Genomic DNA, 276,666 nt, shown 5'->3' with positions numbered 1-276,666 from the left:
AGCTCAAAACTGAGATTACTTTTCATTATTGCAGGCTGGGCCGAACCACTAGTTTAAGGCGCGGGGGTGTCACGCTGCGTTAAAAACGCTCACAGAGACAAATAACTGAGTGTCCGCAGTTAGAATGATCAGATTAATTAAAAAGGCGTTTACACATATGTTCATACGTAATATAAATGAATCCAGGTTAAACGGGTTGATTTGTAGGAAAAGCTTCCAGACCCCCCCCCCCCCGCTAAAGGTGGTAGGTGGTACCGTCCATGGACGTTGTCACAGGCTCCGAGCGTGCGGCGCTGGACGGAGTCGGGCCAGTGTTGTAGTCTGCGGGAGCCGCCTGGAGTCGGACGCCGCGTGGAACCGCTCGCCCCGCATCGTGCCCCGCGCCGTGTTCCGCCTGTTTGCCGCGAGCGACCGCACCATGGTCCGGCGACACTGAGCGGCCGCCCGGCGCCGTGGGACGTCGACGCGACGCTGGTACGGGCCAGTGGGCGATTCACGCACGAAGTTGGGAGGTGAAGTTAGTGCGGGTCGTGATGTGTGATGTGTGATGCTGGCGTGCGTGGAACGCGTGCGACTGGCGTGAACGGCGATGCGCTCGGCTCCGCATTTGAATCCGGGGCGACGCGTTTTAAAAGTTCTCTCCTTTCAGGAAACTGAACGTCGCACCGGTTTGCTAGCTTAGCAACTTTGTCCCGTGTGTATTGGCTTAAATAGCTGGACTCCTCTTTTATCTTGTTTTGATTATGAAGTCAGCTGATCTTTATAGAAACGAGCGTCCAATAGGTTATTTAAAAGTATATATATTCTAATATGTGGAAGAAAAACAAGTGTCAGCGTTTCGATGTGACGCTCATTATTATTATGTGTTTAAATATGCACAGGTGATTTCGTGCGAGTGTCATTGATATTTCGAGGCCGCATCAGCGTGTTAGACTTCTGATAGTAACTTGATCACATTAGCGTTATTACAGTGTAATGACGTCAATCGACAGGCCCGTGTTGTGTGCGGACACTGGGATCTTTATGATGAAAAGCGTGGCGTGAAGTGTTGATCGTGTAATCTGGGCCTTTCTCACACCGTCTGGTCGCCCCTCACACACACACACACACACACACACACACACACACACACACACACACACACACACACACACACACACACACACACACTTAATCCAAGTGCTTAAAGGGATCATAAACACAGGAGTGTATTAAAAGTTGACTTCCATGATTGTAACTGCTGAGCTTCATAAGTGGCTTGAAAGTGACAAGTTTAAAAAAACAGAGTGTCCCTGTTGAAGTTCGGATGCGTCGCTCGTACTTCTCATATTTTATCCTGAGCCGTTCACCGCTCTCTCTCAGGTTCAGAATCCTGTTTGCTCTGTAGCCTGTGTGTAACATTCTGTGGGCTCCCGTCACACCGATTCCTTTGCCAAACTCATTTCCCTTTCATGAGGGATTTTGGAAAAGGGGGTCTGAGGGACTGTTTGTGCCGGTTACTTGGGCGAGCTCGGTTTTCACAGCCTTTTCTTCTGAAACTGAGACGCATCCACCTGGAGGGTTGGCAAGTTCATCTGGGGGAAAAAAAAAGCTAAATGCTTTTAGCTCAAGTACGAAGTCAAGCTGCATATCAGGGGTTTCCTGGTGCATGACACTGAAAATATTGAGACTCCAGCTTTTATGACACTGCTCACCCTTTCCTGCCTTCCTCATACTGGGTGAATATTCCATCCATTTATAAATTTGATTTCAGGTTAATTGGACTCCTGTCACCGATTGTGCTTTATTTGCACACTTTAACATCACCCTGCAGTCAAAGCAAGAGGAGTCTGATGCAAAGAGGACAGCATTTCTCTCCAACTCAGACAAGTCTCAATTGGAGAGCTCAACAAAGCTGTTGTTCTGGACAAATGTATACAGTGCAAGTGATTATGTATGAGATCATTAAACAGCAGGCGCGCTTTAAAACCTAGGCCTCCTTGGCTGCCATGCATAGCCATGCTGAGCCTTTGTGTTTATGGTAAGTGGGCAGCTGCATGCCTGTGAGACCTTGGCTGTACCCCAGGCCCTCGACTGAACCTGATAACTATTGAAGCCCCCCCAGCCATGCTCATTTCTGACTATTCACTCAGGCTTTAAACGTCGAGTGTGCCTCCTGTTTGACATCGCCTCATTTCTGAGAACACGGGGACAGCTGTGGGCTGGTCTGCACCCCACAATGCGGTTCATGCATCTCTTTTCAGCCGTTAAGCCGTGGAAAACTCGGTGGCACCTGCCTTCGGTGCCACCAGCACAAAACCGGCGGCGCTTCTGATATTACATTTTCGTGAAAAGCAGAAACGCTCGTCATCCGGGTGTCCGTTTTTCACCTTCGTTGTGCAGCTGTCCTGTTTTATGACAGGATCTGTCAACGCGGCAACCACCGGGACATGATAAACCGCTCCAGTCCAAATATGGCTGGGTTAAAGCAGCATATTTTCCTGGAGCGATCCGAGGAGCGAAGCTGCAACTTTACCCAGCATTCTTTTCACAAGCGGCACAGACGAAAAGCAGCACAAATCCCTCAGTGGGGTTTCACATCGGCCCGTCTCAGGTGCACAGCACACGAGTCCCACTTTCCTGGAGCTGTTCGAAGGCTGCGAATGCAGGATGTCTTGTCATAGGTTTTGTATCACTTCACACTTTAAAGCGCTATACTGTGTTTTCCACCAGCTGTCTAAGTGCTATACAATGGAATAGCATTAACTCTAATTGTCAGTCAGACACAAAGCTGCCAAATCCTTATGTAACGTTGATCTAACCCCAAGGATTACAGCCTGACTAATGTATGGAGAAGCAGCTCTCAGTGGGAAACCGACATGTCGGGGAGCACTTTAGATGCTTATTGTAAGCTGGGTCTGCAGTCTGGTCGCTTTGGCCTTAAATGAAGAGCGTTAAAGGCGCCGTGTGGCACCGCCGTGTGATCATGCACCGAGTAGGAACTCAACAGCAGGACTCGGCGCTGCGGTTTCCTCTCTCGTCCTATCTAGCTCTCATTTAGGGTGCGCGATAGGCTTCGTGCAGCTTCAGTGATGGTTGAAATGTAACCACAAAGGAAGCGCGGGGACCCATCGGCTTGTCCAAACGCAGCCATGCTGCTGAGGAAGGCTGCTGTCAGTGCAGACTGTGCAGTCACCCGGTCGCCCGCCTGCATGCGAGCGATGGAGCGCGTCCTGCAACGTTATTCCCCTTCTGAGAAATTAGACCTCTCGCGTGTCACGCTGGCTGCTGCTCCAACCCAGATAAAGCGCTATCGAGCTGCAGAAACGCAGAGACTCCCACTGATTCCAGATAATGGCGACATCACGATAGAGGCGATGAGGGGAGTGGAGCCCTCGAGCAGCAGTACGACGTAGGCGCATCGGGTGCAGCCGCGAGGCCGCGGCTTCGTCGGTTTGACCGCAGAAGTAAAAAGTGAGCCGTCACACGTCTGGACGGGCTTCAGAGGCCGCGGGGCAAGGTCACGCTTTTATAATAGTGCATTCGACTTGTGTCGCCGCGCTGAAGAATGTTTATAATTACGTCATAAACCTCGCCCCTCAGATTCGTGGGGATGGAAACGTAATGACGAGCATGAGAAAGACGATGAATGGTCCCAGTTCCCTGCAGCCAAACGCATTGGACGCCGTTTACAGGGTGAAGTCCAACATGGCAGGCTGCAGGCAGAGAAAACCTCCTTTTTGTTTGGCTAAACACTCAGTTAAACACTAAGTTGTCCCAGCTGATGGCCACAAACAGAATAAGCCGCCCTGAGCCAGTGCAGCGCTGATTAGCCTCTTCTGCTAAAGCAAAGCTGCCACTCATCCCGCAGCCACGTTGAGCTCCTCGCTAGAAGCATCTTCGCGTGGAAGTCGTTTTCCCGGCGTGAGCGGCGGCCGTAACAGAGATCACGTGTTGGATGCGGACGCCCCCTGCGGTGTCGGCTCCCTCGGGGTCTCGTGACGCCGTCCTCCCTCCCGACACCCGCCAGCTCTGATGTCGCCGCCTTCGTTTCCCACGCTATCGCATCGCTTTCACAGTGTGCTCTTTTGTTTCACGTCCACCGTTTCTGTCCGTTTCTCTGTTTTTATCACTCTGCCCGCAGTTGTTCTGTCATTCAGAAGGACACTCTGACCTTCGAGGCACCACACAACTATCGCATGACCGCTGCTCCTTGCTTCAGCGCCCTACCTGATGTGGTGTCAAGTGGAACTGATCTGGGCGCACCGGAGTCTCATGCCATGATTACACAGATTTACATCTGTGGCTAATCAGCTGTTCTACTGTAATCATGGTGCAGCACTAATGTGAAAAGAGCTGTTTTGATAACCGCAAGGTCAGCTATTCCCAGACAGCCCCTGAGGATTCAATTACACAACTCTGACTTTGCGCCGCTCCAGTGTGGAGCACTTTGAGAAAGCTTGCTCTGTCCGTCGGCCGATGATCTTTTACGCAGACGAGCAGGAGACAAACTGGGTGTAGGGTTCCACCTTCAGTGACCCGCTGGAGAGACCACGTGGAAGTGAAAACGCATGTGGCGACGCCTCCAGCTCTGATCTTCAGCGACTCAGCTTTACTTTTATGATGATTATGTGAAGGGGAGGATTTGAGTGCCTGCTTTAGGGGGGGTCCAGGTTTGCTCTGCAGTAATGGTGCGTTTCAGGGCCGGCACCCGGGGGACCTGTTCTGCTCAGCGATCGTTCTCTGTTCATACGGTGAATAGAATGTCAGAAATGTACTGAATCCTAATCTTGTGCTCATCCTTGTGTGTCCACTCAGGACTGGGCCGAGGAGCGAAGCATTCCTGGAGGCGCTGACGGCTGCTGTCCTGAGCTTATGAGAGACCGCCCTGTTCGCACCGTGTCCGTCAAAATGGCCTCCGGCTCCCTTCGCCCCCAGTGGAACGCCCCAGGACGAGCATGTGCGCTGCCATGGTGATCATTTACAAGAAAACACTGGAAAAGAAGCGCGCTGATGATGTAACGAGTGCAGTTTTGGACTTGGTGAGAGGTTGTTTCTGCTTATGTAAACGTTTTTCCTCCCGTATGATATGTGTCGTTTTGTGTTTGTGCGCCTCAGCTGTGCCTGTCGGGAGGAGACGACGAGGTGTTGCTCTGAAACAGGACGCGGTTGCTAACTACTCATCACGGTGTTCCAGTTTTCTGGCTCCGAGTCGGAATGTGTTGGAAAATAACATGCTGCCACGTGCGTCGTTACCTAATTGGAGGAAATGAGGCCAAAATAATGTTTTGAACTGGAAACTGGAAATAAGGAATGTTTTTGTTACGATGATTGATAATTGCATCATATTAAGCGCTAACGATCCGCCCCAGGCTGCTCCTCATCATCATCTTCAGTCTAAATGACAAGAGTGTGTGTGTTAGCTGACTCATTTTAGTCCATGCACTAGAAACCTTCACTCTGCCAACTAAGAGTGGGAAAATTCCCCCACTAATGTGGACCTTGTTTGGCCTGTCAGCCACGTGAAATGAAGTCATCACACTCTGGCGCTGACTGTCGATCAGAAGCATTTATAGTGGAGCTCCCTCCGCTAATGGGCTGCGCTTCCAGCAGCTAATCTGATTTACAGCATATGTTTTTGGGACTGACGGCGTCTTTAAACTCACGGTTTCCGCCGATCTGACAATGAATCTGTCTTTCTGCAGTTCCAGGCACAGACCATGAGCCAAGGGACGGCACTTTTCTCCTGTGGACTCATGGGTAAGAGTCGGCCATAACTTTATACACAGCGTGATGTAGAGATAATCCATAAATAGGACAAAACTGTTTGTTATAGAAATAATTACTAGGTATGAGTGTAAATCAAACATGTATCATCATGTTCTGTAACTTCCTATGAATTATTTCTATTGGACCACAGTCTCAAAAGATGAATGAATGTGACCTAATGTACGTGTATCTGTTGAGTCTTAAGTCATCTGCACAGATCAAAACATGACAGCAGTTGGGAGGTTCGTCAGACTGTGACAGAAAGCACCATCACAACAGTCATTATTGAATCTGGTGGTTGGTCACACCTAAATATGTAAAACATGTCTGACAACTGTCACTGTCAAAACGCCTACGAATGACTGTTAGCTGCCCGTATTAGCGCTCATTCGCTACTGCAGTACTTGAGTGTGACAGTGGCCGCAGACGACACCTACGTCACCCGTAGGTGTTGATACGGGCCCTTTGTTTTTCATCCAGACCCTGTGCTGGAGATTTTATCTGTACTGACGAACAGACCTCTCGCATACCAGGAGTGGGCAGTGACCCGGCACTTGGGTGTCTGACTCAGAGCTGACTGTCCAGTCGCGTTGGCCGACCCGTTCAGCAGTCCAGTTTCTGTTGTGGCAGCGACAGGTGCTTTTCCCGGAACGGCAGCGCGTGCGCTGGCACAGAGCGCCTGATGCAGCGCTGCCGTATATCCCAGCGACAAACAAGGCCATAACCTTTAGTCCCGATGTTTATAGGGGGTTATTCACATTTTATCAAGCCTCCCTCCCGCAGGGATGACGGCCGATATGAGGTCAGTTACTCATTGAGCGCCGTTGCCTCTTGGTCGCGAGGCTGACGCGAAAGCAGAGCCTGAAGGACGGGATTTATTTTTAGGGCCAATTACACGAAGCACTGAGTAGTGTCAATACAAAGTGCGCAGGCTGGGAGAAGCATGCTGACCTAAACTGGAGCAGTGCCCTGGATGTCAGCCAGCGCTGAGGCTGCCAAACGTAACTCCTCATAATTAAAGGACCTCCGTTTAGTGATTTAAACCCTCGTATGAATTCGACATTAGGGGGGAAACGAGCCCTCGAGCAGCGGTGACATCACTGCTCATATAAAAAAACAAACTGTAGGGAGGATTCCATAAATGAGTATCAGGTGGTTAATTGGAATGAATGTGGTTCTTTGTTGCAGAGACGAGCCGGTGGTGTGAGGTGGGTCACAGCTGTGCCATTCAGCAGAGGCCAGTCGGGACGAGCCTGGAGAGCCTGTGGGACGTCCTGCCCGACGCGCACGAGAGCTCGTCCCACTGGGACTGGGACGTGGGCTCCACCTCCAGCACCATCACCAGCCTGCTGCAGGACCTCAGCCTGAAGGAGGCCGCGTCCCCTCACCCCGCCGCGCCCCCCAGCAAGCGCCAGTGCCGCTCCCTGTCCTGCTCGGACGAGCTGGGCGGCTGCCGCTCCGCCTGGCGCCCCCAGGGCTCCCGCGTGTGGACGGCGGTGGAGAAGAGGCGGTGCCACAGCGGCGGCAGCGTCCAGCGCGGCGGCGGCGGCGGGAGCGGGCAGCTCGGCTTCCCCGCCATGCAGCGCAGCTCCAGCTTCAGCCTGCCCGCCCCCTCGGACGCCTTGGAGCTGCCCTGCTTCACCAAGTGCCCCCCGTCGGCCTTCACCGGTCGGACGGCCTCCTCCTCCAGCTCGCTGCAGCCCCTCTACCTCTCCCATGAACAGATATCCCTGGCGGAGCCCGGCAGAGCATCCCCGCCCAGCTCGCCCGACTCCACGCCGGAGCTGGAGCGGCGCGGCGGGCAGGGCGGCCTCGCCCGCAGCCGCTCGCAGCCCTGCGTCCTCAACGACAAGAAGATCGGCGTGAAGCGCAGGCGACCGGCCGAGTCGCACAAACCGAGGCCGTCGCTGGATCTGGCGAAGATGACCCAGGTTGGTTCTCAAAAACGTCACTCAAACGCACCACAGGACAGGAGACGCAGCACGGCCATTTTAATGTGCCACTGAGCAGAGATGAGTAATAAAACCCATCTTCAACAATAAAAAAAACAAGCATTTACCGCTTTGCCTGAGAAGTACACACACTTCACCTGCCGATTCATAAGCTCAGAGCTGGACCTCCTGAGGAAGTCACACAGAGTTCAGCACTGTCTCAACAACAACTCTGCTGTGACACGACCACTAACCCTCCAGAGAGATGAGGTGAGGAGAAATGAGAGGTGACAATGTTTTCACAGAAGCGTCACGGCCTAAGAGTGTTAACACTGACTCTGATGTGGTCAACTCTAGGTGAAGAAGCCCTTAATTGCATTAAATCAGCTCACAATTTTTCAATTCTACTGGGATTTCCTGTGAAGATTCAGGATATCCTGTTTACAAAAGGTCATTTACTGTACGATGACGGCGGAGGCTCCCATCAAGGACTTCACCCCCATCAGAAATCACCTGGCCAGAGTGGGCTCTGATCCACACAGTGGCTTAGTTTACACGGGGGGGAACGGCTGCCGCTCTGTGAATGTCAGGAAGTGGAGCAGCTGTGGAAGAGGTTATAGATCGTGGCACAGGGGAGATGCGTGTTGGCTAAAGAGCTATTGATTTCTGTAAATTCAGCTCAGGGGGTGGATCGCTGCCACAGCTAGGCTTCATGAGCTATTGATCAGCCAAGGTCAGAAGGGGAGGCTTTCTGCTCGCACCTCTTTTTTCAGCCTTCCTTATCAATTTGTTGCCCAAGTGCCGATGCAGAAGGCCGTTATGTCACCCTGACCTGATAGTGACAAATGCTCCCACTTGACCAGAGCCAAGAAAAACAGCAGGGTGCCTTTTGATCTAGGCTTCACTTTCTCATGCCACAGACACACACTGGCCACTTTATTACTGTGGGTCCACCTGTCCAATTCAATCCAATCCAAGACTGGTGTACCTAATAAAGTTATTGAGGACAAGTTACTGAATCATAAACTTCTAGATTAATCATTCAATTAGCTGCAGCTGTACTTCGTATTCCTGGCTCCACAACAGTCCCGCACTTGTTGAAGTATTACATGAGCGCAGGCGTCTTTACAGAAGCCCTCTTCTGCCGCGTCCTTCTGGCCTCGCACTGCAGCGCTCAGGCGCGACACAGCTGTCCCGCTTTCTACACATTAACTGTACAGATTGGATAAGCCTCTGTCCTAAAGGTTGCTCCTCCAGTGTCCACAGCTGTCCCGGGACTTGTGGACTTGCCTGAGGACGTCTGTAGGTTTCCCACATGTATGCATTCATTGTGCAGTTGGCAGTGAAAGGCCGACGTGCCTGACGCCGCCTCCTGCGTATCAGGCCATTTGCTGGATTCTGTTGTATCTCGCATTGCACAGCCTCATTCATAGCAGGTCAGGCTAAACTTTTACTCTTCAAATCCAATTAAATTATATTGTCCCAGTGTTCAGCTCAGTGACTCTCTCATATTTTATCAGTACAGTAGAGGGGTTGTTTTCATAACATGGCTGAATGCCTTTAGTGTTTTTATGTCCTAGTTTGGGCATTTTATAGTCTGAGACCAAGTGAAATGTGAGGATTATACCAAATTCATTATGACATGACTTATTTGTTTGTGTGTTTCCTTTTAAACGTACAGTTTTATGATTCTAAAACCTCCCTGTTCTTTCACAGAAACTTCAGAATTTCCACAGCCTTAGCTGTCCTGGAGTCTCAGGCGAAGACAGCTGCGAGTCGGGCCAGGCCCTCCCCACCCTCAGCAGCGACGCTCAAAGCGACGCGGACGACGCGTGTGCAGACGAACTCCGCCCGGAGGACCAACAGCCCGAGACCAAACCGGGCGAGATCGCCAGGAACTTGTCAGCACAACCCACCATCCAGGAGGTGAACTGGACGTCCAACGGCAAAGACGCCGAGCACCTGTGGGCGGAGCTGTGCAGCATGAGGAAGGATGTGTATCAGCTCGGAGGCGAGCTCGACATTGAGCAAATTGAGAGGAACTGAACTGCGCTGCTTTCCTCCCAGGGGATGCTGATCTAGGAGGCTGAAAGCTTATAGCCAGGTGGCGCAGTAAAAGTCTTAAGGACAAAGCAGGTTGGAGGTTAATGCACCAGGTGATGCTTTTCCTCAAGGAGAAGGGTTTTCAGACTAAACACCACTTTTGGGGACATTATAGAGGCTACTCTCTCCCATGTGGTGTCTCACAAGGAAGAACCAAGGACGTATTCAGGCGGAAAGTCGCCTGATAAACATAGAATTTCTATTTTGATGTTGGAGAATGGTGTCTTGAACATTTTTCTGTAACCCCGACTACCTTCATTGTACTGCATATGGAGAGGATTCACAGCAGGTTTGTAAAAATTCTCTGCAGTAGAAAAGGTTCCCCTCGTGTGTAGCAGTAGCATAAGGGTAGATGATGGACAGAAATGAAGACCGCCTTGAGAGTTGACGCTGGTAAAACCTTGTTTCACTTTCAACAAGCACACGCACACACGCACCCCCCGTGACAACAACAAAGAGCGTAACTCTTTACACGCTTCTCTCAGATCTCGGCTCCTGTTTGTGCGACAGAAACTTTGATGCTAATAGCGTTAATCTTTCTTTTTTCTTTTTACAATTTGTAACTACAAAGTTATGTAAGATGCGGAACATATTTCTGTACAAATAAACACAGATTTAAATGTGTAGTTTGCAATAGCATTATTATCTCGCTGAAGAAATGTGCATACTACATCATGCAAGCTAGTTCTGCACAAGGCAAAGATGATGATTACACAACCCCCCCCCCCTTCTGCTGCATCGACGCTCACCCACTTTTTCACCTACAACTCTATTGTGTATAACGTCTCAGCCGGTGCAGCAACAGGGGGCCTGCTCTGCTGTGAATCAGCCCGACTGACGTCTCCCAGTAGTTAACAAGCTTTAAGACTCTGTGAGACCAACAGTACAACTAGACACATGTTAATCTATTGATTGGCAGTTGTGGATCTGGGTCACTGAAGCTACTGACACACCCTCTCTAAATTAGGCTCTGATTAAAAAAAAAAAAAAAGTTTTGTTTTTTTAATTCGGGGACTTCTTCAGGACTACTACTTATATTGGACTATTTTTACACTTCACAGAGTTGCTACTTTGCAAAGAATCCTCCACTGACGTTATTAACAGAGGACGTGCATTAACAGCAGCATCATTGTTGGAGACGCCTTTAATGCAACAATGCAGACGGGCCCAATTAGGTAGCAGGAAAAGACAATCACGACCCTGGTAGTTGTACCACTGATGAGCCTGTGTTTGTGTGCTGAAGCAGGGAGTGAGTAGGGAGGACGCCAGGCAGCAGTGGGAAGTCTGCTGCTTTCTTTTTTTTTTTTGATGGCTGGTAGAGCGATGGAGCGGCGGTTCACCCTGGAGACCTTCCTCCCTCCCCGCGCCGGGAAACAAAAGGGGCTTTTTCTCTGAGGAGCACAGTGACGTGGGAGGCGGCTTTCAATGTGGGCCATGTGTCAGGGTTGCTGCCGCTCTGTTTGTCTGCTTCCCCTCCCCAGCTCTGGTGCCTGCGCAGACCTCCAGCAGTACAGCGTTAACGGTTTGATCTCCCGCTCGGCTACGGCTTCGTGCCACTTCTGCAGGTCTGTTCAGACTTGCTGCGACGCATGACGCTCTACCAAAGCGCAAAGTCATTAAACGCTGGCTTAGTAATTTGAAGATCGCTTGAAATTCTATACTCCAGGCTCAAATACCACACAAGGCATAACTGTGGGATTAAAGAGGGCTTCGAGGCTGATTCATACTCCTCTAATGCATTGAATTATACTGTTACATGGGAACCTACATGGAAGTCATATTTACACTGTCACAGAGTCTCTGTTAACTGGTTTTCTGATTAATGAATCAAGAAGGAAATGAGTAAACAGAGCCCTTGTAAACATGCTGAGCAGCAGACTGGCACACTGAAGGCCTCTGGCCTTTAATCAGTGGAGTGACAGAAGTGAAAGGGGGCTGTGTTCTGGGAGAAGATAGGAGGACAACAGGAGGGGTGCACAGTGCAAATGGTCTGCACTGCACTTGTCCACAACCCCCACCAGCAATGACACAGCAGGGTGGTGGTGTTGAACTGTCACCAGAGGTTAGGCACGCTCTCATCTGCAAACGAGGACTCGTATCGCACCTCGTTTGGACACCAGATGTCTCATGCTAGATGCAGCTGTTTAAGCTTCATAAATAGTAACACATTTGGATGGTGATGTATGACAAGGTTGTTTTAATGATTTTTCTGTTGCTCTAAATGTTGCTCTATCTGCCTGTAGTTGAAGTAACGACAGTGTGCAGCGTTTGACTAAATGAGGTTTGGAGCAAAGCCCCAATTTGCAACTTCAAAGCGGTTGGGTTAGAATGAACTTGCAAAAACTTAGCAGCTGAGCAAGTGATGCACAAACGCTAAATGAAATGCACACTTCTGCACTGTGGCAGCAGAACGTTATTTCAGCAGGTATACGCAGAGCTGAATCTTACCCACACGGCTTGATTCAAGACCAAACCACAAACTGTGTGTGAGGTACGACTTGGTGTTTAATGTCGTCTGAGCTGTAACACGGTGCGCCCACACTGAAGCGACATATGAAGGTCACACAAGGCTTTTTAAGGAAAACAGGTGAAGACCGGGTGAAGACCCGGTCTGAACCCTTGTCGTCAGACACCCGGTCGCTTTGACGGGGCCGTCCCGGACAGAGACAGAGTTTCACACTGAGGTCAGCTGTTGGTCTTCGAACTTTATGCAGATCAAGACAGTTAGTTTACACTGCATGGTGACTGGCGTGCAACCCGCTGCCCCGATTGTATGCATGCACTCACTGGGGTGACGTCACAGGGTCGTGCTTTGTGTCTGAGGAGCCAAGCCGCTGAGGTTTTTAGTGGACAGTAGAGCAGGGGTCGTGTCCCTGGAGGGGCCTGTGACGGCTGTGACCATGTCAGAGGAATACAAAGTGCTCTGTGTATGAACGGAGACGCCTGTAAAGGCTTTGAGGGAGGAATGAGGGTGGGGTTGGGGGGAGCCAGGAAAGGGAGAAAACTCGGGCCTTGGCGCCAAACCCAACGAGCTCTGAGGTTTCAGAGCTGTACCAACGAATGCTGTTGGCACAGCTGCCCACAAGGGAAAAAGAGTGATGAAATGTAGGGAAACCATGTTGGCTTGGCCATTAGACGCAAGAGGCCTCCACATGGACTAATGCCCCACTAACTGAAGGGAGGGGACAAATAGCTCGCTGCTGTCAAAACAATCGTGTGTTTCCATCGGGGGATAGCGGTGGGTCGGGAGCCGCAGGTGCGCGACGGCGTCCGATCAGCTGACCCGCCGTTTCCTGCCGAACAGGAAAGAGACGAGAGTTCAAGGCAACACACACACACACACACACACACACACACACACACACACACACACACACACACACACACACACACACACACACACACACACACACACACACACACACACACACACACACACACACACACACACACACACACACACACACACACACACACACACACACACACACACACACACACACCTGGCAGTGGTTAAGGTGGGTAAATGCAGGTGCATTACAAGAGAGGCAGTGTCAGTGCCATGTAAGCGGAGCCTAACCCAAACACATGACATAAAAACATATATGAATGCTGGCTGTGAGTGCAGAGGTCTGCCCACATATGCAGATGTGGCATAATAAAGCTAGTGCTTCTTACACAATTTTACTGAAGAAGTTCCTTAAGTGGTGAAGTTAGGCTAGACAGGGAAATAAGACGGTAAACAGAGAGTATTAGTGTCAAATGGTGAGGATTAGGCAGGACGCGTTTAACAAAGAGCCACATTCTCCCCAACAGAAACACGAAGCAGCCACCGAGTCCCTGAGGTGTCAATCAAAATGTCATTAAGATGAAAATTAGGCCATCAGCTTAATGACCGGAGCTCGTAGAGGGAGAAATGAAAGCGAACGTGAAGCTGTGTTTACTCCCGCAGACAGTTACAATTGGGCTGGAACTTAACCACAAACAGAAAAGTGTTCTGCAAGTCAGCGTTTGATTGGAAAAGGACAAGAACTCCAGGACTAAAAGTTTTATGAATTAGTTGACTGAAACAGCTGCACACAAAAGAGAGTGTGTGAGCTGTAAACCAGAAGGCCAGAGTATTGAACCCAATAGGCACAAAGAGACAAAGTGATGTACCAATAACTGCCACAACTCCACCAATCAGTCAAGGCTTTACAGTGTATGAAGCCAGTCAATACTGGCCTGTGGCAGTGAGGTCACACGTGTCTTCTGAAATGAGGTCATCTCCATTATTTGAAGATAATCAAGCTTTGCAGTGTGTGGTCTCAGAGCAGGAATCAATCTGTGGCGCACCAGGAAGGACGAATATATCACTAATGTGTTAAAGGTAGGTTGTGCAGACGGGGGGATGACCTTGGGCTGAGGCTGGAGGTGTGGTGAGCAGGCAGCCAGCTCTGGGGCGTGCGTGCATGTTTGCGTTCAATGCCTAGTGGTGACGAAGCTGCCAAGAGGACGTGCTCAAGCTGTGGCCTGCTTCCTTCACGTCCATGAACTGGAAAAAGAACCCAGCTAAAGCCAAGCCAGTTCACTGGAGAGCAGTCAAATACAGGTTTAATAGCGCCGTACAAGGCCAGCAGGCAGTAACATTTCAGACATAATGCTCATATACTGTGGAAGCTGCTAGAAAACCTGGTATCAGCTGCTAGTGCTTTGCTCTGTACATTAATATTTATTACCACACCAGGGTAGAGCTACGCCCAGTCCGGGCTTCGTTTTCTACAACTTCAAAGCATTTCATTACTATTAATTGCCCAATAACATTCAATCTTGTGTCAGCCAATGGTGAAATGAACCAGAAAGGCCTTAATGAACCACTTGGCAGTGGCCTTTTGTTCCTGGTGAAACTATGTGGTACGCTGAAACCTTGGGGGTAGTGATGGAGAGCTGTTTGTTTTACGCCCCACTTCCACAGGGTTCAATGATCAAGCTGCCACAAAAACCCAATGACCACCCCCCCAATCAGTTTATTTAACCTGGGAATTAACAACAACTACGATCCACCTCTACTGGGGACGATCCAGCAGTGCTGGATTACAGTCAAATAAATAAAGATAAGCAGCTGCAGTGGTAATTCCTCATCCTGATGATGGAAGCCTCCTTTTACGTTTGTTTATAGGAGAAACACCTCAAGCACCACCGTCATTCATCATCTCTAGACCAGGTCATGTCACAGTTTCAGTGATTTGTTTTTTGTTAAACAAGAATAGTTTAAAACAGAAGTAGAAAAAATATATAGGCCGAACTAGTAAAAGAAGTTTATTTATAACAACCAGTGCTAGGTTACTGAAGTTGTGCATGATTCAACAAAGCAACCACAACAACACGCTATGTACATCATTGAGTGTTACACGTACACTTCTGTGAATGCTTCACAGTAGACGTTTATTAAAGAGCGCACACAGCTCCCTGAATGTGTAACATTAGCAGCGAGAGTGAACACATTCATCCCCTCTAACAGTCAGTTAGCAGCTGCTTACAGGCACGTTCATGTCATGTTGCGGTATCTTATCTATTCCAATCATGCACTGACGAATGCACAGTGCAGAGTGTGTGTTTGAAGGCCTCTGCAGACCTCGATATAATCGCTGGTTTTACACTACAGCATGTGGATCATCCGGTGGTTGGGTGTGTCCCATATGTCACAGGAGATTGAGCTGCGGCAGTTAGAGGAGCTACAGTATTAATGTTGTTTTAGTGTACCTTCCCTTTAGAGCTATGCGACGCTACCACAGCAAACCCGTGAGACCCCGGGCCAGAGTGTGTGGAGGTCCCAGTGTCCACACCTCTCAGAGCCCCCTCTGACTGAGGAGCATGTCCACAGCCTGGGCCAGGTTGTCCACAGTGCCGTCCGCGCTCACAGTGGGGTGCCTCTCATCGCTGGGCCTGAGGGAGGAGGACACACTTAGGAAAACGCAGCACAGGAAGAGACAAACTGTCGCCGCACAAGGCTCGGCAAACAAGAAGGACTAGTAATACGATGCTATCAGACGCTGCGTGTATTCACTGGAAAAGACCATGACATGACAGTGAGAAAGCAGAACCACAAACTCAGTGCTTATCGTCCGAGGATCAAAAGTAAACGTTGCTCTGTTCCCATCCCACATACAGTACACGTGTGTGTGTGTGTGTGGAACTGTTTGTCAAAAACTCTGCATGGTTTTTGTCTCACATTAATGTTCCAGACTTAAAATACTGAGATCTGCTATTTCCAAAAACAAATCAAAAGATAACAAAGCGATGACGTCACGTTGAGCCTCAGCTCTGCTCTAATTATAACCACACTAAGTTAATGCTGCAATGCCAAGCACAGCTAACAAACAAGACATCATTCTGATCATTCTAGAGATCGGCACTCACATCAGGAACCACTGACCAACGACTCCGGTTACAACCCGTTTTCCTAACGGTGAATAATCTGTAAGAGACACAAAGAAGCTTTGCCTATTTCCCCCTTGCTGCAATGACAGATGCAGCTACGGTTGCCTAATCAGCTGATATGGGAACTGTTATCCAATCAGCATGACACCAGACCCAGGCCGACACAGAGGCCTTTTTGTCCCTATGTCATCAAACGATGGAAATGCCCCCTTCAATTATCTACAGGACTTTATGAGGTGGTGCCTATAGAGCCTCCTTCCCGGGATGCGCGGGCCAGGCTCTGAGTGCTGCCTCTGTTTAACAGTCACGGGGCTGCAGCTCCAGATGGGAGAGCTTTGTGTGGCCCTGCGTGTGCACGGCACATCACCATTAATCCTGCCCGCCGAGATCTTGCGGGGGATCGTGGCAAATATTTGTAAGACACCCGTGCGGCGACAGAAAGAAGAGGCCAGTGGGGCGGCGGTGTGTGAAGAGGGGTGTTGGATGCTGAAGCCACGGCGAATACGGCGAAGCGGTGCCATGTGTTTACGCATGTCTTTCAGCTGCCAGCGACTGGGTTATGTGAGCTGCTCTGCTAATGGTCGGGGTGTTATGTCTCCTGTGCTGGATTTCTTCCACAGCCTCTTCTGCCCCAGGACTGATTGAGTTCACACACACACACACAGCAAACAGAAGCAGGTTACTCACAAGCCTCTTATGTTTCAAACAGTGCCAGGCGAGAGCATCGAACACAGCAGCTCTCTGTCCTCTGACCACGACGTTTTCAGACATGCATGCATGCATGCATGTGTGTGTATTCATTTTGCCGTTTTCCCTCCATTGCCATGAATAATGTAGCAATAACCAGGTCAATGTGACCATGTAAAATTCAACAATGCAGGTAGTGTTACTGATGAGGTCATCTGCGGCTCGTGGCGTGTCCTTCAGGTCAGCGTAATATCAATACGCATGAAGTGAAAGGTTGCGTCCCTGGGCCTGATGGACGCTGCGCAGCATTCATGCAGCGATGAGGTCAGCCATGACGCCAGGGGTGCCAAGCAGCCAAGAATGTAGTTTGACACAGCTGCCACAATGTCGAAAGACATTACAGTAAGTAAGTACATCACAGAAAGTTAGAAAGTGACCACAGGCTTTGGAAAGTCAGATGCTTTTGGACAACAAACCGGTATCGTCACTATTGTTTCACATTTTTCACACTAGATTAACTGAGTAATTGAAAATTATATTACAGATTAACACTTAACCTGTAAAACTTTAAAAGGAAGAGCATGTGATTAAAGTGGTGGAGTGACAGGTGCAGGTTCACACACACTGTGGAAAACTGCTTCTAGCTTGAAGCTCGGCTCCGCTGATTAGAGCGAGAAGCATCACACCACCATAACCAATGCACAGTCTGAATGAGCTCACGTTACCAGTCCAGTAAGAATCAGATCCGAGTCCGACACCCAGACATTAAGTCTCTTCTTTCCATTGTTTCATTGTTGGAGGCTCAGCGCTGTCTTGCTTCACCTTTTGTAGCTCTTGTTTTGAATATGGTTTTGTTTTCCAGTCTAGAATCTCATTTTACTATCAATTAACAAAAATACATCAGTTGACTTTTTCTTTTAAAAACAGAATAATGCAGTTCTGGCATGACAGCAGAGTAAGCATGTACTATAATAACTACTAGGCAATGAGATTACAGCAGCATATGCCTCGTGGAGCACGACAGAATCTATAGAACATGATACTCTATAAAAATGTATCTGTGTTTTAGAAAGACAGCACTGCCTGCATGAAATGAAAGTGGATATGAATGACTCACACTCCTGAGTGCACTTCAGTGTGAAAGGCATCTGTGCGTCACATGAAGTATGATACCGAAAAAAAAAAAAAATAAGTTGATTAAATTTAGAGCAGAGTGCAGCTTCTTTGTTTTTCCTCAGATACGGTCAGTTCACCAAGAAGGTGGCTTGAAGTCAGATTCTATCAAGGGATGCTTAACATACTGGCACAGAATGCAAAACAGTCGCATGCACATCAGTCTTAACCTCTAATGCCTTTGCTTTGACATCTGCCTGACATTGTGCAGATCAAGCAGATATGGCTCACAAAAGGCATGGACGGGGAAGCAGGTAGAGCACCTTCTAGGAAGACTGGTTCCCTACACAAAGCAAACTATTATTATATAGAGAAGAAAGCACTTTGAAAGTCACAGCTGCACACACAAGTAAAAAAACAAGCCTAACAAGTGGAAGGTAACCACCGAAAAGTGATGAATGCAAGTGGGCGTTTTAGTACAATTACAGTTTTTATGATGTAATTTTCACTGTACGTTGAGTCTCGGATGAAATAAAGACTATAACAGCCCACGTACTTTGCAATGTGGTGTAACAGCAGAGCATGACAATTATAAGAACTACGGTACTACAACAGTAAAAGAATGAGTCCGCCAGCGTGAGACGGAAAAACACTAAACCCGTTCATTGTGTAGGAGCGTGTTTTTCATACTAGGCTAGTGGAGGCACCAGCCAAAACACTGCCTTTTCCTCCTTTATGCACATTCAATCCCAACGGGTGACATCAGATCCTAACAAAAGACAAGGAATTTTCCCTGCAGGATGGGAAAGGTGTGTAACTGCATGTGTTTTCGGCTGCTCCGTGACATTGTGGGAGTCTTGGCCTTGAGGCGGACGATGTGATCACTGGCTCTGTTATAAATAAGAAGTCACGGGAGAGATTAATGGCGTATCAGGATCCTCCAAATGTGTGGGAGAGAATGGGGAAGGTGTTCCTGCCCGGCTCCAGCTCTCTCATCCACCTGATATTTACTGAAACCTGGCTGCAGCATGTGAAGGAGTCGACTGCACGAAGTCACAGCGACTATCATGTTCCTAGAAGCACAGGTCGCAGTGAAGGAGTCGCAATATGAGATTTTAGTTGTTAGAAGGTCTCAAAGCTAACCTTGGTGTGAACTGGCACTATATAAATACAACTGAATCCAAGCCACCAATCACACCCTCATAATAATACAGCTGCAGCCTCTTATAAAACTAAAATCTAACTGAACTTGGGAAACCACCGCGTTGCACACGCGCTACAGCAAACAGAAACAACAGATGCTAAACTGCTCGTAGTGCGGAGAAACCGTTATCGCTTCACTGTACAAAGGCTGCAGAACGTTGAGTCACGATCAGCAAACAGCTGCGCTACGGCTTTGACACTACACAGACAACGGTTCTTTCCAATACGGCAGGTCACAAAGGGGGTTCCCTGGTGCACCGTTAAAAGGCTCCTGATGTTTTCCACCATCTCCTGTGAGTTTCCTGTAAGAGGAATGTCATGTTTATGACGGTGGACACAGTTTATATTGTTTAATTATTATCTACCGTTTCCTGTATTGGTCTTCATGAGTTAGTTATGATACCATGAAACTGAAAATGCTGCTTGGTGTTTAACCTTTGTAAAGCTTTGATGCATTAAACTGAGTGTGTACACAGAACTACAGTATAAGTCAACTTTCCTGCAGAGATGGAAACAAGCTCCTGAACTGACAAAACCACCCACTGTTTGTCACAACCACAGACACATCTGAGAGTAATCACACAGAGCATGAACCATAGACCTTTACTTTCAGTCTAATTAATAGAAAAAAAACAACTAACTGACTAACGGTGATGAGCATCTGGGTAATGTAACAGTGTCACATCACATTATCTGTAATGCTCTTCACAAAACACTGGCGTGAGTATATGGCTATCTCACAATATGTCACATTCTAAGCCCCGATTAAACTCCTGTAGGTAAGAACTCTAGGACTTTGCATTGAGATAAAACCTCTGCTTTAATCTTCTTATCAGAGAGCTAAACGGTTTCTTCTGATAGGAGCTCCTACTGTTTATTTGACTAAATACTTAAAAAAGTAAGCTGCCTTTTAAAGGTGGCCCTGTGCTCAATATGCAGAGCCTCATGTGACCCAGATCTAACCACACTCTTGTTATTGGCCATGCGATGCTTCGTCACGGCTTGTCCCTATCCGAGGGTTTATGTTAGCACTAGGGACCGCTGAGTCACCTGCTTCTGACACATAAACGCAAACACTTACACACAAAAACGGCTCATGCAGAAATCGGGCATGGGCTCAAGTCCTTCCAGGCAAACAGCATGCCTGTTGCTAATTGCAAGAAGGATTGGATGCCCACTAAAACAGCGAAAGCCCTGTGTTCATGCATTTAGGAGGCAGTGCTATGTTTCCGCCTGCCATCTGTGAGTTCCAGCTCTCTGATTCTCTCCCTTCCTCTGTCTCATGGGTGGAAAACTACAGTCGAGGGACTGGGTGGCGCAGGCCTGGCCGGCGTCTTTGTCCCACCATGGGAGTCTAGTCTCACTGTGAGAAAAGCTCAGGTTAATTATTAATATCCCATTGACTTATATCGCACGGCAGGCTTTAGAAGAGCCTGCAGGCAGGGGAAGCTGTCACCCCGGGGTGGTGAGGGATGGCAGGCCAGGCTCCAGCACCCAGTGGACTCTCATCAGTTAACCCTTTACAGCCTGTGAAGCATACGGCTAGCAAGCTTATATCCAGAGGAAATGGTTAAAAGACTCCTTGTTAAAAATCTCACTTTATCTTAGCATTGTTGTATTTTAAGTAACATCAGATCACAATGACCTAAAATATTTGAATTTGAAAAGGGCACCATTGCCAGTATAATGAGGACAAAAGACTAGGCAGTGCTGGGTTGCGGACAAAACATTGGCTGGATGAGGAAATCATTCCCAAAATTGATTGTGTTTACATTCCCCACCAAGCGGCCGATTTAAATCCACGGGAAGGGAATGAAAACATAGATTAGATTAAGTTAATTAGCTGTACTGTTTGTGGCTGTGATGTCATTCCTCAGGTAGTTCAGTCTCAGTATTTTGGGGCTTTTAGTTCAGTTGTTTGTTTCTCTCTTCAGTGTCGTCTTTGGCAGGAGAAATGAATGGCTTATCTAACTTAGCCCAATGGTGAATTCCTTTGTTGGGATGGCGGCGTGCTTTACGATTTCCAACGTCTTCCTGCATTTAGAAGTTGACCCCATTAGGTTTGGATGCACCGTGAATTCCTCCTGTTGCTACCAACATGATTTACTGCATCAATAAAGATGCACAATCCTGTTCCAGAAGTAGTCATGCAAGTCCACACAGTTATACTACCTCCACTATGCTTATCAGATGAACTAGTATGACTTGGATCAAATGTACTGTCACTTTGGAAGCTGTCAATCTTGGCCTCAGTCCTTCAGAGTTCGCTCCAGGCGTTTGTGACGATCTGTGTGTACTCTACAGCTGACGAGGGGTTCATGAGGTCTTGGATTGGTGGATTGTGTAACATGCTGTGTAGAAGGTTGTTGCTGATATCACTGACTTTGGGCTCAGCTATTTTTCAGCTTTTGTTTGGCTCCGCTCACGCATTCTATGCACTCAAGGAATTCCACATAACCAATCCTACAAGACACACCTGTGAAACAAAAAGGATGTTCAAGAGATCCATTACATTTGCTAAAATTTCTTAATCAAGGGCCGGTCACAGCAAAAGGTTTACTTTTTTAGTAAAGGAACTGTAAGTATTGTGCCTCTGTTGCTTTAGGCTCAGCAACAAATCAAACTGTGTTCACTCTATCTGGAAAAGAAAAAAACAACATCCCAGGAGGCCGTGATGCAGTTGATCATAACTTGTGTCGTGATCCAGGGGGGACTGGAAACAAAAGACTGTTCCTGGCAGATTTTGCCTCAGGTCAGAGGCTATATTGTGCACACGGTGAAATTAACTGGCTGGGTGTAAAGTGTCCTTGTGTTGGTGCAGAGGCAAACAGACCTCTGTGACACTCTAAGTAATAGTGTTTTTAAGTTTCTAGTCTCAGCCGAGAGATGAGATAACATCCTTCCCACATAGAGCAAACTCGTGCTAACCGTGGGTAAGAGGAGAGAGCGTGGGACTGGTGTAGTAGTCACTGTAAAATAACATCTGTCCTGTTTACAGATTCAAACACTTTGTAAAGGTCATGACAGAAGACCAGAGAAACTGCAACTCATGCACATCAAGCTGTGGCACATCTTGTTTCACATACGCTGTTCTACATATACAGTCTAGGTGATACACGCAAACCAGACTAAAAACGTGTACGTTTGAAAAAATCTCCCCTAGTGTGAAGGGCACAATCCTTAGACTATCTACATTAACATCATCATTTAGAAGAAACAACAGCAATGGAGGACTGAAAAACAAGCTAGCCCGAAATACTGCATGTACGTCAGAGCCATCCCAGGGGCACGGATCACCTATTAGGGGACGTTAAACTGCAACTATAGCCACGCACAGAGGTTCAGTGTCATAGGTCTAAGAAGGACAAAGCTCATTGATGAACCTAACACTGCCGTGACAGACAGATCAGACTGATGTCTGTCTGGTTCACAAACACAGAGATCTGATAGGTTGGTTATCGCAACATGAAAGAGCATCACCTTTCTATAGACACACACACACGCGCGCACACACACGCACAGAGTTTCCATTGAGCCTTCAGTAATTTGACTTGTACAGAATGTTTACTCAGGCTGGAGAGCAGTTCATTCCTTTTTGCATAAGCCCATAAGTACACAGAGCAATAAATTACATGTTGAATGTAGTCTCACTGAAAACAAAATACAGAAAGTTGAATACATACGATGAAGAGCGCCTCATAAAAGTCCAGACAACTGTGAACATTATAAAGGTTGTGCATTGAAAGATTTAGACATATTGTAAATCATACAATGGAATAAAAATCGACAGAGCAAATTGTTTGATATCTTGTACTGTAGAAGACAGTATAAGACATGACAACGAAGGTCAATTATTTAAAAGAAGAACATAAAATATGAAAATATTTTCTTTCTGGACCTGACCTACTAGATCAATGGGGACAATTTTCTATCTTAATAGTGTTTACAACAAAGTCCTGAGCTGGTAAAATCTTTCAACACTCCCAGAAAGCAAATACGCCATCCAAACAGCTGCCAGACGTATTTAATTGCAGTTAAATGTAGCAGGAATTCCATCCTTCTCCATCACACTTTTATTCTAGATCAGTCCTGGACCTGCTGCTTCTGATGCCTCCGATTACAGCAGCAGCAGTTACAGTACAGTGATCTCTTGCTGGATTTGCATACCGGTCATGTGGCGAGAACTCTGTGTTCCATACGGTGCACAATACTGTATGTGTGGACATGGGTGCGATTTTGCATAAGCATAACAGCCTCATTGATAAAGCGTGGATAACCCCCATGGTTTACGGGGAATGTTACACAGAATTGTGTTACGGTGGTGCCACTATGGCAAAGCATCATGCAAATATGAGCTAAAACAATAACAGGCTGAAATGTGGACGCTAACGTGCAACATTAATGTCCTAGAGGTGTTTAGGAATGAGTGGAAGCTCACGGCCATGTTCTCTCACAAACATGGCGATACTACGCTTGTGTTCCTAAATCGAGCATGAGCTGGTACAGCAGTGTAAGTGCCCAGAAAAGATAATGAAGGAAAACAAATCTGCAGCATAATCACATGGCTACTGACCCCTCTGCAAATCTCGCTTCCTGTTACGTCCCTCAGTGACGGCCGCAGACAGAAAGGGCACGAACCAAGGAAACCAGTTCATACTTTGTATCATCAGGGACTCTCAATCCCTCTCTCCAGAGGTCTGATTTGGCTCAGCCTGTTTGGAAAACAGTTTCCCAACACTCACGTAAGCAGCGCAGCGGCAGCTACTGGGGGAGGCTCTCAATGTACTGTAAACCATTTCAAAAATGGCTGCTGCTGTGGAAATGTTGCTGCGCAATCTGTGCCAGAATCCAACGGGAACCAATGCAAAGTTTCCTCCAAGTCACTGACACCTATTAGTAATGGTTTGGTATCTAACACATCACTGCTCAGTTTCCTCCTCAGAATCACTTATTTCTAACTCGCACCTTTCGATATTGGAATCAAAGCCTGAAGCACAATGAATGATTATCACAAAAGCACAGTGATACAGTAATCATCAGCTCCATAATTCACTTTTCCACCAATGATATGTTACGTTGCCAGATTGTTCTTGATTACAGTCAGTTCCTGATTGCACTCCGTTATACTCCCAGTCCAACTTCCAACCATTGTTTGATAGCAGACCCGTCTTTGCAAACCTGTTTCAGATTAAAGAGCAAAGGGCTCTGTGCACTAACCTTTGCTCATGATTTAAGAACATTATTCTAACACAATTAACCCGTACAAGCTAGAGCGATTACTTGTAGGTGCAGTGGGAGTAAAACCCACGATTGTGATCATTTACACAGTAAAATATAATACATCATTGCGATCATTGTACATACTGTATTGACCACACATTATGCACATTATCTGACTAGGTGTATTACGCGTCTTCTTTTTCTAGCTCAAGCCTTCAAAGCATGTGAAAAGACTTGGATTTGAAAGTCAGTCAGTCAGTCAGCAGGAAACCAGATAACAGAAAACACTCCAAATGAGACATTTCTGCACACGACAGATTTGTAAACTGCAAAGTTTGAGTAAGATCAGGACAGAGTTAGTCCTTCCTGAGGAAAAGAATGTCAACTATAAAGAGTGTTAAAATAAGCTGCTATGATTCGATTTGTTTCTTTGCCTTCCTATCTTGTCTTTAGGCTCAAGGTGTCTGAAGCAGTGCTTTCTCCAAGCCTGGTGGGAACCGGAGGCCTGTACAGCATCTGGAAGACTTGGAACCGGCTTTGTTTTCACAGATCTGACTGACGGTTTATAACTGCTCCCAGTGAGCCTGAGTTCACTGGGCCTGTTTGTCTAAACAGTGTTAAATCTCATGTCCGTCCGTCACTCGTGGTCCCACAGAAACACTGTTAATGACACAGTTTCTGTTTTAGTTCAAAGGGAATGTAAAATGTTTAATTGCACCCAAGCAAAGGGTCTGGAATATTATGAGGTGTTCATGTGCAACAGTTAAATGAGAGGTAACTTTAAACCCATAAATTTAAATGTATGCACACACTTTATTTCCTGTTATTGGCTATGATTTATACACAGCTCTCCACGAATAAAAGTCCTCTGTTACAACTCTCATGAGTACAAAGCGTCACTTATTCAGAGCACATAAAACAGCAATGCATTAAAACGATAACAGCCTTTTCAAAAAGCTCTGTGCTTGGTTCACATTTATAATTATGCAGCTGTAACAATTTTGTTTTACAACATGGCGAATGTATGAGAATCCTCAAAATAGCACCTCTGGGATTGATAAACAAGTCTTTAACCCTAACAAAATCCCATGTCCTGAAAACAGCACTTAACCTCTTTTAGTGCATAAATCTGGACCTAAACTAAAACATGCAACACAATAATATGTTTCTTTTCTGTAGACACAGCCCACAACACATGTGCAGTCTGAATTACAGCAATGAGCTGAGTACATGACTGCTGAGCAAACATGCACACTAGAGCAACTCTGCACAGACAGAACACAGGTTTTACACTAAGTGACGGTGCTCTTAGTACTGGATTAAAGTTGACTGATGCTCAAGCAGATTACTCAGCGTTCTCTGGTCACATGACCAAGACCTGCATGCCAGTGCACAGCAGCGAAGCAGGTCATGCACCACGCTGCAGACTAATCTGTGGCTTATAGTCAGTGTCCTCTACAGCAGGGATCAATGGCACCAACATGCATTTATTTAGACCTGTTCTGTTATAAGAAAACATTGAAAATGTACTTTATGCACAAGTAGAAACATCCTTCTTCTAGGTAAGCTGATGCTGCTGTAACTCTACTACCCTTTTTACTATCCCCGGTAAAGTGAGAACTGTGGCCATTACATCTGCTCACAGTCCCCCAACTCTCTCGCTCTCTTAGGACAGGTGAGTATTGAAACCACACAGGAGGATAATTATGAGGTTTGCATCACAAGTTACTTAGACAGGTTTGTGGTTCGTGGCAAAACTGCAGTTTATTGCATATGGCAGCAACAGAACTTTCAAATGTTCTATCTGTTTAAGTGTTTACAATTATTTTATTCTAGGTGCTGAACCAAGTGACTCTTAGTCTTGCTACTTGTATCGATGCCCGACTGCTGCTATAATCATTAGGTGTTTGTTTAAATTAAATGTGAAAAAAGGTTTTGAAAATCCAACACCACAGATTTCAGGCTTTACATCCATAAATATTTCTTAAGCACACACATAAAACCCAGGGCTTAGCTACAGAAGGACACAAGTTACAGTTTGACTTTGAAGATACATTATAATGTAAAGCATATATGCGCTTTAATGTGTAGTTTCTTAAGTGTCTCCTCTTTCCCCCAGTCAGTTTTCTTTTTTCTTCAAGCCATAAGTACCGCATATATCTTCTAAAATAATCAACCATATGTTTCTGTAATTACATCGTAAGACAGGCTCCCCAGTAATCTCCAGATCTGGGACCATAAATCATTCAGGGGCTACAACGTTGTGGGCAACGAGCCTTCAAACATGTGGAGAGAATAAAGCTATTTTTGGTGGATTCTCAATCAAATAAACAAATCTGGAGGACTGAAGAATGAAGTGGTTGGCTCACAGAAAGCCTGCTAGGGAGACTTTTTATTTCCCAATGCTGGTGGAGGGGCGCCATCTTGTGGCCACTTAATTTTCCCAGACTTTAAAGTAGGGTAGGTGCAATAAAACCTCCTTTCTTGTAATTTAAATGACCACTGACCTGTATTTGCCAGTTCTGACTTGCACGCCTTTCATTCCACAGTGTTGGGCACCACCCACATCGTTCACCAAGTCATCCCCAATCATCAGTGCCTGCAAATGAATTCATTCATACAATTTAATTTTTGGAAACTATGCATACACTATATGAAGGCAAAATTTTAAAGATCTAAATTTATCTTTAGGTACTAGGATCAATGTATTGATCATTTCCACTGGTAGCACCTGCAGACCACCTTTATCAGCCTGCACCACCGGTACGTGAAGTTAGTGCTGATATACTATCTGGGTTAACTGCACATACTGTACATGTCTGTGTTTGTCTCATCTTAGTTTCTACCTAAACACAATCAGAAGTTGGCAGATCAATATTAGTGCACCCTGTTTTCTCAGGTTTCTTTTTAAAACTTCTCATCTATGAGCTCCACTGAAGACAGAAAGTGTTCCTTAAAGAATGCAGATTCATTCAGCTCTGTTTGATTTCCAGCAGGTTGTTCCTTAGTAGGGATTAGACTTCTGATCTGAGAACTACTACTTTTCATACTGTTGTGTAGTGTGGAAACCTGTTATACCTTGAAAATTAGGTAAGTAACTAAATAAATGAATTAGGAGTTTCTATTTTTGGGAACTGAAGACATTAAACCACAATCTCTGCATTAAGACCTGGGTGACCTGTAACTTAATCCCGCGACGAGGACAGCAGATGTCCAGTGTCTGCAGATATGGGCATGTGTCAGTGAAAGAAAGAAAATCCAGGAAATGGAGGGAGGCTAAGATTGAGCCGACCGAAGCTATGTCCAAAAATAGATACGCTTAGAGACACTAAGGGGATGGTGCAGATTTCTTAGACTTGGTAGTGCACAGACATGATCAGAATACAGTACCAAAAAAAGAACCTGCACAGACACCTGCTGCAAGAAAAAAACAACAACAACCATGCATGGAGTTGTGTTTTCAGGGAATTTGTATAATGTATTAAATGCTGTGACACATGTGAAATACACACACATGTGGCTTGTATTGGAATAGTTCAAAATTTGGAAGTAAACATTGACAGCAATGAGAAAACTATCTAAGGCAGAAGTTGAGGCATTTACACTCAGATATACTAAACATCTGGATCTGAAAATTCTGCTTACTGAAAATGTGGTGTTACATACCTCATGTGGCTGAAGCCCCATGTCTGTGAGAACACTCTGGAAGAACATTGGGGATGGTTTTCCAATGACTTCAGCCTTTAAATCACAGGCATACTAGAGGAAAGGAAATGCTGATATTAACTAACCAGAAGTATTTTAATTACAGTATTTCCTATTATATATATTCACTCACATTGTGCATCATACCTCCAGTGCCTTCATGTAAACGCCAACATCCAGCTTCAGGCCATCTGTCTCCTTATAGTACCTCCTATGCAAACAGAACATCAAACATTTAGTGAAATTCTTAACCTCTATTTATACATCATGTTGTGATGCAGAATATTTTGCTCAGCATCTGTTTACCCTTGGCCCAGAGAGAAGAGCACTGGGTTTTCTAAGCCAATGAGAACCCTAAAAGCCTCATTGAGGTTCTGGTAGGTAAACTTCTCAGCTGCGTCTCCTATTACCACACAGTTTGGGTTGGTCTTGTCAACGCTGTCAAACTCAGAGAGAAGTCCTGCATGAAAACAAATACACATATTTGAGTTTGATGGATTTTTGCCATACTGTCAACAAACCAACAGGTAACAAGATCACTATTCTATAAACAACTAATATATCCTAATTTCAGCTTTCACATAAAAATATTCTTCTTAAAATACTTTGGTATGTTCATGAACTATGCACATATGCAGTTGACAATCATAACATTTTTCAATGTTTATGAACTGAGTGTGTAACAAGCTAAAACATGAAAACATTACCGTCATACACCAGCAGGTGAGGCCGTAAGCCTCTGTCTTTGAGCACAGTCACGGCTGTAGGAGCGGGAGAGAAAACTTCAGACACAGAGATGTCAAATCCCAGTCTGCCCAGTTTGGCCACAAACGTTTCTCTGCTGGCCTGGGTCTCATTGGTGCAGAACCGCAGCTGCAGGTCAGACGCCTTGAGCCTATAAAAAAGGTCAGGGGGCGAATGTGAGCAGTGGCACAAGGTTTATGTCAAAAGGCTGCAACACACTGATGAACTATGACGTGGCTGCTTCAAACACATACGGACACACACGAAGCGAGTTCACTCGGCTCTACGGACTTTGACAGTTAGCTAAACTCAACATGCAACTAGCTAAATCTCTGCCGGTGCCTCGAGCGACTCGATAATTCTTCACCTACTTCTTCACAGCTTCAACGGAGCCACGTATGGCAACTCCGTCGCCCTCTCCGCTGTCATATAATACGCCACACATGTCCAATATGACGCCTTTCAAACTCTTCGCAGATCCAGGCCAGTCCCTGTCTGCCATGTCAAAAGTGTATTCTCAGAGCCTTTCAGGGCGCGCATGCGCGCCCTGAAAGGCACATGTGGGCACACGCGCACAGCAGCGTCACATATTTACAGGGACAAAATACAAATTGATTACGTATATTACATTTATGTACTTACCATTTACATATCGTGCTTAATGCTGGACCTGCACGTGTAATAAAAAGTGTTTATATAGTGCTTTTACTTTTTTGAGGGGTTAAGATGCACCACAGTCCGCCACAGTTTCTGCATTTCGTGCTAATTTAATCTCTGACAGTTTACGACATACTTGTAATAAGCGCGAAAACAATCCCAGTCAAAAGGGGCGGACCTCACCTGGACAGGTGACCAATTAACCACAGCAACATAAAACCTGACAAACTGGGTAATTAATTTAATTCAGCCCTGCGAGCTCGCCTTTTAGGAAATGAAACGCAATATAATCCTGAGAGTTGATGCGAAACAGTCAAAACATATAACTGGGACTGACACCTGGTGGACATTTCTCTTACTAATTTAAGTGTTTATTTAAATATCTAATAAGGGATTGTGGGGATAGTGTCCGTCGCAACTATTGGAGAAGTTACAGCATGGGGGCGTGGCCTCTGACGTAGCCCGTCACACAATAAAGCTCTTCAGCACACACACACACACACCCTACGGGCACAGAGTCGTGTTCTGCCATTATCCCGGCACGCATCCTACGGAACGGGCATCACTCGAGGTTCTGAACTTGACTTCACTCGGTTCTGGTACAGTTTCATATCGCATCTCTTGTGTTTTTTCATGAATGTCTCATTTTGTGTGGGCTAGAAACCGCAGCGGTAGGGGATGAGCTAGCATGCTGTTAGCAGGTGATACTAGCTTGAGGAAGCGATTAATTCAGTGTGCGGACAGCGTTGCTCTTTAAACAGCTTTACACTCTTTGGCCAAGAAGAGCCACGCTTTCATTTATTTATTTATGTTGCGTGTCCATGTGCCACGAAAAGCAGTCAGCGATCCGGTTACACCTCACGATAGTAAGTCTGAAGCGAGAAAGCGGTTCAGGTTATTTTCCATGATTTATTATGTAACAGACCAAGCTTTAGGTGAGTCGCTTGGTTCGTACTATCATCTGATCGCAACTCCTCATTTTAGTCCATAATTAGCTGGAGGGTGTGCGCCTGAGGCGGATCCCCGGCGACCTATCATCTGTTAGTGGCACTGATCCAGGCCTGTAACCGTTGTGTTGCCAGGTGGTCTCTATTTGCCTTTGGTGTTCAATTCACAGCACAGGGTTATTGATTATCCACAGCCACAGGCGATATCTACATCTACGTGGTGTAGAAACACCATCCTTTTGCACTTAATTTGCAAACTACTAAGTTTAAGTAAAGTAAGTTTTAACTATTGAGTTAATATAAAAGTCTGGCTTAAGCCTGTCTAAGCTGCTGCCATAATATATAAGAATTTTAAAAAACAATGAACAACACAATAACTAAACTAAAACCAGCAAAGTTATATTAACAGTCTACCTCAAGCATGAGCAGATTTAAAAAAAAGCCTGGAAGCTTGTACTGTAGCTGCTGCCATGCTGCAATGGGACAAACTGTTAATCCACACCTGTTAAAAGCCTGATCCTGTTGTGCTGAGTGTGAAAGAGGCACATGGTTCAGTAGCTAACAGGTATGTGCACTGTGGACTCGCACAAAGCACTATAGAAGTGTACTCCTGCTGTTTGTTTAGAGGATTAAACGGTTTATTGAAGAGCTGGTTGTGGATATTATTTGCCATTTAAATGACAAAGTGGTGAGTTAAATCTATTGAACTGTGAAGGCATTCTCCATTACACAGTAGATTTAGTGGACTATAAATTAACTTTTTTTTTAAATAGCTCAGTATTTTAAGTGTATTTATTATTATTTTTTTTTTTAATGTACAGATCTAGCAGCGCAAGAACATGAAGGGAATGCTTCTCCAACTCAGCCGAAGCCTGAGCCGCGCCGGCCCTGTCCTCACCCGTCGTGTCCACTCCAGTACCTGCCGCGCTTCCACCGTCTCCTCCAAAACGAAGGTCGATCGTCCGCTCAACTCCGACGAAATCTATGCTCGTGAGGACAAGTACGGAGCACACAACTACCATCCACTGCCTGTGGCTTTAGAGAGAGGGGAGGGTGAGTTAAGAATATGCTATGCTCTTATCAAAGTTAAAAAATGCATTGAGTTGACTGTACTGGACATTTTTGTCCAAGTTGTGAATCACAAATACTTCCTAACATTTTTTTCTTCTTTGCAGGTATTTATGTGTGGGACGTGGAGGGCAGTCGGTATTATGACTTTCTGAGTGCTTATAGTGCCGTTAACCAGGGACACTGCCACCCAAAGATCATAGCTGCACTGAATGCCCAGGCATCCAAACTCACCCTGACCTCTAGAGCGTTCTACAACAATGTACTGGGTGCTTATGAGGAGTACATCACCAACATGTTTGAATATGACAAAGTTTTACCCATGAATACAGGTAATTACCCGTGCAATCCAGTGATGTAATGTTCAGATTTGAGGTTTTTGACACTTACTTCGTGTAACTAGGTGTTGAAGGTTGTGAAACCGCCTGCAAGCTTGCCCGCAAGTGGGCCTACAGTGTGAAGGGGGTTCCCAGAAACAAGGCCAAAATTATTTTTGCGAGTAAGTCACTAGTCTATTGCATGGCTTTATTTTGTTCTTTGTGTTTCAAGATATCACCAGTTTACAATCTAATTTGCTCCTGATCAGATGGAAACTTCTGGGGCCGCACCATGGCAGCCATCTCCAGCTCCACTGACCCCAGTAGCTACGAAGGTTTCGGTCCCTACATGCCAGGATTTGAGCTCGTCCCTTACAATGACATTCCTTCACTGGAGGTATAGTTTTTAATTGAATCTGCAATACACATAGTATATAAGTACAAGATTTGGAGAAGGGATGCAACATGATTTCATCATAGTTGCATTCTGTGGTAATGTGCTGGTAGGATTTCATGAGTTCAAAGTTCACTGTAATGGTTTGTTGTTGAAAATTGATTTTACTGATGCTCTATATATCTTAGTTGGAAAGATTTCACAATTCTATTCGTATTGTGCAAGTTGGGTCTTCTCATCCTGAGTGTTTGCGTAAACCTACATTAATCTATTGACTGAAGCCCCATGTGTTTGACAGGGTTATCTTTGACCATACTGTAACAGGTCTGACGGTGTGTTTTTCCTGCAGAAAGCCCTTCAAGACCCAAATGTTGCAGCCTTTATGGTGGAGCCCATCCAGGGGGAGGCTGGGGTGGTGGTGCCTGACCAAGGCTACCTCACCAGAGTCAGGGAACTGTGCACCAAATACAATGTAAGCTAAGAAAAATGTGTTTAGTAACTGGGCTTTGTCAACAGTGGGGTTTAATGTCTGTTCAGCAGCTTTAAATAAGTTTCTTAAATATTTGTGCTTTGTCCAGGTGTTGTGGATTGCTGATGAGGTGCAGACAGGCTTGGCCAGAACCGGCAAGATGTTGGCTGTTGACCATGAGGAAGTCCGTCCAGATGTGGTGGTGCTGGGCAAAGCGCTTTCTGGAGGAGTTTACCCTGTAAGGCTCCCAACACCTTATCACTTCATAGATTTGTTCAGCAACAGTCCAAGATTGGGACTTCAGACGTATAGAGTGCTATGGTTTTGTAACTTCTCCTTTTTGTGTCCTCAGGTATCTGCAGTGCTGTGCGATGATGAAATAATGCTGACCATCAAGCCTGGAGAACACGGGTCCACATATGGTGGAAACCCAGTGGCTTGTCAGGTGGCAGTTGCTGCACTGCAGGTTAGAGTTACAATTCACTTGTTTTCACTGACTTTTAGTGCGTATATTCTACCGTCTCAGTTTTAATCTAATGGAATTTATAAAAACTTTTCTGGATTTGCAGGTGATTGAGAAAGAGAAACTGGCAGAGAATGCTGAGAGAATGGGAGAAATTCTGCGGGCCGGGCTGACTAAACTGCCCAAAGACATTGTGACCACAGTCAGAGGAAAAGGCCTACTTAACGCTATTGTCATCCGAGAGACCAAAGGTACCACAATGGCTCTATTTAATTAGCATTATGTGGTAACTTCTCTGGCTTGAATATGTGATTGTGGAGGCAGCATATGAACTCGTCTTTGTTTCCCCAGACTTTGACGCGTGGAAGGTTTGCTTGCGTCTGCGTGACAACGGTCTGCTGGCCAAGCCCACCCACGGCGACATCATCCGTCTAGCCCCTCCTCTCATCATCAAGGAGCATGAGCTGGAGGAATGTGTGGATATCATCCAGAGAACCATTATGTCTTTCTAAACAATAAAAAGTCAACTGCTGCTAATGCTCAGACATTCTTTAAGAATATAAATAGTCACATCTGCATATTTAACTGTTGAAGGAGATTACTGTAGAAATACAGCAGGTACTGTCTGTACAGAGTGGGCTTCTATGAGGATACATTAACACTCGTGCAGGATCCATTAGATCACAATATAGGCCGAAGGAAAGCACTTGGGTTTTATCTATAAATGTTCTTGAATCTAGATGTTGAATAACTTTGAAATGTGTTCCATCTTCAAGGTTTTTAAGGATTTTCAAAAAGGAAACTTGTTAAAAATTAGTTCTAAAAGGAAAAAATTCTCAATTCAGTTGGCTTTCAACTGATTTTAAAAATGCATTTCCTGGAAGCTAATAATTGACTTTAGGAAAACGTTATGTTTAAGGTTTATATATAAAATTTTGTATAGTTCTAAACTGTTCTGTTTACAGAAGGATAATGTTGAGACTTGTGCTGCTAGCTGTTGCTGGTTGGAAGTATTTACAGTATCTGTATGCTGAACTTGTTAAACAATGTAAATGTCTTGAAGGCAATATCACCATCACTGTTGTGTAACCTGTTGGTTCTGAAATAAACTAATGAAGTCTTGCTTTGCTCCTTGTCTGAATGAAACAATGGTAGTGATTCGGTTAACACTGCTTCACAAACCTATATACTATAACAAATGTTTTATTGAATACCTGAAAAATTAAAGCATAAAGAGAATAATTTAATTTTTATAGCAATATTGCTTCAGCTCATTAAATATCCCTAGAGTTAACACCAGATGGTGCTGTGACCTTGCTAAACATCCATCTATTTGCATGGATGCCTGAGAAGCTGAGAACAGACTCACGTTGAGACAGACAACAAACTTATAAACAGGCATTAAAATGAGAAGAAATAAACACTGCTCCACAGACCACATCCACTTTTACTTGATCTACACGGTACAAACAGCAGCTGCATTAGAATTAACCCCATGCTACAGGTCTTGAACATGGTATCAATTCAGGATTAGTCATCGCTGATTTATGGATGTTTATATGGAAAATAAATGGGCACATGGGTGATAAACACCTGCTTTATCTGCCACCTAACGATCAGACTTTAATTTTATAATTTGTAGTGGACGGGTCATTATTTCACATGAAGCAGAGCAAAGAGACGACTGAGACCCAGAGTTTGCTTGTTAAATATGAGAGGAATCTGTATCTGGCAGAAGCAATGGGGCCATCACCAGGTGACACTGAGCAATGTGCTCGTGGTCCGTGTGGGCTTTGATCCTACACTCTGGAGAGACCCGCACCCCCAGCTGTGATAGGGAGGCGCGGCGCTTTCCTCAAATGAGCTCTAGTTTTGGCAGGGTGGTGACAGGCAACAGGCTCTGAGGATGTGGGAACACGAGGCCCCGGCTCCAGCGCGGCTCCGACAGCCTGGGCCAAACCAGAGGACGCTGCTGTAAAGCTGCTTGATTCTGCCAGCAGTCATCCTGATCCGAGAGCGTGTGGCGCGAGGCTGCCTTCAAAGACGGCCGAGTGTTCCACCACAATTCCTCGGGCCAAGCGGGTCAAGAGGGGCTCGTCCAGACCGGATGACTGGCTCTCAGCGTTTTATTCTCCTCCTTTTTTCGCCTCGGTCCCTCTGACTTCCTTTTGATTTGCTCTCTCCCTTTGTCCCCTCTACTTCTGCCCTTTAGTCTCTTCCCCACTCCCTCTCAACCAGCTCATTTGTATTAGTTCCTTTCAAGAGAAATCTGATTGAGCCACTTAGCGAGGGCGTCTCTAACCGGAGCCCTGAAATCTAATTCAGGTAAAGTTGCAGTTAAAAAGATGACAAATTATAAAGCTCTGTATCCATTAAACGTGTGGAACAAGGTGCCGGATTGAGAAACATGAGCGATGCGGCGCTGGAGCAGAATAAGCGGTTTGTTTCTTCCTGTAGCACCACAGATAAATCACAGAGAAAACATTGGCGTTGGCTGCCAGTGGGCAAATTAATGGGCCTTATGCATTAGGTTTATGACATCTGAGTGCACGGATAATATATGTGTGCGTCTTAAAGGGCAACTGACACATAATCCTTAAAGAGTAATGCACGCCGGCCATTTGTCTCCTCCACCACGGGCCTCGTTCCGTTCACGCCACAGTGGACACGCGTATTGATCAAGCGCATCAAGGTCCGCGGAAGGACGCGACTTGCCCTGCAAACGCGGGGACACACTTGGCAAGCACTGCTCCCAGACCAGTCCTTCGCCAGATTTATGCGAAGGTCGTAGGAATATTTGCAGTTTTTATGCTAATGGGTAAAAAATCAATACACGCAGCTTTGGATTTGATGTAATGTGACTCATCCTACGTCCCAGTTGGTCGTGAGATCCCGCTGATGCTGCCACTGTCCAGTACTGCAGGGAAAAGTGGACACGCCACAATAAAAATGCCTGCGAGTATTTAGAGGACAGAAAAGCAGACAACAGCAGTCACAGTGGCTTCGCCCTCATGTCAGTATGCAAACTGATGCTTCATAGGGGCTTGGCTTTACACTGCCGACCCACCACAGCGGCTGCAGGCAAACCTCAGTGTTTACCGACTCCATTGCTGTGGCTGGAGGCGAGGAGGCGGCGGCAGGAAGGCGGAGGAGCAAGGAGACGTTTGACCGGTGGAAGAAAGCAAATGACCAGGGGAAACGGGACCACGATGGCGCCCACAGGAATTCAGGTCTCAGGCCTGAAGGCGCGGCGCGGTCACTCCGGGGGAGGAGTCAGACACACCGGGGGGGTGAAGGATGGACCGGTGCCGGCTCTTCCAACAATGGGATGCGATTTACTGGGACGAGTCCGAGCGGAATCAAAGCAAAACTGAGCTCGTGCGTCGGGCGGCAGAGGCAGGAGGACTCCTCCCGGGACGAGCGGCCGCCTAAAATATCACACAGGGACTTGAAGTGACAGGCTCAGGGTGGGCGCGCTGCCACAGAAGCTCTCAGTGTCGTGACGGATAAATCAGAGCGCTGACGTGATGCCGCCGCTCCGTGGACCGCGGAGCCGAGCAAACACGGGATGTCACTTTTTAACTTCTGCAACAGCGACAGGCTGTTGCAGAAACCGGGCGCGTCGGGGTTCGAACGCTGGGCTCCTGAGCTGCACAGGCGCGACCACACGCTCGCTCACGCTTTAATTAAACGCTTTATGGCGCGCTCTCAAAGCGAGCGCTCCTGACACATGGTACGTGGGAAGGAACACCCATGCACCCAGAAATCCTGCTCACGTTGTCAGCGCTTAACCCAGTGTGTGACACTGCTCATGCAAATCACTGTGTGTGTGGGTCTACTTAAGACCCGCTGGGGAAGTTCACACGCTCATTCACGTATTTCTACTGTCAGTTCCTTTCCTTTCTCGTCCGCTCCCTTGTTGTGTAAAATCGAATCTCTCACAGGGACACGGACACAGTCGTCACTCTACAGCTCCCTCTGACTTTTTAATTTAAAATATTTTTGGCTAACACACCTCCGGGATTCAAAGAGCTTTGATCCTTGAGTGTCCTCCCAGCTCCGCTGAGGCTGCACATTCTCGGCTCGTGGAACTGTGTTAGCAGCAAACCAGCTTTCAACTGGGAAGATTTAAAGGAGCCCCTTTGCCTCGTACAGCAGGTCCCTGTGCTACAGCTCAGCATCAGACCCAGTGGTGCCAGAGAACAGCGCACCCCCTGTGTTTCACAATCCAGTTCTTTATAAAATCATCTGTATTGGAAATGATCCACTGATTTGGGAACTGCAGGGTTCCACTAGCCATCGATGTGTCCAGGAGTCATTGAAGGATGTAATGAAAGGGTGAATGATGATCAGAAACTTTTAAATGACTTTCAAATGAAGTTGGTGCTAAAACCAACTGGTGAATGGTTACACGCCATCATTAAAGCACATGACGCTGAACCAACACAAGGCCCCAACGCTGTCCCTCCCTCTGTGTCCGTTAACACTTAGTCCACTGGACCTGATTAAAGCGCATCTAGCTCCAAGTCACTGACCTTTCTCTTATTATCCATCTTCCTGAAGGTGCTGACGCTGCAGAGCGCTGCCTTTCAGCCGGCGTCTCACCAGCAACAACACTAGCAAGCGGACACTTGACATTTTCATGCACCGGTTATAAAATCCATAAGTTCTGTATTTATGATTGAGTTACACTGAGAGTGGTGAAAGGCGCTGCCAGCTGGCGGAACCGGGGGCTGGCATCATATTCTGTTCTTCCTTGTTATTGTTTGCTCTCATGGCAGATGACCGTCCACCTCTTACAATACATCCTGGAGCCTTCCTCCTTCCTCCAAGTGAACTGAATTGAATACCTGAAGCCCAAGGCGTCCTCAGTCAGGCCACTGGCTGCGTATGCTGTAGGTCCGGAGTGACATTTCATCTGAAAGCTGGTTAGAGGTCTGAGATCCAGGCAATCAGACACCAAGGAGACACAATCCTACACTAATATATTAGTGCAGGATATACAGTATATATTGGTCACCTCCCTGCACTGTGGCCGCTTGCCTTGGTCTGACACTCAGTCAGGTGGTCGACGGAGTGGGCGGCTCTGTAATCAGGCTCATCCAGCCGAGCGCAGAGAGCAGCTGGACTGAGCTGATATTAGTATGCCCCCGGTGCGGCCCGGTGACAGAGGCTAGAGCGCCCTCCCTCCTTTTGTCATTACATTGTGTCAGGCGCAGGATTTTATTTGACAGAGGGTGGAATGAAATGTGCCGGCGCTGTCCGGCGAACGCAGAGAGGCTCTGTAGCGTTTACTGTTTACTGACGCACGCGGGGGAAACTGGCCCCGGCGGCTCGTTTGCAGATGCAGATGTGATGGGATTTGAGGGAAGCCCCACACATTGGGATCACAGGTTAACCACAGCATAGGCAGAGGGTTCATGTGAAATGTGAACAGTGTGGGTTTGGATTCCGGGCCCTGACGGTGAGTTTGGGGAATCGGGTGCTTGTGTGGAGCCGTGCTGCAGAATCAGGCCCGGTATTTGGACTGTACCGGGAGCAGCTTTCTCTCCTGTCATCCTCCATCATGACAGATGCTGCAATTAGTGCTAGTGACGACTGCCATCTGCGGACGCGCTTTTACATCGCCCACCGATCTCTTGTCTGCTTTTACCTGGAATCATTATCCTGACTTGATATCCTGGTCCCGGCAGAGCCACAGCCAATCACAGAGGAAACATGGGCTCAGACAGCACGCTTTATCCAAAACCAGCGCTCTGAGTCTCACAGCCTTGGAAAATACTTTGAAGGCAGCTGTGGAGGAGATGTGCTCCGTCCACTAATGACAGGGTTGGGAGTTCAATCATTTGCTCCGTCTGTGACTTATTTAAAGTTTCCTTGGTCAAGACACTGAAGACCGTGTTGGTCGTGGTGGGTCAGGCCAGTGCTTAGCATGGCAGCTTCACGTGTTCATGCTGTGTGTGCCATCCATTTTCATCATGCATATTTATAATAAGCGTTCTTGCACTTCTTGCAATTTATTAAACATCCCGATTTAATCCACAACAAGGTTTAGTCCAGTAACTAATTACTGACGTCCTGATGTTTACAGCCAACAGATCTCTTCGTAATTGTCATTTTAATCTCTCTAATGCATTGTGAGGAGAATTCATTTTTAAAAATGAGGAAGGACAGGAACGTGCTTGTGTTCCACACGCCTCCTCTGAGCTGACGGCAGTAATTTATGGAAAAAGCGAGCGTGAGACTGGAAAGAAACGAACCCCCAAAAAAGAGAAACCAGAGGCCGTGACACAGTCCACAAAAATCTTGGTTTTAGTCCAAATGGATTGTGGCTGAATTTGCATATAAAGCTGCTGTCAGAAACCCTCGGACCAAACACATCACACGGACTTGGCCTCTGGAAAAGGTTGGTGAAAAGTTCTGTGAGGGACATTCTGTCAGATTTGGAGGTGAGGTTTTAATGGTTGAGCCTGAACGTACAGTACAGGTGAGTGAGAACAAACCCGCTGTTGTCTCGCTTCTAAGCTGGGATGCAGAAAGTGAACACCACACACGAGAGAGGAAAAAAAAACGCACAAAACAGGCCTTTTCCCACTTGGCAAGAAGGCGATGAAGGTAATCTTAGCCACCTTGACATTTTCCCAGTAGAATGTGGTGTTTAAGATAAGTTACTTCAGCCGGATTCGCCACTAAACTTTGCGTCCTCTTTGTACTAATTTATTACAGACACTAGAATAAAGCCATATATCAGGAGATGGATTTAAAGTCGTGCTGTTGCTGCATTAGAGCGAGGGAGGCTGAGTGATGAGGGACAGGGTCAGCAGCTGAGAGAACATCACTTGTCTGCTACGATAAGCCGTGAAAACAGATGGACCGGGGTTCTTCTCACTCACTGCAGCCTCGCACAGAAGCACGGAAGCGGCGTCTCTTACACCTGCCTTTGTAAATATCAGTCAGGGTTAACGTGGTCACCGCTGGACCGATCCTTATTCTGTTCAATTCAAAGCCAGATGAACACAGAAATAGAAGAAATACAGTTGGTAGGAGGACAAAGAATTGGTCAAACGCCTCTGAGGAGGAGAGAAAAGAAAGCTGCTGAGCCTGTGTGGGAAGCATTAGTGCGACATCCATCAGTGGGGAGGATGGTGGACCGTGGAGGACCCCGGCTCTTTGTTAGCATTGAAAGATGGACAATGCAGCTACTGTGTGCTAAAAGCAGGAGCCGAGCCACTGCTGGCTCCCTCAGACTGTCAAAGCTTGTCACTATTATGCCTTTCCTTTTGTTACAGTCGTTCGTTTTTTTGTAATCGTCTCCCGCTCCTTCTCCATTAAGCTCTTTAACCTTTTGCATCAGTAATGCTTTCTTTCAGCACCTCGACTGGCCACAACCTGACTTCCTAAAGGGACAATAGCAGAAATACTAATATAACAACTAATAATCAAAAAACCTCATCAATTCGTTTCTCTGATAACACCTTCTACTTGATTCTCTGAGCAAAGAAGTGAATGAGCGGATGCTATAAAGGAAGGAGTGAGGAGTAAAACAAAGCAGTTGTGCTTTGAGTTGCACTTGATGTGCTGATGGAAAGAGGACGCATAAAATGCTTCACATAAATGTAAAAGCAGCCGACTGTGGAATATGGCGGCCATTAAAGTGGAGGGGGTATTTATTTAGAGAAAAGCGCCGGTGCCTTTGTTGCACTTCAACAAACTCTCAGGGACGATTCAACTTCAGGACGCGATAAAACAGCAGTGGCAAACGCGTGCGTGTCCTATTAACCTGTACGTCCTCTCCCGCAATCTGCAAATGAGGGTGCGTTTAATTGAGTGGGTGAAATGAAATGACATGGCGTTAGGGAGCGTATTGATTTTATGCCTCTGTACTGTCTGATAGGCAGCTTGTTTTCACTGAAGCCACGCTGGGAAAACGGGGACAAACCTGCCAAATCCTGCAAAGACAGGACCAATTTGAAGCAAAGGACTCCTGTGAATCTGCTGCAGACTATTTATACAGAGCTGCAGGACAACACATCATTTGTGTTTTTTGAAACAAGGGGAAAAAAGCCAAATCTACTGTGTCAGCGGCAGCAAAGTTCCTCTACTCCTGAGCCGTTTAATAGCGTAAGACAATTTAGGCACCTTGTTTTCCTTCTCGCTGGCCCCGCTAAAACAATGTGTGTTGCCTTTTAGATGCCGCCAGACATGAATATTGCATCGAGTTCGACGGCAAACACTGACATTATTTATGAAGGCAATTATCATCAGCAGTGAACTGAACCCGGTCTGGCCGCACCAAACAGCTGACCTCCAACGCTCTGTGTTTAAGACTGTGCGACAAGGATCCAATCAGCATATTAGTCGCAGTTTTACATTTGTTAAAAGCGTACACCTGGCGATATGAATAAATAAAGCGTGACACACTCATCTTCCCCTGCTGTGTTATTATGTCCCAGGCAGCGCTCTCCCTCACCTCCCCGTTCACCCACACGCTCGGTGTCTTCATTGTGCGGCTGATGAGGCTGTTGAAGAGACGCAGTCTGGACCCATGATGGGATGAGACAAGGACAATGATGTGTCGCAGTCAGACTCACCTGCAGCATCTGAAGACGGAGAGGAAGGGATGAGTTTAGCCTCCGGGAAAGACATGTAGGAACAATTAGTACTGCATTATAGTCAGCATCATCAGCCGGAACATTAAAACCGCCTAGTGATACATCTAATATGCTGGAAAACAACTACAGTACAGCCTGCACTGATGGGTTTAGTACTGTAGGTCGGTCCAAATGAAACAAACTGAGATGGTCGGTGTGAAATAGAGTTCAGCTCGCTGTGCGTCACGTTAGGTGGCGAGTTGTTGGGCACAACTTCCCCGTGTCAATAAGGAAGGAGGGGCTGCGTGAGGAGAGAAGGAGGAAAATCCCAATGATCGACTACAGCAGCTTACGATCACGAGTCAAACGGACAATCTGACGACGGCCGATTGACGGGCGAAGAGAAGGTCCGGCTCACGAAGGCAACAGGCGCAGAAGCACCGGCATCAAACCCGTACCTCAGCACACGTTGGGTGGGAAACACTGGAATGCCTTTTTTTCTCCAAGCGAGAAACAACAAACACTTTGGAGAAAGAAAAAAAAAACAATAAAAACAACAACAACAACAGTCCAAACCCGCAATCAGGCTGTGCAAATCCAGAGCATGAATAAAACATCAGCAGAGGAACCGGGAGGTTTCACGTGGAGACGACTCACTGTGGCAGGCACACACAGCAGGAGACTTTGGGAACGCTCTGTATTCACAGCACACGCAGACTCACGGCTATAGTTTTACACTCTGGAGTTCGGAGAATGGACATTAAATATGGAATATTGGGAGAGTTCGGCCTCCTATGGATGAAAGATTTGTTAGGTCCTAAAAAGTAATTTTCCCAGTGAACTTTTAGCTGTAAGAGACACAAAACCATTATGTTCAACCACAGAATGTACTGTATTTGCCCATTTTACATCCAAATTTTCAATACTCCTGTATTTGCCTGTGTACTTCTTCTGTGTACGTGTTTAGACAGGGCTCAATTTTAATTTTAAGCTCCTTATAAAAATGGCCTGAGGATATTTTTTCCTGTAACTTTATTCTATTGTTGTCATGAATATTTAATACAAAGGAGAGGTACAGTGTAGGAATGTGTTTTCTGAGGCCTTAAAGTGGGTTTAACTGGCCCGGTCTCTGGAGAGCTGGGCTGTTGGCGAGAAACAAGAAGGAAACGAAGCGCGAAGACAAAGTAAGGAACAATTACTGCATAAAGGAGCATTAAAACACATTTCAACAAAAGATGTAGATATAGAACAAGCGCATTATTAGGTTTTGCCATTAAAGACCACTTTAGTACAGAACAAGCGAAGTCACGTTGCAGTGGGAAACCCCACGTGTGATTGGACGTCCTGCAGCTGGAACATCTGTAGATGGTGGCACTCAGACTGACGCGGCCAGTGTCTGTCTCTGTGATGAGCCAAGCCTCCACTGCTGTAAAGTCTGTGAGGAGTTGGCTTTTCCGCCGGGTTGCACCTCGGTGACAGGCTCAGGCAGCGTTTGTATCCACGGAGACCCCCCACACCCCCCCTCTGCGAGCGCGTCGCAGTACGTCATCGCACGTACACAGTGCTCCGAGTGTTCGGGAGCTACGGCGAAGTGCGAAGCAACAGGCAAGCCTATATTTAGACGCGTTCATGGGCTGTGGGAAAGCACTGAAAATAGCGTGGAGGGAGACCCGTCTCTCACGCGGAGCCAGAGGAGTCCGCTGGGTTCAGGAGCATTAAGCAGGACCTGTCGACCGGCCTCCCAGCAGTGGCTTCACAGAGCCACAGGGCAGTTTGTCAAGGAGCTGCAGCCGAGGCGGGTCCGCCGGACGTCTCCTGCTGGTGCCGGAGCGGCGGCAGATTGTGGCAGCTCACCTTCATGTCTGCGTGACGATATGTCACGGGCTGTTGGGTGCAGGTAGCACCAGATGGGACGATGGACGAGCTCCATCTCACTCATTTAGTGATGAGTGAGAGGCCACATGATGTAATGATGGCAGGTAGAGCTATGGCCACGCCCGGTGACTGGACCCCCCCCCAGGCGCATGGACCCCCATCAGAGGTGCAAGCAGACTGTCACATCCTTGTGTGGAGCCTGTGCCGTCGGCAAAGTTGTGTTTCAACAGCTCCATTTTAAAGGTGAAAACTGTTAATGCCTAAAAGGTTGTCAGACTGGATTTTGCTGATTTGCTGGCGGTTACATTAGCTTATTTTTTTTTCGCCTGCGGCTATGGACTCAACTCAAGCCAAGTCACCACCACTGAGGGCGCTGTTACTCTTATCTGACAGGTTCAGCTCCCCGGCCTCATGCAGAGGGAGGCCTGCAGCGCTCTAAATGTGGGTCAGTCGCTACCGATGGGAAACAATGACTGACAAGTCCTCAACATCAAAGGTGTAGCCCCTAGAATAAGTCACAACCAGAGGAGCGTCTAAGCTCCTTCATGTGCAGATAGGGTCACATAGATGTCAATCACGTCCGTATTCTGTGACAGCCGGTTTAATCAAAGGCTCAATCCGTCTGACGTTGCTGCACAAACACGATAAAAGTGCGGAACGTGACAGGAGGACCCCGATCAGAACACAAAGTCGATTGCTGTTTAAGAGCAGAAGCGTGCGAAGGACGCTGGGAGCTGCGATAATGATGTGGGATCAGCGGGTACAGCGAACTGAGCCATGAGCCAATAACAGAAAACCCCTCTTTTGTAAACACAGCCGCAGCACTACACTATATTTAGTCTGGATTCCATAGAGCTTGTTTGGATTATACCACTTCTTTGTTGAATCTACGCATCCACATTACTAACAATTATTCACTAGTGAGAGAAATGTAATCAACACACTCCAGTTGACTGATCCGCGCCTAAATATGAAGCCTTTGCGAGTGCACGCATACATTCCAGAACCGCAGTGAAGCTCCACGGCTGCGGGACACCTGCTCCGAACCCGTCACCGGCTCCAAGAATCCACACGCAGGCGACACTGGGATTCCAGCAGCGAGAGCAAGGAGGTGGAAGCGTTTTAGAGGGCGCGGTGGGTCCAGGGGGCGCGAGGGTCCGTGACCCCCGCGTGAGACGGCGTGAGCGGACCTTCCAGCCGGCCAGAACGGGTCCCCAGAGCACCCTGGGTTCTGACAGCCGAGCCGGTGCCCTGATCGCCCTCCCCTCCCTCCCCTCCCTCCCCGCGCCACTTCGGAGCTCGACTGGCTGCTCCAGTAAAGCGCCGAGACACTGATTACGCTGAGCAATGCGCGCTGGGAGAGCACCAATTATTCTGATGTGCCTTTTCATGTTTGCACACCGCGAGCGGCGCATCAGCTGGAGTCCCAGGTGCACACAGCAGCGCGGGGCTGCGAAGGCAGCGTCTGTGACGGCAGAGGTGACTTTCTGCGAGGGAACAGTCAGGGCTGTCACAGCCAACGATATGAATGTGAGTATATGTAAACCACAACCCAGTGGAGGTGCTTTTGGCCAACCTCACCCTTCACTTGCCTCTTCGTCGCGTCTGGGGATAATAAGTCAAAAAGCTGCGATGCCTTTTCAGCTAGAACTATTTTTATTGCAGGCCACAGATTCATCTTGTGGGTGTTTAGTGTGTTAAACAGGCTCCTACACCTACAGCATCACCAACATGTCAGCAAACAGCCAACACCGGCATAATCACACAGCCGGTGCTGGAAAAATAAATGTTTACTTTTTCCAAAACCATGAAACAATAAAGACAACTCATTAATTGATTTCCAGCAGCCTAGTTTCTACTGTTTGTCTATTGCAGGGTAACCATGCAGCCTATTTACATCTCCCACCACTGGGTCCTGGAGGAAATCATCATGCATCAAACCCACTTAACATATTCTTACTCAGCATTCTCTGCGCTGGTGGTTTGTCATGAATGGTTTCAATAAGTGACCTGATGTCAACTCTGCCTTGACCTCTTCAGCGCTGCTAATAGCCTCGCTGGGACTGAGCTGATGCAGCTTTACATACTCCTCATAAAGTAACAGCAGAGGGAAAAAGATGATGAAATGTGCAAAACGTGGTAAAACGTTGTGGTTTGCAGCTGCATGCTCAACAAAATGATAACAAAATTCAATATTTTGCAATAAATTAGGACTCAAACAACCTGTAAGTAGCGTGTGTGTTTGTGTGAATAACCATGGATGAAAAATCTGCCATTACTTCAAGACCACATGCTCTGACTCATGCAGTAGGATGCCCTGGTTTAATCCCATTTGGTTGAATCAACACAAAGCTCAAACATATTGTGTTACTGATCTGAAGGGATGCTTTTTATAAAAAGGTCCTGGCCACTAATGCCATTCTGCTCACGTCAGGTAGTTCAGCAAAGCCAGCCCCCAAAGTGCTTTGTTATTGTCTCCACAGGTCCAACTTTCAATCATAGTATTTAGATATGCAGCAGGCAAAGCGGGTCCACGGTGCCGGTTGTACTTTGGCTTATAAAGCCACTGATATGCTTCTAGGCTTATTTGAAAAAATATCAATTTAATTTTTGAGGTTATAGGAGAAGGGAGCAGGCACAAAGCTCTGCTTCCCACAGGGATCAGGCCCATCTAACCTCCTGGGCTGAAAAACAATCATTTTGTGAGTTTGTGAGCCTGCAATAATAACCCCGGCCTCGGCCTCGTACAGTGGAAGCGTGGGAGCTGCAGTCATGTTGGAGGGTTTCACCGGAACACACAGTGTCATCACCAGTCATGTCCCAGAAAATCCTAAGGGCTGTTTTGTTGTGAATAACAAAAAAATTAAACATATACAGAAGAATAAAGCAGTGTATTGTTTAACAATCCAGATGCTTTCCTCAGAAGGTGGTGGAGACCAAAACTAAGCTAAAAGAGGAGTAAGTATTAATTCACAAGGTTTCTTTCACTTCAAATTCCTGTAAATAAATAAAGCTTTAACCCTTTTTATTGCCCAAGTGACCAATAATACCAGAACCACCCCATCCCATTATTTTCTGTGTATGGTGTGATGGAAATGTAAACCCTCCATGTCTTTGATCTCTGTATTCCTCCCTCTTTGAACCTTTATATTGCGAGAGAAGCTGGTGAGTGACAGTGTGAAATAAATGCTTTCTCTTCGGCAGAGGCAGTAGAATCAGGCCCCGCAGTGTCAAGGCTTATTAGAAAGTACGTCCAAAAGCCGTTATTGCTTTTCTTATTTTTAGATATCACCGTTTTTCTACCTCAACAAACCCTTAAAACAGTGTCTCGAATTCCCACCAAGTGTTTTTTTTACACAGTTTGAAAAATGTATATTAAAAACAGGTGAATGGAAATGTATCTTGAGGCTTCTGCACCAGTGCTTTAAAAAGAAAAAAAAGTGAGCTGTTTACCCACTGAATACAAATGAAAGCTTTTTAACTAGATTCAGGCATGGATGCATTAGAAATGCGGTGTTTTTCCCAAGGTATCATTTTGACATAGTGCTGAAACCACTCAAATGCAAAGCTTGGGACTCTTTCTGGCACGGAGGAGCAGCTTCCAGTAATTACTGAAGCATGTGCAATAGGACACTGACCTCTCGACTGGACCTCAGTGCTGCTGAAAACAAAGGTGCGACTTCATTACGGCTGCAGCATTAATCAAAGGTCTGATTAAAGCCTTCAGGTTTGGAGCGTGACACTGATAGATTCTCACATATTAGGATCGTGGGACGCACACGTCTGACAGGAAGCGCACGATATCTGACGCCATCAGATCTCCCTCTAACATCCTGTGTTTGCATGTAACACCTTTCCCTGAGCGCGCGTCCTCCCCACACTCTGACCCGGAACCCGCTGCCAAACCGTCTCAGTCTGCAGATGTTTTTCACCCACGGGCTGAGCAGAAAGAGACAAACACACCAACCCGATTCACAAACACGCCAGGCTGCCAAACCTCCACATTCTCTCTCCCCAAACGTCCCTTTTGTCACATTCACCAGCTCGGTTGCTGGTGCTGCAGCTGCAGAACGCGGCCGTGACCTTTTCTGGGGTGACTGAGCAGGAAACTGTGTAGACGTTCAGACACACTTTGTTCCCGGTGTGCAAAAACTTGGCATTGTAGGAGGGCATCAGGGAGTCCAGGAAGACGTTCCCAGCGAAATCTGGCCTCACTCTCTATATTAAAAGGGACACACAGGCAAGAGAGCTGTCCTCACAGGCTGTGCTCTGTCTGAGCCACGCACTTAGGACTATATTTTGATTTCCACACTAGACTGTAGCTGATCGATGACTGATGTTCAGGAGAAAGGAGTACAGTGATGCAGTTATCGTGGTTCCTGTGTATTTAGAAACAAGATTCAACTTTTCTTCTCATTTCGCATTCTGTTTCAAGCTTCACATCTTGAAAAGAATAAAAGTGCTGTGTTTGTGTTTGGGCTTTTCAGCGTTTTTCCTATGAAACGGGTATATTGTGGTGTAGAACCACCCCAGAACCCTGCAAAGTGTGACTGTCTGGGCCTTTTTGCTTATCTCCTGGAACCGAGCTCTTGTTGCAGGTTAATTTACCGCGTCTTCGCGTAAACAAAAATAAATTATTTCCCAGTAGTGGCCTGCACACGTCGCGATAAGAATCTCAGACAGATCAACTTAGCATGAAGCGGAAATGAAATACAAACCAATACTTGGCGATAAGCAGCGGAAAACAAGGAGGGCAACGGAGCGGATGCGAGGTTTCAGCTCACGCAACGGTTTTTATTAGAGTGATGGCAGAAGTGAAGCCACCGCATGTGCATCTTTAGGTTAAGTGAGTGTGTTGCTGCGTCGGGGGACTTGGCGCCGAGCCCTCTTTGGACTTTATGCCCTGTTTCTCACACTCGGACACAGCAATTATCATCCCCACCGCTCCCCCATGAACGCGGCTCGCTCCGACCATTATCCTGCGATAAAGTGCGGCTCCGCCGCGCGGTGGCCAGAGCTCCGTGCGGATGAGATAAGACACGAGGGTGGATTTGGTCCTCAAAGCTGTAAATCTTTTTTACATGCCTGCCCTCCTCCCGGCTCATGTTGGGCGACTGCGGCCGTCGGAGGTAATCGGTTGAAAGCTCTCTCCGAGCTCAGAGCGACGACGGGGGGGAAGAGGGATGAAAGCTGGAGATGACAAACAGGTCAAACAATGAATCAACAGTGAACTGGTATCAAAGCGTGCGTGCAAATTCTGAAGGAGGACTTTAAACATCACGATAGCATCAAATTAAGAGCTGCTGTGATGAAATCCAAAAATTAAGACACCAACAACACAAAGTAATGGATTCGGTGCAGGGAGCGGGGACGATCCTGAACGTTTTACAAACCACAGCTTGGAGGGGAATAATGACCTTGGACCGGTGCCTGTGTCTGTTTCAGCTGCCAGACGAACACCTGAATCCGTGTGGAACCACGACGCTCAGGAGGGATGAGGCGTTATGTAAAGACTGCATTTATTGCATTAAGGAAACCAACACCCCAGAATAAGACCATCACAGGCGTTGGTGATGACGAGGCCTCAGTTACCCCCCAGAGGCTGCTTCTAATTGGAGCTGTTTTTAATTATCCTCCCCGGGGGCAGCAGCGTCTGTGTGAAGAGTCGTTTTCTGAGACGGAACGTCTGCCGTGATTTCACATTTCGACCCAAACGACTGTGAACACACTGAGATGACTGTGCAGCGTGAGTGGCGTCGTTGGGCCGTCTTAGTCGCGTATTTAGTGCAGAAACGAAAAGCAAACCTGTTAACTCTAACTCATATAGAAACGTCAGCAAATGAAGAACAGCCTCAGTTTGATCAGGATTTTCCATTTTAGAACCACAATATGTGTTTTTGCCAGGTTTCTGGTGATGACTAGTCTGTGTCCACTTTCCATTTTCTCGCCTGATCCTCCCATCTATCCTGCTCGATATATTTTTCCAGCTACGAATGAATGGGACCCAGTGTTAACGAAGGACGTGAAGTCATCCCCTCGACTTACAAAACACAGGTTGGCACCTGGACGCAGCAGCTGCGCCGCTGCCGGTGACTGACAGCCTGCAGCTCGGGATCTGGATGGAGGCCACTCCATTAATCTCCACCAACCGTCGGCCTGTCGAGCCTCGGCCGCTGCCCTGGCACGCGTTTACACGCCAGGGAAAGGACCTATTTACTCGACAAAATATCATCCTTTCCATTTCGACAACCAAGTTGAAACGACGAAATGGCGCCAGAATTCAGCTTCGGCACAAGTTTATACATAGCGATGCAGGTCGCTGTCATTTCAAAGATTGTTCCGACAGGCCACATAGCTGAAGTCCAGCAGGACGCAGCTTTGCTGTCATTTGATCGACTAATCCGTTGCACAGAGGTTGATCTTGGCTCTTTTGTGAATTTTGCAATTTTCTAGACCTCTTTCAAACCAATCATAATCTAAAGTTAGACCTTACAGATGGATTGCTGTACCTGCATTAAAACCCTGCTGACTTGGGCATAGTCTCTGGAAACGTTAGCCTTTGGCTACTTTATCTATGTGTGCTTCAATTAATGTTTGTCCATGGGCAAAGTCTCTGTTAATCCAATTGTCTATGTTTGATCTGTGACTGGAGTAACAAAGTGGTCTTGTGCCTGTGAAATCTGCTTTAATCACACATATTTGCATGGGAATGGATATCGATTAGCAGAAACAGCCGCACGGCTACTGTACATCTGGTAACAGGCCTCATTTAGCTCTTGACATCTTACCATCCCAGCATGCAAGCACAGCCGGGTGACGGTACGCAGGTGAGGATATCGAAAGCGGATGCCGTTTCATAGAGAGCAAAGGGGGATGCGCTCCCCCCGCGGTGCAGACGCCCAAACACTGAGCTCAGGATCCGGAGTGAGCTGAATGAAAAATAACATGTGCACCCACGGTGGGGCTCGCGGAGGCGTGGAGCAGAATCCACAAGCGGCTATCGCCTCACAAGCATCTACGTGGCTTCAAACCCAAAGATCACGCAAATACGCTCCTACAGCTGCAGCTGTCGCCACAGAACCAGCGACACGCAGTCTCCGTTTGTGCCAGTGGTTGACGATAATAAAACTCTGACTGACAGGTTGTTATTACGCCGTAATCATTTCATCATAACTCTCTTTAAGTCAGTAGAGTATTTACATGAGCAAGAGATTTGAAATGTCTTATTAAACTCCCACAAGGAGAAAATGCGAGTAATGATATACATTCAGCTGTCGTTCACTAGTGCTTGTTTACTATTATGTGCAAGTGCATTTACATATTTCTAGGGTAAACATATACAGCAGACGTGTAACAAACCCTGACAACAACATTAGCATCCTATTAGCGCTGGGAGTTGCTAAGTTATGAGGTTTGGTGAACACTATCTCGCCGATCAAACTCAAATGTGACAATTTCCTCTAAAGCAAAAACACACTAACGAAACGCTAACTTTTTCTCTCAAATGCATCAAGATGTTTGGATGAATCAAATTTTCCACAAAGCCTTTTCATCCCTTCGCTGCTTATGGTTTTGCAGAAGCTGGTCACGTGTGGACTCTGAATAAAGGCTCCGAAGCCGTAGGGCTGAGACTTTATATGATTACTTTCATTTGCAATTATAGATTTGTTTTGATTTATAAAATGTGACACTGTGCATACAGTACATTGCACATTCTTACAGCCCAAGGTGAAGTCTTTATAGTTCTAATTTCATCAGATCAAAATGTGAAAACGACTATTAAAACCACTTCACCTTGAACAAAACTATCTAATCTAATAATAAGACCATTATATTAATCATACCTGGGCTTTTTACTTATATGCCACAGTTTGTGACGTTACAACGTCATATATTATGTATAACCTTCAGCAGTGTGTATACTGTACACACAGTGGAAAACAAGTGTTGACTCCTCCTTGTAAACTGATCTATGACATCCGGTCCAGCAGGACTCGGCTCTGCTCCCTCCAGAGACAAGACCTCTTCAAGCCAGCAGAAATAATAAATTCACAAGAAGCAACTACAAACACAGACTCTCATAAATCAAATGTGTTCACGGAGAAAAAGAAGAATGCCTGGTTCCCCTCGTGCTGTACGGCTCTTTGAGCTCGGCTTAGACACACAACGCACAACATGGTTTATTGATTTCATCGGGCATCGCGACAGAAATATTCCATTTCTGCCGCTGTGAAAAGCGCAGCCTCCGAAGCACAGAGAGCTATGATGAAGACGATGGAGGGTGGCGGCTGCGATCGAAAGTCCCCGTTTGTGAAAGTGCTGAGGCGGCGATGTTCTCTGTGGCATCAGGTACTTGTGTCTGTCCGATTGTTGAGTCAAACATCTTGAGAGATTTCAACGAGTGAACAGAGGTAATAATGGTTTCCCCCTATGGATACACATGGGCCTGATTCAAATAAAATGTTAACTGAAAGAAATGAATTCAGCCTCCTCTGTTTGAAGCCTTAGGGAACTTTGCATCACTTATTTCACTGACTTTACTGTGGTTTTAGGGATTTTGTGTTAGCCCCAACCCTCAATTCCACACCTTTGTTGCACTCATATGACAGCATCCTTCCTTGTCCGAACCCAACGACTATACATTTCCCACAATGCACCCTTCCTGGTGATTTGAATGCACTGCGCCCGGAGCGGCTAAGCCTCACACCTCAATCAGAAGTCAGGAAGCTGCACAGCCTGGTGATCCCGCTTCATTCCAGCTCCACTCGCACCGTTTTCACTTTCAAATTCATATTCTTCAACAAGCCCCCAGGAACCGACGGCCGCGCACGCTCTCGACCGGCTGGGTTTGTAAAAGGTGCCCCGGCTCTAAAGTGACAAAAACTCAGTGGCAAACGTCTTTTCAGCATTGTCGGAGCTGCGTGGCAGACTCCAACACGGCACTAGCTTGAATACACATTGCTCGACTCATGAATGAGCCTGGCGCCATTTGTGGAATGAGAATTTAGAGAATTCAAACGGTTTCACATTCACAACCCGCTTCTGGTAAATCATTGCTCACTGGCACCGTGCAACTCCATGATCTGTAAACATACAGTAGTTTCATGAGTCAAATTTGATGTTTTTTTCAGTTTCGTCCAAGGATACGCATAAAACTGTGATCAAAACATATTTAGAAATTGATATTTAGGAAGAAACAACTCAACAGACAGTGTAATTTAAATTCAAATAATATATACGTCTTCATTTAAAACTAATAAGAGCCTTAAACAGTACATTGATCGTATTGGGCCTTCAGTAGCAGACAAATCTTGTTACTATTGATTTTTAGGCAAAGTTTCAGGCTGTTTTCATCTCCATGATCTCCAAAAGGCATTTCATGATCTTTCTCTGTTTATACAATGGCGCTGAATAACGTGTACAAACATCGCAGCAAGGCTGTAGTCTGTGCACAACCTTGACACACACACACAACATGCAGCGAAGGAGATGAGTAATGCTCGTGGCTGCAAAGAGCGGCGGACGGCACCGGAGCGGCTGCTGAGCTCCTGGGACTCGAAACCAGCCACAAACACAGACCCACACAAGACATTTCATCCACTTTTCATCATGAAGATTATTGGAAACATCCCGGTTTCAATGGAAACGGTGAATCATCTGGGTCAGTGTTAAAGATTTCCACACGAGGCGTGTGTGAAAGGCATTATTTTCCCCAGTCTTGCCCTGCTGGGTTCTGTGGAACTATTTAAACTCATCCTATTATTTATGCTGTTAAAGGAAGAACTGGAAGGTATGAACTGGAACAACTACACTCACTACCTGTCCCAGTACACAGAAGCACAACATGGCCCAGCCAGAGGATTTGAGGATCGTGTAGGTCCCAAACAATTAGCTATTTCTCCACAGCTGACTTGGATTTGAGGAGCGGATGCTACCGCGAACTCGTCTGCCTGCGAACATGCGGCACCGTGCCGGCAGCATGACTCATGAGCCGTGGATGACTTTCTGAAGAGACAACTGCTGATTACGCAATCACTTCATCACCATCATCGGCGTTGTTGCCATGAGAAGGCCCTCCCACCACCGTACACGCAGCACAGACGCAAACACTCACTGTGAGAAGAGAGAATTCATGAGAATCTATAATATCCCTTGGGCTAGTTGTTTATTGCAATAGATAAGTGACTCTACTGGCAATAATAGAAGTTGGAGACTTTTGAAACTAGCATGTGGAAAACACAAAGCATAGACTTAATGGTAGCATTTACAATACATCATGATGATGATGATCGTCACGGCGACGGCAGTAACAGCTGACTCGTCCAATCGTGGACGGACGATGAGTCACAGCCCACAACCTCACGATGCAGGAGTCAGAGAAAAACAGACCATCACCAGCAACTTTTGCTTCACCCTGGAACCATTAGCATCTGTGCAAAGTCATTTAAACCATCCCACAATAAACTGATTATTTTAAGTGGAGCAAAAGCACAAGCACATTCCGTGATGTTTGTGCCATTTATAGACAGGACCACAAAAGCTGTTTTATAAACCGAAAACGCCGCATGTGCAGATGACTTTCAGTGCCAGGAAGCTGTGCGGAAGAGGAATTTCCCCCGGTTACAACCATCCTAAACGCCGTGCTAAAATCACACACTTGTAGGCGCGTGCCCACGATGGAGTGTTTGAGGTGAACGCAAGGCAACAAAATCCTCCCGGCAGAAAGCAGCTGAAAATAGTCACGGCAGACGAACGGAGCCAAATTTATGCAACACCTCCGTGAAAAAGAACGTGATTTACGTGATTAATGAAGGACTTTTAAAATGGAAGAGTGAAGCCGCCCAGCTGTGCCAGTGCCTGTAACAACTGTGTCATCTTCAGCCCCTTTAAGCCTCCTCTGTAAAACATCATAGCATCATAAATACGTTGCAGATGATCAATATTAAATCTACAAACTACAGTAAACCAGCTTTTATAGTTCAGTGCAGGAGCTGCAGATGGAAGCAGCATGTTTGAATGAGAAAGGTTTAAATTTTCCATAACAAGTCTTATCTGAGCATGAGACGACTCTATTTTACATCCCCGTGTTTCTGTCACTGATACGTCAACCTTCACCAAGGTCCAATTTATTTATGCGAAATGTTTGCATTCCTAATTCATTCTACTGATAAGGCAGCAACACATCTCTCTCATGGGATGGACGACCGCTGGTTCTTTTCAATCTTCCACTGATCTCTGCTGTAAGGAGGGGTTTATGAATGTATATGAAAAGAAACTATAGAATATACTCTATTATTATGAACTGATCCTTTAAACATATAATAATATGAAATTCCTGTTTGCATGGATGTAATAGAATTATTGATCCTCTCTAAGCTTTTTTGCTGCCCTTCACCCCTCACCCTTCTCACTCAGAGAGAGAGAGAGGGGGAGAGAGAGAGAGGCTGACTCCCACTGCTCATATCGTTTCTCTTTCAGCCTCAGAAAGAAGCAGCAGAGAAGTGACGCTGTCACAGCGCTGTCTCCAACTTGTTCACGTGGACCCGCAAGCGGAGCGCAAATATTGACTATTGCGCGGACTTACAAGCGCCATTAAACGCGTGACCGGCGATCGAAATGGAAATCTACGAGCCGGAGAAGAGAAGTTGTGTGATCCGCGTGCTCGTGTGAGCGCCACCGGCTCCGAGGCTCCGAAACCTCATGGTAGGATTCACACATCCTCCGCGTTGTTCGTCGCTGTGCGCCGTCGATTGGTGCCGATTTTCAATTTCAGTCGCAAACTGCCGGCGTCGTCCGCGAGCGTCGCCGAAGTTGGCGCGCGTGCGCTTCGCAGGCTGCATGACTGTGTCTCACTGTCTGCGGTGCGAGTCTGTGCAGAGATGGAAAAGTTTTTTGGGTGATTTGGCGGTGGGCGCGTGCGTGCGTGCGTGTAAAACCGGAGACATCGCCAATATAACGGGCTCCTTTGAGCGCAGGGGCGCCCGCTGACCGTACAGAATGAATGGCTCACTATGTATTCTAATCCCAACTCAACAGCTGACTCAGTTTCCCTCTGTTTAAAGTGGGAGAAGGAGCCGCTGTCTGCGCGGGCACCAGCAAACAGCTGCACTTGCTCGTCGTGCAGGAACACCGGGGCCGATTGTGATTAGTCAGTATCGGCGAAATCGAAGCATTCGCTCGTCAGATGGCGAAGACGCGCCGTCGCTCACAACGACGCGAAGCCGCGTAATTTGGCGCAATCTCGCTGTGAATGTGCAAAAAAAAAAAAAAAATAAATGTTTGGCGTCTATTGGCGAGACGCGCCGAGGCTCTTCAAGCGTGAGACCAAAACAAAAGGATTTCCTGCTGACCAATGGGAGCAGGGGACGCCTGCGGAGGACGGATGGAGCTCCTCTCTTTGTCCAACCGCTGACGGGCCGTTCTATTCCATGGAAAATCCTGGCTGCGCGCACACCGTCGCTGCTCTTCACGCCATTGGCGCTCGTGAAGCCGGTGTTGGGGGAGTCATCAAAGGGCCTGCTAATTAAATTCCCCACAGTTCACACTGCAGCGTCCTTAAGTGACTCCTGGGCTCATAACGGCCTGCGCATCGGAGCTTTTCTCGAGGCTGAGCTGCATTTAAATGCATCTCAAGACGCCTTCGCGGCTCGGATTCATGGGAGGGCCGCTAAGTTTTGGTTAATGGTTGAGACATGCCCTCGGGGTGCATCACATCACGTTAACCCCCCCCCCCTCTCTCTTTACTTTCAAGCTGAATAAGTTAATGTGCAGAGCAACATAAGGGGGTTTAATTAGTGTGCTTCAGATTTCAATTAAACACATGGTAGCTGTTTGCCAGCACATTAAAACAGGGGGTTTTAACAGAAAGTGAGAGATGGTAGGTTTTCTCTTTTATGACATCTCATAAATTAAAATAATCAATCAAAAAGAAGTGACAATGAAAATAATAATTAGAGCTCTTAATGCACTGACACACAGCGTGCAGCTCCCTGTTTGCGAGTTGACACGGAGTCTGTGTGGGACGCGGAGACGGGGGCGTCGCGAATGTGCCGGGGATTCTCTGTTCGAAGGAACAGAAGGAGGAAGACCAGCAGGGAAGCAATTTCCCTGGGATTAAGCCAAGAGAAGATGGTCCACAAGTTGTCCTTCAGCAGCTGCAGCTTTCAGCTGAAGCTTTAGCTCTGTCGTTCCTATCCAGTTTAATGGGCTCTGGGAATTCGTTGTAAAGCTCCACCTCTGTTTCCTGTTTGAGGGCGTTTCGTGCAATTGTCTGGAATGCCTGCTCTACATTAATGGCTTCTTTTGCACTGTCTTATTATGCCGCGAGTGGGACGGATGATTAGAGTGATTTAAGCGGCGTGACTGGGCGTAGCGCGCGTGGCCCGGCGCGGCCGCTCCGCTGTGTTTGGGCTCGTTTCATCTCCGCCGCCGCAGATTTGCAGCGCAGCGCTTTGATGAATGGCTCCGTCCGAGATAAGTTGGCCTGTAATATTTCTGGCTGCTCGTTCTTGATTTAGATGCTTCTGTAACTCAGGTCTTTGTGTTGGGCTGATGTGTGCATTTAAAGGTACATAAACACAACTCATTGCAAGGCATCAAAAAACCACGTGCAGCAGGTTTTTGTGCAACAATAAAAGGGAAACAAAGAGACACAAATATGAATAAAGCCTATTTTTAACACACCTTTCAGAGACTTTGATTACATGTACGTGTGATCACAGCAGGTGGTGCAGCCTGTACTATACGTTCTACATCTCGGGTTTCATTAGAGACTCAGCTGCTCTGAATCAATGCACTGCAGACAAAGAGGAGATGTCTTTGTTATTGAAATCTTTGATTGGTTCCCAGAAGAACGGGAGTCAAGAGAGTCTTGGAGAATCGAATTTAAAATGATCCTTTTTGGAACGGCTTCATTGTGAACGTTGGGGAACTGGTGAACTTACAGATTCAGTGATAAAACATAAGCTCAGACATGAACATTTAAACAGGATCCATGTTTGGAACCTAAAACAGGCCCTTTGTTTCATGTCTCGGAGGTTTCTTCTTACTTTTACAGCGTTTATTCTCTGACTTTCATGTGGCGTGAATGTTTATTTTATTTTCCAAAGAGACAATGCTGCTTTATTGCCTCCCCTAAATCCTAGGGAACGTGCTGACTGGAGCTAGAGTCATATTCTTTCAACTTCCTGCCTGTGGTACAATTTATCACAATTAACTAGAAAACAAAGCAATGGTAAATGCTTCACTGCATGACCTGGTTTGCTGCTAGCTTCCTTGCGGCCAACATTTCCTTAATTCGTCCTTTGTGACAACACGCTTTTGTCTGGGACACTGTGAACAGAACACAGCACTGCTTCAAGTTCTGAAGAACCCACAAACTGTTGTCCGATCCCGTCCCTTGGCCTGCATTCCTTCATTTTCCCAGCGACTCACATTTTCTGGCCTTGCTCTGATAATTCTGACAACTTTTTTTTCCTTCCCCTCTCCCTTCGCTGGGACGCGGCTCCTTTTTCAGCCTGGGAGCCTAAAGCAGCAGTGTTTCTCAAATGAACCATTTGACCTCTCTTTCAGGGGTCTTTTATTTCAGTCACTGCTGCGGGAAACCTAGCGTCAAGTGTGTGTATTAGGGGCCGCTGTGTGCAGCTCCACAGATCCCCTGTAGGGTACAGGGCACACAGGCTGTCCATACGGACCCTTGACCTCACAGGCAACAGTAATACATCACAGCATGAAGAGTTATCCTTTTTATGGCTACAACATCAAACAGGAGGTTGCATCGTCTCCTAAAATACCTATCTTAGCACTACAGCGATACTGTAGCTAAAATTTCCTGCAGGTGTAAATGCGAATGGTTGGTGAATGGTACAGATTCTCGACAGACTCTCAAAGAGTTGGACTTGGAGAATAATGGCCCGTGTAGAGGCCAGTGATGGATTGATGATGCCGTGTCTCACCAGGCAGGAAGTGTGTGGCTGCGGAGGAGCAACCACCGTAGACAATGATGTTTCTGTGAAGCAGCGCTCTTAGGGCTATTTGTCAATGTGACTGATGAGCTCCCAGAGATTAAGCAAACATGCAGATAGACATTAATCTGCTTTATCTGCTGAGTGCCTGTCATTCTTCAATGTTATTAGCTCTAATAAACAAGCTGAAGCAGAGGAGGATCCTGCACGCTTTGTTGCCTTATCAGTTTGTAAAACCTCTACTCTTAAAAAGAATTAATAAGAAAATAAGAAAATGTATTCAATCCTACACAGATGTGTTTGTAAAAGCACGTGAAGCTGTGAGATTATTAATTCATTTGAAGTGGGGGTTGGAGTCAGGTACTTCAGACAGTGGGATGACAATCAGGTGCGAGTCTGGCCGGCCCTGCTTCAATTAGAGGGGAGATCTTGACGGCTAAGGTTTGCCGAAGTGTGTCATGGCTCATGTGTGTTCATCTGTGAAGAAGAGCTGGTGATGCTCGGCAGGCATGAAGCGCTTAGAAAAGAACTTCAAGAGAGAGGACGGGAAACCTCCTCTTGACCAAGATCACCTCGAGCACACGGCACAGGGGAGGCCTCTCGTGCCTTTTCACACACATGTGTAATTTATGTATCTGTAGGACGCTGTGCAAAGAGACTTCATGTAATCTGGCCATCGCGCTGGGACTCTGGACGCCGAGTGCGGCGGTAAATCTGGTGTCCCAGTGTTGCTGCGTGCCGCTGCCAAGCTTGGGGGTCATTGCTTATATTAATGAGGCATGGGAAAATAAAATGGCGTTTATTCCCCTCACCATCTGTAGCCAGTTGTGCCACACTGAAGGAGAGCAGCCCTCTTCTCTGCCCTACAGCTTGACTGATGGAGCTGTGCGGTGCGACGACAATATTACTCATGCGGAGAAAATTATGTTTACAATTATGTAAATACGCCTGTTTACTAAATGCATCACTGTTCTCATTGCTTTACTTAGTGCTTAAAGCTTCAAAGGGAGCAGCGAGAGCGATGTGATGTCAGGAGATGCGCGAGGTGAAACACAATTGATATGCATACAGTAATTCCTGATTAATAGTACTGAGTCTTTCCAGGGATTTCCATTATATCTGAGGTCCATTGCCAATTAGCATCCATAAATCCGCTTAGAGATACAATGAATGTACTGGTAATAGCTAATTCTGCATGCTTTAATGCTGCCTATATGCCAGACGCTTTCTCTGATTGATGGCCCACGGGGTCAGACGTTGACAGTTCCTAGTTTAAAGTGAATTTCATCTGAACTGGATTTCTTTGAACTTCCCAGGCATGTTTCCTGCTGCGTAAAAACCCACACTCAGGGACGCCAGTCAGGAGAATAGACGGTTGAGCATACGGCCCCATCGACTACCAACAGGCTGTCAGTTTCTTTTAGCCATGACCGTGTTCCTCCCAGGAGGCAATTTGTTTGTTAGTAGGTCATAGGAATCAGGCAACATGCTGGGATGAAAATAGTAAATAAGTAATTGGTCTAAGGGGATCCTGAGTCTAGATTTTATTTTTAATTTTTGTAAACATTTAGTTTGATGCAATGCAACCATGGAAGCTAATGAGTATTTGGTCATTGTGTGTTTTTGGAATATATTGCAGATTCTGTTTTTACACATAAACATGAATCTTAAAATCTATATTTACCCTACCACCAAGTCATGGTTGCTGTCATGTGTTGCCATGGAATCTGTAGGCTAGCAGAAAGACCCATTATTAGTGGTTGTGTATTTGTGTGTGTGTGGGAGCGGGTTCTGTCTTCCAGATGTCACTCTAATGGGCCTCTGCACGGACCTTTGGGGACCGAGCAATGTGTTCATTTTCCAATCACCTCTGGCTACTCCTTTTAAATGAGCAACCCGAGAAACCTTTCAATATCTCTTCAGTCCACGGTGTTTGTGCGACCGGGATTGTCGAGATTGTTTTTGGTCATTTCACAAGGCTGACCGCTTTCCTGTATCATCACCGAACCACCGACAGGTTCAGTTTCTGTTTACTACATCTTCCGAGGAATGCAACGGAATGTGCAGTTAAGCCTGTGATTATAAGTCCCAGGCTTCATTTAAACCTGGCCGGCGCTCGGATGGGTGGACAAAAACAACAAAAAACCCTGCTCATGCCTGGCATGTCCAGCAGATGCACCTGTAGGGCTGCCTGCTTTTTTTTCCAGACAGTGGGACTTCGGGTCACGGGTCAGGAATTTGTACGACTGTCGTTGTGAGATTAATCTCAGGTTCATTTGGACTTTTGTCTTTACGGCTGTGCAGGCATGCGCTGCCGGCACCAACCTTAGCTGAACCACAGGAACTTTTACACTTGGCAAGATGGATGTGTTGTTGTAGTAAGTGCGCCTCCACCCTTCCCCACATTCATCACAACGAGGCCAAACAGGTAGAGCTGTGATTAAACATTTTTACTTTTAATCTGCTTCCGAACGGAGGCTGAACAGGAAGCACATTGTAAATAATGCTAAACTCCACACTCCAATTAAAATGCGAGTGATCCCTTTGTAAGAGAGGTGGAGCACACAGACAACCTTAAAAACTAAGATACTATGCAATTAATCCTGCATATTAACAGGAGACCCTCTCGCGCTCACCCTTTATTTGAACAATTAACCTGCCTGTCCTGAGCCCGGAGAATTCATGCTGGGCTTCATTATTGTGAATCACATGTATAATGTAGCAGGGAGGCGATAAAGTGCAGCATCTTATAAGTTGAAAATTCACAGACCAAGTTAATATTATGGATCCGCTGGGATGCCCCCGAGTAGCTTCCCTAAAACTGTTTGCATGGGGCCCTCTCCCAGCGGGGGAGCAGCGAGTCAACTGGCTCCGTAATAGCCTGCGTTTTGTTAATTCACACATTCTTTTTCTTTTTTTTTCTTTTTTTGGCAGTCATAGGCTAACACTGGATCCGTGCACATATCCTTATCTGGCAGGAGGCTTAGCAAAGTTCGAAACGAGGCTGACTGTTAACTAGGTGTGAAACGGGACTGCACGAGGATTAGCATAGGCCTCTATGAGAAGCCACGAAAGGCAGCTCTGAAGCAGCACAGCCTGCAGTGCGGCTCCGCGGCCGGCACAGGTGAGGATGTATAGGCTTTAATGACTTGGCTGGCTTTTACACTGTAGTTAGCGTTTAGGCAGATGAATGTGTGACTCATCATACGACAACAGGGAACCATTATCATCCTTATCTGTCTGCTGAGAACAACAAATTACTGTACAGTACAAGCACGATTTTACTTTTACTCCCAAAACTGCAGCCTCTGAGAACCTTCAGCGCTCTCTGGCCAAAATCTTGGCATAAAATAAACACAAGATTATTAACATGGCTGTTGTTAACCGAATCACAAATTATGGATGATACAAGTCTGTGCTCATGTTTACATCTAAAAAGAAACTCACGTGAGGAGTCAAGAGCATTTAACTGTAAAATCTCAGTTATTCCAGTCCATTACCATTATCCATTACTTTTGGATAAAGAAATGCTTTTACAACATAGTAATAATATAATAGAAATATTAAGTCTGCAATTAGTAATTTGCAGATTTAGTTTTGTCAGGTTCAACAATTCATGTTTACAGATGTCCTCAAAAAGTCAAAGAGCAACAACGTGAATGAAAAATGTCCCAGACGTCATTGTCTAAATGTAAATATGTATTTAAGGTCCAAAGTGTTCCAGCTCTCGTCTACATTTTAAGCAACCTAATTTGGATCTGAGCCGTTCGTGCAGCTCTGGGGGTTCGGATGCATTCCACTGGAAACCCTAAACATTCCCATTGGATTAATTACCAAGTGCTTCTGCCCCAGGTCTCTGTGCATCTTGTCAAAAACTAAGATTAACAGTGGATTGAACTTTGGTCTACATGCGGAGAGGCTGCCTGTCAGGTCTCATAAGGAGCAGGAAGAGGAGCGGGAGCAGATGTTGTTGGAGTGTGGAACAAACGAAACGTCTGTCTTATTCTTAACGTATTACAAGATGACGCGAGGCTGTTACTTTGCATTTCAAGCTGTGGTGTTTGTAGGAGGCCTGGTTTTTATCTACCTTCTAGAGGCTCTGTGTTTGTGCTCGATATGAAAGTAACAGGCTGCAGTTGCCACCCACATTACTGGCAATTTAAAGCGAGCGAGATGGACCTCAAGGGGACGGGAAACCAATTGGCACATCTTTTTAAAAAAAAAAAAAAAAAATCACAAAAACATCCACCTACTCGGCACCGAGCATCCACGCGTCTAAGTGATATTTCACGACTTCTCGGTCACTATGCCCCCCCCCCACGACTTTCTTACAATAACTTCCCCTGTCAGTCAGCGCGCTGAAACTCGTTCTTTGCCTCGTCTTTTATTTCAACCTACATCCCGACATCTGTCAGCAGGACGCATAAATATTTTAAAAGAATGTGAATCAACATGAAACGACAACATTGTGCGACAGTGACACAAAATGCCAGACAAAAAGATAAAATGGAGAAACTGAAAGACAACTGCTCGCTGCGCCGCAACAGGAGAAGGAAGCAAAGGAAAATCTCCAGCAGCAGTGGGAGAGATATGGAAATGCACACAAGGACGTCTCCAGAATTATTTGAGTTCATTGGGGTATAGTTATTCTAAAGTTAGATAATAAGTTACAGATGCATCACATCCAAGTTCAGCCTGATAAATTATTCATTGGAAGCTCCTGTGCGAATAGTGCTGTTTTGCATACACCCCTCAAATTTGAGGCTTCGTTTTAATTCACACAAGGATTCCTTGATCGTTTATTGTGTTGCAGATGCAGCTCTTCAGATAAAATTACCCCTGTTTATTCATAATGCCTGGCAAAGTCTGCCGCCATCCAACGAATTACACCGGAACTTTCACCTTTTGTCTCATCTGCTAAATGATCATTGTCAGCACCGCTTACAGCTTCATTGTACCACAATGCTTTTTTTTTTTTCGGGGAAATTATTCTTCTTGTGCACTTTTTAATGACACCATCATAAGCACTCATCTACCTAAGGAAGAGCCCTCTCTGTGTGCGAGGCTGCCACTAAAATTAAAGCAATGAATAAAAGGTAAGGTGGAAGAAAGTGCTGAGCTCACGTGCATAAGCTCCCGGCTGAGCAGCGGTCATGAAGCCGGGGCAGAGGCCACGGGCCTCACCAGCGCCCTGGTTGATAATCTAACCCGGTGGCTCCCCGGTCGGGTCACGGCCGGGTCACCGGCTCTCCTGCGGCGCCCGCCGCCCCACTTCCTGGAGATTAGATGCCCCTCCTGGTCGGCAGCGTGTGATCCGGGGGCACGTGATGGATGCTTTGTCCCAGGGGTGATGTGACCAATGAATCCACTCTGAGGCGCGTGAGCGCTGATCCTCTCCGTCTTGCTTGTGTTGCACGGTCGTGATTTACATGATTGGACGCTGCTTCGGTCCCTGGGGGCATAAGAAGAGAACGTGACACATTTGATAGGTCATAGGGCTCCTGCTTGGTCTATTATCCTAGAGCTTGTAGACATGTAGACCGGTGCAATCCAATTTCCAGATGTTGCCTTTGTACCATGAGGCTAAGGATTAATTTCACGCTTCAGTTCCTTGCTTTGCTTCTCACTTCATTTCCTCCCACCAATAATTCTTTTTCCAATTGATTTCATGTTTTCAATGCATCCTCTACAGTTCAGATTCTTAAATTGTCATTATTTTAAGCATTGACTTTGACGGTTAAATAAGTTAAATTGTTTTAGTAAATTGATATTATTTAGTTAGATTGTCCACATTGATGGGGGGGGGGGTCAGCGGTGCCTACACGTAACTGGTTGAGATGTAGTCAGAGTCACAGACACAAAACACTTACAGGCTATGATGAATAATCTTCATACAGTACCAGCATCACTCTATTCTCCTCACTCTATATTAAGTTACTTCTAATGGAATCTACACATTTGCTTTGGCTGCTGCCGCGCATTAAAAGCATTCAAATGGTGAAACGTGGTGAGCTGCCAGAAATAATGCAGTAAAGGGCAAAGTGGGTGACTGATACAGACAATGAGCTCTCAATTACCAGGTTTTTCTCAAAGAGAAGTCACACACTGCTTGTACAGTAACCTGGTAACATGATCACATACAGTACTGTACAATAGAGCTAAATGCGACACTGACATCTAACAGTGTGATATGAATTAAGCTTCATTAAGTTTGAGGTTAACTCAACGAACTCATACACAGTTTCTAAACAGGGCTCCAGCTTCTTTAAATTAAACAGCCTTGATACTGGAGGAGGCAGCATCGGTGTCAACGGCTGCTATTTTTCACCGAACCTCAACCAATCAAGCCGCTGCTTGGATGTCATGTCAATGTCAGGGTGAGCCTCATGATTGTCCCACTCCGCTGCGGCCTCACGCTGAACTTTAATTACCGCGAGTGGCCTGGTGGAAAAGCATTTTTCTCCAGCTGACACAGTGATGACACCGCCCTTTGTTCTTCCTCCCGACTGGCTCCGTCACGCTCTTGACCTCCAGCGGCGCTTCCTGTGTTTTTAGTGGACTTTAACCAAAACCCACTTCCCAAATCTTGGCAATATTGGAGGGGTCATTGTAGTGAGGAAGCAGATGGATTCTCAGAAACGAAGCTACAGCAAGCGTGCTGTTTACAGCCCTTCAGCTACTCTTTGCTTTCAGACTCTGCTTATCAGTCATTTGTGTGGAGAAAGAGGCTGCAGCGGTTCTGACAGTCTGCCTTTCTGAACACAGACCTCAACGGTTCACCCGATTCCTCATTTCTCAGCTTATTAGCGTTGGAGAATCTATACATTTTCTTAGGGGGGAAGCGGCTGGAGCGCTTTGAGGATGGGCTTATACTTGTATGATAAACGCTTCAGTGTGACAGCGGATGGCTGAAATCAGTCTGAGAGTAGGTGGAGTGTTCTCTTGGGCAGCTGCATACAAGGACTCTAAGGACAAAATGTGCTTTTCTATTCTCAAGGCCTCCAAAGTCTCTTTATCGCAGGGTTTTCAGTCCACTCTTTCACTTTGTCCCCATGTTTTATATTCCTTCATACCTCGACTCAAACCAGAGCGCTATCCTCTGGTTCTGTGGTTGTGAAGGCCGACAATCTGACAATTTTGCCTTTATCAAGTCACTTCTGTGGAAACCCTCAGACACCGTTGCACTGCCTCCAGAGCTCCAACATAAACTTCCTCCTAATCTCCTGCAGATAACCTTAAGCTGCCATGCAATGTAAACAGCCTGAATAATAAAGGATGTTCTGACATTTACAAAGATGTCATGTCTTGTTCTCCGGCAGATTCCTGCAAAGAGCTTCAGATTTCTGTAAACGGGTTAAAAGTAGAAAAAAGAAAACCCTCCAGAAGCTGAAGATGAAGACATTAACACATAGAGGTCTTTGACGATAACAAAGATATTGTACAATTTCCGTGATGTGGTGCAATGAGTTCTGTGTAGCGAGAGAGAGAGAGAGAGAGAGAGAGAGAGAGAGAGAGAGAGAGAGAGAGAGAGAGAGAGGGAGCGAGAGAGAGAGCTTTGCTTTGAATCAAAACAAAAGGGCCATTTTTTTCGGAGGCCCATCAGCGGGCTGCGCAATTAATTTCCTCTATTTAAAATACCAGAGAGATGAGGAAGTAGGACATTGTGTTCTCCGCTGCACAGACTGCTTCTGCAGCCAGGTACAATGACCATCCACTGAAGGAATGATGAGTGATTTAAGGGCTGTGAAGCAGTTTTGTCATTTCTGTTGTTCGGGAACATATATTATAAAAAAAAAGGTGACCACAGATCATGGACAATATTGGAATATTCTGTTGGAATAATAATGTATAAATGAAATTAAACAAATCAAACATGTCTATGTCATCTAGTATTTTCATGGCACCACTTGGCTATTTGTATTGCACAATTACAGCAACACAATGGTTTCTGTAATAACGCAAGTTTGAAATTTGATTTAATACAGTAAAAGGCTTCATCGATTTCAGCCGTTGCTTTCACGAAGTACACAAATGACAGCTTATCCATCCATACGCTGGCTTTTCACACAAGTAATCGTCCTACACCGACAGCGATAAACAGACAAAAACGATTTCTCAGGCACAGGAGAACGCGTACACAAGAGTACAGCAATTACCTGCTGGAGTGAGCGAGCGGTGGGTTTTACAGAGGCGAGATGGACGGGAGCAGAGGAAGGGCCTTAAACAAATGTGTCTGATCGCCTGTTTCGCTGAACTGTCGGTGGATGACAGGGAGGCAGCGCGGGGAGGTCTCACTCTGATAACTTATTAAGGCAGTGGCAATTCCATTTGCAGCACACGGGGAGGGAGCCATCAGCACAGCATGCGGGCCATTACCACTGATGCCAGTGTCTTTGAAGTTAATTACAATCATTATGAGTCTGAGTTATCGGTGTGGTTGATGTGTCTGAGCTCTTCCAGTGAAACGAATCAGTTTTGTCTCACAGAATGCTTAAGTGAGGGATTATTGCCTTTAGTATAAGCAATTATTACTATACAATGAAAGTTTGCAAACTAGAATCTAGTGGATGATGCGATCTGGTGTTCACAGTTGTGTTCAAGTTATTATTTCATTACGTTTGATGGACATGAGCAATGCACTCGCTTTCTGAATGCAGCAGATCTGTCATTCTGCCGGCCGCCCACTGCTGCAGTTCGCCGATTGATCTGGATGCGAGGGTGACATCCTCCCCGGAGACGATGACGATGACAGTCCTTCCACCCCTTTCATTTCACACTCCTCATCTTTAACCTTCATACCCTACTCATCCCCAAGTCTATCTTAAATGGCCTTGAGCACAAGCACCCAGTTGACTTCAGACTTGATGAAGGACGCAGACAGTCAATAAGCGCTAATGGCGACTACAGATGAGCTTTAAGTCATCAATAGCAAACAGCGAGTTTCCTTTGCTGGAAATGTCATTCTTCTAGCACTTTGATTACGCAGTCAACCATTTATCCCTGAGATGAAACCTAACATTTGAACTGCAGTAATTGCATTTCTGGTAAAAGCATTTTTCTCTTGGCCTTTAAACATTTTGGAAAGTTTGTAATTGTTAAAAAAAAAAATCATTGCAGACTGTTCTCACTTTGTGCAGGAGAAGCACCGACTCACCATCTGCAACGTGTGGGCACCTTAATTGAAGCAGCCATCATAATTTTTAAATAGTTTTTGGCAAGTGTTAAAATAATCCTTCTTCAAAAGGCAGGTTGGTTTTTGGCTAACAGTGACAATTAATAACATCTAAATGTGGTTCCGCTTCTTGGAATGAATCCAGCCATCATCTTTAAGGCTCACTGAAGACTTCTTGAGGGCTGGAAATCAGTTTTCCCACAGACGAGCTTGTTATTTCACCACCTGTCTCCTGGAGAGGCTGCTGCTGGGGGGTGAGGGGAGGGCCCAGCTGGGGGTAAATGACATTGCTTGAGCATTGGAGGTACGAGCTCGCCGGTCGTCCTCATATCAGCTGTGCCACGAACGATGATGCAGCCGTGAGGCGGAGCGATGGCGCCTTTGCATTATGTTTCCTGGGCCGCACGTGCAATACATCAACATGGTGGTTTATGCAGTTTAAAGTGTGAGAACATGCGAACGTCCTCGACCTTTTGCTCTGTGAATTTTTGTCATGCCGCTCTATTCATCATGTTCACTCAGCTCCAAGCCCCAGGGATAAAACAACGTTGCCGCTACAGGAGCGCTATCGCCCAAGATCTCGTTCACCCCTCACATGTTCTTATCTGAGGGTAACTGTCATGTGACTTCACAGTTAGAAATGCTATTTTCTGATAACATAATCCGTTCTCTGGTCCAAAATGCATATCTCGTATATTTATGTCTCTCCTAGGAGAGTCTGACATGCAGCATTCTAGTTTCCAGGCTGAGTGCATCTACCGACCTTATCGCTCACTCCATATTGTGGTCACTTTGATGCACAGGGAGGATCTTGGGGGGGTGAGGACGGGAGGGGAGTGTTTGAAGTTGGGTGATGCTGGGCTGTCTGACTAAAGGAGTAAGTAAAAAGAAGAAGTCGGTAAAATGTGTTTAACACCACAACATGAGTAAGTCTGTGTTTTAGAGTTTCAGAACATGTTGCAGGAGCATGTGGTAGAGGATTACATTAAATCCAGCTGATGCTTTCATGATGGAGGTGGAGGACACGTCTAATTCTGCCTCTGTTTGTGTAATGGAGCCTAAGGGACGAAGGGGTGTGATGACATACTGAAACATAAATAGAAAACCAGAACGTGGCCTTGGGGGATGCCGTGTCAGAATAGGATGTGATCATCTGTCTATTCTTTGTCACAGAATTGCAATACAATGGTGAAATCTGGAAAATATGACATCACTTCTGATTAGTTGTAATGCGGAGACACGAAAAGGCATTTCTTGAAACTAGGGGAATTGCTGCATTAGCCCAGACTGTGAGTCAGTATCAGCTGAGCTCATGTTGCATTGCATTTCCCTTTTCCAGGAAGCTGTCAGTGGATGAAGTGGGCTGTTCTCAACAACCCATCATGGAAACCAACTGCCGGCCCGATCCCCACACTTCCTGTGCGGAGGCTCCCTGCTTCGCAACATCTCCGTGCGTCTGAGCTGGGACCATGACACAGATGGACTACAAATACAGCCTGCTGGGCACGGCCATGGACGACTACCGCAAACGGCCGCTGCTCCTCCAGGTGGACAACGCACCCGTCAACCTGTTCGCGGTGCTCGAGGTCAAGCGGGAGGCGCCCAAGCGCCGGAGCGCGCTGGGCTGCTTCCGCAGACTCCGTCTCTACAGCTTCCTCTTCGGCCTGGCCGTCACGTTTCTCATCATGGCGTCATACATTCTGACAGGAGACAAGAAAGGCCTGCTCCTCACCCCGTCTCCCTACCACTTCAGCAGCCTGGTAAGCCCGGGGCCTTTTGCCTTCAACCTGTCCTCTGTCAAGGATTACACACACATCAAGCTGGTGGTGAAGTCAATCACATCCAGGGTGGAGTTTGGCAGCAGCCGGCAGCTTCCAGAGCTCAAGGCGCTGGTTAACAGTGAACCGCATGTGAGTAGCATCAGTCTTTTATTCTCATTTAGGAGATCTTAAGGATGCAAATTTTATTAAATTGGATTTATAATCAGATCATTTGCCATAATGAATACCTGTACGTGTAAATATTATCTCTATAATTTAATCATAAATCAAACATGGGCCAAAATGATATTGATCTTAATTTTAATTGACAATTTCAGCTGTGTCTTGAAGGGTAATTAAATGCTAAGTGAAAAGGTTATTTAAATCAGTATTCAGACCCGCATGCTGTCTCCGCCGGATCAGTACATCTATGCTTCCTAATTTCATTCAGAAAAGATAAAACTCCTCTGTGAAACCTTCTTTAATTCTCTCTGTCGCACCAGGTAATTGCACGTGTCTCTACCTAATTTTGTCAACAGGGATTTAAAGCTCAAAGTCACCCCGTCCTCAAAAATACGGCCCGTGGCTGCCTCTCGATGTCCGTCTCACCTCGGAGCACGGTTCAATTAATTGTTAATCCTAACGATAACGGCTCGCACCAGGGTTATTTGCAACATAACTCATTTCCTATTGAACAAGTTAATGAATAGGAGAGTACGGCCGCGGGACAATCAATATCCCTGTGGATGGATTTGCCATTAATTGTCCCTAAAGTAGCTTTTTCTCACATTCACTGAGTGAAGTTTATCTAAATCTGTGAAAAAAGGTGGGCTGTAAAATAATACACGTTGTATTGATCTTCCATCATGCAGCTGTAGTAATAATGACAAACTGGGGAGGGAGTTTTTACACATCTGGGAACAATGGTGATGGTCTTGTTTTTTTGCTCTTACAGATGTTTTCTGTTATCCCTCACACATTTCTGCCTGGCATGAGGAACCCCTGCTGGTATGAGGAATACACTGGGAATACAACCTCAGACCCGTACAGGACAAACTTGTATGCACGCTACTCCAGGCGCTTCCGGGTTGTGTTCCAACACTTGAGGAACACTTTTCAGGGACACTTGTTTCACCGTGACGGGAAACTCTACCGCATGCGGTGCCTTCCTTACTTCTACATCATCGGCCAGCCGAAGTGCGGCACCACGGACCTGTATGACAGACTGAGGCTGCACCCGGACGTCAGGTTCACCACTTTCAAGGAGCCACACTGGTGGACCCGCAAGCGGTTCGGTGAGTACAGAAAGCCTCGGTGTCGTCTGCAGCGGTCTGAGCCTGTGGCTTGAGACACAATAATGAGCACCCAAGAGCATCGCAAAGCAAGTGTGAAATGGGACTCTACAGTATATCATTTTGGCAGAGCCGTCCTCCAGGGAGTTTGAGAAAAGCACTTAGTGGCAAGTAATTGAAGGCGTCTCGTCCTTAAAGGCAGGTTCCTCTGTTACATAAGGACATATTTAACTCACGCATCCTCGCTGCTGTCACACGGTTAGAATGTGTAAATGACTATATTACTTGATTTCTGATTTTTACTTGAACGTCAGCTGTCTGACACCTTCACGCTTTGTCAATGTGAGATACGTCCGTGCCAACACAACTAAAAGAGACGTAAATAAGTCCCATGGAGTGACGTGCGTGGTGATGAATGCAGGCTGTACCTTCGCTACCTGAGAGCTGCTGGCGCCTAATGTTCAGCTGTAACAGCCTGTTTACAACAATCTTTCTCTTTCCTCCTCCTGTGTGTTGACGCCATTATCAGCCTCTTGCCAGTGCAACTTTCCGCTGCCGGTACAGCATTGGTTGAGCTCATTCAGCGGCGGCGCTACAGCATACAGTATGTGCAGGATAAAGCAGATCGAGGCTAAACGGCACTTCACTGGTCTGTCTCTACGGTGGAAACCACCTGAGAAACTCAGCATCCCCGTGCGCCGTTTCCTGTTTCCTGTCCCTTTAGCTAATGTTGCAACGTATTTCGCTTCATGCAGCTTCTAGGTCTTGCTTGATTTCACAGGTTCTAATACACTATCTGTCGTTGAACAAATGGCTTTAATTTTAATTATTAATTTCGCCTCAATTCTTTTGACTCCTTAAACACACAACCTTGCTGCCATAACTCTGGCTCCCACTCTTTTAGTTAGTTTTCATTTTTGATATAAACAAAGAGATGAGGCATCTGTCTGTAGATGAGATTCTACAGCAGCGGTCATCTTCACGTGCAGGCGCCATCGCATGCACGTGTTGTTACAGTAATGAATGCATATGTGCCTTTGTGCAGACAAATAAATACAGTAAATGAACTGCGGGCCACAGATTTGCCAAATTCAAAGTCAACTCTGATTGTGTAACAGGAGGCAAATTAGACAATGACTTTATGCCGAGTTAAAAGACAGATTATCTCATAATTCAGTGAAACAGCAGCCGCACCATCATCAGCGCATGAGGATGCAGTTTTCATGGTGATTTCTCAGCATGGGAGTCATTCTTATGCAGAATGCAGAAATGACTGATACATACAATACAGTTTTGCCCGGGGACCCAGACTGAAATCCCTTAATGATTTTAATAATTTCACCAGGGCTTTTGGCTCAATGCTTCCTGAGGATGCTACCGACGGCGTTGGCTACAGTATTTGATAAAAATCCATCCAAATTCACACTGCAAATATCAAAGGAGGCTTAGCTATCTCGCCAAAGTGATCCTTTTGAAGTTTATCCAGTTGTTGACTCTGCCCATAATCCCTCTGAGACGCACAAAACCTAATTGGTGAATTGATCAGTCTGCATGCAATACTTCGAGTCATGTTTGAAGCTCAAAAAGCTGATGGAAGTGGAGGAGTTGTTTGCCTTAATTTGGCTTGGTCATGCTTGTGTTCTCTGCAGCCTTGTGATGTTTCTCTCGCAGCAGATACAGCTGTATCCCAAGGACATAGGTTTTTGTCCCGACCCCCATTTTCTTCTTTATCTTCGCCGCCACTTGCTTTCATTTTCTCCATCCCCTCGAACGCCTGGTGCTACAGCGCGCGCTGCTAATCAACGCTTTTCTCTTATAACTTCCCTTTGAGAACACCCCGATTCAAACAACCCTGTTTCGTATTTATTTATCTGATTCCCCTGGAGACGCCGCTCAGGCGGCGCACGGAGAAAGTGATTGGATGCGATCCACGCCAGACAAGTTTGTTAGGGGAGTCGCTGAATTCTAAGCAGATGTGTCCCCCGTCTACAGTACAATCAAGAAACGCAGGCTATTTGAAAGTTTGGTGATGCCTCATTTAAACCACAAAGTAACGGAAACAAGCAGCGCCATCACACCTCCGTATAAATAACGATGCAGGCTGCATGCTTGGGAGCGTTTACTAGGGTTTTCTAATCATGTTTCCCTGCTAACTAGAGAAGGGTGTGTTACCCTGACACCACCAAAGCATCGCTGTGGGTAACAGATGCCTGAGTCGCCTCATTATCCCCATACTGCACAGATACTTTTAAGTCTTACAGTGAATCTCCACAATTGCCTAGTAAATTGTAATTATACTGCACACCACAGCAGCTCAGATGGAAAACACATTTGCTAGTCGTGCATTTAAAGCATTAAACTGCCATTGGTCCTTAAGTGAAAACACTACGAAGAGTATTCTCTGCTGAATTTAGGCCTGACTTTGAACTTTATTCGGACAATCTACAGTCAGGACAACAAAGAAATCCTAATGATTTGGTACGGAATGGTATACAAACACATCTGGAGGAGATGAGTCCAGCTAATTCTACCACTCCTGTCTCCTTCCTCTAACAGGTATCATTCGCCTCAGCGAGGGCTTCCATGACCGATATCCAGTCGAAGACTACCTGGACTTATTTGATCAAGCTGCTTACCAAATCCAGGGAAACCTCACAGCAAACGCAAGCGGAAGCCCCATCCACCCCAACGTCATCATAGGTAAAATGGAGCCACAGTAACTGTGCTATGGTTACAACTTATTGTAAGGACTCTGTGTCACCCAGTCACACTGGTGACTCATGATGACTTCAGGCAAATTTCAGCAGTCACATTTTTCATGAATTTAATTATGCCATCAATAATTTAATTTAATTAACTTACACCAGGACATTTATTATTTGCACATATGTTATGAAAAATATGGGTCTTAATATTTAGATGTAAAATTAACGTGAGGATGCGGAACAATGCCCACAATATTTCTTATATATCACGAGACCTGACGTAATAAATATATGGTGTAACTATTAATGTTTAGCTCTAACTCAGAATTCTCAGTATTACATACAGTAGCCGATCAGGTGGAGGCAGACAACCCTCCTGCAGAGCTTAATATACTGTAAATCCATGATTCAAAATAAACAAGCTAAAAGTGCATCTCTGTTGCACAAGCGAGCACTGGCCTTCATCTCTCCAACAATCTAACACAAACATCTTTTAAATATTATTTCACATATTAACTCTTCCCCTAAGCAAGAAATCATAACCTAATTAATGTCAACTCTTGGACACGAAGCTGCAGTTTTTTTTCATTTCAGATTGAAGATCTATGAATCACACACACTAATGGGAACCAGAGAGAATATCGCAGAGGTGCTGACAGACACTTACTTCCAGCCTACAATCAGATCATTGAGACATTTCCGGTTCGCTCTTCAGCCTTCCTGTTTTCACACAGCGTCCCATCGTCAGCAAACACCACCCCCCGCTTGGATCAGATTAGTCACTCAGCGCCGTGACCTGCACTGTATGTGGACCGTGGACATGTGTCCTCATCAGGCTGCAGCCAGCGGCGTTTGGCCGGGGGTGACGTGAAACTTCACCGTCAATCCTGCCTCCAATATAACAGCAGCAGCAGGTCGGGAGGCTGCGGCGCAGGTCTGCGCTGCAGCCGCCACTCCTGCTCTGGAGAATGAGGGTGATTTTTAAGCGAGCCGGCGAATAAGCCCCTAAGAGACGCCGTAACGGCTTAATAATACTGGGCTTCCTTCTGCTTCATTTAGCCACTTCACTGACGGGCGGTAGAAAGGAGGCATTGTTTTATGTGTCAGGGCAGCAATAATATCCACAGCGGGGTGGAGAAGTCTTAGAAAGCCCCTTCCTCTATCTGCATATCCTGCTTCCAGCCCCTCTGCTCCTGTCTCTGCCTCTTCCCGTCACCCAAACACCATCTGAAAGGACTGCTCCGCTGCAAAGAATAACTATTTTGAGTTTTTTACAATAGCCTTTTCACTGTGTGACTGAGTCGGCGCATTGAGAGCAGCTTAGCATGCCGGCCTGTTTTGTTTTCCTCTTTAAGTAAATAATCCTGGTAAAGGAGGGGGGGGGGGGGGGGGGGGGGTGCCAGAGCCCCTCTCAGTATTCACACCATGCCCTGGGAGAGCCCAGCGAGGGCCAGGCCTGTGGCCAGGAGTTTGGGCTTGTGTCTCTCCTCAGCTGGCCACTGTGAAACGCAGCCTCTCCTCCTGGAACGGGATCCGGGCTCCTAATGGACATGGATCACGGTATCGCTTCAGGGATAACGGCGCTGGGAACCGACCTGTTCCGCTCTCACTGTTGTCATCACACGTAATAGCTATCATTCATTTCTCAGAGGACGGGAGGCAGATAAGCCCCATGTTGTGTTCCCCCCACACACATCACACCTTCACTTCACAGATAAGAGGATAATGAAGGCGCAGACAGCGTAATGGATCCTGGATATCATGTCTCTCGAACGGTTTTAGAAACACCGGCCGCGGACTCGTTATGAGCGCCACAACTGTCACTGGATTGAAGTAACTCCACAATTTTGCTCACAGCTGGAGATGTAATTACTCTTGCTTCTAGCTTAGAGCCTATGTTTATTGACTTGTTGCATGTGTGCCGCGAACACGCTGTGCCACTTAGTTCCAGATTTGATTCACAGGCAATTATGTGAAGAAGCCCAAACAAACTTTTAGATTATCTAAAGTGACGATTTTTTTGTTTTTCAATTTCACGGTTTTATCTGGTTGCGTTCGCTTATGAGTGAGAAATCAGATAAAACAATCACCACAAATACAAAACGAAAAGTACATTTCAACTAATTCCTGGAACACTCACCACATTTTAAAGTTCAGATGATTTCTCCTCACTTCACTTCGCAAGCCTCCATCTAAAGAAACAAACATCATCATTCAACATCATCAAGAGTAAAAAAACTGATTCATCATGAAAATCTGCTGATCTTTTTTTTTTTTTTAAATCGTGAAAACAAACACTGCAAAACCAGTAAGAGGCTGGAACCTATCAACAGGGTGAAGCATATGGTGTTCCTGCTTGAAAATTGACGCCTGTATGGGTTTTTAATTGAGCTGCTGTCTGTGGGCGTTGTGCAGGAGAAGCCAGCGCGTCCACCATGTGGGACAACAACGCCTGGGTGTATTTCTATGACAACAACACCGAAGGGGAGCCTCCGTTCCTTATCCAGGACTTCATCCACGCCCTGCAGCCTGATGCCCTGTTCATCGTCATGCTCAGGGATCCAGTGGAGAGGTGGGATGACTCACATATACATATGTAGTACTGACACGTGTGCATTTGGTTCAGGTCTATTAAAGTCTATTTCTTGTGCATCTCCTTTGTCTTGCAGACTCTATTCTGACTACCTTTACTTTGGCATTGCCAATAAATCTGCGGAGGACTTCCATGAGAAAGTGTCGGAGTCGCTGCAGCTATTCGAGGGTTGCCTTACAGAGTACACAATGCGCTCCTGTGTGTACAACACTACTGTCAACAATGCCATGCCCGTGAGTGAACCCTCCCTCTCGCTTTTGTCTCACGGCCCCGCAGCACCCGGCCATTTAGGAAGCGGGGTTTAGCTGGTGGGAGGAAGGGGATAGAAAAGGGGTGCATGGGTGTGATGGAGTGAAAGCCACACTTCATTAGCAAAAAGCTAAAGCTTAGAGCGGCTGCTTTAAGCAAGGGCCTGGAAACACCGTTGAATGAGGAAGCGGTGCAGCATTTAGAGCCTTTCTTCATGGCAAATGTGTTTACTAGTGGACTGAACCTCATTCTTTCTCTCAAACCAAGCCAGTGTTAGCCAGTGCAGGGCCCCGAGCCAGCGTTCTTCACTGTGGGGAGAGGCAGACAGTAGATCATCCTCTTTTGGCTCCCGCTCCAGGCTCCAAGCTTAGCGGCTCCTCTGAGAGCGCGCTCACTCTGTGCCACTGGCCGCCGTGTCCAGCCACTCGTATCTCCTCAGGATTATTAGACCATGTTAAAGGCATTACAGCTGTCCTTACATTGCTCTTCCCTTTATGCGTCTCCACGATAAAAGTTTTACCGCTCGGAGTGGGAACCGGACAAAAGCCACTGATGAACAACAGCGTGGGAACACGTGTGACCTTCACTGTTCTATCAAATTGATTTGACAAAAGGGAGAGTCAGTGGCTTGGCTGGAACAGTGTGGAAGTTAGCTCTAAATGGGCTTTTAGGAACATGTAGTAATTCATTGCTCTGGAACAAGGCGCTTGTTTGCACCAATATGCACATTTGACAACATGCTAAATTTATTTCAGCAACAGTTCGACTACCTGCAGAGAATCTGATGAAACCTCACAGCACAAACAACACATCTCCACACGTGGGAACCAAGTAGATAATGATATTAATGGGAAACAACAATGGGTTGAACCAAACCACTTATTAAAGACGTAACCGTACATAAAGCTTAATTATCTGTTTTTTATGTCCTCAGGTCAGATTACAAGTTGGCCTGTACATCGTATACCTAATAGACTGGCTGACCATCTACAGCAGAAAACAGATTCTGGTCCTGAGGTTGGAAGACCACGCATCTAACAGGAAATATACAATGCACAAAGTCTTTGACTTCCTTAACCTGGGTGCGTACAGTAAGCCGCTCAAACCGACCCTAACCCAAGACAATACAAATAAAGCATTAGTTTGTGTTTCTGTTTGCAACTGCAGCAACTGTAAAAAAAGAAAGAAGGGAAAAGCATAATGTATTGCTTTGGTCCTGTGGCACAGACTGATCGGGTCCACAGAGCAGAGATTTGAAAGAAGTGTTTGTGTGTGTTTCACAGGGCCGCTGTCAAAAGAAATAGAATCTGAGATCACAAGAAGCCCAGCGTCAAACACCAGGAGACCAGCTGACAAAAACTTGGGACCCATGCTGCCCATCACTAAAGAGATCCTGCGGGATTTCTACATGCCGTTTAATGAGAAACTGGCCAAAGTGCTGCGGAACGACTCCTTTCTCTGGGAGAACAACCCCAGAACCTGAACAGCTCATTTGCCCCTGTCCAAAAAAGTGCCCATGAAGATCAATACTTTTTTATTTAAATTATTTTTTAAGTTATAAAAGCAGATATGAATCAAAAGTAGAAAACAGCACAAGTGTGTGTGTGTGTGTGTGTGTGTGTGTGTGTGTGTGTGTGTGTGCGCTGGTGAGTGTGTTTCTGTGTGTGTGAGAGAATGAAAGAAGGAAATGTTGACAGGTCATGACTGTTGTTTTTGTCACCAGTTGTACAAATTAAATAGTGAGCTATTAAAACACAATAACACAAGTCACGTGTTTGGTTTGATCATCCATTAAACGAAATATGAAAAACCTCTAACGCCTTTTCCAATTCAGATTAGGTGATCAGTGAAACAGCATTGCCATCTAGTGGCAAGTGCGTGTAGTTGCAATTTATAAGTTACTGTAACAAAATACATTTGGAATCAATCTAGTCTGCTTATATAAATATGCTCCAGGAATGTAGGTTATCAAGATAGTAACTGACTTTAAAGTAGGACAATGAAGTATTTATGTTTGAAGTTGATCCAATCAGTTACTTTCAATAAAGTCATCATAAGGGTTTTCTCTCTGCTAAAAGTCTGACAGAAACACCAAATTATTACCAATTACAATCTAAACTGAACTGTTTGTGTGTTTGTGAGTGCATTGAAGTTATTACATCTGGCAACATGTTTAACAAAAACAAAGCTGATAAAAGGTTGATTTTATAACATCAGCAGGAGCATCTTGGAAGGTACCGCTTCTCTACACAAGAGGGCAGACAAAACTAACATATTTGTAATGTTTATAATGCTATAAAAAGGATTTGAAGAAGTAAGACCCAAAGTGTCACTTCTGGAGTTTCTGCAACATCCAAATGGTTTTGTTTTGTTTTCGGACACATTATGGACACACCACATTGTGTACACGGCAGAGAAAAACATTCATTTAGAAAGAAAGAGAATTATCAATCACACTGAATAATCCTCTTCTTAAAAAGGAAGTGAGCTCTTTCTCAAAACGTCACATCATCCTTATTGAAATGAATGCAACCTGAATGAGAGGGGCAGTGACTGCGGGGCATTTGCATATTTAGCTTGGAGTCAAGTCCATCTGGCTGACTGATGGGGCTCCGCTCTAATATCATCCCCCAACCCATTTTAATTTCCTTGGAATTTAAAAATATTATCACATTACTGCCTTTTGCCCCAGTCTGTGCTGTATCAGGGTACAGTGACTGACTCCGCTGCTTTGGCTTTATTGTGCCAGAAACACAGGGTGTTGTCATGGGAAATGACAGACTGGCAGCGTCTCTGATGCGTTGGACACGAGAAGGCATCAGTCAAGTAGTTCATGTGGAACAGATTTATAATGGTAGTAGAGAGCTGATTTCTGGCATCTGGGCTCTGGCCTCATCACTTCCCACAAGGACACACATAATTCAGAGCAACGTGGTCCTGGGAGTTCTCACTGTTACTTTCCCCAGTAAAACATCTCCAGTTGTTGTAGGCAGCATTTAATACTGTGATGTGCATAAACTTAACAGCCAGCAACCCGCGTCCCCCACAGCTACAGTACGTGGAACGAGGAACATGTGGCATCTGCAGCAAAATAACTTAGAAAAAAAAAACAATAACCTGAAACATAAAAACATGTAACGCTACAACAATTTGATAACAATTACAGATAAAGAAAAACACTAATTACTTCAAAATTAAAAACCTTCCAAATGCCAGACAGAAATACAGCGTTAGCCGTTTAGCTCAGTCAATAAATAGCTAAAGCGGACGAATAAACTTACCCAACTGAAGCGAAGCCGTACAGCGGTTTCTGCTCGGATAACACATCCCGTAGGAGTAGCTCATTTAGCTAACAGCTAGCGGCGTACAGCAGTTTGACTAGCTAACTACTGTACAGCAAGCAACAACACAATTATACCAACCTCAGGCACATTTTAAAGTGGCTCATAATACATAAATATATGTGGACTAGTACTAATACAATCTTCTGTGAAGACATGAGCAGAACTAGGCCTTTAACATAGCGTTAGCATTACCTTTAGCGCACCTTGAGTCACGTGACTCCGGTTGTTCTTCTGAACTTGATGCTTGGGGTCAAAAGAAGACGTTTTCTGATTTAAAACACTCACGCTATTGTTGCTTTTCATACTTCAGCCCTTTTTTTAAAAAAACAAATTGTTTTGCAAAATGTATTAAATTAAACACTAAAGTGAAATTGTATTAACTTTAGTTTGAATGTTTTGTTATTAATTGGTATTAAAACCACTTTTTAATTCCAGGTAAAACTCCACGTACTTGTGGCTTCGCGTTCCCATTATAATTAACCCACTGACAAAATTGTTAGCACCCTTTGACTTATTGCTATTTAAAAGACAAGTCTGCCGTGTGACATTTAAACAACATGTCTGTAATGAACTTTGGGAACACCTGTTACCTTTAAAAGTCCAGTTTTTTATTATATTATTTTTAGTTGCTGCCAACATATACACACATCTGCATATAAAAGGTGTCACAAACAAAGCTTTCTCTTCAGTTCAACATCTCTTGTGGCAGTTTGGATACACTTAATAATCAGCATAAAAGTCTTTTCAAAGTCTTTCTTCTTTCATTTCTTGGAATGTTCTTGGAACTCTCAAAACACATCTTTGCATCTTCTTGTTAACAAATAATGAGGGTGTTTTAAGATAGCAAAAGAGAAACATCTGCAGAAACAGGTTTATACACCAAACATTTGTGATCCATTGTGCTGCGGGCTGGTTATATTTGAAGAAGCTGATTGGGGCCCAGCGTTGCCCACTGATGAGGGAGAAAAACCAGCAACGCAAGAAACAAATACATATTTTTTTGAAAAAAAAAAACTGCAGTCTTGATTGTATTAGACTGAAAAGATTAATAATGCTGTGACAAAAACTTAGTAGTTTAAAATTAGGACCAGCCCTGTAAATCCTGTTCAGCTCTCGCCTCAAATTTGCAGCACATTGTGGGCTGAGTCTAAAACATCTGTTTGTGATATGCAGTGCTATGCAGCTTTATCTCTTTTGGACACATCTTGTGGAGATAGAAACGGTCCCTGGCAAAGTTAGTCATTATTATTGCTCACACAGACCTAGTTAATCTAATACACCATTGTGATGGAATTGTCGGACAGCTTGCAGGTATTTTTATTTATTTGGGCAGTGGATGTTTTCCATCCTCTTGTAAAGACGCCTGCCCGGGTTGAAACTATGCCTCTATTCCTCCAAAGTTAAAGGAAGCCAAATTCAGAATAAATTTCCTTATTCTCAAAAAGTGTTCTGTTTAGCATTAGGCTAAATCCTGAACATGAAGGATGTGCTAACCAGATGTTCCCTTTTTTCGACATGTACTCTTGCAAGTGTGTCATTGTTCAACAAGGTTCTTGGGATTGCATTGCATTAGCATCATCTCAAACCAGCAACACAGAGCGTTTCACAGCAAGGACAGTGCAGAATTGTAATGTGGTTACATCTGTGCCGAGGCGTCCGTTCCCTCGAAGCAGCAAAAACTGCCAGATGTCCATCAAGGCTGCCCATATATGGTCCTGCTTCCTGCTTGGAGTGTAGTCCTGTCATCAAACATTTCATAATCATTTGATTTGGTTATCAAGGTTTGCACAGAACAAATATATTTGTTTTTGCTGTATATCCAATGAGCCCACATGTACAGCCATGCATCCATCGACATTCACATGCATTTCAAATTAAAAGTCCCATAACAAAATGAATGTGGACAAAGAATTAGAAACACAGGTGTTGAGGAAAGGGGCATTTTCAGGAAGGACTCAGACGTCCTGAAATGCACCTGGAGCCGGGCACCACCACGCAGTGAAACTGTCACCGTTACAAAGCAGGCTCTAAGTGTGTGGTAAACAGATAAAGAGCCTTCGCATCAAAGGTTTCCAATGGGGAGACATTCTCAGCAACCTCTCGAAACCGCAAACAATAATACATTTCTAAAGCTTACAGGGCCGTGACGAATGGATTCTGCAGGGATCCAAGACTAAACAGAACACAAACAGAAAAACCACAAAAGTAGGTTACGGCCGGCGTGAAATACAGATGTCTGACACTTGACGTGAATGTAGAGATCAGTGTGCACTCACTGAAGAGCTGCCTTCAGGCATCATCATGCTGTGCTAGGGCCTTGGAAGCTAAAAGGGTAAACTTGCTAGCAACCATGTTGGAACTTCCGATGGTCACACAAGCGGACACAAACTTCAGAGCATCCTCTGCATGTGTGCCGATAGAGCTCACTGACCAGCAGCAGTTTCCATGGATACGGAAGAATAGCCCTGCAGTAGATCACCAGCCTTTTACCTCTCTCTTTGATCCCACTGTTATCAGAAAGGTCCACGGGCACCTGATCCACCTGATCCACCGGAGCCACGTTCCCTGTGCTGCACCACCTTGATATTCCAACGCGACAACCCCAATGCCGTCCTTGTGTGTCAGCACATTTGCCTTTCAGAGTGAGGTGAGCAGACTTACTTCCCCCTGCCTGTCTGAACATTAATGCCACGAGCCCAGATTCGCCCATAATGAAATGCACATGCTTTAAAGTAGCTCCCAGGGCTGTAATATGTTAAGTTTTGCATCCATAGACGTGTCATGTTACTTTTTGCGAGCCGTACCCTTTAAACGAGGAGGAGAACGAAGGACAACGAAAGAGGAAACGCTCACTTGGCATCGGCCGACGTTACAGCAAGTGACCAGGAGCTCATTAATCCATCCAGCACTGATCCTGGGTCGTTGCAAAGGTTTCTGTGAATATACTCCTGTCTTTATGTGCAGACGGCGTGAAATTACACAGATTCTGTTTTAATGTAAATAAAATTGCATTTGTTTCAGTATTTTTCACCTTAGGTCCCAATTATCACAGACAATGCACTGTTGTCAGGGAAAATATACGAAAACTAACATATAGTACTTTCTTCTTTACACCCTCAGACGCTCTCTCTCTCTCTCTCTCTCTCTCTCTCTCTCTCTCTCTCTCTCTCTCTCTCTCTCTCTCTCTCTCTTTCTCTCTCAAGCCAGTCCTGTTTTTCATCAATTACAAGGTGCCAGGCAGCCACCGCGAGGTATTTGTACTGAGTTTCGAACCTGTCACTCTGGGAGCCGACGTCCAATTAATGAGAATTCAACCGCAGGTTTTCTCCCCATACGAGATTATGGCGAGAGGCAGGAGCCATCACTCTTGTACCTTGGGTGTTCTTCCCTGAGAAAGACAGCCATTGTCACAACATGCCTGCCTTAAGCTGCTCTGCTCCACGGCGCGATAAGCAGCTGTTTGATCTGCTGCTTCAGTCCATAGCCAGTATGTTAATGCCGGCATTAAGGCTGATTTAGACAGGAAGCATTTTCATGCAATAATGAATATGGAGCGTATAAGACACTATACTACATGCACTGGCATCGACCAGTAAAAGCTTTTGCTTTATAAATGTTCTGATAGAAGCAAAGTACAAGCGCTTGCAGACCGAGTAATGAGATGTGTTTCTGATCCAAGGGACCTTCAGCTCTTCTGGAAATTTGGCTCGACTCTAAATGCAATTATTATCCAAGACCTGCTGTGCCATAAAGTATATTTCTAAATCTTGAAATCCATCGTAAAATCCAGCAGCACTTGTCTGAAAAGCAAGTAAGTAACGCTTGAATGGCTTTTTAAAATAGGGTCATGGATCCATATTGTCCACATAAATGTAAAAATGCTTCAATCATTCTCAGTCCAATAATATTGTACAGTCTGAGTGCAGTAAAGTGGAGTCTCCGCCTTCCTCTCATCACTCCCTCGGTTCAGGGTGTAGTCCAGATAGGCGGTGGGTGAGCTGTGAATGGAGGCCCGGTCCGTCCGCCCCCTCCGGGTCCGGGTCCAGGTCCAGCTCCGGCTCCGGCTCCGGCTCCGGCTCCGGCTCCGGCTCCGGCTCCGGCTCCGGCTCCGGCTCCGGCCCCGCTGCCATCCGCCTGCAGCTCGGCCCGTCTCAGGTGCGAGGCCTTCGGAGTCATTCCTGCACGCAGGCGTCCGTCTACATCATTTACAGTATGTGTAATGGAGCAGCACATTTAAATTGGACGGCGTTCAGGCGTCGGGCTTGTTTGGGAATTACCATCTTTGCCTCAGGTTGATGAAATGTCAAAAGCTGTACTTATTAATTTTGCATGTGCTCCGTGGAACCTCCACTGCTTAAATCTTTTAAGCTCAATAACAAACATTTCTTTGTTGGAGTCTTTGTCTCTAGTTCAACTCCGGGCTTCGGGCTGTGTTATTGTCCTCCTGTGTGCGCTTCACGTGGAGCCGACAGTGCAGATGTGATGAGCTGTGACACACGTGGGCAGCCCTGTCTCCCTGTGTCGGGACATGTCTGAACGCTCCACCGGGACCTTGTTTGGGTCCGTTTCAGTGAGCCTGTCAATGTGTAGAAACAGGTTTGGGCCGAAACCTGAGAAAGCAGCAGCCGGAGGAGGAGCGTGGACTTCATTATCTTCACCATTATCTTATTTGCTTCTCACCCTGTGCGATCTGAAGCTCAAGCTAAAATGCCTGTGACCCCCTACGTGGATCAGGAAGCTCGCCTCCTGAACGGTAAACGGGTAAAGCCGTGTTAAAGCCCCAGACGGAGTGGGAGGAGATGAAAGCAGATCCCGAATGTGTCAGCGCGTGCTCCCCGGAACGCGATCCCTCATCTTGTTTCGCTTCCACCCACCCCTATAAAGAGCACACGAGGGCTGATTCAAATCAGAACGCCCGTCACCTGCCAGCATCTCAAAGCCAGAGCCTCTTCCCCCGGCTCTGCCTCGTCCCCTGCTCCGCGTGCTGCTCCCTCCCTCGCTGCATTTTTCCCATGCTGAGGCGCCCGTGGACCCTCTGGCTCCGCTGCCTGCGCCACTGACTCGCAGCACTTGGTCAACTCTCCGTGGTGGAGTGGGACGGAGGCAGAAGGAGCAGGGGGAGCGGTTGATGGGACGCGGTCTGAAAGCAGCCGGCTCCTCAGCGTCGGGTCCCTCAGCTGGAGAAGATCCCGCAGGCCATGGCGAGGCGGCACCTCTGCCTGGCGGCGCCCCTGGCGCTGCTGGGGCTCCTGGCGGCGCTGGCAGACCTCGGCGGCGGCTCGGCGGGCGAGGACGACGACCACTTGGTGCAGGATCTGCAGAGGAGGGGGCGCTACAGCCTGGTGCAGACGCTGGAGGAGCGCGTGGCCTCGACGCCTGACGGAGGCGCTCAGCGCGGCAGGAAGGCGCCCAGGGGGAAAGCGGAGAGCAGCCGACAGATGGGGAAAACAACAGCTGACGCAAAATCAGGTAAACGCACAGTCACGGCAGCACATCTTGAGCAGATTCATATCTTATTTTTGACCTCGAAGCTTCACTAACACCAGAAATGAGATCAGAACCAGGCGTTCTGCACAGCGGCATGATGAAGAACCTCACACGCGGCAGAGGTCACAGCTGCAGGACCCACAACACGTGTTCGACCCTCGTTTCCCGGCGCTGCGCGCGATCGGGTCCGGCCTCTGTGTGGGATTGGATCCGTGGGCATGTTTAAAGCGCTGCCAGGCGATTGGAGGACAGTGGCGGACGTTAGCACGTACGCTAACGCGGAGCAGCTGCGTCCGCGGTGACTTCACGTTTCAGGCATCCGGCCCCACGTGTCTTAGCAGGACGGCTGTACCTGCTGCAGGTGGAGCTGGCTGCCGCTATCACTTATCATACAGTATGCATCCATAATTTACAATGCATGAGCGAAGCTTCAGTCACTAAAAGGAACCTAAGAGTTAAAGATTTTCATGGTCTGCGTCCTGGGACCGTCTTAAATCCCTCCATATGTGTAGGACAGAGTCCAGCTGAAGCTGAGTGAACGTTGCTGTTCCTCTCTGTGCGCCGGCAGCTAGAAATCAGCTTTGGTTATTGTTTTTGATATTTAATAAAAAATAATATCTCCATCCCTTCCGTCCTCAGTGAAAACACCCGTCAAAAAGGCAGAGAAGAACAAGAAGACCCCGAACAGCGTCTCAGAAGGAGACGGCCCCTACAAGTCAGCACACGAGGGTGAGCCGAACACAGACTCTCATTTATGGGAGCTGAGAGACAAACTTTCTGTGAGATGTCAAATATTCTGAGGAGGGGGACGCATTCAGGGAGCACATGCTCTCAGAGGTGCACTGGGCTTCCGTGGATCGCAGTGTGTTTGTTAAACTGGAGGCAGGACGCCCCAGTAGCCGTCCCGTCATGTCGGGTGACAGATTCAATTTGCTTGACTGAAAACGCACATCGGGGCAAAACACGTGCTTTGACCTCAGTCGCTCCACAGCTCCGAACATGCTGATGAACACAGACAGCATCAGACGCACTGGGACGCTTTGTTAATTATACTGGGAGGTTGAATGTAGTCAAGGTGGCCAGGATGGGGGGGGTTCTGTCTATGTTGATGCTGCTGTGAGGAGCCCAATGAGACTGACAGATAGGCTGTCATTCTTAATTTGCCGCGAGGAAGCGGAGCAGAAAGTTGGAAAGACGCGCACGTAGGAAAATGGGAGTCGTGTCTGGCACAGAGCAGCCCACGCAGCTGAGATCTGGGCGAATCCATGCTCTCACGGTCCAGACGGACTCAACACCAGTGTGTTTCAGCGTCTCCTGGAAGCAGCTCGTTTGTTGAGAGTCACGCTTTCTGTACAGTTAGCGAAACTATGGAGAATTCATTAGGTCGGGATCTGGATTGCGCAACATTATTCTCATCAGACTGTTAAAACAAGATGTTTCCACACAGACATCACTGTGTGACACGTGGACAAAACGATAAAATAGCGCAAAGTCTGTGAAGGGGCTGTTGCTGTGCAGCTGTGGGATGATGATGATAATGATGAGGATGATGGACGATTGTGCTGTGACGTAGTGACTATGCAGCCACAATAAGAAGCGCAGTGTTCCTCAGGCAGCTGTGACCTGGACCCAACAAAAAGCGCTGCCGCTCATCTGCACACCCAGATCATTTGCACGTTCCGTACGTTGCTGTTGCTAATTTAAATCTCTATGTGACGCTAAACGGCTTCACTTCGTTAGCGACACCTGTGCGGTCTAATCCAACACAGCAGCTCAGCCACCGACTGTCCATCACAGTCCAGTTCCAATGGAAGGTGATGAGGTCATATCTTCACTGCTGGTTCTGACTCGATCCCATTCCACTTTTTCTCAGACTTTAATTAATATCTAATTAAAATGAGTGACTTCAAAGAGTCTTGGGAAACGCAGGTCTTTTTAGTGCCACAGGGGGCGCTGTTGTGCAGACATTACTCAGCCTTGCTTTGATTAAACACCACAGTATATAAATCATGTCTAGATCGTTGCTTTTCTTGTCTTGCATCGAATTAACATCCAAAACCCCAACGCTCTTTTTTATTTCTGGAGTCAGTTTAAAGATTTGCTGTAGAAAAACACGTTAAAAGGAACACAAGGCTCCCTTCAACACTGTGAAACCAGAACGTATGACACACACAGCGTGACAGGGTTTTGATCCCTGTGCAGCAACACGGCAACCGTCGTCGATAGCAACGGACGTACTCCACTCTGACTGTGGTTCTGCTGCACATTAGAGCCACATGCTGGATTCCCTTCAATGCAGATGGTGGTAATGATCCAGTGCCGTGTTTTGTCCGTCCTCCTGACCTTGACCCTTTGAGTTGCTCTGAGGCCCACGTTGCCCCTAATATGCTATGATTCAAAGAGCCTGTGGGCTTACAGTATATATGCGTCTGATTATTTGGTTTGAGACACATTCTTTAATATCATAAGAATATTTATCATCCTCCAGAACTTAAAATATTGACATCACCCTGATTTAAAAAATGTGTTAATAGATGATATTGGTGTTTTGACTATGCTGTATGTCCCAAGTTGAAGAGCATTGTTACGTTTCTGCATGACTTATCATGGAGCTGTAGATGAGCCTGCAGCTGAGCGTCAAGGTCGCATGCTGCCGCCTGCGCCGCGGCTCCCAGGCATCGCACACGGCGCCGGGCTTCACAGCTGTGACAGTGGGCTCGCCGGCCGGCCGGCGGAGGGACGATTCCACCCATTTAACCGCCCCAGCGTCAATTTACAAGAGAGGGAGAGTGGAAACAAGTCCGAGGCTCATGTGTGAAAATATAACCCAAATAGTGCGGCGGCGGCGTCAGAGGGATGTCTTCTGGGTAATTTCAAACTGGGCCTCAAAACACAGAAGTCCCACTTATAGCTTCAGACGTGGAAGTGGGGAGACAGGAGGAGTCAGGGTGTTTTAAACAAAGGCATTGTGGAGATGAAATATGGGCGAGTGTGTTCAGAGCTTGACCCTCACTGGGGATTATTCCTGCTTGTTTTACAGTCCTCGTCCCAGTTCTTTTTATTGATACACTGCAATAAATGCTGCAGAATCAAACCAGACTTCTGGACCAGAGCTGAGCATATGTAGGATACGCTGAAGAAATAAAGGCTCCGGCCACTGGATTTATAAATCAAAGTGTTTCAAAGGTTGCTGTGCTGCCAAATAAACTGTGAACTGTGCAAATTAATCATGCATTAAGTGTGAAATGAATGCATTATAAAGTTAAATTAACTTTACTGTATAGATTAGACATCAAAGACTCACATGTTTTTGTTGATTGTACAAGTTGTGGGAACGTGTGATATCAAACACCTCCACTTGAACTGGACTTTATTTGTTCATTCTCTAACTGTTTGCAGATCGGTACGTGTTATTTCCATTCGCCTTTCAGTTTGGAGCAGCTGCAGTTTGATCCCGATGCAGTAACAAACTCGCTGCCTGGTTTGCTTCGTCCTCCTCAGCCAACAGTACCAGAGTCCACAGTTATTAACAAATGCGCGCCTTCGTGGCTGACGCTCGCGGAGCGACGCAACGCGCGCCGCATTACGCTGCCGTCACAGCCTAATTTGTCGTTCTCCTCACCCAGACTGCCCTCCCATGGGACTGGAGACGCTGAAGATCGATGACTTCCAGCTCCACGCCTCCACCACCAAGCGCTACGGCCTCGGCGCGCACAGAGGTCGCCTCAACATCCAGGTGCGACCAGAACGCGACGCGGCGGCGGGAGGGAGGCGTTGAGGCTCGCATTGTTCCCTGGGCAAATCCCACCGCTCCCCGGGACGCTCTCAAAAGCAGCAACACAAGGGCCGAGATAGAGATCTTTTAATTTGGGGATCAGTTTAGGCGCTCGTTAAGGCCGCGTGGAAGTAACTGGCTTTTCCCTGCGCTCACGGAGGCTGACATTCGCATTGTGTTCCAGCTCGCAGGATATTTTAATGCTCCAAAGCTCACAGAGAAAGTAATAGCGCTGTCACCAACCCAGGGGCACCTCCCCAAGCCTAATAAAAGGATTGACGTCTGGGAGAAGAACTATTTCCTGTTAGTGCAAGACGCCGTTTGAGGGCATCAGCCTGCACACAGGCTGCAACCAGGCTCCTCCACTGCAGGCTGCGCCGTTAATTACACATGCATGCGTGTGCACGTACTGAGGCTGTGTTCATGTAGGGGACCGTTATTGGGGGAAACGCGGGAAGCAGATGAAGCGTGACAACACGCATCAAGTGAGGTGAAAATTACAGGTCGCAGGGTCTGCGTTTGTGGACTTCCTCCAGAAACTAATCGCTTGCTCCGAGGCCAAATCGCTCTCCACCTTTCGCCTCTTTTGAGAGGTTCTACAGCAGCTGAGAGACGAGCAGGACACAAAACAGACCCCACTTGGATGCCGTGTGTGTAAAATGTACTATTCATTTGGAAATTTACTCCACAAAACCTCCTTCTGCTTCATGGACGTGTCAGATTCTTGGACTGGGAGCAGTTCAATGCACCGTACGTATGTGGGAACCACTGGATGAGGAAGACGGACGACGCAGAGCTCAGCTTTGTGCACCGAGGAGCATTTTAATGCGTCGTTAATTCTTTAACATTTTCAGCTGTCGAACCGAGCGAGCGCTGAGAAAAACCTGTTCTCGTGTTACTCGAGTGGAACTGGTGCAGGATATTTAGGAATGCTGGAATCCGGAGAGGGGCTCCCATCTCTGTCTCACAGATGTGTCCTCCAGTCACTCCTGTATCACCACCAGCTCCGCTTTGCCCTTATTCCATTCCTTTATCTTGGAGTAATTTACTACTGGTGACAGAGGAGCTGTTAAAGCACAGACGACGGTGTGATGGCGGGTGTTTGTGTTCCGCAGGCCGGCCTTTATGAGGACGACCTCTACGACGGGGCCTGGTGCGCCGGCAGGGACGACCCGCTGCAGTGGTTCGAGGTGGACGCCAGGAGGCTGACGAAGTTCACGGGGGTCATCACACAAGGCAGGAGCTCCCTCTGGTCGTGAGTAGGACCCACGTGCACGTTAACTTGAATGGACAGGACCTGGCAACCCGGCCGTGCCCCATCTGTCACCTGATTTCAGCTGGGATTCGGTCCCGGGACGGAAAATAGATTAGTTTCCAGCAGTAAAAATTGTAAACTCTCCAAAGAATTGTGGGAGAGTGATTGGCTCCACGTTGATCCACCTGATGAACCAGCTGATGGAGATGTTATTATCATCGCCGCCCAAACAACCTCCGCTTGCCGTAAATCTAGATTCACGTGGCGCGAGTTTGAAAATGGCTCAGGAAATGAAAACTGGGAGCGCGTTGGCAGCGGCGCGTACAAATGTTCCATGGAGCTGAACGACTCGCGGAGTCTGGAAAGTTCGTCTTTGCAAATATAAACAAAGCAAGTCTTTCAATCTGGCCCACGTGGAGGCGAGCCGTCGCTGGTGTTTACCCTTTCCACAGGTCCTGATCCCTTCACTGAGGGATTAAGGATTTATGAGTTTGATTGATTGTGGCGCGGTCTGATTCTTTCATCTCCCCAAAAAGGTCACTACATTATAAAAATAACACTAGTGGAAAGACTTTAAGCTTCATCAGACTGAGTTGAAGGGCAAAGAAGAGGGAATGTATTTCAAACAGTGGGTTTTAAGCCTAATTAAAATGTTGAATGAGTCACCGAGCTTCATAACAACTAGGTAGAATGTGAATCGCTGCACTGTTAGCTTTCGTAGCGTCGCCGCCCACTGCCTGAACGCAGACGTGGTCCCAAACAGCACCACGTGACACGTTTGACTCCACGAGCCGCTCAGAACTTCACTGAGCTCATGCAGGATTCATGCGCGTGCGTTGCCGAGACTGGCGGCTGTTGTTGTGAAAGGAAGTTTACCTTGAATTATTCAGCTCGCACAATTTCACTAAAGACTGGACGCGACGCGACGCGGCTTCAGCGGAAGCTCGGCCGAATTTTAATGACCTCAGAGAAAGTGAAGGCATCGCGATGAGTTTGCTCATAAGATGAAGAATTTATTTTTAATCACATTCAGACTAACAAAGCAATAAACAGAGATTAGCTGCGGTGTTTGTGTCATAGTCTCTTCTCCACCAACAATATTTGACACCTTCGTAGCCTTGGTCCCTAATTACAAAAGGGTGGCACAGGCTTTGGGAAACGCAGCATCGTTATAAAGAGCACGGGGAGATGTTTGAGGCCGGCGCCGAGCTCTGACGCCTGCGACAGGATCTCTCCACAATTAGCGCGGCAGCTCCTTAGCTTCGTAGCGGCCTGTGGTTCCAGCTCAGGCACTTTAATTAGCAGATCTGGGAATTCTGGACCAGCTCCGCGCTGATGGCTCCGTCCAGGAGCATGGGAGACCCTGCAAACCTACATACTGTACCATGTCCTGGAGGAGTCCTGTCCCACATAATGGGCTATTAGGTCATCAGGGACCTGCTGTATCACACAGAAATAAGAAAGTCATGTCATTTAGATGGTGATCGCTTCCCGTTTATCTCCATTCATCGTGAGCATCTTTCGGCGGAGCCTTTGACTTTGTCATTACGTAACGTTACAAACATTTGCATTTGCGGTTACGGCCTTTACGCGCATCTGAGCTAAGAGCTGAACTGGCTCCCACACAGACACCAGCGCTGGCACCACCGCTTCAATCTGAGAGTGAAACTGCAGGTCCAGAGGTTTGAAACATCTGGACCAGACTCAGACTCTGAGACGAATGAAGTCACCTCCAACCAGACGTGGGTCTGATTAGATGGAAGGTTCCTGGAATTCAGCACCAAACTCACATCAGTTGTGTATTGAGATCATCCTCTCAGCGCCGTCTCCTCCCGCTCCCGCAGGAGCGACTGGGTGACCTCGTACAGGGTGATGGTGAGCAACGACAGCCACACCTGGGTGACGCTGAAGAACGGCTCAGAAGACCTGGTGAGATAATCACAAGTCACGCCTTTTAAGCTCAAGTATTGCTATCACTGTTATTTATGCGAACGCCCGTTTTATGTGTCTCGCTTTTAAAATGATGAATTCCCGCTATCACAGCGCAGGACGACTCCCATCTCTGCCCATTTCCAAAGTTAATGAGCTGAAGGGGAAGCGCCAACAGCGACGGCGCTCCAGCAGATGGGAAACTCAATCCCAACGCCTGGCTCGTCGTCAGAGCCGCTCTTGTTTTCCACCTCGTGCCGTGATGAGGTGGAAAGAAGGCAACGCGAGGCACCTGACTGATCCCTGATGCGTTTGCTGAAACAATATGAAACGGGACCGTCGGATTAAAAAGATGATGCGGATCTAATTAGCGTCCGTTGATATTTTGGAGGGAATTCATTTCCGCGCGGCCCCTGCTGTGGTTTATGCGGCGGCTAATGAAATCTCGGCACCCCCCCGAGACGACCCCCCTGCGTCCCACTCAGCCAGCCTCCGTGTCGAATGCCAAACTGCACTGTTTGCCTTCGAAAATGCCAAAAGGTGCAGCAGGACTCTGTTCGTGGGTGTTAAACTTTACAGGCAACTCCCAGCGGCGTCCGCGTTAATCACATTCTGCAGGTGTTTGCAGGTTCGTCTGGACCGAGCCGCGGAAAGAGCCTTGACTGATGCTGTTGCTGGTCTGAAAGGCTTTTTCTAATTACCTCACTCATTTAAAGCTGTTGCTCAAAGAGCTTTACACCAAAAGACATCAAATTGCTGAAAAACAGCCCAGGCTGCCTTTAAGGCATCACTCATCCCCAAACTCAATGTGTTGCTTCCGTTAGGTCTTCAGCGCCAACCGAGAGAAGGAGATCCCGGTCCGGAACCTCTTCCCCGCTCCGGTGGTTGCCAGATACATTCGGGTGAACCCTCGCTCCTGGTTCAGCGGCGGCAGCGTGTGCATGAGGGTGGAGATCCTTGGCTGTCCAATGCCAGGTGACGGGTTTGTATGGGTTCAGAGGTGGGAGCACAAACACCGGGCCGAGCTCATCACGGCTCCAGTTAGGTTCCATCAGGGAACAAGAGCTGTGACCTCATGGTTCCTACAAATCCACCTGTGGTGACAGTGTAGTGTGTGTTCTAATGCTTTGAGGCCCGTTTGGACGTTTTGGGCTGCAGTGAATCCTCAGATGAGCCACAGCGGCCGGGTGCTTGTTCTGGGAGGACAGGTACAGTAGCTAGTGAGTTATTAATAGGTACCGGTTCAGTGCCCGGAGCACAGCGAGCCGGAATGAATTCACTTCCTTTGTGTTGGGAGCGGCGGCAGGAGCCTCACAGGAGGGAACAATAGAGAGTAGAAATGGGTTTCTATCAGGTGACATACAGTAAGTGGAGATAAAAGCGCAGGTGCTCAGCGTTTAAAGTCTCAACAAACGAATCAAACTAGTCATTTCTTCCCGTTGCTATGCTTTTAAATACAACACGCTCTCATCTCATTTGAAGCCTAAATGGCAGTAATGTGTGTTTTCTGTTTCTGCTTAGATCCAAATAACTACTATCACAGACGCAATGAAGTCATCACGACGGACGACCTGGACTTCCGGCACCACAGCTATAAGGAGATGAGACAGGTGAGCGGCCCGACCCGCGTCCCCCCTGCTGTGAAGCACCTCCTGCTGCCGAATGAAGCCAGTCGCCGCAGCCGCATGAAAATTCACCCGCGCCATTACTTATTCATGCAGTTGTCAGCGGCGGCAGCCGTGTGCGGAGACGGGGGACGGCCGTGTTCGTCACCGCGCCGCTTATCTGCCACCAATGGGACTCTTTTTCCCCGAACGCTCGACTGCAGGCGTGGAACTTTTTCCCAATCGATGCCTGGTTGTAGTTAGTTGCAGAGCGGCAGCCTGTTCTTCTCTGGATCACAAAAGCAAAGGAAGCTTCTCAGAGTTGATGGGTCTTTGTGCCTGAGGCCTGGTCTCATCACCTGCAGCGGCCTCAACTCACACCTGAGTTTAAAGGTGAAATAAACCCACCTCACGTTTTTACCGAACCTTTAATTCCTCCCCTCGTGAGCGGCCGCCGACGCGCTGCGTCGTCCCCGATTAGAAAAGCCGACATTCAACCCAGACTTAATTAAGACTCCTTCACTCCTGGCTGGTTAATGACTCTTGCAGCAGCTGGAGGAGCGGGTAAACATTGATTTCCGACATCAGTGCAGTTGCTTCGCTCAACAGCTTGTTAGTCTCCTTCCTGCTGCTTTTGTGTCTCCACTCGCGTGCGGTAAACGATATCTGCAGCTATTTTAGTCGCCTCCGCGCGCCTGTCTTCATAATTACCTCAACTTCCAGCTTCGCTAATTCGCCAATATCGCCCCGTGTTGAAGTGGAGCTGAAGTGGGACTCACTCATTTGCCGTCCACAGCTGATGAAGGTGGTGAATGAAATGTGCCCCAACGTCACCCGCATCTATAACATAGGGAAGAGCCACGGCGGCCTCAAGCTTTACGCCATCGAGATCTCCGACAACCCGGGGGAGCACGAGCTCGGTGAGTTGACGTGGCGCGCCGCTTCCCTGTGCGACGGCTCGCGTTCACTGATGCAGCTCTCCCTGTGCCCCGCGTGGAGCAGGAGAGCCTGAGTTCCGCTACACGGCCGGCTCCCACGGCAACGAGGTGCTGGGACGGGAGCTGCTCCTGCTGCTCATGCAGTTCCTGTGCTTGGAGTATTTGTCCGGCAACCAGCGCGTTCGTCACCTGGTGGAGGAGACCAGGATCCACCTCCTGCCGTCCGTCAACCCCGACGGCTACGAGAAGGCCTTCGAAGCGGTGGGTGCCGCGAGGGAGGTCACGCTGTGAAGGCCAGCGTGATGCTCTCTCTCTCTCTCTCTCTCTCTCTCTCTCTCTCCCCCCAGGGCTCAGAGCTCAGCGTCTGGTCGCTCGGCCGCTGGAACAACGCCGGGATAGACATCCACCACAACTTCCCCGACCTCGACTCCATCCTGTGGGAGGCCGAGGGCAGGAGGTGGGGCCCTCGCAGGACGCTCAACCACCACGTGCCCATTCCGGACTGGTACCAGTTCAAGAACGCTTCGGTGAGCCTCCGTCAGCCTCCGTCAGCCTCCATCAGCTTCCTTTGTTTACCCGTGATAGTTTACAGTATGGACAGTCAGTGGAAAGTGACCCAATAATAGGCTGAGTCCCCGGGGGGTCCGACTAATCCCTCGTGAAGCATCTGCCTCTTGAAAAGGGTACAGCAGACGCGTGGGCGTAGCAGCGTGGCCTATTTTGGGAGGAGCGGATACGTTTGGTATTTGTGACAAAGAGGCTGCGAGCTGAAATGCACCCGGGCCGGCGAGCTATTAAAAGCTGTTTGTGACATCACTGAGAGAGAGTGAGTCACACGGCGCCCCCAGAATAGCTGCTGCCGCCGCGGGTGCCCGTCGTCACGGCTGCCTTTCATTACAACTCCGCCGCAGGTTGCCGTGGAGACGCGGGCTCTCATCGCGTGGATGGAGAAGGTCCCCTTCGTGCTGGGGGGGAACCTCCAGGGCGGCGAGCTGGTGGTGACCTTCCCGTACGACAAGACGCGCTCGGCGGGCGTGAGCCGCCAGCAGAGCCCCACCCCCGACGACCACGTCTTCCGCTGGCTGGCCTTCGCCTACGCCTCCACCCACCGGCTGATGACGGACGCCGGCCGGCGCGCCTGCCACACGGACGACTTCGCCAAGGAGGACGGCACGGTCAACGGCGCGTGGTGGCACACGGCGGCAGGCAGTTAGTGTTCGCTCGCCGATGCTGGCGCTGCTTTGAGCCTTTGAGCGGCAGCTTTGTTTGCACATTCAGCACTGAACCTCTGTGTGGTTTTGTCTGGAGGCGTCGTGTAAGATTTCGACAGAATGCTCCGTCCGCTCGTAGTTGCCGGCTCAGATTGTGTCCAATAAGCGGAGACTTGCGTTGACGCCGGCCCACAGATATGTGTCTCTTTGCTGGCAGGCATGAATGATTTCAGCTATTTGCACACCAACGGCTTTGAACTGTCCATGTATGTGGGCTGTGACAAATTCCCTCATGAGAGCGAGCTGCCGGAGGAGTGGGAGAACAATCGCGAGTCCCTGCTCGTCTTCATGGAGCAGGTACGAAACACACGCTTTGTATTATTTTTATTGGCACCATGTTTGCTCCGGCTGAAGCAAAACCTAAAGGATGCTTGAAAAGCCGTGGCCCACGAAGGTCAGGCTCTCAGACCTGGTTCATTTAACAGAGACAAAAGCTTTTCCATGTGTTGTTGGTCTGTGATGCAGAGAGGATCGGCCTCACGCTGGTCCGCGGCTATTATTAAATATTGATGCGGGAAGACAGGAAACATTACAGCATGTTAAACTATGGAGCATCAATTATACACGGCATACTGGACCACTCACATCCTGCTGTGTGTGCGGTGCAGGTGCATCGTGGGATCAAAGGCGTGGTCAGAGACCTCCAGGGCCGTGGCATCGCCAACGCCATCGTCTCCGTGGAGGGAATCGCTCACGACGTCCGCACGGGTAACACACGATCGCACGTTCTCCGTGCGTGAAGGCGCGAACTGCTTCAGAGCTGCAGCTTGGACTCAGTGCCTGACTTTGACTATTGTTGTGCGTCCTGGAGCCAAAATAGCTTCTTAGGTGAAATTGGACGTGCAAAGCTGCAGCCACTGCTTCTCTTAGAAACCCTGCTATTGTCATGAGAGGCTTCAGGCCAAACATTTTGATCACTTCAGCTGCTTTGAATTTGCTTTGGAAACATACAAACCCTCACAAACAGGAACCAGGTTGTGCTTTCATCGCAGACAGATACTGGAAACACGCTCGGCCAAACGGAGGATTCATTAGCTCATTAGCATTTTACATTGAGGCACTTAAGGAAGTAACTCGATTACCTCCTGCCACTGGAATGTGAGTAATGTGCGGCAGGTTGGAGGGAGACGGTCCAGTTTCCAGGTCGCACGAGGCCAGCGTTGGAAGAGAAAGTCTAAGAGATGTGGATTCATCCGACCCGTTCCAATTAGTCTTCTGCGACGCCTTCGCTCTGAGCTCGGCTTTCTGGGGCCAGATTTGCATTTTGCCTGTTGTCCTTCAACTCACATGCAGTGTTTATGCAGATTAAACATATTTAACATCTTAACAGATGACAAATGTGTTGTTTTTGTGCTTCCAGCTGCGGACGGCGACTACTGGCGCCTGCTGAACCCAGGCGAGTACAGGGTGACGGCGCGGGCCGACGGCTACGGCCTCGGCAGCAGGAAGTGCGAGGTGGGCTACGAGATGGGCGCCTCCCGCTGCGACTTCACCATCGGCCGCACCAACCTGTCGCGCATCAGGGAGATCATGGAGAAGTTCAACAAGCAGCCCATCAAGGTGCCCGTCCGGCAGCTGCAGGCCCGGCGCTCCACAGCCCGACGCCCAGCGGCATAATGGGAGTGTGTGAGAGCCAGAGGAGGGACTGGGAGAGGGACTGGGAGAGCGACTGGGAGAGGGACTGGGAGAGGGACTGGGACAGCGACTGGGAGAGGGACTGGGAGAAAGACTGGGAGAGGGACTGGGAGAAAGACTGGGAGAGCAACTAGGAGAAAGACTGGGAGAGGGACTGGGACAGCGACTGGGAAAGGGACTGGGACAGTGACTGGGAGAGGGACTGGGAGAGGGACTGGGACAGCGACTGGGAGAGGGACTGGGAGAAAGACTGGGAGAGCAACTAGGAGAAAGACTGGGAGAGCAACTAGGAGAAAGACTGGGAGAGGGACTGGGACAGCGACTAGGAGAGGGACTGGGACAGCGACTGGGAGAGGGACTGGGTCAGCGACTGGGAGAGGGACTGGGAGAGGGACTGGGACAGCGACTGGGAGAGGGACTGGGAGAGGGACTGGGAGAGGGACTGGGACAGCGACTGGGAGAGGGACTGGGAGAAAGACTGGGAGAGCAACTAGGAGAAAGACTGGAGAGCAACTAGGAGAAAGACTGGGAGAGGCACTGGGAGAGCGACTGGGCGAAAGACTGGGAGAGGGACTGGGAACGTCCAGCGAGTTCGGGCCACGGCTGGAGTCCTCCAAAGTACTGGCAGCGGGAATAATGTGTGACAATGTGGATCAATTTGTGTGTTTTTATTCGGTCCCCAGACATAAGATGATGTTTATGACCCCTCTTCTTCAAAAGCAGAATCAAATCACTCCAGAGCCACGTTTTGCTCTTTGATCTGAGAGAAAACTGATGAAAACAGATTGAGACGATGAATCTGTGCCTCCTGTCAGACACTCGCTCATGACTGTCATGTATATACTCATTAACTTATGTAACACACTTATGTAAACCACTACAACAGCTTGTACCATGTCAGTACTAAAAGGACCCAGTAACGTGTCACTGACTAGTTCCTTATTAACTTTAGTGAGTCATTAACTAAAGGAACTGAACTTTCTGCTCAGCGTTGGTTCTTTGAGCCAAACTCTGAACATTCATGTATGACGTTTGTCAATGAGAGTGAGATGCACATCATGTACAGCTTCTTGTCTTGCTTTGCAGCCATAAAGGGACTTTTGTGCTAATTACTGAGCAGCTGTTTCCTGTTTTGCAGTTTACTTGCGTGCATCTGTTTTTTTTTTAATCAAGAGTCGATCTGAATAGATTCACGTTCCTTGTTTATCTGTTTTTTCCTCATCGTCACGTAGATTTTGACTTTCCCGGGTAAAGGTCGGCTCCCGGTCTCCGTTTTGTCCCATGTGATGAACCGTCCCTCGGGTCACTGACCGCAGCGTGTTCCCCGCAGCGTCGCCATAGTCGCCGTGGTTCCATTCGAAGCATCCCCTCCGTTCGCTCCTGCAGGAGGATCGCGCCGTGCGAGTGCTGCTTTGGAAAGGCTCTAATTATCAGAGCTGTGCTGGGGCTTTTACAGATCACTGGCTTCATCTGACAACACAACCGGCTTCCTACTCTCTGGCCAACATGCAATTAGAGGAAGACCTCAACCTCTTATCTCCTCCTCCTAGAGTTATTGAACGGAGGCTCACACACCTGTCATCTCAGGGCACTGGGGAGTAGAAGACGTGTCAGAGCGTGTTAATAATTTATGCTTTAATATGCTTTCTGCTGTGGTATACCATATTCAGTGGCTTGAATAAAGCAAATAGCATGGGCTGTAATAAAGGGGCCACCCTGGTTTAAGTCCATGAAATAAACATGGCAGATCCAAAGATCAGAATATTTGCTGATGCTCATGGTCACTGGGAGTCCAGTCCTGTCTTCCTCCTCTGTGTGGATCTGGGTTGACTGGGATGAGGATGTGTGTGGCCCCCTGCTGTGATGCTGTCCAGACGCGTGGGCCGACACAAGCTGCTCCAGCCTTTGATGTGCCCCGGCCTGGATGTCACAGGGGCGAGTGGGCGAAGGGAAACCACCTAACCTGTGTCCTCCACCGCTGAGGCGCTGGTTCGGGTCTGATGGGCGTCAAAGACACGGACTACAACATTACAGGCTATAAAATACACATAATGCTGTCTGTGTGTGGCAACAGTGGAGATTTAGGAGTTTTGTCCCAAATAAAAAGGCAGCGAGGAGAAAAGCAACTTTCTTCTTTTTGCACTTGAGGAGTCCAATTATCACCTTGAGTTTGGGTCTGTTCCCGCCTGGAGCGGGTCAATGGAGGTCGGCCGCGATTAAGCCGCGTTACAGCCAGTGCCACCCACCTAAAGGTAATCAATGGCTCCTGCAGGGAGAATCAGTGCACAGACTCTCGGCCATTTACGGCTGATGCCGCTTGGCTCGGCGCTGATGTTGATTCATTACCGTGGGCACTGTGGTGTGAACTTAAGGATCGGCTCCCTCCGGCTCGGCCTGATTGCAGGTGGGAGCCGATACAAAAGCTGAAAGCCCTTCCTCTCTCTCCTGAAGTTTCGTCTTCCTGCTCCTCTTTTCCAAAGATCACACGGGGTTATTATGGGAAGCTAACGAGACAGCACGCACTGTACAGCACTGACTAAACCAGTGCACATCTGCAACGCTAAAACAGAGGAAATCCACAACTCACAATCATCCTATTGTTTAATCAACACAATTATACAATCGACTAAATCAGAAGGAACAATGGATGGCAACATCTCTGCTGTGGGGTCTGACTCCACTTCATTACCACACAACCTTGAGCCTCCCTGAACAGCCTCGCTGTAAGTCATCGCTTTGAAAAGGCTCAGCTTTTCCCATCTGCCGAAACACTGAGGCAGCATTTTGACATTTATTTGCTCGAGAGGCTGTTTTGGGCAGAGAACAAGCTGTTTACGTAAGATGGAAAGGAAGAGACGCTCGTGGACGTTGAACTGGATTAGAGTGGACATAGTTTTAGTCCGAGAGTAGGGAAACGTCAGAACAGCACAACATCATGTAGGTAAAGTCTACAGTTTAATCAGAATAATCAAAACCTGGAACAGTCGTCGGGATGTTTTTCCGAACCAAGTGTTCTCACAAACAGGAGCAACAGTCGTCATCAGCATCATCATCAGCATCATCATCAACATCATCATCATCAGGTCATCGCCATCGTTAGCAGCAGCAGCATCGAGCGCAGGTTTACACAACAACTCACTTCAGGCAGTCAAGTCAACAAAATGAGGTATATTACACTCAAGTCACTGTCAACCATCAACAACAGTTACTTCATTTGCATTTGAAGCAGCACATTTTGTAACACTCAAAATATTACTGTGTACGAATATCAAAAAGACACAAAAATACTTTTCACATGGTCATTTATCTAAATTCAAAGTCAACATATATATAATTTAATGATTGTTGTTTTTTTAATATATATTTAACAATAATAATCATCATCTATGAGAAAAATAACTACTCTACATCAGTGCAAAACATCACCAAGACTCAGCCATGGGAAGCGGAACACGGACTCTAAGCTGCTGTCAGTGAATGCGGAGCAGTGAGGCGGCGGCCAGGAGGTCGACGGACGGCGTCCTCGTCCCCAACGCGAGGATACGGCTTCGCGCGTGCGTCTGCTGCACTGTGTGTGGGACGGTGTGTCCAAACCAACATTCAGCTCAACGTCGGGGCTTTTCAGGAAGCACGAGTGATTGCAAATCACTTTTATCCGCTTTGTGCGAAAACGGGCGCGATGGAGCAAAAGGACTCCCTTGCTCAAGGGCTCGAACCTTAGAAATGAATGGATTCATTTAAATGACACTGAGTCACTGCATGGACCATTTTCATCGCATTGTGGCCGCTAACGCTGCAAATGACTGCTGTCATTTGCATCCAACAAAGGACCCACATGAAAATACAACGTCAAAAACTAATTAGACTCAAAACTACAATAGATACTACTCTATGTTTACTGTGGTCTGAACTAAGGCACAAACACTAAATGCACTATTATCGTTCCTCTTCCTATGTGATGCTATAACAGCTGCCTGTCTGCTACAGGGAAGGTAAAAAGGCATAAAAGGCTTTAGGTCTTGTGGCTGAAACTACAAGAAGCTACAAAATCTGTATCTTTGTCAGCAAAAGACATTGTGTTGTCTATTGGTTTCCAAGTGTCTTCAGTGCTGTTGCACTGGACTAACGTGTCCTAAATGCGAAGCTGCTCTGGGATCAGACCAACCCGTCTGCTGGGCGCTTTACTTGTCCCAAAGGTTTGAACACGATTTAAGCATTTAGCGTTTCGCCTTTCGGTCTTTTAAAGGCTGCGGGTTAGAGATCCGGGAATAAAGGTCACGCTTCAGAAGCGCTGCCGCGGCTTCGCTCGTCTAGTAATTACCTGTAAATGCGGGTTTACCCAGGTTTGCAGAGTCAACACAGCCTGTTGCTTTTCTGCTGTTTGAAAACCGTCATGAAACTCACACACATGATTTTGCTGATGCATCATTACATCAAGCCTCAGTAGCAGCTAAAGAAAATCTACCCTAGTTTCCTATTTTAACTAAACGTTTACATTCATAGTGTTACTATAAAACCTAATTTAGACATGAGACAGTTTGTTCCTGCAGGTTCACCACTGACTCTCTGTGAGAGGACAAACCTTTATAAAGATTCGTACACATTTAAGCAATGTATAAAAACATGAAGTGTAACACTTTGTTTGTCTTTGAGTGAATTGTATCAAACCTGAAGTAACCTGAGCCGGACTTTGCTGCTGCACTGTGTGTTTCTACCTGCTGTGTCTCCTTCCAGGTCTTTGCTACATACAGTACAACGTGAACATATCAGCTCAAACACATGTGCAGCCACTCCGTGGTCCTGCAGGAAGGGAACATGAGTGCGTACAAACTGGAGTGAACTCCCCCGGACATGAGGCTACCCCACCGGACGCGAGGCTACTCCACTAGATGTGAGGCTACCCCACCGAACATGAGGCTAGTCCACTAGATGTGAGGCTACCCCACCGAACATGAGGCTACTCCACTAGATGTGAGGCTACCCCACCGGACGCGAGGCTACCCCACCGGCTGTGAGGCTACCCCACCGGACGCGAGGCTACCCCACCGGCTGTGAGGCTACCCCACCGGACGCGAGGCTACCCCACTAGATGTGAGGCTACCCCACCGGCTGTGAGGCTACTCCACTAGATGTGAGGCTACCCCACCGGCTGTGAGGCTACTCCACTAGATGTGAGGCTACCCCATCGGCTGTGAGGCTACTCCACTAGATGTGAGGCTACCCCACCGAACATGAGGCTACTCCACTAGATGTGAGGCTACGCCACCGAACATGAGGCTACCCACTGAACGCGAGGCTACCTCACCGAACATGAGGCTACCCACTGAACGTGAGGCTACTCCACCGGATGCGAGGCTACCCCACTGAACGTGAGGCTACCCCACCGGCTGTGAGGCTACCCCACCGGACGCGAGGCTACCCCACCGGATGCGAGGCTACCCCACCGGACGCGAGGCTACTCCACCGGATGCGAGGCTACCCCACTGAACGTGAGGCTACCCCACCGGACGCGAGGCTACCCCACCGGACGCGAGGCTACCCCATTGAAGCGCTACCCAAATGGAGGTGAGGCTTCCCCACCCAAATGTGAAGCTACCCCAGCTGAGGGACGAGGCTATGTTTTGGTTACTGTTCTTGGCTGAGCTCGTCTGTTTCTCCAGGTGGATGTGAAATCTGCCTTCATTGTCCTCAATGCGAGTTCACGGCACTGGTGTCGCCCTCTGTTTTGTTGTTGTTGTTGTGTTTTGGCTTGTCATACTAAATTCGAGCAGACGTGGGCACAGTCTTTATCAGCGGTGATACTGCCTCGGGCTTCTCTGGTGCCGGGCCTACCTTCAGCCCGCCGCCCGTCACTCCACCGTCTGGATGCTGTTGCCCTGGACGTCGTGGCGGCGGCCGGACGCGTTCAAGGAGCGACGCTTCAGCAGCCGGTTGATGATGTCGGCGCACGTCTTCTTGTACTGGTGTCGGAGGAGGGAGTACACGAAGGGGTCGCAGGCCGCCTTGCTGTAGGCTAAGCACTTGGAGGCGACTCCCCAGTGACGGTTGATGGGCACCGCTGGAAATAACTCCACAATCCTGCGGGCGAGCACAAAGAGGGGGCAGTGAGAGAGAGAGTGGTGGAAACGCAGGGAAAAGACATCATCCCCCGAGCTTATTGGGCACAAACAGAAACACATCTGCAAGAAACTGCTCCCATAATATATATAGTTTTAGTCTGCAGCAGAGTGTGTCTCTACTGATGTGAAATCATGTAAAGGACCAGTCACCGTAGCTTTAATCCTGTCTTAAATCATTTGCAGTCACCGGCCGGATAAAATGTGTAGCTCCGTCAAGCGAAACTGCACAAGGAGTTCCCCCGTCTTCCTCCCTGGAGTGGATTTACAGTGCGAGGCTGCTTTTCATCTCGTTTGTCATTTGCAGCCTGCGGCGTTTCATGTCCGAGGAGGCGAGAGCAGAGGAGCGAAGCGAGCTGGTTCACGGTGACTGATGCGTCGCACTGAAGACGCAGGTCGTTAATTTAATTATGTAAATATAGAAAATATGATGTTCATTACAGATTAACTCACACTTGCTAATGAGCTCCTCAGTCGTGCTGGTCGACTGTCATATCAAAGATGCTCGTCTCAGTCGTGGAGCAAAAAAAATCAGTGCTTTCACACTAATTTTTGTGAAAACGCTCAGCAGCGTTGATCCTCCACACTTGCACTCTGCATGATTACGCCGGCGACGGCGGCGCCCTGTCAGCATATTAACGGAGCCGCGGCCGCCGGAGCGAGCGGGAGGTGAAGCGGGGGGGCTTTTACTGTGAGCACGACGGTCCTGACAGCGAGCGAGCAGCAGCGGCAGAGCTTTTAGTGTGATGTTCACGCTGTAATTAGTAGGCTGCCATTTGCAGAGCGAGAGCCTGCGGCCGTTTATTAGCAACAGTTTACGGATAAAATCACAAACCGTCAGAGCAAATAGATGAAAAACACAATGTTGAAGCTACGGGATCTTAATGCTGTATGTGAGATGCTGTTTCATTTCATGAAGTCCATGCTCTCCGAGTGAGAGTTTCCTCTCCCTTACACTCAATACTAGCAGTGCTCGGTTGAATTTTCTGCTTCTCAAGGAGTCAACACACTAATGTCACAAAGGGTTCCGCCTCTTTTGACACTGATTAAAGCAGGAGGATGCGGAAGCAGGAGTGCACCCAGCGAACCTGAGGAGAAAACTGCACAGGCAGCAGCAACAGCAGACGAGAGGGGGATATTACTTATCACAAGGTCAGCCAATCTCATCTTCCAACTCCAGCATGAGGAGAGAAACAGAGGCAATGGGGGGTGGGGGGGTGGGGGGGTCCACCAGCCTCCTCCTCCCTGTCGCCAACACTCACCGCGTGATGACATAAGGGGCGAAGCAGAGCATGAAGGTGCCGATGAAGGTGCTGATCTTCCTCGTGGCCCTCTGTCGCCGCCTCCTCTGCTCCTCCAGGCAACGCTCGCGAACACTGAGTGGAAAACACCGCAAATGTATTTGTAGCAACGTCACAAAACACGGCAAGGGATGGAATTAGAAGAACCTGCAGAAGCTGAGCGGAGGTGTGGGAGTAGTGTTGTGTGTGAACTTGAATGCACCATGAATGTGTTGTCATGATGACATAGTCTTAAGTAGTATTTTTACACACACACACACACACACACACACACACACACACACACACACACACACACACACACACACACACACACACTGCTTAACTATAGCAGGAGTGCAGAGCAATCACTCAGGGCGACATTTAAATAGAATCCGGGTTTTGCATCCGCTCGTATTGATGCCTATTCAAATGTCACTACCAGGAATCATTGATGAACAGTTGTGTCCTGACCATCAATAGCAAGCACCTTTATGAATCAATAGAAAAAGGGAAGATGGCAGCAATTATTCTAAAAGCTCCAGTGACGGGAGTACAATGAACTCTATCTTTCTGCTTAAATCTCAACAATCTCAATATTTGCGTATTATAGGTTTATTTATTTGGATCAGTCATTTTAAGGGCGCTCACCTGGGGTGTATGTCCACCAGCAGAACCAGAGTTTGCATTGTTATCACGTCGATCCTTTTGCAGTGAAACCTCGCCACTTTGAGCACTTTGAGGTACGTGACACATAAGACTATGAACGACAGCAGGAACGTGAAGGAGTGGAAGAAGACGGTGAACACCACAAACTGGGTCCGACCGCTCGCCCTGGACTGGTTGGACAGGGTGCAGGACGCGTAGAGCCGGTGGTATCCCACCCACGAGAGGCACGCGGCCACCGTGGAGAAGGACACGGAGTGCGCCCACGTGTAGCCGAGCACGAGCGCCGCGTCCTTGTGGCGCATTTTGGAGTGGTACCTCAGCGGGAACACCACCGCGATCCACCTGTCGATGCTCAGCGCGGCCATGCTCAGCATGGAGTTGGTGGACAGGAAGGTCTCCAGGAAGCCCAGGATCTGGCACAAGCCGTCCCCGCCCGGCGGCGCCGCGCCGACGAGTCCCACCAGCGTCAGCGGCATGTTGGACACAGTCAGCAACAGGTTGCAGAAGGTGAGGTTGAGGTTGAACAGGCCCGGCACCTGCCTGCGGATCTCCGGGTTGTACAGGAAGCAGATCAGCACCAGGACGTTGGACAGCAGCGACACTGTGATGATCACGACCACCAACACGGAGAGGATCACCTCCACAGAGTCCATCCTGGGCGCCCCGAAACTCACTTATTCCCACTTTTTGCGCGCATATCCAGTCGTGCTCTGCGCCTTTTCTCGCGAAATATCACGCATCACCCGCAACCGCGTCCACGCATCCTCGATAGTCCACCGGTGGAGACCCCCGCGTCCACGGGACCCAGAAAGGACGAGCAGGAGGACTCCAGCATGATGAGAAGTGCCGTTGAGAACGCGAAGGAGCCGATCTCTCCGCTGTAGGAGCCGCAGGACTCAAGCCCACGAGCGTCTCGGTCCCGCGACGCGCTCTCGAGGCATCACCCTCCGCGCGCGCAGCGGCGTGTGGGCAACTTGATCTCTCTCCCCCGTCTCCTCTCAGAAGCAGAGCGAGAGAGAGAGAGCGAGAGAGCGAGAGAGGGGGGAGAGAGAGCACTGATAATAAAGTGAGGATCCTCACTAGAAAATTAATTATCGTACGCTTTGACATGATCGGAACTTATTTGCCGGAAAAAATAAACAGATTAAGAGTAAATGACCCATTTGTTCATTTTTCCAGGAACATGCAGCCTAATGTGAGGACGTTCATTATTATAATCATTATTGTTATTATTATGATTACATTTTTATGTAGATAGGAATACGCTAATCGTTATTTTGGATGATATAAAACCATCGTTTTGAAACGGGCTGTGGTTACATTTGATCCATCCCTCCATTCCAGCTGCGTGTCTTCCTCCTTTCGCTTCGCTCACATATCTTTGCTAATTAACTGCTTCATCGGACTGATAAGCAGCGGCAGCAGCAGCATCCTTCTCTCCCTGCAGCCGGATGACGCCCCCGCACCCCGCTGCCCCGCCGGACGCGCTCGCGGAGACTTCTCCGTGCGAGGCGCGCGCCGTGGCGCGTGAGCTCGCGGAAGGGGCTGAGGTGGTGGTTGTGGCTGCGGCGAAGAGAGGAGAGGAGGGGGGTCGGAGTGAAGCGTGTGGGTGGACGGAGTTATTGTTGCTGCAACATCCACGCGCTATTGAGCTGTGGAGACAGAGAGGGTTCTCTCCATTCTCTCCAGGGAAACAAAAGGTGAGAAGGAACGGGTTTGTGCCTCCAAAAGTGAGGCTCATTAAGGCACCGTCCTGATAGTGGAGCTGTATGTGGGTTAATGCATGGGGGGGGGGGCATCCTGCAGCTTCTCCTGCCACTTATCAGCAATGAGCCACCGGTTGATCTCAGCTTTTTTGGGGGCCGTGCATTCATTTTTTTTTTCATAATTAAACGCCAGCTCCACAGATAATAAAGAGTGAAATACAGGCATGAGCGAATGAAGGAACTGTAAGAGCCCAGCGTGGATTCTTCCTACACCTCCAGGCTGCCGGTAACATCAGCTTGAAGAGCGGGGGACGAGGGACGTTCCCCACGTTCCCCACGTTCCCCACGTTCCCCGCGTTCCCTGCGTTCGCGCCCACCGTGCAGGTCGACGCTTCGAGGACAACGCCTCCTGTCAGAGGACCTGACGAGTGCTGGACGTGACTGTGGGAGGCGGCGGGACTTCCCTCAGACTGGCTGCCGTTCAGTCTGCAGCTTCAGCCTCGCCTGCTCAGTAGATACTGGACACTTACTGTACGTCTTGGACCTGACACGCGGTATTGAGCGAGAAACAAGCTACCGCAGGCCTAAAGCGCCCTGAGTACAGCAGCTGGAAAGCTGGATGTTTCTGTGAAGTTAGCTTTGTATTTTTATGTCCCTGTAAAGTTGCTGAGTGGAGTTTGTGTTAAAGGAAAGCGCCACCTTTTTGGGAAATGCCCCTATTTGCATTGGGGCTGAGGCCGAGATGAAAAGGCGCGTGCCCTTCCTGTGTCTGTTTGCTAAATATAAGGCGGCGGCTAACTGGGTTTAGCGCAAACACTGGCAGCAGGAAAAGCAGCAGCCCCTCAAACACTGATGGCGGCACTGCGCGGCGCCAGAGCATCGCCAAAATGAGCGCAAGCAAAATGTGGCGGCAATGAAGCCGCTCAGGAAATCAAATGCCACCGTCAAATGTCACAGGATGATGTAGGAGGAAAACGCAGGCGATCGGCAGCGTCTGCAGGGTTTAATGGGCGCTAATGCTTCCGCTCACGTCCCGCTTCATGTGAGGAGCCCCTCCGTGAACCTGAACACACCACACCAGTCCACAACTAGGAGAGGGTCCAGTCGCCACTGGCTTCATCAGTCACAAAGCGAGAGCGACAGGCTAAAAATAACAGGCCCGTCCTAACGTGATTACATGGTGTAATCCGCCTCGTCTGCTTGTTTGAACGGACGTGCGTTTGACCGCGTGCAGGTACAGGCTGCTACTTTGAACATCAGGCCCATTAACGTTGACATAAAACGGCCTCCTTTGACTCACGGAGGTTTAAACCCGCCATCGCTCCCCGTAGGTCCACGCTGAGGACTCGGTGGTGCTCAGCTCCACCGCAAAATAACCTATTAGCATTAAAATGAGCTTAACTTAACGGCAATAACAAAGCAGTGCTGGCGCCTTAATGAATCAGGCTAATGCACAGCAGCAGCTATGTGAGACTGGGACTGGACACATCAAAGCACAGATCTAATGTAGGTGAAAATGGGATCAGCAAAGAGCACGATGCAAATTGTGATTCATCCAACAGCTGTAAATATTTCATTCTAAACCCTTTGCGTCAGATGTCAAGTTAAAAGGTTCAGCCTCTGGGAACCATGAATGTAGAAACAAGTACAGTGCATGCTGTAAAAGCTGTGAGACTGAAAGTGCAGCAGAGTTTGGTACGACTGTGATTTTTACCACATTTCAAAATAAAATAAATAAAAAAAAGGCTTTATTTTTGCAGTCAAGTGTTGATGGAGGTCCCGCGGCGACTGAGATGTGAGGTAATCTGCCTCCAATCTCCTTATTTCACAGATGAGCTGGCGTTGTCATTATCAGCTGCCATGGAAGCTTGTATCAACGCAAGAAAGCAAACACACTTTGCGAAGTATTGATCTTCTTATTAGAGATTCTCCAGCAAAGCACTAAAAGTCAATACTCGCTGTCAAGCTGCAGCGTTAGCACCGGCGTTTAGGCAAACATGCAGCCGAGGATTATATTTTATCTGGTGTTTCGTGGTCAGAGGTTTTAATTGCTTTGTAACGCTCGTGTTGTGTTGTTTCTAATCCACTTGACTCAAACCTGATTAGGTTTCTCCTTCACACTGGAGTGAGAAATAAAACCTCCATCCTGACGCCAGCTTTTCAGATACCACTGTATCTGAGACAGTGTGATCCCTGCACTGCAGAAGCGGAGGAAACATTCAGGCAGCCGCTAATAGTTCTACTAAAGTCATCCTGGACGCCTCAAATGCCTTTTTTGTGTCCTGTTTGACTAATTAAACACAATGAAGTCACATTATGCTGTGTAATTTTGGACCTGGACGGGTCACCAGTCCATCACTGGTGGTGGGTTCAAACCCAGGCCCTTCGTTAGCGTTATGCTAAGATAAACGCATTTTCAGAACTAGTGTTGCTAAGGAGTTACTAAGGAGTCAAGGGCACTGAAAAGCCTGCATGTGAATGTGGACGTCTCCGATTCAAACAACTCAAAGCTGTTGCTACTGATTTTTGATCGTCAACGCTGAACAACCTGCAGAGTGTAAGTGTTGCATGCGGCATAATCCTCTGCTTTGTGTTAAAAAGCCAATTTTAGTTCACTGTAAGGATTAATTTGCGCCAGTAATTTAATTTCACAGTAATTTAATAAATCCCTCTAAAATTCCATCAGTGTTCTATTCACCTTTGAGAGAAATCTTAATTAGAAAATGCTCGTGCCTAATTATTCTTTTATTAACGTGGCCTGCATGAATAGACAGCAACAAGGGGATGACAGCGTGATTACATGGATGTGGAAGTGTAATCTTTTTTTTCCTCTTCGTGTCTGCATCAAGTTGACCGATCCAGGTTGCGGGAGACAGCAATTAACCTCCGGCGTCCCCTCTGCAGCGCGTGGCTCCTCCGCGGTGACGCAACCGTCGCTGTTTCCTTAAGATAATTGTTTTCAGTGATGCAGACGCTCACAATTAAGCCTCTCGTTGGGAAAACGCACCGTTTACAAGCAAACAATCTGACTCACAGCCACGTTGCTCCTGAATATGAGGACTGCAGCTTGGAGCTCGCTGTTGGTCGGAGAAAAAGAGCGAGTCACCTGTTTGTTCAGGTGGTTTATAAGAGATTATCCCGGGAGCTCCTCTCGTGCTCAGGCTCTAAACGCCATCCTGCCATCTAGTGGACACGTGCAGTATTACAAGCAGACGCCACAGTGCAGCAAAACGTATTCACTGGTTCCTCCTTGTGGTAATTCAAGGTCAGTGCTGGTTGTACAGTATCTAGGTTGTCATTAATCATTCCTGTCATTTCTGGGCTATTTCTAGCTCCTCTTATTGCAATCAAATCCGCAAATTGCTTGTCCTGTTTCTAATTGTGAGGAGAAGTTTGACATCTACAAAGCAAGTAAAAGGTGACTGATGCAATGTTTGTTTAAGCTGAGAAACTGAGAACAATATTCCTGACAAAGCACTGACGAGTAAGCATGAGCACATAGTTAGAGCCAATTTAAATGTCAGGGGTCGAAGCAAGAGGCCAAAGGCAGAGCTCTACTTAATCTGTGCTGTGTTTTGGGCTCCTTTGTCCTGCTGCTGCAGCTGGGATGAGGCTACTTCACTCCTTGTTGAGATTAATAGCCGGCGTGCACGGGGGCCATTAGTGTTGAAAAGCCACTGCCCCACCTCTTCCCCGGCGCTACCCTGGGAGCCACAGCATCTATAATGGCTCCACTCTGTGAATTAATGGCGCTCGCCATCCGAGGGGGGGAAAAAGTGATTTTAATTACAGGCCGTGGTGATACCGCGGAGCGCAGCAGGGAAACAGTTGAGCCGGCTCCGATTTCTCTCCAGGGACAAACGCTCTGGCTGCAAAAGGCTACACGACGCATTCTTGTACCGTTTGCATCGCCCAGCATCTTTTTCTGTGCGTTCTCACGTGTCCACGGCCTCGCGGGCCATTCGTCAGGCTGTCGCTGACAGACAACCGCAGCTGGAGGCCGGATTCAGGAAGTGCGTCTGCCAGCTTAGCAACAGTATCCAAGCAGGGATGCACAGGCAGAGTCTGCAGCCAAGGTAAATAACTGTAGTGAGAGCAGCAGCCAAATGAGCCAGACGGAAACAGAGTTCTGTGCTCTTGAATCACCTTAGGTGTAAGAAGGCACTGATTATATTTAATGCGCCTGCATCCAGATGTGGACATTTGTTTTAAAGCAGCTCTGTGACGCTGCCTGCAGAGGCCTGCAGAGGGCAGGGACCGCAGCCGGGTCCTATTTAACATCCCTTTCACCTGAAACCCAAGAAGCACGACTTTGAAGGGAGTCGCTTGCAATCAGAAAGCCTCCATTTAATTGCGACACACAGGAAATTACCGAGTGAATGGGTCAGGCGCTGATAAGCGGCCGAGCCCCAGGGATGACAGCTCCTGAAACCCGAGGAGCCCGAGCCTGAAAGCTGACTTATCACAAAGGCCACGTCTGGAAGGCCGACAATCTGATCGCACCGTCATTCAGATTCATAATTAATATATTTATCAAATTAATCGGTGAAAAGAGCCCCGGCCCCTTGAACAGTAGGCAGATTCATTTGCCTCTGGTTCGGCTTACAGCTAATAACAGTGTTGTCAGTGAAATGGGCCCAGAGTGGGCCGATGCCCCGGACCTCATGACAGACAAATTGCTCATCTGTGTAGAGATGATATGGGGAATTTACAGAGTGAAAGAGAGAAAAATGCCATTGTTTGGTGACAACCACAATTGTGCCCTTGTTTCGGAGCGTGAGTGCCAAGCTGGAGGAACATGAAAGACGGGGGAGAGCTGAAAATACCTGTTGTTACAGCGCTGGTTTTCACAGATCACTCATCAAAGGCTCTGTCTCTGTCACTGCCACATGTTGGAGCGAAGAAGGCGCCGGCGGCGACATCAAAATCTGGTTAAGTAGAAGCAGAAGTAGGTTTCACCAACACTTTAGACGCTGATCAAAAATATTCACAATCCACTTTCCTCCATAAAAATGATGATGGAGCACCCCAAAAAGACTGAGGCTCTAATGGAGACGCCTGTTCCTGTAGAAGCTAATTAAAAATCATGCACATACGTCTTAATGGGGCATTTAAGGGCAATATTGATGGTCCTAAATAATAGAATGAGGCCCCTGTCGTCTCATCAGCTCCCATCTGGGTCCCTAAACGGCATGAAGTGAAGCCTGGCCACTGGTTTTCATCCCAGGGCATTAGTAGCTGCTTTTGTAGCAGGAATTACAGAATAAATGTCAGCACCCAAACTCCCGGGAGCTGCGGTATTTATGGTTTTCCTGTCTGGAACGGAGCCACTCTTCTTTCCAGCGGGGCCGGTCTGCCTCAATCAACTCAGGTAGAGGGCTCTCTCCGTAACTGCCAACTATTACACGATGAAATGGCACCGGGGCCTCCTCTCACATCCAGGCCTAATTGAACCGCAGCGCACGGGCGACCTCTTCGCGTGGCGTTGCTAATTATGGAGGCAAGCCGGACACAGAGAAGGCTGCGGCTCCGGGGTCAATACCGAAACTGTTCACATTTAAACATTTAATTGGGCTTATTATATGAGTGGTGTTATTATTTATCATTTTACACTGAGCCATTTGCCCAAATCCTCTCCCAGCAGCGTTGCTTTAGCCAATCCCACAGATGTCCCACATCTGGATAAGACTGGCTTTAAATCACCCCATTTGATTGGGGCAGGTAAGCGCTTTAGACTTTTTACTGTAAATATGCAAATTGTCTTTGAAGCGAATCCTCAGGAGGCATATGGAGAATCTCTCTTATTAATAATTCAATGGGCATCAGCAGAAATTAGTGAGCGATCTCATGTAGCCATTATCTCTGCCAGTGGAACATTTGATTTAATGGTAATATAAAATATCTGTTTTACAGCAAAGTGAATATTATCTGCTCATAGACAACAATGAAAATGACAAACGTGAAATCTGCCCCACGATGACTGGCTGCCTGTTCCTTTCCACTGAGCTGAGGCTAATTACACTTAAGAGAGGACCTGAAGCCGCGAGCAGCTCCTCGCGGACAGTGATGCTCTTCAAGTGCATTAGCTGAAAATGACATTAACGCTGACGATGGAAGATGCAAGGCTTCAGGAACCACTTGAAGGCTGCAGAGAGGACCTGCGGGTTCAGGGCCGAATAAAAGCGGCTTTCTGTTCGCAGCATTTGTTCTGTGTCCAGGGGTTTGGTCTTGGTGCAGGGCCAACGCGACCAGGTTTGACACGGCGCAGGCAGAGATGAACCGGAATACGAATGCGATATTAGCACCAGCCCAAAAGGCCAAACTAGGAGCACGGAGCAGATTTAATATACAGTATCAACACGGCGACTCACAAACACGAGTCATTTGCGAGTTCCAATACAAAATGATTATAGGTGTTGATACGTCAAGGCAAGAGATGGAGGAGATTTGAAATGTATCATGAGCTGGTGATTGTGGACAATATTAAACTGCACAAAGGAGCTTTTGTTCTTGAATTCCTGCAGCAGTTCAGCCAGTATTGCCTCTGCTTTAATTTAATATCTGTTTATTTTACGCCATTGTGTGGGTTTTATTGAGGTTGCGCCTGCTTTATCGGCCCCATCTCAACCAGAAGTGAAGGTCAGGAGAGGCAGAGTGCCTTTGTTTATTGGCTTCCATTGAGCCCATATGAGCTGATTTGGCTATCTGCTCTTGATATTAAACTCTTTCATAGTATTTTCTGCTGTCCGGATATTGTTTATCATCACATTGAGATACGCGGTGTGTATTTCCTACTGAATTAAATATTCTTCATCACTTTTGTAATATCCTCTAGGCCCATGGAGGGTGTGAGAATCCCACTGCATGAGTAAGCCTGTGAATTGTATGTATATATATATATATATATATATATATATATATATATATATATATATATATATATATATATATATATATATATATATATATATATATATATAGTCTTCTTTTATGTATATAATAGTCTTTAGCCAGGTGTAAACGTCCTGATGCTTTTGCATCCCCACCTGCCCATTTGAGCCACCAGCTGCCAGTCCTAAGTCTTAATTGCTTAATTGATGATCATCAGCTGGACAGGTGGTGTTGGTGTGGAGCATGTGGAGTTCAGGGCTCCACAGTGACAAAGGTTATTCATAGTCAAGCCCAACGTCTGACCCTCAGCGTCAAGGCTGGAGTGACTGTGCTTTATTCAGCGTGGGAGTCCGAGCCAAGCGGAGCATCAGCTGATCGTCACATGAACATAGCAGGCATCGTTGCCCGAGCCAGGCCTCGCAGGGGCGAGTGACGTGCGGTGACGTCACGGCCCCGTGCGGGAAATCTGACGCTGCAGGTGGCGCACGTGGTCTGCTGTTTACTTCTTTCAGGAACACCAGGAACACTGGGAGCAGCTGGCGCGGAGGAGGGGCGCGCGCGGATTGTGGGTAGAGTTTCATTGCTCAGCATTTGGACGAGGACAGAAAACAGCGCCGGCTAAAATGTCGCAGTGATCCCGTCGCAGTTGCGACCTCAGAGATTCTCCAGACGACGCCGACCTCGGCAGCAGGTATTGTTGTGTTTGATGTCAGCGCACGAGGGCGTTGAGCACGCGCTCCGGGCCCAACTCTTTGTCCTGAACGAGTTCAGGTTCGCGTGTCGTCAACAAGGCAGCTTCAGCTGATGCCTTCAGGGGTCGTCGATAATTAATGGGATGTGTACGGTTCTATTAGTTTGGATTAAAATATGAACTCACCTTGTTTATTAACGTCAGACTGCATGGTTTAAACCATCTCCTTGTTTTCACAGAAGGCTAAAATGCTCGGGAGCCTGTTTACCCAGTTACAAGTGACCTCCAGAGGTTCAGAGAGAGAGCGAGGCCAGAGCCAGCAGCAGACGCCCGCCCTGGCGGACTTCATACGTCACATCAGGTGAGCGTGAAAGTTTTACACACACGATTTAGAACTCAAATGAGCATTTTAGCGCCAGCTCGTTGTTTTTATGTCCTCGTTCCTGCACTGTAGGAATCTGACAGGCCTCAAAAACAGCGACATCTACTCCAACCTGCGCGTCCCGGACCAGTTTGAGAACAGCGACGACGACATCAACGTCGTCATCCTCACTGGTCGGTAGCTGGGACGTCGAGGTGGAAGACGTCCATTCGTTCCTGATGAGTAACGCTTGTGACCTGTTTCCTGTGCGAAGGCCAGGGGATCTTCTGCGTGGACGTGAAAGCCTGGAGCGGCACGGTGTCCGCTCACAACCGGAAGTGGCACGTCCAGGTGAGAGAAGAGGCCCGAAACGTCACCAATACCTGCATCGAACAGGTCGAAGATCCCCTCAAAGCAATAACGGTACAAAAAGACACACGCACACACACAGAAATGTTTAAATACCATGAGCGCCTGAATGTCAAACTCTGCTGCGCTTCATTCAAGGTCCAATCGATTGTCCACCACATTGTTTGCCTCCAAACCTCCGCTAGGTTAAGAGATTCTGAGTCACCGTAACAATTTATATGGAAATTTCTAACACTACAGCGGCGCTTCCTAAACTTCCCAAGTGGATGCTCTTCACTTGAAAGGCCATAATTGTGGTTCTGGGGGGGTGAAAGCAGGCAGGTGCCTAAACACAGCTGTCACCAGGTCTGCGTTCATTTCCATCTGTATAGACGCTCACCGGGGCCCATGGCGTTGTTCAAACAGCGCCGCTCGATCGGATCTATTAACTTCATTAACCCACACAAAGCACACGCCGCTCAGCCGTCGTTTCTCAAATCGGGCGCTGTTGGGGATTAAAAAGTGCATCCGTGTTATTATACAACACGGCTGGTGGTGAACGTGTTGAAAATCCTGGTCTCGCCCCCCCGGTTGCTGCCTCCAGACCAAGGCGGCCGACCTGTGCGGCCATTTGAGGAGGAGCGGCGTGTCGGTGCGCCGGAGCCTCTTCTTCCCCAGGGTCGTGTTCCTCTCCCCAGACTGCGAGCTGGACGAGGACCTGAGGAGATCCAGGGAGCTGGTCTCCCACAGCCAGACCGACGACTTCCTCAGATCTCTGCGGGAGGGCTACGTGGCCTGGATATCGGATGCCCTGACGCCGTCCTGGCTCTCGGGTGAGCGGTGCTTTGAAATATTAAGAGTAAATACGCTTTTATTTGCTTCCAGCCGTTTATAGATTCCAGCAAACAGCCCCTTTCCCTGTGCGCGTTGCCCGCAGGTCATCTGTCGTACAGGCAGATGGACTCGGCGCGGGAGGTCCTGGGCCGGGTGGGAACCTGGGATCTGCTGCGGCTGCACTGCGGCGGGCTGCTCAAGGGCGACTTCCAGGGCTGCCAGTACATCGCGCTGGACCGGGCCGAGACGGACACGCTGGAGTTCTCCAGGGTCAAGGTCCTGTCTCCGGACCTGCTGCTGACGCTGCTGGGACACACTCCTCAGGTCAGTCGGCCGCTCCAGGACCAGAGGCGAAGGCTGGGAACGCTGGGAACGCTGGGAATGCCCTGGGAGGCGAAAGGCACCAGCAGGGGGCAGTGTGACTTTACAACCGTTACACTAAGTCTGGCACCTCACTGCAGAACAACCTTTTACACTTTTTTGGAAGGAACACCACAGGCATAATTAGTCAGATCATCATAACGAGTTACATTGTATTTCTCTGAAAACAAATCAATTAGAGATTTACAGGCCCTTTTTCCTAAAATTTGCGTCTAGTTAGAAAAGGCTAAACTAGGCTTTATTTTAAAAAATCTCATTCAATAATGTAATTTCCAATAGCACCAGTGTTAGTAACCACTTTGATGAGTGGCTGAAAAAATCTTATACACTTTTCCCTAATATCCTGTGTCACAGTTGGAGCTTATTCACATGGTCGCGTTGGTTGTTTTATTGCTTTTGTTTGGCTGTGAATGTGATCAAATGGTTCCATTGGTAGCATTTAAAATCAATCCATAAAAAGCAACGAGGCTTCAAGCAGGCAGCACCAATAAGGTCCGGAACGAGGTTCTAGTGTCGCCGTCCGACAGCGGAACACATGCGGGCTTTCCTCACAGACTCCACTCACCCCCACCCCTCCACCCCCCAAATCCCAGACTGCATGTACTCGTCCCCTCTTGCCTCCAGCTGCTGTGTATTTGATACATCACCCAACAATCATTAGACGGTCTCCAGTGGGTCGTAGCCCAGAGGGACACACGCTGACAATGACTCATATGCTCAAAGAAGTGTTTCTAAATGGATCCATGAGGTTTATGCTTCTCCTAATATTCTGAATATATCTACAAAATATGTATGTTGACTATCAAGGTGCACTGTTTACTATGTTTAAACAATGTAAAGACATGTGCACTCATGTCATTGATCTGCAGTAACCTCCCAGGAAAACTCTCAAACATTCAGACTTTCTGCTTCTTTGCTCCACGTGATTGTCTTTAACTAGATCCTGCTCGTGCGCAGCAGCTGCCGGAGGAAGCGCGGCCGAAGGGTGAGGGGGCGCAGCAACCCGATCGCTCCCCCAGGCGTAGAAATAATGCATGCGTCCGATTTGTTAGGTGTAAACACGCGGGGTGGAAGATGTGCGATGTGACCCAGAGTTTGACTCAGGCATGTGTTCGGCTGCGAGAAGTGGCACCGGGCGCGTCCGCAGAGCCACCACGGAGGCGCTAGACGTGTTCTCCTGTGGGCCCGGCCGGTTCCTGTGCCGAGAGTGGGATGTCTACGAGTCCCCAAAGTGGAGAATGATTGAGTGGAGTGGCTGTAATTTATTAATTATGGGCTATATTCTTAGAACACGGTTCTGGCTTCATTCAATTTGTATGGATTGAGGGGTAATTAGTGTGTGTGTGTGTGTGTGTGTGTGTGTGTGTGTGTGTGTGTGTGTGTGTGTGTGTGTGTGTGTGTGTGTGTGTGTGTGTGTGTGTGTGTGTGTGTGTGTGTGTGTGTGTGTGTGTGTGTGTGTGTGTGTGTGTGTGTGTGTGTGTGTGTGTGTGTGTGTTCTATTTATATTTTAATTTAAAGCACAGGTTGCTCATGTTGTTCATCGTGTCACCTGTTGTGATATTTAACAGTTTCTGCCAGTTCTTAGAATCTTCCGTAGAGGCTGAAATGGAGCCGTTGTCTCACACTGAGCCTATAGTGTCTCTACAAATTGCCTAGCTAAGAAACAACAATGTAGTTCCTCCGATCGTAACCAGACTACACCCCAGCGTCAGCTGATTAACAACAGACGCCACCGGGCCGAAAAGACGCAAACGCTCCGGCGACACCTCCACCAGCAAATATCCGCCCTCCGTTTCCCCAGAAACGCCGCGTGTCTCCGAGCGGCCTCGGATCCCAGACGGACCGGGCTCGTTAACGCGGGTGCACGCTGACATTCCTCGCCCCTGGGCCGTCTTCCAGGCTGCACGTGTCGCAGGCTGTAATGGGCAGACTGGTGCACCGCGCTCAGAGAGAAAAGGCCGAGAGGGGAGACATCAAGCGCTTTGTGGCGGTAATGAATAGAGGCGCACAAAAGGCCAGGAGCTGGCCATTTACTGAGCCTAAATAGATAACACAGCAGCCGCTGTGAATAGAAATGCAGCAGCGGTGTACTTTTAAATGTTTTATGACCACAGATACAAAAAGGTGCAGGTTTTACTTAGCAGACGTCAACTAAGAGAAGTTGAGTTTCCTGATTCTTAACAGATTGGCAGACCTGGAGGCCTCTGTTTTCATTTGTCAAGCACTCGTCTAAACTTCGTTGAAGGACGATTTCTGTGCGAAAAAGTTCCCGGGAGAAGTTTCCGAAGACTTTCCCAGAAAGGCCGATCGGCGAGTCGCCCAGTATTTTCCAACAAAGGCGAAAATTGCGGGGAAATTACCAGTATGTTCAGATTTCTGTAATTGCACCGTCGCTCTCAAAAGGAAACTGGAATTGGAAATAATTTGCGGCAGAGTGTGTGTAGGAAGCTACAGAGGAAAGCTAACCATGCAATTACACATGAGAGGAGTGCTGCAGAACCACAAGTGTCCGTAACGAACTAGCGAAGACACCAGCACTTATTCGGGGGAAGGCAATGATAAAAGCTGCCTTGTAATAGCATGTGATTAAACTTGGTAAAGTCCATTTTTTTTTACTGGGCACTAAGCTGCGGTGAAGAGTCCTGCAGCGTCCGTTTGAAGATGACTCAACGCGTCTCCTCTAAATACACCCCCCAGCTCCCAGCAGCCGTCATTTCCAAGGGCTCGTCAAGGGCTCTTTTGTTAATTTAGTTAAACATCAACCAGTGCAGTTCATGTTTTACACATTTCTACTTAACGCTGCTGGAGATTGACTTTCAGTACATTTGAATACATGTTTAAAACAAAGCTCAGAGCCATTAATATTCTTTACAAAATAATATTTTACAAGTTAAAATAAATACATATAAAGTGTCTTTATGAGTAAAACACTGTTCACACAAAATAATCTAGTTGACGTTTGGCATTAAATACGTCTGTAAATATGTTTTTTGAAATAAGCTGAAAAAATATTTCAAGCAAATCAATTCTTCATTTTTCAGTTGCAGCTCATCGTACATGGAGATTAGATACCTGTTGTGTGTGTTATCTTTGAGTTTCAGATTGCTCATTATATAAAATGTGACATCATCAGCTGTGAAACATATTTCTTGTTTGTTCTTGGTAAAAAAATGTGCTGATCAGTCATGGATTGCAGCTCTAATGATGTCATACATCGTGACAATAGCCCAATATTGAGCTGATGATTCTCTGGCAGCAGATGCTTTTGTATGATTTCGTATTTAGCAGAAACTTTCCTCTGGTCACGGGCCAAGACTTTAATTTTATCCCGGAAAGCTCGGCTATTTGTTTTGGGCCTTCAGGATATTACAGCGATCCGCGCAGCCAGATATGATCAATAGGGCTTCATGAATAATGAAGAGGCTGAGTGGAGCTGAGACACTTAATTACAGTTTCAAAAGCCATTCCTGTTAATTGAGGAGAATAAAGGTGGTGAAGTGGACCGAGCGGCAACATTAACATTTTTATCTTGCTGTTTTTATACAGCGAGGCTAAAAAAATCACCGGTTAATAACGGTTGATTCTGGGAGCTCAGTGTCTTCAGACCACCTGTGAGCAGACTATCGTTCTTTTAATGTGAAGGGCTAATACGCCGCATATCCAGACAGCGTGTGCAGCAGATACAGTATTTAATTGACAGCCCTGCCATCTGTTACAGTTATGTGAAATTATGGATAAACTAGTTAACAGACACTTTGGCCCATTGTCTGTTGTTTTGATAATCACCCTTAATAACGGACGGCATCAATATGGTCTTTAAACCTGATTTGGGAGGTAATGGAGTCAGATGGGCCGGTCAGTGTATGCTCTGGGGGTAATGCTGTTAGAGATGTTCGTAAAGAGCAAATTAAATCAGTCATAGATTGCGGCCTCTCAAGTCAGCCAGACAACCAGACCCATTGAGGAGAAAAGGGAGGAGATTCATATTTTAACCTCGCGCAGAAAATGCACTTATGCGGATGGAAATAAAGTCAGAGCTGGGTGAATGGATGTAAATGGTTATTGCCAAGAGTCTAATGGCTTCCTGTTAGCTGAGGCAGGTCGAGGCTGGAAGAAGAGACGCAGCGATTCAGAACTTAACTCGTCATTTTTTTTCTTTTAATTTCAGACAAATTCAGTTATTGATGTAGGAAGTTATGGGACTAAACTAAAGTTTAGGCATCTTGATGAAGGAGCTACAAAAAGAGCGGGCGTCAATTATGATGTTTGATTATTCAGTGCAGGACAAATCTCTGTGACTCTTCAGCTGCTGCTGTACGAGATTACGTAATTTACTCTTCCTTTATTAGAAAGCTCTGTCAACACAACCTCCTACAACAGCTGTGATTAAGGATTATTTCAGGTTTGCCAGCTTTTATTTTGGAAAAATGCTAAATGCTTGCACCACCTAGGCTTAAAACTAAAGAACAAACAAATTAGGAATGACAGTAATCCACGTTAATGTATTTCAGGAAACCTCTCAGCAGGGTGTTAACATCCATCCCATTCGACCTAATCGCCTCGTTAGCGGAGCACATCTGGGCCGACTCCATCGCGTTCGGCTCGTGGACAGAGGTGCTGCCGCGGAACAAAGAGCCCGCCGTCTGAGGGCGGTGTGTTGTTACGCGCACCCAGAGTTCACCTGAAACACTGCACCTGTGGCTCCGGGTAGCGGCCCGCGCCGACTGATCCCCAAAGCAGACGCTTTGACTTTATCAGGGGGAGAATCTCAGGCACACGCAGGCGGCGACACGTCCCTAACCGAGGTTGTATCGTCTGTACTGAGACAGAATGAAGGTCTACAGTGTAAAAAAGAGTTTGTGTATTTGTTTTCTAATTGGAAGCAATTAAATATCAGTGATGGAGGGAACTCTGTGATGGATGGTATCCGTTATTAAAGAGGGCAAAAGGTGAACAGGCAGGATTTATGACTATTAGCAGACGGTAAACAAGAAGTTTGTCTGTTGAAACCTGAGGAGTGATGTCATTCACGCGACCCCCGACCCCCCCCCCCCGCGCCACTGAAAGTGAGAGGCGGATCGGGGGCAGACACGGATAAGTGAGCTCTCAGCCCTTTGTGTGACACCCAGCCTTCGCCCGAGGGTCCTGTCCTCGCCGCGGAGCCGTGTAGGCGCACACTCAGGCCTGTCCACGCCCGAAATAGCAATGCCTCCCGTTCACCTGCGGGAGCATCTGCAGCCAGACGTTATTAATGGCACCTACTGATCTGTTGAACGCCGTGTGGCTGTGATGTAGAGCAGCAGCTAACCTGTTCCAAGTACGCGCGGCATCGTCTCAACACCCAGACGCTCGCCTCAAGTGGCTGAGGCGCGTCCAGGAACAGGCAGCGACAGCTCCTGTAGCGGCAGACGGGTCGTCAGGACCACACACAAGTCCCCAGTCTGAGGTTGGAGTGAACCCAGCTGAATCGACTGCCGTCCATTCCAAATAATCCGGCTACTTTTAAAGAATAAAACGAGTATTTAACGGCTGTGAAAGTGAGGTTTTTGCACCAAGTTATAGATATTGGGTGTTTTCCAAAGAACCATTAGGACGTAAGCCTGCAGCTGTGCTCATAGATACAGATGTGGACGTGTTGAGCAGCCTTATTTACAGCTGTGTGCATTCCCACATGCTCTCACCATACGACTAGTTCTCGGCTAAAATAACCGACCGGCCTTGCGTTTGCGTCCGTGCTCACGTTTGCCTCCATTAAATTAGATGAATGCTGATTATTACATGCTGCGATTTGTTAGAATAATTCCTCTCTGGTGTCTTTTGTGCTGGTTTATGTGCTTTTCTGCCACCAGCTGTCACAAAGCTATTTTGTCATGCATCCCAAATTAATAGACACTCAGTCGGGCTGAAGTGTCTGATGCTATTGTAATAGAAGCCATGTGGCATTCGGCCAAGGCTTCAATACAAGACACAATTGTTTAGCTTTTTTCTCTCTTTCTCCCTGTTTTAATGCACATTTATAAGTAAGTTAATGCTGGAAAGACGTGCGCCTGAAATAGCCGCGTCCTTTGTTGCGGATAATTAGGTTAGCAGCGAGAGTGTGCAGGTGTTGAGGGTGTGCTGTGCGCTTGTGTTGTGTTATCGACTTGCTCATATTCGGAGGCTGTCAGGGGTGTCGCACTTCCCATCAGCCCCAAAGCTCACCAACCTCTTCACTATTAAAATGATCACTTTCAATAGCAGACAAAGGAAAGAGGGAACATATCTAGTGCAGGGTATTTTCCCCACCTCTAATGCTTATCTGCCTTTTGATGTCGGTGTAATAAAAGGCCTATTGGGCTTCCACAATGACCCACAAAATGGACAAGGGCCGATATACTGGGTTCTGACTGTCGCTACCATTAACTAAAAGGCCCAGACATTATGGAGAGCCGGGGATGAAAGAACATGGAAAAAAAATAATAATTGAAAAATTGCCTAATGCTAAAGTGAAAGAAAATGGAACTGTGAAAAGGCACTGTAATATTCTGTTATCCCCTGTAAATGCAGCCAAACAAGAGATGCGGCGAGGCATTCTTTTTGAAATGGATGTGGTTCAATTACCTGCATGTCTAAATCTAGTTAAGGCCGTCATTGTCAGGCTCAAACATAACAGAGTTTTGATGTCGTGTTAAAGTGTATTATGCCCTACAACCTACATAAAATCAAGAGTCTGACTCCATTCAAGATGTGGAGGGGAATTAAAAACCCGCCGCCGTCAGGACGCGGTTAATTTAATGTTTGTTTACTTGGGCGCCGCTGTTTGGATCTTTCCTTGAATCGTGTCGAGCTGCACAAACAGGGTTAAGGGAAAATTTAATGGGGATTTAAATCCATTTGCATCCGAGTCGTGACCACACGCAAGGCAACAGCTTGTCTGTGCAGAGGTCAAAGGTGAAAGTCATGAATGTCTGCTCGGGGTGCAGCCAGGAGTCAGGAGGTCTCAGTCAGGGTCACGACCCCCAGACCGCAGCCTCGAACAACCAGGAACCACGTTCAACACTGATCCCGTGTCCGTCCCTTCCTACGTTTCAGGTCACCGTTAAGATGTACAAGCGTGGCTCTCAAGGCTGGCTGGGAAAAACCCTGAGCGCCACCACCACCATCCCCTCCAACACCTGCGTGATCTTCAGGATCGCCGGGGACGAAGCCGACGCTAGGATCCCGGCCAAAACCATCCACAGCATCACGCTCAGCATATGACGAAGCTGCTGACGAAGAAGAGGAGGGGAAAATGAGAACTAACTCTGAATCCTGTTTTTACTAAGTGCCTTTAACCGGCTTCGTTTGGATCGGATGCTGTGAATTTTATGCAAAAAGTAGGAAAAACCAAACACTTTACCCCTCAACAGCAACACTTTGTTTTAGAATAATTAGCCTGATTAACTTTCTCCTCCTCCACGTTTAGAGCTGGCCTCGCTTTACACCAGCCATCAGTTGATCATTACGTTGGCTGATTGTGTCACGTCGGTTCAGGGCTGAAGTGTTTAATGTGTTAATTGTCGTGGTTGAAGCCAGGAGGCGGCCTCCGCTGTGGGGTTGAGAGGCTGTGATGCGCCTTTAAATGCTGCAGCCGTAAGGCGTTTTATTAGCAGCCGCGTGCGTCCGAGTCGCTCTCCACCGGGTGCCGGGCTGCGCTAACGGCTAGCGCTTGTAGCGGGCCTGGTTGTGTGGGAAACGAAGCTGCTTTCATCAGCTAATGCAATAGACGGAGCTGTGTGACGGTGCTATCGCTTTGCATGGAACGCTCCCCTGGAAAAGTCAAACGTTCGAGTATTACACTGCATTAGGTCCTTTTCCAAAGCACTTAGTCTATAATGTCGGATTATCTGGGATGAAAAGCAGGCTGTTTTATGGAAATCTGTTAACTTCAAGGTGCATGTAGGTTTTATTGTTTGGGTGTGGATAAATGTGTTTTTTTTTTTTTTTTAATCAAACCTGAAGCACTGAAGCGTGGCTGTTTTGTGTTTGTGTGCGTCTGTGTGGGTTTTTAGACATTGTGTCATGAAGTGCTCCTATGTTCACCTGTGTTTTAATAAAAAGGTGTAACGATGCGACGCGTCCCGTGATTATTTATCTGTACCGCGTCCCTCGTCACCTCTGGATCATGAGCTTTGGCGCTTCAGGAGGGGCTGGTGCCGCGCTTGGACATGCGGCGCGTCTCCAGCGCTGCAGAGATTAGGGACGGACGACCGGGCGCGAGGACAAAGCCGCCTCTGTCACGCAGCCTGGTGGCGACTGGGAGGAGGCGCTGGGCGGAAATGGACATGGAGATCAGGCCAGAACACAGTGCGACAAGGTAAGCTGATCCAGGCTGCGGTGCCTCTGGAAACGGAATCAATGAAGGTTCTGTTGAGGAGGAAATCCTGGTTGGTAGCAGAACAAACTTCTCTGCCTGCGGCCTCTCTGGAGGTTACATAATATTGTGCCGAGGAAGGTTTGTGACCTGCTGCGGCCAAGTGGCCCCGAGAAGAACCAAAAGTCCTGACCCGACAATGCGGCCAGGTGTCCAACTCTGACCTTTAGCCGGCCGGCGCCGTTCCCAGGGTTGTCGGGTCACGTGACTGGTTTGACCTTTCCTTTGTAAATGACATGCAATTGTAGAAAGGCTCCGACATGAAGCGCAGGTCGTTATCGAATGACACGCGTGAAGAAGTGAGCCGCCGTTTCCGTCATTCTGTGGGATTCATCCCTGCAGCGCTCGCGGACTCGGGCTCTTTGCTGTGAACGCTTCCCTTCACCTACTTGAACGCAGACGCTATTTGACAGTCGATTTGCAAACTAAACAAACAGTCCGACCCCATCGTGTGAACCGCCCTGAGTCTTTCTGAGCGATTCTGCTGCTTCAGTTTGCGCACGGGTTCTGATCGGAGCTGAGGTCAACATCCTCTAATATCTTCTGAGATACAAAACTGTTTCATCTCTAAAGGACCCTAGAGACGAGGGTTGTGTACTGAGAGTCTAACCCCACGGGAGAAGCGCTGTTTACTCTAAGTGGGGAATGATTAGGGATAACTCCTGGCTCTGATTGTGGCCCAACATAAACACAGCATGAATACTAACATGCACCGAAAATCTCCCACTCTGTGCAATTGCGGCATCACTTGACGTATTTTATCGGCATTTTGAATTATGGAAACTGAATAATCATCAATAATCAAAGCATTTGGTTTGATAGACTCATTAGTGGTTTGAGGATTTGCATACGACACTGATCTAATTGACTCTGATGATGCGAAGGCAGGCGCTAAACCCTCACAGTGTAAAACATGCAGCTCACAAATACAGGCAGTGTCTGATTCACACGTAAAAGCGTGAGATCGTTCTTTGCAGCGGCGCTTATGTAAAACTGCCGTACCAGAGGGTTAAGAGTGCTCATCATTAAAAAACGCACAAATGTCATGTTGTGAAAAATCTTTTAATGCATTTTACAACAAGTGCAACTGTGGAGGGGGAAACTACTACATTTTGCAGGCTTTTGATGAAAGCCCACCACCCTCTATTCTCTGAGCGCTACTTTGCTGAGCGGCAACAAAGCTTCCTGCCTGAAAGCAGCAGAACCCGTACCCGATTAAATGTTTCCCACCCCCTGCAGATGTTCAAATTAATAAAGCCACTCAGACGAGTCATAAAGACACTGTTGAATGTTTATTCACGCACTTCAGTGTCCGATAAAATGAAAGCAGAATCTTTCAATTTTGTGTTCGCAGGAAATAAATAAATGGACACGCGGGCACCCACGGGCAGGGGGCTCCAGGAATTAGCCCGTTTTTAAACAACTCTCAAAAGCAGCACACTTGTAAAAACCTACAGGACAACAAAAGACATGCTGCAGTGAATGAAATGAAGCTTCCTCGCCAATTACTGCTGCGAACATGGCGGCGCTGGGGCTTTTTGTGCCTTTCTCCCCTTGTCCCCAGCTATTGAGAGGGATACATTAGCCAGGCGGGACGGACGGACGGACGGACGGATGGAGTGGAGAGGAGCAGAGCGCAGCTCACTTCATACCTGGTGTTGCAGACCTTTCGCACACGATCCCACTTTTTACGAAATACCTGCTCATTTGCTTTCGAGACAAATGTTTTTTTGGCTAAAATCTAGGATGAAACTCGTGTGTGGTTGAATTTTCCATGGAACTGCTGGGTATTTGTTGACGCCTGTATGTTTGTAGTCAGAGGGATGCTGAGTCGCGCCTTAAAGCAGTCCCGCTGCTCTTTTCATCCCCCAAACAATCGGTTTTCCTTCTTCTTCAAGCCCATTTTCCAGTAGCACCCAAAGCATGATTGAAGTAAACGTGGATTTGGTCAACAGACCTCTGAATTAAACTTGTTTCTATTTGAAATATGAATATTGTATACACAAAGAATATTTACAACCTAGACAACAGAAAACCCCTCTCCATAAATGCTTTAGTTTAATTTTGACCTCTGCTTCTTTTAACCTGATGCTCGCTGCAGTGTTATGTGCTTATTACTTTTTATGCACTTGCCTTTGGACGAACTCATTGAATGCTCTTTATTTTTATGGCATTGCCGTCAGGCTCTGTAGGGCTGCAGCTATGTGTGACTATTAGCAAGGTTAATGCTGCGGATAACCACATCCATCATTCAGTTTCATTACCGCTGTCCTTTGACCTGTTCCACATAATGTTGTCAAATGTGTCAGGCAGCAGATTATTGGGAGGTGTGATGATCAATAGATGCATAGGGGAGCGCTGCGTGCAGTGCTGCTGGCATGGCTGCAGAATAAACCTCATCCAGCATTCTGCCTCCTGTCACAAATGTGAAAAACAAATGGACTGGCCTGAGGCACGAGCCATCAATAATAATATAATGTGCGGACGGTGATGAATGAGAGGCAGGCCTCTCAGTGCACGGTCGCTCTGTGTGCGGAAACTACCAGGATCCCTGGGCTCTCGCCCTCATTTACTGGCCACGCCCCTTATCTGACCACGCCCATTGCCTGAAATCACTGTTTGATTGAACTCACCTGTCCTCCTCCTCAGTTCCTCAAGTTAACCATGCCATGTGTTTGTGCAAAAGCTTCCACAGATTGTGCGTTGGTTTTTTTTATTTGAAGGAGTGCTTTCAGGTTTCATCTAGTTCTGATCCCTGCATTCACTTTAGTTTGTGGCATTTGAGTCGTTGGGAAAACACATTGTTTCACTTCACTGAATCCCCAAAAAGTTAATAATCCAATAATCAGGAAGCTGTTTATAAAAGTACAGCCCTTTTCTGTGGCATTGATTTGGCTCCATAATGTGCGACAGTCGCTGATCAGCCAGAAAAAAATGCACTTAGATGACAAATGCATTTTACATCAAAGTAACATTTCCCCCACTTAGCCCCAGGTTAGACTTAAAACACATGGAAAAACCTTTTTCAGGATCCATAACACAGATAACTGTAACGGCGTCACTAAACATACAGTTTTCTCACTTAGATCTAATTATAACGACTGCTCCAAAAAAAGATCATGTAAGCGTCAGTGAGGAGGATAGAAGAAGATAGCCTTGATCAGGGTGGGGAGGCGTCTGCCTCAACCACGGGTTTATTCATACAGTAAGTAATGTAATATTACACAACATATAGAATAAAGCTTAGAGCAGAGATATCACTTAAGACCCACAAGCTCACAACTGCTCCCACAACACCTTTGGTGTAAATGTTCCTGTGTCACAGATCAGCAAAAGATCAGCAAAGAAAATTATTGACCAAACACACACTGTACTGTAGAAAAAAGAAAAATGTCAAACCAGTTGGACGGATAATGCAACGGCATCTTCTGTAGAAGGTTTAGTCAATAGCGTCCAATAAAGCAGCTGAAACTGATACAAGTCAGTTGAATCTTGCCCACAGCCTCTTACAGACACTCAGGGAACTTGAGCTTCGAAGATGTGGTGCATTAGTTCTGCTAAGCTAACCGTGAATGCTAATTACAGGAAGGACAAACTGTGACCCCGTCCTGTGGCCATGAAGCTTTTAAGCAGCACGGTGGGACTCGCAGACAGGGAACTCGCACAACGAGGCCGGACCGAAGAGACCTGCAGTCTCATTCCGTTTGGATGGGAATAACCCTCCGCTGCTCCCCTGGGGACACAAATCACTGGAATAGAGCAACAGGTTCTGCATTTCGAGCCCAAACCGTTGTCATGTGCAGGTCTGCCCTCGGCTCATACATCCCGACAGGACCTGGATCATTGACGAGCCTCCAGTACAGTTTCGAGGGCTTGTTTTCTCACTGTACCTCGCAGAATTAATGCATTTATAGCTGAGCTGTGTCCACCTGTCATTCAAATCCAGCAGTTTTTCTCAATTTGCTGTCTAATGATTAATCTGCTGCAAAGTCGGGGTTCCAAGTGAGCGCCGCTGTCCCTGAAGAGCCCACCGCCGCGCGCCCGTAAAGAGATTAATGGCTGCAAGTGTAAAACTAAGCAGTGGGTTACATGGCCTTGAGCTTCGCTGTCTCATTAGGCTCTAATGTAACTACACTGATCTGGGGGAGATGTTGTCTTGGCCATGAGAGCTCCTTAAAAGCCTCCCCGGGGCAGGAGGTGTAGTGACAGGCCGCAACTGCCTCCAAGTGGGAGGCTCAGGTTTCATCCCAGGCTGGGACGGAGCAGCCGAGGGAGGCCAGGCCAGCGGCACAGGAGAGCGAGGACTGTGTCCACTTTGAACGACCCGGGATTTCTTAATGAATGCAGCAGACTGTTTAAATCCTCATCAAGAAGCGCTTCAATGGACCGTTTGAACACTCCAGCCATAGACAAACCTCTGGAAACTGTTCAGCAGGGGTTTGTGTAGCTGTTTTTTACATTATAATTTACTGATTGTTTCCTATTAATCACTTTTATAAAATGTCGATGTACAGTAGAGTATGTTATTTACTTCTTAACCAATTCTTTTGCGAGGGCGTCTTCAAACAGCAGTATGTACTGTAGCAATGAAACGGAAGACGAACCAGAATGCGTCGATATTTTCCCGAAGCATCATGTGATTTCTCCATTTCTCCACAGCTCACGACGGACAGAATCATCAGCTCGATATAATATTCGAAAGCCGTCTCGAGATAAGGTGTCTGGCTGAAGGTCATTCGTGCCCTCCTGGGTGAACATAAGAGGCCTTTGTGGTTGGGTTAAATGCATCTGACAGGCTGTTGCAGCACAATCACCCATTTTAATTGTCATGTAATGGTTTCATATAGAGCCAAACTGTCTGCAACACTTCAGCGGTGGGAAACCAGAGCCTTGCCACGCAACCACTGATGTGGTTAACTGGTCCTTTGCTGAAGCAACAGAAAAAAACTGGAGAGCTCTAATAATTAAACAGATGTGTCAGCTATAATTAGTTAATAATAACATGGGTTGCATTTAATCTATACCTTTGCTCAAATTGTAACTGTTTAAATGTTTGAGTAACCAGCTGTTAAACGTCTTTCTCCATGAAATCACTGTCCAACAACAAAACCTCAAGAGTTGTGATGCACATTGAAAGAACTCAATTTTCCAATTTAGCGGAAGCCAAAGATGACAGGAAGCAAGGTAATTCACTGTAACCCCGAGGACGATCCTCAGGCCGGCCTCCGTCTGCTCCGAGAGCAGTAATTACGTCCAAAATGAGTGCCATTTCATATTAAGCTGCGCTCAGAGCCCAACCTCAAAGACAGACTCATTATCGACAATCATGGGGAATTAGTTACATCATTTAACCAAACCGAACTAATCATTTCCAGGATACTGCAGAAGCAGATAGAGCCATTAGAACAAAAATTGGAGCTCTTAAACAGAATAATTGACATCTATATCTTCCCTGCTGCTTTGGCTGAAGGGCTTCAGAAACTGCATTAGTTGCTATTGGAAATCTAAGCTGAAGGGAAAAATGCTCCACGTTCTGCAGAACACTGATGTGTTCAGCGGTACTGCAGCTACAGCTCTGCCTTACGTCCGACTCTCACCAGACTAACAACTTAAACAGTCGTAGATCAACTCAGCAAAAGCGATGAGCGCTGAAGCAGCTCTGCTAGGCTGCTTATCTGTAATGTTTATAGGTTCTACTTTTTTATTTTTTACTCATTTATTCTCAACTTAAAAATGTTGTATATGTACTGTGACATTCTGTTTTAACCCCCTTCCTCTTCCAAAAGCAGCCAGTCCATCCACTTTAGTGGTTTTCTGTCATTTTCCTCAGTAATAAAACAGGATCTGGTTTAGGCTGCAGACCTCTGATGTCTATCAGCACAGGTCACTGTCTGGGGGCAAGTGGAGCCCATGGCAAATACGAGTGGATCATCGCTTTCATTCAACACATCATCAAGAAAACAACCTCTTCTGCCCCGACACATTCCTGGCATTTCTCAAGTTCCCTTTCACAGGTGATACATGTACAAACTGACTTTATTGGCAGGTGAAAATGTTTTATTACAAGTATGAAACTCAAAACAAATTTAGTTCTGAGAGAAAATACATAACGATAAAATATTTACCAAGAAATGCAGAAAAGAAGGTTGGAAAAAAATACTACTTACAGGAAAAATTTTAATTTTTAGCAGATAACCCAAATGTTATAAAGGCATTTGAATGACAGAGGAATGATTGAGGTGAAGTTAGGTCGACCTGTAAACACAACAGACGAAAACTAATTCAGTCACTTCAGGAGCTGCTGATGAACATCAAAATGCATATGTTCAAACATATTTGACATCATGAATTCTCAAAATGTTATATATGTGCAGCAACTTTGCACTGATATTAAATGTGTTTATTACAAGTACAGCCGGTTTGATGACAAGAGAAGTGTCAGCATGGGCACGTAGGATTCGCAAGTTCTCATTGTCTACCCTTCAACTGTCGGATATTGAAAAGCGAACAGAGTGAGATACAGATCAGCATATGCTGCGGCTGACTGCGCTGCTCTTCGTAAATACAGCTGCTCACTGAGTCAGTGAGGAGCAAAGTAACATACAGGAGGAAGGAACGACTCACTTTGGCTTGGTCTCGGCGTCTGTGACTTGACGGATAAAGATGGCGTCTTCTGGATGGCTGACGTCTCCCTTCTCGTGCATATAGGAGGAAGCAATGGCAAGCATGGTGCCATCAATATTGAATGCAAGGGAGGCAATGCTAGTCGGGTATCTGTGGAACTGACACAGGCGCTTCTTGTTGAATGGGTCCCAGATGTTCACAAACCCGTCTGAACCACCTGGAAGTAGGAGAGGCTCAAGGTCAAACTCAAGATTAGAACCTTAAGTCAGAGACTTTCCAATATCTCATAACTGACGTAAACTTGACAGCTCATGTCAAGAGCATATTACTACTGTGAAAACTAAAGACCACAGGAAAGAAACAAACCAGGCAGCTGTCGCAGTTATCGTGTACTATCTAGTCAGTATTACCTGTGGCAAAAGTGTTATGAACACTATGAAATGAGATGGCGTTGACCGGGTAAACATGCTCAATTCCATCCTCCTTCAGCCTGTGGCACTTGAAGGCATACTTCTTCTTCTGAACTTCCTGGCTTGGGTCCAGGTACTCCACAGCTACACGTCCCTCAATTGAACTTAAGACGTAGCCCTGAAGCCAGAGACAGAAGAGTTACTACCGAACATCTTCGTGTACACAGTGCTTTTCATCGATTAACGAAGCCATAATGTAAGTAAATAGGCTCCAATGTTTTAACCACTGTGTGTTTCAGTTATGAAAATCATACAAGGTTCACCTGTTTGTTGGGAAAGGCTCTAATGCAGCGTGTCTGATACTTCAGACTGGACTCTCGTCTTTGCTGTACATAGCCCATGTTTCTCAAGTCCCACACCAGGACTCGTCTGCCAGCAGTGCCAACAATCAGCCTATCTCCAGCCACAGAGAGGGTATAGACCTGTCAAGACAAGAGGGTGAGAACAACACACAGCTGTAAAAGACAAAAGTACTTGTTGTAACCTTTCTTCTAAGAAACATGCCCCAATTGCTATACCTTTTCAGGTTGGGAGAAAGTGCCAGCGTTGCAGGGTGTCCTTGGGTCCCATAGTCGAACTGATCTGTCCCAGCTACCGGTGACCATAACATTCACCTCTGGACAGTACTCCACGCAGCGAATGGGGGCATCATGGGTGCCAACTATTGTATCTATTAAGGTAAACCATTAAACATCATTAGCATGACCATTATTATTATGTATTAAAATAAAACATTTGTAAGGCTGACACATTATAAAACACTGTTTACAAGTTCTGATTAATATTTACCTTGATCTGTATTCAAATCATGCATTTTTAGTTGTTCATCTAAACCTCCACTCCAACAATGAGTCGGGTCCTGCACGCAAAAGAAAACATGAACTGTAAGTATCAGACTTGGCTTTGACAGTTAAATGATCACAAACAGAACCAAGCGACCCACGTAAAAGGCACAATCAAGAACTGGAGCTGAGTGCTGGTACTTCATGCGCATGGTGTTGCCTCCAACATCAAAAAGGCGGACAGTGCAGTCCCAGGATGAAACCAGCAGAAACTGGGCTGTGCTGGGGCTGAACTTGACTGCAGAAATGCCATCCTCTGGTCCCTGGTTCAGTTTGTACTCATTAGAGCTCGACATCTGCAGGAGAAATTAATAATGAACCAAGATGCAGGTATAGTTCATGCTCAAAATCAATACGATTTTAAATCAGACATGGTGGGTTTCATTCTGGTACTTTAAATCTTCATACAGGCTTTAATGCAATGTTTTGAACTCAGCCACACTAAAGGCATTTTTGTTTTGTATACACATTGTACACAATATTACATTTAGATCCTATTCGACTGCTTTACAGACATGTATCAGTATTTAAGGCAGCTAACGTTAGCATTGTATTGAATCAACGGCTTCTCTCTTGTTATTAGCTTAGCTTCTTTCGAGACAACGACTCTTCCCTTACTAAATACTTTCTGTGCTTTATGCTAAATATGTGGGTCTTCATTTATGAGTCGTAGTGAAACAATACGTCTGTTAGTCGCATTTGCTCACGTTTAACAATGGTATTTTCGACCACGTTTCGCAAGATCCAGCAATTACACCAAGCCCACTCTTACCACTGCAGCTAGCCTGCAACGGTAAAGCCTCGGTTTTAGCGACTGATCAAACTTCACTTACCGTTTCAGCTGAGCGTCTTTAGTACGTAACAGTAATTTTTGATTAGACGCGCTCAATAATTAGTTTTCTTATTGAATTAGGGTTACAAACAGCTAAAGATTCGCGACCACGGGCGGCTTTCTGGAGCGTTTACCGTTTCCAAACGATCCTGTGACGCTGATTGGTGGAAACAAACAGTGAAGTTCCCGCCTGCGATCTGAGTCGTTGCTTGGATGTTGACGTTCACTTCCGTTGTCTTGCCGCAAATCACGTGACACAGGACTCTTTTGCTCCCTCTCTTTCTGTCTCGCTCGCTCTTTCTCTCGTACTATGAATGACTGAACATCTTTCATTAACGGCCGTATAAATATTGTATTACTATATATTATATTATAATAAAATCTGTAATGTACCATAGATAAACCCAAACACACTGTATTCACTTGCCGTGAATCCTACTTGCATGTACTTTGAAGTATTCAGTTTCACAATTAAGATTTATTCAGCTATTGCATCAAATTATGTATTTGTAATTAGAATACTTCATATTTGTGGTTTAAACACTTTTATTCATAAATAATTCTTTAGGTAAAGCCATCCAGGACCATTAACGGTCTTTCTCGTTGCTCTTCTATGACGAGAAAAAAAATACTATAACCTATGTTAAATGTACTATTAAATCGTATAGTCTACACACAAAATATGTAGAGACATAACACAAATACTAATTCATGACGTTTTCTCAAACAATTTTGAAATCCTTTAAAATAAAGAGGCACAACTAGAATTTAAAGGCATGGCTGTCATTAAATTAAAATGATTAAAAAAGAATTTTGGTTTTAAGCACAAACACTTAGTTTTAAATAATATCTATAACGCCATCCATTCCATACTCACCACATTGAAGTCTATTAAGGATACATTCAATACTTCGAACAAATTCTTTACACGGGCCGTGACCATATAATATACAAGACTTTAATAACAATATCAGAGTAAATCATACTGTACACAGAACAGAGGGCGTTTTGGGCTTTTTCATGGCTTTAAAATTCACCTGTATCACCGTCAATTATCTGCAGACTTTTGAACATTTTTTAAAGGATCACATGATTGTCCTCACTATTACAAAGAGCAAAGGATGGTTATTATTCTGTAAAAGTGTACTATAATTGACATAGGCTAAAAACCGAACATGAAGCCAACAGTATTGCACATATTGAAAAATATCAAAATATTAAATTCCACATTTTTTGCTACAAACACTGACACAAAACTCTGTAAAATACATACAACCCTGTGCTTTGAACAAAATACATTAAAATATCTCCACCCATTTTTAGTATGTAACAATTTTACTCATAATAATAACAGTGACCACCAATAATAATAATAATAATAATAATAATAATAATAATAATAATAATAATAATAATAATAATAATAATAATAATAATAATAATAATATTGAAACGTTGTGTCAGTTCAATCTACAAAATATATAAAAGTGTAACTTTCTTTTTCAATGAAGATCACTCTCATTTAAAAACATATATACAGAGCATGATGGCAGTCAGCGTTAAACAGGTCTCAGCAGTGGGACTGGGTGAGAATAGTACATGTGGTGGGGGAACGCCAGGAGCGACTGGCTGCCGGATGAGTTAGATGCGCTGCTCCCGGTCGTTTCTGGGGCTCCGTTCTCGTGGTAAAGTATGGGCACGCGCACAATCCTCTGGGCCGCCGCGTGGCTCAGGTTGGCCGCCTCCAGTTCCGCGGCCAGCTGCCGTTTCCACTTATTCCTGCGGTTCTGGAACCAGATCTTGACCTGCGTCTCCGTCAGGTGCAGGGACGCGGCCAGGCCCGCCCTCTCGGAGCTGCTCAGGTAGCGCTTGATGTCGAAGGTGGACTCCAGCTGGAACACCTGGCTCCTGGAAAAAACCGTGCGCGTCTTCTTCTTTCGACACGGCTTCTTCTCGGAGTCCACCTCGTCCGCTTTCCTTCCCCACTCGTCCTCCTGCTCCGTCTCTTTCTTTGGCTCCTCCGCGTCACTGTCGTCCAGCGTGATATCGTCGTCGACGCTCTCCTCCTTCGCATCCTGGTCACTTTTGTGCACGTCCGGCGAGCGCCCGTCCGGCGTCGGCGACAGTTCTCTCAAAGTGGCCTTTTCAGATCCTGCAGAATAAATATTTGATTGAACTTGAACTAGGTCTTTTAGCAATTAAACCTGCGTTGGGCATTGGCACCTTTAATCTGTGGAAACGTTTTGAACACAAGTCCAACTTCCCCTTTGTTAAAATTCAAATTTAATAGAGTAATTTATAGGGACACTGATCAATAGCTCTAATACAGTGCGTAATATAAGCCTTCATAATATCTTATTGAATATTAGCCTGCTTTCAGTTAAAATGAATTTCTTCATCTGCATTAATCAAATTATTTGTCTTAATTTACCTCCAGTCCTCAGGTGGGTTCCTAGTGTGTACGGGTACCACCAGGTAGACGCTCTCTCCAAATATTGCGCTGATAGTCCTAGTCTCTGGGTCGGCAGCTCAAATCGAGGAAAAGATAAATCACCGAGCCGAGAGAAGAAGCTGCCGTCAAACACTCCTTTGGACGGACCGACGAAGCTCCTGGGCTTCGCAGGTTTGTCTTCGATGTTCAGCAGGTTCTTGATGGAGAACGGCGAGTCCTTTGCAGTTTGGCGAGTCTCTTGCGCCCCCGAGTCTGCCATCACCGTTTACAGTCCGATGTGGATCACCATCAAAAATGCATTAAGGTGATGCGGATACGCATAAAAGATGTGTCGCTCTTTCCTTTCGGGCGAGAATATTCAGCGAAGACGGGAGAAAACTTAAAAAGCCGCTTCTGGCGGACGATCGGAGCGCGAGCGCAGAGATCGCTGCGTCAAACTTGCGTCGGATTGTTGTGATGAAACAAAAAAATGCCGGCCGAGTTAAAACGCGCCCTGCCCCTGCTATTGGGCAGGTACAATAGCAAATGGGATTTGAGATGAAACCGCGAGGGTCCGTGGCGAGAACCGTCTCCAGAGGACAGGGCCGCGCGCGCGTTTTGGCTGCGGGCTGGTGCGGTAGGCGCCCACTTATCATCCAATGAGCGCAAAGAGGAAACGTCTCAGGGTTTTAGGGGCGTGCACGAGGCGCAATCACCTGTCAGTATATTGAATAAATGGCCTTGAGATGATCACGCGTGGAACTAGACAGCTTGGCCGTGGCACAAATACCCATATTACTCACCGTTTTTACGCATTAATCAACAAACGAATGGAAAAAAAGAGACTTAAACTCAACAAATTCTATGATTGCATCTGGAAATTTGATTAGTATAGAACGTGACATGGTTCGTACAAACTCTGACTTAGTCTGTAACTGAACACAGTGACCCGCTGAGGAACAACCTGCGATTCGCCTGTTTTATGTCAAATATAATGCGCCTTCCACCTGTGTGCAACAGGGGAGCGATGTGCGCGGCGCATTTCACGTGAACCAGAGCTGATTGAGTTCAGTGTAATTTTATTAGCCAGGAAGCGCTACAGGCAGGCATCAAATTGAATGCTCGCCATTGTGATAAAGGCTTTTCAAATCAGCTTTGTACAAAAGCCTGCAGACCCACAGGGGTGGCAGGTGATCTAATGCGTGACAGGAGAAGTCTTGTGTCTGTCACATATTACAATAATACCAACGCTTGCAAGACAGATTATATAGTGTAATAATCGCGCCTGGTTTGATGAGAGGAACATAGAGGCCTTTGTATTTGTGGAGAAATTGATGTAATTCAATTTTAAAAATTAGAGAACATCTGCAACGTAACAAAAAGTTCATTGACGAAACCCCAGGAGGCCCCATTTGAATATGTGTCAGGTCAACGATGAGAGAGAGCGCAGTGCTTTTTCCATAAATCATAACCTAAGATGAACATTAGGTTAGTCTGTGGACAAATAGGAGAAACAGACAGAAATGCAAACATACAAGAAAACAGAAGGTGGGATGCGCGAAGATTTATTATTCAAACCAAACTTAAAGCAGATGCAGTGAACTAATCAAACAAATTGAATTTGCTCAACCTACAAACATGCAGCCCGTCCTTTTAGCTCATGAAGCGCTCTTCATCTCTAAAGGACAACACTGTGTTTTGTGAACAGCTACTTGAATCCCTGCATAATTAGAGGTCTCATAGCTGTGTTAAAGATGGGGGCGGAGAAAGAGGCCGGTCGAGCTGCTTGTCAATGCAAAGTGAAAAGCGGATAGCCGTGTTTTCATCAGATTATGCTCATTAAACAGGGGGCTTGTTCGAGTCAGAGGGGAAAACAGAGTGCACTCAATCAGCGATGCAAACGCAGACCCGTGTTCCCAATTTTTAGTTTTATCATCCAAGTGAGTCTGAAAATGTCTGGGCAAACAGGAAGCTGATTATATAAATAATGATTTGTTGAGTTCCTAAGGTTCATTTTCATTTTGGCATTTTAATTTTAAATAGTAGTGTGACTTTTAATGACTTCATCCACATCCACCACTTTATGGCACATACAAAACAAACTGATTTATATTTATTTTATTAAAAAATATATTCTAAATCATAATCTTCCATTGTTTAATATAAATTACAGATATACATGCTGTATAAAGTAAATTGAACAACAAGATAGATATTTGAGCTATTGCTTTATGCTTCTAAGAATGTAATAAAAAATCATAAATACAATTTAAAGACCTACACTATATTCTACCACTGCCTGTTAATATTCATTCCCATCTGCGATTGCCTATGTTAAACACTCACTAACTTGTCTTTGCCGTCATTTTCCACAGCACATGTAAGGCCATGGAAATGTAATCAATCTCACCTGAAAAATGATCAGTGAGTCAATTATGCAAGGCGGGCTCTTCACATCTGAAGCACCCGCTTAATTAAACTGATATAAAATGTCGTTAGAGGTGACAGGCTGTTAAAAGACAAGCTAATTGTCTGCTCTTTGAGGGAGACGTCATCAGCGTGCTCAGCTCTGAGTGCTGCTGTCGCTCAGGAGAAGGCTGCCATCTACTGATACGACTGTGTAATAATCTCAGGGCCCTCAGTCACTAAAGCAACACGACAGATTGCTCTTCAGTAAACTTTATTTATAGATTTCATCACTCATTGACACATCAAGATAATGTATTGCACTGATGTGAAAGAATTTTCCCCACAAGTGAATGACCTGTTTTAACGTATCCTAACGTGATTAATTATGTTTGTTATGTTATGGACATTATATGACACCTTCTGAGGCACTTCATTCAAAGAAAATATCTTTAAAAAAGTCATTATTATTGAAACGTACAGACATTCTTCTGAGATGGTTCATAACTGCATTCCAATAAGCCGGAGAAAATAACTATTGGTCTGGGGGCTGTAAAAGCCCGCTGCACATATGACAAATGCTCAAAATCAGATGAGGAAAATAATCATGACACTAGGACAATGTTAACCCTAAAGCCAGGAAATACAACCGTTCTAGAAACATCAGTGGAGGCACCTACTACAAGGTGGTGATATAATAACAGCAGGTCTATCGCAGAACAATATTGCTGCACTAATGCATCCAAAATACATGAGAAACAAAGGGAACTATAGCAACCAATCAGGCTTCAGGTCAGATCTTCTCACTGGTCATACTCCTTATCAATAAACTTGGCTATTGTGCTGAGCTGGATATTTGTTGTGCCCTCATAAATGGTACCTGCAGGTGAAAGCAAAAACACAGTAAGACGGTGAATTCCTGCTGTGCAGAACATTGTTAGTTTGGTCAACATTCCTCTGTGTCCTCATGAGGACGGAGACAAGGGGTTTATTATGCAGCTCAGTCTGCAGGTGATGCAGCTGAAGAGTTGGGGAGCTAAAATGGAGGTGGAAAAAGGAAACGTGATATGTTCCTTGGCTGTGAGTTGGTATAATGACACTCTGAGGGATCAGAAAGGGGGAATTCCAGCAGAGTCATATTACAGCCACCGCTATCAGCCTTTCTCCACGCTCCACTCTGGTCTGAACATGCCACAGCTACACCTGACTCCCTCCAGCACACATAAAACACATCCCACCTGACACTGAAGCTTTAATCAGAATGTTAAATACAATACGAGTCAATATTTGAAAGTCATGCTCACCAACTTTACAGTCTCTGTAGTACTTCTCAATGGGATAGTCTTTGGTGAAACCAACACCTCCCATCCATTCAATGCATTTAGATGTGGTTAGAGTTGCAACCTGGAAGAACATAATAGGAATCAAGCATAATGTAAAGTAAATAGTAGAGGAACTGGCAGAAATGATCAAAATGCGTAGTTGTAACTCACCTCTGAAGCAAAGTATTTCGCCATGCAGGCTTCCTTAATGAAAGGTCTCCCAGCCTCCTTCAGACGCGTTGCGTTGTACGTCAGCAGCCTGGCAGCCTCAATCTGTGTGCCCACGTGAGCGATCTGATGCTGCATGCCCTGCAAACACACAGAGAATTCAACATCAGCCGCTGGAATAATATAAATTGTCCGTGAAAAGAACTCCACCCAGGAGCCGAACCTGGAAGTCGAAGATGCGTTTTCCAAACTGCACCCTCTGTCTCGCGTAAGGAATTGTGTTGTCATAGCAACCCTGTGCCAAGCCAAGCATCTGAAAACACCAGAGTATTGAATTTAAATTTGATACGTTATAATTCAGAAAGGTTGAATGAAACGAAATGACTCTTACCTGAGCACCGATTCCAATCCTGCCCTCGTTCAACATTCCGATGGCATACTTGTACCCGTGACCTAACTGTCCCAAAATGTTCTTCTCTGGTACCTGCAGTGCAGAAACTCAGCATGTAATTGTTTGCCCTTGTGCCTGTACGGTATAGTGCGTTTATTAGTACTGTACCTTGACATTGTCAAAGTTGAGCGGGCAAGTGGAGGATGCGCGCAGGCCGAGCTTGTTCTCCTTCTTGCAGATCTCGAGCCCTTCAGTGTCCCGGTCCACAATGAAGCAAGTGATGCCTCTGTAGCCCTGACAACCAGAGGAAACCCTGTCGTTAGATGGATCACTACAGAAGCTCACATATTTGTTCTGGTCAGCAACTGGTGAGATGAATGAAAAGATGAGCAGCGACTCACAGCATTGGGGTCTGCATTGGCCATAACCAGAAATACACCTGCATTCTCTGCATTACTGATCCACATCTTGGATCCATTGATGACATAATAGTCCTTTTGTTTTTCAGCACGTGTCTTCAGAGAGAAGGCATCACTCCCTGAGCCCGCTTCAGAGAGGCAGAAGCTTCCGATCTGCAGAATGTGAGCGAGGCGCGAAAAAATTTAAAAAATTGACTTACTACTCAACGATGTACGATGTACTCCATACCCTGAGAGCTCACCATATCAGTTGACAGTCGGTTGAGGTACTTTTCCTTCTGTTCAGGGGTACCTAGTTTAGCGAACAGCGTGTTGATCAGCGTGTTCTGAATGTCACAGAGCACAGCCACAGAGGGATCCACCTTCGCCAGCTCCTCGATGACCAGAATGGAGGTGAAGAATGAGGAGCCAGTGCCTCCGTACTGTGGGTCAATCTCTATGCCCATGAGCTGTGAAATAAACAACATCCAGAGTGAATGGACCAGAAAACACTAAAAACACCATATTTGCACTGTTAATTCACGCCTAAATTACTTACACCCTGCTCAAACAGAGACTTGATCATGTCTTCATCCATGGTGGAACTTTCATCCATCTTTGGCACCAATGGAGCAATGCGCTCTTGTGCATATTTCTTCACTGTAAACACCACAACAAATCTTTAGAGCCTCGGGAGTCCGTGTCTCTGGCTGAAGCAGCACACTCTCAGCTTACCTGCTTCCCGCATAATACTCTCCTCCTCTGAATATGTCTGGAGGGGAGGAAAGGGGACCCCCCCAGCCTGGTCTGAAGTCACGTCTGGGGCCGACCTGGTGGACATGCTCCTCCATCCAGCCTGACATGCTCCCCATGACCGAGAGATCTGTCTGCAAGGCTGAAAGCAGGGTAGAGGACAGTGGAAACAGCCGTCTGCGTCTTTAATAAGTAGGTCTGGAGCACGAGTGGGTATTATAATAAGCTAATACCTTAACCTTATAGAGAGAGAGAGCTGAAAATGAGCAGCTACTGGTTTAGTACAATGCTATAGCTATCGTTAGCTATAAGCTAATAACATAATATTAACATGACCAGTCAGATTAATAACCGTATGCAGGGTAAATACGTTGCAAGGACGTAAACTTGAGCAGAAACACGTTGAAGTAATCAATCGTGATTTTAATAATTAGAGTCACCTTAGAGAAAATCCTGGCCAAGGGGAGAGCCATGTCTGCTCGCACGATGTTTACAAAAAGGGGGCTGCTGCCTTCAAGTGACTCATGTACAAACCACCATCGTATGCGTATCTACGTCTTGCTTATAATTTACGGCTAAGTAGCACAAAATGTAAAAAAATATATATATAAATTAATTACTCTTGTGGCTATTTACATATGACATACAACGATGGACTATTGTGTAAAGGAAAAATCGGCTTACCACTTTTTTAAATAAACGAAACATATGTGGTATTTTCCTATTGTACGGGAAGCTAGCAGGTGCGTTTGGGTGACCAGGGAACACAGGCGACAAGAAAAAAGGAAAAGGTTAGTAGCTTCCACTTGGTAACGACAGTAGCTAACAATTTATGGCCGCGGTTTTATTAAGATAGGTCTTCGGCGTAGCAGTTATGTTATTCAGAACCTGAAAGGTAACCGTGATGAATGTAACGTAATATTAATCGCTGTTAATAATAAAGGAAATACTGTATGAGGCGAGTTAGCTGGGTGACGTTAGCATTGTTGACAGCCGCTACTGTATAGTGAACGGTTTGAGCATTGTTCGCATTTGTTCATTTGTGTAATTGTCCGTTAAATATAAACTAGAAGCGGATAAATGCCACATCTGCCTGTTGAATGAAGTGCATCCGGATGCTTTTAGGTCCCAGCGAAAGGATGGAAGAGATGAAAACTGAGCCTGTGGATTTTGTGAAGGAATTTCAAGAATACCTGACACAGCAAACCCAGCACGTCAACATGATCTCCGGCTCTGTTTGCGGAGAGAAACACTCAGCGGAGCCCTATGAGGCCGGTAGGAAGGACGTACTGTGAGATGTATGAAACAGCACAGCCGATTTAGCAGGTGTGATGTGCTGGAGTCACGTTTTGTGCTGATGTGCGTCTCAGTTGCCCCCCGGGGCGAGCAGAATGGTCTGGACCCTCCCAACGGTGAGGCGAGCCTGTCGATGGAGGAGGTCTCAGACGTGCAGATGGACGGCCTGGAGAGGACCTGCGATGGGAAGTACAAGTGCAGCTACTGCAGCTACGCCAACAAGGGCATGGCCCGCTTAATAGAGCACATCCGAATCCACACAGGTCAGTGGTCCTGGTGTTGGTTCAACCAGCTGGGTGTGATGATGGAAAGCTTCTCTTGTTGAATATTAAGCTTAATACCTACCAGTTGTAGACTTCTGGCCAAATGAAATCAGTTATTAACTTAATATTCCTGCAGTTGTTTGTCAATGTCACCTCCTCTTTCAGGTGAAAAGCCGCATCGCTGCCAACTGTGCCCGTTTGCGTCTGCGTACGAGCGTCACCTGGAAGCCCACATGCGCTCGCACACGGGCGAGAAGCCGTACAAGTGTGACCTGTGCGCCTTCCGCTGCAGCGACCGCAGCAACCTGTCGCATCACCGCCGCCGCCGCCACAAGCTCCTTCCCACGCGCGTCGTCCGCTCTCCGTTCTCCAACAAGAGAATGTTGAGCACGCTGCAGAAGAGGACGGGCTCGCTGGGCTTCAGCAGGCGGCTGCTCTTCAACTTCAGCCCTCCCTCCATGGTGATGCCAAAGGCGGATTATCTGGGTGACTTCACCCACAGAATACATCACCATTTGAACGGCAATGACTACAAGAACCCTCCCAAGCTCGACGACGGTGACAGCCGCAACAGCGGCGCTAATGGTGTCGCTTTTAATAACCCACTGGACCAGCTGTCCACACTTGCTGGCCAGTTGGCCAACCTCCACCCTGTATCCCAGACTCCTGCTTCCCCAGACAGAGAGTCCTTAAAGGATGTGAAGCCTGTGCTCATACACCAGGTCTCTGGTGAGCAGGTTACAGTGTGTTCAAATGGAGTCCAGACATCCCCACCTAATAAAGCTTCTCCCAGTTCAGACCATGGAGACTGCAGTCCTGTTCCCAGCATTAACATTGAGAACAACATTACCACTTTTACTGCTACTGTAAGCGACAGCCAGCCGAACACCCCCGCCCCCGCTCGGACCGCATCGGACCAGCAGCCGCTGCATAAATGCCAACATTGTGATGTTCATTTCTCCGACAACATCCTCTATACCATCCACATGGGCTGCCATGGCTACGAAAATCCGTTTCAGTGCAACATCTGTGGACACGTGTGTGGAGACAAATATGACTTTGCGTGTCATTTTGCCCGTGGCCAGCATAAAAAGTGATGCCTGTGGAGTCGTAAAATGTTTTTTTCAACGTATAATTGTATAGCATTTTAACATGATGACACAGATTCACATTGTCAGCGTTTTTACAGTTTACCTCTGTTAACACTTACAGGTACGCTGCACTCCAGCAGTATTTCTGCCTTACAACATGGCATCGTAACATTTGGAGCATATTATGGTGAATAATCTTCTGACCAGCTGTTTGTTTGAAATCATCAGTTTGTAATGAGTTAGCAGAAATGATCTTGTAATTTACTGCAACTTATCCACCTAAAGCCTTCCTCTCAGTTAAATTTGCTGGACCTTCACATATTGGTTCATTTTCTGCACAAACGTAAGCCACTGACACTTGATGTTGCCACTTTATATTGTTAAATATAACCCTTAAAACCTTTTTCTGACTATTTATGAATGGTAATGGTAATCTTGCTAAAGTAGATACTGTTTTTTGGTACAAAATCTAATTGCGCTGTAAACACTAGTGCAGAGGAGGCCAACCCTGGTCCTCAAGAGCCACAGTCCTGCTGGTTTTCCAACTTTCCCTGCCCCAGTTAATACTGATTACCTTGACCAGGTGTGTTCAGTCAATCAGCAGCTGACTGACACCCGATCAAGGTAATCAGCAGGGAGAGGACCAGGGTTGGCCACCCCTGCACTACTGCCAATGGATAATGTGATGTACTGGTATTTTATTTTTTATTTGTCTAAAATATTGGGTTATTTAATTTCTAGTAGAAGTTTTTAATTTTGTGTAAATCTGGGTATAAATTAACAATGTATTTAATGTGTGAAATAAGATATTTTGCCTTTTCAATTCAGATGTTATCTGATCAACTTTTCATACAATATTGTCAAAAGCAATGTAACTAACCACAACTCAGTGACTCGTTGAGTTTAGTTTTTAAACTGCTTTTATTTCACAATAAAATACTAAAGAGACAGCAAAGTACCTCTGAAGATACATTCTATTTATAATCATTTAAATACATGACTTCTGGAGCAATTTAATCTTGCTTTACGAAAAATTCCTTCATACATTCATTTATGGTCATTTGTGATGCACAACAAAATTTCCTCCTTCTCCCTTTCAAAGCTGTCCACTGCTCTTTTCACCACGCATTCCACATCGATGTCTTCATCATCAGGAAAAGAAGCTTCACGCAGGAACTGTTTCCGAAGATTGTGAAGAAACATTGCTTTCGATTCATTCAGCTGAGCAGCCAAAGAGCGCATGTGATCCGGGGGCACTTGTTTTTCTGGGGGTTAGAATTATAAAATGATTGCTGTGCAGTGGTGCAAATAAGTTGGTGACACAGCATTGCAAATAAACAGTATGTTAACTTGCCTTTTGCTCTCTTCATGGCTTCAGAGATAAGGCGTCGACAGGCCTGGTCAGCCTGGTGACCCACACTAATGGCACATTTCAAGCGGTCAGCCTCCTACATGGAATGAGGAAGCAGTTTAGCTACATGAACTACTTGAAAATTTGATATTGGTAGTTTTAAGGGGAGGTATTTTAACGGACCTTTTGTTCGGTGTTGTCTTCAGCTGGGCTCAGTGGGTTGCTCAGTGCAAAAAAGATCAAATCTATCACCTTCTGACTGAGGATATCACAGGTGAAGAAAACCATGGATTAAGACCTGACACATGGCACATTAGCTCCAGTAAAGTCTGAACTCTTCTGACTCTTACATGTCACATTTTGACAAAATGTCTGTTGTATTCAGTAAAATGCTGTTGGACTCCCAAGAGTTCTTCTGTGGGTTTGGACACTCCAGACGCTTCACCATGTCCATGATGACCTCCGTCGGAATGGGCCGAGTCCTGCTCTGGTTTCTGCTGATGCAGGTTTCCAAATCACACTGTACATTAACCTGGCAGAACCCCAGCGAATCTACAGGGAGAATTAACAACTAAGTAATAAGGTCCAAACACGACCAACACACGGGTGTACATAAAAAAACTGCTTACACTTTCTGGCAAGTTGGTACACTTCATATCGCATGCTTGGATAGTAGAAGTTGTCATCCAGCAAAAACAGAAGAGCGCCCGAAGCTTCAGGCTGCAGCAGAGCTCCAATGCATTTTCTCCATGTGGCTGTGTTGATCTTGCAGCTGCTTGGTTGCACTGCCGACACGTGAGGCTCCTTCAGGAACTGCTCGATGGACTGCAGCACTGCCTGTCTGTGGAATTTCCACTCAGTGTGCTGAAAAATAGTCACTAAACATTTAATACGTGCTAAAGAATGTACAATGAAACGTTCACAATTAGATTACCGGTAATCATTGTGAAGGGTGCTACTAGCTACCATTCCTTCCAGGCTGCCACCGTCCAGCACCATTCGACTCTGGAAGGCATTCTCTGGGATCAAGTCATCGTACGGCACCACAGCAGCTCTCCATCCCTGTTGTGCAGCGGCGCGGAGAATCGTGCGGCCCACAGTGGACTTGCCAGCAGCAGGTAACCCGCACAGGACGCACAGACAGGCCGGAGCCCGACCGACACACGCATCCGCCATTAAAAGGTCTTAACAACTATCTACGTTGTGTTTTCCTTCTGGGTTTGAAGAAGCACTCTGTGTTGGTAGTCATGATCTGTGCCTAAAAAACGGTTGTTGACATAAATGCAGGTCGTTTACACCTCACTTCCGCATCACGTTGCGTCCAACCCGGAAAACAAGGCGTGACTTCCGGTAACTTCAAAATAAAAGTCCACAAAGTGAGGATGTGGGAAAAGAACAGCAAGAGGGAGTAATACACACACACACACACACACACACACACACACACACACACACACACACACACACACACACACACACTATACTTTTCCTCTACCATGTCCTCTCAGTATAATCTATTAAAAAACAGGCTTTACATTTATATCTTTATATTGATCATTTTATTATGAAAGTGAACATTCTCTAAATTCAGATTGACATAATTGTTAAAATTATTTCATTTTTTTGTTGTAATTTATGTACATGTGATAAAACAGGTCTCAATAGTTATTCACATATATATTAGCATCATTCACCTGCATGCAAGTTATATTCCAAAGCTCCAATGTGAGTATCTTCTTAGTAGTTACAGTATATTAAAGTGTTGAGCTGCTTGTAAACACCACATATTCACAGTACCACGATGAGTAGCAGTAAACCTTGGAGACTCAGAACCATTAAGTCCTTGGTTGCCTGGGTGGGATCGGTTTGGGCACCCCGGGTCCCTGGATGTGAGCTGGAGGCTGTGCAGGGGGCGAAGTGGCTTCAGCATTCCAGTAATCCAGTTCTCCATATCTGAAACTGGCAAGTCATGGGAAAATTCTGTTTAACCTGTTTTACACGTCTGCTTTATAAAAATTCTTCATATACGTGTGACGTTATGAGGGTTACTTGAAATTTATGTTAAAAAATACATACCCAGGAAGTGAGGTTGGAATATCTGGTGGGTTTACAGGCTAAAATGCAAGAAAGGAACATAGAGTCAGATGGTCCAGAACATCTATTTTTAACAGTTTCATTGTTTTTCTTTTGTCTGGTTGCATATTCATCTCATGAGAACCTGATAAAAAACCTGTCTTGCTGGTGCAAAATAAGCACTGTTTTGCATTCCCTGCAATGACAATGGAGAAACAGGAGCAAAACTATTTACCCTTGCAGGTGGAGCTGATCTGGGAGGTGGGACTGCTGCCCCCGACGGAACATTTACATTTGACTGTTTGGCTGTATTTCCATTCTGAGCAACACGTGGCCTTAGAAAACAAATGTAACAAAAATAATTATCTAAATCAAATGAAAATGTAAAGCACTGTCAATGTACTGCACTGTATGTCATATATACTAGTTTACTTTTGTCTTCTTTTCAAACACGAGTCCAGGGATTCTCTCCTGAAAAAGTAGAGTAGGACCAGAATGAGGAGAACCAGAAGAGGAAGCACCAGTAGGAAGAAGATCAACAGGCCATTCCTGAGGGAGTAGTCTAAAACAGAAAAGGTCAGATGACATGTTACAGTACATGTAATTCATCTGTGTTTACAGAACAAATTTTTTAAATTGAATTCAACCCACCTATCTCAGCAGGGCCGCTGTCAATACTGCCACCTCGCCCTGTCCTGTCACAGTAGGGTGGGGCCCACCCGTTTTGACAGTGGCAGTGCCCTTTGTCATTACAAATCTGAAAAACAACATATTAGGAAATAAGACGTGTGATTTGGGCGGGACCTAGAAAAAAACCCAAGAATGTGCCATCTCACCCCTCTGCCAGAGCAGGTGGCCTGAGCGTCGCAGGTCAGGTTGGGCAACAGAGCAGAGGCATTCACACACTGAAAGTTCAGACAGGTCTGAAAGAGGAACATTAACCTGAGAAAAGTCGACACAATGGTAGCATTGTCCTGTATCAAAGTAAATCAAAAACTTCCTGGTTGAGTCACTCTTTACTTTTCCAGTAGCGCAAGGGCTGCCAGGTTTGACGTAGCCAGGATCCAACATGTCGGTGCCAAGATGGAAGTCTAAATTAGCACAGGATTCCCCGGCAACGATCTGGATGCTGGCCTGAGCGCCACTGGGGGGTTTGTTGACGTCTACATTAGTGCACTGCACCTTTCCACACATGACGTTTCTATGGCGCAGGACCAAAGAAAAGGGGGTTCAGCTGTTAGTACTGAGATGATGAAATGTTTATCTGTCCCTACTTTTGTTCTCACCCTGTTCTATTACACATTAACAACCAGAGTACTCACGCCTTAGTGCAAGGGATGAACTGTCCTGAGCTGGTGACACCACAATTTCCAAATAAGTTTCCTTGTGTATTTGCATTCTGAAAACAAACATCTGCTCCCTTCTTTGCAGAAGCTGCCAAAGGTAGAAATAATATCACAAGTGATATAATACAGACGAAAGACATGATTTAATAATTTCCCGTGCATCCTGTATAAGTGCACGGACCTTGTACAAAGAGCTGCTGGCACTGGTAATCGTACGTCTGGCATCGGCCCTCAAAGCAGTACGCAGCATTGTTCAAACACGGCAGGCCGTCCATCACATAGAAGTCATTGGGACAGGTCGCGTTGCCGTCACAGTATTCTGGAAGGTCACAGACGTTCACAGCGTCTCTGCACGGCGTCCCAGAAACCTTGATCTGAAACAAACACAACACTATTCCCACAAAATGCCAAACAGCCGCTTAGGATGGAATCTTAAGAACGTGCTGACCTGACAGTTGGCGTCACAGCAGGCTCCCTGAGCGCAGGCCGACCCGGGCTTTAAGGTGCAGGTGGCAGCATCGCAGCATTTATTCTTGCAATCCTGAACCAGCAACACAAATATGCTTTACACCACCATGGAAAATACTGTTCTATTGCGAGAAATGTCATAAACGCTGAACAACTAGTAGAGTCTAAGGGTTTGTGTGGGATGTGCGACACTGTACCTGTGGTTTACCACAGTCACACTGTTCTCCTTGCTCCACCAGGGCATTGCCACATACAGGAATACTAATTACACTAGATGCGGGTGGTTGGTTCTTCAGGCAAACGCCTCCTCCACGAGATACCAAAGACTCAAAGTCATCTGAACTGCAGGTGCTGAAAATAGTGGAGCCACTGCAGGACAGAAAGTAAACATGTCAGTAATGTAGTGTCAATCATTTTAAAACACGCATCAGAAATATAGGATGGAGTTTGCTTTACGCGGCAGTGCTGTGCATGATGCACGGTCCTCCATTATTACAGGAGCAGCGCGTGTCGTCATGACTCATGCCCATGTTATGGCCCATCTCATGGGCCACCACGGTGGAGTAATACGGCAGGGAGTTGTCACTGAACTGTTAAAACAAAAGCAGTCCACTCAGTCCGAACATTCTCCACAGATTATGTTCAAATATACCAGCCTGAACTGAAAAGTGAAATTATGTGGTATGAAACTGAGTGTAAAAATACAGTAGTAGTAGTACAAGTACTACTTTAAATCGTTCTGAAGCCTTAGGACATCACAAGGGAAAAGAATCTACGGAATTAAACACCACAAAGAGCCGACCAACCCAGCCTGTTTGACTCCTGTGATATAATAGTCTGTGAAAAAGCGCCGCACCCAAAGCGCTCCTCATGAATATTGCAGCACCCGACTGTATCAGTTTCCATAAATGAGCTTGTGCTACCAAAGCACCATTGGTGTCAGCTGATGAAGTTGCACTAACCACGCTGATGCCTGCGGAGGCGGACTGGGAGCAGACAGTGCCCACGAAGGCCACGCCTAATATGCCACCGCTGTATGACGTCTTCTGGCCCCTAAGAAACACGTGGCGCAAACAAAGGAGTCACAAATTCCACTGTCTCATCAAAAAGCTGAGGACAGGTCCTAAAGGTAAATACACATTTGCTTACACGATGAGATGGCCGATGTCATTTCTGACTTTTGGCACCAGAAAATTTTTTCTCCAAGTAGCGAAGCTGCTCAGCACGTCTCCTGCAGCGCCGCTCACACTGAAGGGATTAGCGTCTGTAAAAATCACCAAGTCCACTAGGATGGCACGAACATTCAGCAGGTTGAAATACTGCAAAGGAAAAGGAGGAACAAGAAGAGCTGAAGTGAAACCAGCGAAACAAATTCAGCACAAGGAAGCAAGTTTTAGCTCACCCCATCCACCAGATTAGCAATTTCCACCGCCTCCACACGCACAGCTGTGGTGTTTTTATTCTTGAAATTATACTGTTAATAAAAAAACGACAAGAAAAAATAACCTTGTTATGTCTGAACAGGTAGGAACAAAAACCTGTTTTCAGGAGTATCGTTTTGCCTACAGCATTTACATAACTTACCCTGAGGTTGTCCACAACCAGTGCCAACTCAATGTAACTGGTTAGCGGCAGGTTGCGCTTCCTCTGTTGAAATAAAAACGGAAAGTGAGCAAAATAATGCAAATTTTAGTCACTGACAATTTAAAAATCTATTCCCACTGAGCATCCTAACCCGCAGCAGTGATGTCAGGGACTCGCCGGGTTCAAAGGATTCGTCGGTTTGGGTCGACGTAGCCTCGCTGACAACCCCGCAGCTCACGGGTCCGGTCTGAACGTCTCTCAGTCGGTAGAGAATGTGATCGTTGGCGGGAGACTGTGGCACAGGCTCTACACCATAGGTCTCATTTCCAAGGAAGATCAAACCCCTAAAATAACGTGTTGGATAATCCCACACCATTAGCTGATGTAATATTAATATTTTCTGTTTAATGAAGGTTCATTGTAGAAGTATTATTCCACTGAGAGTGCAAAAACGTTAATAATGCATCAGAGCTCTAGCTATGTGCAGTATGTCAGTCAAAGTAGTCTTTGGAATCAGGAAGAGTAATATAAATACCTTAGGCCGGAACAAGTGCTGACTGCCACCACTGAATTCTCGTACCCCTCAACTTCTCCATGATAATAACAATCAAACTGAGAAAAGAAATCATTTAAATAGAACTCAGGATTCAAGGACCGATGTGACCACAATGAAAAAGTGTTGACTTACGTTAAAAGGATATGCTGAATCCTTAGGGATTGAGTCAGAAAACTTCTTAACAAGATTTGGGTGTAGAAAGTCCCTGTCAAAATATATATATAAATACTTCACATTGTTATAAGACATATATATTATCATTATTATGACCTCCGTGCATACCTGTTCTTTTTTAGATGAATGATGTGCTTTCGGTTTTCTATGCTAAGTGTATATGATAACGTGTCCTCTTTATAGTCCTGAAATTGAGAAGTACCATAAAATTAATTCCCATAATAAAAAAGTCAGTTTAAAGGTAAATGAACGAGGGCTGCATCTACCTCTCTTGACTGTGGTCTGACGTCTCTTGTCAATCTGTGGATCACTTGAGGATTAACAACCGAGTACGCCGAAAGTTTTGAGGTAAACTCATTGTAGATGTCTGGAAGTTCACAAAGAAAAGCGTAAACAACGAGAATTACTTCATGTGAAATAGCGAGAAACAGTTGAACTATCGCTAGGTATCGGCTCCGAATAGGTTTTTCCTCACCTTCGCTATCGATCCCAGACACGCAGCAAAGCACGAAAACGGCGCATATAAAGCACTTTCCCATCATCTTTCCTGTGACATTATCTAGACCATGTCTAGACATAGTACATTGAGCCGATGTGTAGTATTAATGAATACAGGTACGGTGTCTTCGTTGTGCTGGAATGGAACGTCATGCTGATGGGTGGAGCTTCCTACAGGTGATCTATCCAGGCAACAAACAACACGGGGAGGTGGAGATTATTTCCTGTACGATGCTGAAGTTAGTCTCATACGAACAATTTCAACCGTGTTTTTTGTAAGATGCCATTGTCTTCGTTTAATGGCATTTCAATATGAAGGCATACTGTAGGTTAATAATAAGGATTCATTTGAGTTTTGTTTTCAAATTAATGTTTGAATCGTTTTTGTTTGCAATTAATCAACAATACATATAACAAATATTTTTATTTTATTGAAGAAGGGATATATATACAGTATTTGTTGAACACATTAAAAGTAAAATCTATCATTAACGCTGGTAAAGATGTGGAGATATCGCGATAACTCACGAGATGCAACGTCAGTCTCACCCGGAAGTGTCTTAGCGTTGTTGTGTGTAGAGTGGTTTTACCCATATCCAAACCTCAACAAATTTTCGTATGTATTACCTTTAAAACAATTGCAATTTGTTCATTTAAAAAATATATTTTTGCAAAATTGGCGGCCTGCTTTTGGTTGTTTTAGTCACCGCATGTAAGTTAATAAGCTACTGTCGTTTCTATATAGTCTTATTAATCAGCAGCTGCCAAACTCATTTTGGATAATGATGACATGCAAATAAATGTAAATTAGTTTAGCTTAGCTATAAGGCCTCACGTGTATGCACCGGCTGTGTGCTTTGTGCGATCACAACACAGTGTGTGATGTATGGCTGCGCATCATATGCGAAGATTTGCTCAGGTATTGAAAAAAGCACTGCCCAAGACACAAGCCTGGAGGAAGCCAACGAGCACTTTATTAGTGCTACCAGCTCAGGTTGTGTTGTGAGTATAGACTAAACTTTTAAATCCCCAAGATATGTCTCTGTTCTAAAATTATCTGGTTATGATACCTTGCTTTGTGTTTTTGTAGGATGAGTGAACTGACAAATTTGGAACCTTTAGCAAAGAGACTGAGGGTTGACACAAATGCTCCAGTGTCCCATTCATCATCAATTAAAGGTAATTTTCCAGATTGTTGTCAAGGGCATATATCTAGAAAGGCTTTGTTTGAGTTGCTCTTGTTTTCTTAAAGATACAGCAAATCAAGAAAAAGGACTAACTACCGCTGAAACAAGGATGGAGACACAGCCAAACTCTGGAGATGGTGGTTTACGAGGTGTAAAGACAAAATCTTCCCACCAACGATTTGGCACCAGACAGCTGCACAAGTTAAGAAGTACTCTTGACCAGTGGTTGATTAAACCCAGAAAGAACCAGAAAACAGTGTGCCAAACCCAAGATAAAGTAGAAGTGACAGAAAATGATGGCTCTCAAAACTCTGACTGTGACATGAATGAAGAATCCCAACCTCTGACACCACAAAACCTGGAGGAAGACAGTGCTATGTTACACGCTTCCAAGGATTCTCCTTATAGTGACACAGAGACAGCATCTCACAAGGACGATGGACTGGAACTCCAAGAAATGGAAACAATTTCAGCAAGCTCAGAGAACTCTGACAAACACACTAAGAAAATAACAGATTTCTTTCAAGGGGCCTCGTCATCATCATCAGGGTTAACTGTGAAAAGGGCCAGCCTTCCCAAGTCTTCAAAGAAACAGGATGCAGACAAGGAAACGTCATCTGCCGATGACAAGCCTGAGGTCAAATGGCTGGGGACACCAATCAGTGAGCTAAAGAGAATGCCTGCATGTGGTGGTATGCTTCCTCCTTTGAGACATGTTCCTGGCCAGCACACTGTGATGATAAGGGTTTGTATTTCACGTGATTACATCATGAAACACTGCAGTAATTATTTTTCAGCAACACACTTTTTGTTTGTGCACCTTTGTGGCATCTTCACAATATCATTTGTTTTCATCCACTGACATTTGCAGACAGACCTTCTCCAGAGTGGTGAACTTCCTGTTCCACATCCAGTGAGGTTTCAGGATACCTGGGATGATGTCTATGTCAAAATGCCCTGTTCTACTAGTAATCTTTTTCCTGTAGAAGACAAGGTAATGGTTGAAGTGAATTTATAGTTTTTATATTTTTATTTTTATATAAAGGGTGTATTCAAAGTTATGAAATCATTTTATGTAATACTGACATAGGTTTGTACAAATGCTTATTCATACCGACAGCGAATCAAGTTTGTCTACGCAGATATTGTACAAATAATTGTAAAATTGTAAAGTTGTGCTTCTACAGGAAACTCAAGAAAGGCAGAACAAGAGTCGGTGGGAACTGATCAAGGAAAAGTTAAACAGGAAATTTACAACTTCAGTTGAGCTGAAGGCAAGTATTACAGCTATGCAATTTTCCTGAAGAGACCTAATGCTGTTCACTTTGGCTGCTGTTACCATTGGTGGCCACATGAGGGCATCATAAGCTTAGAAATCGAGATCGACCCTCAGAATGATATTTTGACATTTTGCTGCTTTAATACACATACATCCTGATGCAAGAGTAGATTTGAATTTTACTTTATTATGTTATTTAAATTTGTCTGTTTCAGGATGCAATTTTGAAATACAGTGCCTCACAAGCCAAGAAGTGGGACTTCACAGCACTACACTTGTACTGCACTGAGGTAAATATGATGATGAAAAGATTTGTGCTATTTTTTTGGATTTAATTTCGCTGGGAAACAATTTAATTTAACTTGTTTTTTCAAAGACCCTTATGTGAATAAACTATTAAATTAATACTGACATCCAGACATGTAAAAATGAGCACGCATGTTGACGATGTAAAAGGATTAGCTGGAGACTAATGATCCATCAGCTGTCCAATCATGACACTTAATTGCCCAGCAGAAGGCATCATAAACAAGTGTTGGTGTTTGTCACAGATCCGAGGTCAAAGAAAGTACAGATGGCTCATTAGTTTGTAGCTTTCGTTTTGAAAAATGCATTAATACCCATTTCGCTTTTGACACATGATTAGATTTAGCTCGGTATAAACTGTTTAAGTGTCTGCGTTTTTTTTATAGCTCCATAAGCAAAAATTAGTCACAACAACGATGGTGTATTTTTTTATTGTTTGTGTCTCCGCTTGTCTGTTACTTTAAAACCCAATCAAGACCCTATACAGTACTTTCTTAATAATGAGCCGGCAATATTCAGTGAGTAAAAAGCTACTTAATTGTGGAGTAAATAACTTTTTTTGTTGTGTACCAAGAAATTATCTGAAGTAAATCAAACATTCAGGATCCATTGTGTGTGTTTTTTAAAAGGCAAAGTTTTACCTTTTAATGTCTGAAATGAAGTAAAAGGAAAAAAAGCCAGAGCCTCGCTAGTTCACCGCTCGTTACTCAGAGTTGCCAGTGGCCTCTACAGCCTCGTTTGGAGGCCATCCATCATCTGTTGTCTTGATGCGCTGTGCGTCATCCGGTGTAGAGTCAGGGCGGGCTGTACTATTGTCTGGCACATCAAAGGGTTGGGAATATTCCATCTGGAGAGATCCAGACATGAGGGATCAGCAGTGATGTGACATGAGTGGCTGATATAGGAAATCCTGTACCTGAGACACTAGATGAAGAATAGGCCTGTTTCCTGTGGTAAAAGACTACTCATCTACTCTCTGCTGCATGAAAGCTACATGTTTTTATGATGGGGCACATTTCAGATTTAAAGTGTGTGACACAAGTTTGTCATATGGGTTTGTCATTTCACACAGTAATGGTAATGCACTTCACAGTCTGCAGAGGCAAAGTGGGACTTTATGGAAATAATTTAATCTTTTGCCAAAAGGTCGCGATTAGCAAGTTGTCAGAAATGAAAACGGCTGACATTATCCCCACACAACGCTTTATTTGAGTCGTATTCTGCTGAATGAATTGTGTTTTTCATATATGTCATGAATCATATTAGAATGGATTATTAGATAAAATCGGAACATGTTGAGAGCCCTTAGCCACGGGCCAAGCTGTGTTTGTTTTTGCTGGGGTTGCATTACGTCCACCGGATAAGGAAAATTAGATTTTGTCAGACTGCAAAATGTTATGTTCCATCAAACATTCTATTATAGAGATTGATTTAACATTTAACATTGGCCATTTGGTCATGCACTGTGTTGTGATTAAAATAAATGTGGATGGCTTCAGTGACTGTAGTATGGTGAAAAAAAGTATAAATGGTGGTTCCTATGAAGAAGAAGAAAAAGGGTAATAATTATAATAATAAAATAATAATAATAATAATAAAAGGAAATAATTTAATAATTTCAGTTACCTTTTATAAATATGCTTTATTTAGTTTCAGGGCTACACGTGGGTAAAATGTAAATAGTATGATGTAATCCATCCCGTTTTCACTTTATTACCTCTGAGTGTGCCAGATGGGAGACAGTGTAGCAGGCGGGTTTTGATTGTCAGAGAAAAGTGGACGTGAATGGCACAGAGTGACAGGCCAGGCCCCTTTATTGAATATTTATTTCTACGCACACGTCTTATGAATAACTGAGAAGCTGTTGACGGACAGAGCCACTTCCCCTCGTTTCTATCTCAGTCTGGCTGGCCAGTGCTGTATTTAGGCTTATGAACATGCAAGTGTGTTCCTGTTTGGACCTGTGGGCGTGTTAAATGTGTAAAAGAGCTCTGGTTTCTCACCAGCCACACCCCTGCATCCTGCTTGATTGCTTTGTCAGTTCGATGTGATGTACAGGCCTATATCAAGTCAAAGAGGGAGTTAGTTCAGTAGATTTGATGCACTGCCCTGTGCTGATTTAAAGAGCCGGACTTATACTACCTCAGCTATATCCGGCGACTCGCCCTGTCAGCTGCTTTCATTTATTACACCCATTGGAGCAGTTTATGATGTCAACCAAGTCATTACTTATGACAGTGTTTAGTCAGGCTTCCTTTGCCATAATATAAATGTCCTGAGCTAAATCACTAGTCAAGGCTCCTTGTCCAGGGAACACACTGTCCCTTCTACTTGGAGCGCTCGGGCATTTGCATCTCTTCCAGGAATACGGTTTAATCAGCTGGCTTGGTCATACAACCTTAATGAAATTGCCTGGTGATTGATGTTTTTGACGTTTTCATTTTTCACTTGATCTATACACAGTATTGTAGGTCAGGATGTGTAATTTGATGAAATATTAACAGTGCCTAGTTTTATTTGGAGCATTAATTTACTTTTTTCTTTGTAAAATTGTATATGTATATTTGTTTGTTTGCCCTAAATGAATTAGTTGGAGTGCTTCATATTGTCACAACTAAGTTTTGTAAGCATCTCTTTCTCTCTCCAAGGTCCTGAAGCCTGATGCTGCTCAACATCTGTTTGACTCCCTGCTGCCAGACATGGTGCAATTAGCGCTGAGAGCATCTGAGCTGTGTACCAAGGTAACACCCATCACCAAGTATTGGTCCCCGACTCACTGGTCTGTAACGTAGAAAAATCACTGCAGTGGGTTGATCCCAAAGGTCACGACAGGACAAACACGCTTATGAAATAGTGGTGAAAGCGTTGAGGTCAAGGTGTGGAGCTGTTGATGCTCATTTGTTACGTGTTTTATAGTCTTATTGGTCTTCTGTTTATTGGAGTGAGAATGATTAATAGCAGTGTATTGCAAAAGAGTCACATTAAAAGATTTTTGCGAGAGCAACCTTTTAAAACTAAAATAAATTAACAGAATTCATCATTTGAGGATCTTTTCTTTCTCTTCATGCAATATTGTTACATAGATCCTGTAATTATGATGGCTGATTGACTTGTATTCATTAGCATATTATTTTGACCTTCTTCAGTTGTACCTCTCTCCCTCCTTTAGCCGATACCCCTCCTCAAGAGAGGCGTGAACCACTCCATCACCATGTCCCAGGAGCAGGTGGCGTGTCTGCTCGCCAACGCCTTCTTCTGCACGTTCCCCCGACGGAACTCCAGGAAGACTGAGTACTGTAACTACCCAGACATCAACTTCGTCAGGTAATTTAGGGATTTTGTACCTGGAATCATTTGTTGAGTTACATGATCTGGGTTTAAATGATCTGCTGTGACAACCGGCGTCTTTTCCATCAGGGGGCACTACTGGATATGTTTCTGCACTGATCATTTTATCTTCTGCACTGGTGTAGTTTTAATTACAGATCAGAGAGTCGTCTGAGACACCATATCGTTTATCTACAAGAGCCATCAGTCCAGCAAAGAGCTTTCTGTGCATAAGAGCCAGACCTTCTGCTTCATTCTTATTTATCTCTGCAAACCTTCACTGTGGACAGTTGCTCTGTGGTCTGATGCAAAAGCAGTCTGCAGATCGCTGCTCAATCCCGTCCTCTCTGCTGGCATCACAGTGTAATTACCTAAATGGAGAGGGGAATTAGATTAACAATGACTTAGATGGCTGCTTTTGACAGTGGAGAGGGCTATTGGCTGTTTTGCAGACGGCTGTAACAGAGTTCAGTCACATTGCTATTTCATTCACGTAAAGGTTTTGTCGGAAAGCCAGCGTGATCTTTTTTTGGCCAGCCACTCAGTCGTGTCTTGAATGCACAAGTGTGAATCACATATTAGTCGTAGATTGAATTATTAGTGAATATTTTGTGATCTTTTGGAAAATATGTGCAGTTCAACCCTTTTTGTTATCATTCCTATATAAGCAGAAAAACTTCATCACAGAGTGATGAATTGAGTTTTATTTACTTTCTATTTCTTTCCAGCTGTGACACAAATCTACTCTGTTTCCTCTATTACATCATGGCTTTCTACACATCTGGGGGTGGTGTATTGATGTTATATAATTCTCTATTAATTTCCTATTCCCCAAAGACCACCGTGGGATTTGCTGCTAAAAGCCTGCTCTCACTGGTGCTTGGACATGTCAAAAGCAGTTTGCCCGAAGGACTACACAGTGCACAGTTGTTTCAAGGGGCCATGCTGCCAAAAAAAAAGAACGTATTGTTGAGGTTGTCTTCGATGAATGAGGGTTTTTTTAGGCCCTGAAGGGCCCTCGGTGCATAAGGCTGCTGTCGTTACTTCATTTCCCTTACATGAAATTTCTTTGGTGTAATGGAAGCAGGCTGTGGGGGCTCTTTTATAGGGTTTGTTTGAGAGGCAGATGGAAGGCTTAATGGTGGAATGCATTTAAATCCCCCCACTGCACCTCACTACTAGCTACTATGTTGCGTTGCTCTTGTTACTCAGGCCAATGACCTTTTCCCTCCCGCAGACTCTGTTGCTTCAAGGGATACAATGCTTTTTAATGTATCCCCAAACAGGAAGAACTGGTTTCCTCTCTGTTCCCTTTTTCATTTTGTGCAAGTGCTACAAAGTGGCACATGAGTGTGACTCTGCAAAGGGAAAGCCTGGGGCAGCTCCATTGTCGTTACAGCGAAGGAGCGCCTACATAATCGGCTAGTGAGTGAAAGGGGGGCTGAGTGAGAGATGAACTAATTCATATCAAAAGTTAAAGCATGACTGAACTCACATGGCCAAAGTAAGTCTCTGTGGTATAAGAAGAGTCATTATTCTGGGTCTTTGCTGTAGTGTACTGTAAAAGAGTTGGTGTTTTGTCTATTCCTAATCAGATTTATTTTGCTCTTAGGCTGTTTGAGGGCTCCTCTTCAAAGAAGACTGAGAAGCTGAAGACCCTCATGTGCTATTTTGAACACGTCACTTCTGAGAGTAGGTGTTCAGATTTCACTGTAATGAGTAAATTCAGTAATGCACCGATAATAATATGACAGATGTTTTGTTTTTTTTAGAGCCCACTGGACTTGTAACTTTCACTCGAAAAAGCTTGGACAAACCAGTTCCTTGGAAAAGGTGCAGTATATAATCAAAATACAAAATGCTATTTATAGTAGGTGAAATGGTAGTTATGTGCTATTTCTCTTTTCAATTTTTAGCTCACAGACTGAGCTAACAAAGCTTCACATCACTTGTGAAGGTACCATTGAGGATGACGGTTATGGGATGCTTCAGGTGAGATGCACATGAGCAAAAAGTCCAAAATGAATTGGAGGGACTTTGAATTTGCAGAATTATGGGCGAAAGAAGCAGCTCCTCTGTCTGGTCTTTTCACACTGCTGTACTCTGAGCCACGTCACTCTGGAGTCTCTTACCCAGATTGCTTACGGCTGCTGAAAAGGCCTTCGAGGGTTCCCATGACACGTCGTAGAGAGTGTGCGCCGGGACCGGGGTCGAGGCCTCTGAGCCTCATCTGCTCTCTGCGTCGGCCATGCCTCCTCTACACTGTCAGGATGGCTCGCTCTGCCTTTCACCTTTTGTTTGCCTCCGGATGCCACAAGCTGACAATTGATGTGTACACATGACCAGCTCCAGGGGGGAGGCTTGGCCCAGATTGATGGATGCTACGTTGGGGTGGGGTTAGGGGGGGGTCTGACAGCCTGTCAAAGCAGACTTTGGAGGCTGGCTCGCTGTCCCAGAGTTGAGTGACCAGTATGGGGAGATGTTTTCTAAGACTGCTGCTTAGCCCTTTGCAACCTCTCACTTGGGTTATAACAGGGGCGGTCTGTGCCGTCTGCAGGCCAATGAGCAACAGCTGGCAGTTCTGAAATTGCATTATAAGTTACACATGGCTGCTTTCTGACTAACACAATGCATTGGTGCCACACCTCTGTCTGAGCTGTAACAATGAATCTTTTGATTTAGAAGCAGACCAAAATAAGCCCGTACATTGCTGCCAACCATAAATCTGCACAAACCTGAGAGAACACAAGGAGCAAAGGATATCGCAGGCATCTGTCAGCAGTCAGTTTAGCAGCATGTTGTGACTGCAGGGAGACATTTACTTTGCACTTTAAGACCGCTCTCTTGTTTTGATGGCAGCAGCACAGTTGAGTGCTGCTCCTGGGGAGAGCTCATTTTGGCAAGGGGGACAAGTGTCGGAGAAATGCGAGCACCTCCGGCCGCCTTCCCAATCACCTAGTCTGGTATGGGCTCACCGATGAAGGAAAGTGCCTGAGAGCTTTTCATGAGCTGTTCTTCAGCTCCTGTCCAAAGTTAAATTCAGAGTAAAAGAAAATACCGTCACTGCTGCTTTTGTGCTACAGTCAAGTTTTCAGCCATCTATTCTGATTCGCAGGTGGATTTTGCCAATCAGTTTGTGGGAGGAGGAGTCACCAGCGCTGGACTAGTCCAAGAGGAAATCCGCTTTCTGATCAACCCCGAGCTTATTATTTCTCGCCTCTTCACCGAAGCCCTGGGTCATAATGAGTGCCTGATCATTACAGGTCAGTAATAAGTAAATAAATCATGCTGTTTTGTAGTGATGTCTGCTGAAGAAACTCTGCCGGCAAATTTGAATTATATTCAAGTATTTATTCATCTTTTACTTCATTGATCGAAACCCCAACAATCTAATAACGCCTCACCTATGATTTGACAGAAGAAACAGTGTTCTTGTTGCCCATTGTCTGGTGTAGTTAGAGGCTGAAGAGTATTTGTTGTGGGTGCCCAGTTTTCTATATATTGTCTTGTCACATGTTTCATTTTGATTGACTGCAAAGAGGAGAGTCACCTTAGAAAATCAGTCAAGACTTGGGGATGGGGCAACCCTGATTGCCCCGCTGGGTCCTTGAGTAATTTCTACAAGCTGTGCGTCGGTTTTCAATGGTTGCAACAACAAGACGGAGACGACGCCGTGGCAGCCACAGTGGAGTTCAGCGTGAGGGGTCCCTGCAGGAGGCTGATGGCCCCCGTCTGCCTGCCTGCTCCACAGTGTTGTAGCTGCTTGGTTTTCACTGAAGACGTGGACAACTTGAGTTGTCTATTATACTGTACAAACAGATGCGGAAGGAATTTAAAAGACCTTCAAATCAGCAGTGCATCTGTTTTTACAACTTTATGGCACATTTCCACTGTTTTAATATAAGAATAATCTGTCTTTTATAAATAAATGAACTTTTACTGTGGATTAGGACGTGAAATGACGCGACAGAGCCTCCGCCCTGCAGATCTGCAGTCACTCCACGGCCTTCTACTGCAGGTCTTCACTGGCAGAGTCACCTTCAGACGTCTGACCGACCATTTCTCCCTCTCTCCCACTTATGCCACTTAACTTTATTACTGTGGCCAAGAATTAATTATAGCTGGAGGACCTGCCCAGGACCTGCTCTGCTAATGGACTCTTCCATTCCATCATCTTTATTAAACCCTGCCCGTATCTCTTGTCCCCCCTGTTGTAATAGTCTTGGGTGCATCGTGACCGTGTGGTAAATCATATTCCCCTGTGACGTACAGTAGACAAGCTAATGGATCTCTGTACAGAAATGTACAAAAGTACCTTTGCCTAATTCAATTACCCCTGATTGCTGGTTCTCTGGCTGCTACTATGGCGGTCGACTGTATAAACAGCATCAGGGAGGAGCTGTACGGATGCGTCACAGAACCCAGAGCAAGCCTAACGTGGGCGTGTTACTACAGGGACATCCTTAACCAGGTGACGGTTACTGCGTTTTACATGTGAACTATCCAGATATTAAAGAATTAAAACGTAATCACTCTAACAAGTCAATGAGATGCGCTTCCAACCTTTTACAGTGAACACTGCAAATGTGAGACACACCGTCCTCGTGTATTTACACATGAATGGAACAACCTTCATGAGCATTGTGAAATATACCTGGTGTTTGTTATGGACTCAGATCTGTGAGATCTGCTGACTTTAGAAAATAAATGATAAACGTAATATTGTTTTTGAAGGTTGTTCCTTTCAAATGCAAATCTGGTCGATCTTTGAGCTTGATATTTTTGGAGTCCTCGTAAAGGTCAGATATATTCATAATTGGCACAACAGTGTCTCATCTGGAGAGGACTGTTATCTTAATGGCTATAATGTAACTCATTGGTATCAGCTGTCATTTATCCAACAAGGAAGTGAGTTGTAGAGTTCTGTCTTCTTTCAATACTTGTTAACTGGATTAGCTACTTCAGGGTCTAATCCAGTCGAGATGGAAGCCGATTAATTATGAAACGCCTCTTAGTGGAGCCAATGCCCTCAAAAGCCACGTACTGTATAAACGAGCTGTAATTAGCAGGCAGCTGAAAAGGGGTCGTTTGTTTGACTCTGCCTCCCTCTTTAAGGGGAGTTAAGTGATCTCACGTGGGCTGGTGGTCAGGTTCTGCTACTCATGTTGTTGCAGGGGATAATAACTTGACCTTGTTGACTGCTCCTTTATTATATGACGGACTAGGTTTTAATATTGGGGCATTTTCACATGATTTGAGCAGATGAGGCATTGGATTAATTATCCTTGTATCCATTGTAAGGTACGCAGCAGTACAGTAAGTACACCGGCTACTCCCAGACCTACAAGTGGGCAGGCAGCCACCAGGACACAACGCCAAGGTATTTATGACTGATTGTTACAAGCACCGCTTCAAAGCCCGGATGCCTCACGGTCTCATTTTGTACAGATATTAATAATATCCCTTTAATGTGATTCAGAGATGACTGGCAAAGAAGATGCACCGAGATTGTGGCCATTGATGCGCTGCAGTTTAAGAACCACCTGGAGCAGTTTCGTCCAGACAAAATCAACCGAGAGCTTAACAAGGTCTTATTATTTGTTGTGGGTGTTCATGTTTTTGTGTCTTTTGTTCTGGCTGTCCCCGTTCTCTGTTGAGTGTGCGTCGTCTTCGCTCTGCATGGGTTGTGCTTGGCGTTGTTTTCGTCGGGACTTTACATCACGCTCCGATGAAAACACCTGAGAGCGAAAACAAAACATAAGCTCTAGAGCATTAGCTCATTGAAGAGTGGGCTTCAGTTGATTTACTGTAAGGATATTTCTCTAGCCTTAATAAGTTATTTAAACACCACTGCTCTCTGTTACTGTACCCTCAGATCCTCTTTATAATGTGTGTAGCAGCAGTAATGTGACATATTTTTTAATAGGTTGTTTAACTTCATATTTGGTTTACACAGGTTTAATGGTTTCATTGTTAGTTTGCTTAATAATTTGCAAACACTCTCATCAAACAGACTTAACACAAATGTCAGCAGAAGCATGTTGGTTGCTTCTTGGGTAAATATTTGAATAATGGTAATTGTCCGATGTACAATGCAGAGTGATGGAACGTCAAATACATGTAGAGAATAAGCTTAGTCTTATTTATTATACCGTTCGTTAGGCTGAGAATGAATTTTAATTAACTTAATTGAGTTCAAAGTCATCAATCACAATGAATCCATATGCACCATATCTGCTTTTTATTATTGCCAGCCGTTTATATGTGCAGTCCTGCCAGTCAAGGATATCCATTTGTAATAGAAAATCAAGATGTAGATTTTGTCAAGCGTGCCATCAGGAAGCGTGGAGGAGTCTGACAGCGCTGACGGGTGTGAGGAATGCGCCGACGTCAAGATCAATCCTGTTTGAATATTGTTTAGCTGCAGTACCTGTCACATCTGCCCTTTCTAAAGAAGAATTTATGACCGGTCAAGGGGGAGGATGGGCTCCTGCAATTCATTTTCACTGTGCACTTCATTTCCATTGTGAAAATGAATATCCAAAACCCCGTTCAGACAGTTTATTTAATACGCCCCACGCTTATGAAGTGTTTCATATGGTTTCATGAGGAAGAATTCTCCTGCTGTAAGACCCGAGGCTGCACAGCCTTGTTTGGCTGATGTGATCCATTATCATCCAAAGAAAACTGGTTTCATTCTAACTGCTGCATGGGACTGTTTATGTTTCCTTCCTAATATCCTTCCTTCAATCCCCCCTTTACATTCAGGCATACTGTGGCTTCGCACGGCCCGAGGAGCGAAGCCAGAACCTCGCGGCGGTGGCCACGGGGAACTGGGGCTGTGGGGTTTTTGGAGGTGATGCACGCCTAAAAGGTGAGTATTGACGTAATGCTGACATCAGTAGGTCTCCTGGAAAAATGAGCTGGAATCATCTTTGTACTGAGCTAAGTGGAGCCTCTTCCTGGGTAGAATGGAAAACATTTGAGATTGAAAGGCTCGGGCAGACCAGCGGTGGGCATTCATTTGTCTTCCGGGAATGCGCTCTTTTACTTAAGGCCTATTTGTCGTCTTCCTTTTTATTGATCAAATGACAAAGTTAATATGTTTCATTAATAGTGAAATTGATCGCCCGCTTTAGTCCATCAGTCTGTTCCAGCACTTTGTCAGAGCCTCGGATCGTCGTCTCTGAGCAGGGAGCCTGCAGTGGAGAGTTGTGCAGTAGTAGCTCTGCTTCACTTTGAGTCTGCTGTGGAGCCCGTGTGCTCGCTGCACCGTACGTACAGACACGTACTGTATATTTCTTAATTAGACGTAGCAGGTTACCGTCGTCTACTGTCTGCCTAATGAAACGCCTCCCATCTCGGATGCTGATCTCCTCCTGGGTTTACCTCGCGTGGCCTCACATGGACATGTTCTTTTTTTTTTTTTTTTATAATTGTCAGATAATTATTGCAGGAAGCTGTTTAAACAGCAGTGGAGGGAAACTGCTGAAGTGCAGACGTTTTCTTTAGATCTGTTCTGAAAATGCTGATTCAGTCGCTCGTTACCTTATCCAAACCTTCATTAATCAGCAAATATGTTTCCAGGCTTATGAACTATTCACAGCTCTCCTGGACTGTACCTGTATCTAATCCACCGCTCGGTGGGGGTGAGACCTGTTTCCCCCGATTATTTACCTTTTGGCTGTTTGTGTCTCACTTTCAACGGTAACATCTGCTACTAAATGACTCCTCAGACCTCCGTCTATTATATTCTGCCATTTTCCACCAAGGACAAATATTGAATCACACATGAATACATAAGGAAAATGTACAGCTTCTACAGTGCATCTTTTTTGCATAGCTCTCACTTACGTGGCCATTTCCTCCTGCAGCCCTGCTCCAGATGCTGGCAGCTGCTGAGGCGGGACGAGATATGGCCTATTTCACCTTTGGTGACAGCAAGCTCATGACAGATGTCCACAACATGCATGCCTTCCTCACTCAGAGGAAAATCAGTGTCGGTAAGACAAACAACAACAGCTCTGCCGTCTCCTTGTTTAAACGCAGCTGTGTTACTAGCGTCCTTTTCCACTGTACAATATTAAAACAATCTCTCTATTTGCCTGTTTGAATAGATTTCTTATATAAATTGTCTGCATTATCTTTGCTGTGCTCATTTGGTCTAATGCGCAGATGAGACAAACCTCCTCTGTCTCCGTTGTAGGCGAGGTGTACGATCTCCTGGGGCAGTACTACAGCTCAGTGTGCAGGAGCTGCCTCAGCCGGCGCCCTGACGTCAGCCTCTATTCCTTCATCCACCAACAGGTCAGCTCCTCCCTGGCGCCCAATGACGCTGACGGGGGCTCGGACAGATAACGTCATCCCAAAGACCGCCCGTAAGGTCAGGTGGCTGATGAGTAACTGCCCTGCGTTCAGAAAGCCAAACCCTTCTCGCTCTGTCCTTTTTAGAGTTTTAAGGAAAAGTCACTTATGAAGAATTAACAGCGGCAGGTTTTCCAAATTAGGTCTCCACCATTGGCTGCTGGAAAATATAAATTCGGAGCTCTTTCAGAAATGAGCCGAACTGTGAAATGTTGTGACTGTCGGGTGTTTCCGGTGCCACCTGTGTTCATGCTGCTGTGGGTGAAATGCCAATGGATCGAGCTTCGATACGTCACAATTGTAAATTTGTTTTGTAACGGTAAAGCAAAGGTTGCCATCCATCTTCTGAATTGGTCGTGTTGCCTACTTTTACACCCACACGTATCCAGTTTAATTGAATTGGCTGTCAGAAATCAAGTTAAAGGAAACGAATAACAAGCAGAGGGTTTGGAAAGCTTGAAGTGGTCTCGGAAAAGCAATTTCATTTAAAGAGCAACTTGGTTTTAGGAAACATACGAAAATTATGGGTGTTGAGTAAATGTTTTGAATTCGCTGTATGAATTGCCTTTCAGAGGAAAACCCGCACTTAAAATATGTATTTGAATCATTTCTATGTTTTACATCAAAGGTGACTGTACAATTTGCAGACTTTCTTAATAAATTGTGTTTAGCTACATTGAAACAAAGGTTTTGATATTTTGCATTTCCATCCACTTTAAAAACAGATTTTATTTAGTTATTTTGACTAATAATAACAATAATAATAATAATAATATTTCCATTTGTTATAGTTTACATTCATTCATTTAGATTTTTGATTGAATGGAGCCACAAGTCGATGCTACAGACAGAATGAGTCTCTACAGCCGTGCCATTTATTCTTCTCCAGCTTTTGCTTCACCCTTTCACTCACAGTTTAATAAGGTCATATCTTTTCTATAAACGCTACAAGACACCTCATTAAGTAAAAAGTAGATGACAGAAAATCCAGTCAGAGGTGAGAGTCGAGAACTGGAGCTCCTGTGAAATTCCTCCTGTCTTTTGGATGAAAAAGATTTTTTTTTTAATTTAATCAAGAAAAAGCTCGAAGTGTTGGAGGTTTGACCTTTAACTCAAAATATTTTTGGCGCAGTTAGACATCTGACACTTCCCAATATTAAAGTTGATGTATGTACTGATGAAACATAAAACATGTTTAATATGCATATTAGACAGTTAACTGTTGACGATCATTTCTGGCATCATTTCTTGACTGAACGCATTGGGTTTAATGATAAATTAGTTTTGTCCCCAGAGTGTGCGGTCCTGAATGGAGTCCTGCGAGCTTGTGAGTGAGTCAATGAGGTGAAGGCGTCAGCTCGGAGCCGTCTGCCTTCATGGAAACAGGGTAGAAGTAGGGGGTCTCTCTTTGTAGCCTGCCGACTTCAAAAACAACCTTTGGTGGCGCCCCTCCCAAAGGGACCGCCACAGACGCATGAGGGCATCCTACTGAACTGATCCCTCTGATATGAACCCCATTTGTGTCTTTGACCTTTTGACTAGTCATAAAGTCATAAACATGATGATTAACTATGTTGAAGTGGAGGATTTGAATCGCGAGAAATCGGTCACTGCTGTAATATTTCATCCACTTTTTCTTTGTTTTCATCCAAGAAGGTCGTCTCAGATAATGTAGGCTGCTGTATTATGAATGGCGATGCCATTTAAATAAATTATCATTTATATCATTTTTGATCATTGGTGGAAAGTCCCTCTTGTTTTTGGATGACTTATGCAGGTTTCACTTGGCCACAGATGAAAGGCATTATCATCTGCATATTGGGATGTTTGATTAAACCCTGGGAGCTGCGTCTTACATTTCAGTTGGACCGAAAGCCTAAGACGGAAATAGAATGTCTTGTCATGAGTTGTCTTGCTGAATATTCACATTTTGTCTATTCCAACGATAAAATCGTCTGTCATGTGTAAAAGAAAGACTCCAAATCAACACCAGAGGCGTCCGTGTACTTGTGGGATGGAGCTAATTTGCAAATGATTGTATATTTGGAACATTAGTCGTGATTCATTGGCATTTTACTCGGTGATTAGCATAAATGGTTGTGGAAATACTTGAGCGGAGTATTGCTAACATCTAAACAGACAGATTACATTCCCCAATTCAACATCATCATAAAGATTAGAGCGTCGTCTATCTGTCCCCCAACGGCGAAGTCTTTGCAGCATGACAGCTCGTTGCAGAAGTCACCTGTTCCGATAGAAGAGCCACATTTTGGATATCAAAGAACTCCCTCCACGGCTAATTAAAACGTGCACTCGCGGTTTTCAAAGGGATTTATTAAGAAATGTTTATTGGCAGAGGTGCACGTTGTTCCTGTACCTGTCTTACTGGAGCGAGACCTAGTCAATCAGGCACTGCAGCGATTCTGTTTTTTGCTAGAGGCTGCTGCTGCTAAGAACCTGGGAGAAGATGCGAACTCCAAGCAGGAAGCGTGGACCATGTGCATCCATTAGGAGGTCGAGTAGGAGTCATATTCCTCAGCAGGCAGGATGTTTGGGCTCATATTGTGAAAACTCCAAGCAGCGCTCTCTCTGTTTAATCAAATTTGTAATCGTGATGCAGGAGCTTCTATCATCTGCTCTCCTCTCCTCCCGCCGGCGTATCTGTGTGCGTTTGAACTCGACTTGACCTAAATGTTCCACCACTTCCTCCGTGTCCCGCGTGGCGCCTCGGCGGCGGCGGCGCCGCTGCTCTCGTTTGATGGTGATCGCGTCTCTCCCGCGGCTCCGCACGCGCCGGAACGCTTCCCCGTCCGCAGGCAGTTCCTCCGCCGCTCCCGCAAACCTGCTTGCATTGTCCTTTATTTGCTGTAAACAGCCCGCAGCCGCAAACACCCCTGAATCAGGCTCCTGCAGAGGAGGCGGAGGTGCTGTGTAAATCCATGACGACGGCGATTATTTACTGGTGACAGCTTTCTGTGGCCATTTTAGTTAAAATGTTCCCAGCGCAATTGATCTAAAAATCCATTTTCATGTGATGGCTGCAGCTTTAAGCAAACTGACTGCTTGCTCCATAAGGTCAAGGATTGAGTGAGTGAAGTTATTTTTTGCTTCTACTGTTATTAGATTGCCTATCTGTCTCTGAAGTGTCGCGTGATTGATACTGAATTGGGTTGAATGAAAGATGGAGCGGTCGTACATTATCCTGCTTTAGAGCTGTAAATCTTCTTTTCAGAGCATTTATACTCGTTTGCATGTTTAGGGACAGTTAATTTGACCTTTTACTTGTATTGTGGTCCCATTTCAGACTAATAATCAGGTCGTGTGTGGCTGAAATGGTTAATTTTCCACACCGGCTGTGAACCGGTGTCTCCCGTCAGACCTTTAATTGCACACTTGTTGCTCCTTCCACCAGTGATTTTGATAGCGCCATCTGTTCCACGTCCACACAAGACCAATCATGATTTCAGAAAGAGAAATATACATTCTGTTCCCTGGCAAGGATTTCAAAGTAAAAGCAGAAGCTTATTAGGGGAGTTGAAACGCAGCGTTTACTTTAAGTTCTAACTTTATTTGCACAGGGACGTGTGTTGGAACGGGACGAGGAGCACATACATGTTGATCTTAGGGCACAGTGGGCTTGTTACCACATCAGACAGATGTGTCTCTGTGGGTTTCTGAGGTGCCAGAGACAGATGCTTTCCACACATTTCAAAGGAGATGTTCCACCGGCGTTTGGCCTTGATCATTCTCAGCATATGATTAGATTTCGACGCACGGCAACAGCTGGAAAAATGAAAAAAAAAACAAAACAAAAAAAAACAGTCAGTCAGAGTTTGAGAGTGTGTTTAACTTGACGCTGTACTTTAACTTTGGTGTTCTCACCTGCAATTGATTCCAATGCTGGACATTTGTTATGATTTTTATGAAAAAGACACTTGATGCTTCTGTTTGTGCCTCTTTTATATAAATATGGTCCGATTTGCTACAATCAAGCTGTTTTGGCAGCGAGGCAGGGGGTTGAGGATTTCCTGGGTGGAATGCGGATCCCTGCTGGCCCTTTTTACTGAATATTAATTGCACTTCGCCTGTGGAAGCCCCCGGCCCTTCGAGAGACATCCTTTTTAATCAAAACATAAACGAGAGGCTCCTAAGCGACTGCGAGGATCGTAACTCTCGGGGGTTTTTCATCACGGCTAATTGAAATGAGCCGTCCAAACATAGACGCTTTTATCTTTGTCGTGATGAAGTACTTAATTTGGAATTACAATAATATATTAAAGTATTAGCAATGCACGTGACGCTACTTTGCATTCTCAGTAAAGGTTCATTTTTATGAATCTAGAAAAACATTTACAGTGATTATTACAGTTGTGTTGCTTTTTGATTGTGGAAATGTGTGTTTTCTTGGGCCGAGTGAAACGGTGACAAAGTCACCATTGAGTCAGTGTCTGCTGTGTCGCGGTGTAGTCGGGTAATTGTAAGCTACGGGGACAAAGCCCATTCGTTTTGCCCGTCTGAGCCGTCTTAATGGCTCCGTTTCCTTGACAAGTTTGGTTTGAGGGGCCATAAAGCGGCGCCGCCTCCATCCCTCAGCGCCGTCCTCCGTTACATATGAACTAGTGTCTAAGCTGACAGGCTTATTTACACCAGGACGCATGAGGCCCGGATGACGCCATCGCTCCAGTGCCGAACACAGCTGGTCCGCGAGCATATCTCACCGGCAGAACGCTGGGAGTGAAAGGTAACAGATTCAATACCAATATCAATTTACCACTCATTTAAAGGGGAGTCACTTGTTTTACTGGGAAGGAGATTAGACCGTTTTACCTCCTGCTGTTCAATTACCCAAGCACCCATAAAAGCCCGGGCTTCTGTCTCCGCGCTGAGATATCGCCGTGCCCCCCGTCGCAATAAGAGCAAGATTTAGGACGAGCCGCTCCCGCGCGACAGCGGCTGCGGAGGGATCCTCTCCGTCACCACACGCTGCCGTCCCCCGTCGCTCATTAAAAGCGGAGCCGCCGCGCCGCGGTTCCGGCCGACTTCCCTCCGCTTCCCCTTCATCTGCCTTCACGGCTCCCCAGAAGTGAATAAACACAAATGAGGCCGGGAACGTGGAGAGAGGCGCAGACGCCGGACCTGTGGAAGGAGGCCACGCAGCATTACTCCGCAGCCGCGCGGCCCATCGACTTCCTAATGCCTCTTAGCTTAATTCTCACAACATCTCCTAGTGGTCGGATGAAGTTTATTCCACGGTCCCCGGTGACCAATACAGCTTAATGTGTTCATTGATCACAGTGTGTGTTCCCTGTGGTGGCTATATTTAAACCAGGGAGCTTTATATGAATATTCATGTTATAGGTTCTGAAGCATATTGACTGACGCTCAACTTCTAATGGAACAATGTTAAAATGGGCCTCATGTCTTTCCTTCGGCAGGAACTGCTCCATCCTCCATCTGTTCGGCCCGCGCTCCCTGCTCTCAACGGGTCGCTGTGATCGTCGGCGTCAGGAAGCCGGATCTGCCTCCTCGGGTCCAGACAGCTGTGGACTGGAGGATGCTGCCTCTGTTCGTCTCCCCTCCACCGCGGGGACCGTGCCTCGGGGACTCGCGGCCACCTGGGAATGAGCTGAGCACCCAGTGAAGCACACCTTTTCTAGCGTCTCTTCTCCTCCACCGGCCTCTTTTCTAACACCGACAGCCGTTTCTCGCCGTATTTTGGGTCTCACGTGACCAAACCGCATGCAGAGTCACGCCTTTTAATGTGCCCTCATGACCGTGCAGCTATATGCGGCCTGGTGCCGGTCCTCACCCTCCAAGCGTTGGGAGCTCCCCTTCAAAAGCCCATGTATCCGCTGCAGCTAATGAGCCGCCTCCACCCAACTCCTCTCCCTCCTGTCGTTTTGGATCCGTTCATATCTGGCGCTTGTGCAACCGGCTCTGAGCCGCTCGCGCTGCAGTGGGACGAGCGGTTGTTACTCCGATGTGAGGGGAGCGTTTCAGCCGTTGTCTCTTCGCTGTGCTCGTGTGGATGATGGACTCGGGCACAACCGCTCACCTCCCAGTCTTTAACGCGCTGCTTTTCTGTTGTGGTCTCTGTTTATCTTTCCAAATGAGCAGGGACTGATTGAGATCAGTGTTCTTAAGGCGATCACGCTAATGGCCGACTGCTGAGCTTTTCTCCTCTGACTTCCGACACCCTGACTTTTTTTTTTTTTGCTCACCTCCCCATTCAACCACCAGCTTCACCGAGGCCTAAATTAGCCCCGGCCGCTCGATGAGAGTCCAACCGCTACAGGACACGTTGCAGAGCCGGGGCATAAATCATTTCCCAGCAGCAGGAGCCGTGGCAGCACTAGATGCACATCCACCACCCGAGATTTACGCCGCACAATCCGGATCCCCTGCACCAGGTCATCTTCAAATTGGTTATTGATCTTCAAATCACAAAATGAATCATACGTTGCCAGCGGCGTTCGGGCCCTGCGTTCGCGCTAGCGTCGCTCGTGTTACTGCTGACATGCAGCCCGGGGATGGATTACTGTTTAGAGACCATGAGAAAACAAGTAACGGCACCAACCGGGGAGTAAATAGGAAATGAAAATGGAAGCGCTGTGCCTGGAGATGAATAGGTGTCACGTTGTCATCCAGCGCAGCCTCATTATAACATATCAAAACAGCTGAAGGAACCGTTGACAGTCGCTAAAGTGAAGAGCTTGAAGTTAGTTACTGTAGTTTGTGATTACAACAGCAGCCTGGGATAATTGCTTTGCATCTGGTTGCAGTGTATTTCAGAAAATATGAAGGGTTTATTGCTGTTTAGTTAAATCATTTGCTCTATAATAGACATTCTCTTAATTCTTTAATTAAAGGGTCCAAATTTTAAGCACTTATTTATTATTAAGCCGATCTTTTACCAGAATTCGTGCTTTTGTTCGAGTTCAACAGAGCTGGGTCCATTGAAGTAGCTCATTTCAGCTCTTGGCATATGCTATATATATTATGCTGTATTATTTAATGGGGCTTCACTTCTTGCCCAATTAGGCTCCAAGATGGTGTGTAAACGTAGCTCCTGCCCCGGGAGCAGTCGTCTCATAAATGCCAGAACGGCCATTATTCCAATCGCTCCTTGAGAGAAAGCACAAAGCCGTGATACAGACTCGGCGCTAATTGAAAGGTTTTATGATGACAGCGGCACTAAATTTGAAAATTCCTGCTGAAATGTCAATACCTCAAACGCAGGATGACGGGACATTTTCGTCCGGCCCGGTTTGGAGACGGCTGCGTCCCGGCTCGCGGCCTCTGACCCGGCGAACGCCCGGCAGCGAGGCGAGCGTGTTGGATGGAGGCTCAGCTGAACTAATTGGATCTTGTAGCCGGTGTTTCTGATTCATGACAACATGGTTGATTAGTGATTACAGCGGCAGGATTGTGGGATCCAACGTGTAATAACTGGTGACCAGTGCAGTTCTCTACTCCCATCTATCACAAAGGACACAGTCTACTTTTGACAGGACCTGTAATTATTTATTTTTTAGTGATCTTCGGCTTCTTGTGGAAATGGCGGAGGAAATCTGCATGTGGAGCTCACCTCCCTCCCAGTCGATACCTGCCAGCAGACGAAGCTCTGGCCTCATCTGTGGCGTGGCAGACGCTTATTAGTGGTAATGTCCCCCCATCATCCATCTCCAGGTGGGCTTCCGCCATTGATCTCGGCACCAAGAGTTGTCGCGAGCTGCTCCTTAATGCGCCGCTCGCCGCCAGCATTGCTTAATGTTCTGTCAATAGTCTTGTATGTGGACGGCCGACATTGGGCCTTGGAGATGTTTTTCTTCGAGTAGCTAAATTCACCCTCAATGGGGGCAGAGAATATTGTGTATTCGCAACCATGTGTTGCGTAAAGGGCCTTAAAGTTGTCCCTCTGTTTCCACTAAGACACTAAACTGTGAATCTGCATGATTTCATTACAGTCCATTTTCTAATCGCGCTTTAATTGGACCCGTTCATGGAAGCTTCACTAAATGTTTAATGTTTTTGGGGCACTTGGTCGACCTGGTTCAGTGGTTTAACCAATGAAGAATTAAATTTGGGTCTCTCCCCAAAGACCTTATCAGATGCTGATGAAATGAGGCCAGCTGCTGGGAGGGTGTTAGTGAAGTGGTCATGCAGCAAACAGGAAGCGCTATATGGAAATGAATCCAGTTGTTCCTTCATTTACGCCTCGACTTCACTCCCATCGTCACGTCTAAAGGTGAAATGTGCAGCTTTGTGAGCTCAGTGTTGCTGTTTGTGAATTAGAGAACTGGCAAATTTAAAGTGAATTGTGGTAAATATTTTTATTTGAGTAGAACATCTGAATTTTGCATTTGAGCTGTTTCCAGTTTTAGAACAATTCAGCCACATTCTTTTTTATTCACAACATAAACATCAGTGTGTTGTTGTCGTTCTTCTTTTACAGATAAACAGGACACTAGTGAACGTTTATTGGCGTAGCTGCTTAAAGGAACATTTATTTCTGAAACACTTATTGTTAGTTACAGCAGTTTTATTACAGCTTAAATACTCTATGTCATCTGTCGGCTAAAGATCATTGCAGCCTCAAAACTACGGACAACTTTTCACCCCACATTCATTGAATACAACATACTGGATACTGGTCACTGAACTGGTCACAGGTTAGTTGTGATTCACACAAATCATGGGTCGCACACAGATACTCAGACACACTGTGGTAAAAAAATAAATACCTAACCCAGTTTACCTATTGGGAATATTTGTTAAGTTCTTTTATAAATGATTCAAAGTTTAAAATAAAAATCTACTGAATAACACATGACAAATACAACATGTATCATTCAGATTAAACATTTATATCACATCTACTGTAACGGTTTGCATTATAATTTAAGGCATTTTTACATTTATTGTCATATAATCTTCTCTATGTGGCCATAAAAAAATACAGCTAGTAGCTAAGAATCAACATGCATCTGTTTCTTTCTGCCGGACGTGGGTCACACAGATACACAACACAGAACAAACGCACAGCTCCTCATCTCTACAGCCACCGACACGTTCATACAGATGTAAAAAGCAACATGCGTCATGGCGCTTCATTCTACTGTTACTCCACATATGAAAAACAGCTCAGTGCATCTAATCAACTCATTGCACACGTGCCCTCACTGCAGCTGCTCTTGTGTTATTGCACAAAGTGGCTCTATGAGTGTAACCGTCACTCACGTACGTAGGAACACTGAGTTCAGCCTCTAAAGCACGTCTACATCATAACAGTAACTAATACAGCACTAGACTAAGGAACATTCACACAGAACTACTTCAACTGTGTCACTGAAACCAGCTACACGTCCTCTGGTTACAGCTATTATTTATATATTTCTATAAATCATAAAGTGCCTCTACAGATTCTTTTGCAACATTTTGGCTGTGATAAACATCAACATCATGGTCACATCACAGGACGAGGTGATTATTGGACGTCATTGAGATATAGAGGAGATGTTTTGACATTATAGCGTCTCGTCTACTGTATTAAAGTACTAGTCCGCGTGTGGGAGCTCAGGTCATTGATTCTCACATCAGTGCTACACAGCGGTCATGGCTTCTGTTTCCTAAAGGCAGCGGACGCTTCGCTCCGTCTGCTGAGTCAAGCAGGGTTTTAAGACGTCTACACAGACAGTGAAATGATTATTATGAGTATTATTATAAATATGTCTATGCTGTACATTACTATTACAGGTTGACTTTAAGGCTTGTGCTAAGATCACTATTGCACAGACAACACAATGGCGTGAAGGCGTCGCAGCTCCGCGTCTAAAGCTCCAGCTCCTACTTCCCTGCTTTGCGCGGCTGCACGGGCGCCTCGGGAGCCGCGGCACCGGCTCGGTTGCACAGGTCCCTGATTTCCAGCAGGCCCTCGTTCAGGGCTCTGACGAAAACGGTGGAGCTCGTGTGCGTGTTCTCCCAGAAACTGGAGACGCAGAAGACGATGTGGTCCGACTGCGGGTTGTAGCAGGCGCCGTAGCCGTTGGGGACCACCGGGCCGTAGCAGCAGAACATTTCCAGGGAGGTGGGAACCTGGAGATGGGATGTCACAAGTGTTTACGAGCCTGGATTAGAAGTTAGTGTGGGTTTCTGGCCACGTTTGTCAGAGCTGCCGATAGATGGACTACGTGGACTTCATTTGCCTACTACATCACCTGTCACAGTCCAGTCAGCCTCAAATTCTGTCAGTATTTGAAGGTGCGCTCCAAATACTGTCCCTCTGCTCATATGAGCAGGAAGCAGCATATTTTCTGCAACACTTCATTTGCCTGATGAGGATGAGAACTACATCAGGTCTGACTGAGGGTGCTTTCCAAACACTACCTCTACTTATAAGAGCAGAAAGTGAGGGTGGATTATGTAAAGCAGCAACAAACTGTTCACAGCAGCTTAAGCAGCATCGGAAATCGTCAAATTGTCTCTTTGTCCTCGTGGAAAGGTGAGTGTGACTTCTGGGATTTGAAGCATCTCGCTGGTTCAGTGTGGAGCAGAACTGGGTTTTCTCACCTGACTGGTGGACAGGATGAAGTGGTTACTGGTCCGATACGTCTCATCACTGAAGATCTCGGGTGTCTCCATGTGAAGCTCCTTCGCAGTCCTGAGAAGCCCGAGGAGATGATTGTCTATCGCCATTCCTGTGATCGCCTAACAACACATTTGTGCTACGTCATGGTCCGTTTGCACAGATAAAGCACGGTTAAGACACTAAAGCTGTCACATCATCCCAAGTAAAACTCGAAAAGTCTAAAATAAATCTAGTTTTATGTACTTACTGCAATGGTGTAGTTCGTTTGGGCATTGATAGCGTCCCTCAGTCGTTGAATTTTCTCTGAATCCTGTTCGAGAGGTCAAATGTATATTATTTAAGTTAATAATATTTTTCACAGTGTGTCAAATGAGAGCCATAGAGCAAAGGTCATTCATCATGCGTCCAGATCGGCTGTTTGGATGCGGCGCCGGCTTCGCACCTGCTTCGCGTAAGTAGCTGTGATTAGCAGTGATGTGGGACTTGCTCAGTAATTGGGGTCGAAGTGAGAAAAATGACTCACGGTGGAGGCGGCCGTCTCGTCTGTCATGGACGTGACGAAGGCCAGCGCCTCCGGCGTCGCAGAGCGGATGTTGTCGACACGGCCCTCCTGGAAGCGGCGAATGGAAGCGCTCTCGTAGGTGGACACCAGCCTCCCGTTGCACCTGTGGGAAAGAAGTCGTGACAGATGAGGCCTCAATAAGATGTGAGACGCCTTCACTTGACTATTTAATGTGCTTTACTTGTAAAACGCCAGCTGTAGAGCGACTTGAACAAACGCGTCCGGGCTCATCTTCAGCTTCTTGATGAACTCCTTCCCGTAGGCTCTGAACGTGAACACGTCCATGTCCAGGTCGTTCACCAGTCTGTCGGCGAAACGCACAGTGAGACCTGACGCCTGCGCAGGCGGCTGCGGCCCCGTCTCGCGCTACTTCGACTGCCTTGCCTCTGGAGTCGGCCTCCGGCCGCCGTCAGGAGCCCGTGGACGTGTGAGCTGCACCTCCAGCGCAGCCTCCTGGGAGCGGGGAGCGCTCGGACCCCCGGGGCGGCTCCGATCCGGGAGGGACTCCCTGTTCTGTTGAGTAAAACACACGTCTCCCATGCTGTGGGCTCCAATCACTGATGCTGAGCGTGTACAGTACTCACATGTACTTCATCAGGTACTCGGAGCACTGCACCAGGACGATTCCCTCGAACGGTGAGTGCTCACACACCACCCCGCAAACCCCGTCCATTCCTACCACAAACTGAGAGAGGGCGGTGAGCGGAGGAACCGGACCGGACCGGGCCGGGCCGGGCCGGGCCGAGGCCTCGCGTCTGTCATGTGACGTACCTGCATGGACTTGTCGTACCAGCGGTTCGCCCCGTTCTTGTCAGGGCCACCTCCGTGCAGCATCATCAGGGCCCTGTTGGTGTCGCTGGGCTCCGGGCCGCCGGGCTCGTCCAGACACAGCACGCACGCACAGGTCTCCATCAGCGCCAGAGAGTCTCTGTTCATCTGCTCTGGAGGGGAAACGAAGCCGGAGGCGGTGATTCCAGGGCGCCCATGTGAAACAGTGCTGTGAAACTTCTGAGAGAGAGCAAATACTATGCGGAGACCTTTTGTTAACGCGTCCCTGGCTTGTGCCCACTCCGTTCTCCCATCAGATGTCAGGATGCCAACGGGAGGAGATCTCTCTGCAGCGTTTTCTGCCATTTTCTGAATTTTCTCCAGTTGGGAGAAGATTTCAGTCTCATTAAGCTGCTTGTTGTTTGCGACTACATCCAGTACGAAGAACTAGTGAGACAAACAGATTAGAAATCATGGCGTTTAGTCTTGTGCCATAGAGTGGACCAGACACAGACTTGATCATTACTGGGACCTCTGTTATTTGTTTGACAGAATTTTCTGTGCACTCATTCACACCGTGACGCACTTTTGTCTGACTGCTCCGCATTTTCTCAAATGTCTGCACAAGATAATGCGGAAATCATCGCATTCCGGCTGGTTTAAATATTCAAATGCACAACTTTCCTAGATAACAAGCGAAAAATGGAAATTATAGATGAAATCAGCCAAATGATGCCAACCAGCCAGTCTGTGCTCTGTAAACAGTGTATGGAAGCCGGTTATCTTATTTCTGCTGGGCCGCATATTCAAAACAGGCAACATTATACGCGTTAGTAATATCTTTGTAAAAGTACAACTAAAATGTAATTAGGAACCAATAAAGTGGGAGTGGAATATTTTGACTTTTTAAGTTGGATGTAAATGTTCATATTGCTGCGATGTCTAATATACTACAGTAAGTTCCAGGTTGGCACGTGTGAAAGGACAGATTGTGTTTTTAGAGCTAATTAAATGAGTAGTGTTTTAAAAGTTTCTGCTCCTCAACTATAGCAGAAAGACGCAGGCATTCAAAGCCACACAAAGGACTCAACCAGCCGTGACTCAGGTCCCAGCAGGCGCCAGCGTCCTGACCTGGTTCTTACACGCCACGATGATGTGCCCGGGCTCCGTGTTGATGTGGAGCTGCAGGACGTCTGTCCTCGGCCCCGGGTGGCGGTAGGAGCTGAAGAGGCGGTAGTACTGCTCCATGCACAGAGGAGTCCCCGCTAACTGGCCCCGGGCGAAGTCCACCGGCAGCGTTCGCCTGGGAGACATCATCCCACATGTCAGACTACTTCATCATCATCATCATCATCATCACACTAACTGATGAGCAGTGGGATAAAGTAGCTGTAATCTGTAATCTGTTCCAGGTTCTACTTACGCATCGATGAGCACCTTATAATCCAACACTCCTCTGATGAGTCGGGCGGCAAATCTTTAAAAGAATGAAAAGACTGAAATTAAAAGAAGAGGCTGAAGCGCTGAACGTGCACAGAGGACTGGCCAGAGATTATAATTAGATATGCTCTCATCTTTCCCAGGACCAACTAATCACATTATGGTGAATTACTAGGATGCAGTGGGCGAGCTGCGCGTGTTTATCTGAGTTTGTGAGAGAGAGAGAGAGAGAGAAAGAGGCTCGTCTGTGTGAGTGGGCGTCGTGGGCAAATAGAGGAGACGCAGCGCTGTCGGCTCGTGTGTTTGGTGTCGTTCGTCTTGCTGTTATTACGCTCGCGCCGGATCGATGCGAAGGAGGCGGCCGCCGGGCACCGCACCCCCGAACGGGGCCTGACCAGCGGTCTCCGTGGAGAGCTTGGCCCTGTCACTCCCGATCTAATAAGGGCCCGTGTCAGTAGATTACCAGCTGCTTGGGGAGCTCTGGAGATATTCAGTTAGCGCAGCGCGAGCTGACAGGAGCTAATGCTGAGTTACAGAGCTGGGAGGACTGGTGTAATGTCTGCTGGACCACGGCCCGTTTAATAATTGGCCGAGATGACGCTGCTGATTGTTTCCATGTCTGTAACACAGATCTTTGTGTGTGGCGAGGAGCAAAAGCACTGTCAGCAGCTACAGGCCTGTGTGATACGCATGTGTTGGGTGATGATAAGCAGTGGAGGCTGCATATCGTACCTCAGAGCGTCCGTGTGATCTCTGAACGTCTGCTTGGGAAACACCATGGCAGGACTGGAGTTGACTGGCAGAGCCAGCCTGTTGTTCAAGTACATGTCCTCCAGCCAGTAGTCGTAGACCTGAATGAGACACGCTTTGTTACTGTGGACACCTGTGGGCAGTGATGGAAAGGGGAGTAGGAGAGGGCGAGCGAGTGGGAGCATGGTGGAGTTCAGTGAGCTGGACCAGCTGTGGACCGTCAGAGCTGAGGCTGCGACAAGTCTTTATCCTCAGGTCTGTTTCACTTTGCTCCTTCTGTGTATTATGTAGGAAATGCATTTATTCCAAATAGCAAAATGTAAAAGTTAGATCAAATGGACCCTGATGATAACTGACACGTGTGGCGTGTTTACCCAGTTGGTCGTCTTGTCCCTCCTCTCTAACAGCTTCTTCTGGAGAACCTCTCCAACTCCTCCCGGGGCTCCAAACTTCTCCACGATGACCTTGGTTTTCCTAAACTGCTCCTGTGTCACCAGGTGCTGGACACATTTCAAGTAGGTGTCCAGGGTTTGTTTCAGCGGAGGCACAGGGACCTTCGGCAGCGCCTGCTGCGGCTAAAAACAAGCATCCATAACGAGGCTTGAAGGACAGCAGCAGTTTGTCATGTTAGCTGTCGTCTCATTTGTTAAAAGATAATTCTGACACAACTTTTATTTAATTCTACGGAATTGTGTGTGTGTGTGTGTGTGTGTGTGTGTGTGTGTGTGTGTGTGTGTGTGTGTGGTTTTAATTCCCTTTGATGCAGGACAGGGCCTGAGATCCAATTGTCTCCCCAAGCGGTGAGTAAGTGGAACTGTCTCTGTCCGTGGTGCTGACAGCACAGACTTCAGCGCATTCAGCACCACGGACAGCGACAGGGCTTCGTAATAAAATGTAAAGTAACATCCAAATACATCTTAATTTGTAGAGACAATCACGTTTCCCTACTTGGCCGTCTCGGTCACTGCTCGTCTTTTTCTGCAGGATTGGCATCGTTGCGGTCCGGTGCAGCGCAGAGGAGGGAAAGACCCCCAGAGGTTCTCTGCACGGAGCGTGTTTAGAGAGGAAACAGGACGGTAAATAAAATTAGGCCCACTGAGAAATGGTGCTTTCTGAGAGCGAGTCAGCTGCCGCCCATTCCTCATCATCTCGGCAGCTTCATGCAATCTGCGACTTGTCCTTGAGTTCCAGCTGCGCCCCGTCGCAAGAGGAATGTATCTTAAAACTCATTTAATCTTTGTTACAGTGCAAAAAGCGTGACCGAATAGAAATAAAAACATACAACAGGAAGTGTTGAACAGCTCCGCGATTAAAAAACGAACAATTTAAATAATAAAAAAAATATTGGAACAAACTAATCTATTTATATATATATATACGTAAAGATTTGACTGAAATCAAGTAAGATGGCAACAATCGGGAGGACTTTACAAACTTTTTTAGGTTAAAATCCATTTTTTTACTAACTTTAAATTGGTTTTATGATGGAAGAAGTGCGAAGGCGGCTCACGCGATTATCGGGTTTTAATAAAATCTCCTCCAGAGACAGACGGTGAGTCTCCCTACCTGCTTGCTTGGGAACAGGAGGTCAGGGACTGGTGGAAAAGTTCACTTGGCCTCGCAGGTCCATGCTGTGAAATCCCATGTCAGAGAAGCGCTCCGCTCCCGCGTCCCCGCGCCTCCCCGCAACGCTGCGACTCCACATTAAAGCGCGCCGCGGAAAAGATGCTGAAGGTGTTTTCGTCCACCTACCCCCTCGAGGCGATAAACCCCTCCCATCGAAATCTATTCGCGGAACATATTATCTGACAGCTTACTTCCCCTCCTGCACGCGTGGAATAATACATTTAATGTATAAGAAGTGAGTGTGCGTGGGTCCTGTGTTCGTCCTGATGGTCGACGCACCGTTTCTGCAGTTTGTCTCCCTGTTTTAGATTATGCGGGTTGACGTGCGGGAAATAAATAAGTTTTGCACCTGAAGCCTAATTTATTTAACTATTGCGCATTTGGATATTTTTAGTTTTTACTCTATTCCATCTTTTAGTTTTTTTCCCCCATCTGACTGAACCTGTGGAAATCAACTGTCTAATATAAACTTTGGAGAGATTCAGTTGTTCTTTTTTTTAGGTTACGGTTCGTGTTTTTTCCTTTTTAAACCGTTCAACAAAACAAAACCAAGACTCATATTCCCCAGACTGTTTATATTCGTGTGTCTTAAGGAGCAAAATATCAAAAATAAGTACTAAAAAATGCGATTATGTGAAATAAAAAAAAGAATGAAATCACTGTCACGCGGATCCAAACATAGATTTATTAAAACAACAATTGATCAATTAATACATATTTGTGCATCTTTAGGAGACCGACTTCATTAGTTGCGTCTTGACAAAAATCTTCACACATACACGCGCCCGCACACAAACACGCACGCACACACACGTATCCAGGTCCACGTATTTCTCAACAATTTACATTGTGCATGTATCCACATATGTACAAAATCCATTTAATATGATCAATTTTATTTCAGACAAACGAATCGGACATAAAATAAAAATACAGACAGGTCCACGTGTTACAAAATTAAACTCACATTTTTAACAAATCAAAAGAAAGAAACAAGAAAATGAGGCCTTTGATGTGCAAGTAATAAAGTTTATTAGACTAAAAAATATATAGTCTACTTTGTCATAAGGGGGAAATGTGCTGTTATAGTTGGTCCCATATAATCTTGTACGCACATTTATCTGTTTATATCTTTTTACAATACAGCGATAGACACAAATTCAACAGTAGCCGATAAATCTCTCACAAAACTCCAGTTATACGTCCATGACAAACGCTACATACATTTGTTCGACACAATGATTTCACAGTCAAAAAGAAAAACGGGTCAGGCAGTCGTGATTCGCTGACTGGGTGTTTATATTGCACATCGGTACTTACATGGAGTTTTTAACACTAGAACTCAACGTGGCTGCCGCGTCTCCACGTCTCCAGGGGAATGTGCCGGGGGGGGGGGGGGGGGGGGGGGCTAAGTGTACTCCGGTCCAGACGACTCCTCCGACAGCGACCGCTGCGCTCTGAACGGGTCGAACCCGTTCTCGTCCACGGACAGGCAGTTCCCGGCCGAGCTGTAGCCCTTCTTGCGCGCGCGCCTCTCCTCCATCCTGATGGTGTCGTACAGGCCCTGCGGAGCCTCCTCCAGCAGGTTGTCCCGCTCCGAGTAGGACGGCTTCATTTGGCACACGTTGCGCAGCAGCAGCAGCGCTGGCGCGTAAAGCACGTTGACCAGGCCCATGCCCAGGTTCAGCTGGACGAACCCCAGGTTGTGCACTATCTGGCCGGCGACTATAGGACCCATGGCGTACGCGACAGAGTAGGAGATGTCCGCTATGGCGTAGACGCTGCCGTACACCGAGACGTGACGCACGTCCACCAGGAACGCCAGCGTCGGCAGCAGGGCGGTGTCCACGAGCGCGATGCCGAAACAGATGCCGCACAGCGGGGCGATGAGCTGGCCGAAGGTTTTGCACGCGGGCACGGTGCAGGAGCTCGCGCCTATGATGACCATGCCCAGGGCGCCGTAGAACCACTGCAGGTTGGGGTTCTTGGCCGCCAGCTTCACTGTAATGTACACGCCGAGCACGTGCGGGAAGAAGGCGGGCAGCCAGGTGAGTCCCATCTCCCACTGGGAGGAGTGCATGGTGGTCTCCATCCAGTTGGCTATGGTGGGCTCCAGGAAGGCCAGCGGGATGTTGCACACCGTCAGCGCCCCGGCGACCACGGCGATGTACGGGTCGACCATGAGCCTGTAAATGGGGGTGCCCACCGGCATGTTCTCCCGAGTCCTGTTGGAGAACGGCTTGATGACGGTGAGCAGCAGGAAGCCGTCCGCCAGGCAAATGCAGGCGAGCACGATGAAGGGCACGCGCTTGCCCGCGAACTCGTACAGCACGCCGCCGAAGGGCGGCGCCACGAGGCTGCCGAAGGAGATGAAGGCCAGGGCGATGCCCAGCGCCCTGCTGCGCTCGGCCTCCTCCGTGTACTTGTCGGCGATCATCGCGATGCCGGACGTGTCCGCGAAAGCGGAGCCCAGACCCTGCAGGCTGCGGGCCGCGAACAGGGTCGCGTAGTTCTCCGCGAACGCGAAGATGCACGTGGACACGAACATGACCGTGAGTCCAATTAAAAGTGGGATGTCGTATCCGACCCGGTCTATGAAGGTTCCGGACAGCGGGTTGACCAGGAGCTGCAGGATGGCTTTGGACGCGAAGAGAACCCCGATCTGCATGTCTAAGTTGTCCTTGGTGCTTTTGTCCAGGCTCGTGCCGTTGGATGAAACGTTGGGGTGCATCACGACGTGGACGTGCTCTGACTGCTCACTCTCCAGATCGGCGAGGTAGTCCGGAATAATCGGCACGATCACCATGTAGAGCATGTTGTCCAGCAGCAGAGCCACGCACACGATCACCAGTATGATCCGCCTCTGCCGGTGCGGGTCCCTCATCGCGGTTCCCAGCTGCTTGGTCCTCTCGCCCATCTCGGACAGTTTGACGGCGGCGGACTTGGCGAGCCCGCAGGACCCCCCTTCTCCGTCCATGGCGCGCGCGTGTCGTGGGTTTTCGGCTCGCGAGTGTTGCTGTGCTTATCCGGTCCCGTGTCTCAGCACCTCGGATGAGTCATGGGTGTTTTCTCTACATGGATGTGATGCCGCCCGTCCTCACCTTGGCTGTGCGTAAAGGCAGAGGCGCAGAGGGACTTGGCTGCTTCATCGGGGAACGCGGCTCTCCTCAGCGTTCCTCAACTCGTCCGCGCTCCAGCCACCTCTGATGTCGTTTCATGATCTCCCGAGAAGTGACGTGTCGAAATCGTAGGGTTTTCTGCCCCGCGCAGAGGTTTCCGCCGCTAATCTCACATGGCAAAGTTAGTTTGGAGCGATTTTTGTCACCCATTCGCGACACCTCGGACGCTACAAGCCTCTCGTCTCTGTGCTCGTGCCACCCATCACCTGTGGCACTTTTGCGCGCAGCTCTGAGTTCGCGAGGGACGTCGTGGCCATTGGTGCACATTAACCCGCAGGTTTGGCGCTATTTTAGGCTTTTAATTGTCTCCCCCTTTTCACCAGGAGCTGTGACGCATCGCCAGCTTGCCCCCAAGTGGATCCCTTCGCCACTTGCCTCCTTTATGGTAATTTCCACCCCTGCCAGCAATCACTTCAGCCAATAGGAGGAAGAACGCGCCACATCACTACCCCTTCACAACAGCGAGCACGAAAACCGGCCTATTCGTTACGTTGTGCTTTACTTTAGCGGCAAGAAAACGCGCAAACGAGCACGCTCCATCTATGAGAATAAATATTTGTTTGTAAGATAACGGCGCAGAGCGCGCACAGGTGAACACACGCAGCCGAAAAATCTAAAAAGACCATGAACAGTTCAACCATAACTATGAACTAAAGGGTAAAACATATAAATAATTGGATTTAAGCAGGAAAGTGTTTGTTTTACGGCTTTAATGTTTTATTACAAACAATGAAACTGTTCCGGGGAGAGTTCTATTACAAGAATCATAAAACGAAGAATTATAAAACGACGCCTTTCAGCCGGTGGATTCAGCACCACGAGACCGTGGACAGCTCCCTTTACAACAAGCAAACACCAAACACACCTGAGCAGAAATGATGAAACCGTATCAACGTAGAGCAGTCGAATGCGGCTCCTACGTGAAGCCCTGAAAGGCACAAACGTCCTACATTGAAATCCTTTCCCCATCAACAAGACACTGGCGCCATCGTGTGGTAAAGGTCCACAAGTACATGTTTGAAAACTGTTTTACCTGCGTTATTAGATCTAAAATAACTATATTTTTTTAACAAAATCAAAATTATAAACGCGCTTTAGATAATTTCCTAATATTTTTTTAAAATTTCCTTTGTCTCACAGAGCGATAGCTCAACCCGTGTACACATATAAATGGAGGCTGCTGTCTGGACAAATAATATGAAATACAGCTGTAAAATAAAATTTAATTCCTAATAAGCCCTAAAAATGAATTATTGCAAGGTGCTTGTAAATAAACAAGAATGATTTACTATTTTATTCCTAAACATAAGAATTTTTCCAGTAGAGGGCAGTAAAGATTAACAAACAATAAGCTGTAGTGATGTGTATGGCACCAAATATAGTCGATAAACCATAGTTTTTGCAAAAATAAATAAATAGTGAAATTCAGTTTTGCATGCGGGGACGGTGCAGGTTTAGATATTTTTTACAATTATCTTTACAATTATCTTAAAGTTTATTATTAACAATGCAACACTGACAAAATAAAGAACCTTTAGCATATGTGCTTTATGTATGTTTTTGTATTTTGTTTTTTTTTATTATTATTGATTTTTATATGTTCAAAAAAGCTTGTCAGACAAGCCCCTCAACATTATTGTGTGTTGTCTGCAGTTGTATGTGCGTTTTCCAGCCATGTCAGCGTGGAGCTTTTTAGGACAGACCACGAGAAAAAAACAAATATCATGTGATCAAAACAATTCTTCCCCAGAAAAATCCACAGGATCAGTCAATGTTGGAGAATCGGCAACACATACTGTTATGCAACCAGTCACCGGCAGCAGGTCAGTCATTGTCATGTGACAAAGATCATGGAATAATCTAATCTGAGCATCAGAATATGTAATGTTCAGTGTTGTTTTTCATTTCTGACCAGCAGCTCTCACCTTTAACCTGGCGTGAAACCTGCTCATCAGTATTTTTACCATCAACTTTTTTAAAGGTTGATCATTAATATTTGACTTTATGACCTTTAAGCTTTACTTTTTACTCAGTCAAGCTGCCGTTCCAGCGTTTTCCTCTTTTCCCCCCAAACTGTAACTCAGCACCTCATCTTGTGCACTTAAGCAGATCATCAGTTCGTGTAAAATAAAGTGCTCTTCAACTGTAATCCATGTTTTAAGTCCCTTTTGCCTTTTGAGTTTTAGAGAACTCTGATCCTGATGCCCAAACCAGCATTTGCACCGCAAATGTATGACAAAATCTGCATTTTTCTAAGATGAAAGTTTTTTTTTTAAATATTACAATCCATGTGATGGAATAAAACTACACAACATCTGTCAAACTTACATAATAAGTAATAATAATAAGTGTAATAAATCTTACACTTTAAATTGAAGGTATAGTATACAATGAAATGCTATGTGGTGACTGCTCCATCTATACAGAACCTATATTACTGTTTGTATATCAGCATTTCCACATTTCTGGTGTCCTCGTGTTTTTAAGGTCAAAATCTGAATCTGATTAACAAAATCTCTCTGCCCATGTCGCATGCGTGAAGCCGTGTGTGCTGGCGGCTGCTGTTTGTGCTGCACAAGGGCAGATGTTTCTTTTTTAATGCCATCTGTCCATAACTAGACAACACATCATATAATGACTCTTCATTCTCATCCAGGGGCACCTTCACCTCTGCTGCATGAGGGTTTAGTCAGATTTAGTTATTTGGTCAATGTGTTGGAAACCACTGAGTGAGGCTCTACCTGCCTGAAACAAGTAGTTCTCCTTGTTGCTACTGCTGCTGCCTCTATTTACAGCTCTGACTGAATTAGATCACTAGTCCACGATGAGGCTCGTTTCTAAGAAACTGATGCTAATCTGTGGCACTCCTACATCTCCACTATAGGGACTCTCTGAACCTGAACCTTGTTACCTCTTAGGACCTGCTCCGTTAAGACAAGCAGGTGACTTATGTCAGTGTGGCACTGTGGCTTCTTATGTGTGCAGCAGCTCAGAGATCGGAGGCGCTGTGGCCTCATCTGCATCTGATCCCAGGACCTGGACCTTTAAAGTGTGTTAAAACTGTTGCAGTGTGCAGATTGACAGATTCCACATCTCATTACACACGTGTTATTACAGTTATAATGGTGTTATTACAGGTGTAATGAGATTCAAATCTGTTTTGTTGCATGTGTAAAGAGATGCAAAAAACATTTTGAGCTTCCTGAATATTATTATTATTACACATTGTATTACAGTTATAAATGTGCTATTATTGTACTTGTGCAACACATGTAGAAAATATGATCAGTGAGATATTTTTGCATATTCTCACAAAAAAATAAGAAAATTGAACAAACTTGTCAATTTATTGAAACACTGAGATAATTGATCATCAACAGTCTTCTTTGCACTGTGGAATGGAACATCTCATACAGCTCATTTAAAAAACATAAGGCACTGAGCAGCAATTGTGTTTTATTGGACAGAGGAGCAGAGTAGAGTAAATGAAAGTAAAGGTTGGGAATGCGTGAAGTACCTGCAGCACCTTCTGCAGCTTAACACAGATCCACCACAAGGCTGCGCTGCCACAAACGCAGAGGTCCCAGAGCCCTGTGGCATCTACTGTCCACACGTGGAAATATTAAACTGCACAGAGAACTAAAAGTAACAGAGGTGCCGAAGTATCACCGGCAGTAAATAATGTCTAATAAGAGAAAAATGATGCTGAAACCGAGTTCGCTTCATTTTGACTTCTTGATAACTGGCTCCACAATCTTTTGGCCAGTGAGGAAATGCCAAAGGCCACTTCTGTAGAACTCGTTTCCAAAAGAGTAGAGGAGGGCGTTGAAGATCGGATTCGTCTTTGCAACAACTGGAAGCAACTGTGGGAATGAACGGAAGTATTATCATCATTACTGGTTCGCACACTGTTTCAACCAGTAATAGATGAGAAATGACCCACCATCCTCAGCTTTGGAGACACAGCCTTTGCGTTTTCAAAGCAGGCGTAGATGCACATGAGAACATAGGGACCCCAGCACATCAGCAGGACCCTCAAAGGCACATTAGTGTTGAACTGGAAAACAAAGAAAACACATTACTCTAAATGATCCACATCATGGTTTAGCAGCAAAGAGCTGTTCAGCTCATGCTTTGTTCTTCCTCGTCCAGATTTGCGTAACCATGTTTATCGGGTGGTTTTCCCACAACCCCCCTGACCACTGTTTACGCCTCCTGCACATTGTTGGCGCTCGCTTACCCTGTAGTGATGGATCTTCTTGAAGTGTTTGTAGATGGCGTCATAGCACGACATCATGGTGAAAGCTGGGAATAAGAGGTAGAACACCACCAGCATCAGCATGTAGGTCACGTAATCCCTGCGAAGAGAAACATGGAAAGGTTTTACAATGGGAAGTGTTTGTGCAGGTTCCACGTAGCCATTTTCCAATATTCCAGTTTTAGTTTCAGTCCTGTGGTTTAATGCGTTACCTGTCCCCTCTGGTGTAGTCCAGCGTGCAGCACGTCCCCGTGGGCTCAAAGTCATAGACGCCCCAGCCCAGGAGAGGAAACACAGCCCAGAGGATGGACAGGATCCAGATGATGCTGGTGATGGTGAGAGCTGTGCTCCAGAAAAGCTTCTGTCCTGTGGAATAAAGAAGATTAAGTTGTGTCAAATATATTTATTTAAAGATATTTCAACTTTATTAATCATAAATTTCTACTCACTGAGATGTACTGCTTTTTATTTGAAATTAAAGCAAGTGTGCCTTGCTTTTATCTATATGAATTGATCTTTATAATTCAGAATAGTGTTACATCTTCATAAAGACACTGAGTGTGTGAACCCAACGTGCAGTGTCTGTGCTACTCACTGGTGCAGTACTGGTGGTATCTGTCCCAACCGACAGCAGCCAAGAAGCTGATGGAGGCCAGGACTGAAATCATGCCCTGGAAAGCATGAATGGAGCATCCCTCTTGACCGAAGGGCCAATATCTACACAGGACACGGGAGTCATGCAGCCATTAACATCTTACTGATTCATATTTATCCTTTGGGCAGGATGTGATCCTGCAAGAAACGACGGCTCTGTTATAAAACCTCCAGGCTGAACGAACCGTACCTTAGATAAGTCGCATAAGCAGCCGTGAGTCCGTTGATATTCAAGCTGAGGTCGGCCACAGCCAGGTTGAACACGAAGAAGTTACTGGGCGTGCGCATCTCCTTCACGCGCAGGTACGACAGGATGCTGATGCCATTGAGGAAGAACCCGAGAACCCCTGGGAATAAAACGGGCAAACGGAGATTTCCACTAAGCTTCTAGTAATATGTCGCCGACACCCACTAAGCCCGGATTCATGTAAACATGCGCAATTTCCGCAAAGTGGTAAAGCTGCAACTTTTGAGCGCACTGTCCCTTTAATCTCGCATGAACACGTCTTCCTGCGCGCGACTCACTTACCAGCGACCAACAGCGCCGTGCCGAACGTGAACATATCAAAGTCCGAGAATCCTTCGGGCAGCGTGTAGGTCGACATGTTGAAGCGCCGCGATCAAACTCGGCACGCGGGCGAAACGCGAACACGAGCGCCGCTCCGGTCGCGCAGCGTCGTCTGCGGCCAAACGGGCCTTTTAAAGGCTGTTCCACGTGAAAACGCACAAAGGGCCACGGCTTAGCCCGTAAACCGCGCGCAATCCCCCGAGGAATGCGCTAACGAGGGGAGCCGTCGGAGCTCGCGAGCGCGACACGGTTTGCGTGCGTTTGCGCGCAGCTGTGCGCAGTTCGCGGACTGAGCCGCTGCTTTTGGTCCGTTTGAAAGTTCGACCCAGAGCCCACCCTCCGTGCAGCGACGAACCTTGGAGCCACTGATAAAAAAAAAAAAAAAAAACAGAGAAGACGGTGGGACCATGGGAAATGTTGTCTTTCACTAGAGTGGAGAAGAGGCCTTGCGCCAAAACACGGGCACCATCGACAGCACAGGAAAGAGTCAAGACTTTGTGCAAAGTATCAAAATAGTCACATAGAGTCATGTAGGAACCTTAAACCTATGGCAACACTTCTGTAGGTGACAGGAAGAAACCTCCAGCAGAAGGAGGTTCATGGTGGGCGTCCATCTGCCTCGACTGGACGGGGTGAGAGGACAGAGGAGAGAGAGACAGGAGAGAATATGGATACAGAATATAGTGAAACGCTTGATTCAGTATAACACAGCAACAAACCAGTTCTAAATCTAAATAAATAGTGTTTATAATTAGAATAATATATATTACTTATTATACAGTGTAGCGGAGTGTTTGTGTTTGCTTGTCTTCAATTACAGTTGAGAGAATTATGATTTGAATAGAGTAAACAATGAGAGTTTTCATCTTAGGCTCAGTCTGTGTGCAAAAACTCAAAACAAACGCAGGCTTTAAAGACCACGTCCCGATTCTCTTATGTCACGAAGCAAAGGTTACACTGGAAGCTACAAAACCTCTCCTTCCAACACACAAGTCATGAACGTTGCTCCTTCCCCAAAACGAGGGCAACAGAAAAGTGGCCATTTCAGAATGCGACACTTGGGCAGAGTCTGATTGCGCCACTAATCTCCACAGATTACCAGCGACTCATTAACTATGAAGTAACGCTGTCCCAATGGGCTAATAAAACCCTTTACTCAAACTGCCCTGACTCCCAGAACCCGACCCGCAGCGGCGCCCTGACACACGGACGTCACAGGGACGGAAGAACAACCTCCAGGAGCATGCTGGGAAAAGAGAGGCCGAGTCTGAGGCCGCGAAGCAACCGATTTCACAAAAGATCCAACGGAGCAATCTGCTAATCTACGGCGGGTGACTGTGACGAAACAGCAGCCGCTGTGAAACCTGTTCCCCGTTCCCACATTGTCTGGATGCAGAGTAAAGGCCATAAACGCGCAAACGTTTGGTGGATCCAGTGATTAAGTCAGTGGCGGTTTCAGGACGGTCATCTGGTTTAGCCACAGTGTAAATATGGAAATAAACCCTATGGCTGCTCTGAGAGTGGCTGCACCCTTGTAGTGGTTGTTGCACCGCTCGGCGTCATAATCTCCCGGTTTTGCAATGAAACAAAGGTGGCACTGTTGAAAGTGCATTCGTGTTGCAGCTGAAGATTTGGGCCCCGACCCACGTTTGTGTTCACTCAGGCAAGGCAACAGGCAACGGCCCAGCAGCGACACAGGCGGGTTCAAAGGTCGGCTGCGGTCCACTCTGGAGACGTTCCGTTCTTCAGGCGCCGGATTGGAGGGTTTCAAGCCGCCTGAAAGAAGTAGAACAAAGATGTATTATTAAGAGACAGAGACGCGGCTGGATTAAAGGATTTGAACTCTCACCAGACAGATACGAAGCTGTGCACCTGTGAAAAAGCCCCCGAGTCCGTCGGGCGCCACGTGCGTCACGCTCTGACTGGCGCTTCGACTGCGATGAACATCAAAACCCCCACAGTTGGAGAAAACAAGGAGTGAGTTGTTCTCAACGGAGTTGAAAGAGAGGTAAATGTGTGCAGCGGCCGTCGATGGGGAGCTATAAATAGGAAGCAGCCCAGAGCGGTGTGAGCTCTCACTTATCTGATTTTAACTTTGGCTTCAACAGCGAGACGAGAGTGGGAACAAATAGGAGAAGTGGCTCTTCACTGACACCTAGTGGCCGTTTATCACTGAGGCGTAGCTACCAACAAAATAAAGGCCGTCACAGTGTAACTCACTCATAGATCACACTAAAAATACTAAGGTGATAACAATAGCAGCACTTAAACAGAAGAGACTAAAATTATCAAATTAATTTTTAATTATTTAATTTGCGTATAATCAAGATTTGGGTGTCCATCCTTTTCTGTTTACTTCCATTCGAATTCTGTGGAGTCGAGTTCATTTTGCCCCATAACAAACCGCACACCTGCAAAAAAAGCCCTTCCTCATAGATGAAAGTAAAAACTGTGCAGCCTATCAGCTTCCAGGAAGCCAGCGTCTAATCGTGTGAATGAAAATAACCCAAGTCCCCCCCTAATCCCTGCCTATCCTTTTTATCTGCGGGCTCGGAGCAGCGGCAGCAGTGCGGTGCAGTGGAGCCTGCGACGCACCGCGATGCGCCCCGCGTGCCGTTGAGCAGAGCGCCGCTCGCGAGGTCCCTCCTCGTAGTTTAGTCCCTTAGAGTTTAGCCGTTGGCGGCAGCAACGAGCAGAATGAGCGGACGCCTGGGAGCCGCCCTTTGCTTGGCTGTGGCTCTGCTGCCTGTGCTGGGGACTTCGTGTCCCGTGCAGTGCAGCTGCTTCTTCCACAAATTAAGCGACGGATCCAAAGCAAGGTAAAGGTGACTTTGAATGAATGCTGCTTTAATTCTCTACACTCACTTTTACCCTTTCTTGCGTGCGAAGTTGCTGTTCGATGCAGCATTATAGCACTGACCGACTCTGTTTAGTAGAGGATTAACTTGAAGTTGCTCTTTAATCTCCTTTGCTTGTTACTGAACAAAAGGATCCTATGTTTTTCCTTTTTCACATAAAGCTTAAATGATATATTTGAATGTTGTATCTTGTGCTTGATGTTGGGACCACGCATGGGTTCGTTTTCTTCCAGGAGTGTGCTTTGCAACGACCCGGGAATCTCTGTGGTTCCTCCAAATTTCCCCGCCGACACGGCGAAGCTGCGCATCGAGAAGACGTCCATCACACGGATTTCCAGCGACGCCTTCCACTATCTCAACGGCCTGGAGTTCCTCTGGATGTCCTTCAACTCGCTGAACTCGCTGGGCGCCGACGGCTTCCGGGGCCTCTACAACCTGGACGAGCTCCGGCTGGACGGGAACGCCATCGCCTCCTTCCCCTGGGAGAGTCTGAGCGACATGCCCAACCTGAGGCTCCTGGACCTGCACAACAACAAGATCTCCGCCATCCCTGCGGAGGCCACCGTTTACATCAGGAACATCACCTATCTGGACCTGTCCAGCAACAGCCTGACCACCATCCCCGCCGAGGCTCTCACCATGTGGCTGAGTGTGAAGCCACTCCCAGACAGCGACTCCTCCAAACTGATTCTGGGTGAGGCTACTGGAAAGTTGTCCAGCAAGAACGAGTTCAATTGTGTCCGTTTTTGCCTTTTTGCTGACAGCGATGTGTGTTTCCTCTGCAGGTCTCCATGACAACCCGTGGCTTTGTGACTGCCGGCTCTACGACCTGGTCCAGTTCCAGAAGTCCCCGTCGTCGTCCGTGGCCCTGGTCGACACCATGCTGAAGTGCGCCGATCCGGAGAGCCTGTCCGGGGTTCTGTTCGCCGAAGCGGACCTGCAGCGGTGCCAGGGCCCGCGGGTGCACACGGCCGTGGCCCGGGTCCGCAGCTCCCTGGGCAACAACGTGCTGCTGCGCTGCGGCACCGTGGGGGTCCCCATCCCCGAGCTGTCCTGGAGCCGCGCCGATGGCAAGAAGATGAACGGCACAGGTGAGACCTCAAACGTGCTCGGACGCGAGCGGCATCTAATTCAGTTACTGTCAACGGGATTAGAGCCTCTTTGGTGCCAATCTGCTTAAGGCCTCGCACCTCTGCTTTTTTACTCCTCAGTCCAGGAAGAGATTTCAAAAGAAGGCATCATATGGTCCATCCTCAGCGTGCCTGCGGTCTCCTACCGAGATTCTGGGAAGTACGTGTGCAAAGCAGCTAACTTCGTGGGCACCGCGGACGCCATCATCTCTCTGGTGATCACGGACTCCTTCCGGTCCGAGGAAGCTGCCGGTGGCGCCTCCAGGAGGCCGCGGGGGAAAAAGCCCAACGGGGTGGGGAGGGCCGCGTACCAGGAGAAACTCATCGCCAGATACGTTCCGCCGCTCAGCACCGCGGCCGCGCAGCCCGTCGTCGAGCCGCTCAGCGGCAAAGGCGTGACCGGCAAGTACGAGGTCGAGAGCTACAGCGTCTCTGGCGGCGCCTCCCAGGTCCGAAGCAGAGCAGCAGACGCCAAGAGGCCGGCGGAGGTGGAGCGGGACGCTCTGAGCAACTTGGCGGCCAACGCCTCTTCCCTGCAGCAGGCGCCGGAGAAACGGATCGTGCGCTCGGTGAAGGTGATCGGCGACACCGACAACACGGTCTCTCTGAACTGGAGAGCCCCCACGGCCAGCAACGCCACCGAGTTCAGCGTCCTCTACGCCGTGTTTGGCGAGAGGGACATGCGCCGCATCAACGTAGGCGCCGGGAAGAACAGAGTTACGATCGACGGCCTGGTGCCAAAGACGAAGTACATTGCTTGTGTTTGCGTCAAAGGCCTGATCCCGAAAAAGGAGCAGTGCGTAATCTTCTCAACAGATGAAGCCGCCAGCGCCAGCGGCACCCAGAAGCTCATTAACGTGGTGGTGATAACGGTGGCGTGCGTGATCGCGGTCCCCCTGACGCTGATCGTGTGCTGTGGGGCGCTGAAGAAGCGCTGCCAAAAGCTGCTGGGGCGCCAGTCCAAGGAAATGCAGGACTCCTACGTCACGTTCGAGACCCTCGGACCCGGGGCCAAGACTAAAGGGATGGAGGGCGAGTATCTGACCAGGCTGAACCCCGACGAATCCAACAGGCTGCTCTCGGCGAGGTCCAGCGTGGATTCAGAGGCCACGGTCCGGACTGAGGGTCCTCCCAATGAGTACTTCTGCTGAAAACACACGTGTGCCTCCAAGTCCAGAGGACGCACAGATGAGCCGCTCAGATGAACCCGTTTTGGGCTCGGTCCGCATTAGATGTATGATACGACGGCCTTGGGGACAGTGAAAAAAGGGAAAATACAGACGCAGTTTGAAAATCTACACATGGTGTAAATGTGTACAATGATTTTTTTAAATATCTTTTTTTTTTGAAAAGCATTTTTTTTTAATTAAGCTTTTTTGGGGAGGGGGGGAGGGTGTTGTCCTAAAACCTAAAATCCCTTTCTTGTCTCCCAAGAAGCATCCTCTGCATTTATTAATCAAAGTATTTAGATGTTCATTAGCGCCATTAAAATAAGAATAAGAGATTAACTTTCAGTTATTTGTCTATTTTGAATGTCAGGATGATGTTACTGTGCCAGGTTTACTGTCGGAGCAAAACCTAAAATGAAATGTACTGTACATTTTATAATGTGTATATACAAATACATGTGATTTCAAATGTGAATGTATGAATGTACTCTATTAAATCTTTTTTATATTGATACATGCTCACTGTTTTTTTTTGACATTTCAAAATAAGAACTTCCATATGTTGCTGTCGGAGTCTGACCTTGTCACTTAAGGACATACAGTCAAGACTATGACATGACAGTGAATGCTGTGTTACACCCAGACTCACACTTGACCAACCTGAGAGACCAGCAGCGTTCAGATTATTGAGGTCAGATTACAGTCCTCTCCAGACATCTGTCTCCCTGCAGCCCTCCCTCCTCGGTGCGGCTAAACCCGACGGGCCGCGGCCCACTTAATACCGATGAGCCTCCTGTCATGTGTCGACGCCTGTGATAGTGAGGGACAAATAAATTAAATTAGACTGGTGCAAAGTGATTTGGGAGACGCACACAACACAATAAAACGCAGCTCAATGAAACGGGGTCGGACGTTTGTTTTAAGTTTGAGTAGATCTAAAAAGTTTGATTATACACAAAGTAGAATGTTGCTATAAATATCTTATTTACTGTGTGTCGCATGTCACTTAACGTAAGTGTTACGTGAGGCAGATTAAGGTAAGAGGCTTGTTCCCATGCTGCCCGTGGCCACGTCCTGCCCTCAGAGACCTACTTCATACCGTTCCCAGCAATATGGACGCCCGTCGTGTTGCACTACGATTCATTCTGGCATTTCACCTCATCGCCTCTGCATCATCAACGTGTGTGATTGGCTGCTCCTGCACAGATGATAACTTGGGAAGGTAAGAATTCATTGAAAGTGAACGGACTTGTTCACTTTCATGACCTGTTGAGTGAAATCTTGTCCTGCTGTTCCAGATCTTTACTATGCACAGAGGCGAGCATGGAACATATCCCAGAGGACATGCCACATGACTTTAGTAAAGTCCGGATTGAGAAATGCCACCTGACTGAGTTACCACCAGGGTCCTTATCCAGACTCGGTGCCTTAGAGTTTCTCTGGTTGAACTTCAATGAGATCAGAGTGATGAACATGGAAAGTCTGAAGGGCTTGGCCAACCTGACAGAGCTACGACTGCAGGGGAACAGGCTCACTTCAGTACCATGGACAGCGTTTCAGGACACACCGAGACTTAAGATTCTGGACCTGAAGCACAACAGCCTGGATGCTCTACCTGAAGACGCTCTGAGTTACTTACCTGCCCTGACCTACCTAGATTTATCCTTCAATCGGCTAAGTGTCATATCTAGAGACGTCTTCATTCATTGGCCTCTGTACCAAGCAGCTGAGAAAGCGTGGGGGAAAGAAGGGCTGGTCTCCAACGTGGTTTTAGCACTGCATGACAACCCCTGGTTGTGCGACTGTCACCTCAAAGGCTTTGTTGACTTCGTGAGGACAGTCAGCCCACCCATCATTCTCATGAGCTCCTATTTAATGTGCTCAGGGCCTGTCTCTAAAGCTGGAAAGTTCTTCCACGACACCCAGTTAAAAACCTGCATGAAGCCACAGACTTCAGCCCCCGAGACCAACGTCACTTTACCACTAGGAGCAAAGGCAACACTCGCATGCTCGATAAAGGCCAGACCAAGAGCAACGATTCAGTGGATCCACAATCAACAAATCATGGGAGCATTTGCGGGTAAGTGTTTTTACTGTATTAGCATTTCTTCACCAGAAGCAAACAAGCCTCTACTTTGCTGTGTTCTACTCTTGCAGCAATAGAGACGCACATAGATGACGACAGTAGCTCCTCCCAGCTCGTGATCCCGTCTCTTCAGCCGCCACACCAAGGCCTCTACACCTGCATTGCCAGCAACTTCATGGGAAACTCATCTGTCAACATTACAGTCAACATTCCCTCATCCAGTTACTCCGCCCCCCCACCTCCACCGGTCCCCATGCGGTCTGACAATGCTGCCCACATCGACGTTCGCATTGCAAAGCAAACAGCTCATGGCATCACCCTGGAGTGGACCCTGACGACAGACAACCCAGCAGCAACCTGGCTCACGCTGCACTTTGGCAAATACGATTCACCCAGGAAGGAGACCATCTACGTGGGCCCGGGCATCAGCAGCCACTCCTTCGCCGACCTGCTCCCCGTCACCAAATACGAGGCGTGCGTGACCCTGCGGGGCCGCCCGCCAAGGGGCGGCCGCTGCGTCGTCTTCGTGACGGGAAGCAACGCCGGGGAGCTGGAGCAGCGCGCGAGGCTCCTCCACGTCATAGTCCTCGTGTCCGCCGTGCTGGTGGCCGTACCGGCGGGCGTGTACGCCTGCACCACGGGGGCCAGGATCAGCTGCGTGGAGCAGTGCGCGGGTCTGTGGAAGGAGCGCCGGCGTCGCAGAGAAGGCGGCGACAGCTTTGACGGCGTCCAAGCAGCCAGCGACGAAGGCCTGTGCAGACACTCCAAGGAGAAAAGGAGGGGGAAGTCTGAGGAAAGGTGCAAAGGAAGCAGCGCAGCTTATCTGTACTAGAATGAACACAGCAGAGATATGGAAATATACCCTGATCTCAGCCTACTGGCTCAAAATGAGAATGCCTTCATTTGTATGTGGTTTCATTTGTTTTGTTGCATGTTTGATGATGGATGGCGCATTAAAGGCAAGATAAATGCTGAGACATACTCTGAATTTTTTCAGCACAATCACAGAGGATTTGTTACATAATCAGTGCTTTGCATTTATACATACACCCGTAAGCAGATTAGTGATTTTCTATGTGAATCCTAGTCAGCAGAACATGATATTTCTGTCTAATGAGCTCACTCTAAGTCCATCTCATATTTTTAATTAGTGGTTTCAGACTAATTAATGTTTTTCTATGAGCTTTAACAACCATGCACGTGTTTTGATAAATGGCCAACATACCGTAATCTATTATTATTAGTATTGCATTTCATTGCATAACACAGAGCAGAGAGCAAAACATTTTCAAATATTTATTCAAAAGACGGTACAAAGACAGTACAAATGTTACTTCCAAAGACCAGGCAAGTGTAATTTATAGTATATGTATTATGTGTTAAGTTATAGTATATAGAGATATGTAAGATATGTAGTTTATCTCACTTTGTTTGTGCTAGTTATAAGGTAAGAAACACTCGTTACATCATTTGTTACACCAACTAACTGCCTAATTTGATTTGCCTACACGTGAAGGCATTGGAGTGTAACACGTGTGCGGATCCTACATATCTGACACTGACTCTACATTTAAATATCTATAGCTTTAAAGGAAATGTCCAAGCAGGTTATGTACAATCTGAGCTCAAAATGTCAATCAAATAGCAACTTTTACCAACACTATGCCACTAGTGCAGTTAGACTTTCTTTTGATATTCACTGCTGCAAGATGTACAGAAAATGATTCAGCGCTGTACATTTAAAATGGACACGTTTATGTACAAAAGCATTTTTCTAAAATGACACATTCAAGTAAATAAAAGCAACTGAGCTTGTGTTACTGTGAAAACCTACAGTGGCACGTTGTAAACATACAAAAGAGCAACTTCTCAGCTTGCACGCGGCTGATGCAACAAAATAAAAATACCAACACACAGGTCCTTCAACACTTTATGTGTTCGATGACGACTGCATTCAGTGTGTGTGTGTTTTAGGATTTGCTGGATGAAACCCCAAGTTCTCCAAAAGGAACAGGATCTTTAACAATCCACTTTTCGGGAACTTATGCAACTTATATTTACACAGCGGCTCTCAGTAATCCTCTTCTGGGCGTTTGATAGTGGTGCTTTCTTCTGTAAGATGATGTAATCCTCCTGAAGATGGCAGTGTGAAGCCGCCAACAGCGCGAGCGTTCTCCTCTCCTCAGTGGTGACCACTGCACCCAACTGTTCTGTATCTCACCTTAAGACATAAATATTTGGAAAACCTCCTGCTTTAATCTTGACTAATTTACAGGTAGGCTCAACCTACGGGCTCATCACACGCTCCAGGTGAGGACTCTAGGAGCAAAGCGTTGTCGAAGACTGGACTGATGTTAATAATAACCTTGGTTGCTCTCGATGATTTTCTGCTCCAGCTTCATTTTGAGTTCGGACACTAACGCCGAGCTGATGTTCCCCTCCTTGCGGCGGCCGAATTTGCCTTTCTTTGAGCCCTTGGAGGCCAGTGCGCCGGATATGGTTGGGACGGCCCGGGGCCTCTCGCAGGGCCGCGCGCTAGAAGGCGGCGGCGGCGGCAGACAGGGGGCGCAGGGCGGGGCCAGTCGGGGCCGGGGGCCGCCGGGGCCCTGCGGGGAGCTGCCCTCTGGATCCTCTATGAGGAACTTGTCCGCAGGGTTGGTGAACTTGATAAAGGGCATCTTGAAGCTCCAGGGCTGCTGGTCCCTCGCTCGCCTCCTAATGATGCGACGCGCGGGCACGATCCTGTTGGACTTTGAGTTGCGCATGTACATAGCCGTAGAGATCAAGACAGTCAGCCCTACCAGCATGCTAATGATAACCGTCATCAAACCTATAGCTTTTACTGGATTGTCCCTACTTTTCATTAAAAAGACAGCCATAGGCCCCTTGAGAGGAGTCTGTAAAAGAGCACAAATAACATGTTTTAAATCACGTCCAAGGGACTGAATCCAGGCGTTAGCATAGCATGCAAGCATGAGCGATGGATGAGCGAAGCACTGACAGAGGAGGTCCAAACAGCTGTACTGTCACACCTCCGCACACAGTGGGCTGAGGCGAAGCTAGGCAGGCACAGCGCTAGCTGTTGGTAGCGTCTGGCAGTGCGGTGCGTTATGACTGACAATGAAGGACAATGAAAGAGTGACCCAGGTGAAAAAATGTCTTTACATTTAAAAGATCCAATCAAAAGTAAAAATACAGACAAATATAAAAACGTATCACATTCATATATTATTATAATAAGTGTGCTCCAGTACTCTTTTACAGACATTAGCCAAAACCATAAAAAATGTAACATGGTGTCATGTGTCTCATCTGATTCTGCGAATGACTTTGATGTAATTGCTTTCAGGGTTGATTCTGGACTTTTTCACTGCGTTGCAGTACAGGATGGTGGATATGCATATCGTTAGCAGAATGAGAGACGTGACAGCGCTGAAACAAATCCCAAACACAGTCAGCGGACGTCTGCTGAGGCCCATGAAGTACGAAATAACTCGACCTTTGATCTGAAAAGCACGATGCACGACACAGAAACAACACCAAGATGGCCGAGTCAGCGCCATGCGGAGTGAACACATGACAACATGGTGACAACACAGAGCGTGATGAAGACATGGCGTCAACATTCAAAGGAACAATGGTGTTGGTTGATATTGATTCATTATCTGAAGAATCCGAAATCAACCACAAATGTATTCTATTGTGGCATCGCTGTATCTACAATGTGGACGTCACAGCACCCATTTTATGGGACTTGTTGACTGATTAATGAAAGCAAATACATATATAAGTAGCATAGCATTGCAGCAATGTCTATTGTTACTGCCTTCATCTACAGCTAAGGCGATTAGAGCGTTGAGAGCGGGCTGTGGTAGAAACAGTCTTACCGCCTCGGTGATGTCGATGTTGACCACAGCCGATGTGCTGAAGGACGGAGACCCCCTGTCCCTGGCCTGGACCACCAGAGACCACTTGCAGTCTTTCTGCTTGGTGATGTTCTGCACGATCTCCATGGACTTGATGTACGGCTTCAGCTTGATCTCCCCGGTGTCGGAGTCGATGTCGAACGCGTTGTCAGGATCGGCTGTCATGATGGAGTATTCGATGACGTTGTTTGGAGACTCTGCGTCTTCATCCACTGCCTGTGGGAGAAAAATACAAATATCAGTAACTTTCTTTATCCGATGACTAAAGACAGGGGAGCTTGACTTAATATACCTCCACTCTGACAGGTGTACCGATGATCATGGTCTTCTCCAGGAGTTCGTCATCGAATTCAGGGGAGTGGTCGTTCATGTCCAGGACGGTGACGAAGACTTCGGCCAAGCTGTACTTCCCCTCCGAATCTTCCGCCTTGATGTAGAAGTTGTATTTGGACCTGACTTCTGCGTCCAAACTGGTCCACGGCTGCGTGAAGATGAGCCCTGACGATGGGTGGATGGCAAACCTGCAACAGTTCAGACAGTGAAAGAGTCAGAGCCTCAGTTGCCCATTTGGTGTCAAACCGACCAGATGTTTCTAATACAGGCACTGTTAATCACAGTCACATCACACCCTGTGAACCTCCATATGACTCATTAACTGAGCTCTATATTTACTTAATGAGATGCAGTTGGTATCAGCACCTTTTTCCTGGTTCAGGTTTATTTTCAATATTTATACTCTGCATCGGCATTTTAGTTTAGTAACAAAGCATAAAATTGATCAAGGAACGAAGGCAGAGTTTTTGCCTGGATCTGAATGAGACAGCAGCATATGATCACTAGCGAATGCCTTCATTTGCTCATAATGATTCCTCAAATCTTTGACATCTGTCAGTGCAAACTGTGGCTGTTTATCCCACACTCCCACTGTCAGAACGAATCATGCTGTTCTTCAAACTTCTTTCACTGCGTTCATTTTCAAAGCAAACCCAGATCCAGTGTAACATGTCAGATACGATCACATCGTGTTCAATCCACAGCCTTTGGTTTAGCTCTGTGTATTCTGGGAGCTCTGCAGCTCCGCCGTCTCCTTTTCCACTGTGAAAATTCACAAGTTGCCTGAAACTGATAACTTTCGCACAATTAACTCGGGTCGTTGCCTGCAGACAAGCATAAATTCTCACTTTTCCTTCGCTGCATGCTGCCTTGCTCCTCAAAGCTGCCGTTTCTGTGGCTCCAGCTGTCACATTGCATGTTAATTGGCTCTCCCTATGTGAGACGGGCCAGGCGGTCTATTTTTAACCCTCCAATCCAATTAGGAGATTAGCCAGCATCTTGCAGCCATTTTAAAGCGAGCTGTTTGTGCAGCAGAGGGGCCAATCAAACTGGGTTCCTGCTTACCTCTTCCATCAAAGACACAAAGATGAATCATAACGTATGTCCTGTTGGCTTCGTTTATACCCCCATCCTCTCGTCAACATTGAGGCATATTCACACAATAACGCGTTACTCTGTGGAATGCACTTTTGGGTGTATAAAAGTATACGATCCGATCGAACCTAAACTGGCATGAGTGGGAGGTTTTTACTCACAAATCGGATCCTGATCCATAAATCGTGTATTTGACTTCACCCCAAGGCCCTGAATCTGGATCATTCGCCTGGAGGAAGATCACAGGAAGGGGATTAGAAGCCTAATACATACAGCAAATGCACTAATAATGTACATGTATCATTTAATACAGTTATTGGGGAGCAAAATCTCAAACAACGTAATCAGTTTATATGTAATTTACTGGAGTGAGTTCAGGATAAGCGACTAGTCGGGGTCTTAAGCTCATGTACAAAGGCCAGGGAGGGGCTGCAAGCCTCTTCCTGTGTTTAGTGGAAATGGAGGCGTGGATGATTAACCTTGGGGCAAAATTAAGCTTTTTATTCCACACTGTGAGTTTGAGGCATATTGCCTGGCTGCATGCATACAGTGCAGTGTAAGAGGAAGGATTATATGTTATATTTTATATTTTGAGATATGACAAAAAGCATAGAACCCAGCAGTAACCATCTGCTTTCATACATCGACTCATACTTTGGCCACGTTAGAGAACAGTTTAGTCTCCCGTCGACTCACCGTTATGGACACAACGCTGGCGCCTCCAGGAGAGTTCTCTGGGACCCTGGCAATGTAGTACTCAGACGTGAACTTGGGCGCGTTGTCGTTGGTGTCCAGCAGGTTGATCACTATGTCAGCCGTCGCACTGAAGCGCTCAGGCGTGTCAATCTCCACTGCCAGCAACTACAAACACACACACACAGGCCAAGTGTGCGTAAATAAGCACTGGAGCAAAGTAGTAGAATAATTCATTGACAGAGTGTCTACAGTAACAACCCTAAAAAACTAAAGTCATAAGCAACTAGATTACAGACATTTGTGAATGTTAAACATGATCAGAAGAAGAGTTATTGTTAAACATAGACTTTTAAGTGCATAGACTTTGTATGACAACTAAACACTACCCTTCAAGATCATTATTAGCTGTAGTTGTGGATTTATATATTACTGCAATTTTGAAGTCTGACCTTGAAGGAAAGAGTTGGTCCCTTTTCATAATCGATGCCAGATGCATCCTCCACGATGACGGTCACCTGCGCTTCGTTGAGGACAGTCTGTGGAACAACTCGCAGCACTCGGCTGGGTCCCACCAGTCTCAGTTTGAATTTAGCATTTGCTCCCTGCGCAGAAAAATAAGCGGCGGCACGAACATGTGAAATAAACTACACTAGATGCTAAAGACAACAGTCTGAATATTGCCAACAAACCTACCTGGTCAGAGTCATTGACCGTGATCTTGAAGCCTCGAAGGATCTCGCCTGCTGGCGGGTGCTCGTACATCGTGACCTCAAACTTGCTCTGTGGCCCGTTTTCTCCGTAGAATGTTGGGGGGTGGTTGTTGAGGTCCACCACCCGCACTGTCACCGTGGTAACGTCGTAGTCCATGAGCCGTTCGTTCGGTCCCACCTCAGCTGCCTGAGTTCAGAAATCACACCGATCAACAAGCTCAGCAGTGGAAACAAATAGGCAATGTGATAGACACTCAACTGACCTTGACTTTAATTTCATACAACTCGTTTTTCAGGAGTGACGGGTACGTCGTCAGGGTGATGCATCCACTGGAGCTATTTATGTCAAAAACCCCGTCACTACCTGAAAGGTAACAACATGGATGTGTGATGTCACTGAAGGCTGTTCAAAACAAGCAGGGAAAGATCTCAAAGTGTTTCATTACCTTCTAAGATGGAATAATGTATGGGGTTGGGATTGCCTTGATCGCCATCTTTAGCATACACCGTGAATATTTCAGAACCCTGAAAGTCAGATGATTTATACGTATATGTTCATATTAATGCATCCAAATAAGGTCCCTGTAGCTGGATGGTAGGAGGAGATGAGAAGAACTCACAGGAACTGAGACCTCGTAGATGTAGCCAAAGTACGGTGTTCCTACAAAAGATGGAGGCATGTCCTGGGCGTCAAGCACATTCACTGTTACAGTGGCTGTGGAGGTCAACACCTGGTGCTTCCCCTTGTATCTCCCGCCTCCATCCTGTGATAATGGGAGGCAGAAGGCAGAGCCTTGATGATGCTAACTGGGACTGGACGCTAAACCCCAAGGCTAGCGGCGGCCTCTCACCTTGGCAACCACTGTCACGAAGTGAGTGGGCGTGGTCTCATAGTCGAGCGTCTCACCAGGCTTGACTCTTAGGATCCCGCTGTGGCCGTCGATGGTGAATTTGGCCAACGGGGAGTTCTGGTAAAGTCAAGAGCCGCACAGTCAGCAGCGATTAGGATGCTTCATCTCCAGCCCTGTCATTTTTCCAGGATAAGTTCAACTCACATTTGACACATGAACAGAAAGTGTGACTACTGTGCTGTCAGCTGTTGGCCCAAACCAAACCCTGAGCCCGTATTAAGCCTCCAATGCCTTGCTCAAATGTAATTGAAATTTAATCCACTAAAGTAACACTGTTTCCAGACTGCTCTCTGGTATGAGATTAATCTTTCCCCTCCACACACTGTCCTTTTTGTCCCGGCACATGGCAGCACAGCTCTCGTGATGTCAGCTCAACCTCTGGTACAGTATTTGGGGCCGAGCAAAGTTAACAGTATCCAGGATTAAAACAACAAATATGGGGATAATAGTGAAATGTAAAAGAAATTCAAAGAATGTTTAGGAGCCGAGGCGATAAGGAAGCTGGCAGACCTAATCCAGGGTGTAAGTGTGGTCTCAGTCATAATCAGACCTAATTTAAGGAAGCCTATAATGAACTATTTTATCACAGCTCGCTTTTTCTGCAGCATCACATCTGCATAACAATTAAGCTGTAAAGTTACTTGTAGATAATATGAGACGCTGCCTCCTGAGCCCATGTCCTTGTCCACTGCTTGGACTCTGTAGATGCTGCTTCCTGGAGCTGTGTCCTGGTGGAGAGATGACAGATGTATAACTATGAACACAGTTAAACTAAATTGTTGATATCTGTTTGAATGAGTCCAATTTGGAGGATTGAGGCCAAAGAACGGATGTTACATGACAGTAGGTGAGTGTTTGCTTGATAAACTGCACCTCAGGGATATCGATGATGAAGGGCAGGTTTTGAAATTCAGGTGATTCATCATTGGTGTCGGTGACGAACACCCTCACTGTCTCCACAACCTGGAAACAAACACACCCCAACCTCAAGCAGACACAACAACTACTGTGTAAACCAAAGCGAATGACTGATGGTTAAGTAGCAGGTTAGAGTGAGATTAATGCAGCGAATCCATGACAATTACTCACCTTATTGCGACCGTCTGTTATGCTCACAAGCACCGAGATTTCACCCTGTTTCTGCAAACGAAATAGAAATGACACTTGTGGTTACAGACTTCCAGCAGCTTTCTCCAACAAGGGAGTCGCGCTAACGAGCTCACCTCCCTGTCGAGCTCCTGAATCAGGGTCACGTTTCCGCTTTTGGGGTCCACCCTGAAATACTCCTTGGAGCCCTTTTCGAACGTCAGACCGTAACGCACTGGGTCCCCCTCCGGATCTGTGCCATTCAGGATGTAGATCTGTGTTCCTATGTGTAAACAAATCGTATGAAGAAACTATAGCAGCGACAGCAGCAGGTTGAATGAAGTGATGTTTGTCACAGCAGCGCGAGGAGCCACCACCCATATTGTTTTCTTACCGTAAGTCGTGATGTACGTCACAATCCAAAAGGTATTACAGTGATTAGGTGGAGCCTCACACCAGCGATGGTTCCATTGTTACATGCTTGAACTAAGTCATCGACGGACTTACCAACTAATGTGTCCTCAGAGACGCTGATCAAGGCCATGTTTCCATTTGTACTGCTGGGTCCATTATCATAAAAATATGGAGCATAGTCAGTTTGTCCTTCATGGAAAACAAAGAAACATCTAAGTTATCGGAGCAAAGGAGAGAAGCTCAATTAATGAAAGAACTCATCCCAAGCTACTTTCTACTGAATACGACAGACTCTACAGGTTTATCTACAACAGATGTTCTGTTTCTAGAGTGAACGCGTATGTGAATAAGTCACACTCACTTGCTACAAAGGGCAGGGATCAAAAGCAGCACAGACGAAGAGGATGGAAGAGATAGATAAACACATTTGGATTTAAGTTTCTACCAAAAACCGCACGTTTAAACATGACACAAGCAGCATGAACAGTCTACACTAAGATGGACATCCCCTCTGTGTTAGAGGATTACCCAGATAAGACTTAACCACACACCGAGGGGAGAAAACTACAGGTCCTACCCGAGGTGAAGTGAAGCAGAAGCAGACATAGCAGAGCATGGCTTTTCTTCTCTTTCTTCATCCTGGTGCGGAGGGAAGGCTCGGCTGGCTCATGTGGAAGGCTTGGGCGGAGGGGACGCGAGCGGCGAGTTTCGTGCCCTTCTGGAGGCGTCTCAGCAGCTCAGGGGGAAGAGGCTGGGACGGATTCTCAGGCACTAATCCAGTGACGCATCCCTTCCCTCCTCGCAGCCTGCTCACACTTCCATCTCTCATGGACTGAACTCCGAGGGAAAAGTGCCCAGGTTTCACACGCTGTGGTGTCATCGTCACACCTCTGCGCACGTGACATCGTATCTGTCAATGCAGCTACGATTACTGGAAAATCTTGCTGATATGATGCACTGATTGAAAATTACAGGTTTTCTCTGGGTTATATTAAATTTCCTCAGTTCTTAAGGTGGATCACCAAACTCATTAGCTGCTTGTAGTGGCCTAATGTGCCCTGAGGCTACTCCTCTTGGCAGCTCGCTGCACTAATTACCAGCAGGCTTCCTCTAGGCTTCGTAGCCACTCACCCCAGAAAACCCAGTGACTTGTCAAGTTTCTATCACTTAATTAAAATGTTGAAGAAAAACATTTAGTGTTTTTAGTTACGTCAATGAATCATGTGAAAAATATTTCTCACAATAATAAATTATGCAAAATTAAATTAATAATTCAGTGTGTAGTATTACTGTATTATTATCATCACGCAGATTTATAATCAATTACTTAGTAACGTGTCAAAGAGGTGTAGTCCAAAAATAAACAGATGAACAGATGGAAAATATGTGATATTCTCAAGGGCCAAAGTGGCAAACGGAGTATCACGTTTCACACCCTTCTCCACGTCTGATGACGGCCTGATGCGCTGTACTTCTTAATTTTGGATGTAATTTTCACTTGGCCCATTAGAAAGTTTTGCACCTTTTCTTTCATGTTATTAAGCCAGACCCTCGTTTAAGGTGGTGTCAGCGCACGAACTGCTGCTGGTGAACTAACTCAATTAGAGGTGCAGACCTCCTGTTTTCACATGTACAGAAATAACGTCTGACGTTCGGTGACACGTTTGTGCATCCTGCTGCACGGCAGCCAATGATCATGCTGCTGTGTTCACTAAAATAAACACACAACCCATGATCTGCTCAGTGGTTATACTGGTGTTTAACTACGTAGGCACAATTCAATCAACAAACTGTTTTAGTCAAGGATAATTCACTAGACACTGATTAATTAAGTAATTAATTAATAAAATGAAGAGAGGTTCTCCTTTTCTTCTAGAAATCATGTATTTCTGCATAGTGCATAAACAATATTAGTCCAAAAGTTGTACGGACATATAGTCTGGACTAACCTGCATTAAGCATTAAAAACCTCGGAGCCAAACCAAATATTGGTCATCAATCTGAAAATGACAGAGGGCAACTTTTATCCCCAGTAATGGCAGATCTCTGGATGCTGGAGCTTTCCCCAATCTCATCCATTATTGCCTCTTTATCCCTCCCATCTGCAGCCTTTTTCCGACACACAGCGTATATGAATCATACACTCCTGAAACGTGAACATGATCCGCAAGACCGAAACACTGTTTGGCAGCTGTGTGCTCCACGTGAATGTGTTTTAATGAAGCACCTGCATATTTACAGATGTTAGCATCTGTTGGAAGTGCCCTGGTTTGGAGGTTTAATTTTAGAGGAGCAGCCAGATGGTGGACAAGAGGATTACTACGCTAAGCCTTTGTCATCTGCTGCTACATACTGGCTGTTTATAGGCAATACAAGGTGGGCCCCCGCTGGTCCCTCATGGTCTGCTCAGAAATGATGACAGTGTGGGTGACAAATGGTAAATAATGCAAGTTGGATTATTTAACAGAGGCAGCAACAGGGGGGGTTGAAAATATTATACCAGAAACTAGAGAGATGGCAGTAATTAAAATAAGAAAAGAAATAAGCAAGAAATAAATAATTTATAAACTAGTAAACTTTTAAATGTTGGCTTTCTCAACATGTTTTGATTTGTCATAACATTCAACAGTTATTCAGAAACTCATGACAGTGTGAAAGCAAGTCAGCAGGACACAGGATGCCGAGACATTTTAGTGATTTCACACCAGAGGCTTTACAACAATGGTATTTCAAGCTGTTTTATGGGTAACAGGATTGTGTCATTTCACCCTTTGCTGTGTTAATAACCCAAAACAGGCAAAAACGTTTCACAAACGAATTCACAGCTAATCAGATTTTGGTTTTCATCTGTTTATTGAGTAGTTCTGGTTTTAAAATTGCTTCACATTTTCACAAGAATACACGCGGCTGATGTGAACCATCATAGAAACGCAGCATCAATGAATGTACATACAGAGTAGTTATTGTTCTGTGGCACAGAGAACCTCTATTCATTGAACTAGTTATTCCTGAACTTTCGCTCTCATTCGAAAAGCAACAGGAAATAAATAGAAACAAAATAATCATCTAAATAACATCTGAGTCAGGCAAAATGAAGCCGACAAACAGATTTTGTCGATCTGTAACCCTCAAAACCATACGTATACTTCCACAATCAACTTAAAACATCTGTGGGACCAACATACAAAAGTTTGTCTTCTTTAATTTTCCAGCCAACTTGTCCTTAATGTTTAAAGTGTGTTGATTTACTAGATACATTTGCCACTAAAACACCTGGCATTGGCTCTTAGTAATAAGACATGAACTTGTGGAAAGTAATCTGAAGATGAAGTCGGTGCTGCTGTTTACTTCCTTCTGCTGCCGCCTCCATTAGCCAGAATCATAACAAGCCTCATGAAGATGTTCAGTGTGTCCATGTAAATCCCCATACATCTGTAAAATTGAAAAGAAAAATTAGATCCGGTCTCTGGTGCTGGTACTGAACTAACAAGAAAAAGTACTCAACTTACGCATTGATGGGGTCATATTTCTGTACACCATAGAGTGGGTGTGTCTCTGCCCTTTTGATGACCTTCTGTGTATCATAGAGGAGGAACATACTGAACAGGACCAGGCCTCCATAGATGGCCACTGAGTACAGACCTGCTCCAAACGCTGACGTCGGTGGCAAGAACATTGATCCTGAAGGAGAAGAAGAGTGAGAAAGAGATTCTATACACAGGGCTCAAATTGAGAGCATACAGGCCAACATCAATCATTAGCCGATAATTTGCTTAGAATATAATAAATATACATTACTACATAATGTATTTATTCCTCCCTTCAGTATCCCCTATTGAAGTTACATGTATTTTAAGAATAAACAGTAGGAAGCATCAACACACACAGCTTCACGTACCCTTACTATGAAGAAAAATATTTTCATATTGTTTGGCATCTATTAAATAAATTTGCATACATTACCTGAATCTGATGTGTGAAAACTAACACTTTAAATGATGTCTACTGATTAAATCTGTACTTTACAGGAACGTAAGAGACATAATCTAAATATAAATACCTAATACCTGAAGCGAGTGATGTGCATTCACAAAATAATATAATTTATGTTTATAACATGGCTAATGTTCATGAGGGTGCTGCATTGACATGGCGTTTGTAAAATATAAAAATAAACAGACAGGAGTCAGCGGAGACCCAAGTGCTGGATGGGTGCAGCCAATACTGAATTAAATCCCAGTCTTGAGCTAACGCATGCGCTACTGTTAGTTAAACATGTTGTCTAGTCACTAAAATTAGAACTCAGTCAGGTTGTAGGCTGTAATAACCAGAATAAGCTGTCTGAGGATGACTGTATCTATGTATAAAGTAGGAACATTAGATGGCGTTTAATTAAACTGTTGACTGCATTAACACTGAAGGTGCTGACACCAACACCCCTTCACATTCTCTGTTTGCAAGACTTTCAGTTTTGCAACTTTATTATTTCAGCATGTATTACTTGTAGTGCAACTGAGGGACTGTTTTTAAGTGAAGCGGCTTCATACTAACCAAGAGAGGAAGCAAAGACCACTCCAAAGCCGACAGCCAGGGGCCCACCCATATTGAGGAACTTCTCACTTGGGGCACACATGGCCACAGTAGACAGACCTCCCACGATGCCTGCTGTGTACCACGCAGCTCTTATCATCAGAGGACCTCCCAGCAGAGTCAGCGGGGCAATGACAGCACCCATCACACCTTGAAGTGAAGTAAAACAAAACATTAGCCAAATACTGCATTAAAAACAAACAATGTTTGTGCCACATGTCTTGGTGTAGTGCAGAGTCATAGTGACTATTATGAGACTTACATGGCTGCCCTCTAGTGTTCGGCTAAAGAAACTACACAACACAGGTCTATGAAGGAGAACATAATCTTTTTTTAAATTGTCTTACAAACCTGCATGAAGCATCCAAGCCAAATGTTTGGGCACTGGGCTGTGCTCATATGAAATAGACCTGACCAGCATGCCAGCACCAATCATGGCTGCAAATGTTGCTCCAATGGCCTGGTTAAAACAAGGACCAAGCGTTCATGTTAACAATCCATGATTTCTTATTTAAAACAACGTACTTTACAGTTACACCCATTATAGTTGCTGCAGTAGCTTTCTGAGTTTATCAGACAGCTGCCTACTTGCAAAGACCTGCCAGCTCAAAAAACACAGAAAGCCTGGAACACATTCATAGACTTGTGTGAAAAAGGCTCACCAGCCATGATCCTCTCATCATCATGCCCAAAAGTGCTGGGGTTCTGCTCACTGCTACAGCTGACAATGCTGTTAGTCCAACGCTGCCAGCAAAGTACATATAGGTGGAATGAATCCTATCCTTCACGTACTGAGGCCAGATCCTGCACAGGATGGTGAAGCTTGGTTAGATTGTAAACACATTGTACTGACCTGTGCTGCCAAATAAACAGCAATAGGCAGAAAAGGTCTTTACTTACACTGCTTTCTCAATTGCACCCATCTCATTAGACATGCCAAGTCCATAATAACACAGAGCTCCGAGGCCAACTGCTGCGCCTCCAGCCAGAATTATTCTTCCCATGCTATCAACTAGAAATGGAAAAGTGATATTTTAAAAACAGTGGAAATGTAAATTGAATTTACTTTGCCATCTTATGAGGGTTTCTTTGTCGAAACATGGAGGGACTGAAGCTGTTCAATTATGTAAAAGATCAAATGTAGTTCATGGCATTTACTTCGAATTGCAGTATCTGTGGCTGGCTCAAAAGCTGCATCTTTCATCTGGTCTCTGGTTGTCCTTGAACGGCGGAACCCAAATCTGGCTTTAGAAGAATAACCCTGGTGAGAGGAGACAAGACACAAGGCTGCAAGTTAATGGGTTCAAACTGGAGGTGTCCAGTTTGAACTCATTAACACTTTGCTTAATGAGGAATGTCAGCGTGGGGGGCTGACAGTAGAGCACCTGCTGGGGCCTGACCAGGGGTGGACAGGCTTTGAGGGTGGGTGCTCTCAGGGCCGGAGAGCCGTGTGTCAGCACGGGGCGCATCCCCGCGAGGGGGAGACTCCTCAGGCACGTTAGCCTCGCCACCAACATGGTCACAATGTTTATCCCGAGTCAGTCTGCAAGATAAACACAGCGTCGGGTACAAACAGTGGCTCCACATTATCGTTGACATAACATTTGACCTCTTTAGTGACTAGACAAGTCACAAACAATTTAGGGAAAAGTAATTCAGCCACGACCGGAGTTAGAGAAAATAAACGTTGATATAATCACGTTTACGTTAGAGTCCTTCAACTAAGCTAGCGACCGCTAGCCAACATGCTATAACTGCGTAGACTCACGCCACGTCAAGGTTATACAACGAGGACGGTTAATAAAACATTGTCTGCACGAATAATACGTTTTAAGTCACACAACAGAAAATTAACGTCACATACCGTCGGAGCAACGTTCGTCGTTCACCTTTTCTGACAGAAGTGCGCAAGTTTCTGACGCAACTGTTCTGCAACTTTCCGGAAATTTCTCGAATGGCGTCATCAACAAGCGACGGGATTGATGGGAATTGTAGTTATATATTAGTCCGTGTTCATAATCCCGTAATAGGCTCGTTGAAATCCGTGCTTGAATATATTTAAACAGTTTTACTTAAGAGTAAAAGTTTCCGTAATGAAGAACGAAACTTTATCGTACAAAAACGTGGTATTATTGATTTTAACTAGTTATGCAACACTATTATACAAGGTTAAACTATGCATGTATAGTTTTCTAATTTCTAATTATTGTTTTTGTTTATCCAAATAATATTCATATACCCTAAATTGATGGCGCTGAACTGTTAGTCTTTATGTAGATCTACTGTTTTATGTGTGTTTCTATTTAATACGTTGTGGTATTTATGATAGACAAGGATATTAATAAATTGTGACAACGTCTTATGTTTGTCTCCATCGCATGGCTAATATGATGTTTTATAGTGTTGTTTATTTTTTTGCTGTTTAATTTTAAGCAGATGGCAATTAATTAGTAGTAAAATGTTTTCAAAGAAAACATTTCGGCCAAAAATATACGGGTTTAATCGTATGGTTTATTGTTCTTTATTAGATTGTTCTAACATGTTTTAATTTTCTGTCCTAGTTTTTATTTTCAGACCGTGGGCCAGTCCAGACACCAGCGTGTCCAGACACCAGCGTGGGACCCACAGTGCGCCCTTCTCCACTGGGTGGCGCACTTGCTTTTTAAACTGCAGCAAATCTAAAACCCTAAAAGTGCCCTAATGCAGTGGCAGATTAACATCCGATTACGTACCTTGACACCGACAGTCATGTCGTTGACGTGTGTGAACGTTGTCATTTATTACTGAGTCTTACAGGGGTCTGTGCGCCTCCAGTCCGAAGCTCCGCTCCTTGGACCGAAGTTCCCACGTGATTCACAGAGGCGCAACTTCTTTGGGAAGACTTGCCATTCGCTTCACCGCGCACCGTGATTTACAGTCTACGTAAACATGACCCAGTCTGAGCTACAGGTTTCAGTTACTGAAAGTTTCCCAGCTGCGTCTTTTGGAAATGTTTCTGCCGCACAAGGCGAAACTTTGGGAAGTAGCTGATGGAATCCAGCTCCGTCCGGAGTCGCTGTTGGAGGAGAAGCTGATCAACTTCACGGATCAACCGATGCGAGACGAACTCAGACGCCGCATTTAATCACGATGGTGGGTATTAAGAAAAAAGCTTACATGTTTGTTAATCTCATTTATTGACGCTTATAAACAGATTAAAAACAACATCCTGTCGCACGGTTGGGAAAAGTTAATACAACTCAAAACTACCACAGAGGAGAAAAGCTCATCCAGTTATTGTGGCACAGACAATGGAGAGTCGCTTCTTGTGCAAGGTCTTGTTTTTAGAGAAGAATTTCATTAGATTTTTATTTCCGACACTCTTATCAGGATCGGAGCAATTAATATTTTCAAAATCACCTCACCGTCCGTCGAACACCACGTTTTCCACAGGCTTGAATGTCGCCCACGCTGAGATCTTACAGTAAGTGAAACCTGTTGCCCACAGGCCAAACTCTCCCTTCCCTTCACTGCGGACTCCCCTCTGCCCCTACAAATAAAGACCTGACCAGACTGTCCTCTAATAGTCACTTCTGGATGAGCTAATATTCTACCCAAGCTTAGATTTATTCTGATAATAACTACTGCCTTTCATTATAGTGTATTTTATGGGAACGATTCACAAACAATCCACAGATAAATTTCCAATGTCTGGGTTTAGTTAATGAAATAAGTAGAATAGATAGATATAGTACAGTAAAATACCAGTTAATTTATATGTTAATTAAGATTAATTACAGTAATTTAAAAAATGTGTAACTAAATTTTAGTTTTCTGTTTTTTCTAGTCCAAATTACTTCAAGGATAATATTTCTAATGTGGAAATCAGCAATAAACGAACACGGAAAATTCCATGTTGTATATGGTCACCGTAGAAACACCCATCTCAAGCTCAGCCATTCCATTCAAACATTTCATATTTTATATCCTGTTGACTTCTACATTTTTGTGTAATCGCCACTTGGCTGATTTTTAGATAATATGTCAAAAAGATTAAAGCGCAGCGTTTTTTCGAACTGCATCTCAAGCAAGACGTGTCTGCCTGACTACTATTTAATTTGTCGTCACATAAGATTTACATTAAATAAGGGGTGGCTATTAAAAGCATTTGTAACAAGATGATAAATGGCGCAGTGGCGGTTTTGTTATGAGCAGATGATCAAACGTGTCATATGCCTCACTGGTTTGTGAATATTCACGAATGTCAGCCTGCATGTGTATTTTTTTTTAAACTTCACACAGCAGATGCAATAAGCTGAGATAATTGGTGTACATCTAATTTACCAGATAAATGACAAAACTCACTCCACTTGTTTTCTTGACAAATTGTTGATGTAGCTTTTTTTGATTTTTAAAGCAGCAAGATAACTAAAACTGCCTAAATATATAAGTTAATCCAAATTCTGTCAAAAACGTCTTAATTGTTAGATCCAATATGCTTCTTTGTCTATCAGGACGCAGGCATCCCCCTTTTTGCCTCTGGCCAGTGACTCACAACATTAAGGGCCTTAGTCATTGACCCTGTGATGTGTGCATGACCTGGGAGCTTGTGTTTTGCAGCCTCAGTTCAAACAGGTCTTTGAGCCACCGTTGCGGTCACAGCAAGACAGAGTGGATTTTTCCTCACGGTGAAATTGTCTCAGTGCACAGGCATTTTACCTTTTTATTACGTGCCATGCTATGAGTCACTAGAGCTCCGGTGGAGCTGTAAACTCCTTGTTCCCTCTCAGAGAATTTCACAGGTAGTGTCCAACTGTTCCCCGTGTTCGGGCTCTAGTCGTTTGGACGAGCTTCTGTCCCCAGAAAGAGCTCTCAGGAGGATGTGAGAGAAATTAGAAATGCTTGTCGTGGTTCAGCCGCTGTGTGTTCAGGAGAACAGTGAGTGAAGTCCGGCTCTGTGGCCTCTGAGTAATAGCAGACGCTTCACCATTGAGTTGCCCTGAAGCTACACCTGCATCGTTTAACAGTGATCCAGAGGAATCGTCAGCATGCAGGACAAAATAAATAGTAATATATTAATTGTATTATTTTTGGGCATCAAAACAACACTGCCAGTTTTTTGCAGGTGGAGACGATGTCATTTGCTCCTAACCGTGCTGTGGGAGGAAGGGAGGATTATGCTAAGATCAGAAGATTAGTGAGGGATCTGACTCAAGCTGCTATTATTTTAAAAGTGAACTCACATTAATCTCTCAGCAATGTGAGATAATCCCAGAACGGCATCATTAAAATCACCCTGATCTCCATTTGACGAGCTACCGTCTCCTCTCGATCGTCTCCAGACTCATTCTCCATTTTTACCAGCGGTTTTAACCATTAGCATGTGCCCCCTCTCAGTCCAAGTCAGTCTTTTATAGGCACAAAGGCATATTATGGGGACGCAGCAAGTCATTAGCCCATTACGAGATGGCCTACTGTACAAGAGCCCTGTGTCAGAGAAAGTATCTGTGCATGGTGTTGACACACAGGAGGAGCTGGCAGGCCTGCAGGCTGCTCTTCTACCTACAGTATGAGTGGGAGCTAGGAAAGTCTGCTAACCAGACGTTTCTGCGCTGCACTTGTAGAATTACACTTTAATGTTTTAGTCCTGCATAAACAGTCCTGTGTGGTTGGTGGACCCGCTCACCAAAAGCACTGGTGCATTTAAGATGACAAGAACTTCCTCATAGGAAGGTCTCTCTCAGCTGTTTTCTATTCTTACCTTCTTGGCCCGTTTCTTTCCGTCTAAGTTATTCCTCCGTCTTTGCTTTTTATAGAATGTTCCACGTCAGAGCCATGGGAGGGTTAAGGGACACCCTGTGACCACTGCTCTGATTCAGTGCCGCGGTGCAGTTTCACATACACAACAATAAACTGCACGTCCCCAAATTCTCCACGTAGTTCCAACATTCCAAGAGCAAGACTTGAGAGCATGTGGTGACCCAGAGATCACTCAGATGTGCAAAATGTGTAACTGACGGGTTGATGTTCATTTCGTTTACAGGACGAAACATCGCCTACAACTGTGAATACAAATAAGTGGAAGGCTTTTTAAGGAGGCAACCGGAGACTTGTGAGATTGGCAGAATCTATTAAGAAGGAGTTGTGTAAAAGCATATCCAGGCACAGCTACGTCCAAGAATGAGGATCAAATACACAATATGTGTTGTCTTTGTTGTGGCGCTTGTTATTATTGAGAAGGAAAACAACATTATCTCAAGGTGAGTTCGTCTCAGCCTGTTTGGGTAGTTTTATTTTGAAAAGCTTGAAGCATATATAAAGAAAAACAAGATAACTTACAGGAAGTGTGTGTTTTGCAGGGTGTCTGATAAGCTTGCTATAAAGCAAGCACCCCAGACGGCTCTACGGCCTAGTGGCTTGCCCCACGTACTGTGGAACCACAATGGCTCCTTTACCCTGATGAATCGGCGCCTGGAAAACTACAGTGAGCACCAAGATGGAATGACAAGGAGCAGGAAGCACATTCTCCTGTTAACCACCACCAGGACGGGCTCCTCATTCGTAGGCGAGTTTTTCAACCAGCAGGGCGACAACATGTTTTATCTGTTTGAGCCGCTGTGGCATGTGGAGAGGATGCTGGCGCTGGAGACCAGAGGGACCAACGCCACAGCGGCCGCCAGGGCGTACCGCGACGTGCTCCAGCAACTCTTCCTGTGCGACTTCTCCCTGCTGGAGAGCTTCATCAGCCCCCTCCCTGTGGACCACATCACGGCTGCCCTCTTCCGCAGGGAGTCCAGCAGCTCCCTGTGTGATGAATCCGTCTGCAGCCCCTTCGTCAAAGGGGTTTTTGAGCGCTACCACTGCAAGGCCAGGCGCTGTGGACCCCTGAACCTGACCGTGGCGTCTGAGTCCTGCCTTCAGAAGGAGCACAGGGCCATCAAGTCAGTGCGGGTGCGCCAGCTGGAGACCCTTCGTCCTTTGGCTGAGGATCCACGCCTTGACATGAAGTTCATTCAACTGGTGCGAGACCCTCGAGCTGTGCTTGCCTCACGCATGGTGGCCTTCGCAGCCAATTACAAGAACTGGAAGCAATGGGCCATGGGTGGGGACGTGCCTGCGGATGATGATGAGGTGAGGAAGCTGAAAGGGAACTGTGACAACATCAGGATGTCTGCAGCGGTCGGCCTGAGGCAGCCATCGTGGCTGCGCAGACGTTACATGCTGGTGCGGTACGAGGACGTGGCACGGTTCCCCGTGAAGAAAGCAAGGGAGATGTACAAGTTCATCGGAATCCCCCTGACCCAACGAGTGAAGTCCTGGATCCTGAGAAACACCCAGGCCTCCAAAGAGGCCGGCGGCGTTTACTCCACACAGAAAAACTCCTCAGAACAAGTGGAGAAATGGAGGGACAGCCTGCCTTTCAACATAGTCCAGGTGGTTCAGAGGGTTTGTGGGCCGACACTGAAGCTTTTTGGTTATAAATTTGTAACCAGTGAAAAAATGTTAACAGACAAGTCTGTCAGCTTGATTGAAGATAAAGTGTTTAACTTTTAATAGGACCTATTAAAAGAAACACAAAAGCCTGATGCAGGAAAAGACAATCATTTGTAAACTCTGGAAAGACTCATATTTAACAGCCTATTTGGCTTTAAATGCTTGTCCAGGGGGGGACGCTGCCTCTCACCCAATGACAGCGGGCGCCATCATCCTGTGAGCCGTAACAGAAAAAGTTGTTGCTACAATGTCACACATTTTTGAACAGAAACACACGTGAGGACTGAGGTTGTACAAATAGCGTAGCATGGTGACAACAGGAAGCTGCAGCACCTTTTTTTGCACTGTCTGACTTTAAAACCAATTGTATAGGAAAGTCCCAAGGGAGAGCTGTGGGTGTGTGAGCAATAATGCACTGCTTCAAACACTTCCAGGAACCTATTAGTCTTTTATCCAGCACCTCCCAAGATAGCAATAGCAATATAAGCTGCTTTTACACCAAAGAAACTTGAACTGACGTGTGATGCATAGTCAGAATTATGTTTTGTTTATTACCAAGGGAAGTAGAGCATGATCCTTAAAGTAATGTTCGATGCTAATTTATTTATTTCGTAGCCTTGCTTTAGGTTTGTTATAACTCCAGGCCTGAATGTGCTCCACAGGTGTTTCTTTGCACAGGCTATAGTGTTTTTGCATGTTTGTACAGTAGCTGGCCAAACGTGATTTTTGCCCTCATCAGGTCTGTTCAGACACTTTCTGTAGAAACAGATGTTTACACTGCTACCGTGTGCACTCACCCTGCAGCTGGTTTGCAGGATAGTGCAAAGTTTGTCTGCAGATGTTTGTATTGACACAAGTGCCTTGGCTGGTGAGAAAGAGGCCCTGAGACTCTGACACATCCGAATAATAATCCATTCTGTTATGATATTCTCTAAATACACTTTTAGCAAGTAGAATGTTTTAAATTGGTGACAGGATAAGAATCAAATGCTAAAATAGTCAATAAATGCAATAAATGATGTCAACAACCCATTTGAATTACTTTTGAAGGGTGTGAGGACAAAAGCCTCAACTACTGTAAACGTGGGCCCTTTCCTCAGTGTTTGAGTGTGTGTTTGAGCAAATATTTAAAAACAGTCATTGTTCATTATATTTCAGGTTTCACAGCTTCAGTTCTGAAACTTGAATCCCAAGCCTCAATTCATTCTATCTGAGTGGTTGGTCACCTCCCTCTTGTCTAAACCAAAGTTTACTCCTTCTCCACACAGACTGGTTTGCCTCTGACAAGAAAGAAAAAAATGATACTGTGGAGGCAGCTGCCTTGACTTCCAGTGTGTTTACCACTGTGGGGACGGCTATTTAAGGCTCCAAACCTAGTAATTACCCCAACTTTACATATAATGTGGTCCAAGGCATTTTGGTCCACCTGACCCCACCCTCTCACAGACGAGTAGGGAGGCTCTAGTTCATACAGCGCCTCCTTCCCCCGCTTGTCCTTTGATTCCATATTATACATGCCTCATTCAAGATCTCACTTCAAATTTGAAACAACTCGGTGCACTTGAAGTACATTCACTTAGCATGTCAGTTCTGGATTCATGAATTACATCTGAGCAGCTTTTTGTGCGACGTGTGGAGGGCGGAGTCATCGTACGATTGGGGCAAATTTAGAATAACCACTTTCCACTGAAGTAAACCTTCTCACCCCAGCCCCTCCACAGTAAAATTAGAGTATTTAGGTAACTCCACCCTCCTGCTCTGTAATACAGTGCTCTGCCAAAGTAACCATGAGGGGCTCGCAATGCTAAACAGGATGAACACTGTCTGAAAGAGACTGTGTTGTAAAGTCAGGGCACCAAAGAAAAAAACGGAGGCGGCTCAGATTCCCATAAAACCTGAGCTGCTGTGGGTGATAATGATGGCTGAAGAAGAGACATCTAAACACACAGTCAATTATCTCACACCTACAATTCTTGAAGCAGTTTTCATTCATCATTTCAGCGGGTGCCTCAAGCGCATGAGATATTGTTGCACTTGTTTTAAAAAATGTTTAAATTTATTTGTGACATACCACCATTTTTTTTGATGACCATTGTGGTTGGCCACACTGTAAAAGGGAAATGGACGCTCGTTTTCTCTGCATTTAGAAAAAACGGGAAAAGTGTCTCCAAGTTGTGGGCAGAGAGGCTCAAACAGTCTGACCATCACAGCCACCAAAATGTACGAAAACAAAATAAAAGCTGTGAAGACTGAGGTTGCTTAAAAAAAGTACCATTTTTGCATGAAAGTCTAGATGCTCCATACGAGGCGTTCAGAGAAAGTGGGAATAATCAGAACCTGTAAGTTCATGTTTGTGGTTAACAGCCATGTGTTTAGGTTCTGATGCTTTCGCTTTACAGTATGACCCTAAAAGGCTCTATAGAGAGGCATGCAAGCCGACGGCCCCCTTGATCAGCACGAGTTTGCACTGGAACGCGTTATCATTCTGATTGTGACCTCAGCGTTTAGCCACGCTCTACCCATCCCACAAGCTAACATAAAGCATGACTTCTGCTCCAAATTTAGACATTCGTTCTCGTCTGACATAACCTCAATGGCTCATTGTTTTTACTAACTAGCACTGCAGTTTCAGGCAGCGCCTAACTACACAAATAGTGGCTCAGAGGGCAGGGGGAGAGTTTAAGTAAATACTTGTGGTTAGGTCGGCAGGTGGTGCAAAAAAGGATAACAAAGGGTGGTTCTGATTCTAATATATAGGTGTTAACAACATATTTACTTATTGTTTCCCTGTGGGAAAGTAGTGCAGACGGATCCTGCATATCAGTCCTATAAGTCATACAAATACTGTATGCCATGCAATAAAATACACTTAATACACTGTTTGTTAAGTTTCTGTGTTGCTCAAGTATAATGTAACATAGCGAACCTCATAGAAGGCAGACCTACTGTAGGATCCTCAAGTACAAGATGAGCCACCATTTGCATTTTGAATTCAGGTTTGTGAAAGAACAGTCTCCTAAGCCAGATCTGGTTAGAACACTAACAAAAAGCTTCAGTCTTTCCTTACATCAATGCCTTCTTTTGTATTGGCACCAAGCTAGAGCGAAGAGCTCTTTTAAGAAAAAAAAAATGTAGAGCTACTGAATGGGTCGCTCCATTTGTCCCAGTCTGTTGGCTCCGCTCCAAATACACAGTAAGTAAGTGCCTTTCTACTGCCTCTACAAGTCACAATGTAACAGGCATTACAGGAGCAGAGGCATGAGACGGCTCATTAGAAACATTAACAATCACACTGAAATCTCCTCATTTCCCTTAAGATGTGCTGCTGATGCATTTAGCAGTTATGGATTAGTTTCCAGGCTCAAGAATGTAATGACAGGCATTTTGCTTTTTGATGTTTCAGACATTGTGTGAGCACCAACCATGTGATGTTGCATTGTCTAAAGAGTACTACTACTGATGAAGAACAGACGACAGTAGCACAAAGCATCAAAACTGTGGGTTTCCTTCCACCTTTTCACTTATGTCGACACTGACCACAGACTAAATAACTTTGCTCAGTTAAAATAACAACACAGCTCTGTCCTGGGTGCCACACCACAGCTGGCCAGCCTGTAGCTCATAAAAGCACCAAATGAGGATCATATGGTCATTTGTTAGGTTTAATGTTACTAACGTTTATTTCAATGCTTTTTAGCCGGTTGTAAGTGATGATTAAAATAAATCAAGCAGTCCTCAGTGTGGTTTGAAGCTGGGTGGGTACAATCCAAGCTATCCATTAAAGTAAATACATGAATGCATACAGACGGTCAAACTCTTGATTTCTTCTCCTTCCTTTGTTCAGTTTTATTTCTGCCTTCTCTAAATATGACACTGTGAAAAGGAGTCAGCACTGCAGGGAGCCAGCAGCCTTTCCGCACTTTCTTTTCAGACTGGGTCAGCAGGAAGGGAACATTTTCATACCTTTGCTTTGGCCATTTCGTGTAAACAACCTGCTCTTTTTCCAGTGTACAAGGATGTGGTTTTGCACAGTCTGGCTGCAGGGCAGATGAAGGCACAGGTAAAATTCCCCTTCATAAAAATATCTAAGGAGCTAAAATTAAGCTTCTATTAATGGAAGATCCTTATCGGGCCTGTAAATAGTCAAAGGCCGTAGGTAACATTAATACCAAACTTAAAAACAGAGCTTTTGTATATACTGAAATTTCATTTTGAATGATGATGATGATGCATAGGCAGAGCACATGACAAACAACATGGCAGGTTTCCTATTAACTATGCAGGTTCAACATCACTGCTTCAGTGATTGCTGCTCTCTGTGTTTACGGTGGGGGTTACTAGAAAGCAGAGCTTTGTTAGCGTGCACCTGCATGGGCAGCGTCAGGTGTGCATAGTTTGAAACAAAGAACAGGGGAGGTGTACATTATACACACTCACTGGCCTCACAGCTGGGATGGTTCTGGTGTTTTTGGTAACAATCTCCTAATATAGTACCACCATAAAAGACCTATACCCAACATGAGCTCAATAATAAAAATAGAACTTTTAGAACTTAAAAACAGAGAAATTATGACCTGGTAGAATTGCTGACAGTCTGATTGAATTGAACTGCACACGTACCTAATAAAAAGGTCAGTAGGTGTATTTCACCAAAGGCAAGGCAAACTGAACAAGTCTACACATACAATGTCCCTTGCACTTACACAAACTGCTTAGCAGCAGAATGTATAGAACAGGTGGTAAAGTCCATTATTAACATCTGACTACAAGTGAATAGACATGAAAGGTCTCTTCTCGTTGGACAATGGAAGGACAATTTGACAAGGTCCATGTGCGAGGTAAACGTAAATCATTTAAAAACTAACTGTAGCTGGATAAAAAATGTCATTCAGAAACACATTTAAATTAGTTTTGTTTCACCTCCATACAGTACAGTAAGACCTAATCCTAACAAGGCGCTGCTCAGGACCAAGCGTTGCCCAGGCCTTGCATAGCTTTTAAATGACCAGTTGCTGCTGGCAGATAAGTTGGCTCCCATGCTCACCCTTGAATTTTCTCTCCCACAGATGCTGCTAATCAAGCCTCCAGCAGGCTGATGTGTAGCCTGGCGGCCCGTAATCTGATGGCGGCAGCTTGAAGCAGAGGTCTTCGCTGTGGCTTCAGAGCACTTCAGTATGATGTGCCACAAAGCTTTAACTAGTGTTTGGACAGAAGTGAGATAAAATGAAACATGAATGTGATACTGAACTCATAAGGAACAGAAAACAAATGCTAAGGCCAGATGTTATAGACCGTTTAAATCCCATATTTTAGAAGCCAGCAAGAAATATGACACTGATTTCTTTTACAGGTGCAGACTCATATACTGTACAGTGATTGAATGCGATCTTCAAATTTTTAGATATTAAATTTGGAAAATTTAGGCCAAGCTACAATTCTCACAGACATCTTACAGAGAAACCACAGAAAACTCTCTAAAGGCTGAACTGCACCTCGTAAAGGAGATAATTCCTATGTTTGTTTGACTCGCACGTCAAACTGGAGGGAGTAAACACCCACCGTGAGCCTCACGGCACAACTGCAGCCCTTAAACCTGCCTCAAAACTCTCGGTTTATGTGCAAACTTTAAATACTAGTGCCGTCTGCAGCCTTCAATTTAGCTTTGTGAGGAAAACTGAATGTGTCTCGGTTTTACATAGTCAGTGATTTAAAAACAAAAATACAGAAAGAGCCCCAAAAAGGTTAAATCAACCCTCAGATCCAGATAGAAGACTGGGTGACGTTTCCAGACCCACCACAAACAGGAAACCAAATACAGCAGCAGTGCATGTTTCCTGTGTACTACAGAGCAGCACACAGGAAACAAGGTATTAAAGCCTTGACTTTGTAATCACCGTGAAAGGGTTTTTAAATCCTACACATACTAAACACATCATTTTCGTCTCGTTTCAGCATCAGGAGAAGCCCCGGCTCTGTCTAGATCCCCTGTAGAGGTCAGTGTGCTCCAACGTACAGTACGGCACTGGTGGTGGAAACCTGTATTCCAGCAACAACACAGTGAATCATGGACAGTCATGATTCTCACTAACATAGATCCTTAACTTCTCAGAGCGCCTCTGTGTGACCTCCAACACGTTTTATGGTCTAATTTACAGCCTTGCACATGCTCAGATATACAGTGTTGACAGATATATGGGAAACCATGAAGTGACTGTTGAGTTATAGTGATGCCACAAGCTTATAAACAAAGAAAAAAACTAACACTCGATCCCAATGTTGCTCTTTTCCCCCATAAATTCTGAGCATAATTGTGTGACAGGGTGGGTGCACTTGCTGCTAATTCTGATCTTCTCCATTGTGTCAGCCCCAATCTTTCCTGTCTGGGCCATCTGCATGGTTTCTTCAATGATTGTTTCCTGATTTTCTATAGCGAGGAAGTGTGAGGAATTACCTCTTCAAAGGGATGTGTGCCCCACCAGCACTAATCCCCAGTTAATGGCCAGTAGGAGCAATAGACCCCAACAACCTCACATCCTGCACAGGATCCATGTACATAATTCCTTCGCCAGGTTCGAAAACAGTAAGTGCCAATTTGCGAAAATACAAAACCAGCGGTGTTTGCAGAAAGGGAATCTGCATCCTTGAGGTGACATTCCATAAAGGTCTGGGTTAAGTGCAATGGCCTAACGACGTTAGGTGGAAGAACGAAAGCTGCAATCATGATCATTATAAACCACCACCTTTACTGTCAACAAAGCAATTTAAAAAAGGCTCAAGTAGTAATTAGTGATAACGTTCCTTATGGCAGGGTTAAGGCTGCTGAAAAACAGACACAGCTCTCCCTGGTGGCCTCGGGCTGAACCAACAGACCGTAATTGGACTCTCAACCCTCCAATTTACAGAATTAGGGAAAGAAATCAGTCTGTCTTATTCTGGTGATTTGTGCTTTGGACAAACACATTTGACAAGTAAAGCTTAAAGACTGGCAAAAGCCGAGATTCTGTAAAGTAGATCATGTTCAAAAGCACCGCAGTAAAAACCCACTTCCTATTAAACCCAAGTATCAGTACACTTCAGTACTTCATATTTAAATAGTTACTCCTACACAAGCTCAAGTAATTGGGATTAATTTAATGAAACATGGATGTTGGTGCTGCACACATGTAGCGCAGATGCCACTGAGCCTTGGGGAAGTGCAAATACGCCACGTTACTGTCACTGATCTCTCTGGCTGCTTTGCAATGATTTAGCATTTGCTCAAATTATTCAGACATCACAGTTTCCGCCATGTGACCTGTCAGTGCTCATTACAGCCCGGGTGAGTCTGAAGATGTCTGACACAGCGAGGCCAACGGCGGCAGTCGGACGGGTGGAAAACATCAGCATGTTTCATTCAAATTTAAGGTAACGAATTACAAAAATGCTCGTCAAAGTTCATAATTGTTTGAAATTATTCATCAAAATCAGTCTAAAGGAACATGATTAAATGACAGCTGCTGAAATATTTCCAATATTCAGGACAAATAATTTAACATTCCCATCATTCAATACTTTCCATGTGTTATTTATTTATTAATGCATACAGATGAAGATTGGTCTGTTGATTTCATTTATACTGCACATAGTAATTTCTATCTGAGGTTGCAAACACTTTGATTGGTCATTTCTGGATTATTTGTTCCCCTCTTTTATTATTTATGCAGTCAGTGATGGATACAAGACAGTTTTCAGCTAATGGTGGAAGATCTCCCGGCCAAGCTTAGCGAGGAGCCCGTTTATTGGTTGAGACACAAAACGCTGCATCTTTAATCGCCTCACCTTTAGGCTAATTCATAATTTAGAACGTAGAGTTAAGTGTTTAGCTCTTCCTGGTTATGGCCCGCTAAGTGAAATGGTGTGGAAAGTGTGAGGTCATTAACCTGTTACAGGTATGTTCTCTCCTAATATTGGAGATAATACATCCCACCCATTTGTGACAGAAAAGAGGAAGATCTAGTTCACAACAAATCCAATTATTATTTAAAAAAAATTTTTTTTTTAGAATTCTTCATTTTTGAAACGTTTAAAAAGTTAATATAGCTTTTAATATGGAAAGATATCCCTTCTTATCAGGGTGGGATTTCCACACCGCTGCTTGCGGACGAGTAGGAAAAGAGTGCAAGATAATTTTGCATCACTTCAGTGCATATCACAGATTTCTTCAACCTAACCATTCTATTTCTTTGCTATTGTCACTCATATATTTCGCTACAGATAAGACTGCTTTAATTTACCTTTGTCAAACAAATGAAAACTTGTCGCTACATTTTGTTTCACTTGTTATTTCCTTATTAGCAACAACTGCCCTCAATATTAATTTGTACACGTTCCTTTGGCTGGTTGATAATTGTATACAGACGTTAAAACGCGCAAAGATAATAAATTTAGTCTAATTGAACAAAAACTGTAATTAAAGTTTTATTCTAAATATTTAAAACACGCATCACTGATTATTCATTAAATAAAGCATGTATAAATCAATGTGTTCATCTAAAAAATTTAAATATAAACGTGTTTCTGTCTCAGCTCAAGGAGGATGAAAAGTTAAAAACTCAAATAAAACAACTGAAACTCTGTAATTTTAAAAAGATAAATGTATTTAACTTTATGAATTCAGTTATTCTGCTATTTCAATTATTGCAGATTATCTGGCTCCTTGTATTTTCTGTCTTCCCTACCTCATTTGTTTCTGTAATATATGTGACTGCATTCATGACACTCTGTTTGACTCGGCACAGACGAGGCCATAACTCCTGATGTTTATCGATCCTTCAGCCTCTGTTGAATTTATTTCTACAAGTCTATACAAATCTGTTTCTGTGCAGCCTATTGTACCAGAGGGGTTAATGTATTATACAAAGTGTTCAGATCAGGGATTAGATTTTCCCCCAATTCCATCAGTCAATTCTCTGTGCTCTCCAGGGCATTCATCATTTTGACAGTTGCAGATAAGGCAATTATTTTCCTCGAGCAACTACAAAATGTAGACAAGTGCTTCTGTGACAGTGTGTCTGTTTGAGGGGGGAACACAAATATTATTCCACCAGTCACTGATGGCACATATTGCTTGCTGCAAAGTGATATCCTCTGTAACACAAAAGAAACAGATGTTGTGAGCATTTGTGTGTCCAAGTGCACTTCAGCGTTTCGTCTTTTTACAGCAAATTGAAGCTCCACGCTGCAGTTCAACAAGACGTTTGTTGTACAGGCCTTGTTTTCTGCTGCCGCAGTAAATATTCACTCTGTAATGTAGACCATGATTGTTTTGACGATATTACTCGGATGTTGAAATTGTCATTAAATACACTGACAGTTAATTTATTTTCCAAATTAGCTTCGAAGCAGCTGCAAAAACACAACCAGTGTTGTAGTATTATACTATGGATTATTTCCAGGTAACAAAACATTAATTTATACATATCAATGTAAAATGCATAATATAAATCCTGCATATTATAGGTACAGTTCTACTAGCTGTAGCTGTAATCTCATAAAAGTTTTTCCCTTTACTCAGAGTGAAGCCAAAGCACCCAGTGTCCGCCCTGCTGTCCCGAGCATTTGTTCCTTCAGCGGGACTGCACACGTACGTAAAAGCAGCATCACTGCAAACGAGTGCTGTATGAGGCTGAGTGGTGTCTGTGATCTCCTCTCTAAACCCTGGGGGGCAGCAGAAGACCTTCATTTCTAAACGAGCGGAGCTGCTTAGGGCTGACTTAACACCGCTGTCAACTACCGCTGCGGCTCATGGCAGGACACGAGTCAGGTTGCTAATAAAACCTTGCAAAATAAATAAACATTTGGTCTGAAGAACAAACGAAAGGAATGTGTTTTGAGATCTGACAGTTGTTTTTACAAATGCACACAATCTACTGTAACTAAAGAAATGTGAATTCATATTTATATATTTAATAAATACAGACAGTTTTTACTCGACTGTAAGATTATTGTGTGATTGTCAACAATATGGATTTTTCTGTCATTGCATAAAACCATAAGAGCCAAACAATTATAAGAGATATGTGTAATGTTAATCTGTGTGTGTTAACCAAAACAAAGACATACCATCCTTAAGTGCAGCCTTGGTGGATTATGCTCTTTAGATGCCGTGATACCGTTCATATTGGTATTACAAGTGTGCACACTGTTTGCCAATTTTCAAATAGTGGGTGTCGCTGTCTGAAGCTGGGAGTTAATAAAGTTGAGAGAGCAGCGGGAGGATGACGTTAGACTGAGCTCAGGTCTGTCATCGGATCAAAGTGGGAACTTGTTCTCCCATCGCTGTCAGCACGTTTTAATGATTGTTGAGCCGGGCCAAACTGTTCCTCCCTAAAACTTTCCCAGACCAAGTTCCTGACAGATTCATAGCTTAATAATTAACTTACACTTTATTTTTCTGAATCAAGGTTAAACACAGTCGACATTTCTCTTTACCCAAATTAAACAAAAACACTTTAACCTAAAATCCTCTAACAAATGTTAATAAATTTTGACTGGACGAGGAAACATTTTTACTGTAATAACATTGCAAAATGCAAGAATAGAAGACATTAAAGCTAAATGTGACAATGAGCTCTTTACAATATTGGAATATTTGTTAAAACACGACTGTCCACCCCTGCTTGTGATGCATCATGTTATTAATCTTGTGAGCTGAGATTAAACCACTAATTAACTAACACAAATTATGTAAGAGGAAAAGTACCTCTGACTAAGGTTCACTTGGTACAAAAACAATAATCCACTCTTTCCTAAATTATAACTTTCAACAGCAGAATTACTAATAATTATTTACAGTTACTCTCTGTCGGTTAAGAGCATGCAGTGCAGGAAAAATTAGTCAAACAGTTAAAGGCCAGTACATGAGACTAAAATTATAATTCAAATGACAAAAACTGTGCCGTTAGTGGAGTGACAAAGGTTTCATGAGGCCATCTGAGCTGAGCTGCTGTGACAATAATTCAAACACAGAAAGAAGGCCAAGGCCTTTATGGGGAGTGCCACCCATATATTGACTGCTCATCATAACAGCCCTCATGCTGTAGGCTGGATTATAAATCCCATTTCTAAAAGATATATTATCCCCTGTGTCACTCTTTCACCTAAACTCGTTTGATTTGGTTGTAGTTAAAAATCCACATAGGCCCCAAACTTAAATTAGCTTACCCCTCTTTGTGTGAACGTGTCCTACGAGCCTGCAAGTCTGACAGGATGCAAGGCGCATGTAAAGGATGAAGTGGCTGGTGGAGGCTGGTATAGGGCTGAATAGCAGTTTCAGGGGGAGAAGAGAGAGAGAGTGAAAAAGATCAGTCAACAGATGAGAACAGAATCCAAGCAGAACCGGGGATCAGCCCCTGCGACTGTCCCAAACAGACTTCTGCCCTGATAGAAACTCACCAGTGAAGTAAACGGATCACGATAAGTCATTCATAGGCTTCCCAAGTTTAATAGATGATTGACATGGAGATCTAAAAATAAAAGATCACCTTGCTGTTTACAATCTCAATATTTAAAAAAAAGCCTCAGACACGCTGTTCCTTCAGACACAAACACTTTGTTCTACCTAATGTTTCTACACTGTCTTTGCATCAAGAATATATTTACATTTGTCCTGCATGGATTGTGCTGAAACTATTACTGTGTCTGCAGTGACTTATGGTAAGTTTACAGTTCGTGCTGCAGAGCACAAACAGATAGAGCGTACACACTTACCTGCGGAACGAGCTAAACACAATCGCACCACTGCATATGCACAACACACATCGCCCTTCAGAGCCATTGATTCTGTTTTGAATAGTGTATTTTCTCCTCAGTCTAGATAGTCTTGCTACTGCCCATGCTGTTAGTGCGCCAGGCGTTTTCAAACTCTTTACATCCATTACATTCCACTAGGTAAATACCTAATGCTGGAAACATTTGTCAATGTATGCGCCTGGCTGAACAGAATAGATTATTGGAGGCTGAGTAAAATACACTGCATTTCCAAACAGCACTATGCCTGTGACATATTAAAAACTTCACACCAGGCTCTGTGCATTTTCACCCTGAACTGAGGATGCACTGTAAGTATTTCAACGCTTGCTAAAATAATAAGCAAACATTCTTACTAAGGTAAATGGGTTTCAAATAATACAAATGAGTAAGCTTTTTTGCCCTTTATCAACTAGCGCCATTATCAGAATATCTTGGAGGAAAGGGAAAGGGACAGACAGCAAGATCCCATTTATTCTAAGTTTAAGCATGTTCAACCACCAACAATCCCAAAAAAGAGTTAACAATCAAGATTGTTATATTTGTGTTACATTTACAATCAAATTAAGACTAATGCCTTATAATGTATGAACACTCATTGTTAAAAGGCAAGATGAAAATATCTATATCTATTATAAATCTTAGTTGATACAACCTGTTGCAGAAAAAGTTCTGAAGTTATTAAAACATCCAAAATGGGTTTAACCAGCTCATCTTGGAGCCTATCAAATAATAATGTGAAAAGGACCAACATCAGTCCTATGAAATGGATTAGCTGGTCTCTAAATTATCTTGTGTGCATGAGTCCACAAAACGTTAGTTATGCAAAACAATGTTTTTTTGTTTTTTTTTACTGAAGTAGCTTTTACCAGTAATAATATCCACAGAAACACGTTAAGTGTTGTGCTTTTGTGATCTTTGGTAACTGATAGAGAATGGGACTCCTGTGGCAGAGCCTCTTCAACAGGCACAATAAAAAGCAGGCGCTCCGAGTGGACAGGGCTGATGTTGTCTCTCTTATTTGGGTGCATTTCTTTTCACTCCTTCAATATTCCATTCCTGGTTCTGCTCCGAAGGTTTGTCTATTGTGGAGCGCTGAATGGGAGCGCGCAGAAGCGTCTCTGCTTCCGTTAATTAGGGCTTTTTGCCGCTTCCGCTCCTTGAGGAGTCAAAGTTTAAGCAGTGAGGGTATAAAAAAAGCTCATTCCCTCCATTGTGGCTTCAAAGACACGAAACGGTATAGTTTACCACTGCTTGGAGTTCAGGTTGTCACAGTGCAGGAGAGGCTGGCTTAGGAAAGTGAGACTTTGTTATGGAAACCTGTAGGACTGTGTTTACTGTAGATTGAAACTTATATTATCACTTAACTAACGAAGGCGTGAATGGTTAGCGTTTATTCCACTGCATCTGATCTTGAAGTTCACGTAGAGGTAAAAGCAAGGGGACATTCCAAGGACTATTATATGCATACTGACAGGAGCCCCCACTTGTCTTTACACATGAAATGACCAATTGTTCGTAAAGCCTTAAGTGACGCTGAAGGAAAAGGCAAAAAAAAAAGGTCCCGGGGTCTGTTATGACATGTGGCTACGGGTGTCCCTTTATACCTTGAGATTCCCTTTGCCTCATTAGTTAACACACTTTCTTAGTTTTGAACAATACCTTAGCTTGAGTTCTCCCAGCAGAAATCCCCCCGCTCAGTCGATATGTCCAGGGCCTGCAGCGGAGTTTTAGAGAGAAGGCCCTTTCCCCCCTGTCCTAACAGCTTTAATACTTGTAATTATCTCTTGCTGGGGGAGGCTGGAAATTGGATTAGGGTGGTGAGTCTCAGCTGAATGAATTACCTCCATCTCCCCACTTGGTGGGCCACACACTGATAAAGTGCGGAAAAACGGATTTGGATTCAGCCTTACCATTCATGGCTTCCTTGTGGAAAAATGAAATTTTCCAACAGAAGGGGCCAGTGTGCCAGCAGTATCGGTCCACAGCATGTTTCATCTGCTCCTGCTCTTCTGGAAATGCAATTACCTGCGTTATCGAGGCCTAAATGGTGACAGTTTGGCAGGGGAGCAGTTACACCTGCCAAATGCATCTTTCGACAGTATTTTTGTTGCATTCAGAATTCTTTCACTTTGAAATTATTTCCCATTATTCACCTGTCAGACGTAAAACAATCTGCCGGTTTGTTTGCAGGTAGAATGACAGAAAGAAGCAGGAAAATGAGATATACAACAGTAACTATCCTTATATGATTAAATTTGTCATGCGGTGGCATTTTACTTGTGTTACGTGTTATTTATCCTGCATTATTCTGTCAACGATAAATAAAGTAAAAAAATTTGGGTAAGCCCAAATATAGTGACTGCATGTCACATTTTCTAAAAAGCTGAGAAGCATAAATATAAAGTAAACAACAGATCATACAGCAATAGCTTACAGTATGTCTGTCCTAACTGGAATATAGGTTTATACTAAAATATTTAACATCCACTCCACTAATGCCCTACTGTCTCTCTCGGAAGAGTAAAGCTCTATGAAATCAATATCTAAGGTTTGCCACTGTAGACAAAAAAATAAATGTAAATAAACTGCTGGATTTTATAATCCAGACCTTCAAAAGTCTGTCAATTTCATGTTCTGTGCACATCAATTTACAAGTTAAATGGTTTGAAATTAGGCTGTTATTACAAATCATCAAACATTCTCCTAAATGTTGTGTTGAAATGAGGAAAATTACCTCTGACTAAGCCGAACTGAGGACATAACGCTGTGAAGGGAAGTTAAAGACGTTCGCTTAATTTGGAACGGTGCCAACTTGGTTTCCCCGTTGTTCATTAAACAGTGGTTTAAATTTGGTTTCATATCTAATTTCCCGCTGTGTCATTGTAAGGAATCAGATCAAACAGAGGACAAACTAGCCCTATATACCCAGCGCTGACTATCAGACACCCCCCTCGTCCTTTCCACTTCCCATTCTTTTAACCCCCCACTGAGCACAATCCTTGAAGGTAGATAAAAAGAACAACAAAAGATAATTAAATCTAAAAAAGGAGGGAAAAATCTCCGCTTTCTCACTCAAACAGTTGGGGATAGATTTCAGCACAGTGAGGGTTTGGCTAATTTATACAAAAACCTGATGGGAGTCCTTCAACATTTACACTCCGCCTGGGATGTGGATGGGTGAGGACGATATTCAGCTTTCTTTAATTGTTGTTATATGTGCCTATTTTTACTGCCTTACCTTATGGCACGTCCTGGCACAAAAGAAAAATGTATTTTCATTTGTACGAGTGCCAGATAACCTAAAGTAAAATTCACAGTAATTTATGGTGAGATTATCAATTTACAGCTCTGTCATTATCAGAGGGGCAAAGACTGCTTTGACGTGCCTTGTTGTTCCAACTCAAACCTGCATCCCATCGGTGACAAATCTGAAATTATAATACAGTAATGCTTCACATAGACCCAGCTATTTAGGTGTAAATTTAATATTCATTGCTTTTGCAGCTTGGTTGGTTTTAAGGTGCTATCACCCTTATCCACCCCCCTCCCAAGCCCACCCATTCCCCAACATCGCAGCCATCTACACTCCTATATCCACCAAACAGGGGCGAACGGTAGTCACTGGGACAGACGTGCACGCTCACACATCCAGTCGTCTCTTTGTCCCTCCCTCCTTCACTCATTTCCCTCCATTCTCTTTCTCTGGCTGCGTCTCCGTCCCCCATCAGTCTCCCTGTCCTTGTTTTTGATCTTCAAATGCTGGTAGGGATAATGACTACAAATCAGGGATGAAGGTGAGTGATCACAATGTGGCCCACCCATCCCAGCTGGCCTTTTTACTCCCCTCATATGATGCATCTTCCTGACTCTTTCTGAGAACCCACTGAACTGCGCTGTGAGGGTTTCATATGAAGTCCACGGTGTGATGAAAACCCACCGGCCCAGTGTTTAAGGCTCAAACTGCCTTGATTCTAAATTAGCAGCACAGAAACAATTAACTTGTGTTATAACTGCACAGTAAACACATTTCAGGTATAGTCACTGGCACGTACACGTCAAATTAAAAACACAACTTCAAGAGCACAACTTCTTTTTTCTGTTTAGATGTCAGATTAAAAAGTGTCCCCGCACCAGGAGTCCTATCCTTTCACTTCATAAGTTTCTAATGGGCAGTTTGGATGATTCATGCCAATCAAACATCTGTTCTGTAGTCTCCTTGTCAAGAGGAGCACCTGTTGACCTCTACCTGACCTCTGGTGATAAGCAATGCGGTGGGAGAGAGGGAACGAGGTTTCTTGTTTCAAGCAGGAGGACAGAGAAAACCTGAAAGAGGCAGTTTTATGACCACTGTTTACCTTGGTGGAGTCCTGCCTCTTTTCCTCTTTTTTTTTTTCTTAATGTGCCCGGCAAAAAAATGTTTCACTAGGGAGCAGGAGGTGAAATTTTTCTCATCCAAATGGATGGCAATTTCCCACCATTTAGCACCTGAAGGTAATTAGCTTGAAGAGATTGCGGAGTGAGAAACACGTTCATGGAACATTAACTCTCGTACATTCTCCAGTTGCAGGGAATTAATAGGAAAGATTAAAGTTTAAAGAGAGCAAATGCCATTACCATACAAGCCACCTCTCTGTGGCACCATCTTGGGCTAACTTTTCTCCCTTTTATAATAAGTCTGCATTTCAGGATGGCATCAGGGTCCAGATTAAAATAGCAGGTAATAAGTGGTGGAAATTAGACCATTTTTTTCCTATAGAGTTGTATATAAGACAACGTGAAGTCTTTTTTTCTCTGTAACAGCATCCTGCCTACTTTCTAAACCATCTCATGTACAGTAATAATGAACTTTGCAAGCTTTCCCTCTGCTGAAATGCAAACCCCAATTGGATAAAGCCGCTCATAGTAAGTTATCTCTATCTCCCGTTCTAGCTACTGTACTGTATGGTCTGTAATCTATATTCAGGTATCTACAGTTAAATATTACTTTTGTGATCATGAATGTAAAGTATATCATGTCAGTGCACAACTCTGCCTGCTTAGTCTTGGGGTTACAAAGTTAACTATGGTAGGGAACAGTGTTGTGAAGATTATCAAAACCACAAGACAAATTGTACCTTCATATTTAAAAGCTGAAAGAAATTAAATTGAGACATGGTGGAATTCATTGCCCAGAAAATCCAATTCTACTATCTGATTTGAAAAGTCCAGTCCTCCAAGCTCTCGAAAATCTATTTTCCACATTTTAATACCCTGCATAACAGTCCTCATAATTCATTCGAGTGTGTTAAGCACAGTTTTATTAGATCTGAAACAAATTTTGGTGGGGGATCCTATAGGCCATTAACCATGGAGTAATTTTATCCTTGTTTCCTTAATGATGCCATAATGGCAAGTGAATTTCTTAACTAAAGACCAAAGAACATTTTGAAGGTCAGCTTCATCTGCAGACTCCTTCATGCGCTTCTCTGAAAGATTGGAAAAGTCGGAGATTTTTGAAGAGTCATTAATAACGCTAAAGCTGAAGGCCTATTTGCATTCTCGCTTTCTACCTCTTAATGTTACAGTCTCTTCCTGCTCTTTCTCTCCTTTTCCCTGCTTCCTTCTGTTTTGCAGCGTCTCTCATGCAGAAAGAATGGACTGCTGAACGAGAGGGTAAAAATGGCAACGCAGTGACATACAGATCCCAGATGTGGTGCCTCAATAATTTAAATTTTATGCCTTTGTTATCACTTTAATCATTTTCTTTATTCGTTTTGTCTCAGCGATCAGAGAAACAGTTGATAGACCTAAATGCCATGGGAACAATTTTTATTTGGTGTACGGTACAAAGTCTAATTAGAATTAGAATTTTGCTGAGCCTTGAAATGGTTGGTACTTTATCCTGATCGCCTTAGATATTGTTCGAAGTCAGTCATTTGTCATAGCAGGGCATGCTGGGAAGGCTGCTGCTAATCAAGGCTCCATCTTCTCCACTCTTTTTCTGCTGCCATTGCACCTCTGTCCAAATAAATGCTGTTGGGTTAAGGATGAATGCCGTCTTGGCTCTGACACTGAATCTTAAGGGAGCACGGGGATGCAGCTCTCATGCCATGTTAAACCAAACAACTTTTAGAAGAATTAAAACAATACAAACTTTAAGGTTGTAGTTCTTTAGCAGTATAGATTATATTTTTTATCATTATTATTTAAACTTTTCTGGGACAAGGACTGTCCCTTAGCAATACTTGTTTATGTGATTAAGCTAAGACAGATGTGTGCTAATTGAAATGAATGCTGTGTTTGTGGCAATGTCTCTGCAAGGTTACTGATCCTTCCAGTGGGTACCCCCCTGTAAAATGACACACCTCTGAGCACGGCCGCTCCACCCCCTGAAGATTACCCACATAAATAAATTAGACCCAGGGACAAAAGAGCACACACTCCCATGTGAAACCTCACTGCTAGTGATGGAGGCCACGGGCAGTGGCGTTTTTGTCATTGTCTATCAGGGACAGAGGCGCCCCAGAACTGCACAGACATTTTATCCCCCAGGTGAGCTGAGGGTCTTTAAAAAACGAGCATTGACATTTAGAAATGTACCGATGAATGGCTTTCACGCGGCCATATCCCAATGCCTTGGTGGCACTGTCCACACTGACACCAGAGCTGATGTTTAGGAGTGCCAGATTGAGTGAATCTGCCAGAGCGAGAAACCTCTCTCAAGACCTTAAGCATTTATTTGCCCTTAGGTAAAGACCCCTGGCTGCTTCACAGTGTGGGACAAAAAACTGGTACTGCATGAAATGCCTTTACAGTATTTAAACACTAACAGAGACTGAAGCAGGTTTCTTTTGGTATCTGCTTCTGCAAGATGACTATGCAAACTAAGGTAGAATAATTAAAGAAATGATGCACGTTGCTTTCATCATCTAAAATAGAGTCATTTTTAAACTAATTATCTGACACTATGTAGTGTACATACACAGACACACATCTAATGCAAACCTCAAAAGGTTTACCCGGTTCAGATCAGCTCACACGAAGAATTGCCTGGAAGCCACAACCTCCCTTGGGCACCTCTCTTCCAAATGTTCAGAAATTACCTTCAGTGGAAAAAGACCTAACATGGCAAAATGTGCCTTTAATAGCCAAAGACATTTTCTTTTTCAGCAACAAGTTTAATTGGACAGAAGTAGAATTCACTTTGAACGGGCAGAAAAAAAATAAATCGCTGTGACAAGATGATCGATTACCTGTAACTCTACCTGACACAGAAATTAGGGTTTTTTAATGATGGGCTGCCTCTTCTTGGACATGAAATTCAAATGCTCTCCCAAAGTCTACCTTCAGCCATCACTTGTCTCTCGCGCTTGTACGCTCCAAACGCAGGCACTTTGTCTTTGTCACCGGAGAAAGGACATTGTTATTACCGACATGCCTTTGTATTAACCAATTTCATTCCTCTACAAGTAACATCTCATTGCTTTCACTGATGCTGCTTGCTCACATTTATTCCCAGCACAAGAAAATCCTTTTAGAAATTTTGTGAAAACAAAAAATCCTATGTACATTTATGTACTGTTGGCTGTTCAGTATTGTAAAGAAGAAAGTCACCTGATAGGATTTTTTTTTAAGTAAATTATCCTTTAAAAAAACAGACGCCTATCTACAGTATAGTGCGGTGCTGACTGTATAGAATCAGTGATCAGGTACAGACTTTCCTTCCTATGTATTTAATATATTTTGACACTAAAATAACCATCCATGAAGGGGCACTCATTTACACTTCATAAAATCCACATATTTCTCATTTATGACCGTAAGATCTGCTTAATGTGACACTTTTCCTGATCAAATTATAAGATGAAGTGTGTCAGAGGAGTTGTGAGGCTTACAGTCTGGGCGATAAGGAGTGGGTGGTGGTGGTGGTGGTGGGGGGGGGGGGGGGGGGGGGGGGGGGGGGGGGGGGGCTGTGTTGTTTGCACCTCGGTCGCCTGTGAGAGTAGTGATGCAGCTCCCAGCCAGCTGTCCACATGGCTGGATGTATTGATCCAGGTATCATTGCTAGATCATCACTATATAGACTCAGCAGCACAGAGAGCCGAGACGCTGACTGACTGAGCTGACGGGAGCTCACTGACTGAATTACTGCCTAGACGAAAAAGCCCAGATCCTGCACCCTGGATAAACGACAGCAGTCTCCAGACCAGGGCCAGTCTCAGCGGATCCAGGGGTCTTTATCACAAATACAATTCTTCACCTCATAGAAACGTAAAGGATTAGCTTAAACATGATTTTTAAATGGCAAAAAACTATTCTTTGGTTGCACAACACTTGAAATAGGTAGATATTTTATGCTAGGAGCTTGAAAACCTTATCTATTTTTTATTTCTACTGGCTTTGCGTAATCATTCCCATCCACATTAGCAAGCTCTCCAACACGCAGTGCTGACAGTGCTAAAAGAGTAAAGACAGGACATGCAATAAGAGAAGCAAATTACCCAGGACACGCGAGGTACGGTTCTCCAAGAGCAGGGACTATAAAGCTCACCTCACCTTACTGAGTTATACGCTAAAGCCCAGACATTTCATTTGCTTGATCACTTTGCCTCATCATAATCACTTTCACCGAGATTTATTGCAACGTGGGTCACAGTGCAGTGGAGGTGCAGCATTCTCCAGCTGTTTATGCCTCCTAAGAGCTTTCTGCTCACCCGCTCACATGGTCTTTGTCTTATTTAGAACGAAGAAAATGTGAAATATGACAGGCGATAGTGCCCTCATTTGTTCTGCAGATTGCCTCACACACACCTCCCCACATGTCGGTGCCAGTCTCGGTCTACCGGCAACCCCTATTTCTCCCCCCACCCATAAGACCCCCCCCCCAACAACCCGCCACCCCCACGCATCACTACCCCCACTGCTTGCTGACTCTCCCAAGTGTTGTGTATTGTCCCTGGCCTCCACAGCAAGGAGGAGGTGGGCACAGGGCCGTGGAGCACAGCCGCCACCACCAGCATCGCCTCTGAAGGATAATGCTGTTTATTGCATTTGTCAGGCGAGAGCTGCAATACTTTGTAAGTCTATTGCCCACTTACTGCCATGTACTTTAAGCCGGTACTGATGTGCCTCTTTTATGTGGTTCTGCTTGTGTTATTTGGGAAATTGACTCATGGCTGAAGGTTGGAGACAGACCTCAAAGAATGGTGCTTTACACTCCTGGTCTTTGTTCTGTTTTACCCTGCTTCATTTCTACATCCCAACCAATATTTTCACTCTCTCCATTTATCCACCACTTTTTCCCTTTTTCATTGAGCAGCTAAAGAGCAGACTAGGACTGATGATTCAAAATAAGTAATTCCATTAATTTTTTTAAGCCACAAGAGTCCCAGTATATGAGCCCCAGTGTACCATTATTGATGATATCATTATTATGTATAGGATCCCTTAGTGAATAATAACCTATTATCTTTCATTTTTCCTGTTTTTGTCACTAGATGTTGGAAAGGTTAGGCAATTTATTTTAATGTTAAAACTGTCAGGCACTTACACAGCCATGTCTTGGTTCCCAATACATTCTGCACGAGGGACCATGATTGGTTTTAAACTAGGCTACATCTTTGAACAAGCTATTCCCACAAATCTCGGTGTAATGCTTTGTGCTGGGAGTTTTATTGAATTTATTTCACGTCACATTGAGACAAAGCATTCCCGCCTTCACCTAACCCAAAGCTTACTTTAAATAATTACAATTTAACCCAAGCTAAATACAACTAGAATGTTATGTCATAAGAGTCTTCATATTTATAGCCGTGCTGTTTAAAAAAAGGAAGTCTGATCGTGACACACATATTCTCCCACCCATAGACAAAGGAAAAGGAGAAAAATGCTCTGAACGCTCCAGTGCATTTAAATTTATACAAACTCTGTCCTTGACAGTGATGAATGTTACACTGTATTCTACAATATGTTTAATGCATGTCTGTTAAGTTAAGTTTTCTATTCCAGCGGAGTCACCTCCATGGTGTACAACATCACCAGCACCACAACAAGAACACATCAGTCAACATCTGCATGGGTGTTTTCATTTGGTAGATTTCTTTATGTTCTTAAACATGATTCTGAGATGATGGAAGATAAACTGTATTCTTTGATTATGCAAACAATTAAGATCATATTTAAGTTACATTTTGCTGGTTACTATCTGTATTCATATTCATAAGAAATTATTTAGTTGAATGTTCAGTTTTCCAAAACTTTCACTATAGTAAATTGAGCAATATTTTATTTGTTGCTAATACAAACTATTGTTACTTGTTTACAATGTGGAGTAGGAATTCTGTGCAGGTATATGCCCATATTTATCCCCAGTAACTTTATTGGAAGGCATGTACTAATGTCAGTTTCCATGTGAGATACCACAGATCGTAATGTTAAAGAACAAACTGCAAAACATTCTGCCAGTTAATCTGCATGACAGCAGCAACACGGCGGTGAAATGCCGTGTGCTAACACCTTGTGAGTGTGTTTGTTCAGATACCATGCATATGCCATCAGCTAGGAATGTTTCTATATAGCAGGGAGAGGGAGGGCGATGGTGTTATCTATTCACACAATGCACAGTCACTCAGGCAAAGCTTATAGATGCAGGGAAATGGATACCATGTCAGGATATCGCACTTACCAGACCTCCAGAGTGTGGCTCCTTGTATCCAGGTCTGACACGATGTTGATACAAATACTTTGAGGCCCATATAAAATCACCTCCACAGACAGTGTTTTACAGACGACCCTTGACAACAAAAGAACATAAGAGAGGGTCAATTAATTAGATCCTGCATAATAAAATCAGCTGGATGAGAAAGCCATGAGCAACATGTCTGGATGTCTAAATTAACAACCAAATTTAACGACCTTGATACTGATCCAATATAACTCCACATTGGTAGTGTAAATACAATTAAGTATGGCTGCGTAATTAAGTAAAACCTTTAAAAGTGCTTTGACTTGAGTGTTGTGAAAGGAGCGGGACTATATTGAGGCGATTTTGAGATTGCAAACTTGAAGGTGACAGCAATAACCAACAGTTTACAAGATTACACAGATGTGATTCACTGCATTTTGCAATAAGGACATATCATAAATGCAAGAGCAGGTGTGGAGCAACCTCTTGATGAGCTAACGCTACAAACAAAGTCTGTTTCCTGCTGTAGATTTAAAGGTTAGTGTATTAAATCGCCATGGCACTGCATGAAATTGCACCTCAGTAGCAGCATTTAAACAGGTGCCTACTGAGATACAGTGCTACTCAGTATAATGTAATTCACCACGGTGAGCTGGGTGCAAAGGTAAGATGTGCTGCTGCTCTCTGCCCGCATGTTTACCTGCTCGGTTTAATGCAGGTGACGGTACGAAGTAATTCTTATAGAATCTTTTTTAATGAGTGTGTTGCTGTACAGCAGAGTTCAATAAAAGGGAATCCTCTACATTAACCCCCTAAATTAAACGTGGAGTGAAAGTGTTTTTTTTTTCCAGCTAGTTCTTAAAGAACTGCAACTTTTTTCTGCTGAACACCTCCGATCACCTTGGCTTCTGTCTGCAGCAGCGCAAACAGACTTTTTACAGAGCCCCTTTGCATTGGGGCTACTGTATATTGGACTGTGCACTCTGGTGCTGCTGCCACAACACCCTGTTGAAGCAGCAAACCACACCAGCATTATATTCCTTGTTTAGTTTTATGAGCCATACACAAGGCAGGGGGATGTAAGGGCTGGTGAACCCTTCAGACTAGAGTAAAGAGTGTAATATGTAAACAAAGCTGCTCATAGGCACACTGATTTACAGTGCTCCCTTCCTACATAAGAGCACAAGCCGTGTTCCCTGTTGAATTGGTTGCGCCGCTTTAGTGACAGTATGAGCTCCGATGCATTTTACCCCTCACCAGTTTTTATGGCAACTTCTGACTCAATGTGACTTCGCTGCAAAATATGCCAAAACATTTTCACCACACACATTTTCACACAAATGCGCCCGCGCCCTCCCCGGCAGGAAAAAAAAAAAAACACACTCCTGTTTGAAGATCAAGCATATCCTCAGACTCTTGATATGCCATCTGTATCTTCACCCCTCCTTGAGATTAAGTAAGGTGGGGTAACCAAGCCGCGAAAGGTTTTTAACATCTGCGCTGGGCTGCTGTAAGTGATACTGAGGAGTTATAATTAAAGGTTCCGACTGAGGGAACAGTGTTTAATGTGGAGCACCCCTCTGCTATCCATCTGAAGTAATGGGGTGCAATGTAAGCACCCGACTGCCACTCCCCAGGCCCTGTCTCACTCTCTCATCTTTACCCCACCTCTGATGGATTGGGAGGACCGGGGGCCAACTCCACAACGACTGCGACTGACAGCGTACCACAGATCTCTCTCACCCGCTTTTGGCTTCCTCCTCATCCAGCGGGCATTGGCAGCATGTCCTGAAAAGTAAACGATCGCTGGAGGAACGGCGGCTTTTCGCCTGCGCTGCGGCTTAATCGCGAGCGTGAGGATGATCTAAAAGAGTCCGAGTGACGAATATTGCGCGAGCCGTCTTTCAGCAACTTGACCTTTTCTGATGAGAGTGGGAGAAAAATAAATGTCATAATGCTGGATAAATCAAGCGCAGATCATTTGCATTAACATAAAGACGTGCTCTTAGGTTTGATGGAGCTTGGAGATGGAGTCTGTGATAAACATGAGCTCCTTATATGAACATAATGCAGTCCAATGATGCACATACTAAGCAGCAATGCTATAGTAATGGGCTGATATGTGATCACAATGTGGCACTTGCCGACGAGCAGCACTCATGCTTTGTTTTAAGTAGAATGAGCGTATCTGTGGATTTACAGTGTAATACATTAGAAGCAGTTACAAAACTACAGCCAGAGACATGTTGCCACTTTCATCTGTTCTGTTCTTATTTCTCGTAATGCGAGCAGCTCGAGTTCCTACTACAACCGCTTCAAACATGTCCCTCATTTTTCACGTGCATGCCAGAAAACCAGTCGTGACAGGTAAATTCTGACGGCACAGAAAATCTAGCCTCAGTCATTAGAGTTAATATTGTGTTTCTTTGGCAATCCCTCATCATTTTTGGGCCTCATTGACTATTTTTTTATAAGATATTAAGTATTCAAACCTCATTTACATCCTTATTTTTCAATTTGCTGCCGCAGTAGTTTAATTTATTCCATATAATTTCTTTTTCTGAGAGGGACATTAATCATTGCCTGTTCCTTTTAGTGCCTCTGGGATTTTTTTTTAAATCAATAAAATAAAGGCTCTTCCTTTGCTGAATATGATAAAACATTTTGCCAAGGGATATCAGTGTCCTAGCAGCCGTCTTCCTCCTTCTTGTTTTATTCATTTTATATTCCAGGCTTGTTTATTTATCTCTCTGCCTAATGCATGTGCTTGTCATACAAACCTATGGTACGTACACACACACACACACACACACACACACACACACACACACACACACACACACACACACACACACACGCACACACACACACACACACACACACACACACACAGTGACAGGTCACTCCATTCAGCAAAAAAAGAAGAAGAAGAAGAAGAGGTGAGCGTGCAGCCAGTCGTTTTATCATTCCCAGGGAGCGGCCTTCCCCTTGATCATCTTCATAAGATGCCACATGATTTTTTTCTTTTCATTTTTAATAGCTGATGTGGGATAGTCAAGTGTGAAGAAGGGGGAGGTTGTTATAGAAATTTAACTATCCTTTACAAATTGATTCACACTTCACCAGCGCACAAGGTCCAGTAGGTAAATTACCAGGAGGACACAATCTTAATTCTCTGCCTCCATGGCATTATGCTCTGTCCGAAACTATCACAGAATTAGTGGACGTAGATGCTTATAGGATAAGATATTTGCCGTGGACCCGTAGTTAATCTGTGAGGTTCCATTTCTGATTTGGAAACTGACAAAATTTCATAATCTGTGTAATTGTACATTTTAATGGTTGTTTGAAGGTTAATACAATCTGTTATTGTTTGTATGAACGACACAGTTGAGATGCCAAATGTTAAGGACACTCAATTATATACACAACACATACAATGAAGTTTTCAAAGCGCTAAATGAATGGTGGGGTCTTACTTCAAATGCCCCCCCCCCCCGCCACAGCCAAACCGCTCATTACTATGGGGCGTTAATCTATATTAAATCATTATAAAAATGGTCGTCCAAAAGAGTTCAAGTCAGCATTTTCCAAACATCCACTTCTAATGACATCATTCTTCTGCTGTCATTAAGGATATTAAAAATTCATTAAGAAGAAAAGTACTGCTGAGTGGTAACAAATCAGTGAGCATTTCCCCTTTGAGAGTAAGAGTGGCAAACTTTGAGACACTAACTTTGAGGTATAGTCATAGGACATTAGCTGTCTTCGAATTAATTTAACAATGTTGTCAAACAGAAAACTATTCTACTTGTTCAAGCAGAAACGGAAGTAACGTCTTTTTAAAATGACGATGCAAAATAAGGTCAAGACACTTTTTTTCAAGACCTTTAGAGTTATCATGTGAAAGCTGTTTGCATAATGCGTAAAACACACTATTATGTATAAATACAACAACTTATTTTTAAATGTCAGGACATGATACGCAATAACCTTTTTCTTACGGAAAACAATAATAAACCTTGAGTTTTTTAAATAATGCCAATAAATAAATGGATCCTTCACATTCTTCTCTGGTTTGTGCTGCTGTTGTGCTATAAGCTAATACCTGCCCCATAATATGTTTGTACTTTACATCTTGCAGTACTTAACATTTGCACTCCATTTTGTCGGTCAGGGCCCAGTGAGTATGTACAACAATTTCATTTATGCTATAGGGTCCTCTCAGCATTTTAATGGTTTCAACTGAACACACATCGTGTTGGGTATATACTGTATACACTGTCTGCTGCATTTTATCGATGTTAAGCCCCTGTTCAGTGCCACCACGGACCATTGCTCTATCAAGTTTGTTATCAAGAGGCTGAAGCCTCGACACTTCTAGCTGCCTGTCCAATCCGTTTGAGCAAAACAAGTGAATTCTCTCAGCCAGCACCACACACATTATTAACCCAACTACTGTAGAGTCCCCTCAGTTCCTACACTAAAGCTATCGCACTAAGGTGCTGTACATGTTAAATAAAGATCAGAATCAAAGTGGGTAACCATTTAAAACAAAAGAAGTTCACACCTAATGTGTATACAAGAGTAGCTTAGTACATATATCATGAAAGGCGAAGTGGTAATGACAGAATGTGGTGGCAGCTCTGTGGGACACACACGGACAGAGGATAAGGAGGAGGCTGGGCACAGGAGTAATAACGCTGATGAGATCTTAGCAGGACGATCTGATTCCGATGTGAATTAGAGTTAAAAAGAGCTCCATGCTGGGCTCATACTTAGGACAATCTCCCTCACTACCAGACATTCATTGTTAATATGACATTTCCCGGGATCCTGGCTAATAACAATCTCAGAGGGTGGGGTCCTTTATGACTGTAAGAAAAAAACAGCCATTCTGCCTTTTGCTTAATGTTTATCTCTTGGGAATTGCACAGTGGCATGGCACACAGCGATACGCTGCCTTTTAATTCTCTTTCTGGTCTGTTTACACTCAGAGGAAGAGCTAAGAAATCAGGAGGTTCCTCAGCAGACACGCTCAGCCACGACTACCCAACAGCAGCTAATGCTTCAAGGCCATTAAATTCTGATTGGAAATCTAATAAACAAATCATCGATCTTAATGTGACTCTACACCAAACATCAGGGGGCTGAGAACCACTGCTTCAAAGCTGACACAACCACAGAGACAGAAAAAAACTACAAGTTCCGACTTACGTAAATTCTTACTATTGTAACAAGTTCTAATTGTGGCCTTTGCCCCTGGTTGCCTCATATTTTTCATTTCTTTCTCTTCACAAATTAAGTAAATATATTATTGAATCACATTATCTGTTTTTGCTTCAGTCCCATTACTCACAGAAAACAATCTGTAATGATAGTCTATCATCAACGTGGTGGGTCGTGTTGCACCATTGATTATAATCCTCCAAACAGCTTTTATGTTTATGAGAAATCGCCCTAAGAGCAGTCTGCATCGTATTTCTCCCTATCCGCTTCATGCAATTATGTCTTTTGGGCTGATTGCAGATAAAAATTTACTATTGATCAAGGTATTCTGCACACTCGCACAGACTCGCACGGCTCCCCCTTTTTTCTTCTTCTAGTGTCTGTAACGAAACAAACAATATGGCAGAGTTGAAAATCCATCAGAGTTGACAGGTCCATTACACACCGACATCAAACTGCTTTTTGTGGTCTGAAGCCTTTTGTCCACTCTGTCCCACTTGAAGCATTACAAGCAAGTCGAAATATTACACAGAACATTTTGTCTATAAAAAACAGCCGTTTAAATTTCTGAGCAGTGGCAACAAGACGTAACACCTGCAATGGATTAAAATTACTGGAAATGTCTCCCAATTATTTATTCAGCACGTAATGAGTGATATTACAAACTCTTCATTAAACACATTAAAATGCTGAATTTGAATTTACAATAAGGAATACCCATGACATTCATTATGAGGGATTGTTTGTTATTGTTGCATAAGGCAGAGAGCCACTAAATCAGCTCCCACAGGACAACTGCTTCACCAGGTCGCACACTGCTCTGCTCACCCTTTGATACGTCTGGCTATAAATTCTGAGTGCCGCTCATCTGTTCGTGGTGACACAGTCTGCTTAAATACAGGATTGGACATTTAAATGATTTCACTTGTGACAGGCCTGCTGTGACAGAATAACAGATTCTGCTGAACAAATAGGCCGTGGAGGCTGACGGGGTCCCAGGAGTCAGCCCCAACCCCTTAGGCTCTGTTTTGTAAAGGACTTGTTTCAGTATGGCAGCACTTCTGGAAACATATTGGCCTTGTTACACTGAATGAAATGCTAATTCTCACAGGCTGTCTGGATTGTGGGGTCTTTGTGTGCATGTGTGGTCACAGTCCATGCACATGTGCATAGACTTAAATTAATAGAATTCACTCATTGAAGTCACAGATAAGCGGAAAACATAGTTACAATTAAAAATGTATGTAAATATTGGTTGAATTAGGTTTAAAGATGATACAGGTCTTTGTAGCGACATTTAAACCGATAAAGAAAACATTTATTTTTATGAACGCTAAATTCATTGTGCACTTTTCCTTGCCTTGGACTGAAATACTCTGACCAAAATGGTTTGTCCTTAGACAACCTGTAAAAGTGTGAGTCCCTGAAAGCATTACAAGTTTATGATGCTCTGATGAGGAGCTAGCCCAACCAGTATCTGCTTAAAAAGTCAAACCAAGCTCCTTCTGAACTTACCTTTCTTTGTGTGGGGAATTGGACAAAAGCCATAGTTCCCTCTGGTCTGTCAAAGCTATTCTATAATCAACCAACCGTGGCCCTCCCCTTAAAGAATAGGAAGACATTATTCAGCTTCCTCCTTCTGATCTTGGGGCCACAACAAACCATGTAAGCCATGGCTGACTGGTTAAAGCAAAAAAAAAAAAAAAAAAAAAGGAAAGAAAAAAGAAAAGAGGAACACAATGTCCTCCAGTCAGCGACTGCAGATACAGAGGTCTATGAGCCAGGCACCACATGACCCTCAACCATGGTGGCCACACCACTGAGCACTGCCACACAGAAAGAGGCCTTGAACCTAAACGCTTTCCGCCTTCTCTGAGGTCAGGTGTCACAAAGAGGGAGTCTAGTTATTTCAGAGTGCAACTACAAGTGAAAGTTGCTTCTTAATCAATGCAATTACCACATATTGCCCAGAGAATAAAATGATGAAGTAAATGCCATTCACACAATGAGTAAAAACTATATTAGTATTCAGCTGTTCCACTTGCCATTTAAGGAGGAAGTTGCAGTGCACGAAGCCTGAAAAAGGTAAAATGAAGGACTTATTTTGTATGTATGATCGGCAGATTGAAGCGACCACAACACTGGGAGCTGTGCTCGAGTTCATTTCCATGACTGACTTGGAATGTAGAGACTTAACACTCACCAAGAACATTTACTGGCTGGATGGTCTCAGTTTGCCAAACTGCATATAGGGATTTTAAATTAAAGAGGAGGCAAAGTCTAAACGCTGCTTTTCTCTCGAGGACTGACACATTCAAAACGAGCAAGTAGATATGAGTTCTGTAATACTTTCACTTAGCAGTAGATAAAGGAGCACTTTATTAAAACTACAGTACTCACGCATTTAGTCTAAATTTTGAATTTTAAATGAATAAAAATTTGCCACATTTGAATATTTTAAATGACGGACGAATATATGTACACACGTAATATAAGCAATAACAGGGAGAACTGTGCAAGTAAACATTTTTAGTTGCACTTCAAAAATGATTTCAATAAGCGAGGGTGATTTTATAAGTGTACTGCCAATGATCACGGCGTGAGGCACTGAATGTTAAATAGGTAAAGAGCCCTGTGGCAGAAGCATTGGCCCCCTGTTACCACTTAGCCCTATTTGACTGGCCTCACTCACACTCATAATTAAGGCCCCCTACTGTGAATATAAATGGCCCCTCAATCAATAGTGATAGAGAGAAATAAAGGGAGAGAGACATGAAGACCATGGGCATATCTCAGGGGCAAACATGATAGCATTATGAAAGGAGCAGCTTGAAAGCGGCTTTTACTCTGACAAGGGAGCTAACATAGTAATTGTCCCTCGGGGGACCAGAAGCTCTTGTTATTAGAAAACAGTTTCTCCCTCAAGGCCCCTTCGTCTTCAGCCTGAGGGCACACTAATTCCATGTTTCACTCCTCCATCCTATTATCCAGCTACAGCCTCATGTACTGTATGATGAATAAATGATGCTGGAAAGTTGCAAAGTTTTGCTCCAAATGAAAAATTAAACACAAATCTCGTATTTTCCTCAAGGTGGCTATGATGTGAATCATCACAGAAGCTGCTATGAACACTAGTAGAAGTGTGACAGACACAAAGACATAAGGCCGTTTCAGATGTCACACACTAGTAAAAACGGATCAAGTCTAAACTGCATTAGGCAGCCTGCTTGGGCGATTACCGTGGATTTGCACTTCTGTCTTTGTTTGGAGATTCTTTTGTTCTGGCTGCATCTTCATGTTATTTACACTGGCCTGTGCCAAACATATATCATTCCAAATATTTACCTAATTTCCTGGTTTATTTCAAGGGCTTATTCCCCGAAATGAATCCCCTTTGTCAAATGCATTGATCCTTGCAAATCTAGAGCAATATCACTGTTTGTATAATAAATTGACCTGTAATGTAGATTAAGTTAACGGGGGGGCTGAATAAAAAAAAGTGTAAAAAATGCCCATTAACATTTTGCCTTGTGAGTTTGTGTGGTTAATTTAAAACATTTAAGGCTGGAAATGAGCTTCTCCATCAAATGTCCCACTTCCATTTACATTTCTTGCATACAAGTCAATTTGTGGCTGCCCCACACCATAAATCATTGCCAGTGGAATGCTGTGTCGGTACCTCTAGACATTACCCTGGCGCATGGTACTTAAAAAAAGCAATTTAGGACTCCATTTGCTCAAAAAACAGTGTGCTTTGAGCAGACTCACACTTCTCCCAGCAAAATGAAGATTAAACAGCACTGCCTAAAAGAGTTTTATTGCATATGAATGTTTTCAAATTTATGTAGTGTCATTTTTCCTTTTGCTTGTGATGTACTGTGTATTAAAATGGGTCAAATAAACAGGTATTATTTGTGTCATTATTGCAATTAAAGGCCCTTTCTATACAAAAATCAACACAATATAATGGCAACAAATGTTTTTGTCGATTTATACAGGGACTTACATGATTACTTTAAGTTCTGGTATCTTGTGATCCTCTGTGTTACTGACCTCATTGTAAAACCAGTTCATCCTCTAGCTGCCTGGCAGAGGAAAAGCAAAAATAAACCCACAGGTCTGTTTACTGTGCTTCCACTCACCATCAATAATAGGCTGATAAAAGAGATGCTACCTGACCAACCAGAAAGCAGTGGTCAGTAAAATAGGAACAATATTGTGTCACGTATCAGGAAATAATTGATGACCCCCTTCACAAGGATCTCAAACGGGGCATTGGGAAATCATTTTCAATCTATGGCTTAGCAGATGAAACAAATGCTCCCGGCTTGCTTTGTCAATTCACACTCCTTAGGGTCAAACAAACAGCTTTTCCAGGGCCAGCTCAAAGGCTAGTGTACAGGCAGTCAAGCTGAAAATGTCCCTTGTCCTCTACAAAATGACACAATGGAGCATTTCATATACCAACAGTTTGTTATTTGTCATTGACAAAGTTATAATAAAAGGGACCTTCATATTCATTGACCAGGTGACCCTTACATTCCCAGAGCCATCCACAAAGACTCCCTGGTCAATGCCTCCACTGTGCTCTCATTAACGTCCTGGCCAACTGTTTATTAAGACACAAAGAAGTAAGGACAAAAAAAAGAAAGCATGCAAACAAGAGGAGCAGCCTAAAAGACACAAATGCATGTGTTGCACGGAGCAAGTGCAAAGCAATGCAGTTTCGTGGTAACATATGTTGATTCACATTAAACACATTATTTTGTTTTCCAAAAGAAGAAAATTGATAGTTGTTTTTAGACACATGTTTTTTGGTAACAATGACATTTGTTGCACTTCTATGTGTGTACGGTCAGCATTGTATTGGAACAACAGCTAATGGGCCTAGTACGGCCAGTTAGGGTTGTGAAGCCCTGTTTTTGTTTCTAGCACGAGTGTGGTTCTTGTCTACTCAGCAACTCCTTGACTGATTAGTTTAGCTTCAGTGCTACCACCGGCCAGACAAAGGAAGCTATGTGGGCAATATTTACACAGTCCACACAAAGGATACAGCTTGAGTGATGCTCCACTAACTAATGAAACAATAAATTAAAATATTTACAGTTATTTGTTGATGGCGGTTGCTCTAAGTATTTGTTGATGAAGTGTGACTAAGTGCGCAAATCAAAAAGGATGTTACAAATGAATCTAAATAGATGCAGAATTGACACATGGCTTTTGTTTATTTTTACATTGTCAATGCAAAATTTGTGGCTTCTGTACAGTAAGAGAATTTCAGACTTTCAACTGAAATTTGTGTGATATGGACCAAATCTGCTGCTAACAAGAAACTAAACACATTGAGTTGGGGTGAGACTAACTTTCTCAGTACGCTGGTGCAGAATTCCTCCTCCCTTGTTCAGCAGCCCGGCGTTGGCCGTGGGGTGGAATCGACCGCCCGTGCGAAAGGGAGCCCAACATCCTACATACTTCTGTGTCCACGGGCCTGCTGCTCGCCTCAGCGAAACCAACAGTTTATTCTCTAGCAGCAGGGATGGGAGCACGCTCAGGAGGGGGCACATAGCGCGGCATTACCAAGACAATGGGGCCATATGTGGAACAGAAGGATCCCCCACTCGCCTTTTCAGCGCTCAACAAACGGCGCAGCATATTATACGTGGCAGCGGTCACTTTAAGGTTACAGTTTTTAGCATAACAACTGATGAAAAAGGAAAAGTAATTTTACTCCCATTTAGTGCTATTATTGCCACGACGCAAGGGGGAGAGATTTATGGCTTTTGAACAATGCCCATCTTGGTCAACATACTGACGAAGGCTTGGGGAAAGATAATAGTATCACATCATGTTCATCAAATCAACATCATGTCAAAGCAGCTGCTTTGTTGATTTGTGGGAGTTAAATTCAGGGCCACATGATGTCGAAGTATCCTTTCCTTTGTTCTTTCCTTAAACGCACATTTCACTTCCCATAGAAACCACAAATAAGGAATACGAAAAAAAGCCTGTGCATGTGTCGATTTATCTTGTTGACAACTCCTAGAAACACAAAGGTGAGTGTGTGCAAACACAAACGAGGCGGCCGTGACGTCACATGCAGGCACTGCAAAATGATGCAATTATAAATGTCTGAACATCTTGTGTGTTGATTGGAGCATCGCGGATCTTGTGACGGTAGACTGCAGATCCAATCCATGCTCGGTGTATGGCATCTTCACACACAGTCAGCAAAGCAGGAAAAATCATATGGTGAAGTGTTGCTTGATCTACGACAAGTGCATCAATGCCAAGAGACTTTTTTCTCCTCCTGAGTGGATGCTTTAAATATCCTCCTCAGTAAACGGCTGCGTTCTCACGAGATTGTGTGACAACTTTAATGAATTCGGCTGAACATGTTCAGTGCATGAGCCTATCTTTTGTTTTTTTAAATAATTTAAAAGTTGCAAAAGTTATGGTCTTCAAATTATTATTCGTACCTATGGTGTCAATAATTATTGGCCTATCTGCATGTAATGAATTGACTTTCCTCATGATCTGGCTCATAATGGCTTTAGGACACCAAAGGGTCCTCTAAAGAAGATGAGAGCCTATTGATCCACAAGATAAATGTTCTTTAGGATGTTAATAGTCTAATTTGCTTTAATGATTTCTCCTAGCACTTCTCCAGTCAAGGACAGGATAATATACACTTAAAAAGGCATTCCAAGCAGAAGCACAGCAACTGGACGTTTCCTGCATAAAAATGTAGGGCATTTGAGTCGAATGTTTGAAATTGATGATCAACCCCGCCATTAGTTTGTCTTTATTTGCTTCCTTCCAAGGTAATTATCATGGATTAATGCTCTTCTGGAGTGTCGTGTGAAATAACATTAGCGGTATCCATTTTCAGAATAACCTGCTCAGGCCTAATAGGCAGAATAATAATGCTTCCACGTTTGTCTTTGATGTGCCACTAAAACGCACGCTGAACACATGGTCTGTGGGATGGAGGCTTGATGAATTATTTAATTAATTTGCTGTCAATTATCAAACACAAATTACCCTAAAGACATTAGTGACGTGTATTTTAATTGTTAATTATTTGTGTGAGGAGAACTCGCTTTTGATATTGACAGGAACAATGCTTTAATGTAATTTTAAATGCAAAACAATGTTAATTTGAATGTGTGACTTTCCATTCAGAATAATCTGGTTATTATATTTTGTCTGGGCTATAAGTGATATTTCAGGATTTTAGCCCACCACCAGAGCAAATTTTAATCTCAGACAAAGGCACTGCAGTATGACACACAAGAGACAAGATGAGCTATTGCTTTAGCAGTTTCAGGCATAAATGACATTGACTTCTGGGAGATGGAACTCTTTAACATGCTCTGCACCAACCGAGTCACATCTGCCGTTGACAAACAGCTAAGGAGTAACCTGAGTCTATGTTCTCTTTACTGGCAATTTTTACATTTTATCATTGAAGTCAATGAGCCAATCTGCAATTTACGCCGTGGAGAGCGGGATGAGTGTATTCAGAACCCGGTCACACACCCAATCTCCTACTAAAGAGCAGCGATAATGTAATAATGCCTCACTGATGTGCCAGGCAGTAATGGTGCTGAACATCTCCCATTCATCCAACACTACCTGATCATTGCTTTAACGGAATAATACATTACGGCTGGAAATAGCTGTAAACCTCCAACTTTATCTTGGGAATGTGCACTCCTTTTTACCTCAGGAAACGTTCCTGTTCCTCAGTAATAAAACGCAGAGCTATCAGGATGAAATGAAAAAGAGATTGAAACCCTTCTGTCTCTGACAGGGGGATGCACAGATACACAGTGCACAGTCGTCTCCTTATTTTGTAGCCTACAGGCTGTGTGTATTATTATGAAAATAGGTTTTATGCTTTCTCCCACAAGAAAATGAAAACACTGTGGAGGTCCTTTCTCGCCCCTTATGACTGTAAAGCAGGTCTGATTGACTGTTATTTTACTCAGTTTCTTAGCCCTGTCAATTTTTCCTTCCTTGACAAATGACACTTAGCCAGCTGTCAATAATGGGCCACGTAAATGTGCTTAAATGGACCAGGGCAGAGCCACGTTATGGCTGTTCATCCCACTTAAATTACATTCTGCGTTACATGATTTCAGAAACCTGGTGCAAGAGGCCAGTTCAAGTGGCAGTGTAATGCAGAAAGGTGAAGGCAGAGCTAGGACCACGTTACTTAAGGATATAGAAACATAAATAATACAGTGAACAAAGCTTTGTGATAATTGAGAAAAGACAGGGGCGCAAGAAGGTGACATCAGCCATTAACCTTATATCAAGCCATTTTGTAAATCAATGTCACTCACATTTAATAACAAGTGTAATCAGAGGAATTATGCAGATTTAATTTGATGCCTCTTGAATTATGCAAATTTCAGCCAAATATAATGAATCCTGACACCTGACCAGTGCGGTATACAGCATGACTGGTTCTCATCGTTACGGCTGATAATATTTGGTAAAAAAAATGCACAGGAGATCATCAATTACATTATTGCTGCTGACTATAACGAGTCACTAATGTGTGTCTCTGTTTTGTGTTGAACATTTGGTTGCAATAACAAAGACATTTAAAGTGGCAGAGCCCATATTCAAGCTACACTGGATGTTATTAAAAAGTCTTTGTGAACACAGTGAAATACATGAAAGAAAACAAATGACAAATGTATCCCGCCGAAGCAATTTTCTGTGTATTGTATTAGTGACCAACATGCCTGCATGACCCACCAACTCTGACAACAACCCCTCAGACACACCGTTACAAGTGGCTCATAATAACAAGGCGACTCCTCGCATCGGATGCAGTCAGCTGGTTCACTACAACCAAATGTTACGGAGTAAAACAGCATGTCATGCTGCCATATGACACGGTGAAATAAGATTACACGAGATCCATTTCGAAGTGCAGTGGCTGGCCTATTCTGGCATGCAATTTGTAATAGACAAATACCATAAGAGGAGGACTACTGAGCCATAAATGGTGACACATGCTCACACATTTAGCAGTTTATATTTTTAATCGTTACATTTATTTTATTTTAAAGCAATATAAATTATAATTAATTTAGAATTACATAAAGATATTAATCTTTGATACTAATTTCTGCGACATTTTGCATATAAAATGATTAACAAGATACTTAAAGAAATAATTTTCTAGACATGAGGTCAATCTGGTTTATAACAAGCTAAAGTAAAAGTCCTGGCTTATTTTAGGTGCACAGTTCCAGTTGTTTCTCTCGTCGGTCTCAGATGGTGTGTGTTACTAAGGAGTCCTTTAGCGTGCACCGCTCTAGGAGTAAAATGAGCTTCGATCTGTCCCAGAGGTAGCCCATCAAGAGGTGGGAAGGTTAGTTGGTCGTCACAGCTATCTAGACCCTGGCCTGTGAAAGCCTGCCAGAATCAATGCTAATTATGCTGCCATCTGTGAGGTGCCTGTGCTAGGCTGACACCTGTTCACTTCCAAGTGACGTACAAAAACTTCAATCACGCCAGGAAACAAGACGCCAGCACTGCTGAAGGGGGAAATGATTAGTACAAGTATTGACAGCAACAATAGTTGGGGACAAGCAACTGCATAGGACACGGATCAGCATGGGCCCTACGACCAGTCTGGAGTTACACAGCCAACTGCATCGCATCGTCATGTAGCCTGAAACATATTATCACTGTTGGCTTAATGCTACAAATTCTGACTAAAAAAGTCTAATTGACCCTTTTACTTTGTCAGCACGGTCGGTTCACTCCTGGAATCCCAGCTCAGCCTACAGTACAGTACGAGTGTGATAAATGTCTCCAGGCTATAGCAACACTGTCCTTTTCCAGATAATTTATCATCCAGCGACAATCAGTCAAAGGACTTGATTAATATTTTCTGGGGGATCTTTTCAACTTTGGAGGCTGATCTAGGCAGCCACATTAGGCAGAATGTTTGCAAGAGGAAACCAATAAACTAGGTTCGGCTGTTTGCTCACTGAGACCAGGGGGCTGTCAATTCTTTGCCCCTTGAAAGAGATCTGCCATTAAGGTGACATGAGAAACAAATGAGGCCAATTTCTCCTCCAATGTCCCATCTGATCTGTCAATAAAGGCCCAGCAGCCGCAGGATGCTCTGAGATGGATTTTCCTCGCAGCTAGACAATCAGAGGAATACATCTAACTTTCCTCCGATATGTGAATCACCTAAACAAAACCGATGGACTAGCGTTAAGTAGCAACTACTGATCTGGTTACAGCCAAATATATGAATGAGATTTAATTATGAAATTTGTTTATATCTTACAAGCTGTGAGAAGTTTGTCAATGCATTTGGATGTTTGTTTGTTTGTCTGGACACACAGATTAACACCTACCTCACAACAAGGTGTAGCAACAAAGGACTTCATCTACAGTTTTTTTACTATTCACATTCTGTGTCAGAATGCAAAACAATTAGTAGCTGTCAGCGGATTGATATTAAGAAGCTTAACCTCAAAAACTGACTGGACTAGTCAGCAGTAGCACGAAATACAGTAAGTTTCCAGCTGACAGAGGTATAGATCAGCAGCTCTGAAAATCCAGTTATGGCTATACTGCTAATAGATCTTTCTAAAACAGCTTGCAAAATGCTAATGGTGATACAGACCCGTCTTTTACCCTGCCCGGGTTCAGTGCTAAACAGAAATTAGAATAGATCATGATTAGAAACAACATTACAGGCCAAAGTGTGGTTGTGATACTTATATGTAGAATTATTGCCTCATCTGCCGAGCTGCAGCATTGATAGGCATTCATTAAGTATGCAGCTCATAAAGTCAAATGTTTTTCAATAAATATCATGGGAACTAGGCTCCAGATCCTCCACATTCAGAGACTTACAATGGCAGCATATGTTGAGGTGGATTGAGTCCTCAGGCTCCAATCTGGCTCTCTCTCCCTCGGACTTAGAAGATAAATTATGTGGGCTATTTTTCCATTATGTTAATCAAAACACGCGCCATATGCATTACTATTATTAGACGGGTAACAGAAGACATCCTGTTTTCAATGTGAAACTGTGAGACTGAGCCTTAATTGATCACAAACACAGTTTTAGGATAGTTGAAGATAATTCAACAGCTGGCCTTGTTTATGTCTCTTGTTAACATGTTATATATGCTTTATGGAGTGTCAATTGATGCTGCTTCATATTACAGCAGGCTCAGTGTGTGATGAGCAGCATAACAAACAAACAGGGTAATCAAATGTGATTTTTAAAACAACAGAACATCCATTTCAGTTGCTTTGCCAATGCTAAATGCTACCGTTAGAGGATGGAGGATTTGGTTTACGTGCCTTTAAGTACAACAAACAAAGCAAGTGCAGTTCTGGCACTTAACCCGGCCTCGGAATGCATGTGGGCCCACCTGAGCTGCGCTAATTGTTTCTAGATGCACATAAGGTCTCAGGCACCATCTTAAATTCCAAGGTTGCACTTAGAGCGCACTGGTTGTCCTTGACTGGAGCCAGACACAGGTCTAGAGAGGGCCGTTTGGCCAACAAAGTCACAGTTATGGCCTTTGTCATCTCAATTAGCAGGCGGGTGCTAAAACACAGAGCTTAAATGGTGGCATCAGTGTTAACCTGGGACACAACACACTGCCCATAAACCCCCAGCACTTATGCCTACTGCTGACCAAGCTGTTTGTCTCTCATTATCTGCCAGCAACAAAACCAGGCCCAGAGGTTACACTAATGCTCCACTGTTTGGAAAAGTTACCAAAACTACTGTTGTTAGATGGAAGAATGAAATGAAGCACAAGCGAGTCCAGTTGGTCGACTACATCTGTCATCCGTTTCACCACCGGTGAGATAAGGTGGTACAGTGAGCCTCAGGAAAAAGGTTATTATTAAGAGTCTCCACCTTTAGAAACCGCCTCTGATTAAATTAGACTCATTTTAAGGTCAATGTATTTCTTTAATCAGTTGTCCCTTTTGATCATCCCTGCTAACAGTGCTCCTCAAACCCAGCCTGAGGTAATTGCTCCTCCTTACTGCCTCACTGTCTGTACTCACATGTGCATGGTTTAATGTTTGCAGCGTTTTCGGCACAGGCAGAGCACGTAATGCTCTGCATGTTTAACAGTCATTTCCATAAGTAAGTGCAATTTCTGTACAGTTTGTTCCTGTGTAATGAAGTGAAATCTTGTTTGTATTCCCCCTATTTCGCAAGGAAACCCACTCAAGCAGCTACACAGGAATTAAAGCGGCTAAAAATTAAAAACCGGCACTATCTTCAACTGAATGTCACACTATTAGGAAATAAAATCAATTACTAGCATACTAAGTAGGTCTGTTTTTGTTATTTCTGATTTTATTTTCGGCAGAAGCTTTTATTCCCTTATTGTTATTGTCTGACTCTATAAGTGACCTTAACAAGAAAAAATGCAAATGATGTGCAAGAGAAAATGGCTAACATTTATTTATCCTTGCTGTTCCCTTGTCTTGTTGGTGTCATTAGAACAGTTCGCTGCGTCCCATTCTCTCCCATTATCTCTGCTATCAACGCAGCACAGCAAGATTCCAGCAGGGCTATAAATACTTCCCCTGGACCACATACGGCTAGCACATCATCTCCCAGACACAGCTTAATGATGGAAAAAAATCTAATGTGTTTTTGCCCCCTTTCTTCTTCACATTCCCACAACACTAGGAAAAAAAAGAGTGAGCCAGCTTGCCGAAGTTACACATACATATAGTTGAAAAAATACATTTGCACCTAAATATCAGCGGCGTCTTAGAAGGTGTGAACGGAAATGATAGATGTCTGTCTAAAGCATCCACTGGCACAGGCTTTTGTCGATTGCACCAGGGTCACTGATGCTGGCTCCACGAATCCATTAGAGCGAAAATGCAAAAAGGACACTTTATCTGAATTCATTATAAATGGATCTATATCTTATGTTTAGGGCCAAGGACACGATTTGTATCACAATGCAAATATCTATCATTAAATGGTGACAGTTCATTTTTCCTGGCAAAGAAAGAAAAATGTTTTCTGTGCTGCAGTCTTTCGGCACCGTTATTTTTTTCCTGATAAGGCGCCACCAAAGCAGTCGAAGCAGATTTGTTATCCAAATTGAATGGTTAGTCATAATTTCATTAGGGGGAAATATCCAGTTTCATGATTTGCATATATCGTAACATTACAGGTAAATAGTATGACAAATATACCAGGTACTGTGAAAAGAAAGCACACTGCACTTGTATGCATTTTGTGATATGAAAAAAAAAGATTGTGTCTGTGTCTCATTAAAAAATAATTATAATACTTTATTGGGGAAATGAATATATATGACATACAATGCATAATAAAAATAAGTAAAATAACTACTTTAAATCAGCAGTAACCCCGTCCAACTTCTCCTCCATACAAACTGTCGCATCATCATTTTTGTGTGCTCACAAACTTGTACCCACTTTGTCTGATGCAGTGAGTTGAATTGCTGAGCACATGGCTGGGCATGTCAGTCAAAGAGCAAAAGGAGCATCCCGTTGTGTCGCTATCTAAATAATGGCTATAAAGCGTAGCTAACGGTGTCCTCTGAAACGTGCTCAGGTGGAAAGAACTAGACAAACAGAGACAGCCACCGCAGTGCTCCCTGACACAGAGGACAAAGTGAGGGCCTCATTTCCTCCCTCTAATCAGTGTTTACATCCACCCCAGTGCCAATGGCTGGTGACTGAGCAAGACGTGTATCAATCACCACAGGCAACCTAGCCAGAGAGGACCCACTAATACACAAACTCACAACATACACTCTGCTACAGACAGACACACCAGGCTAGTAACAAGGAGAGCTGTGCTGCTTTCATCTTCTCCTCGTCCTCTTCTATTGTGTCCTCTCTCTCTCTCTCTCTTTAATGGGTGCAAAGAAATTACTGCTAATTAAGGATGTAAGTGGTGGCAGAGAGTGACTTCTAATTCTACATTAAATTGTCTCTTACCGCAGCAGAAAAATTTATCAGAGAAGGTAATGTCAACTTTTATTGGGGAGGGTTATTTGCATTTCTGCACACGCTGATTCTAGGATGTGCAGCGCCTACAAAGCCAAGCAGAGGGCACATGCTGCTTCCCAGAGAGCAGGAGGGTTCACAGTCATTGCTACTGCTGTCCTCACACTAAAGGACTTTCCGTACTTAACGACAAATACAGAGAGCTTCTGCTGTCACTTGCTTTCCTCCTCATACGTTTACAAGGTCACAGAACGGCCGTAAATACTGAATGAATGCATGAGAAACGGCTCGGCGTGCTGACTAAAACTGGGTTAGGTGATGTGACTGAGCACATTAATTATCTTCGCAGGCAATCTTGAGGTGAAAGCAGCAGATTTGAGGTGCAGCCAACAGAAGCGGTCTACAAGGACCGCAAAGTCAGAGGGCATGCCAGCAAACATGTGGTAGGTGCCAAGCTGCAGGGTCTCAGAGCCGGGCGCGAGGGACGGGAATGATTAGAGATTTATTACAGCTTTTCTGCAAAGTCATGCAGGCGGCCATATGCATCAATGACACAGAGGATCTATGAGACACCCGAGCATAAATACAGACGTACTGCACACATGCAACAAGACAAACACTGGTCACACTTACAAAGCCCTCAGACTGTGTTTGCTTGGTCATCGATTGACCCCCAAGTGAAGGACCTCATCATTCTCTCAGCTGTTCCTACGTGGCATCCAGCTCAATCCATTTACATTTAAGCACAGCTCTGCTCGGCCTAATTAGTTCCATGGCTCCATTAGTCTACATTGTGGTCAATCCATTCATCACTTTGCATGTTAGTTAAAAGCCCATTTCTCTGATCCTGTCACTGTTCTCTGCCTAATACGGTTCTTTTTTCTAGAAAGCAGAGTGAGGAGGATTATGGGTAACTAATTATCAACAGGCTGACATCACAATAGCCCCAGTATGACTGGAAACTTGTAGATACTAAACTACAAATCTGATAATTTGAAATGTTTTTAATTAACACACCAACTAGAACTAATGAGTAGTAGATATTTGTCTAATGAAAAAAAAAACTAAACATTCAGTCGGTACATGAAAAACAGATTTTCAACAGCCTTATATGTATCTAAAAAATATATATATATATATATAATAAATGCAAAGTGAGGAAGATGGCAAAAAAAAGAACGACAGAGAGAAAAGAGGGGTGGTAATGATCCCTGCATTGAGAGACTTGGCTCACCCACTGGCATGCTGGCTCATATGGTCCACTGGCTCCAAACTTGCTGAGGTCTAAAACTCACATTATGCCTTAAAAAAAGCAGGCAGCCAGGACCTTAACACACTGAAGCTAATTAATTCTCAGACATAATGAGACATTATCATGTTTGATGTTCAGTTCATGTACTCTCAGGGTGCTCTCTGCTATCACGACACAAACACTTTTGTGAAATATTGCTCTGACAAAGAGGTAACAATAACTTAGCAGGCAAAGTTGTCACGTTAGACAATGTGAATGTGGGTTTAAAGATTTTTTTTCTCATTTGTGTAGTTTTTGTTGATTTAAGAAAGCAGGTATCCAGGTTATGGAGGTTCTGCTTATACAACTATTCCCTTAGTTAATTATATCCCATTTGTATTGATTTTATCATCGCCAGGTCACCATCATTTTACGCCTGCTATCTGTTGAAGACAAGTGCAGTGAGGACACCTCTCAGGATGATTCAGTGTCTGGTAGAGTCCCTGAAAGCAGAACTCATTTCCAGGCCAAGCTACCCTGGAGTCCCAGCAGGGAGACATGAAGCAATCTCAGGCCTGTGATGCCCTCCCACTGTACCCGCTCCCCTTTCACTCCCACGTACTTCCCTTTTATCTGGAATCTATTTTCCCTCTCCCCCCCCGTAAGGTAACTCCATCAGAAATTTTACATCTCGCCCCTCTCTCTTAGGTTTCCTCTTCCCATGATGGATGAGCTCCACTCTGGGGTGTCTCAGCCTGTCCATCATGCCCTGCGATTAGGAATTAAAATTTGCAAACGTTTCACAATAGCCACCCCCATTTTTCTCCAGCCTTCTCGGCCTCTGCTCCTCCACAACCCCACCCACTCTCATCAAACCGCACCTGCCACACCAAAGCCGCCATCGCCACAACCAAAAGCCTTATTGGCACCGTTAGCGTGACATCCACATGCAGGCTAACACAGTATCCCCAGTTCAGATGCACCAAACACCTACATTCATCTAAGTGTGAAAAAAAACATAATTTATTTTGTACTTCCCAGATAATTTACTTTTTTCTTCCCTTTCTACAGGAATTCTCCATTTCCCTATAAAATGAAAATTCATCTAGAATTACATCTTATGTCATCATTATGTTTATTAAGCGTGGATGATGTATATGAACAGCGCTGGCTTGCTGCTGAGTGCTTAATGATGCATAAGATTAAGCCGAGGCTCTCAGCTGCGCTGTGACTCCCCTCTGGTACCCATACTGCCGAGGCATGCTGGGAGTACAAGCTCCAAACGGCCATCAGGTGAAAGGAACTAACATCTCTCTTTTTGTCTGTGTGTGAATGAGACCGAATGCGTGTGTGTATTCACGTTTTGTGCACACCGCTGAATGGAAGCGCGTTTCCTCCTGTGCACACGTAAGAGCCGTAGAGGAATGGTGCACTATCAGCGCGCTTTATCGTATCTGTCCACCTATATTAGAAATAACTTGCTTCTGTCCTGCTCGCCCTGCTTTGCTGTTGGATTTTTTCTATCTTTCTCATCTCTTTCTCCTCTCTTCCCCTTTAACTATTACTCCCAGTGTCCTTCCTCCCTTCATTTCTCTTCTCCCCTTCTCTCTGCCACGCTGCTGTTTTGCTGCAGCAGTCTATGACAAAAACATTATCCTTCTGCTGCTAAACAATCCAATAAACCTCTCCACAGGGAGGAAGTTAACCTCTTGTCTGTTCGACTGATGCCTTCCAGACCACGTGACTGCTGCCACAGTAAATTCAAATCATTAGTCTCCTTGCCCCCCATCAGAGAAAAACTTCTATTAGTAATGGAGACCTCGTAAGAGACCTTCCACAGAGAGAACTGCCTTCCCAATTCCCAGTGGAGAAATCCCGAGCAAAAAACTAATTCTACTTTTAATAATCTGTCATCAAGACCAGAGGCAGTCATAAATTATGTGGGGAGCATGTGCAGGAGCGAGCCACAAGAGGGAAATCAGGGTAGAAAATCAAAGCCCAAGTTTGACAAACTTTCCTGAAGATAAATAATAACTTACAAACCGGATTAGTTGTTAAGTCGCAGGCGAGTGCACATTCAAGCCACTTCAATCAGCCAATGCAGATGAAGAATTTATAGGGGGAACTCATCATTTGTTTTCCCACTCTTCTCCCTCTTTTTATATGCATCCCACCTTTTCTCATCCCTGTCTCCTTCAAGCTTATTATATTCAGGGCCTGCTGTCACACCCTGGGCTGGTTTTTATCATTAACTCCTTGTGCCCCACACCAAGATCATGTGCAAAGGCATTTTTAGGTGACAGATTTTGTTTGTTGGGAGGAGGGCGCTCTAAGCCGCAAGGCCTGCTCTTTGTTCCTGTGTCAATATCTTTGTAAACTATCGACATGCATCATAATCGCTCCCTTATATCAAGTGCAGACTAAAGAACAATCTCCATTAGGTGACAGCGCACCGGCAGGTTGATAAATGCTCCCTGACGAAAGGGAAGGAATTGCGTAAAATAAAGAGGCATGTTCCAACAAGTCTTGTCAAAATGGTATTGATTTAATCATCTGCAGAAATACACATTCTTGGTTAGTGTAGCGTGCAGCAGAGATGGCAGCTGAAGCTGGGATACGCTTTCCAGTTGTTGACGAGGAGACGCTCTCCCTCATTGGCTTTGCAGGTGATGAAACACACGCTGAGCTACGGTCTAATTTTGTTTTTTGTTCCGTCTTCCCCTCCATCTCTTCCCTTCCCTTCAGACGCTAAGAAACCTCAGCAAATCTCCTGTTCTATTTTTATTTAGGGCCAACAAATATAACTTAACGCGAGTGGGCGAGTCTATATGTAGCACGCGGCCATTGCCAGCCTTCTCCTTGGCCTCTCAGCAGAGTGCAGAGGCGATAGATAACAATAGCCCTCCATCATCCAGACACACAAATGGTACTCCAGTAGCTGGAGTGAGGTGGCCAGAGGTCTGGGAGTGTTTATTTAACATTGGGGTGTTGGAGAGTGTGTCTCACCTTGGGACAAATAGATCCCCTCTTCTTCCTCCTTTGGCAGCCAGAGAGTAAACACCGTGGCAGAAAACTGGAGGCCTCACTGCCCTTAAGAGCAAGTTCATCAGGATAGTGGGTAGGTTCATCACTGTCTGACTGTAAAAAGGAACAATGACTGTTATTTTTAAATACTTGTGTTGCTAACATATGTAACACGAGAAGTGGAAAAGCCTCTACCCTTTGTGAGAGCGTAAAACAAAAATGTAGGCTGACATAAAAAGCCAAGCAGTGACTTCAGCCGCAAAAGCAGTTGTTTTCTTCCAACTGTAATCATTTAGAAGGTTAAAGGGGGCATTATTATCTCTGCACAGCCCATCTGAGCAGTGATGAGGTGAACACAAATAACATGCTTCCACTACAGAGGGAAGATGTGTGGCTGCGGCCGCTGGGGGTTGGAGACAATCCCACAGTGACCTGACCTTGACATGTCTGAGTGAAATGGTGGTGGAGGCTAATACCTCATCATATTGAGTTTGACTTTGAGCTCACTGTAGTGGGCATCATAAAACAATGGATAACAGTATAGACAAATGTTTGTAACCACGGACGATTACAATACGCTACTATTAAACAAAGCCTTGTCTTCAGCTAATAACGATTTCCAAAAACGGAAACCACAGCGTCACAGTTGCCATGCATCGATACTGAAATATTTCATTAACTAGAAATGACTTAAAGCAATAACCCAATGAACATCATGGGACAAAATACAGCATACGCAAATATACACAAAAACAGTAAAACCTCAAAACCGGTAGAACATGACTGCATCATAAAATGTCCACATAAAAAAAAAAGGCACGGGATATAATTCATCAAATCAAGCAAAGAGTGAAGCTTCAGACATTATTCAGCCCAGGAGGACAAGTGCAAAGCAGAGGGGGACACCTCATGTGAGCACAGGCCTTTATATATTACCTCCTGCTCTGAAGTAAGGACAAAGAGAATGAAGATGACTACCCTGTCACGGGACAAAACAGATGAAGCAGACACTGCTGACTGAACTGTTCACTTACTGCAACTTGGCCTTTATACAACACACAGAAACCAACATGTCTTTGATATTTATTTATCTAAAACACTTGGTATTTTCTATGACACAGATAGGTAGCTGGATCATTTATGACTAGATGTGGTTTCAAAATAAGCTAGTATTCATATAGAGTAAAAAAATGAGATGGATACATCACTTAGGGTTCTTTATTCCTCTAACAATTAAGGCAATCTCAATCTTTATGTCGATAATGAAGATGTGTGTAATATCAACTAGTCAGGGTAATTAATAGGAATGTCAGTGACACTGTATTAATAGCATCATGCATAGCATCAATTTAGTATAAATTGTCGTTTTGACAAGCCATTTTAATTAAAACTATCACACAAGAATTAAAGGACCGTGGTCGTCATTTTGTGAGACTATCAAATAATGTTACCATCTGGTATTTTTTGCATGTCTTCTCCCTGCTAATTATAAGTGATACTCAAAAGGTTAGAGGCACTTTGGCAGATGCAGTGATCACCACCATACTGTCCCTGCAATAACCCACAGGTCATTACACTGTACATAGTGATTGCCTGCTGTTCCATCAGATACACACTAACTATGAATGACCAGAACTTTGAATGTCCTGAGACGATATCTTACGTTTCCATACATACATATACTATATTATTTGTAGTTTTGCTTTATTTTCAAGCTTCCCATGGTATGGGATGCACAAAGCTAAGCAACAGTGCACTTCAGTCCTCAGTTAGCAGTGATCTAGTCCTGGAATCAATCTTCCTGACCACTCAGAGCCCCGGAGTGAGCTCAATATGGGCTCAATTCCTTTGGGCTGCTTCAGGGATGAATTGAAATAGCACTCCTCAACAGTCGCCTCGCAAACCATCGTTACAGGAAATGCCGCTTTTTATTCATCCACGTGCAGCGGCTGTGCCTCTAAAGAGTGCACAAGAGCTCTCTGTGTGCCGGTGACTTTCCCAGTGGTGCAGAAATCACACGTCTGAAGATGACAGCCCTGCTTCTAATTAAGGTGTTTCCAAAGTGGTCTGTGGATAAGCTAGGACCGTAAAGTGTAGTGCTACAACAACTTGATAATATACCTAATGTAAGGTCAAATCAAATATTTAATTCTCCTTGTATTGTACTTGTGCTATTTTTGTTTGTTTCCAGTGCGTGCATCAGTCTAACGGCCTGTGAGAGCAATATCTAGGCGATGATCTAGGTGATTTCTGAGTAGTCATTCCTTTTTTGTGTCAGACATACAGTACCGGACGTACACAGTCTTAGGGCAAAGCTTGTAAAGCCACTAGAGGCAAATTGTAAGATGCTACAATGCAGCAAAATAAACAAACTAACAGTAAACAGCCTGATTATTGTGAATACACTAAAATATCATCCTTGTTTATTAATGAGTCTTCGGATTCCATCAGTCCTAACAAACTTCACAGATGATCTGTTTTACTGTAACATAGGATCTGTCAAATTGTCTCGGTGAAAGACTAACTCTGCGAGTAAGCAAGCGAGCAACAGATCATTCATATGAGAGAATGATGGAATGAGTAAATGAAAGAATGCACTGAGTAATTGCAGCAAATAAGAGAGCGAACAGCCTGACCTCTTTGCTGACTTGTGTTTCCAGTCAGTCGTCCTGGTTACTATGCGTCATGCTTTGTTTCATCTGACGTGCAATTATTTTTTCCATTAAATACACAACATGTATTTCACTTAGTTTTTCTGAGTGAAATTTCAATCAGAGGCCATTACACTCTTCAGACAGAGAAAGTTTAGAAAAATAACAAGACGCACTGGAAAAGAAAATAATGCTCTGTCAACAGAGATGGAAAACACAAAAATAATCATTTGCAAGAAGCAGGTGATGCATATGTTAAAGTGTCAAGAAGCAGAGGAGAAATTAATAGCTTTCTGCCATAAGCATTCTCTGATAAATATGATTACATTTGCATACTTCATTTTACTCTTGATCTGCCGTCGCTGTGATTCTTGTGATTCTCGTGTGCCAGTTCCGAAAGGAAAAGTACTTTCCATCACTGCCCAAACATGAAACAAGTATTTTGGCTCCCGTTAGGGATTTCCCTGATGATCATCCATTGACTGAATAAACAGCAGGGGTACAGTATGTCACCAAGACCACGTGAGACGTCAGCAAAGGGAGCGGTTAAGGTAGATTTTAATTACGCAAAGCTTTGCTGCAATGTAAACACTGCGATGTGAATAATGTGTAAATCAATGATTTGAGGAGATGGTGGTGAATGGGTCTTCTAGGAAGTGTTTTTTGCCTCATTAACTTATCAATAACCCCATGTGACGTATCTTCTATTTACCCCGATAAGGAAGACTGTCCATTCCGGTGTAATGGTCCTGTGTCTGTCCCTCATCTTGACATGTGGCGATAGAATCAACTCCTGAAAGCAGAGAGAACAGTTTCCGATCGGTGCATTAGACTTTCCTTTAATTCTGCATTGTGTAAAAGTAACAAGCTGCGTTCAAGGTGCCAACTCTGGCTCATGTTTTGCTACTTTATCAAGGTGCTGCCCTGCTGCATTCATGCCACAGGTCACTGAGCAGATTGGTGCCCTCTGGTCTGAGTATCTGCTTTTATGTGGTTGGAGACATGCAGTGATTGAGTTATGTTTTTCCAATTCGGTAATGGACCTCAAAACTATGCTGCATCTAGAAAAACAAGGGGAGTACTAAGTAAATGTTGCTTTGTGTTAAATGTATCCTTAGTCCTATGAACTCCTTTTACTTCCTGAAGGACATGGACAGGTTTTGTGTAACATTTTCAGAAATGTAATGTCCTATATGGAAGCAGTAACAAAAACTTTTTACAAACTACTTTTTCATGTCTTTAACACACATACCCATGGTTTACGTATGGTTCTGTGGGCAACGATAGTTGCACTTCTCCCCTGCCGTTTTCCAGTTCAGGATTCCAATTAACCTGTGCAAAGCGTGACGCCAATCACAGGACTCTGTATCGACAACAGGCATGAAAAGAATAATGCTGTTAGGATGATGTAGCTTACTGTGGGGGACTACTCCCTCACTGGTGACAGAGAAGTTTGCTCCAGTCATTTATCAAGTCCTCTCTGGCCACCGAGGGGCTGGCGAGTCCCAGGGCCGCCTGCTGCTTGGGGGGCCAGCATGCAATATGTGCATTTTAGGCCTCTGGTGGGCTGGCAAAAACTGCTGATGTGCTCACTGCTGCTAAGTTTGATGGATTTGTTGTTGTCATTTGCTTTGGTTCTGTTCCCCACAACAAAACAAAGGGAATCATTAACTCTTTTGTGCTGTATGGGACTTTTATGGGTTGGGGATAATGCAAAACGAGATGGGGTACAGATGGGGTCAGCTGGAGCGTTCTGTTGCTAGAGATTTCCAGAATGGGACGTTGAACATGCATGGATGATCCTGCATAGAGAGCTGATTACAGAATGATTTAGTGACCACCGATATCCCCTTTCTTCTCAAGCTCCCATCACTGGGCTCATTTCAGTCGCAAGAGTGCAACTGGCAGTGTTCACCACTTATATTTATAGCCAATCACTGTTTAGCACCTCATGCGATGTTCTGGCTAGACTCAAGACCGAGCTATTACAGTGCATCACCGTTAGAGGCTCACAGTGTTTACTGTTGCAGGCTTGGCAAAGGGCTGCGCTACCATTTAGGGTTGTTGCTATGATTTTGATACACTGTAAGACTAAATGCAGTCAACATAAAATGTCAACACTGGATAAAGCAGAGTGGACAGTCGGCAATTTTGTAAAATGAAAAATACATCAATTTTGCAAGTACTGCAGTTAACATACGGCTTTACTGATGATTCACCCTCATATAGACCAAACCACAATTTAAATCATGAATAACCCTCTTCTAATAACTTTCTACCAGTTCAGCCTCAACCCGTAGCGTTTGTATGGATGAAGAGACATGTTTGGTCGAGAGCAGGCAACCATGCAGTTGCTAAACTTCAAGGTGAAGACTTACTTCCTCGAGGGAGACTTGAAGATCAAGACAAATCCTCTTATTTTTCTCTGTCAAGTCATCACAGTCCGAGACAAAATACAAATTGAGATTGTAGAAATGGTCTGCGACAGGCTGCTGTTGACTGCAAGGGTTACAGGGGTGATTGAGTGTGTGTTTGACTGCCCAAGGCCAGGGGCTAACAGTCCTGTTACAAAGACAAGGTCGTCTCAGAGAGAGAGTAGCCTCAGCACATAGTCCCACTGTTCCTGACTTCTATGAACACAGACCTGCACCCGAAATTGATTAGGGCAGCAGAACATTACTTGGGGAATGATATCATCAAGACAAATGTAAGTGTATACTTTGTTATCTCTACCTCTGTATGACTGAGCATACAGTAGGTTCTGACTTCAGACAATTGTGTCCTCCTTAAAAGCTGAGTGTCGTTGAAAAAGTGTTTTTTTTCCCGATCGAGGGGTCAGCAGTCATCAGAATAATTTCATTGAGCCTAATGTCATAGGAGCATAGAAGAAAAATGGCTACACTACGCTGTAGCAAGTTCTATCAATAATGACCAGAGAGTCAAAGCAGCCTTGATATGTTCCTATTACTACAATCAATAACTCAAAACAGGAAACTTATTTCCCATAAAAAACAATTTTTTCCTTTTTATTGTATTTTAATGAAACACACTTGGTTCTAAAGTAGTAATTCATTCCATTTGTTATGTTTGGACAACTCATTAACATTATCATCTATTATCATTAGATGGAAATTTTAAGCTTCTTCTCCCTTGAGATGCAGCGCGTTTCTTCTCTTCAGTTTGCATTAAAACAAATGTGGACCTGCTGATGCATTAGATTAATGTGCTCACTCACTGTCTGCTAGAGAGCTCCATTCCAGCGACAAGACCAGGTTTCAGCCTTTTGAGTCACAGCCATGTAAAAATATTTTTTTTTTTTTTTTTTGCTTGGGAAAGCCATTTGAATGAATACAGAAAGGTTTGGCCAGTCAAAAAGAAGATAACAAGCAACTGTTATCACAAGCACTTTGCATTAACGCCATTGAATCTGTTATTACTGAATGTAAACACTACACTCTGGAAAAAGGCTGTATTTATTCACACCATATTACATAATTATTTGCCAAGAGATTATTTTTTCTGTTAATTTACGCACTAATATAATCATCAACACATCAAGCATTACTGCACTGTTTTTGCCTGACTTCATGTAACATTTACTAAATCATAATGCTAATGAGTTATTTAGACTTCCAGATCAAATCCAAACTTCCTAATTCTTGCTGAGTCTGCTGCAAAAGATCAAGGCATTTGCTAATTACAAACCCTGCTTTTTTCCTGAATAAATAATGTTGATTAATTAGCAAGTCAAAATAACTGAAGATGATCTATGTAGTATATATCACTGTCACGAAAACCTACTGAAACGTTTCATTTACATTGCCTGACTTCTTAATTACATGCATCCAAACTTTACAGATTTTATGGAAAATTAATAACATGTGAGATCAAAGGTTTCACAGAAAAAAATGCAAAGATGCTTAAATACCGAAAGACAATAGAGCTGTTTGGTTTTTAGACATATTGGATAAACACATTCCCTATTAGTGTGATTTGAACATAATGCAGTAAATACATTGTACAAACCTCATGTTCATACCTGTGTTGTCTTTTTGCTTGAAGCGATTTGCTGTTAATCCTGTGGTATAGATGAGATCAACTTAGTTGCCATCACCTAAACAAATGCAGGTCAGGTAATTTATATAGCATGTAGGCTGTGGTGCTAAATAACTAAACACTTGCTGCTACATGTAGCACCAGCTAGCTAAAATATGTGTGAAATGCTGCTTTGTTAGCTAACAAAAAACGCTACCTTAGCTAAAATTATTAGGATGAGAATACCCACTTTGCTGTTGAACTTACTGTTTCATTAATGGCCCTTTTACGTCATTATAACTTTTCAACATGAACTATTCTGAGTTGCATTTGACAACTTGCATAATATTCTGCGAACTCAGCAACACGCACTTACCAAACTCGCGGTTGTCGAGTAGCTCGCACGATATTAAATGTGCGCGAGGCTGTGAATTCAGTGTTTAGCGGGACTTCAGATTCATCCAATCACGTTCCGGAGGAGGCGGGACATTTGTTAACGACAACCAACAGGAATTTTTCACTAGGACATGATCGTCAGCTCGTCTTAAAAAACAGTAATTACTTAATACAATATTTAAATAATTGTTTTATATTATATTGTATTACTCGTTTCTTTCAGTACACTCATGTCAACACGTGGACAGGAGATGAGGACCAGGACTCACTACCAGTCCAGCACATGAACAACTGCCCTGGCCATCTGACGCACAACTGACCAAGACGCCTTCCTCCCATTCAGCAAGATTATTTACCAATTGATATTTAGGTAATTGATAATCCCAGTGAGAGTAATGTTGTCAATTTGGCACCTAAATCCTATTTTGGTGGCCATCTGGGCTCGCTGAATTGCTCCCTTGAGACCAGAGGTTGTAGGTAGTAATTATTCGGAAGCCATTTACTTTTAGAGGTGTTTAGTGCTTATATGCTTTGCCGTTAAAAAGCTGACATCACGCCCAAAACTGTACCTTTATTTTCCCTAAAGCACTGCTTCATATCAAAGGTATAAGATACATTTTATAAGATTTATGGACAAAGGGTTTATGGAAATAAAATCAAAACTTTCCAGGCTGTTCCTTAATGCAAATTACACATGTGATCTGTGTGACAAATGTCAGACTAACACAGGCTTATCCGACATGCACTGTCTGTGTACTTCGCTCACTTATTGCTGAGGCACTCTGTCAAATTGATTATCCAGTCAACTAATTCCCAGTCTATGTTTAGCTAAAGTATGATAGAATCATTGTGTCCCATGGGTGCAATTCTCATTTGTGTGTCTGTCTGTGTGAGTGAGTGAGTATTTCTGTGAAAGAGGCTAAATAATCAACAAACTGGGCCAGAAGCTGAATATTGAGCAATCTGGGACAGTTGCGGATGTGCTTCGGGGTCCTCCACAGCCAAATCCCGAGATGTAGTGTTTGATAGACAATGGCCATAAAGCACAATAATCACTGAGATGCTGTTTGGCTGCTTCCTCTAAAACTGATCGTCACATAATCCAGAGCACTTTCACTACACGTCCATCGCTGCACATCGACATTTCGGGGAGATTTGAGATGATGGTGTGAATTTTATTTTATGTAGACATTTTATGTTTTGAACAGCTGTCCCTCTGCCTTCCTCGCGAACGGATAACTGTTTATTAAATCCTGGCGTGATGTTTGAGCCGCTCCCACATTTGTAGTCGCGCTGTTTGGCAGAATAAAAACACGGACATTTGGTGGAAGGTTAGGTGATGCACACAGCGGCAATTATTTTGATCTCTTTTTAGTTCGTAACACCTAAACCACGGAGGGCAGAGCCAAGAGTCTTTTGGCTGTTATTTTTATTCTCACCCAAGTTTCCGCAACTTCATTAAATTTACTCTGAAACTGTCAAAGTCCTTGTCGTTTCCTGGTGATCTGTGCATTTTATTTACTGTCATACTCTATCTTAGTTTGCCTCAGCCTTGCTCACAGGTCCGCTCAGCTCCACAGCAGAGCATAGTCCTATACCGCTCAGTCACACAAGGACACCTTCTTCATTTCCTATTGGAGCAGAAATATCTTTATTACATTATCTGGCGTGTCTGGCCGAGCAGGGTCCGCTGAGAAGAGAGCAGAGGGTGAACGAGGTCATGTAGAACCAGGGAGAGACACTGGCATGACACTGTGACGTGTTAGGATCCCCTCCACTGAGCTGTGCCGGCGCGACAACATGAAACAAGGAAATGAGCCACAAACACTGTCCTGGCGCACCCTCCCCACTGCCCCACCTCCCAACCTTTCCAGCTAAACTTCCAGTTTAAACTGGGACGGAATCTCCAACAGTTGTACAGTATGTCACATCCTCTGCAGGTGGTGGATTGTTCAGTTAGACAGCAGCACCGCGGCCATGTGTTCATCTTGTTTAGTGCACTGAGCTGACAAGTCTCCACTGAAAGGGAATTATATGTCCTCCACTGGGTCTCCTCTCTAAATGAGAGCCATTGCCCCTATTAGATAAAGGTTAATAGTCATTTGGTGAAGAAAACAGCTGATTTTATGTCTGATCCCGGACACAAACACATCGGAGCAATGGTTACATTTGTCGCCCGCGTTACGAGACTGCTCGCGCTTTTGAAAACCCGGGAAATTTTAATCTTGACCATGGGAAGAGATTTTATGTTCATTTTGCCTGCGCCCTGCAGGCAGGAATCAATGACATTTGGAATAATTGTTGTTACGGGCGTAATCTCTGGAGGGAGAATGGGGCAAAACTGTAGAGAAGATTTGAGTAAATTACTGTGTCAGCTTCTATTTATTTGCGACCAGATTGCCAGAGGCAGCACTTCAAGATAGCCATTAGGAGTCAGGGCAATAAAGACAGAGCGTGTAGCCATTGTCGAAAAGTTAGCGTGTAATGCGGCAAGTTATCATCAAAGTGCTCCCCGTGGAGAGAGCAGAGCGCACACTGGGGAGAATACATGTGAGGAGAACCAATTATAGCTCCTCAAATCTCTCTTTCACAGAGGGAGAAGTCATAAATAGGTTGCCGTAGTGGTGCGCCCTGGCTCTATATCACACCATATGGAGATGCTTGTCTGTCTGTACCATTAAAGGTGACAGCCACCCTCGCAAGTACGCGGGCTTCACTTTTAGACAAACACTAAGAAGGTTTTAAACAGGGAAAAACAACTTTTCATGTGTTTGGAGATGCACTCTGGATGTTCTCCCCTCCCACGTATTAGGATTAGGATTAGAAGGTCGGAATTTTCTGCATCTGACCATATTTAGAGTATAAAACCTACCCAACAAATTAATAAGTGTATGTGAAGGCACAATTACTTTTTAAAAGGTTATGGCATTAGAATTATTACATCTATATGTGCCAACGCATTATTTCATGCCAGCTTCATCTTTAATGCCTGTCTCCCATTAATATGAGCCTTGGCGCCTCAGTCTGACTGTATCATTATGTAACGTATATCCAGTTTTAGCATATAGTCTCAGACTATAACGACGTCTCCAGGGATATCCTAATTAAAATGCTAATTTCATGAAAAATGTGGAAGTACACAATTAGCAGCAACTTAAATCACATAAAGCTGCTCCAGCTAGCAGGCGAGCATGAACTGGTTAATCCCTTTTACCTCTTTAACTGCATTTCGGAGGATATTACCAAAAGTAATGATAAAACAATGAATATGTAAAAAAGTCATAATCCACAGGAGGAGACACTTTTCTAATCCTCCAGCCACTTAAATATGGTATGATAACCAGTGGAAGCAGTGACTTTTAAATCTGGGATTTAAGAGAGGTGGGGGGGGGGATCAAACAATGAACAGGAAGTGGAGATGAAAAGGGAGGCTGCATTAATTAAATGACAGCGATGGGCTACAGCAGCCAAGATAAGGCAGGGAGCAAAGGGATTGAAGCTGTTTGTTGGGTCTGCCAAACAAATGGTGCAGGTCCCTGCGGGAAAGAGATTATTATGGGCTCTGTGTCTGTCAAACATGTGAACACAATACAAAAAAGGAAAGGAGGTAGGAGAGGGAGGAGGGCGCCGGGCGGCGGGCGGGCGGGCGGGGGAGGTGGGGTCCT

The 276,666-nt window shown here is 45.3% G+C and overlaps 22 protein-coding genes and 1 long non-coding RNA gene across 50 annotated transcripts; 11 read left to right on the top strand and 12 right to left on the bottom strand.

Annotated features, from left to right (window-relative positions):
* Positions 1-269: 269 nt before the first annotated feature.
* On the top strand, positions 270-10,408 carry fam53b (family with sequence similarity 53 member B). Of its 2 annotated transcripts, none has more exons than XM_029134500.3 (5): positions 270-474; positions 4,798-5,021; positions 5,685-5,739; positions 6,937-7,679; positions 9,396-10,408. In XM_029134500.3, exons 2-5 carry the CDS (start codon positions 4,938-4,940, stop codon positions 9,723-9,725), a joined length of 1,212 nt encoding a protein of 403 aa, XP_028990333.1. In that variant the 5' UTR covers positions 270-474; positions 4,798-4,937; the 3' UTR covers positions 9,726-10,408. The 2 variants fall into 2 exon arrangements, with proteins under 2 accessions (XP_028990333.1, XP_028990331.1); XM_029134498.3 differs by having other exon boundaries at positions 270-512.
* Positions 10,409-15,067: 4,659 nt separating this feature from the next.
* On the bottom strand, positions 15,068-29,418 carry lhpp (phospholysine phosphohistidine inorganic pyrophosphate phosphatase). The gene is made up of 7 exons (XM_029134610.3): positions 29,246-29,418; positions 28,838-29,025; positions 28,437-28,590; positions 28,278-28,341; positions 28,092-28,184; positions 26,933-27,024; positions 15,068-15,707 (listed from the first exon to the last, which is right to left on the bottom strand). The coding sequence occupies exons 1-7, from the start codon at positions 29,374-29,376 to the stop codon at positions 15,611-15,613; spliced, it is 819 nt and encodes a 272-aa protein (XP_028990443.1). The 5' UTR covers positions 29,377-29,418; the 3' UTR covers positions 15,068-15,610.
* Positions 29,419-29,962: 544 nt separating this feature from the next.
* On the top strand, positions 29,963-33,721 carry oat (ornithine aminotransferase). 2 transcript variants are annotated; one of them, XM_029134609.3, is made up of 10 exons: positions 29,963-30,102; positions 31,300-31,531; positions 31,654-31,878; positions 31,950-32,045; positions 32,133-32,260; positions 32,607-32,729; positions 32,836-32,964; positions 33,079-33,192; positions 33,296-33,440; positions 33,541-33,721. In XM_029134609.3, the coding sequence occupies exons 2-10, from the start codon at positions 31,318-31,320 to the stop codon at positions 33,699-33,701; spliced, it is 1,335 nt and encodes a 444-aa protein (XP_028990442.1). In that variant the 5' UTR covers positions 29,963-30,102; positions 31,300-31,317; the 3' UTR covers positions 33,702-33,721. The 2 variants fall into 2 exon arrangements, with proteins under 2 accessions (XP_028990442.1, XP_028990440.1); XM_029134607.3 differs by having other exon boundaries at positions 29,969-30,130.
* A 21,397-nt stretch (positions 33,722-55,118) lies between these two features.
* On the top strand, positions 55,119-79,505 carry LOC114845571 (carbohydrate sulfotransferase 15-like). Its single transcript, XM_029133722.3, has 8 exons — positions 55,119-55,358; positions 69,130-69,700; positions 70,506-70,845; positions 73,399-73,542; positions 75,963-76,119; positions 76,217-76,373; positions 77,324-77,471; positions 77,673-79,505. The coding sequence occupies exons 2-8, from the start codon at positions 69,260-69,262 to the stop codon at positions 77,870-77,872; spliced, it is 1,587 nt and encodes a 528-aa protein (XP_028989555.1). The 5' UTR covers positions 55,119-55,358; positions 69,130-69,259; the 3' UTR covers positions 77,873-79,505.
* A 5,124-nt stretch (positions 79,506-84,629) lies between these two features.
* cpxm2 (carboxypeptidase X (M14 family), member 2) lies at positions 84,630-98,744 on the top strand. The gene is made up of 14 exons (XM_029133721.3): positions 84,630-85,202; positions 85,860-85,949; positions 88,847-88,956; positions 90,111-90,250; positions 92,095-92,179; positions 93,004-93,154; positions 93,701-93,789; positions 94,580-94,703; positions 94,786-94,982; positions 95,069-95,248; positions 95,633-95,930; positions 96,150-96,289; positions 96,601-96,700; positions 97,353-98,744. The coding sequence occupies exons 1-14, from the start codon at positions 84,932-84,934 to the stop codon at positions 97,607-97,609; spliced, it is 2,232 nt and encodes a 743-aa protein (XP_028989554.1). The 5' UTR covers positions 84,630-84,931; the 3' UTR covers positions 97,610-98,744.
* A 1,466-nt stretch (positions 98,745-100,210) lies between these two features.
* Positions 100,211-106,665, bottom strand: LOC114845572 (G-protein coupled receptor 26-like). Its single transcript, XM_029133723.3, has 3 exons — positions 105,675-106,665; positions 105,006-105,119; positions 100,211-103,705 (listed from the first exon to the last, which is right to left on the bottom strand). The coding sequence occupies exons 1-3, from the start codon at positions 106,343-106,345 to the stop codon at positions 103,477-103,479; spliced, it is 1,014 nt and encodes a 337-aa protein (XP_028989556.1). The 5' UTR covers positions 106,346-106,665; the 3' UTR covers positions 100,211-103,476.
* A 7,915-nt stretch (positions 106,666-114,580) lies between these two features.
* Positions 114,581-124,994, top strand: si:zfos-911d5.4 (uncharacterized). 2 transcript variants are annotated; one of them, XM_029135256.3, is made up of 7 exons: positions 114,581-114,980; positions 115,220-115,341; positions 115,435-115,535; positions 115,616-115,764; positions 116,294-116,522; positions 116,627-116,847; positions 123,976-124,994. In XM_029135256.3, the coding sequence occupies exons 2-7, from the start codon at positions 115,229-115,231 to the stop codon at positions 124,141-124,143; spliced, it is 981 nt and encodes a 326-aa protein (XP_028991089.1). In that variant the 5' UTR covers positions 114,581-114,980; positions 115,220-115,228; the 3' UTR covers positions 124,144-124,994. The 2 variants fall into 2 exon arrangements, with proteins under 2 accessions (XP_028991089.1, XP_055360570.1); XM_055504595.1 differs by lacking the exon at positions 114,581-114,980 and adding an exon at positions 115,012-115,128.
* A 5,563-nt stretch (positions 124,995-130,557) lies between these two features.
* On the bottom strand, positions 130,558-134,320 carry bub3 (BUB3 mitotic checkpoint protein). 4 transcript variants are annotated; one of them, XM_029135346.3, is made up of 8 exons: positions 134,199-134,320; positions 133,334-133,528; positions 133,180-133,249; positions 132,909-133,060; positions 132,654-132,812; positions 132,331-132,508; positions 131,921-132,137; positions 130,558-131,551 (listed from the first exon to the last, which is right to left on the bottom strand). In XM_029135346.3, the coding sequence occupies exons 2-8, from the start codon at positions 133,526-133,528 to the stop codon at positions 131,542-131,544; spliced, it is 981 nt and encodes a 326-aa protein (XP_028991179.1). In that variant the 5' UTR covers positions 134,199-134,320; the 3' UTR covers positions 130,558-131,541. The 4 variants fall into 4 exon arrangements, with proteins under 4 accessions (XP_028991179.1, XP_028991178.1, XP_040924555.1 ...); XM_029135345.3 differs by having other exon boundaries at positions 134,066-134,208; XM_041068621.2 differs by lacking the exon at positions 134,199-134,320 and adding an exon at positions 133,940-133,961.
* Positions 134,321-135,004: 684 nt separating this feature from the next.
* Positions 135,005-137,118, bottom strand: hmx3b (H6 family homeobox 3b). Its single transcript, XM_029134535.3, has 2 exons — positions 136,496-137,118; positions 135,005-136,216 (listed from the first exon to the last, which is right to left on the bottom strand). The coding sequence occupies exons 1-2, from the start codon at positions 136,773-136,775 to the stop codon at positions 135,624-135,626; spliced, it is 873 nt and encodes a 290-aa protein (XP_028990368.1). The 5' UTR covers positions 136,776-137,118; the 3' UTR covers positions 135,005-135,623.
* A 2,040-nt stretch (positions 137,119-139,158) lies between these two features.
* acadsb (acyl-CoA dehydrogenase short/branched chain) lies at positions 139,159-142,532 on the bottom strand. The gene is made up of 11 exons (XM_029134528.3): positions 142,374-142,532; positions 141,916-142,075; positions 141,740-141,840; positions 141,444-141,650; positions 141,184-141,354; positions 140,951-141,076; positions 140,783-140,875; positions 140,615-140,704; positions 140,395-140,532; positions 140,206-140,305; positions 139,159-139,781 (listed from the first exon to the last, which is right to left on the bottom strand). Exons 1-11 carry the CDS (start codon positions 142,404-142,406, stop codon positions 139,705-139,707), a joined length of 1,296 nt encoding a protein of 431 aa, XP_028990361.1. The 5' UTR covers positions 142,407-142,532; the 3' UTR covers positions 139,159-139,704.
* LOC114845929 (zinc finger protein Pegasus-like) lies at positions 141,995-145,937 on the top strand. 4 transcript variants are annotated; one of them, XM_029134533.3, is made up of 4 exons: positions 141,995-142,125; positions 143,059-143,208; positions 143,304-143,492; positions 143,658-145,937. In XM_029134533.3, exons 2-4 carry the CDS (start codon positions 143,073-143,075, stop codon positions 144,587-144,589), a joined length of 1,257 nt encoding a protein of 418 aa, XP_028990366.1. In that variant the 5' UTR covers positions 141,995-142,125; positions 143,059-143,072; the 3' UTR covers positions 144,590-145,937. The 4 variants fall into 4 exon arrangements, with proteins under 4 accessions (XP_028990366.1, XP_028990365.1, XP_028990364.1 ...); XM_029134532.3 differs by lacking the exon at positions 141,995-142,125 and adding an exon at positions 142,649-142,724; XM_029134531.3 differs by lacking the exon at positions 141,995-142,125 and adding an exon at positions 142,725-142,828.
* Positions 145,581-147,272, bottom strand: LOC114845930 (L-seryl-tRNA(Sec) kinase). Its single transcript, XM_029134534.3, has 6 exons — positions 146,901-147,272; positions 146,564-146,798; positions 146,285-146,486; positions 146,118-146,193; positions 145,938-146,031; positions 145,581-145,848 (listed from the first exon to the last, which is right to left on the bottom strand). Exons 1-6 carry the CDS (start codon positions 147,108-147,110, stop codon positions 145,631-145,633), a joined length of 1,035 nt encoding a protein of 344 aa, XP_028990367.1. The 5' UTR covers positions 147,111-147,272; the 3' UTR covers positions 145,581-145,630.
* Positions 147,273-147,470: 198 nt separating this feature from the next.
* Positions 147,471-152,788, bottom strand: zgc:174164 (uncharacterized protein LOC570656 homolog). Of its 2 annotated transcripts, XM_029134773.3 has the most exons (22): positions 152,611-152,784; positions 152,402-152,502; positions 152,244-152,320; positions 152,094-152,166; positions 151,941-152,017; positions 151,557-151,749; positions 151,406-151,468; positions 151,224-151,295; positions 150,971-151,140; positions 150,784-150,874; positions 150,278-150,411; positions 150,019-150,190; positions 149,802-149,894; positions 149,535-149,727; positions 149,330-149,441; positions 149,028-149,208; positions 148,844-148,930; positions 148,659-148,764; positions 148,440-148,569; positions 148,243-148,342; positions 148,011-148,048; positions 147,471-147,893 (listed from the first exon to the last, which is right to left on the bottom strand). In XM_029134773.3, exons 1-22 carry the CDS (start codon positions 152,711-152,713, stop codon positions 147,770-147,772), a joined length of 2,490 nt encoding a protein of 829 aa, XP_028990606.1. In that variant the 5' UTR covers positions 152,714-152,784; the 3' UTR covers positions 147,471-147,769. The 2 variants fall into 2 exon arrangements, 1 of the variants encoding a protein (XP_028990606.1); XR_008693160.1 differs by lacking the exons at positions 147,471-147,893; positions 148,011-148,048; positions 148,243-148,342 and having other exon boundaries at positions 148,526-148,569; positions 148,844-148,949; positions 152,611-152,788.
* Positions 152,789-153,132: 344 nt separating this feature from the next.
* LOC114846035 (poly(ADP-ribose) glycohydrolase) lies at positions 153,133-173,979 on the top strand. The gene is made up of 19 exons (XM_029134774.3): positions 153,133-153,249; positions 153,510-153,635; positions 153,724-153,812; positions 153,886-154,565; positions 154,692-154,814; positions 155,008-155,094; positions 155,315-155,389; positions 158,054-158,146; positions 158,575-158,729; positions 160,345-160,424; positions 160,505-160,565; positions 160,649-160,724; positions 161,848-161,995; positions 164,034-164,112; positions 164,212-164,320; positions 165,501-165,606; positions 166,607-166,735; positions 166,939-167,039; positions 172,532-173,979. Exons 2-19 carry the CDS (start codon positions 153,520-153,522, stop codon positions 172,589-172,591), a joined length of 2,367 nt encoding a protein of 788 aa, XP_028990607.2. The 5' UTR covers positions 153,133-153,249; positions 153,510-153,519; the 3' UTR covers positions 172,592-173,979.
* A 1,431-nt stretch (positions 173,980-175,410) lies between these two features.
* LOC114845889 (choline O-acetyltransferase-like) lies at positions 175,411-182,960 on the bottom strand. Its single transcript, XM_029134452.3, has 15 exons — positions 182,771-182,960; positions 182,153-182,246; positions 181,579-181,779; positions 181,187-181,305; positions 180,438-180,491; positions 180,146-180,317; positions 179,284-179,461; positions 179,018-179,187; positions 178,831-178,931; positions 178,631-178,759; positions 178,428-178,550; positions 178,208-178,349; positions 177,932-177,994; positions 177,666-177,803; positions 175,411-177,191 (listed from the first exon to the last, which is right to left on the bottom strand). Exons 2-15 carry the CDS (start codon positions 182,195-182,197, stop codon positions 176,943-176,945), a joined length of 1,884 nt encoding a protein of 627 aa, XP_028990285.1. The 5' UTR covers positions 182,198-182,246; positions 182,771-182,960; the 3' UTR covers positions 175,411-176,942.
* Positions 182,961-183,492: 532 nt separating this feature from the next.
* Positions 183,493-186,441, bottom strand: slc18a3b (solute carrier family 18 member 3b). Its single transcript, XM_029134453.3, has one exon. The coding sequence runs from the start codon at positions 185,805-185,807 to the stop codon at positions 184,239-184,241; it is 1,569 nt and encodes a 522-aa protein (XP_028990286.1). The 5' UTR covers positions 185,808-186,441; the 3' UTR covers positions 183,493-184,238.
* A 2,896-nt stretch (positions 186,442-189,337) lies between these two features.
* Positions 189,338-193,059, bottom strand: rgrb (retinal G protein coupled receptor b). Of its 2 annotated transcripts, XM_029135192.2 has the most exons (8): positions 191,615-193,059; positions 191,451-191,566; positions 191,112-191,268; positions 190,863-190,984; positions 190,480-190,633; positions 190,250-190,367; positions 189,953-190,066; positions 189,338-189,872 (listed from the first exon to the last, which is right to left on the bottom strand). In XM_029135192.2, the coding sequence occupies exons 2-8, from the start codon at positions 191,524-191,526 to the stop codon at positions 189,732-189,734; spliced, it is 882 nt and encodes a 293-aa protein (XP_028991025.1). In that variant the 5' UTR covers positions 191,527-191,566; positions 191,615-193,059; the 3' UTR covers positions 189,338-189,731. The 2 variants fall into 2 exon arrangements, with proteins under 2 accessions (XP_028991025.1, XP_055360261.1); XM_055504286.1 differs by having other exon boundaries at positions 191,451-193,057.
* A 90-nt stretch (positions 193,060-193,149) lies between these two features.
* On the top strand, positions 193,150-197,158 carry lrit1b (leucine-rich repeat, immunoglobulin-like and transmembrane domains 1b). Of its 2 annotated transcripts, none has more exons than XM_029135190.3 (4): positions 193,150-193,497; positions 194,581-195,041; positions 195,133-195,438; positions 195,559-197,158. In XM_029135190.3, the coding sequence occupies exons 2-4, from the start codon at positions 194,726-194,728 to the stop codon at positions 196,626-196,628; spliced, it is 1,692 nt and encodes a 563-aa protein (XP_028991023.1). In that variant the 5' UTR covers positions 193,150-193,497; positions 194,581-194,725; the 3' UTR covers positions 196,629-197,158. The 2 variants fall into 2 exon arrangements, with proteins under 2 accessions (XP_028991023.1, XP_028991021.1); XM_029135188.3 differs by lacking the exon at positions 193,150-193,497 and adding an exon at positions 193,508-194,308.
* Positions 197,159-197,304: 146 nt separating this feature from the next.
* Positions 197,305-199,726, top strand: LOC114845960 (leucine-rich repeat, immunoglobulin-like domain and transmembrane domain-containing protein 2). Its single transcript, XM_029134590.3, has 3 exons — positions 197,305-197,868; positions 197,945-198,726; positions 198,804-199,726. The coding sequence occupies exons 1-3, from the start codon at positions 197,759-197,761 to the stop codon at positions 199,562-199,564; spliced, it is 1,653 nt and encodes a 550-aa protein (XP_028990423.2). The 5' UTR covers positions 197,305-197,758; the 3' UTR covers positions 199,565-199,726.
* A 289-nt stretch (positions 199,727-200,015) lies between these two features.
* On the bottom strand, positions 200,016-273,035 carry LOC114845886 (cadherin-related family member 1). 14 transcript variants are annotated; one of them, XM_055504429.1, is made up of 25 exons: positions 272,873-272,998; positions 272,610-272,684; positions 269,823-269,933; positions 269,283-269,363; positions 265,902-266,033; positions 242,420-242,527; positions 231,400-231,470; positions 231,169-231,263; positions 208,481-208,813; positions 207,997-208,092; positions 207,627-207,772; positions 207,493-207,543; positions 207,277-207,366; positions 207,045-207,131; positions 206,344-206,460; positions 206,113-206,256; positions 205,939-206,017; positions 205,756-205,856; positions 205,476-205,679; positions 205,232-205,384; positions 204,783-204,947; positions 204,248-204,315; positions 202,951-203,179; positions 202,620-202,874; positions 200,016-201,629 (listed from the first exon to the last, which is right to left on the bottom strand). In XM_055504429.1, the coding sequence occupies exons 9-25, from the start codon at positions 208,539-208,541 to the stop codon at positions 201,087-201,089; spliced, it is 2,589 nt and encodes an 862-aa protein (XP_055360404.1). In that variant the 5' UTR covers positions 208,542-208,813; positions 231,169-231,263; positions 231,400-231,470; positions 242,420-242,527; positions 265,902-266,033; positions 269,283-269,363; positions 269,823-269,933; positions 272,610-272,684; positions 272,873-272,998; the 3' UTR covers positions 200,016-201,086. The 14 variants fall into 14 exon arrangements, with proteins under 14 accessions (XP_055360404.1, XP_055360401.1, XP_055360403.1 ...); XM_055504426.1 differs by lacking the exon at positions 231,400-231,470 and having other exon boundaries at positions 272,982-273,031; XM_055504428.1 differs by lacking the exon at positions 231,400-231,470 and having other exon boundaries at positions 272,610-272,648; positions 272,982-273,025.
* ghitm (growth hormone inducible transmembrane protein) lies at positions 210,738-214,510 on the bottom strand. The gene is made up of 9 exons (XM_029134450.3): positions 214,358-214,510; positions 213,879-214,036; positions 213,652-213,754; positions 213,394-213,505; positions 213,156-213,297; positions 212,845-212,953; positions 212,455-212,643; positions 211,413-211,584; positions 210,738-211,335 (listed from the first exon to the last, which is right to left on the bottom strand). Exons 2-9 carry the CDS (start codon positions 214,008-214,010, stop codon positions 211,248-211,250), a joined length of 1,047 nt encoding a protein of 348 aa, XP_028990283.1. The 5' UTR covers positions 214,011-214,036; positions 214,358-214,510; the 3' UTR covers positions 210,738-211,247.
* LOC114845887 (carbohydrate sulfotransferase 3-like) lies at positions 215,186-220,058 on the top strand. Of its 2 annotated transcripts, XM_029134448.3 has the most exons (3): positions 215,186-215,625; positions 218,516-218,732; positions 218,832-220,058. In XM_029134448.3, exons 2-3 carry the CDS (start codon positions 218,653-218,655, stop codon positions 220,024-220,026), a joined length of 1,275 nt encoding a protein of 424 aa, XP_028990281.1. In that variant the 5' UTR covers positions 215,186-215,625; positions 218,516-218,652; the 3' UTR covers positions 220,027-220,058. The 2 variants fall into 2 exon arrangements, with proteins under 2 accessions (XP_028990281.1, XP_055360412.1); XM_055504437.1 differs by lacking the exon at positions 218,516-218,732.
* On the top strand, positions 226,117-229,999 carry LOC129603396 (uncharacterized). 2 transcript variants are annotated; one of them, XR_008693204.1, is made up of 4 exons: positions 226,117-227,370; positions 229,167-229,234; positions 229,340-229,400; positions 229,520-229,999. It is a non-coding gene; the product is annotated as an uncharacterized LOC129603396 (long non-coding RNA). The 2 variants fall into 2 exon arrangements; XR_008693203.1 differs by having other exon boundaries at positions 229,340-229,999.
* Positions 273,036-276,666: the final 3,631 nt, after the last annotated feature.

Source organism: Betta splendens, chromosome 19, assembly GCF_900634795.4.
Source record: "Betta splendens chromosome 19, fBetSpl5.4, whole genome shotgun sequence".
NCBI classification, from domain to species: Eukaryota; Metazoa; Chordata; class Actinopteri; order Anabantiformes; family Osphronemidae; genus Betta; species Betta splendens.
The sequence above is the reverse complement of the archived record's forward strand: the minus strand, read 5'-3'. Positions and strand labels throughout refer to the sequence as shown.

What these genes read in the sequence shown, in the direction of transcription:
- fam53b (XM_029134500.3), top strand. Translation starts at nt 4,938, where the DNA reads ATGTGCGCTGCCATGGTGATCATTTACAAGAAAACACTGGAAAAGAAG. An exon ending in CGAGTGCAGTTTTGGACTTG is followed by an intron (nt 5,022 to 5,684) that starts GTGAGAGGTTGT and finishes GTCTTTCTGCAG; the next exon opens with TTCCAGGCACAGACCATGAG. An exon ending in ATCTGGCGAAGATGACCCAG is followed by an intron (nt 7,680 to 9,395) that starts GTTGGTTCTCAA and finishes GTTCTTTCACAG; the next exon opens with AAACTTCAGAATTTCCACAG.
- lhpp (XM_029134610.3), bottom strand. Translation starts at nt 29,376, where the DNA reads ATGGCAGACAGGGACTGGCCTGGATCTGCGAAGAGTTTGAAAGGCGTC. An exon ending in TCACCTGCTGGTGTATGACG is followed by an intron (nt 28,591 to 28,837) that starts GTAATGTTTTCA and finishes GTTTTCATGCAG; the next exon opens with GACTTCTCTCTGAGTTTGAC. An exon ending in GTCAGAACTGGCAAATACAG is followed by an intron (nt 15,708 to 26,932) that starts GTCAGTGGTCAT and finishes CTCCTCCCTCAG; the next exon opens with GCCCAGCGATGAGAGGCACC.
- oat (XM_029134609.3), top strand. Translation starts at nt 31,318, where the DNA reads ATGAAGGGAATGCTTCTCCAACTCAGCCGAAGCCTGAGCCGCGCCGGC. An exon ending in GGCCAAAATTATTTTTGCGA is followed by an intron (nt 32,046 to 32,132) that starts GTAAGTCACTAG and finishes GCTCCTGATCAG; the next exon opens with ATGGAAACTTCTGGGGCCGC. An exon ending in TTTCTGGAGGAGTTTACCCT is followed by an intron (nt 32,965 to 33,078) that starts GTAAGGCTCCCA and finishes TTGTGTCCTCAG; the next exon opens with GTATCTGCAGTGCTGTGCGA.
- LOC114845571 (XM_029133722.3), top strand. Translation starts at nt 69,260, where the DNA reads ATGACACAGATGGACTACAAATACAGCCTGCTGGGCACGGCCATGGAC. An exon ending in GTGGACCCGCAAGCGGTTCG is followed by an intron (nt 70,846 to 73,398) that starts GTGAGTACAGAA and finishes TTCCTCTAACAG; the next exon opens with GTATCATTCGCCTCAGCGAG. An exon ending in CTGTCAACAATGCCATGCCC is followed by an intron (nt 76,374 to 77,323) that starts GTGAGTGAACCC and finishes TTATGTCCTCAG; the next exon opens with GTCAGATTACAAGTTGGCCT.
- cpxm2 (XM_029133721.3), top strand. Translation starts at nt 84,932, where the DNA reads ATGGCGAGGCGGCACCTCTGCCTGGCGGCGCCCCTGGCGCTGCTGGGG. An exon ending in ACGAGAAGGCCTTCGAAGCG is followed by an intron (nt 94,983 to 95,068) that starts GTGGGTGCCGCG and finishes CTCTCCCCCCAG; the next exon opens with GGCTCAGAGCTCAGCGTCTG. An exon ending in TGCTCGTCTTCATGGAGCAG is followed by an intron (nt 96,290 to 96,600) that starts GTACGAAACACA and finishes TGTGCGGTGCAG; the next exon opens with GTGCATCGTGGGATCAAAGG.
- LOC114845572 (XM_029133723.3), bottom strand. Translation starts at nt 106,345, where the DNA reads ATGGACTCTGTGGAGGTGATCCTCTCCGTGTTGGTGGTCGTGATCATC. An exon ending in CTGGTGGACATACACCCCAG is followed by an intron (nt 105,120 to 105,674) that starts GTGAGCGCCCTT and finishes TTTTCCACTCAG; the next exon opens with TGTTCGCGAGCGTTGCCTGG. An exon ending in GCCCCTTATGTCATCACGCG is followed by an intron (nt 103,706 to 105,005) that starts GTGAGTGTTGGC and finishes GCTCGCCCGCAG; the next exon opens with GATTGTGGAGTTATTTCCAG.
- si:zfos-911d5.4 (XM_055504595.1), top strand. An exon ending in GACGCCGTCCTGGCTCTCGG is followed by an intron (nt 116,523 to 116,626) that starts GTGAGCGGTGCT and finishes CGTTGCCCGCAG; the next exon opens with GTCATCTGTCGTACAGGCAG. An exon ending in TGCTGGGACACACTCCTCAG is followed by an intron (nt 116,848 to 123,975) that starts GTCAGTCGGCCG and finishes CCTACGTTTCAG; the next exon opens with GTCACCGTTAAGATGTACAA.
- bub3 (XM_029135346.3), bottom strand. Translation starts at nt 133,528, where the DNA reads ATGTCGAGCTCTAATGAGTACAAACTGAACCAGGGACCAGAGGATGGC. An exon ending in TGATTTGAATACAGATCAAG is followed by an intron (nt 133,061 to 133,179) that starts GTAAATATTAAT and finishes TTACCTTAATAG; the next exon opens with ATACAATAGTTGGCACCCAT. An exon ending in TCATAACACTTTTGCCACAG is followed by an intron (nt 132,138 to 132,330) that starts GTAATACTGACT and finishes TCCTACTTCCAG; the next exon opens with GTGGTTCAGACGGGTTTGTG.
- hmx3b (XM_029134535.3), bottom strand. Translation starts at nt 136,775, where the DNA reads ATGGCAGACTCGGGGGCGCAAGAGACTCGCCAAACTGCAAAGGACTCG. An exon ending in AACCCACCTGAGGACTGGAG is followed by an intron (nt 136,217 to 136,495) that starts GTAAATTAAGAC and finishes TTTATTCTGCAG; the next exon opens with GATCTGAAAAGGCCACTTTG.
- acadsb (XM_029134528.3), bottom strand. Translation starts at nt 142,406, where the DNA reads ATGGCTCTCCCCTTGGCCAGGATTTTCTCTAAG. An exon ending in TGGCCAGGATTTTCTCTAAG is followed by an intron (nt 142,076 to 142,373) that starts GTGACTCTAATT and finishes CCCTGCTTTCAG; the next exon opens with CCTTGCAGACAGATCTCTCG. An exon ending in AGTCTCTGTTTGAGCAGGGT is followed by an intron (nt 141,651 to 141,739) that starts GTAAGTAATTTA and finishes TTTATTTCACAG; the next exon opens with CTCATGGGCATAGAGATTGA.
- LOC114845929 (XM_029134530.3), top strand. Translation starts at nt 143,034, where the DNA reads ATGAAGTGCATCCGGATGCTTTTAGGTCCCAGCGAAAGGATGGAAGAG. An exon ending in AGCGGAGCCCTATGAGGCCG is followed by an intron (nt 143,209 to 143,303) that starts GTAGGAAGGACG and finishes TGTGCGTCTCAG; the next exon opens with TTGCCCCCCGGGGCGAGCAG. An exon ending in GCACATCCGAATCCACACAG is followed by an intron (nt 143,493 to 143,657) that starts GTCAGTGGTCCT and finishes CTCCTCTTTCAG; the next exon opens with GTGAAAAGCCGCATCGCTGC.
- LOC114845930 (XM_029134534.3), bottom strand. Translation starts at nt 147,110, where the DNA reads ATGGCGGATGCGTGTGTCGGTCGGGCTCCGGCCTGTCTGTGCGTCCTG. An exon ending in GTGGCAGCCTGGAAGGAATG is followed by an intron (nt 146,799 to 146,900) that starts GTAGCTAGTAGC and finishes ACTATTTTTCAG; the next exon opens with CACACTGAGTGGAAATTCCA. An exon ending in AGCCATGAAGAGAGCAAAAG is followed by an intron (nt 145,849 to 145,937) that starts GCAAGTTAACAT and finishes TCTAACCCCCAG; the next exon opens with AAAAACAAGTGCCCCCGGAT.
- zgc:174164 (XM_029134773.3), bottom strand. Translation starts at nt 152,713, where the DNA reads ATGTCTAGACATGGTCTAGATAATGTCACAGGAAAGATGATGGGAAAG. An exon ending in GTCTGGGATCGATAGCGAAG is followed by an intron (nt 152,503 to 152,610) that starts GTGAGGAAAAAC and finishes GTGAACTTCCAG; the next exon opens with ACATCTACAATGAGTTTACC. An exon ending in GTGACTGTGGTAAACCACAG is followed by an intron (nt 149,895 to 150,018) that starts GTACAGTGTCGC and finishes TTGCTGGTTCAG; the next exon opens with GATTGCAAGAATAAATGCTG.
- LOC114846035 (XM_029134774.3), top strand. Translation starts at nt 153,520, where the DNA reads ATGGCTGCGCATCATATGCGAAGATTTGCTCAGGTATTGAAAAAAGCA. An exon ending in AGGTGATGCACGCCTAAAAG is followed by an intron (nt 165,607 to 166,606) that starts GTGAGTATTGAC and finishes TTCCTCCTGCAG; the next exon opens with CCCTGCTCCAGATGCTGGCA. An exon ending in TCAGAGGAAAATCAGTGTCG is followed by an intron (nt 166,736 to 166,938) that starts GTAAGACAAACA and finishes TCTCCGTTGTAG; the next exon opens with GCGAGGTGTACGATCTCCTG.
- LOC114845889 (XM_029134452.3), bottom strand. Translation starts at nt 182,197, where the DNA reads ATGCCAATCCTGCAGAAAAAGACGAGCAGTGACCGAGACGGCCAA. An exon ending in GCAGTGACCGAGACGGCCAA is followed by an intron (nt 181,780 to 182,152) that starts GTAGGGAAACGT and finishes GCTTGTTTTTAG; the next exon opens with CCGCAGCAGGCGCTGCCGAA. An exon ending in GCCGGAGGCCGACTCCAGAG is followed by an intron (nt 178,551 to 178,630) that starts GCAAGGCAGTCG and finishes TTTCGCCGACAG; the next exon opens with ACTGGTGAACGACCTGGACA.
- slc18a3b (XM_029134453.3), bottom strand. Translation starts at nt 185,807, where the DNA reads ATGGACGGAGAAGGGGGGTCCTGCGGGCTCGCCAAGTCCGCCGCCGTC.
- rgrb (XM_029135192.2), bottom strand. Translation starts at nt 191,526, where the DNA reads ATGTCGACCTACACGCTGCCCGAAGGATTCTCGGACTTTGATATGTTC. An exon ending in CACGGCGCTGTTGGTCGCTG is followed by an intron (nt 191,269 to 191,450) that starts GTAAGTGAGTCG and finishes TTTTATTCCCAG; the next exon opens with GGGTTCTCGGGTTCTTCCTC. An exon ending in AGAAGATCCATCACTACAGG is followed by an intron (nt 190,067 to 190,249) that starts GTAAGCGAGCGC and finishes TTTGTTTTCCAG; the next exon opens with TTCAACACTAATGTGCCTTT.
- lrit1b (XM_029135188.3), top strand. Translation starts at nt 194,187, where the DNA reads ATGAGCGGACGCCTGGGAGCCGCCCTTTGCTTGGCTGTGGCTCTGCTG. An exon ending in AGCGACGGATCCAAAGCAAG is followed by an intron (nt 194,309 to 194,580) that starts GTAAAGGTGACT and finishes GTTTTCTTCCAG; the next exon opens with GAGTGTGCTTTGCAACGACC. An exon ending in CAAGAAGATGAACGGCACAG is followed by an intron (nt 195,439 to 195,558) that starts GTGAGACCTCAA and finishes TTTACTCCTCAG; the next exon opens with TCCAGGAAGAGATTTCAAAA.
- LOC114845960 (XM_029134590.3), top strand. Translation starts at nt 197,759, where the DNA reads ATGGACGCCCGTCGTGTTGCACTACGATTCATTCTGGCATTTCACCTC. An exon ending in ACAGATGATAACTTGGGAAG is followed by an intron (nt 197,869 to 197,944) that starts GTAAGAATTCAT and finishes CTGCTGTTCCAG; the next exon opens with ATCTTTACTATGCACAGAGG. An exon ending in AATCATGGGAGCATTTGCGG is followed by an intron (nt 198,727 to 198,803) that starts GTAAGTGTTTTT and finishes CTACTCTTGCAG; the next exon opens with CAATAGAGACGCACATAGAT.
- LOC114845886 (XM_055504433.1), bottom strand. Translation starts at nt 208,541, where the DNA reads ATGAAGAAAGAGAAGAAAAGCCATGCTCTGCTATGTCTGCTTCTGCTT. An exon ending in TCTGCTTCACTTCACCTCGG is followed by an intron (nt 208,093 to 208,480) that starts GTAGGACCTGTA and finishes TTTTCCATGAAG; the next exon opens with GACAAACTGACTATGCTCCA. An exon ending in TCATCATCGATATCCCTGAG is followed by an intron (nt 207,132 to 207,276) that starts GTGCAGTTTATC and finishes TCTCTCCACCAG; the next exon opens with GACACAGCTCCAGGAAGCAG.
- ghitm (XM_029134450.3), bottom strand. Translation starts at nt 214,010, where the DNA reads ATGTTGGTGGCGAGGCTAACGTGCCTGAGGAGTCTCCCCCTCGCGGGG. An exon ending in GGCTTGGATGCTTCATGCAG is followed by an intron (nt 212,644 to 212,844) that starts GTTTGTAAGACA and finishes CTTCACTTCAAG; the next exon opens with GTGTGATGGGTGCTGTCATT. An exon ending in GGTCTTTGCTTCCTCTCTTG is followed by an intron (nt 211,585 to 212,454) that starts GTTAGTATGAAG and finishes CTTCTCCTTCAG; the next exon opens with GATCAATGTTCTTGCCACCG.
- LOC114845887 (XM_029134448.3), top strand. Translation starts at nt 218,653, where the DNA reads ATGAGGATCAAATACACAATATGTGTTGTCTTTGTTGTGGCGCTTGTT. An exon ending in GAAAACAACATTATCTCAAG is followed by an intron (nt 218,733 to 218,831) that starts GTGAGTTCGTCT and finishes TGTGTTTTGCAG; the next exon opens with GGTGTCTGATAAGCTTGCTA.